Source organism: Eucyclogobius newberryi, unplaced genomic scaffold (assembly GCF_026437365.1).
Source record: "Eucyclogobius newberryi isolate DKJ021-1_F unplaced genomic scaffold, fEucNew1.0.hap1 SCAF_13, whole genome shotgun sequence".
NCBI lineage: Eukaryota > Metazoa > Chordata > Actinopteri > Gobiiformes > Gobiidae > Eucyclogobius > Eucyclogobius newberryi.
This window is the reverse complement of record NW_027315757.1, coordinates 4,575,153-4,863,510: the sequence shown is the minus strand read 5'-3', so window position 1 is coordinate 4,863,510 and position 288,358 is coordinate 4,575,153. Positions and strand designations below refer to the sequence as shown.

At 43.9% G+C, this 288,358-nt stretch overlaps 3 protein-coding genes across 3 annotated transcripts in view; 2 read left to right on the top strand and 1 right to left on the bottom strand.

Moving 5' to 3' along the window:
- cog1 (component of oligomeric golgi complex 1) overlaps window positions 1–13,022 on the bottom strand; it is a 45,042-nt gene extending 32,020 nt beyond the window's left edge. Inside the window, exons 1-4 of the mRNA XM_072442278.1 lie at window positions 12,690–13,022; window positions 8,224–8,471; window positions 6,377–6,558; window positions 18–191 (exon numbers count right to left, since the gene is read on the bottom strand). Coding sequence (XP_072298379.1) covers window positions 18–191; window positions 6,377–6,558; window positions 8,224–8,471; window positions 12,690–13,001 — 916 coding nt within the window. The 5' untranslated portion in view covers window positions 13,002–13,022. The remainder of the gene's footprint in view (window positions 1–17; window positions 192–6,376; window positions 6,559–8,223; window positions 8,472–12,689) is intronic.
- A 7,728-nt stretch (window positions 13,023–20,750) lies between these two features.
- On the top strand, window positions 20,751–53,064 carry gps1 (G protein pathway suppressor 1). Its single transcript, XM_072442368.1, has 14 exons — window positions 20,751–20,857; window positions 32,466–32,558; window positions 33,079–33,269; window positions 34,204–34,368; window positions 36,103–36,238; window positions 41,174–41,251; window positions 41,329–41,389; window positions 41,458–41,543; window positions 42,647–42,741; window positions 42,825–42,930; window positions 43,007–43,087; window positions 44,371–44,508; window positions 52,528–52,662; window positions 52,847–53,064. Exons 1-14 carry the CDS (start codon window positions 20,825–20,827, stop codon window positions 52,919–52,921), a joined length of 1,473 nt encoding a protein of 490 aa, XP_072298469.1. The 5' UTR covers window positions 20,751–20,824; the 3' UTR covers window positions 52,922–53,064.
- Window positions 53,065–104,943: 51,879 nt separating this feature from the next.
- Window positions 104,944–280,429, top strand: LOC140357838 (integrin alpha-3-like). The gene is made up of 27 exons (XM_072442357.1): window positions 104,944–105,145; window positions 128,171–128,298; window positions 143,389–143,474; window positions 143,555–143,691; window positions 151,042–151,148; window positions 157,296–157,388; window positions 162,847–162,906; window positions 180,225–180,378; window positions 180,441–180,634; window positions 180,774–180,862; window positions 184,524–184,657; window positions 188,345–188,422; window positions 189,507–189,574; window positions 194,621–194,757; window positions 211,870–212,013; window positions 213,608–213,705; window positions 227,831–228,080; window positions 242,885–242,968; window positions 244,676–244,755; window positions 246,366–246,443; window positions 246,610–246,712; window positions 246,831–247,004; window positions 264,927–265,040; window positions 269,025–269,135; window positions 269,205–269,303; window positions 270,162–270,287; window positions 280,094–280,429. The coding sequence occupies exons 1-27, from the start codon at window positions 104,964–104,966 to the stop codon at window positions 280,268–280,270; spliced, it is 3,285 nt and encodes a 1,094-aa protein (XP_072298458.1). The 5' UTR covers window positions 104,944–104,963; the 3' UTR covers window positions 280,271–280,429.
- Window positions 280,430–288,358: the final 7,929 nt, after the last annotated feature.

Below are 288,358 nucleotides of genomic sequence, written 5' to 3'. Positions count from 1 at the left end.
TGAAAGTGTGATCACACCTGGCACTGGAGTGGTGACACACTGGATGGTGGAGAACAAGAGGCCGCAGCTCAAAGCTCCGTTAAGAGGCTTGGGGCTACCCTCTGGAGGCAGGTAGAACACAGCATAGGCCTGGAACAGTGTGGTGACCAGAAGCTCGACCAGGCTGCACACTTGGGCTTTGATCCCTGCACCTAGACCCCACCAGACAAACAGGGACACACAGTCACATGTCTACAGGGTTTATATAGACAAATCCTTCGAACCCTAACCCCCACAGAGGAAATCAGCTTCACAATAATCCAAAAGCTGTGACATAACAGAATAAGATGTGAACTATTGACTTTAAACTTGGCGTTAGTGGTAAAACTGCAAAATAAAAGCAGTTTGCGTGTGGTCCAGCATGGTGTCTGCAATTTTATTGGAGTAAAGCCAATTGAAAAGTTGAGACTTAAGTGGCGCATTAACAACATGACAGTAAGATGGAAATAGTGTAACACCCACAAATGTAATAAGAAGAGCATATTAAACTACTGTCTGGAATAAACATCTGCGAAGGACACCAACAGTGGAGGTCTTATAATCTCTCTTGAAGCATGTGGAATGCCATGTGAATACTGTTATCACTTTATTTGTGCAGAGCAGCAGACGCTCCTCTGTCGCTGAACTCTCGCCCGTTCTGTTACATGTGAAGTGTTCAGATTCAAGACAGATAGAGACTGTGTGTGTCCCTCGTACAAATAATGCCAAAAAGTCACATCTCAGAAAAAATATTTCAGGCGTCAGACCAAATAACTTGAGGAAAATAACAATCACAAATGACACAAATATACAAATGAATAAACACGTAAAATGTGGACTGCTAAACATTAGAGCAATTTCCTCCAAATCGCTCTTAGTTAATGAATTAATTAGTGACTATAACATAGATCTTCTAGCGCTAACTGAAACGTGGCTTCAACAAGACGACTACGTCAGACTAAATGAGTCCACCCCACCCACCCATGTTAACTTTCAGACCGCCAAGAGCACAGGCCGAGGTGGTGGTGTGGCAGTGATCTCACACTCAAGCCTACTTATGAGCCCTAAAACTAACAATGCATTTCACTCATTTGAAAGCCTTATGCTGTCAATTACATGTCCAAATATGAAAAACCAAAAAGGAGTTTTGTTCATAGTTATCTACCGACCTCCTGGTCCCTACTCAGAGTTTTTAACAGAGTTTTCTGTCTTTATATCAAACTTAGTGTTAGCCTGGGATAAAATAGTTATAGCTGGAGACTTTAATATCCATGTGAACGTGAGTGATGACTCTCTCAGTAATGCCTTCAGCGCCTTGTTAGACAGCATTGGTTTCACTCAGAATGTAAATAAACCAACTCACACTCACAAGAACACTCTGGATCTTGTCCTAACGTATGGAACAGAGATTAGTGACCTCATTGTCTTCCCTCAAAACCCTATATTATCAGATCATTTCCTAATTACCTTTCAGTTTATTCTTATCATCCAGTCCCACAAAATAAAGTTATAATGAAAAGGACAATATCTGAAAAATCTATCTCAAAATTCAAAGAAATAATAGAGCCAATATTCAGTGACATGTCATGTGATCACGTCATGTGATCCTGCTGAGAATAGTTTTAGTCCCAGTATAAGTGATCAATTTGTCGACTTGACCATGAATTCTCTGAAGTCTACTCTTGATGTTGCAGCGCCGTTAAAACAGAAGGTCATTAGGCCAAAGCGCGCCTCCCCATGGTACAACCAAGAACTGCGTTCACATAAACAAAGAGTTAGAAAGTTAGAGGGATTATTTCGTCGCTCTCACACAGAAGAATCCCTAAAAGCATGGAAAAGTTGCCTGCTGTCCTATCAGCAGGCTCTGCGTGAGGCCCAAACCAGATATTATTCAAATCTAATAGAAGTCAACAAAAGTAACACTACATTTCTTTTCAGCACTGTAGCTAGGCTAAAAACTGTCACAGTGCAGTAGAGCCCTCAATCCCAGCTACACTCAGTTCTGATGATTTCCTCCTATTTTTTAACAATAAAATAAAAACAATCAGAGATAAATTAGATGAAATTACCCCCGCTATTAGCCCTGAACTAGCCCAAGCTGTAAATCTAACGTCCCATATAAATCCACCTGTAAACTTAGAAAGGTTCACAGCTGTTGATCAAGCAGAGATAACTTCAGCCATTATGTCCTCTAAAAGCTCAACTTGTGTCCTAGACCCCATTCCAAGCAGACTCCTCAAAGACATTCTCCCCCTAATTATAGACCCTATTCTTAATATAATAAATACTTCACTCGAAAGTGGCTATGTTCCACAGTCCTTCAAACATGCAGTCATTAAACCTCTTCTGAAAAAGCCTAATCTAGATCCCGACCTATTGGTAAACTACAGACCTATTTCAAATCTTCCCTTCGTCTCTAAAATCCTTGAAAAAGTTGTAGTAAAACAGCTTTGTCGCCACCTGCAGGACAATAACTTATTTGAAGTTTTCCAGTCAGGGTTCAGAGCCCACCACAGCACTGAAACTGCACTAGTTAAAGTCACAAATGATTTGTTATTAGCCGCTGACGATGGACTGGTCTCAATCCTGGTTCTGTTGGACCTCAGCGCAGCGTTTGACACCATTGACCACAACATTCTACTGCAGAGGTTAGAATGTGATGTAGGTGTTGGAGGAACAGCCCTCAGCTGGTTTAAATCCTATTTATCTGATAGGTACCAATTTGTTAATGTAAACAAGAGCTCCTCACCATGCTCTAAAGTAATTTACGGTGTGCCACAGGGTTTGGTACTCGGTCCAATTCTGTTTACTCTAATATGCTGCCATTAGGCAACATTATCAGAAAGCATGGCATTAACTTCCACTGCTATGCAGAGGACACTCAGCTGTATTTATCAATGAAACCTGATCAGAGCGATCAAGTAGACAGTCTTAGTACTTATGACACTTAACTACCTGCTTCTTAACCCTGAAAAAACCGAGGTCATTGTGCTTGGCCCTAAGCATCTACGAGACGGTCTATCTGAGCAGATAGCCACACTGGACAATGTTAGTGTAGCCTCTAGTTCTACTGTAAGAAATCTTTGAGTCTTATTTGACCGGGAGCTCTCATTTAAAGCACATATAAATCAAGCTTGTAAAACAGCCTATTTCCATTTGCCTAAAAGCGATGCTGAAAAACTTATCCATGCATTTGTAACGACTAGATTAGACTACTGTAACTCCCTGCTTGCAGCGTGTCCTAAAAGCTCCATAAAAAGCTTTCAACTGGTTCAAAATGCAGCAGCAAGATTACTAACAGGAACAAAAAGAAGAGAGCACATTACGCCAGTGCTGAAGTCTCTTCACTGGCTCCCCGTCGAGTTTAGAATCAAATTTAAAATTCTACTCTTGACCTACAAAGCCATAAATGACATGGCCCCATCCTACCTCAAAGATGCTATAGAACCATATCATCCAAACAGAGCTCTTCGCTCTCAGAATGCTGGCCTTCTGGTGGTCCCAAGAGTCTCTAAAAGTACTGTAGGAGGTAGAGCGTTTAGCTATCAAGCTCCTGTGTTATGGAATCAGCTCCCGACCCATGTTAAATATTCTGACACAGTCTCTTCATTTAAGTCCAGGCTTAAAACGTTCCTCTTCGAAATCGCTTATGGTCAGACTAGTTAGGAACAGAAACATAAACCCACAGCTTTAGCTACGCTGCCCTAGGAGTAACTATGCTGGGGGAAGTATGTCAGCTTGAGCACTATCCTCTTCTTCTGACTACTTATTCTATAAAAAAATATTTATTTTTTAATTCCACTTGCAAACTGTTCACCGCCTTCTTTTTCTTTCTCTCACTCCTGAGGACCTGTGGACCCAGATGCCCCTCTCCTGGTGAAGTGGTCCCTGCCCTGTGTGGACGGTCCCTCATCTGCCTGAGGAGTGGGTCCAGCTCGCCTCCGACGGTCCCTCATCTGCCTGAAGAGTGGGTCCAGCTCGACTCAGACGGTCCCTCATCTGCCTGAAGAGTGGCTCCAGTTTGCCTCCGACGGTCCCTCATCTGCCTGAAGAGTGGGTCCAGCTCCAGTCTCCCTCGTGTCCGTCTGTCCGTCTGTGAGAGTCGGATCTTTCCTTCACTGGAACTCCTCCAGGTTTCTACGCTTTTTTCCCAAAGAGTTTTTTTTGTAGTTTTTTCTGGCCGAGAAGGAGAGTCTAAGGACAGAGGACCCTGGGACATCGTCCCTCGCCACCACAGACATTGTCTGACTCCCTCGCCACCACAGACATTGTCTGACTTCATCGCCACCACAGACATTGTTGATTCATTTCTCCCTGTGGCCCTCAGAGGCAACTGTTGTTGTGATTTTGGGCCTTACAAAAATAAATTGATTTGATTTGATTTGTATTAATGCTTTACATTTGTCACAACTTATCATTTACATGCTGATGAGGAAGATTTTGTGGTTAACAGGCAGGTGGATAAAACTACACCAGTTTGTCCACAAGTAGCTGAAAAACAAGAAGCGGTTACAAAGCAGAATGATAACCAAAAAAAGAATGAAGAAAAACAAAATGAGGAAAATGAGGAAAAATGTACTGAGCAAAGGCAATATCCTGAAAGGGAGAGGAAGAAACCTGATTGTTATGGTGATTTTGTTTGTGGTTTTGAGGATGACTAAACCAATATTGACTATTGTTACCTCAAAACATATAAAGAGGCCGTAACCTCACCAGACGCAAAAGAATGGGTTAAAGCAATGGACGAAGAGATGCTGTCATTGTCATTAAAGGACAATGTAACATTTACCCTGACCACACTACCAGAGGGCAAAGATGTAGTGGGAGGTAGATGGGTCTATGCAATCAAAAAGAACCCTGATGGATCAAACAAATACAAGGCCCGATATGTTGCCAAAGGGTACAGTCAAAAGAGGGGTGTGGACTATGACGAGACTTTTTCTCAAGTATGACAAGTATCAGGGTGTTGGCACAAAAAGCAGCTCAGGAGAATCTGATAGTCCACCAGATGGATGTGAAAACGGCCTATTTAAATCTACCAATGAAATGGCTGCAGATGTGCTAACTAAACCAGCATCTAAACTAAAACTATTGAAGTTTGAAATGTTTGTTTGGTGTTTAAAGGAACCATTTATGTTAAGAGTGTATAGGCCTTATTATGTTTATATATTATGAACTAATTAAGTATTTAAATGTGAGCGGGTGCTGAGATGTGCTCTCATTTAGTGTCCGCCCATATATTATTGATTGTTGTTGACAGCCAATAACATGGCGTTTATGTTGTCACGTGGTTGATATACCTGAGATATGGCCTGCACCTGCGACCAATAAAGTGAAGTGTGCCCGTGTGGAAGCGGTCATCACACAAAAACGAAGACGACGTATTCTGCAGTGTATTTAATGCTCATGTCGAACGCTGTGCTAAAAGGACCCTGCTAACAGTTTAGTTTTTTTTGGACCTGATCCGAAACTTTTTTATAAGTCCAAATCCGGTCCGGCGTACCGGTACGCATCCCTAATACTAATGTATTAATAACTGGCTTTAGTCACTTTCTCCTGGCACAGTTTCATCACATCATAATTTTATAGCATTACAACCTCGACATTTTACTCTTACTTAGTAAGCCAGCTGGACCACATTAAAATACACCAGAATACACGAAAAAAGGTCTGAACATTTCTGGGGAGAGCCCCCAGACTGTTGATTCATTCAAACTGCTAATGTGGCTGTAGACCCCTAAAACCCACAAATACATTTGCAACAACATCTCTGAGAGGTGTGTTATTTGTACAGGGAGTAGAGATGATGTCAGCGGAATACCAAGTTGAGTTAGGGGATTTGAGTTATCAAAATTTGAGCTTTTGAGGTGCTGAAAATAAACTAACCAAGATGGCAAACGGATGCCCTGGTGTTTTGGTGCGCTTTGTTTGTGTCAAAGCAAGTTTCTATAGGTGAATTGTTCACTGACAATGGCAATAAACTGATTCTGATAATGTGGTGAGGGGCCCCTAATTTTTTTTTCACTTAGGGCCCCCTGCAGGCTCGGGCCGGCCCTGGGTAGGGGTTAAATAAGACCTGGTTTTCATCCTAATTCTGTTCTTAATGTGGAATGTATTACTAGTTGTATATTCTCATTGAAGAACAAATGTTCTGAAATTAATTACTAGGCTATATTTAGCTGTTTATTTTTACCAGATGGTCCAATAGAGGGCACCAACCAGGGGCAAAACTCTCAGTTTGGTCTAGGGGGGGTCCAAAAATGTATGGAAATTATAACGCCTTTAACACTTTAAATGGTGTTGTAAAAATATGACAACATTGGTATTGCAAAGCTGCGTGAGGCATGTGTGGAACTACCGTGCTGGGGCTGGGTGAGCAGCTGCTGGATGGAGGCCTTCCGAGCCAACAGGAAGTGGGAGAGGGCCTGGCGTGGTGAACTGCCCTCCAGGAGCATGCTGGACACCAGGGCCTCAGCAATGGCCTGGTCAGACACAGCATGGCCACGCAGCACCGAGCGGCTGTCCAAGAGGATGCTGGACCTGAAATATGATGACGACATTAGTGCACTGGTCCTCATTCATCAACATTGCAATATGAAGAGTATACATTAAGCCATGTATTTGTCCATATGGAGTGTGGTATTTATTTATTTATGAATGAATCTCTCTCTCTAACAGAAGCTACAACTTACAAATCACAAGCTACTAGCTACGAGCTAGCTGCTAAACTATAGCTTAACAGTTAACACACATTCATGTGTTTTACTTGAGGAACAACTCAAGACTCAACTCAACTCTGATACAATGTTTTGCCTTTAGATACATTTCCACTCTTTAATTTTGCAGACCCATTGGCATCAAAAGTCAGGTAAAAACCTTCAAACAGACAATAAACCAGTGTAAATAATTAAGTCACAGTGTAAAATAACAGAGTTACAAAAACTAGCATAAAAGTCAACTTGAAACACTATAAAGCAATCAACTCAGCAGTATCAAAAGTAGAATATGAAAATATTTTACACAACAAATCAAAATAATACATCATATTAGCAGCATTAAACACCAGACCATATTTAACAACTGTAGAATACAAATACAAAATACTATTACAAAATATAAACTCCAATTAATGAATGCAGCAATTAAGCAATATTACTTTGACTTAGTATTTATTTAATGCCAACTACATCACACCACAACATAACACAAGTTATTTCATTCATATTTACACCCAGACCACGCTGCCCCCGCCCCTTTAACACGCGACGACGCACGCAATCCATAAACAACAACAGTTCAAATAAAGCCAGCGATCTTACCAGCTGTCACTTCAATATTCACATGTGGATACACGGTTCCGCGCTGTATCTCGCATCTTTAAACTTATTTCGCGGGCTTCAACTTGTGCCCGGAAGACGCGTGCGTCGCTAATTAGGGTCCGTGTGCGCTATTGACGGCGGCGCATGGCAGTGTTTACGTGTTTTCCAGCGCGAATTTCGCGATCAATGGAAGGTTTAAGATGGTCTAGATTCTAGAACAAAAAGGATATAGTATTTGAGTGCTATATTTTATATGAGTCCAGAACCGAATCACCGAGGTTTCGTTTTTTTTGGACCTGAACCGAAACGTTTTTACAAGTCCAGATCCGGTCCGTTGTAGCGGTACGCATCCCTACTCCTAGTTGCAACAGGTTTGACACACTTGAGCAGCCCCAGGAGGGCGAGCGAACTGCAGCACTGACTGTACAACAGTCACAGGGCTAACAGGCTACAAGCGGCAAAACAAACCCAAATTTGTGGAAACAGCAATATATTAGCCAACAACAACCACATATACAACCTGCATGCGAGAAGGTGAAAAGGGACTGATCTGCCGGTGTCATGTGAGCCACCGGAACGTCAAAGGTGACTTTTTTGTTATTAATTCTCAACCTGTGTATGTGCAAGGATGATCATCCTGTGCTTTATGCACTGCCTCTGGCGGTCAGTAGGGATGAAATAGTACTGGGCCGCGGGCCAGACCATATTGCTTGGCGGTCCGGAGTTGGCCCACGGGCCACCTATTGGGAGACCTAGGTTATAACATGCTTAAAAAAGTTTTTTAAAAAGTACATTTTAAAATTGTACATTGTCTTAAAGTTAAAACCCTGCGAAAACAAAAGCCTGGTGCCCAGGTCAACTCATCCTGAAGGTGGGGTTGTGGTACCTGAATTGTCCCGTGGTGGCCACCTGTCGGACCAGAATGGGAAAACGGGCCAGGACGGGGCTGTAGCAGGCCCTAGGAGAGGGCTGGAGCTGCAACTGTTTGTGCAGGTGTAAGCTCAGTAGGTAGAGTTGTGTGGCCCGTAGGTACTGCCCGGCCTCCAAAGCGCTCCACACCCGCTCCGGGATGTCTAGGAGAAGAGCGATCTGAGCCGCAGTGCTGAAGAACTGCTGCTGCCACGTTTGGTCCCCCTGCACACATAGGATATGAGCAATCAGGAAACAGATTTAAGGCCCAAATCATAATTTTAAAAGTCATCAAGTCAGCGTTTCCATTACAGATTATAATTGGTCAATTAGTCAAATCATTAACGAGATAAATTTTAACTTTTTTTTCCTCCAGATTTAAAAGGTGAAAAAGCAGTCTGAAGACTTCGACAATAATAAATATGGATATTATTAATTTCATATTAGTCAATTGAGAGCTTTCTTTGTCACAAAACCTATTTTTCAAATACAGGAGAATTGTTTGTAGTGTCTGTCTGCAGACAAGATACAGGGGTCTCGCTACGTACATTCATTCCTTACATGATAAATCAAAATGGCCCGCTATCCGTTTTGACATGGGGAGAAAATAAACCATCCCTAAAACGGTGTGGGGCGGGCGCCGCCAGCGCGGGGCGCAGGGGAGCGTGGGGGAGCGCAGGGGAGCGAGCCTCCGTCGCCAGCACGGCTCGCGCAGAAAAGTTCGAAAAGCCTTTTTTGCGGCAAGACGCGTGCAGCAAACAATCTCAATGTGGTCAGCTCTCAATTTCAGATTGTGAGAGGAGGTTCTCCACTTTATGGAGAATAAAGACCAAGTCAAGGAATTCCCCGTCAACAAAGATGCTGGATAACCTGAGAACCTGGCACTTGTAGGTCCAAATAACCCTGATGATCTTGACGCCTGTTTCCAAAGGATGAAGGCCAAGAAGAGTTGATTTATCCAAATGAGTTCAGCCTGATACTGCAATTAGCTAAAACTGTACACATTTTCAGATTGTGTATTATACAGTGTCCATCGGTAATACATTTAAATGATTATGTGTTTTTGTTGATCATTTCCATGATTCCATTAAGTTTTGGGAAGCCAATTTTCACATTTCTTGATGGTTGATAGGCCTATACACCATGTAATAGTATGTTTAGACTTATACACCATGTAATAGTATGTTTAGACTTATACCCCGTGTAATAGTATGTTTAGACTTATACCCCGTGTAATAGTATGTTTAGGCTTATACACCATGTAATAGTATGTTTAGACTTATACCCCGTGTAATAGTATGTTTAGGCTTATACACCATGTAATAGTATGTTTAGGCTTATACACCATGTAATAGTATGTTTAGGCTTATACACCATGTAATAGTATGTTTAGGGTGCGTGTTAAACCATCCTTGGAGGAAAATGCAACCCCGTATGAGTCATATTTACAATCCCTTTAAAAAATCCTGGGGAGAGCACTCAGATAACAATAAAGGATTATAAAACAGCTGTGCGCACTTTCTTGTATGCACAACACTCAAGAGTTTAATTTGTGATAATTATTTCTAATTTATCTAGAAATTATTACTTATGCTCACTTAGAACTGCTGAGGTTTGAAACAGAAATGTTTGCACACAAATCTAATGTGATAGCTTATTGTGCCAGTAAATGTATAAATGCAAAATAAAACAGTTTAGTTCCCACAACCTACCAGGCCCCTGAATAGTTACCCTCAATGAGCTGCACTACCCGGGACGGAGGGAGGATGGAAGGGAGGCGGAATAGTGACGAGAGCGAAATTCAAAAACTAAAACAAAAAGAAGCAATATAAATTGATTTCAAGTGAAGATTGTTGAGGAGAAGAAGCATTTACGGTCGATATGGTGGCCACTAATGAGAGGTTGGCAAGATTGTGGGTAGGGAGATTGGAGACGTACATTTCTTCAGGATAACAAGGAAAGTAAAGATCATAATAAAACTTAAAACAAAGAAACAGCAGGCAAAAGTACTTGCTTTGAAAAGATTTAAACATTGGTCCGTCAGATGCTTTGAACTGGATGGAGTTAGGAGGATGAAGTGGAGTGCCACTCTCATTTAAAAAAAATAAGTTTCTCAATATTGATGCCGTTTGTGGAGTACAGCGTAATAAGTGCGTTTTGGATGGAGCGAAGCTGGACAGCAAATCAATCTGCCCAACACTTTGAGGTCAACTCCCGGAAAAGATTATTTTGGATAATGTCTGCTATCGAATAAGCCCTTTTGAACAACCTCCTTAAAGATGTTTTGCTTGCCAAGAATATGGCCATGTTGCATCGGTTTGTAGAGGAAGAAAGATGTGCAAATTGTGGAAAGTATGAATGTGAATTTGAAGAGTGTGGAGTGCTCCGTGAGGTAGAGCCAACGTGCTGCCATTGCAAGGGGAAACACAGAGTTGGATCACCTGTTTGTCCAAGAAGAAAACTGGAAGGGCAGATTGATAACCTCAGGAAAGGAAAGAAAATCTTATATTCTAAAGCTGTGAAAGAGGGTCAAGACAACGTGAGGAGACGGTGAATGGGGAAAGAATAAAGGAGGTCCTTTTTACCTGGAGAAAAAGTGCTTCTTGGCATTTATTACCATTCTTTTTAATTGCTCAGTTGGCCTGAATAAGAAGTTGGAATTGACAGGGTCTTTGATGCTGCCAAAAGATTACTAAAGGTAGTTGACAGGAAGTACTTTGTTGAAATTGGTAGCTGTGTCTCAGACCACATGACCCTGACCTGTGGAGTGCCCCAAGGGTCAGTCCTGGGTCCCCTTCTGTTCAACCTCTACATGCTGCCGTTGGGTCAGTTGATACGCAGTGAAAATGTGTCCTATCACAATTATGCAGACGACACTCAGATCTATGTTTCACTATCGGCAGGTGAATATGGACCAGTAGATTCACTCTGTCACTGCATCCAACAGATCAGTTTGTGGATGCAAAACAACTTTCTCCAGCTGAACTCAGACAAGACTGAAATAATCGTTTTTGGCCCACAGAAACAAAGAGAAAGTGTTAGCGGTCACCTCCAGAGTCTCGCTCTAAAACCTACAAACCAAATTAGAAATCTGGGGGTAATAATGGACTCAGACTTGAACTTTAATAGCCACGTCAAATCAATAACATCAGCAGCTTTTTACCATCTAAAAAACATTGCCAAAATCAAAAATATAGTGTCAAAACCAGATTTAGAGAGACTTATCCACGCGTTTGTCTCCAGTAGATTAGACTACTGTAATGGCCTGCTCACTGGTCTCTCCAAACGAGCTGTAAAACAGCTGCAGTACATCCAGAACGCTGCTGCTCGGGTCCTGACCAGAACCAGGAAGTATGATCACATTAGTCCTGTTCTCAGGTCTCTGCACTGGCTCCCTGTGGCTCAGAGAATAGACTTTAAAGCAGCTCTGCTTGTGTACAAGTCTCTCCATGGCCTAGCACCAAAGTACATCTTGGATATGTTAGTGCCATATGAACCATCTCGGACTCTGAGGACCTCGGGGACCGGCCTCCTGCGGGTGCCCAGAGTCAGGACAAAACATGGGGAATCTGCGTTTCAGTTTTATGCAGCTAAAATCTGGAACAGTCTTCCTGAAGATGTGAGACAGGCTTCTACTCTGACAATGTTCAAATCTAAGCTAAAAACAGTTTTGTTTAGCTGCGCATATGACTGAAGGGATTTTTTCTTTGCACTCTTCTCTTTTGTTTGTGATTTTATTAGTTTAGAAAATCAGTTGGATTGATAATTTTTAATTTAGTTAATTTTATTGTAGTTAATTTTTATCGTTGCACTCTTCTCTTTTGTTTGTGATTTTATTAGTTTAGAAAATCTGTTGGATTGATATTGTATTTCTGTAATTTCTTTGTGATTTGAATGCATTTTTCCTGCTGTGTGAAGCACTTTGAATTGCCTTGTGTATGAAATGTGCTCTACAAATAAACTTGCCTTGCCTTGCCTTGCCTTGATATTACTGGGGAATATCTCGACAACGCGCTTAAGGAGAACTTTTACAACCGAAACTAATTAGAGGATATAAAGAACTACATAATATATGGTTTTGTTTTGCACTCATTATCATTAGTATGAGCACTTATAACTAGCATATTCACTACAGCAGGTGGCGGTAATGCACTTTTACATATTGCCAACCGCCATAAAACCCCAATAGAAGAAGACCCTGATTAGCGCCACAGCAGCTCGAATGGTTCAGGTCTACGTGAGCACTGCTGCGAGGCTGACGGAGAAGCATACACCAGCCTTCACATTGCACCCATCAACACATAACGAAAGCATGAGTGCAGCGTGTGGCACAACTCTGCTGTGCACCGGGTCGTTTGGATCGTTCCTGTAGAAGGCTGGCGACAAACTGCTCAGGAAGAGTGTGTCGCTGCTGGTGTGAGTGTGCTGTTAAACTTCAAATACCCTCTGCGTGCTGTCAGGCCGGGCATTGCCGGGCTTGAGGCCGCTGCAGTAGAGTCCCACGGCGGTCACCGCGCGGAATACACTCTCGGAGCTTTGTCTCATGTCTCGAATGGTGTCGGCTGCGTCAATCAGGTCCCGGTAGCGCTCGCCCACCATCTGCCGCAACTCCTCCTTCTTATGCTCGATGTCCCCGCGCACTCTCCGCTCCACCAGGCGGATGTCCTCGGTGCTGTAGCGCTCGAACAGCAGCGCGGGGTCATTCATGTCGGAGCCGCGCGCGGACACAGCAAACGAAGCCTCCACCGCCGCCATCCTTTGAAGAAAGCGACACACTTCCGTGTTTGTGTCAACGTCAGCGCGTTCTTCTTCGAATATATTCCGGCAGGCTGTACGCTGGTAAAGCGCAATGCTGCCCCCTCTGATTAGTATAGATCATTTCACTTTATAGTCTGGACTGGAGTGTAGGTAGGTGGATAGGAGAAACGTAATCACTGCTGTAAATTAACACCGAATTGCAGCCAGACGAAAACAACAAACGGTAAGCCCCAGACCAGCAAGTTCTCTAAACATATCTTGCCTTGTGCCACTATATTTTGGACAAGATAATTAGACCTGTTTTACAGTTTCCAACTGCCCACACTGAATAGGAGGAAGAAGAGGAAGAGGGGCAGGTGGAAGTGGAGAAGACAAAACACCAAAGAAGAAGATGGGGTGGAGGAAGACGAAAAGGATCTCATGTGCTTGGAATTCGTGGGCTTGGAACTCATGTGCTTTGAACTGAAGAATAAAGTCTAAAGAATAAAGTCTAAATAAACTTCGTTTTTGGACTACGACAGAGTCTGAGGACTACGAAACGTCTGAGGAATAAAGTCTGGCGGTAATGCAACACTCGGATGCCAACCGCCATAAAACAACAACAACAACAACAACAACAACAAGAACAAAGTCTAAAGAATAAAGTCTGAAGAAGAAGAATAAAGTCTAAAGCGCAAAGTCTGGCGGTAACGTAACGCTTGGATACCAGCTGCCATAAAACACCATAGAAGAAGAAGTAGAATATAACCAGTTTAACGTTGACCTAATATTTTTAGATAGGCTGCAAGCCCACAATGCCCCAGACTCATCCGTATTATTTTCACTTGATTAATTATTTTAGATGACAACAAAAGTCTGCTATTTCAAATTAAGGGTTGACAACCAAAATAGTGCCTCCCTTTAGTTTCCTTATCCCATTTCTTTTGCCACTGTTTATCCTCTAAACTCTTAAAAAGGCTGATGAACTCAAGCTTCCCAAAACAAATGTTGTATTCAACCTCATTCTGGAGAAGGGCCTCTTTTGCTAAATTATCTGCATCTCATTACCTCTCATATCTGTCCCATTTGATTCATCTGTAAAAATGTGATAGCTTGTCTCCCTATCAAGAGATGTAAATTAATTAACATAAGTTGGCTAACAACTCCCTTATTCTGTCCCAACATGTTGAGCTGAACTTCTGGTTCCCATGTCCGAGTTTATCTCACTGGTTAGATTAACTCGTCAGATGAGGGAGACAGGGTGGGGCGTTGGCTTCTATTCATTCCATGGCCTGGCTCCGATGAGGAAATGAGCGAACACGGAATTGTTTGTTTTTGTGCTTTCCACAAATGTTTCCAATCATTGCTTTCACAAGTGCTGTCCATGGATCTATTATATTATCTGGATAGGGTATGGCTAGCCGCAGCATGTCGCAACCATCCCCAGTGGCCACTCCATTGGTACTGCAGCCAAAGAGATCGTGCGGCCCAGAAAGCTTTTTTTCCCTAGAGCGCAATGTAACGAGAAACTGCTCGTGTTCGGCTGACAGGGGCCTACAGCTGACAGGGCGCCTACAGCTTTAAAAAATGTCGGATTTAGAGGCAATTCTTACATATTTTTGGGTCATTGACTTTTTCTAATTTTAAGATTCTTCAGTTGTCTTTAAAACACATTTTAAGCTGTTAGCTTCGGCTATGCTCTAGCCCAGCTCGTGCACTGATTGGTCAGAGCGGTGACCGTGTAGGTGACGTAAACAGGTCGAGATGCCGTGAGCGAGCTACAGGCGTAAAACTGGATCTTTAGGTTTAATAACAGAACATACAGTGACGTGCAGGGCCGGCCCAAGCCTTCAGGGGGCCCTAAGCGAAAACATTTTTGGGGGCCCCTCACCACGTCATCACAATCAGTTTTATTGCCATTGTCAGTAAACAATTCACATATGGGAACTTTCTTCAACGCAAACAAAGCGCACCCAAACTCCAGGGCATATGTTTGCCAGTTAATTTACTCTCAGCACCTCACAAGCTCAAATATTGATAACTTAAATCCCACAATGCAACTTGGTATTCCGCTGACATCACCTCTACTCCCTGTACAAAAAACACACGTCCCAGATACGTTTTTGGGCATATTTGTGGGCGTTAAGGGTCTACAGCCACATTAGCAGTTTAAATTAATGAACAGGGGGGGTCTGGGGGCTCTCCCAGAGATTTTCAAACCTTTTTGGGTCTTCTGGTGCATTTTAATGTGGTCCAGCCGGCTAAAATAAGAGTAAAATGTTGAGGTTGTAATGCTATAAAATGATGATGTGATGAAACTGTGCCAGGAGAAAATGACTAAAGCCAGTTATTAATACATTAGTACTAAATTACTCAATACAATATTGGCTATGAAAAATAATTATGATCAAATTGATTAATTTTAACTGAAAATGTAAAATTAATAGTTATCCTTACAAATTTATCTTTTACTGCTCCCAACTGTTACTTCTTGCTAAAGTGACAAAACAAGTTATATTAAATTAAACAAATGGCATAAGCATTGCTTGATAACACTCATAAAGCTACACAGTGCAAACATGTTATTCCCAGAGAATGAACAGAACGAGAAGTGAAGGTCCAAACCTAGCTATTGTGAAGAGACTGCGTTTCTGCAACTTTGTCACTTTTATATAAAAATATATAGTATTATTCTATAACAGACGTAATCATAATATGTCTGGTTATTTTTCACTATCAATTTATTATAATTTATAACAAATAGTCTAATGATGCTTTTTAAATGAATTTAAATGTTTTATTGCTCTATTAAAAGTTAATTACAATATAAATGTTTGTTCTGATCAGAACATCACACACTGGACTCCTGCGTGAAACAATGCTGCGATGTGATTGGCTGATGGACCTGACGTGCATAAACCTTTACGTTCCTCTTATTGCACTTTAAGAAGTCAAAGTCAAACAGACATCACGAGTCACGATTGATCTCACACATGGTGATGTGAGAGAGAGGGACGCAAACTCAAACCCGCTCATCTCTGACTGAGGCTGCACAGGGGCCCTGCTCAGGGGCCCGGGACAGGGGCCGCACACTGTTCACTCCAAAGTCTCACGTCAGAGGTTCTGGACGAGACGGCGCTCGTCCGGACCGGATCTCCGTCCTATTAGTGACCCGGGGCTTAAGCCCCTCACCGGCCTCACCTGCAGCTGACACTCCCGGGCTGGTGTAAATGTTAAGCTCATTATCTTTCATTCACACATATTGTGCGCGGGGCAGAGCTCTCGTCGCCTCCAGCCTGAGCAAACTAACGTGACAGAATCGTGTTGTTTCAAACAGCAGCATTAACCGTCTCTTTGTAAGATAAGTTCAATACCTGGAGAGTGTTGTTGAGTTTGCAGTTTCTTTACATTGTCAAGAAGTTTCTTCTTTAGTTTTTCGGCATCGGGGGATATATTCCTCTGGACATGAGGACCACGCAGGGACCACGTTGTGTTGTGTTTATGATTTGCTCTCGTTCTCCTCGCGCACAATGAAGTTGTTGTTGTTGTTGTTGTTGTTTTATGGCGGTTGGCATCCGAGTGTTGCATTACCGCCAGACTTTATTCCTCAGACGTTTCGTAGTCCTCAGACTCTGTCGTAGTCTGTAAAAGTACTCCTCCCATTGCTTTGGTGTTACAAAGCCCATGAGGTCATGATATGTCTTTGTGACTAGAATAGTTGTTGTTGTTGTTGTTGTTGTTGTTTTATGGCGGTTGGCATCCGAGTTGTTGCATTACCGCCAGACTTTATTGTTGTGTCAGAGACCAACCGGCTTTATTCCAGGGAGACTCTTCTTCATCTTCCTCTCCCTCTTTGACGTTCGGTGCTTTGTTGTTGTTGTTGTTGTTGTTGTTGTTTTATGGCGGTTGGCATCCAATTGTTGCATTACCGCCAGACTTTATTCCTCAGACTTTTCGTAGTCCTCAGACTGTCGTAGTCCGTAAAAGTACTCCTTCCATTGCTTTGGTGTTACAAAGCCCATGAGGTCATGATATGTCTTTGTGACTAGAATAGTTGTTGTTGTTTCAGAGACTACGACAACAGATGCAACACTTGGATGCCAACCGCCATTATTGTACAAAACTGTGAGGAGACCTTGCTCAACACCCGGTCTGGAGAGACGGGAGATGGCGGAGGAGAGTGGATCGGGGATGGAAGAGGTTCTGGACGGCGTGGAGGAGCAGCCTTTTCTGCCTGCACGTGCCCGGAAACGTAAAAAGTCCCTTAGCTCGTCCGAGGGTTCTGGGAATGAGCAGCAGGATGAGGCTGAAGCTATTGATGTCCGGGGTGAGAGCAGAGACTGTAAGGTGATCATAAAGCTTGCACAGGATAGTGCATCCTTTAAGGAGTGGAATTCAGTGGCATTGTCAAAGAGCCTAACTGTAGCTGTGGGAGTGATCAAGAGTGCGAGTGTCCTTAGAGATGGCTCGCTGCTGGTCGTGTGCAAGGACGCGGCTCAGCAACGGAAGGCGATTGGAACTAAACGTCTGGGTGGAAAGAACATTCTTGTGTCTAATGCTGAAAGAAACACGGTCAGAGGAGTTATCGTAGGTGTCCCTACGGCGACGTCTGTGGATGAAGTTAAGGAGAATTTGACGGGAGTTACGGTGGTGGACGCTAGACGTTTGAAGGTGACCCGGTCTGGGGTGGGATGTGACAGCTTGTCGGTAATGGTAACACTTGAAGGGAGGTGCCTGCCTAGTAAGGTGTTCATTGGGTACATGTGCTATAGCGTCAGGCCATATGTTCCGCCGACCCTGCGTTGCTTTAAGTGCCAGCGCTTTGGGCATATTGCAGCGGTCTGTAGAGGGAGGCAAAGGTGTGGTAAATGTGCAGGAGATCATGAGTATGGGAAGTGTGACGTGGGTGCAAAACTGAAGTGCTGTAACTGGGGAAGAACATAGCTCTGCCTACGGGGGATGCAGGTTTAGCAAAAGAGCTGCTGAGGTGCAGAAAATAAAGGTCTCTCAAGGTATATCCTATGCAGATGCAGTCAAGAAAGTTTCAAGTAACGAGTTTAGAGTAAATACAGAGAGAGGAGCCAGCGCTGCTCCCAGCCAGGGCGAAATGAGAAAGGCCAGCGTGGCTCCCAAGAAGTGTGAAGGTTTCAAGAGTGGAGGTCCCAAGTGTGCAGGTTCCAGAATTAATGAGAATACCCTGGTTGTGGATAGAGAGGTTTTTTGTACTCTTTATGGTGGATGTTGTAAACTGTGCTGCTCAGACTCAAAGCAGAACTGAAAGGATCAGGATCATTGCTAAAGCTGCAGGGAGATTCCTTGGAACAAAGGAGCTTGATTGGGCAGATATAGAAAACAGGCTAAAGGCGCTAAATGGGAGTCGGAGTGATGGGGGTCTGCTTGTGGGGAGTCAGAGTGATCAGAGTGACGAGATGGGGGTGGGGGTGGTCTCCTGTCCTCGTCCAGTCTCGTAGACGCACGGCTACCAAGTGGCGACATCAGTGGACATATTAAAGCCTATAGAATGAAGCCTGAAGAATAAAGCTGTACGGTGGAAGCACCGAACGTCAAAGAAGGAGAGGAAGATGAAGAAGAGTCTCCCTGGAATAAAGCCGGTTGGTCTCTGAAACAACAACTATTCTAGTCACAAAGACATATCATGACCTCATGGGCTTTGTAACACCAAAGCAATGGAAGGAGTACTTTTACGGACTACGACAGAGTCTGAGGACTACGACAAAGTCCGAGGAATAAAGTCTGGCGGTAATGCAACACGTGGATGCCAACCGCCATAAAACAACAACAACAACAACAACAACAACAACAACCGACCGGCTTTATTCCAGGGAGACTCTTCTTCATCTCCCTCTCCTTCTTTGACGTTCGGTGCTTCCACCGTACAGCTTTATTCTTTAGGCTTCATTCTATAGGCTTTAATATTTCCACTGATGTCGCTGCTTGGTAGCCGTGCGTCTACGAGACTGGACGAGGACAGGAGACCACCCCCACCCCCATCTCGTCACTCTGATCACTCTGACTCCCCAAAAGCAGACCCCCATCACTCCGACTCCCATTTAGCGCCTTTAGCCTGTTTTCTATACCTGCCCAATCAAGCTCCTGAAGAGAGATCATGTGATGTTGGTCTGGTCCGGAAATCGAACCCATGATCTCCTTCTTGGGAGGCAAGAGCGCTATCCGCCTTTGCCACCGTGCACCCCACTGAAAAATATAAAAAATATCAATTATATTAATATAAAATATTGTCATCTGGTAGGTATTATAAATCCTCTTTCCGTTTGGATCCAATATCGAACAACATTTTTTCAAATAAGAATGTCAAAATGTTCAGATGTTTGCCGTTCAGGAGTACACACACTCACAAACTGAGCTGGTGCGACGCAAATGATGTGTCACTCTCCCTCTGTTTATAACAAATACAACCCCCTGACGATGTGCTCTGTGCTTCCATATTCTCGATAATGTATGAAATGTATTTCTGAAACGTGTTTTAGACTCACAGATTCATTATAAAACCGCAGTAAAAGTTCACTCAGCGAGGCATCATTACATGTGCCGCATGTGCCTGTGTGGACTTCTTCGTTATTATTTTATATGTAGAATTTGGACAATATGGACGATTACATTTCCAAGTTAAAATGTTTCGCAAATCTGGATTTTCAATCAAAGCAAGAGGTTTTAACTAAAGGAAGACCTACACCGGAGTTGAACGGGCTGCTTCAGACGGAGTGATATCTCTAAAAACGCTTGCCCCAAATTTTTTTTTTGTGTTCACACTTTTTAAACGTATAGAATGCTCAGTCTAGTTTGTTTTGGGATGAGTTATGTCAGTCCTCTGACTCCGTTTGCCTCCGTTCATATATGAACAGAGGCAATGTTTCTTTAACATTTTTGATAACGTCAGTGATCAGTCCCCCCCCCCCCCCCCCCCCCCCAAAAAAAAAAAAAAAAAGAATTCTGCCAAGCAAAAACACATATACAACAATTTTTGTTAGATTTATTTGTCAATTCCAAAATAGTGTTTGGATACATAGAAGGGCCCTGTGTATAGCACACAAAAGGTGAGAAATGAAGGCAAGTCTCCTGCACAGCTTTTCCTCATTTTGGTCCAGAACGACCTGTTTAAGGTGATCTTTTGGGTCATTGGCGTTTGTAAATCTGACTCCGAAAGAGTCGTGCCTCACTAGCCCTGAACCTCACGCTTTTAAGTACCTTAAGTCAACAGGATTGATTGGGGAGGACTTAAGGCAGGGGTGTCCAAACTTTTTTCACAGAGGGCTGCATTTTGAAACTTAAACGGGGCAGAGGGCCACAAACAACTTGCCAATGTCGAATTTGTTGAATGACAAAGTGAATCATTCGAAAATTTTGCATTTGACGTAATTGCGATGAGCCTCCACACCTTTAATTAGACTTGGAACATTAATAATAGGCTGGTATAACATCCATATGCCTGAATTTTCCCAATTTCACAATAAAATGTACTACTTTTTGTTGTTTGGGCCGACATAGCAGGAAGCTGGAGGGCCAACAAAAATTGGTCTGAGGGCTGCATTTGGCCCCCGGGCCCTAGTTTGGACATGCCTGACTTAAGGACTGCTGAGGCCTTCCCGGCCCACACTCCATACCGGACGATGGCGGTAATGCACCTTTAATTGCGTGCATTACTAATACTAGAAGAAGAAGAAGAAGAAGAAGAAGAAGAAGAAGAAGAAGGAAAGAACACGCATGCGCACTGCTCGCTCGAGTGCAGATCGTGGACGCTTGTGGACACTTCTGGACGTATTTGTTCCCTCCGTGTCCCCGATTTGACCACGCTGTAAGACATGCCTTTGCCCGTGCAAGTGTTCAACTTTCAGGTGAGCCCCCAGTCTCTATGGAACCCTCCTGCGGGCCCCTAGAGCCACACACACCGGTACTTGTTAGCCTGCGCATCCGCAGAGTGCTAACACCGCTCTGCCAACGTTTGTGTTTATAATGTACCAACCCCAGCAGCCAGCGAAAACGTGATTTAATGTAATGCTGTGGTTTGTCGCTGACTAGTAGCCTACATTACATCCTGATAATTGTGGGTTCCATTAGCTCACTACGGATCTTCCTGATTCACTTTAAATGGCCCTAACGGGCCATTTGGATTGTGTCTTGTGTACTGCGTGTTCATGAGTCTACGGAGCTTTTTTCCTCTGGTTGAAGTGTATATCAGCTTCGGGTTTTACCATCAATATTGTAAAATGTTGTGCTGTTGGAAGAAAATAGTTGACATGTTGTTTACAGGGTTAGCGGATAACAACACTCTGGGTGCTAACTGGGTGTAACATTGAAGTATTGCAGTGGCGTGACATGCGAGGCGATCAAGGCAAGCAGTGATTGGCCAATACAATCTAGAATTACCGTGTGTCACAACTATAATTTTTGGCTGGAAGTCGTGTCTTTTAGTGGCCTCTACGGACCGCTGAGCAGTACTGAAGGAAGCTATGTCCTCAATAGTGATGGGTAGTCGAGGTGTGTGTTACACCTTCTCGATACTGTGTTGACACAGCATTGACACTGTGTTGGTGCACTCTATTGTGCCATCTGGTGTTCTAAAGAAGGTTAGCTTACTGCTTCTTATGCAGATACATTAACACAACACTAGGATATTTAATTCAAAAATCAGAATCAGAAAGGGGTTTATTGCCCTTATCGATGATCAGGATTCAAAGACTTGGCACTTGCTTTGGCATTAAGGTGCAACATACAACAATGAATAATAATAGTAGCAAAATATATCAAAAAAGACATACACAGACCTCTCACCTCGATTCTGGAGCCCAGAAACTAGACTTCTAACCTTAACCTTAACCCTAACAACTAACCTTAACGCCTAAACCTTAATGTTTAAACCCGAAAAAAAAAGAATTGTGCCAAAGCGGGAGTCAAACTCAGGACTTCAGACATCCGAGTCCGCGTCTCTAACCGCTGGGCCAACACACCTTGTAAAACAGTTTGCTGCGAGACAGAAAATATCTCCAGAATCGGGGTGACGGTCTGGGTAAAACTGCATGTTCAAAAAAGGGCACGCATAAACCTTTAGAATTTACAAATAAAGTAAAATAGATGTGGTTTGAATACATACACAAATTACAGTTGGTCAGAATAGTGCAAAAAAATGCAGTAAGATGAATGGTTATTGGTTTGAATAATCATTAAAGTGGCAGGTGTTAAGTATTCAACGGCAGAGAGAAAGAAACCGTTTTTATCGTGCAAGGTTCTGGTCCGGGAATGGACTGTAGCCTCCTGCCTAAAGGGATTGCCTGAAATAGTCTGGGAAGGCTGCGAGGCTGTGACTTTCCTGAAGTCTACGATCATCTCCACCCTCTGTCTTCTGGGCGTTGATCTCCAGATTGTTACCACTGCCTCAGGACACCAGCCAGTCCACCTCCCTCCTGTAGGCAGACTCATCCCCGTCCGAGATGAGCCCGATGAGGGTTGTGTTAATGCAAACTTGATCAGTTTTACGGAGTCGTGGCTGGAGGTGCAGCAGTTTGTGTTCAGGGAGAAGAGCAGAGGATACAGTACACAGCCCTGTGGAGCTCCTGTGCTAGGGCTGCAGCTATAAATTATTTTAGTAATCGAGTAATCTATCGATTCTTCTCTTCAATTAATCGAGGAATCGGTTAATTCTTTTGTACATTTGTAAACAATTAAAAAAATATATCATTTAATTATTTTTTAAATAAACCTTCTGGTTCATAGTAAGAAATAAATAACAAATAAGGAATTTTTGCTTAAATTAACAAATTTTATTCTTAGTTTCACATAAGAATTTCCCCAAAACAGCGACTTTTTTGTTTCATTTTCATTCCAAACTGTATATAAATAATATATATAAAAGACTAATTAAAGGTGGTATGGACGATTTTTTTCAGTACATTTTTATCATATTTCCTCGTGGCGTGGATAAATCATTTGTCCTGCCACGTATCAATCATAAAACGCACCTATCGCTCACCTGCAGCCGCGTGCGGTTCTTCCCCACGTTTCCGCGTGCCTAAGCGCATGGATCTATCATAATATAGTTCCCTCAGTGTACGGGGCAAAATGAAGACGGAGAAAGACAGTTAGAGCTGACGCAGAAGTGGACAGAAATCTACAGGAGACGAGCGATGCGATGCGCTCCGTTGCGCTAATAAACAAACACACGTGTGTGTTGTATCAGTCCGCACGGGGGAGTGCGCATGCGCACTTCCGCCTGCGTTCTCAAATCGCCGAAAAATCGTCCATTGCACCTTTAACTCGTTTCAGACTTGATCTTAATCTGATGTTGCGTCCCGATCAGTGATGGGATATACATTTTACTCTCATTAGTGTTACCAGCCTGGCTGGCCGTTTAAGAGAGAGGGGGGCATTGTGGGTACCCCGAAAGTGTGTTGGTGTTTTTTGTTGTGTTTTCGGGGCGCACGTGTGTCTACCTTTAAACGCCCCAGACGCGCCGTGCTCGATGCCGAAAATGCACGGAATGCACCACTAAAACGCTGAAATTGCGCCGCGGAAAACACAGGACGCGTTTGAGGCACGTTTACATAGACTTTGAATGTAAACTGGACTCTTTGGACACCCCGGTCGAGAGCTGGGTTGAAAAAATAGATTTTCCGATTTTTAATCAATTTGCATATTAATGACCGATTATCGATTTGTACCTCCAAAGATCGATATTTTTATTTTTTTTCCCTCCGTCTAAAAATAACTCAAACAATCATGGCGTCGGACAGAGATGGTAACGTTAGCGTAACACTTAAGACACCTGAGACACTGAAGGCGCCGATTTGGAGGAATTTCGGGTTCCGGGAAATAGAAGGGACCAACGAGCTGGACAAAAGTAAAGCGGTCTGCAAAAAGTGCGGAATTGAGGTAAAGCACTGTGGTAATACCACCAACTTAAAGAATCATCTGCGGCGGCATCACCCTAACCTGTCCTTGGGACCGCTTTTGGGTGAATTCTTAATTATTTTTAAGCATAATAATAATGTACTGGTTAGTGTCCCAGTAGGAATCCACTGTTGCAGATGTAGTCACCTCAATGATGTCCTCCATTTATTGTCCTGAATTATCTTTCTTGAAGGTAGATTGACCCTTAACCTTCATCAGTCTTCCATCAGTAACTACCAATACTTGTAAGATTTGCTGTTTAAAATTGATATAATACTAGTTTTAATATGTTGCTTCTCTACACAGTCATGAAGTGAAGGAAACGGTTCAAATACATTTTTCATTTTTAATAACATTAACCCCCGGATCGGATCGGAGAAAATCGAAAAAAAAAAACGATTTTGAAACGTAAAAATCGGAATCGAATCGATTCTTGAAATTTGAATCAAAACCCAGCTCTACCCCGGTCTTTGGGCCCCTTTATGCTCTCATCAAGCAAACGAGTCAAATGCCTCCTCAGCCTCTACTGCGGTTAGGAGATTACTGGGCAGGGGAAGAATGTAACGAGTGTTTGATGAAAACCACAGTAGAAGTCTTCCACCGCCGTATAATGCATGAATGGATCACGACCTTTTACACTTTGCTTATTTGTTTACATGTCTGCTGGGTATTTTAAGTTGAGCTGCTATTTTTCATTCATTCATTTTCTACCGCTTGTTCCCTTTCGGGGTTGCGGGTGACTGGAGCCTATCCCAGTGACTTTGGGCCTAAGGCTGCTATTTTTATTTAATTCAAATTTTGCACTATTATTTCTTATTCAAGCTACCTCATGGAAATGTGCACTGTAAATAATACAATAAAAGCTGGGAACAACCTGTTTATGTTTGTACATTTGTAATTTCTTTTAATGTGTTAAAGTATCGGATCAGGACTCGGTATCGGCAGATACTCAAAATCGGATGACTTGTTATCGTATCAGGGCCAAAAAAAACGGATCGGAACATTCCTACTGTAAACCGTGACCGTAGCCTTAAAAATAACTTGTTTGTAAAACGTTATGTTGAGTGAGACTACTGATCCCTGGTGTTTTGAACTCTGCATTTTGTCTTTTTGCAGCATTAGCTCCATGTGCCGTTCACCTTTTACAGCTGCAGCTTTTGACTGTAGTTTTGCAAGTGTCTTTCACTTCCTCAGGTGACAGAAATAAAAGGGATTTAAATTCAGGGTCTAAAGCTGAGGACATGCGTGGGAGATCTTTTGCCACTTCAGATTGATACCTCTTAGAAAGGTCTTGATTGATGGCTCCTTTTAATCTTTAGAACTAGAACAGAATCTTTTTCAGTGCTGGTTGTGTCTTGCAACAGTTGGGCATGAAGAGAGCAACCATTGAAATGATGGGATTCTTTTCTTCACACATGATGTGTTGCCACAAGCATTGGTCTTCAATAGAGATGCACCGATTCCAAAATCTTGGCCGATACCGATTTCCGTTTTTTTTAAGGTCTGACCTGCCAAAACCGATTTTTCCGATACCGATTTTCTATCTAGCCACTGATTTTCCCACAAACTACCCAGTATTTTATGAAAAAGTTGCATGTATACAGGACACACGTTTTATAATATAAAATGTAATTTATTTTGTGGAAAAAAAAAAAAACTATATATATAAATACAGAACTATATACTAACTAATATGGCCTGGAGAAGAGTGGGGGACACAGAGGAAAAAGGAGTCCATTTCTCCTGCAGAAGATGCAGCTCCAATGGTTCCAGATTGAAATCAAATGAACTATTTTCATATAGTAATTTATACATTTGTAATTTTACACATTCTTTTGAATGAGCTGGAACCCTCTACAGGAGAGGAAGCAGGTGGAACATGAGGAGGGTCAGTCCCAGAGCGCTGCCAGCACCTCCCTCTCAAAGCTGGAGGACTCTGGCTCCAGCACCTCCCTCTCAAAGCTGGAGGACTCTGGCTCCAGGACCTCTTCCTCGTGGTTCTACAAAAAAAAAAAACACATTGCAATTTAGATGACACAGGCTAAAAAACTAATTGTAATCCAACCAAATGCTTTTACACCTGGTGGGTGCAGCAGAAGGGCCAGCATCCCCTCAAGGAGCAGGAGCAGCAGGGGCAGGAGCAGCAGGAGCAACAGGAGCAGGAGCAACAGGGAGGGCTGAAGGCAAATCCAGATCTTAAAGAACATTGTACAGCAGTTATATTTGAGCCCAGTACATTTACTGCAATATTATTCAAACTTTTACTATTATAATACAGTATATTAAATGAGGCACATGTTGCCAATATCATTTTCCGGTTTCATCAGCTCTTTGATAACTTCACACACTCACTAGAAGCACAATGAGCTGTGCACTATAGATTCTAGTGCACTATAGATTCTAGTGCACTATAGATTCTAGTGCACTATAGATTCTAGTGCACAGCTGATTGTGTAAACATTTCTTTGAGGCTATGGGACAATTAAATAGTCCTGACATTAGATTGTAGTCACTCATTTCGCTGTTCCGAGTCAGTAATTTAAGTTTTGTATCTACGCAATGTGATCTCAAATGCATCAAAGTATTTTTAAAGTCTCATTTCAGCTGGTTGAGATCTCTTGTTAGCATTAACTCGTAGCTCTCTGCTAGTTGAGCAGAACAACAACAACTAACTCTTCTGACAGCCCTGCTGCTGCTTCTTCTGGCCCCTTCATGTGTCCCTACTCTTCTGTAGATAACTCTGAATAAACACATTAACTCGTCAAACACAAACCAGCGCAAATTATTTTGACCGCATCAACTATCAACATGTCGATTGTAATTGTCTCAAAGTTGTAATAACTTACCCCACAGTCCAGTCTCCTCTGATCCTCCTCCAGGCTCGCTCCTTCTGGTGTTCCACCAAAGTTGAACAAATCTGAACTTTTATGCAACGAACGATTTTAACGCCTTGAAGCTTATGCTTGTCAAAGCATCTAGAGCGGAAAACGGCAAAACGCACCCTCCGCGCTCCGCGGCGAAAAAGCAGGAATCGCGCCGCGGGAAACGCAGGAGGTGTTCGACGCGCGTTTACATAGACTTTAATGTAAACTGGACACTTTGGCCGCCGCACTCTGAAAGAGTCTTGTAAGTTTTTAGCTGTTTTGCGCTGGGCACGTCGTGCTGCTGAGCTAGATCTATCTATATCTATATCTATATATATATATATATATATATATATATGTAGTAGTTGGGGTTAATGTGGATAATTAAACATAACTACTACACGTCGGTGTAATCCCTCATTCGTCCAGGCGTGTTCCATAGTAGAAAAAGCTTCAGTTGTAGTCATCTGGACTCAGTTTGAAAAAATAGACGTTTCGACTCTCATCCAAGAGTCATTGTCAATAAAAGAATTTAGATCGAGAACTCCGATATTAATACTGTTCTGTGGTAAGACCCGCCCATTGGGAGGAGCCTTCCTGAAGTAGAAAGAGTTGTTTGTTTCAGCAGAAACTCCCCCCTTGTATCTACCGAGCTAGCCTATTCAGAATTTTAATGGCCTTTTAGAATCCTCTTTGCCTTTGTGAGACCCTGGCTCAACCACCCTGGGTACCTGATTAGCATCTAAGTGTCCTGGTCCTGGTCCTCTACCTTTCCAGGGGTTCAGTATCCCATTATAGATACCAGGAAGATTGAATCTTAGCCCTCCATTTCTGTTTAAAGAAGGTCTTTCTTTTTTAACAAAAATAGCTTCCTTGACTCCTCTTTCAAACCATCTTTTCTCCCTGCTTAAAACCTTCACCTCACCGTCTTCAAACGAGTGATTAGAGGCTTCAAGATGGAGATGCACGGCACTCTGTGGTCCTGAACTTGTAAGATAAGATAAGATAAGATATTCCTTTATTGTCCCACATGGGGAAATTTCATTGGTGCAACGCAGGTAGATACAGAGGTAGATACAGAAGAACAGATCACTTATAGGAAGTCTGAAAAACACTTTCAGTAGAAGATCTCCTATAAATAAATAAAAACTCCCATAGACAAATAAATACATAAATACCATTGCATGTGATCACGACAGTAATTGCACATGAATATGTGTCACGACAGCACATAGATTGCACATGAATTTCACAGTAATTGCACATGAATTGCACATGAATTCGAACAGCAATTGCACATATGACAGAATTGCACATCAGTATTAGGTTAGGTCAGTATTGCGAGTGTTCAGTACTAACAGTTTTTGTTATAAAGTCTGACAGCAGCAGGAAGGAAAGACCTACGGAACCTTTCCTTCACACAGCGAGGGTGGATCAGTCTCTCACTGAAGCTGCTCTCCAGAGCGGAGAGAGTGTCCTGCAGGGGGTGACACTCATGGTCCAGCATAGATGTGAATCTAGCCAGGACCCTCCTGTCCCCCACCTCCTGCACCGAGTCCAGAGCACAGCCCAGGACGGAGCTGGACTTCTTGATGACTCTGTCCAGCCTCTTCCTCTCCCTCTCAGTGATGCTGCTGCTCCAGCAGGCCACACCATACAGGAGGGCTGATGCCACCACAGAGTCGTAGAAGGTCTTCAGGAGTGGCCCTGTCACTCCAAAAGACCTGAGTCTCCTCAGGAGGTAGAGCCGACTCTGGCGCTTCCTGTACAGTGCGTCTGTGTTATGAGTCCAGTCCAGTTTGTGGTTCAGATGAACACCCAGGTACTTGTATGAGTCCACTCTCTCAATGTCCCGTCCCTGGATGTTCACTGGTGAGGGGGCAGTGGGGTGGCGTCTGCGGAAATCCACCACCATCTCCTTGGTCTTCCCCGCGTTGATGAGGAGGTGGTTCCGCTGACACCAGTCCACAAAGTCCTGCGCCAGTCCTCTGTACTCCGCGTCATCGTCGTCCGTGATGAGTCCGATGATGGCAGAGTCGTCAGAGAACTTCTGCAGGACACAGCTGTCCGTGTCATGTCTGAAGTCTGCAGTGTAAAGGGTGAAGAGAAAGGGCGCGAGGACAGTGCCCTGGGGCGCCCCCACACTGCAGGTCCGAGTGTCAGACACACAGTTCCGGGCTCTCACAAACTGGGGTCGGTCTGTGAGGTAGTCCAGGATCCACTCTGCCAGGTCATACTCCACACCAGCCGTCTCCAGCTTGTCCCTCAGGAGCAGCGGCTGGATGGTGTTGAAGGCGCTGGAAAGATGCTGTGACAGTCAGTGGTTGGCAGGGGGACCGTGTGCTGGGGGGATGGGTGAGTCCAGGCGAAGTGGGGAGCTGATGGTCCGGGGCAGATAAGCGAAGAGGAACAGATGCAGGGCATTGTCCAGCTGTGGAAGAGGGAGCATGCAGCTGTGCAGGGGGAGGGGCGGGTGACCGATCAAACCTCAAGAAGTGAGCATTTAAATCATTCACCCACTGTAGATCCCCCTCTGTCTGGGCAGGGGGGATTTTGAAGCCCGAGATGGTTTTCAGGCTCCTCCACACTCCCTGAATGTTCTTTTGCTGCAGCTGCTCCTCCATCCTCCTCTTGTAGCCGGCCTCAGCCTGCCTGATCTTCCTCCTCAGCTCCTTCTGAACAGTCCTCAGCTCCTCCTTGTTCCCTGACCTGAATGCTCTCTTCTTCTCCTTCAGCAGAGCCTTCAGTTCACGGTTAATCCATGGCTTGTTGTTTGGAAAACACCGCACCGTCCGGGAGGGAACAATGTTCTCAAAACAGAAGTTGATGTAGTCCGTGATGCACTCTGTGATGGTGTTGATGTCCTCCCCATGTGGGTCATAAAGCTCAGTCCAGACAGTGGTGCTGAAGCAGTCCCTCAGAGCCTCCTCGCTCTCAGCAGACCACATCCTCACCACACGGGGCACCACAGGCTGCCTGCGCACGATGGGTTCATACACAGGCCTCAGATGTACAAGGTTGTGGTCCGAGCTGCCCAGGGGAGGGAGGGGGGAAGAAGAATAAGCCTCCTTGGTGTTGGCAAAAAACAAGTCCAATGTTCTATTCTCTCTGGTGGGGCAGGTAACATACTGGGTGTATGTTGGTAGAACAGAAGAGGGAGAAGCGTGGTTAAAGTCACCAGAGATGAGGAAGAGAGCCTGTGGATGCTTTGTTTGCAGCCTACAAGTGCAGGAGAGCAGTGTTTCACAAGCATTTTCAGCATTGGCAGACGGGGCCACATAGACTGCGATCAAAATCACATGTGAGAACTCCCGGGGCAGATAATATGGCCTTGTATTTCTTCTGTGCTGATAAAGCCTCTTGTGTAGAGGCTGTTTTGTCTCACCTATGTACCGTTCTTTACAGCTTTCTTCACTGCATTGGATCGAATAAACTACATTGCTCTGTTTTTGAGTCGGCAACTTGTCCTTAGGGTGAACCAGTTTTTGTCTTAAAGTGTTTCCTGGTTTAAAATAAACAGGGACTTCAACAGACAACACAAAGTCCCTGTTTATTTAAACAAGTTCTGCTTCTCCAAGCCAAAGGAGTTTTTCCACATTATCTTTTACAATCTGGTGAAAGCTTTATACATTTTTTGTAATCTATACTTTGAATCTAAGGTCACTTCTATTTGGTACAAAACCTTCAACATCTTTGTTCAGTTTGTATGTTTTGATTAGCTCCTTCCATGCAGGCTTTTAGATAGGATTTGAAAGCACCCCGTCCAAATAATTTTGTCCGCGAGCGCCGACTATGGAAAGCTAAAATTATGATCGCACTCCGCCACTTGCATTCGAAAATGCCCCTCCACATTTTAAAATACCCCGTCCAAAATACGGGAAGACGGCCCCCTATCTAAAAGCCTGCTTCTATGTTTTAAGCACAGATTTTACCCAGGGATTCTCGACTTCCTCCAAAGGGCTTAACCGTTTTTCATCTGCCAGTAAGGCATGTACAGGAACCCCCCCCCGGCACAACATTAATCTCAATATTTTTCCATTGAGCTTCATACTCTGGATCACACCGTTACAACAATGCTTTGATTTGAGCTGAAATAAAGTAATTCTTCAGCCAAGGTAAACCTTCATTTTCCCTTTGTAGAGTTTTAAATCGGATTCGAGGTTTCTTGCCTTGCCATCCAAATCTTGAGATTGTTATATTACACTCCTCAAAACAGCCGATTGGGGATGGAAATTGGAAGGGCATGAAACAGATTTTTTTTTTGAATCTGGGCAAAACAGTAATTTTTATAGTTTCAATCTATGGTATAAAAGTAAATCCAAGCAGCATCCAGACTTACTATTACAGCTGTGTTTTGTTGTTTTCGTATAGGGTTCAATATGTGTAAAGATAGTCTTATATTATCTTGTGTTTGTCATTATCAGGGCTCAGATTAAGGATTGTCTCTGTATAGCAGTGCTGCTAAACAAGCTGTTAAATTTTTCAAATTTGTTTTGCAATTTGATAAGTTGCATAACAAAATACAAAAATGACAATAATTTCCATTCATGTAACAAGATTATTTATTTCAAATGTATTTGTAAATATTCTATTTTTTTTTTTAACTCTTTACAAATTAACTTGTAAACACTTACATTTTTTTCAAAATAAAACCGAAAACTTATCAAATTAGTTACAAATTCTTTACAACTTTCTTCCAAATCATCATCATCATCAATCAGATGACTATTTGCAGGTGTCTCATTTACATATTAATTGTCTTTACACTTACAAAAAATATGTATTAAGCTTCTGATGGAAAAATAAAGCTTGCTGTTGTGTGGTTTGAAAACGAGGTTGTAGTCACTTGGCAGTGTAAATGAGTATTTTGGCATGTGAATGATCTGCAAAGACTTGTGCGTTTTGGAGCTATTGAACGGAAGTCCGAATCTGTGAATATGACGCAAACTTTACCGGACTGTGGCTCCTCCCCCTCTCCCGTTTTCAGACTCGCTATCTGAGACAGCAGCGGGACCTGGTCAAGTCAACACATCATCCTACATTGTGTCATGCTGTTGTTGACAATCGATTGACAAGTGATCAGTGCTTTTTTTAGGCGCTTTGGTTATACAATTAACCTGTTCACATCCACCCGCCCGTCCGCGGGCGAAAACCTTTTTTTTTAAAAAGTTCTATTACATCATCACTTTTATTTTCGTTGTCAATACCAGCAAGTTATACATCATTTACAGTGAACAGCATAAACACACAATGAAGTATGTCTTGCTTAGGACCTTTACAAATTGACAATATTCAGGCAAGACTAAAAAAAAAGGATGTATTTTGTATGTTTGGGCTTCTGTAGTGTGAGTTCTGAAGCCCTGAAAGTGGTATATGCACATCTGCAGAAACTAGAAGGCCTAAGCTTTGTAATGATGAGTCACAGTCACATGTGGAACATAAGATCCTCTTTTAATAAGCAATGCCATTTGGGTATGTCCAACCATTGTGCACAGGGCGAAATAGGCGGATGGTAACAGGTTAAACACAATTTTTTGTGATTTGCTCTATATTTTCTCCCTCTCATTCGTCTAATTGGTTAGCCTCAGTCATGAGTGGTGACGGGTGGATTTAACCATTAACTGAAGTGTGTGTGTGCTCTGAGATGAAGCAGACTGATCTGGTGTTGACATAGCAGTGTTTTGTTTTGACTCAGGGAGCAGTGGAGCCCATGCAGATTGATGCAGACCCCCAGGACGACCAGCAGAATGCTCCCGACACAAACTACATTGTGGAAAACCCATCACTGGTATTTATTACTTTGAAATATACAAATAAAATGTCATCACATCATCATAAAGGAACATACAAACCAAATAAATAATTATTCAAACCCTGTTAAAATAAAGTGAATTAAAGTACCCAACTTTATTTCTAGTATTTTGTAAAGCAGTTTAAATAATTACTTCCTCCTTTCATGGTTTCTAAACCAGGTAGCCCACCGTTGGTGGCGCCTTTTTAAAAAAGTTACAAAGTGTTATTTCTGATTCTAAAACCTCAACTAATATTTTTTTATCGCATTCATGTTAAAGGGACATTTCCTCTGAATATTGTTATCTGGATACTACACAATATAATTTTTATTTTTTGTAAATATATTGCATCCACATTATTGCAGTTATGACCCAAATACTTTTGATTTTTTTTTTAACAAATTACTCTGATTTTCTTTCATTAAAAAAGCAGCCTTAATTGTGTTATGTTTGGGTATCACTGAAAGCACTATCAACCATACAGTGTGTCCTTCTGTCTGCCTTCTGTGTGTGCAGGACCTGGAGCAGTATGCCACCAGCTACAGTGGGCTGATGCGCATCGAACGGCTGCAGTTCATTGCAGAGCATTGCCCTCAGCTCCGGGTCGAGGCCCTGAAGATGGCCCTCACCTTTGTACAGAGAACTTTCAACGTGGACACCTATGAAGAGATCCACCGCAAGCTGACTGAAGCCACACGCTTAGAAAGGCACGCATAACCAGTTACTTTAATTCACCATGGTTGATTGAATTAACAATGATAATTTGTGTGGACCAGAAGTTTCACTTCATTATGATGGACATGGTGATCCGGTGCAACATAAAACAATGAACAATGATAAAACGACCTCAAAAAAGTCAAAAAGAGAAACAATTTAAATCTGCTATAGGATAAAAATAAAAATGGGCTATTAGATGAGAAATAAAAATAGGCTTACAAACTTTACAGTTGAATTTACATATGTAGTGCAGAAAGTGAACAGTGCAGTGAGTGATTAAATTATGACGTAAAGTGATAAGTATTCATGAGTCCAATGGCAGAGAGAAAGAAACTATTCTTGTGACGGGAGGTTCTGGTCCAAATGAATGGCCTCCCGTCTGAGGGGAGTGGTTCAAATAGTCGGATCGACCAGCACTGATGAGTCCTGTTTTAGTTCCATCTAGGCCCAATAGTCAGAAAGCTAAAATTCAGCGCATTATTTGAAGTTTGTTCAAGTTATGTTTATCAAATGTAAATGTAAAGGCAGTGGTTTGATTTTACAAGTGACGAACTATCTTTAAAAATGTCTGGGGGAAAAAAAAAAAGTAGTACTTTACTTACCTAAAAATAAGGGGAAAATACGACATGTTTTTATCTTGTAAAGGTTTTTTTATTTATATATATATATATATATATATATATATATATATATATATATATATATATATATATATATATATATATATATATATATATATATATATATATATATATATATATATATATATATATATATATATATATATATATAATTTATTTCACACTACTTTCCTGTCAAAAAATACAACACTGTATTTGTATTATACACTTTTCCCACTGCTTGCATCATTTGCAGAACTTTCTTTCACTTATTTCCAAGTTTAATCTTGTGTGTGCTTTTTAGAGAGGCGCAGGCTGTACCTGACACAGTGCCTGACGGGGGCGCTGTTCCTCCTCCATTGGACTCTGCTTGGGCTGAATCTACCAGGAAAAAGGCTTTGCTCAAACTGGAAAAACTGGACACAGACCTCAAGAACTACAAAGGAAACTCCATCAAAGAGAGCATCAGGTATGAGTTCTGCTCCATCTTAACCACAATTCTGTTGGGTCTTACAGTAATGGAGTTTAGGACCAGGTTGTGTTCTTGTTGTAGAATTGGATGCTGTAGAGTTGGATTTCAAATCGAGAGCATGGGAACACAGTATATAAGCAGAGGTGGGGAGAGTAGCCACTCTCTCTTCCGGTCGTCTCATCTATAACGCAACAAAGCGGTGCCTGGAGCAATAATTTGCTCACACTGACAACCTTTTTCAACAATTTAACTGGCATAACACATTTAAGCGGCTGTGAAAGAAAAATCACCGTAGTTAATTTTCATGACTGAGGAGTAATGATGGATATGTTAACTGTAATACATATACATTGAGAGAGTGGACTCATACAAGTACCTGGGTGTTCATCTGAACCACAAACTGGACTGGACTCATAACACAGACGCACTGTACAGGAAGAGCCAGAGTCGGCTCTACCTCCTGAGGAGACTCAGGTCTTTTGGAGTGACAGGGCCACTCCTGAAGACCTTCTATGACTCTGTGGTGGCATCAGCCCTCCTGTACGGTGTGGCCTGCTGGAGCAGCAGCATCACAGAGAGGGAGAGGAGGAGGCTGGACAAAGTCATCAAGAAGTCCAGCTCCGTCCTGGGCTGCGCTCTGGACTCGGTGCAGGAGGTGGGGGACAGAAGGGTCCTGGCTAGATTCACATTTATGCTGGACCATGAGTGCCACCCCCTGCAGGACACTCTCTCCGCTCTGGAGAGCAGCTTCAGTGAGAGACTGATCCACCCTCGCTGTGTGAGGGAGAGGTTTCGTAGGTCTTTCCTTCCTGCTGCTGTCAGACTTTATAACAAACACTGTTAGTCCTGAACACTCAATACTGACAATACTGACCTAACCATGTGCAATTCCGTCATATGTGCAATTACTGTGAAATTCATGTGCAATCCATGTGCCGCCGTGACACATATTCATGTGCAATTACTGTCGTGATCACATGCAATGGTATTTATGTATTTATTTATTTATTTTTATCTTTATTAATTTTTCCCCTTCATCCCTTGTTGGGTAATGGGAGGTTTTGTCTATGGGAATTTTTGTTTATAGGAGATCTTCTACTGAGAGTGTTTTTCAAACTTCCTATAAGTTATCTGTTCTTTTCTTCTGTATCTAACTCTGTATCTACCTGCGTTGCATCAATGAAATTTCCCCATGTGGGACAATAAAGGAATATCTTATCTTATAAACTATATTCCTACTGTTGTTCTACCAGATCATGTGAGCAATTTTGAATGTTAGGATGTCATTGGATTACAAAGCAAACATTGCAAATACAAGTAGTGTCTTTAATAAATCTAAAGCCACAAGCACTAGCCGCGTTTACAAAGAGTTACTGCTGTGTGATGAAGTATCAGACAGTGCAGGAGGTGAATCACACAAGGGACACTCCCACTTTCTACCGTCTCTCTTCTGGTTGTCTCTCATTTATAACGCAACAAAGCGGTGCCTGGAGCAATAATTTGCTCACACTGACAACAAACAAAGATGACTAATTGCTTAAAACTGAATATTCAGTTTCTTGGACTTGTGATTCATGTTTTAAAGCGACTGTAGATTTCCATCCATTTGATGGTCCTATAATTTTTAGGAATATATGTTGGTGCAAAAATTATAATCAAAATGACATCTCCAAATTAATTGACGTGTGTTTTGAGACTTTTTTGGTAAATAAGCATTTGGTCTTTGAGCAGGAGAGGACATGACGACCTGGGCGACCACTACCTGGACTGTGGGGACCTCAGCAACGCCCTCAAGTGTTATTCCCGAGCTCGAGACTACTGCACCAGCGCCAAGCACGTCATCAACATGTGCCTCAATGTCATCAAGGTACAGACAAACAAGAGGGAATATGTGATGCAAAAAAATGCTGAGATTAGACTAGTACACTAAAAGTACAGTTACATGGCCAAAAATGTACTGCTGCCAAAATTTAGGGTACACACTTCCAACACCTTTACAGTGTCTTTAGCCGTCCCAGATGCCCCCCTAAGGGATTGTCGTGAAAGTATTGTAGGAACTCCGGTACTAGGGTACGAGGGACCAAAAGCTGGTGTTTCTCTCCATCTTTCAACGGAACTTGGCTATAAGAGTATTCCTTGATGCTGAACACAGACGATCTGATGTCGTCTCGCTGCCTGATGTCCTTGCCTTGTCTTTGTTCGGTGTGTGCTTTGGCGAATTTGTCTAGGGAACTCGGCAGGTTCTTACTGTGTTTCCATCCAGTGAGCGAAAGACGGGGAAAGTCCGTCAGGCGTGATTCACAAGTGTGTGACAGAACTTCATGTTTTGGCTTCAAGAATTTTTGGAAGACAGTTCAAGTCCCGGACATGCTGTTCATGGAAAGGTGAGTACACGATTATATTGTGCTGCCTCTCAGCTCTGCCAGCACCTTCCATCAATCGCTGAAATGTGGCGGCTGCATTGCGAAGCCCAGAGGGCATGCTTTTGAGCAGGAAGAGTCCGAGGGAGGTGATGAAGGCAGTCTTTCGCTTGCTGTTCTCATCCATAGCGATCTGCCAGTAGCCAGACTGTAGATCCAAGGCACTGAACCAGGTCGCTCCCTCTAACGATTCCAGGATCTCATGAATGATCGGCATGGGGAAGGCATCTGGAAGAGTTTTTACCGTTCTTTCCTGCCCGTCAGGACGATCCACCATGACCACCGGTGAAGCCCAAGATGACTGGGATGGCTCAATAATATTGTCTGCAAGCATTTGCTACACATGCACTTTGATTGTAGTAGAAAAAGCTTCAGTTGTAGTCATCTGAACTCAGTTTGAAAAAATAGACGTTTCGACTCTCATCCAAGAGTCATTGTCAATAACAGAATTTAGGTCGAGAACTCCGATATTAATACTGTTCTGTGGTAAGACCCGCCCATTGGGAGGAGCCTTCCTGAAGTAGAAAGAGTTGTTTGTTTCAACAGAAACTCCCCCTTGTATCTACCGAGCTAGCCTATTCAGAATCTTAATGGGCTGTTAGAAACCTCTTTGTCTTTGTGAGACCCTGGCTCAACCACCCTGAGTACCTGATTAGCATCTGAATGTCCTTTACCTTTCCAGGGGTTCAGAATCCCATTATAAATAACAGGAAGATGAAACCTAAGCCCTCCATTTCTGTTTAAAGAAGGTCTTTCTTTTTTAACAAAAATAGCTTCCTTGACTCCTCTTTCAAACCATCTTTTCTCCCTGCTTAAAACCTTCACCTCACCGTCTTCAAACGAGTGATTAGAGGCTTCAAGATGGAGATGCACGGCGCTCTGAGGTCCTGAACTAGTATTTCTTCTGTGCTGATAAAGCCTCTTGTGTAGAGGCTGTTTCGTCTCACCTATGTAACGTTCTTTACAACTTTCTTCACTGCATTGGATCGAATAAACTACATTGCTCTGTTTTTGAGTCTGCAACTTGTCCTTTGGGTGAACCAGTTTTTGTCTTAAAGTGTTTCCTGGTTTAAAATAAACAGGGACTTCGTGTTGTCTAAAAATTCTCTGCAGTTTTTCCGACAGGCCAGACACATAAGGGATAGAAACACCCTTCCTTCTCTGTTCAGTTTCCCTTTTGTCCTGCTTCTTGGTTCTCTTCACTCTGTTGAGAGCCCAAGCGGGGTAACCACAGGCTGAGAGGGCATTTCGGACATGTTTTTCCTCTTTCTTCTTGCCCTCTGAGCTGGTGGGCACACCTTGAGCTCTGTGTTGTAAGGTTCTGATCACCCCCAGCTTGTGCTGTAGTGGGTGGTTGGAACCAAAGAGCAGATACTGGTCCGTGTGTGTAGGTTTCCTATATACTTCTATTTGGAGTTTCCCGTTCTCTCCTCTGATCGTGGAACAATCAAGAAAGGCCAAGCGATTCTCCTTAGCGTCTTCTCTTGTAAACCTAATATGTGGGTCCACCGCATTGATGTGATCAGAGAAGGTTTCCAGCTCTTGTTTCTTGATTGTTACAAAAGTATCATCGACATAGCGGAGCCACAGTTTTGGGGCTATGCCTGAGAATGAGGACAGTGCCTTCTTCTCAAAGTGCTCCATGTACAGGTTGGCCACTATGGGAGAGACGGGCGAGCCCATGGCACAGCCATGAATCTGTCTGTAAAATTGTCCCCGGAATTGAAAGTAAGTGGTGTTCAGACAGATGTCCAACAGTTTACATATGTGTTCAGGTGTCAGTTTGGTCCTTTCCTGTAGGGTGGTGTCTTCCTGCAGTCTGATCCTCACTGCTGCTACTGCATCAGTGGTCGGGATGCAGGTGAACAGGGACACAACATCATATGAAACCATGAGGTCATCTGGGTCCAGTTGGAGATGTTTCACTTTATCCACAAAGTTGTGCGTGTTTTCCACATGATGTTCCGAATTCCCCACAAGCGGAGCCAATATAGTTGTTAAATGCTTGGCCACATTGTAGGTGATGGAATCTGTGCTGCATACTATGGGTCTGAGTGGAACCTCCTTTTTGTGTATTTTTGGAAGGCCATAAATGCAGGGCATGGTTTCACCAGGATACAGTCTGTAATACAGAGGCCGGTCTATCGCTTCCTCTTTTTCCAGCCTTTGTAAACAGTCTATCACTTTCTTCTTGTAGCCACTGGTCGGATCTCTTTTCAAGCGCTCGTATGTGGTCGTGTCCTCGAGGAGGGTGTGGACTTTGGCCACACCCTCCTGGCTGTGCCATGGGCTCGCCCGTCTCTCCCATAGTGGCCAACCTGTACATGGAGCACTTTGAGAAGAAGGCACTGTCCTCATTCTCAGGCATAGCTCCAAAACTGTGGCTCCGCTATGTCGATGATACTTTTGTAACAATCAAGAAACAAGAGCTGGAAACCTTCTCTGATCACATCAATGCGGTGGACCCACATATTAGGTTTACAAGAGAAGACGCTAAGGAGAATCGCTTGGCCTTTCTTGATTGTTCCACGATCAGAGGAGAGGACGGGAAACTCCAAATAGAAGTATATAGGAAACCTACACACACGGACCAGTATCTGCTCTTTGGTTCCAACCACCCACTACAGCACAAGCTGGGGGTGATCAGAACCTTACAACACAGAGCTCAAGGTGTGCCCACCAGCTCAGAGGGCAAGAAGAAAGAGGAAAAACATGTCCGAAATGCCCTCTCAGCCTGTGGTTACCCCGCTTGGGCTCTCAACAGAGTGAAGAGAACCAAGAAGCAGGACAAAAGGGAAACTGAACAGAAAAGGAAGGGTGTTTCTATCCCTTATGTGTCTGGCCTGTCGGAAAAACTGCAGAGAATTTTTAGACAACACGAAGTCCCTGTTTATTTTAAACCAGGAAACACTTTAAGACAAAAACTGGTTCACCCAAAGGACAAGTTGCCGACTCAAAAACAGAGCAATGTAGTTTATTCGATCCAATGCAGTGAAGAAAGTTGTAAAGAACGTTACATAGGTGAGACGAAACAGCCTCTACACAAGAGGCTTTATCAGCACAGAAGAAATACTAGTTCAGGACCTCAGAGCGCCGTGCATCTCCATCTTGAAGCCTCTAATCACTCGTTTGAAGACGGTGAGGTGAAGGTTTTAAGCAGGGAGAAAAGATGGTTTGAAAGAGGAGTCAAGGAAGCTATTTTTGTTAAAAAAGAAAGACCTTCTTTAAACAGAAATGGAGGGCTTAGGTTTCATCTTCCTGTTATTTATAATGGGATTCTGAACCCCTGGAAAGGTAAAGGACATTCAGATGCTAATCAGGTACTCAGGGTGGTTGAGCCAGGGTCTCACAAAGACAAAGAGGTTTCTAATAGCCCATTAAGATTCTGAATAGGCTAGCTCGGTAGATACAAGGGGGAGTTTCTGTTGAAACAAACAACTCTTTCTACTTCAGGAAGGCTCCTCCCAATGGGCGGGTCATACCACAGAACAGTATTAATATCGGAGTTCTCGACCTAAATTCTGTTATTGACAATGACTCTTGGATGAGAGTCGAAACGTCTATTTTTTCAAACTGAGTTCAGATGACTACAACTGAAGCTTTTTCTACTATGTAACACGCCTGGACGAATGAGGGATTACACCGACATGCACTTTGATTGTCTTTTTCTTAAGCAGCGAAACCCTGTAAGCACATAACTTGACTAAATCTACCATAGAAAGACTGATCTGCTCCTAACAGGACTCTGCGCCTGTCCTGCTCGCTGCTCCTGTCTGTTCTCCTCTCTTCTCCTCTTTCAGGACAATCACTGTTATGGGACGTAGGGCTATGTGACTTCTTGAGAAGACCACGCTTGTTAGCCTCATTAGCTTATGAGAGGGCCTGTTTTTCTCCATCAGCTTTGATTGTTTAGCTCCCGAAGCATTACTTCTCCTGTTTATTCTGTGTTTACTTGTCTCTCACAACATCTTACTCCTCGTTTCTTTGAGTTATGTGGGTGAGAGGCGTGGTGTTATGCTTGTCTAGTCCAGGCCCATAACCACAAGTCTCCTGCACTTTTTTTTAAGTGCTTACATTCACATGCCGAGGTATGGGAGTTTTTTGTTTATTCCCCCATGGTAATTCTTCTGCTGGTATGGTAAAGAGCTAACACCAATGGCTCATGGATAAAAAAAAAGTGAAGAGCTGGAGAGTGAAGAGAAAAATAGTGGGGGGGACAGGGGACGCTTGGAATGCAAGAAACTGTGCCATTATCATTGCCAACTCATCAGGACGGCCAACTATTCATGCCCCACCTATTCTAATCCAGGGAATAAGGTTTTCAGTGTGATTTTAAGATCAGGTTCAGATATACAAATAATGAAGAACATGTGTGCTTTCAGGTCAGTGTTTACCTTCAGAACTGGTCCCATGTCCTGAGCTACGTCAACAAGGCCGAGTCCACCCCAGAGATCGCAGAGGTGAGTCATGCTTCTTTCTTTTATGTTCTTTTTATTGGTCAAATGTTTTTATGATACTTTTGTTTGTTTTTTCTCAGCAACGAGGCGAGAGAGATAGCCAAAATCAAGCTGTTCTTACTAAACTAAAATGTGCTGCTGGTAAGACCACAGTATGTGTATCACTAACATTATGGACTCCCCTTGCTCATGCTTGGTTGTCTGTTCAGGACTGGCAGAGTTGGCTTCTCGAAAATACAAGCCTGCGGCAAAATGCTTTCTGCAGGCCTCCTTTGATCACTGTGATTGTCCAGAGGTGAGCTCAGGCGCAGGGGGGACACCTTTTACATACTTTAGTAGAATAAAAAAAGTCCTACGATGCTCATCAGAATACATAAATGGATTGATATAGGGCTGAAACTAGTTTATACAAAATCACTTTTGCTTGATGTGGGGCAAATGTAGTAAGCGTTTTAAGTTTACAGACATTTTGCATTCTAAACAACTAATCAATGGATCAAAAGACTAATAGCTAGACTAATCAATAAACTAATATATAATTAATTGAAGCCCTAGATTGACGGATGACATACACTGGTTCAATTAGTACCGTAATTGGCTTTCACATGTCACCATCATGGGGTAAAGCTTACTGGAGGCATTGCTGTCTGCAGATCTGTCACTCAAGTAAGACTTAAATCTGAATTAAGAACTGACTTTGTTGGGTCATAATCTAGCATTGGCTAAATGCTTTTCTGTTACTTTGACTGGCGGAATTCACTTCCCGCCTCAATGTTGCAGCTTGTACTTTTTTGTCTTCATCGGCTACCCCCAAAGCCAACGAATAGTCATTCAATTCTGTCCTGAAATTCTTCCAGTTGTTGGCAATATCACCGGTTAATTTAATTTCCTCGGGCGGTGGAATGCTCGTTGCCATGAGCACTACAAAATTGAGTCTTCAATGTTGTGCTCGCAGCTGAAAAATGTTACCTCCAAGCGACGGGTGTACTGTTACTTCTGACTCCATGTTTGTGTAAATAATGAAGACGGATGCATTTGACCCAGCGTATTGACAATGGAGCCCCGTAACAATTACAACGATAAATCTGTTACTACTTGTGTCCAAAAAGTCACCCCTTGCTGGTCATTGGCAGGCCACCTACATGATTTTTTTTTATGATTATTGTATAAACATACAACCACTTTTTCAAAACCAATAATACGAGGGGACAGAAATATCCCAAGATTAGCAGCTACATATTATCCATGCCTAGTTATGTTTTGTCACCCAGTAAATGCTTGATGATCTTTATGAATGTTGTTCTTTTTTCACATATCTTTTCTATGCTAATTCTATGAAGGGTCCAATTTTCAGCTATAGACTGAATAAACCCCTGACTGATCTTGTGCCTTCTCCAGCTCTTGTCCCCCAGTAACGTGGCAGTCTACGGAGGCATGTGCGCTCTGGCCACTTTCGACAGACAGGAACTCCAGCGCAATGTAATTTCCAGCAGGTGGGTGGAGGCTTGTTCAGTTACTAACGCTTGCTTGTTTAAAAGTCTATTTCTAGTCTTCATCTATTTTTTTTTTTTTTTAGCTCCTTTAAGTTATTTTTAGAACTGGAACCTCAGATCCGAGACATTATCTTCAAATTTTACGAGTCTAAATATGCGTCTTGTCTCAAACTACTCGATGAGATTAAGGTAAATTCTGCTTTTGTGTGATGGACAATCTAACCTGTCTGATAAACAGGATTATATTGATATGTCTTCCATGTAGGACAACCTCCTCTTGGACATGTACCTTGCCCCTCACATAAAGACCCTGTACAGCCAAATCCGTAACAGAGCTCTGATCCAGGTGAGTCTTACCCCTTTTTCACCAAACTGTTGCCAGTACCGTTTCTGGGCCGTTGCCCCTTTTGGAACCGGTTCTAACATTTTTCACTCAACAAATGCAAATCCTGGTGCTGAGAACTGGTTCTGATTCGGCACCAATGAAGAGCTGGGCTAGAAATGAGAACCAGTTCCGATGGAATATTAAACATGAAAGTTACAAATTATAGCCAGTACCATTAAAAGTAAATAGTCACAGACTCTGGTATGGCACAAGACTAACCAGGCCGCATCACTCTGTCTCTTTGCACTAAAAACATTTTTTCTAAATCATACATGGAAGGTAAAAAAACACAATCAAAACCAGCAGAAGCAAAAATTTATCAGCAAAATCCATAAAACGGCATCCACAAACATGGGGTATGCGAGTTAATGTAATTGTCACATTGCAGGACATTTCTATTATTTTGAATGAAAAGACCCTGATGATTGTTGTGTGTGTAACATTCTTCCTTATTTCTTGTTGTTTATTTGAGTTTGTATTGCCACAACAATGATTGGTTGTCCCGGTAATGATTGTCAACAAATTAAATATGGTATTTACATACATACATGCTTTATACATTTTGATTTGTTGACTTGACACATACTTTGAAGCTCTGTGTTCTGTTGTGATTCCAGGAATGGTAGTGAACCTACCTCTTTTTATTTCCTCTTTGTATTTCTAGTGTCTAGTTGCATGACCTCATCTGAGTGCTAAATGTGGGAGATTGGGTTTGCAAGAAATTTGATAAATATATACAGAAAACTGAAGAGCAGCGTAGTGTATCCAGTTCTTTGAAAGGATTAATACCAGGAGTTGGCTGGAGGACGTTCGGAGGCCCTTTATTCGGACCAACATGTCAAAGCCAATCTCGTTGGATCTCAAAAGCTAAGCAGGAATGGGCCTGGTTAGTACTTGGATGGGAGATCGCTGTAAAACTAGTGTGATAGGAAAAATACTTTATCCACTTTGCCTCCAGTGTCGTATGTATGTATGTATGTATGGTAATGTATTGTATGGTATTGTATTGTATTGTATTGTATTGTATGTATGTATGTATGTATCCTTTCTGATTCTGATATCCTTAATATCTAATAGAAGAAGGGAAGGATCTACTTGATTGTGCCTCATATTGAGAACCCCTTTTCTAGAATATTATGTCAAAATTTCAGATGGAGGACATGGGATGAGATTTATAATATGCTAATCTATGATATAGCAGCAAAGACTGTTTTGTGATTGGCTGTTTGCAACTTTGTGTGCAGTATTTCAGCCCGTACGTGTCGGCGGACATGACAAAAATGGCAATAGCCTTCAACACCACAGTGCCGGCTCTGGAGGACGAACTTACCCAACTCATCCTGGAGGGACTTGTCAATGGTCGTATTGACTCTCACAGCAAGGTAATTGTTCCATGCAAAAAAATCAATACCCAGAGACACCAATCAACTATGAACCAAAAGTTACGACAGTAACTTAGGTTCTATGAATCCCGGATGACTGCCAGAGGTGGTTCTTCAAGCACTGGATGATCATCCTTGTGCATATGCAGGTCAAGAATCAATAATGACTAGGTCAACTGTGACCTCCAGTGAGTCTTATATCATGACGTGACACTAAGCTCAGTCTCTAAAGAGCTTCTTGCGAAAATACGAGGACTTCAAGGGACAGGGTGCTTTGATGCTCATCTGAGTGTGTCAAAAGGGAAATGGCTAATTTAGTGATTTGAATGAGTTATTTAGCACTATAACAAGGCACCAGAGAATTCACTCAAAAAGCTAAATATACATTCCAAAATTATGGCTCATTTAGTCTGAAGTAAGGGTACCGGTTTAGGTACTCGTACAGTAACTAAATCAAAAGAACCAGAATTCTTTCATGTGGTTTATTAAGTAATTAAATCAGCAATGTTCAAAACGGCACGAAAACACCCAACAAGTCAAACTAATAAGCTATAGCAGATCAAACTTAAACAGAAGTTTGGGTTTGTTTTAGGGTTTTCAACTTTATGATGAAAGTAGAAAAGAGGCTATGACTGCAAAATACGCAATAAGGGAAGTTTGGCTTTGACTTCCAGTCATGGTGGCTCTTTGAGCTGACACACCAACACCTCCTCTGCAAAATGTGGCTTAAAATCATTGTTTGACTAGGGAAAGAACAAGGGGTGCTTTAACAAGGAAGATCCAAGTCTGGAAACACTACGGGACCAAAACAGACAAACCTGTCTACGGCCCCTTTGGAAAACAGCCCGCATTGCAAGCTAACAAAGCTAACGAGGCTAACATGGCTAACAAACCTGAGGCGGAGAAGCGCAGTTCTTCCCCGCCAGAGAAACGGAGTCCCGTTGGCCCAGATAAAGATTCTCACGACTTCTTTGTATCGGAATGGGTAGAGAATATAACATCAGTTTTTGCTCAAGATGACAATGACGAAATAAGACGCGAAATGCAGCGTGATATGGAGTCTTTTAGAGCCGAGGTGATATCTGCCATGGGCCCAGCCGTATCTGCTGCAGTATCTCCAGCAGTAGCCGCTGAGCTGAAAGCAGCGTGAGTAACCGGAGCGCACATGGACGAAGTCGAGCAGCATGTTTTAGATAATGTGGACAATCTGCAAGACCGTAAGGGCTGAGATGGAAGCGATGCGGGTCAGGATGACAACGCTGGAGTTGGAGAACCAGCCCACCATCAGTTCCCTCGTCCCTCAAGGCCCTCACCTCCTGAGTCAGGTGTGGAAAGCTTAGCTGCCAGCGGAGATGATGGTGCAGTTCTACACGGCCATCATTGAGTTCATCCTCACCACCTCCATCACCTTGTGGTACGCTGGAGCCACAGCCAGGGACAAACGGAGACTACAGCTACAGTGCGCTCTGCTGAGAAGGTGATCGGCTGCTGACTTCCATCTCTGCAGGACATGTACGTCTCCAGGGCTCTGGAACGTGCAGCTCGGATCACAGCCAGACCTTCTCACCCTGGACATGGACTATTTGAGCAACTCCCCTCAGGCAGGAGGCGGTCCATGAGGCGGTCCGCCTCATCCGGACCAGAACCTCTCACCATAAGAACAGTTTCTTTCCCTCTGCCATTGAACTCATGAACACTTCCTAAACACTGTCACTTTAACCATATTTGAATCACTTACTGCACTGTTCACTTTCTTCACTACATATGTAATTCGATTGTAAATTTGTGTACATATTGAGCCTGTTTTTAAAATAATTGTATTATTATTTTTATCTTATAGCTTTATTGTTATTTTTATCCCTTAGCAGATTTAAATAGTTTCTCTTTTTGACTTATTCATTGTTTTATGTTTCACCGAATCACCAAGACAAGTTCCTATGTTTGTAAATTCTGTTCATTGACACTGGCAATAAACCCTTTCTGATTCTGATAATAAAGTGATAACTGAAGAGGTGCTAAAGTGGATCCTTGGGGAAGACGGGTGGACAGAGTGAGAGGACCAGATTGGTGTGATTGTAGTCAGACATGTTGAGAGCGGTTGGCCAGGATTCTATCCATTCAGAGTTTCTGGTGAGAAATTTAATGTATACAGTTTAGACGGCAAGATCTTGGAATTTACAGTGTCAAAAGCCTTCTCTTCCTGAGAAGGACCTCTATATTCCCAGTCCTCCCAGCGCTCCCAGTGTTCTGAGCGTTCTGTATGGAATGTCTGGGGCAACGAAAACTCTCTTCCTTTTGTACTTGAGGTCTCCTTTAACTTTTGCGGCCTTCATAACGCATTCTTTCACACAATTGTTAAGAAACCACATCATCAAGCCTCATGGTTTATCAGTTGCTTTCATCTCCCTTATTTCGCTTTCAAACTGAGTCACTCTGATTGGCGCTATAATTTCCGCTCTCAGCAACGATGCATTTCATTTCACACGAGCGCTGCGGTGCAGCGGTTAGCGGAATTTGAACTCGCAACACTGGGGCCGGCTGCACGTGGATCCTGGCAAGTGTGCTGCCGCCTTAACCATTGGACCACCGCACTGCAGCACAATCTAGGTTTCATCGCCCTCATTAGGGATCGGATCTGGACTTGTAAAAATGTTTCGGTTCAGGTCCACAAAAAAAAAAAAAAAAAACAGTGATTCGGTACTGGTTTCATAAAAAATCTAGCACTAGCATACTTTATCCTTTTCTAGAATCTAGACCATCTTAAACCTTCCATAGATTGTGAAATTTGCGCTGGAAAAGACTTAAACACTGCCATGCATCGATGCACCCGGACCCTAATTAGCAAAGCACGCATCTTCCCCGGGGCATAAGTTGAAGCCGGCGAAATTAGTTTAAAGATGTGAGAGACAGGAGCGCCTTGTATGTGTTGAGTTGCGCTTAACCGTATATCCACATTCGAACATTGAAGTGACAGCCGATAAGATTGCAGGCTTTATTGGCACTGTTTTAAGCTGTGGCCGCCACGTACGTTGATTGTGATTGTTAACCTGTTCACATCCATCCGCGAACATTACCATACTTTAAAAGTTCTATTACATCATCACTTTATTTTCGTGGTCAATACCAGCAAGTTATACATCATTTTAAAGATTATTTTCTCAACAAAATGAATGTCATTGAATAATACGCCCCAAGAAGCAATTACCAATAGTTTGTCATAAAGTCTCAACTTTTCATCAAAATGTCTTACCTGTTTTGCAAATTATGACGATGATGATGCCTCATCAACGTTCAATCCTTCAGTAAGTGGACTCGTTCTGTCCATAATAATCCACAGAAAAACAATATCCACTGAAGTGTTCCGATTTCGAGATATTGTCAAGTAAACAAAGTTTTCTTCTGTGAAAATATTCACAACAAACACTCTCATTTCTCCGTCCATAACAAATGACCTGTTAATAAGATGGTGTTTGGTATCCATGTTTTCTTCACACTGTTGGCTACAGAATGATTTTAGATTTAAAAAAAATAAAAATAAAAATTGTCCGCGGGTTTTGTAGAGGCTAATCCTAGTTCTTTGTTCCTTCGTTTTAACCTCTTCGGAAAATAATGACTGCATGAGCCTATTTTACGCGTAGGACCACTGGTGTAGTCGCAGCACGGTAAAACGACCGTGTTGCTCCAGCCATCTCTCTTTATTAAGAGTTTTACAACAAACTTCTTCATCTGTTTTACATGACAGGTAACAGTAGTGCGCCCCCAAGCGTCCAGGACATGCACACACATGCAAACTTCTTTTAAATAAAACACAAATGAGTTATTATGAATAACATAAAATTTAAGACCGTAAAATATCAAACCATATAAAATGGCGCTTACAGGTTTGTTTTTTACAGCCTCCGGGGGGGAAAAATGCACCGCTTCCGACGCACGCGTATATCTTATTTACATGCACATATCGGCGCGTACAGATGACGTAGAGGATTTTGATTTACGTATTATTCTAGCCAATGAGCCAAGCTTTCGAACGGTGGGTGGGTTTTAGGAAACAGCCAGAGCCAGATGCGCAAAGGCAGTCAAGAGCCAATATTTTTACGCATCACGTTTTCTGATTTTGTTAGCCTTTTGGACGCACATTTTGTTAGATACATGTATTATTATACCAATTTTTTTTTTTAAATGAAAAAAATGTTCACCTCTATATGGGAAATTCACAGGTAAACTCATATTTACACATTTTCACATGCATTGTTTTTAGCAGTTTTAATAGGTATTTGTAGTCTACAAAACATCAAAATGTTTTATCACAGGGCGAGAGTTTTTTTTAATTTGTTGTTTCACGGATTTTCCTCTGCATTTTTAAAAGGGGAGGACGGAATAAAAATAAAATGTTATTTTCCCATTATCAAATCACATTTCTACCATCCAAAAGTCGGAGTTGAGTTTAAAAAAATTTTTTATTCTAAATAATTTTCTTGGATTCTTAGAATATAGGCCCTACTCCCACCTCTCTACATTATCTTCATAATTATAGTTATCAACGCAAGACATTGAAAATAACTCTTATTATACTGCGGTGTACAAAAATACCTTCAATGTCATAAACTAACTGTTTAATGGAAAGTGGAACTCACTGTGATCAGACAAAGTCGTCCCAGACTGAATGCTTCTCAGAAAATGAATCATCCCGTGACCAAACAAGTCGGTTTGATAAACTTTATTGAGTCTTGACTGGAACACAAATTGTGCAATTAATGACGATGTCTTATTGAGCTAGCTTTAATTTGGCCAGAGTGATTTGATCCAACAGCGTAGTATTCTTTCTCACGCTCAAGTCGCGGACACGCAGCTCGGATCATCGGGACAAGTAGCATCCTTGCAATGCGAACTCGGGGTCGTGCCGAAATGGCCGGAGATGCTGGTGCAGGATAACATTTTTATTTTTATTTTTATTGAGGTTTCGGCCCAAAAAACTGCGGAAAATCTGCGAAAACAGGAAAAATAAATATATTTTTATCTAGAATCTCCATTTTTGATGTCGGCGGGCTCGCAAAACAATTTATTAAAAAAAACTCCTAGAGGAGCTAAAATTGTAGTAAAACAGTTTGGCACAGTTGACACATATTTGGATACCTTGTTCCGAATATACTTTTTGATGCTTGACTGCTTGTACAGTGAATAGCATAAGTACACAATGAAGTATGTCTTGCTTAGGACCTTTACAAATTGACAATATTCAGGCGAGACTAAAATAAGGATGACTTTTGTATGTTTGGGTAGTGTAAGTTCTGAAGCCCTGACAGTGTTCATATGCACATCTGCAGAAACTAGAAGGCCTACGCTTTCTAATTATGAATCACACTCACATGTGGGCTGTAAAATCCTCTTTTAATAAGCAATGCCATTTGGGTCCAACCATTGTGCACAGGGCGAAATAGGCGGATGGTAACGGGTTGAAGTAAAAGGCACAAGGCCGCATTTTTGGGCGTGGACATTTTATTTTTTAAGTTCTACATTTTTATCATTATTGGCCACTTAAACGGGCACAAAAGCATTTGGCATCACTACTTCACCAAAATCAAATTGATTTTGATTGTGTTCTGTTAACGTCTATGCTGCTTGGGAATGTAATGTGTGTAATTTTGTATGGTAAGTCTGTAGCCTCACAATACAAATAAAAGGGCAGTCAGCGTTGGCACCTTTTAAACCCATATTTTACAGCTGGTCCTTTTATCACATGCAGAAATCCCGCAGAGGTATATCACCAAGGATATGGAGTTCACTGGGGTAGTGGATAGTACAGAGCAGGTTCCTGCTCGAAGTCTGGACGATAACACAGACAATAGCAGCTCTGGTGATAGTTAGGTAGCTGCAGGGGAGTAGGTCCTCGTGGATCAGATGAGTGTTATAGGAAGGGCCTAATGCCTATAATCAATTATAGGCATTTTTATTGCCAAACAAATCTGTTGTCTTGATTGAGAGGTATAGTTTTGCCATTCTGTGGAACATCATAATATCCATGGAGAATAGAGTTTTAAACCCTCCAGCAGAGAACATGGCAATAATGATTTAAAGCCGGTCACGACGATAAAGGCCCTCGCGCCCCTTGTGACCGTGGGATACGGGCCACTGCAAAGAGCACACCTCTAATCCCCCCTTCTACATCACCCCTCCCTCACAAACCGTATCAACTTGATACTACTTCATTCAATATTTTCACTACTGCACGGCTCGAGATAGTTATGTCCCTTTGGCTTTTATGTTGAGTGTGATGTGGAGAATAAGTGTGCCAAATTTTAACTGAATGGGATGAAAAAAATGACTTGGTCATTAACAAAGTGCCTGTCAAACACAATGCATGTAAGTCTATGGCAATATTAAGATAAGATATTCCTTTATTGTCCCACATGGGGAAATTTCATTGGTGCAATGCAGGAAGATACAGACGTAGATACAGAAGAAAAGAACAGATCACTTTTAGGAAGTTTGAAAAACACTCAGAAGATCTCCTATAAACAAAAACTCCCATAGACAAATAAATAAATACATAAATACCATTGCATGTGATCACGACAGTAATTGCACATGAATATGTGTAACGACGGCACATAGATTGCACATTTGTCATATTTGTCAGGTTGCCACGATACCATGCTTGCAGATAGAGGTATGACATCATTGGCTTTTTTGATCAGAATGGTAAGAAGAATGTACCAAATTTTATTTGTCAAAGTAAATTTTTTTACTGAATTCAAATGTTCAAGGGGACACTGTAGAGCCTTTGTAAAATATTTCTATATATACTGTATATCATTGCGTTCAGCTCCTCAGTTTGCACAAAACGTATATTTGTGCCGGGAAATGGAACATCTCATGCCAGAGAGTTTTAACTTGTAAATAGCCATTTTTGTTAACGAGCTTGCCACGCCCACAGTTGGAATTGTATCAAATACAAAATAATTGCCTCTAATCGCACATGGATGTAGTTCATTTTGACACATTTTCAAGACTTTTGACTGAAAATCCAAGGTGGAAAAAATTATTTATGAAATAAATTTCTTTCCGCTATAAAGACTCGCGCTAGTCACCTGATTTTGTCACATTGTGTCCGGTCAAATTAACCTGTTATAATTTCTTTCAGTTGAATACAGACACATTGTCTTTTATGATTCTTTTAAAAAATCCAATTAGAAGAGGGCGCTAGAGAGCCATTTATAAGATAACCACTATATTTGCATATCATTGAGCTCAGCTTGGAAATCTGCATAAACGCTCCTGTAAAATCTTCCAAAAATCATGATTTTGTTTAAAATTCACAATAACCACACCTGAAGGTGCATATTCGTCCTTGTTTACTACTCGATTTTTGCATTTTTCCATTCCCCGGATACAATTTTATTAAGTCCCTCGCCAGGACAATTCTCATCCTTCAACTCTGGCCTAATTAGGTTGGATTTTTGTAATCCGTCAGATGTATGACTTACAGTTCTTCACATGAATCAATCGGGGAAGGCTCTCGCCAAAAGCCTTTGGGGCGTTAAACAAATACTGTATGCTGATTGGTCAAAGCATCACAATAGCGGAAGAAGCAGAAAAATATAAATTGTGTTAAATCCAGTGTTCCAAAAAGCATATTCCTCGTTTTCATCCACAACTGTACAAAGTGCCATTGTGTGCACATTTTTAAAAGACTAAATGGTATTTCTTCTAAAATAGACCAAGGTGGGTACCGCCGTCTGCGCCACCATGTTTGGGTTGTTTTGACATTCTTCCAAACCACAATGCTTCTCTGTAATTGCTTCCAGTCCCGCCTGCGGGGCCCTAAATGCCATGTGATTGGGCCCGTTTACCACTGTGCGGACTGCAAACAAATCAGTGAGAGCCTAACAAAATGGATTCTCAAAGGTTTGTGAACTCGCGAAAATCTCAAGAATTCCTCTTGCTGGCAAGGTTATGCCCATCTCTACAAACGCATGTTTAAGTGGTCATTTTCCCTAATCCTTCTTGTTCTCCTGGCAGATCCTGTATGCTAGGGATGTGGACCAGAGGAGCACCACTTTTGAGAAGTCGCTGCACATGGGCAAAGAGTTCCAGCGCCGAGCCAAGGCCATGATCCTCAGAGCGGCTGTCCTCCGCAACCAGATCCATGTCAAGGTACACCACCTGACCCCCACACCCGATAGCATGAAGGTTCCAGGTTCGACTTCCTGGCCGCCCGCGACATTGAAGGATGGGTCAAATGCAGAGAACGAATTTCCCTTTATCAACACTAAAATGTTCCTTACCTGTTGCTGATTTTGATCTGTCCCTTTGTGTTTGTCCCTCTATCTGTCCTCAGTCCCCGCCCAGAGAAGGTAGCCAGGGGGAGCTGACCGCCGCCAACAGCCAGACCAGAATGAGCACCAACATGTGAAGATGCGGTTGTCCTGATTCATAAGGAGTGACCCAGAGGAGTGAGACATCACTCGAGTACCTCTCAAATGTTCCACATGTTGTATACCAACCTCCACATGGAAATATTTCTGTTTGACAACTCTTTTAAATAAAATTACAAAACTATGTTAACTGTGCTTTTGCTTGAACACATTTTTTTTTTTAAGCGCACTACTCAAGTTATTAAAACATCTATAATAACTTTTGAAGAGTACAAAGTGGGTTAGAGTTCCGTGGGGCCTTCCTGTGTATTCTCCGGTTTCATCCATTCATCCATTCACCTCTAACATACACAACAGTCTAATCCTGCCTTGCTCATAATCAGGAGGATTCCCGGGGGTTGCAGTGTGGTTGGCCACTGCTTGGGAGAAATTTACCTGTTTAAAATCCTGAATATGAAATCATAAAATCTAAATCCAAATACACATCACATTTTAATTTTTGAGAATTACCTTATAATTTATTGTAGCAGAGTGGATGTTGTAATATAATTTGATCATCACCAGGAAAGAGAAAGTGTTAGCAATTATGTGATGTGTGACCCAGACTTGAACTTCAATAGTCAATAATATCTGCTGCATTTTATTGTTTAAAAAACATTTTCAGGATCAAAAAAGTACATAGATCCGAGAATGAATGAAGCGATCAGCTAATAGGAACAGTTTTAAGTGGCATCATTTGCCTGCAGACCGTGCTGCCACATTCTACACCTCGACATTTTATTGGCATCAGCAATATTTAGACCTCACACAAATTCTCACGCACAGGTTGAACATAAATGCTTAACTAAACAAAAGGGAAGAGGGTTGTTGGGTGTTAAAACCATTTAAAATGACAGGTCATAACACCTTGGGGTTGGTGCTAACCCTAGAAGCTAAACACTTATACACAAATATTTTCACGGATTCTCCAACCACCTAAGCTGCACTTAACAGCTGCCTCATCCTACCCACTTTATGTAGATGAGGGGCCTTGATGGCAACCTTACTGGGCCAGCACCTGAAATGATATGGCTAGTTAAATTGTATCATACACGTACCGGGGTGTGGTGAGCTACCACCTCTAAGCTAACAACTCCACACCACACCAAAATAACATGCACATTCCCAAACTGGTCCAGCTTCCTATCCACCTCTTCATCATTCACTCACTCCTAGAGCTAGATGAAATGGAGTAAATACGTTAACTGAGTTCTAGTATCAACTGTAGGGTCTCAAATGGTAGATGTTCATTTAGCAATATATATACAGTACAGACCAAAAGCATCGGAGTGGAGGACGCCGTCATCTCCCTGCTGCACCGCTCTCTCTCACCTAGAGAAACCTGGCAGCTCTGTGAGGATCCTGTTCTTCGATCTTTCCAGTGCCTTCAACACCATCCAGCCGCTGTTCCTGAGGGACAAGCTGGAGACGGCTGGTGTGGAGTATGACCTGGCAGAGTGGATCCTGGACTACCTCACAGACCCCAGTTTGTGAGAGCCCGGAACTGTGTGTCTGACACTCGGACCTGCAGTGTGGGGGCGCCCCAGGGCACTGTCCTCGCGCCCTTTCTCTTCACCCTTTACACTGCAGACTTCAGACACGACACGGACAGCTGTGTCCTGCAGAAGTTCTCTGACGACTCTGCCATCATCGGACTCATCACAGACGACGATGATGCGGAGTACAGAGGACTGGCGCAGGACTTTGTGGACTGGAACTACCTCCTCATCAACGCGGGGAAGACCAAGAAGATGGTGGTGGATTTCCGCAGACGCCACCCAACTGCCCCCTCACCAGTGAACATACAGGGACGGGACATTGAGAGAGTGGACTCATACAAGTACCTGGGTGTTCATCTGAACCACAAACTGGACTGGACTCATAACACAGACGCACTGTACAGGAAGAGCCAGAGTCGGCTCTACTTCCTGAGGAGACTCAGGTCTTCAGGAGTGACAGGGCCACTCCTGAAGACCTTCTATGACTCAGCCCTCCTGTACAGTGTGGCCTGCTGGAGCAGCAGCATCACAGAGAGGGAGAGGAAGAGACTGGACAAAGTCATCAAGAAGTCCAGCTCCGTCCTGGGCTGCGCTCTGGACTCGGTGCAGGAGGTGGGGGACAGAAGTATCCTGGCTAGATTCACATCTATGCTTGACCATGAGTCTCACCCCCTGCAGGACACTCTGTCCGCTCTGGAGAGCAGCTTCAGTGAGAGACTGATCCACCCTCGCTGTGTGAAGGAGAGGTTTCATAGGTGTTTCCTTCCTGCTGCTGTCAGACTTTATAACAAACACTGTTAGTCCTGAACACTCGCAATACTGACCTAACCTAATACTGATGTGCAATTCCGTCATATGTGCAATTACTGTTGTGATTTATGTGCAATTACTGTGTGTAATCTATGTGCCGTCGTGACACATATTCATGTGCAATTACTGTCGTGATTACATGCAATGGTATTTATTTATTTGTCTATGGGAGTTTTTGTTTATAGGAGATCTTCTACTGAAAGTGTTTTTCAGACTTCCTATAAGTGATCTGTTCTTTTCTTCTGTATCTACCTCTGTATCTTCCTGCGTTGCATCCAATGAAATTTCCCCATGTGGGACAATAAAGGATTATCTTATCTTATCTTAAGTTTGGACACCTTCTCATTCAGTTTTCTTTATTTTCATGACTATGAAAATTGTAGAGTCATACTGAAGGAATCAAAACTGAATTCACATGTGGAATTATGTATATTTTTTTAAAAGTGTGAAACAACTGAAAATATTTCTTAAATTCTAGTTTCTTCAAAGTAGCCACCTTTAGCTTTGATTACTTCTTCGCACACTCTTGGCATTCTCTCGATTAGCTTCAATAGGTAGTCACCTGAAATGGTCTCCCAACAGTTTTGAAGGAGGTCTTCTATCAGTCTTGAAGGAGTTCCCAGAGATACTTAGCACTTGTTGGCCCTTTTGCCTTCACCCTGCGGTGTGTGTAGGGTTGCCAACTATCTCAACCCCAAATGAGACACTTTCTTCCAGGTGCGCGCGCGAGTGTGCGCCAATAGCTGACCAACAATAATTACAGAAATTACAAGGTTTCAATAGCCATACCATAAATCTACTAATTTCAGTGTAATATTGGCAAACCACTACTGTACTTGCTTGGATGTATTGTTCATGGGAATAGTGAAGACAATTATTAATTATTAAGTTTCTCTCAAATGTCATCAAATCAAATCAATTTATTTTTGTAAGTCCAAAAATCACAACAACAGTTGCCTCTGAGGGCCACAGGGAGAAATTAATCAACAATGTCTGTGGTGGCGATGAAGTCAGACAATGTCTGTGGTGGCGAGGGAGTCAGACAATGTCTGTGGTGGCGAGGGACGATGTCCCAGGGTCCTCTGTCCTTAGACCCTCCTTCTCGGCCAGGAAAAACTACAAAAAAAACCTCTTTGGGAAAAAAGCGTAGAAACCTGGAGGAGTTCCAGTGAAGGAGAGATCCGACTCTCACAGACTGACAGACGGACACGAGGGAGACTGGAGCTGGACCCACTCTTCAGGCAGATGAGGGACCGACTGAGGCGAACTGGACCCACTCTTCAGGCAGATGAGGGACCGTCTGAGTCGAGCTGGACCCACTCTTCAGGCAGATGAGGGACCGTCGGAGTTGAGCTGGACCCACTCTTCAGGCAGATGAGGGACCGTCGGAGGCGAGCTGGACCCACTCTTCAGGCAGATGAGGGACCGTCGGAGGCGAGCTGGACCCACTCCTCAGGCAGTCATGTTAGCATTAGACTATAACCATATGCTGCAGACACTGAACTGAACTGAACACGCTTTCAAACGCTTTACCTTCTGTTTCCCTCTATGGATATGAATAATACTTGATCTTGAGCTGGCGGTGGCAGTTAGAGAAGGAGGACAGGCCAGGTATTTCAATTCAATCTAACCTCGGATCAGCGCGCAGCAGCCGGAGTTCGGCTGCTGCACGCTGATTGGCTGAGATGCGCGTCTGTCACAGTAATTCCAGGAAGTGGAGCTTCGAGAGGCGCGTGATAAATGTAAGATAAGATAAGATATTCCTTTATTGTCCCACATGGGGAAATTTCATTGGTGCAACGCAGGTAGATACAGAGGCAGATACAGAAGAACAGATCAGATCGCTTATAGGAAGTCTGAAAAACACTTTCAGTAGAAGATCTCCTATAAACAAAAACTCCCATAGACAAATAAATAAATACATAAATACCATTGCATGTGATCACGACAGTAATTGCACATGAATATGTGTCACGACAGCACATAGATTGCACATGAATTTCACAGTAATTGCACATGAATATCACAGTAATTGCACATGAATCACAACAGTAATTGCACATTGTCATGGAATTAGACATACACCGATGCTATTCCGTAACACATTGAGAACACAATTCAACCTAGAATATGAAACGACACAGAAACATCAGACATTTGTGTGGCATGCATGGGAGAAAACGCGGGGACTGTGTCAGCCAGGCTGTTGTAAGGAGCCTGGCTGACCCTCCTGCGTCTCACCCCCGCGTCTCACCCCCGTTTTTTCCCATGCTGGTTGGTTTTATTAGATATTCTGGAATAGGCGGGTCACATTTCTCATTGGTCAGCCTCACATCAAGGCACTTGGTATTTTTCCGTAGAGATCAAGCCTTGGGTAAACATTACCCAGACTCCTCTGGGTTATCAACCCCCCTAGGGTAAACATCCTTTGGCCCATCTTTATGATACCTTCACAAACAAATGCAGTTTGTCACACACCCGTTCTTCTCTTAGACTAATGATGCAGATAAAATATCACTATTATGCAGATAAATTACATCACAGAAATATACTCATATATTCACATTTTATCACATTTCCCTCCTGTTTATCAAAGCATTAGTCTATGTATCATATGCTAAACACATTATTCTTTTCAGTTTTCAACATGTCTTTCATATAGGTGTTAAAATGACACTTTTACACACAAAAAGTTTATGCACATTTCTCAACATTGAACACACTTCTTTTCTCTCGGCCCACAACATTTCTACTGCATTACTGTCCTAAATTTTGAGTCAGATTGGTCAATTTCTGTAATTTGACAAACAGACAATTTTCTTGTCTATAATTTGTGCGGTGTGATGGGAAATATAGAAGTACAAGCGGAAAGCCCTCAAACCCGCTGCTCTGTGGTCAGTCAGTTTGACTCGTCAGGGACCTCTCTGGACACCCCAATAGAATCAAATACGTAGTATCAGGTGCTACTGGAACCAGATTGTCCTCTAACCTCTCGACCTTGACCCTGCGGTATGGTTCTGGGTCATGCTGGTCTTTGTTATGACCATGGCTGGCCACAAAAGGGATACATAGGCACAACGTCCCACAAGTGTCCCCACATCACCATCGTACCATCGTACCACCATATCACGTCCTCTCTTGGTTCCTTAAGAGACCTCCTCCCGCTGCTCGCTTCGGTCACACCTATGACACATATGAACTGGTACATTTCCCATCTCAATTCATAATCTCATTAACATTACATGTAGTTATGTTGTAGCAGATAAAAAAACTCTCTTAGTTAGTGTAAACAACTGTGGCTGTATAATATGCCATTGTGTTTCTTCAGCTTCTGTCATGTCAATTATACATTGTACATTATACATTACACATCATGCATTTCATAACCTTTCAAGTTGATCACTTATTTTCTTCCCTTTATTTTCCCTTTACCGGTATACACAGTTGTGTATGTTGATCGATTGTCCCGATTGTCCGGTGCATAATACAGGTGTTCAGCACCCATATTACCGTCATCACTTGATGATGATAACTCGTTGATTCTTTTTCCACAGAGTATGGTACTCTGCGCACCGTAGCCTCTGTCTCTCGTTCATCGTAGCAGAGTATCGTACTCTACCGTAGATTCTGGACAAAACTCATACAAACGAAGTCCTGCGTCTGCGATGTTATGGATCTGGTGTTGTGTTGTCCAGACATTTCTCTCACTTTCCCATGAGAGCACCCATGTTCTCGTCCTCCCCTGGTCGGTGTGAGGATGACACGGTGTGGCTCCGTCCACTGGCTGTCCACTTGGCTCCGTCTCTGTAAACACCACATCTCCAACACGTTCTGCTGTGGTGATAAACTAAGTCTTTTCGACAGTTCAGTGTATTTCAAACAGTTTTCTTGTTTACAATTTTTTTTAGTAATTATTGATTCGGAATATTTGTTTACACGTACATCCCTCCATTTGATAAATGGCTTTGCCCATTTCTCAAACTTCTACACAATTCTACATTTAAACAAAATTCAATAATCCAGATAGTTTACAACGTTCATTAATCCAGGATGTAATCAAGGAAGAGATGGAATTGCGTCTGTCACTCCACTCCGCAATGTCACCTCTTGACCTTTCACAGTTCAGTGGTCACATCCCTGGCTGAGCCCCCCTTCCACGGCGCTGGGCCCCCCCTGTGTGTCTGTAATCCGTCTATGTGTCTGTTATCCGACACTGCCCTAACCTATCTGTTTTACCACCATTTGTTTCAAACTCCAAATGTTTCAAACTCTAAATGTTTCAAACTCTAAAAGTTTCAAACTCTAAAAGTCTGGTGTCCACGTGTGCGCGCGTATGTATGTATGTATGTATGTATGTATTCAAATACATCAAACAATAATAATTATCTCAATAATTCCCCCGTTGAGCTGGCCATAAGGGTCAGTTCACAACTTAGAATTCTTCACATAATTAATAATTTCACATCTCCTCTGTGGGTGTGGCCTGAATAAAATCACCCATCTAATGTAATATGTGCTAATCTTCTATATGTGCTTCAGGTGAGTTTCAAACTCGATCTCTCACACCTGCTCTTGTGGTGCTTTACAAACATTGTGTATTAGTTTGTTCTAGCAAGTCTATATGTGTATTAACAAATCAAAACGATCCTAAACCTTCCCCTTGGTTATAAGGCACATCATTTTGTATCAACCCTTTTTTCCCCTTGTCTCTCTCTCTGTCTTCCTCTCGCAACGGAGGAAACACCCATTTCCAAATTTCTAAACCTGCTTTTTCTTTCTCTCTTTTCACTTACTCTTACCCTCACTTGTAACCTGCTTTTACTTTCTCTTTGCTGCTGATATAAGTATCAGACACTGCATCCCCTGGGATTCCAGTTAGTTATCTTTAAAATATCCCTGTCATTCTGCTTCTAAACTCATGTATTGATTACCCATCCCCCTGTTTAGTTTTCACTATCTTCAGGTAATCTGCGGGTCTCATAAAATTTATTCTTCTGCATTACACTCCTCCCCCCGGGTCCGTCCTGACTCCGTCCTGAGTCCTGTAATGTTTAGTTCCTGTTATCACTGGTTTTCATAACTTCTATAACGTCTAAATTTAGATGATATTGTCTAATTTAAATCTATTCAATTCTTGATTGAATCTCCACAATCCTTCAGGTAATTCCTTTAGAATGTCAAATTCTTTCGCTGTTAATGTTAACTCTTCTCCTTATTACCCACCACGTCAACCCTCCCCCTGAGGTGGTGTTGCTCTTAATTGTCACTGTTATACGTAAAGATAACGACATCTGCTCCATCCTGAGTCCTCTCCAGATTATTTGCCAGTCAATAGCCCCTGTTATCTCTGGCTATCTTTTATGACTTGGTGTCCTGTTGTCTTTAGTTAATGACCCATTCATGTCTTTCCAAGGAGGACATCGGACGTCACTATTTAACTTATTCCCTCACTTACGTCTACATGCAATACGAGGTTTCCTCATGATAATACAAATAAATAAGTTACTGATATAACTTTACTATCACTTTACTTACTACCCGTTCTATGTCCAAAAACATCAGTAGTCACCCATTTACCCATATTATCACTTCCAGGCCTGTGCCTGCATTTGATTCTAAATTTAAAAACACTTCTGTCTTTTCGTCCTGTACTTTCATCTAGTCATGCATTAAGTCCAAAAAGATAATTTTCGTCAAGTCCAATAATAAAACAAAACAAAACAAAACGTAGGTTTGTTCTGTGCACTCAAAAAACACGACTTTTGTCTTCTATGTCGGGGACAGGAAGTGTCCTGTCTGTGATCACATTCCCCAAAAAATTGGCCATCTATGAAAATCTGAATTAATCTTCATCTCTTATCAAGTTTAATACAATCTTTATAATTGATTGTTGTCAATCAAACAAAACCCTTAAAATTTGTTCTACAGAGCTCTCAATAACTAAAAATTTAAAACCAGCTGAGTTTAGTTTTACTTATTTCATCAGTTCAGAGCGTCCTCTGAACTGCTTTCTTCCCATTCTCCTGCCTTGTTGACCCCCCTTATCTCCCCCTCTCTGCCACGTCATCTGAGCATACTGGAAGTCTCCCTCCAAAATCCTGGCATTATGTGGTATCGGTCGTCTGAGAGAAATGCTACTTGCTTTACAGTCACGGTTAATGTCAAGCTTCTAGAGAAAATTCCTTATTAGATTCCTCCGGACATAAACGTGGTGTTTAAGATTCACCCGTGACTGCAAATTTTAGATCTCTCAGAATAACGCCATGTGACCCTTGTATGATTAATTGTGATTCACACTTGTTAGTTAATCACTTATCAATCCTCATTCACACATTCACACTTCTCTCTTACTTACTTCGCTCGTGCACAGCGCTTACATTCACACATATTTCCTCAGTAATATTAAACTGGGTATTTCCTCAGTAATACCTAAACTGGGTATTTCCTCAGTAATACCTAAACTGGGTATTTCCTCAGTAATACCTAAACTGCGTATTTCCTCAGTAATATGAAACTGGGTATTTCCTCAGTAATACCTAACTGCCTTTCTTTATGTGAGAAACTTATCTCGTCCATAAGCCTACAATATTTTTCCAGTAAATATCAAACTAATGCATAAAAACGTTTTATGGCTAACTCTTTTTCACACACAAAATTTTGTCTGACCTTCTTTGTCGTCTGTGTTTTCCTGCTGCTTCGAAACGACGCGCTCTCCTCGCGGAGACTGAGGTGCGATGGGCGGCCACGGGAAAAGTGGACTTCTTTCAGCTGTGCACAGACTTCACCGATTCACCCGTCAATCTCCGCGAAGGGCTGCTTGTCGTCCGGCTCGATAGGACCAGAAAATGTCATGGAATTAGACATACACCGATGCTATTCCGTAACACATTGAGAACACAATTCAACCTAGAATATGAAACGACACAGAAACATCAGACATTTGTGTGGCATGCATGGGAGAAAACGCGGGGACTGTGTCAGCCAAGCCGTTGTAAGGAGCCTGGCTGACCCTCCTGCGTCTCACCCCAGCGTCTCACCCCCGTTTTTTCCCATGCTGGTTGGTTTTATTAGATATTCTGGAATAGGCGGGTCACATTTCTCATTGGTCAGCCTCACATCAAGGCACTTGGTATTTTTCCGTAGAGATCAAGCCTTGGGTAAACATTACCCAGACTCCTCTGGGTTATCACCCCCCCTAGGGTAAACATCCTTTGGCCCATCTTTATGATACCTTCACAAACAAATGCAGTTTGTCACACACCCGTTCTTCTCTTAGACTAATGATGCAGATAAAATATCACTATTATGCAGATAAAATACATCACAGAAATATACTCATATATTCACATTTTATCACACAAATATGACGGAATTGCACATGGTTAGGTCAGTATTGCGAGTGTTCAGGACTAACAGTGTTTGTTATAAAGTCTGAAAGCAGCAGGAAGGAAAGACCTACGAAACCTCTCCCTCCCACAGCGAGGATGGATCAGTCTCTCACTGAAGCTGCTCTCCAGAAGATTCTGCACCCCCGAGCGCCTGAAGCTCTGGGTATGGCCGCTGCAGGGCCCGGCCTGACCTTCTCGAGGTACGCCGGGAGATTGGGAACACAATAAGCAATGCTCGTGCTCAGTCTACCTGTCTTCTGTATTCCTGCAAGTGGAAACTGTTTGATGCCTGGTGTCGCAAAAGAGGTGAGGATCCAGTGCATTGTGCTGTGTCAACGGTGCTCGCTTTCCTGCAGGAGCTACTTGGCCAGGGGCGCTCTCCATCTACCCTGAAGGTATACATTGCCGCAATTTCTTGTTGGCATATGGAGTGGAATGGTTTCTCGGTTGGCCATAACCAAGATATTTCCATTTTTCTAAAGGGTGCCCGGCGTTTGCGTCCGCCCGCCCGTTCTGTGGTCCTGGCATGGGACCTGTCCCTGGTGCTGGAGGCATTGCGATCCCCTCGGCGAAACGGATGAGTGAGCTCCAGGCTTTGTCCGTGGCAGACTCCTGTTTTCGTTGGCACCCCGACAACTCTGGGGTTTCCCTTTGGCCCAATATGGATTTCGTTCCAAAGGTGATTTTGTCGGCGGGGCACAACCGGCCACTACAACTGGCACGTTTTGATGCGGGATCTGCCGCCGTACAGCTGTGTCTTGTCCGTGCGATTGAGGCATATGTGCGTGCTACAGCATTGATACGCAAATCTGAGAGCCTGTTTGTTTGTTTCGCCGGCCCACGCAAGGGCCAGGCTCTGTCCAAATAATATATTGCAATTATAATAATAATCCGAATACCTTTGCAAGATTCTACAGAGTGAATGTGGTTTCCCCACAACCGCTGGAAGAGGTTCTCCGGCAACACTCTTCCCATTGAGGTATGGTTTTGTCTATGGGAGTGTCTACAGAGCCGCAGTGCGCGGCCAAAACTGCCATGTTATTTTGTGCCGCGGCTCCTGAAACTGCTGCGCTGTTTGACCGCACCGTTTTAGACCGCGCCGGGTTAAGGTTAGGGTTAAGGTTAAGGTTAGGGTTAGGTTTAGGGTTAGCCATGAGGCTATATGGCAGTGCCGCGGTTCCTGAAACTGCTGGGCCATTTGACCTCTGCAGCCACGGCCTTTGTCTATTCCTCGGGACCCTGCTGGTATTCGTCATCCAGTGCTTTATGCACCGCCTCTGGCGGTCAGTAGGGATGAAATAGAACGAAAGTTACGACTGTAACTACGGTTCTATGAATCCCGTATGACCGCCAGAGCATCCGGTCCCTCGGAATTCTCGTGCTTTACGAGAAGGTTTCTAGGGACTGAGCTCCCGGTGTCACGTGACTATATAGACTCATGTGAGCCACCGGGGGATCAAAGGGGACTTTTTTGTTATTAATTCTCGACCTGTGTATGCGCAAGGATGATCATCCAGTGCTTTATGCACCACCTCTGGCAGTCATCCGTGATTCATAGAACCGTAGTTACAGTTGTAACTTTTGTTTTCCAATGCAAGCGGTAGAGCCTTGCTAAAGACGAGAAGTTCCACGGATCGCGGCGAAGAAACGTAAGGTAAGTGTAACCAGTCTTTATATCATTGCAGTATAATCACACAAAATCTTTTCTTATTATTTTTGTTTAATATTGTGTTCAACATACCTGGTATTTGTTTTATTGTGCTGTCAGTGTCCTCCAGGCCCTTCTTCTTCTTTGTGTGTTCCCCTTATAAATTTGACGGTCGTGACTTCCTCTTCCCTTTTAATATCTCTGTCTCGGGAAGAGGTCAGTCATCCATCGTGTCGTTTTTTATGTTTTATGTGTTGTATATTGATTTAATTGTTGTTATATCCTTTTTTAGTTTGGGCTGGATTTGCCTCGTGGCAACTTGTTTGGTGTTTTTCTGTCAACCAGGTATGTTTTTGGCCCTTTTAATATCTCTGTCTCGGGAAGAGTTTGGGCTGGATTTGCCTCGTATTAACTTGTTTGGTGCTTTTCTGTTAACGAGTTGACAAGAATAAACGGAGGGTGCCTCCAAAGGATAAAACGTGTCTCGTGGCCACTCTACACATCGCATCCATAACACAACGCAGGAACATTCCGGTCATATAAGAACAAAAGGGAACAAGAGAAGATCCTTTTTACAACATTTTGTAAACTCGCATCAGGGGCGTAGCTTAAAAGGGAAAGGGGAGGTATCATACGGCTTCACCCCTCTACTTAATGCGAATGAACAAAAAACCCGGTTTATCCTACACACATAATACAATTTTACAGTGGTGCCAATGTTTCCTGAGAAAATAAATTTATTTACCTTGGGGCATGCACACTCATTTCACTCTAAAATCAATGCGAGGAAAAGGACAGATAACTTATAGGAAGTTTAAAAAACACTCTTAATAGAAGAACTGTTATAAACAAAAACTCTTATAAACAAAAAACTCCTATAGACAGAAACCTCTCATTTCTTAATAAGGAATGGAGGGGAAAAATAAAGATAAAAATAAAATCAAAACAGCTAGTGTAAGACAAAATAACACTAATAATAATGGTAAAATAAACACTCTTATTTACATCAGTTATATGCACATGAATGTGACATTATTGCGTGTGAGTACAATAGTAATTGCACATGAATATGACAGTATTGCACATGGTTAAGTCAGTATTGCACGTGTTCAGGGCTAGCAGTGTTTGTTATAAAGTCTGACAGCAGCAGGAAGGAAAGATTTGCGAAACCTCTCCTTCACACAGCGAGGTTGGATCAGTCTGTCACTGAAGCTGCTCTCCAGAGCGGACAGAGTGTCCTGCAGAAGGTGAGACTCATGGTCCAGCATAGATGTGAATTCAGCCAGGACCCTTCTGTCCCCCACCTCCTGAGTCCAGAGCACAGCCCAGGACGGAGCTGGATTTCTTTATGACTTTGTCCAGCTTCTTCCTCTCCCTCTCTGTGATGCTGCTGCTCCAGCAGGCCACACCGTACAGGAGGGTTGATGCCACCACAGAGTTGTAGAAGGTCTTCAGGAGTGGCCCTGTCACTCCAAAAGACCTGAGTCTCTTCAGGAGGTAGAGCCGACTCTGGCTCTTCCTGTAGAGTCTGTGTTATGAGTCCAGTCCAGTTTGTGGTTCAGATGAACACCCAGGTACTTGTATGAGTCCACTCTCTCAATGTCCCTTCCCTGGATGTTCACTGGTGAGGGGGCAGCGGAGTGGCGTCTGCGGACGTCCACCACCATCTCCTTGGTCTTCCCCGGGTTGATGAGGAGGTGGTTCCGCTGACACCAGTCCACAAAGTCCTGTGCCAGTCCCCAGTACTCCGCATCATCGTCGTCCGTGATGAGTCCGATGATGGCAGAGTCGTCAGAGAACTTCTGCAGGACACAGCTGTCCGTGTTGTGTCTGAAGTCTGCAATTTAGAGGGTGAAGAGAAAGGGCGCGAGGAGGGTGCCCTGGGGCGCCCCCACACTGCAGGTCCGAGTGTCAGACACACAGTCCCTGGCTCTAACAAACTGGGGTCGGTCTGTGAGGTAGTCCAGAATCCACTCTGCCAGGTTGTACTCCACACCAGCCGTCTCCAGCTTGTCCCTCAGGAGCAGCGGCTGGATGGTGTTGAAGGCGCTGGAGAGATCAAAGAACAGGATCCTCACAGAGCTGCTAGGCTTTTCCAGGTGAGAGAGAGAGAGCGGTGCAGCAATGAGATGACGGCGTCCTCCACTCTCCGCCGCTCCAGAGTCTTCATCAGATGGGACGTGAGCGCCACCGGCCTGAAGCAGTTGAGGTCTTTGACGCGCGGTGTCTTGGGCACAGGTACCAGACAGGAGGTCTTTCAGACCTGTGGTACCACCCTCAGCTTCAGGCTCATGTTGAAGACATGCTCCATAAGTCCACACAGTTCATCTGCGCAGGACTTAAGGAGCCTGGGGCTGATGCCGTCAGGTCCTGCTGCCTTCCTTACTTTAATCCTCTTCAGCTCTCTCCTCACCTGTGCTGCTGTGACAGTCAGTGGTTGGCAGGGGGACTGTGTGCTGGGGGGATGGGTGAATCCAGGTGAAGTGGGGAGCTGATGGGCCGCAGAGATGTGAAGAGGAACGGATGCAGGCAATTGTCCAGCTGTGGAAGAGTGAGCATGCAGCTGTGCAGGGGGAGGGGTGGGGGCGATTGATCAAATCTCAGGAAGTGAGAATTTAGCTCATTCACCCACTGTAGGTCCCCCTCCGTCTGGGCAGGGGGGATTTTGAATCCCGAGATGGTTTTCAGGCTCCTCCACACTCCCTGAATGTTCTTCTGCTGCAGCTGCTCCTCCATCCTCCTCTTGTAGCCGGCTTCCGCCTGCCTGATCTTCCTCCTCAGCTCCTTCAGCACAGTCCTCAGCTCCTCCTTTTTCCTGACCTGAAGGCCCTCTTCTTCTCCTTCAGCAGAGCCTTCAGTTCACGGTTAATCCACAGCTTGTTGTTTGGAAAACACTGCACCGTCCGGGAGGGAACAGTGTTCTCAAAACAGAAGTTTATGTAGTCCGAGATGCACTCTGTGATGGTGTTGATGTCCTCCCCATGTGTGTCATAAAACTCAGTCCTTTTGGAGCCAGGCTGGTGCCAAGACTTAGCCCAGAAAGGAGGGCTTTCATACAGGCTAGTCTCTGGGGGTTCTGGCCTGGTCCTTTTTGCCCTCTTGGGGCCATGCTATTGCCCAGTCTTTGCCCAGAAAGGAGGGCTTTGATTCAGTCTAAAATATTAAGAAAGAAATTACATGACGTACCATCACGACAGTCACAGGTTGACAACTGAGCGCACCAAATTCCCTGCAGCACCGATAGTCCAAGTGGGGCGTGTCATCACAAATCATATGAGTCAGATGTGTGTCTTGACCTTCGCCGAACCCCTGAGATTTACTCACCCTGAGGTTCGATCAAACCCAGGTTAAGAACCACTGATATAAGCGAACTAAGCAGCTGCTTAGGGCCCCGAGGCATTAATAGGGCCCCCAATCTGACAACCTGACTTATGCAAAGTGCAAGCGCAAGCGTGCGCCTTTAGCATAGTAGCAATGTTGCTGCTCCAACTGCGTAGTAGCTATACAGACGTCAGCGCCACAGGTCTGTAAGTAATACGTCCAGTAATCCGGGGCTTCTTGGGGAGAGGGACAATGATGGACAACTTGAAGCAGGCTGGGACATGGCATGACTCCAGGGAGGTGTTAAAAATGCCAGTGAAGACAGGGGTCAGCTCGCCTGCGCAGTGTACCGAAACGCAGAGGCAGCCTTCAGTGGCGGCATATTGGATGAACTCAAGGTACGGTGTGTGAATTGGCAAAATTGATGTCAGATACCGTAATATTTTCTGGTACCCTGCCCAGTCGGACCAATGCTGAACTGTACAGCCGCTTTTCAGCATTCAACAGTTTATCAACAGGTTATCTAGTTGGTGCCCTGAAATCAATGACAACTGGAGTGCGTTTTGGGGAAAGCCCAGGCTCATACGCAGGGATGGCATCCATCCGACTATATACTACCTTCATCCAAACATACTGCGTTCCAAAAATTTCATTTTTCTCTGATTTTGCCAAACCGTCAATATAATGACAGTCGTCAACCTTTAGAGTACAATTTGAATATTATTGAACAATCCTCCCAATGACATTTTTTTTTTTTTCAAAAATAAAAAACTTAAAATGGGTTCCAAATGATTATGCACAACGAGTTTCAACCCATGTTATTGCTTTAAATAACTGAATATGGTAATTTGGTCAATTAAAAGCACTAAGTGTTTAGAGAGTGGATGTGCTCTGGAATTCCGTAATCCACCATATATAATCATTCCAAAGGCATTTTGCAACGGTTTGGGCGTTCTGGTTGGCAGTGGGAATAGCAAGTGCAAATTTGATAGAAGTGATCTGTGAGAACTAAAATGTCCTTTGTATTACTACTGTCTGGTTCAAGTGTGAGAAAATCCATGCACAGAAGTTCAAGTGGGTGGCTTGTTTTTATGTTGACTAGAGGAGCAGCATTCTCCACTAGTTTTTTCCACCTCACACATCTGCCACAAGTATTGATAGTGTTCTCAACTTCAGCTGCCATCTTGGGCCAGAAGGATCGCTGGCGCACCAGGTCAACCATCCTCTCAATCCCCGTGTGTCCCGTCATGATGCAGGCTCTTTAAAACAGTGGGACGCAGGGCTGGTGGAAGGACCAACTGTAAATGAAACGTGTCCCCAGTCCAACCTGTTCCACTCTCACAGCAGCAGAGGAAGTTTTGGCAATTCGTCGCGAGATGTGGGTGGCACCATCTCACCGGTCTCGAGCTGGTGGATAACCTCACAAATGGCAGGGGCCCCTCTCTGCTGTTCTTAAAGATCGTTGTGGGACAAGGCTGGAATGACTGGCAGGCCTGTGAAAGTGTCAGGAAGGGTGTCAACAGTGGCAGTAAGAGACTCACCCAGGGTCAATGTAACTTGACCAGGGTCGAGGGGTATATACATCTCACTAAGCAGCTTTGGCAAATGGCATCCACAATTTCTGATGATATTTCCCTGCCCCACCTGCCTCGCGAAGCTGTTTTGTCATATTGTTAATCAAGTCCTATTCATGGCAGGAATGGTCTTCAGGAGGACCATTATTATTATAGCATCAGCATCTAGATTTTGTTTCCCAGCACGGTATTGCAGTTTGAATGAGTAAGGCTGCTAACCACTGATGACTTGTGGCATCTAACTTGGCCAAGGTGAGAACATGCCAAACTTGAAAGGTGAAAGGGTTATTATCAGTTACAAATGTGAAACGGGTGCCATAAAGATAATCGTGGAATTTCTCCACAACACTCCACTTCAGTGCCAGGGACTCCAGTTTATGGGCTGGCGTAAGCAATGACACGTAGTCTGCCCTCTTGCTCTTGGTAGAGAACAGCCCAAAACCCAGTGGTGCTTGCGTTGGTGTGCAGAATGTAAGGTAATTTGGGTCAGCTGAATAGGTGCAGATGTCAACATGGAAATGACAGTCTCAAATGCAGTCTGCTGGTGACTTGTCAATTTCTCACCAAAGGATTGTTTAGGATCCAAGTACTTCCCACCAGGGTTCTTCACCTTAATTGAGCGGTGAACAGGAGGATAGCCACGGGTCAGCACATTCAATGGTCTCACAATAGCAGCATAATTTTTGATAAACCGTCTGTAGTATCCTGCAAAACCCAGAAAAGATCGCAACTCCTTTAGATTCGGGGGACTGGCCAGGATTTTAGGGATTCAACCTTTTCTGGATCTGTAGAAACTCCTTTCTACATGTCCAAGATAACGTACTGAAGACTGGAAGAACTTACACTTGCTGGGTGAAAGTTTTAGTCCGAATTCTTTCATGCTCTTCTAGAGTGGCAGAGAAGACAATGATGTCGTCAATGAAAACGTGCTCGTTTTCATCTTTTAGATGAAGATCAGCCATACATTGCTCCATTAACCTCTGAAACGTACTTGGGGCATTAGTGACTCCCTGCGGCATGCGGTTCCATTCCCAAAACCCAAGCGGCGTGACAAAAGCAGTTTTGGCTTTATCTTCTTCAGCCATTTCGATCTAGTCCTGGACCGAGAACCATTTAGATCAGAGTAAGATTCTTCCAGGTTTGGGAGTGCATGCATATCTTCCACAGTCTGTAGATTTAGCTTTCTGTAATCGATGCATAGCGTCACTTCACCAGTTTTCTTCCTGACCACCACGACCGGCAATGAAAATGGTGACTCAAGACGCCCTTATAACCCCTGCTTCCAGTAGATCCCGTAGGTGCTTGCTGACCGCTTCCAGATCTTGAGGGTGGATAGGTCGCTCGTTGTTTGAAAGGACTCTGGTCGTGGAGTTTGATGTGATGTTATCTGTGCATCCAAAATCTATCTCATGATGGGAGAAAACATCAGACATGGCGTGGAGCTCAGTGGTTAAACATTCTTTCCACTCTGGTGGGATGGGGGTTTCTCCGAAGTTGAACTGCAAGGGAATCTTGTGATCAGGATCTTTGGTGATAACTTGTTGTGACATGATAGTTGGTGATGCTCCTAGGTCGGCAATGATGGTTAATGGTGGAATAAACACATCTTGCTTTGACTCATTCTTCACGATGACTGGAACTTTGTATGGTGAATGGTGTGGGAGAGTGATGAGGCAGCTTTGCGCACTTAAGCCTCCAGGTAGCGTTGAGACAGTGTGTTCAATGATGGCCCACTGGTCTATAACAGGGGCGTTGATTCTAGCAGAACCCTCCAGGACAGGGGTGGGCAATTATTTTCCTCCGAGGGCCATATTCGAATCCAGGCAAGTAGCGGAGGGCCGGCCTGCGATCATTGGTGTGAAAAAAAAAAATCCCAAAATTTAAATATCAAATAAAATATCACTTTTCTGTCAAATATAGGCTATTGAATCTATTATTTAATTCATTTCACGTCATATTTATTAAGGATACAAGTGCAGACAGATGCCTGAGGGCAAAAAAGGAAAAATATATATATATATTTTTTTTAATTACTTGGACGAGCTTGGCGGGTCGGATTGAAAGGCCCAGCGGGCCGGATGTGGCCCACGGGCCGTAGTTTGCCCACCCCTGCTCCAGGATGATGGTCTGGCCAGCAAGGATGACTGCCTTCTTGGCTTTGCCAATGCCTCAACTGCTAGAGCTTCAACACAGCGCGATGCCTTTGGGCACTGGGCTGGAAGGTTGAATGACAGCTGTTGTGATATTGTTCATACTGTAGGAATTAATAAGCATTTAATATTGTAATGCATTAATATACCTCTCATTGTTAATGCATACTGGACACACGCACACACAGACACTGCACATTCTTGCTCTGTCTGCTTGGTCTGTCTCTGCTCCCCCAACTTCTCTGTCTGGGTCAAGGGTCACATCTCACGACCAAGAGGTGCCAGAGAAGATCCACCTTCTTATGAATATTCATATTTCTTTGTTTTGTGTGTGAGAGGCCCCCAGATGAGGAGCAGACGTCTGATGGGAACTTGTGAGGGACAGGACCTGCGTTTTTAACCTATTAGTTTTGTAATCGTAGGGAATAAATACTTTTATTTTAATGACCATAATCTTGTCTTGTTATTCTCTAATAACTAATTAATTCTAATTCTAATTAGAACCAACAATACAGAGGTTCAAGGGTGTCCATTCCAATGAGCACAGTGGATGGACATTCCAAATTTGCATCTGGAATGACAAGTCCAAGTGTTGGAACAATACATTCTGCTCGCAGGATGTCCCGAGGAAAAGTGATATTCAGCTCCACATATCCCAGATATGGCACCGTCTGCCCAGCTGCACCTTCCACCTGAAGCAAGTTGGTCAAAGGCTTCACAAGTTGGTCATTCATACGTTGATTGTAGAAGGACGAATGCTTGTCACCTGCGAGCCATTATCAAGGAGGCAATTGCAGGAATGTCCAGCTTTCTCAATCACAGCAGCACACCTTGACCCGATAAGTCCCTTGGGTAATCTTGTGGATGTTGTGGTTTTTACCCCATTCATTGCTGAACACTGCACAGTTTTTTCTTTGCTCTTGGGACAAGTTTGGCCCCTCCTGGTTCCCATTTGTCCCACAACAGGAACCTCGTCTAGTTTAACAAATTGTGATTGGAGGTGGCTTGTGATCTCTGGGAAAATTGTCTCTTTTTGCGGGCAACCAGAGCAGAGTTGGGTTCATTTTGGCACTGGGGGCAAATATGGCGATCTTCACCACACCTGAAGCAGTACCCAGGTTTGCGTTGGGTAGGTGTGGACTGTATGGAGACAGGTCTCCTGCTGTAGTGAGTCTTGGGAAAAGAGTTGGTTGCAGGTCGACTGGTATTTTTAGCTGTTAACAAGGCCAACTGTCGCTGCACATCTGCAAGTTGTTATGCTGGTTAAAGCAGTAACTGCGCCTTCATTTTCTCCTTTATCAACACTAACAAACTGCATATGGGTAGTAGCCTTCTGTCTGCCGGACCCGAGATGTTGTTTCATTCGAAGGGTTTTTGCTTGCTCCCTATCCTCTTCAGTCCGCAGAAGTAAAAGAAGTTCAGCGAATGTTGGTGGGCTCAACTTCTTTTGCTTTAGTTGAAGTTCAGCAATTAAAGTATTGTCCCAGCTCCCACGGCAAAACTGGTTAATAAGGGATCATCTCAAAATGGGTTGAAGCTGAAAAGACTTAATATTTTTCGTCTGGGGGGGACCTACATTTCGTCTTTTTGTTGCTTTGAAGCTTCAATACATCGTTGTGGCAGTAATTGTTTTGAAATGCTAAAAAACTCTATCAGCAACGAGCATTAGGCCATGCGGGCGCGGAGCACGGCGGGCGCGGAGCATGGCGGGCGCAGGCGCGGAACACGGCGGGTGCGGGCGCGGAGTACAGCGGGTGCGTACGGGGAAACACAGCGCGCTGTGGCCCGCGTGAGAGGCAGGCATCGCCATCGCCAACGTGGCTGGTGCAGAAAAGTTGGAAAAGCTTTTTTGCGGCAAGACGCGGCGCAGCAAATGATCAAGAGATTTGGCTCGCGTAACGTGCCTACGCACTGACCGGAAGAAGGAAACAAAATAAACCCACAGGAGGTTTCGGCAAATCACAGAAGACGTGAGATTCTCACTGAGACAAAAGCGCGTGTTCTGCTTCTGTCACTCTGACACGTCTAAGGTCTAAACACAGGCAATTGACAATTATAGGTTTTGACAAGAAACATTAGTTTCTCACTACAGCATCCTCTTAAGACTATCTCAATGTGGTCATCTCACAATTTCGGTTGAATGAGATGTGCCGTAGGGCTTGGGACCATGTGGATTAAAGGTGGTATGGACGATTTTTTTCAGCAAATTTTTATCATATTTCCTCGTGGCGTGGATAAATCATCAGTCCTGCCACGTATCAATCATAAAACGCACCTACCGCTCACCTGCAGCCGCGTCAGGCTCGTCCCCATGTTTCCGCGTGCCTAAGCGCATGGATCTATCATAATATAGTTCCCTCAGTGTACGGGGCAAAATGAAGACGGAGAAAGACAGTTCGAGCTGACTCAGAAATGGACAGAAATCTACCGGAGACGAGTGATGCGATGCGCTCCGTTGCGCTAATAAACAAACGCACGTGTGTGTTGTATCGGTCCGCACGGGGGAGTGCGCATGCGCACTTCCGCCTGCGTTCTCAAATCGCCGAAAAATCGTCCATACCGCCTTTAAGACATTGTCTGACTTCATCGCCACCACAGACATTGTTGATTCATTTCTCCCTGTGGCCCTCAGAGGTAACTGTTGTTGTGATTTTGGGCCTTACAAAAATAAATTGATTTGATTTGACTTTAAGTAAACAAACATGCGTGACAGGTGACATTATTTGGAGAGTTCATAACTTCTACATATAAACTTACCAAAGGATGTTCAGGGGTGTTCACTAGAGGTGAGCAGGGTCTATCAAGCTACTATCATTTTATCAACGAGTAAAATTTTATGTGAAGCCAGATTTTTTTTTTTTTAAGTCTTTTGAGGGGGGGAGGGGGTCCAGAGAGAGATGAAAAATATTAAGTCTTTTCAGCTTCAACCCATTTTGAGATGATCCCTAAGGTGTCTATTCACATCAGTCTCCAAGACTCCACCCCACTTCACAGCTGCATTTAATGCCACTTGGAGTAGTTGCAAGTAGGAGGACAATTTTCCCCCACTGTCCTGGAAAGTGTCCATAAACCTGGCAAGAGTGTCCAAATAAATTAATGGCAAAGTATCAGTGTTCAAGTGCTTTATGACGTCTGCTGCAGGTGGCAGGAGGCTGTCCACCATCTTCCGGGAACGTTGAAGATTGGAAACTGATGGGTCCCTCAGCAGTAAATCCACTCCTGACCGCCAGGTCTCATAATCCACCTCCTGCGCCGGTCTAGGTTGGCGTCCTGAGAAAAGACTCCAGGGGGTTGACCTCAAAAATGGTGCTTGACTCGCTCACTCTGGGCTCCGGCGTGGGGTGGAATGATGTAGCCCATGTCTCACTCTCTGCTCCAACAGCTGCAGGGTCTGTAGTCTCAGCTTCTGCAGTTTGGCTCTTCTTTCCAACAGCAGCAGGGTTGAGCCTAGCAACGGACCGTCCAATCTGAGCCATCGTCTCCTTAAGAACTTCTACAATGTCCATACCAGAAATTTCTGCAACATTTTTCAGCTCACTAAAGTAAGCTTTTGTTTTATTCTTTGTGACATGCTCTGCATAAACCATAGGCAACTCTGAGATTAAATTGGTTTCTTTTTTATCCACCAGATTCAGTATGAAAGAATTGGGTGCAAGTTAGCAATAGCAACACCGCTACTAAACTCAACAATAAGTGACCCATCGAATTCTGACGCCGAATCAGATATTATCTCAGTTCTATCAATTTGACCATATAGTTTCCAAAAATTCTGCAGCCTCTTCAACATCTACAGTTCCTGAATCAGATTCAACCAATACACAGTTTGGTACTTTGATCCCCAGTGTCAAAAACACATCCATATATGGCGCAGCAGCCTTAATGCCGGTACATGTCGGCCTCGGTGAAACTGAGATAAACCCCAAAAAAGATTTTTTTTTTCAAATGTGTGATTTTCGTTTTTTTGCAGAATGTGCTAGTTGAAGTTATGAATAAGCCCCTGTGTGCTTCAGATAACACTATTGATTGTCTTAAACGTATACATTAAGCTGTTAAAAATGTGGAGTTTTCGGGTCTTTTTCCTGCTCTCCTGGGGGGCGTCACCTTTTTCTAGCCAACGTATTGTTTACATTTTCCACCAATCAACCGTGATCCGCATGGCAGCTGCGTGCTCCGTGTTTTCCTCTCATTACTCCAGACCGTCTGCAGAGCACAGTCTTCAGAGCTTACATTTCCTGGACTACATTGCAACGGAACTGTTTACTCAGGTACACTTTTACTTTACTACTAAATTATTGCTTTAACGCTGTGTTTTAAGGCGGTCTCGTGATCACTTTAGAATCTTACTTGTCTGCTCCGGTGGAGCTAATGCTAAGCTAACATGTTGCTTCAGTGCACTCTGCAATACGGGCTTAATGTGACTACTTGCTGTTATCACCATGTTATCGGGTTATTTTTTGGCGTGGGTTGGCCCGTGGGTTGTGTGGGTCGTGCTTTGTGTGTGTTTTATGGTGCTAAACCGGCTGTTAGCCCCACAGCCCGGAGCTAAACGCAGCTATTCGGAGCTAAGTTGTAAGCTAAACTTTGCTATGTTATCGGGTTATTTTACGGCGTATTGTCTGTACAAATTATATACTTATGTAGTATTTCTTGACCCGTGGGTTGTGTGGGTTGTGCTTTGTGTGTGTTTTATGGTGCTAAACCAGCTGTTAGCCCCACAGCCCGGAGCTAAACGCAGCTATTCGGAGCTAAGTTGTAAGCTAAACTTTGCTATGTTATCGGGTTATTTTTCGGCGTTTTGTCTGTACAGATTATATACTTATGTAGTATTTCTTGACCCGTGGGTTGTGTGGGTTGTACTTTGTGTGTGTTTTATGGTGCTAAACCGGCTTTTAGCCCCACAGCCCGGAGCTAAACGCAGCTATTCAGAGCTAAGTTGTAAGCTAAACTTTGTTATGTTATCGGGTTATTTTTCGGCGTTTTGTCTGTACAAATTATATACTTATGTAGTATTTCTTGACCTGTGGGTTGTGTGGGTTGTGCTTTGAGTGTGTTTTATGGTGTTTTGCGTTAGTTTTAGAAAATAAAAAAACTAGAATTAGAAATAAACTACAACTCCTGATACCACTTCTGGTCACGTGGCTTACGTACGTCGCACGTCACGCACGCACTGCGTCACTCGAACCAATCACGCGCTTGCCAGGCCATAATCAGCTTCCTGTGTGTCTCTCTGTGCACGGTGTTGGGAGAGACGACAGGACGGCTGAACCAAGTAAGCTTTGCGACTGACTAAAACACCCGCTTTTAATCACTTTAATGTGCGCCGGTTTTAAACTCGAGTGTATGTTCATGTTTTGGTGTGCTGTTCTGCAAGTGTTTTGCTTTTACGAGCCGTGTTATCTCAAGTGAGCTAGCTAGCCCCGCTAGCCGAGGGCAGATGTCCCAATATCTCTGCGTTTTGCATCTTAAATACACAGTTAACGTCACAATGTGAACTGTTATCTGTGAAGCGTGTTATTCCCATATTACTGTTAACCCTAATCCTTTTTTCCCCCTTTTCAGAATTGGCACCCTGACTGACATAATCAAACACTATGACGAAAATGGAGCAACACCACGATTGAGGAAGAAAGATATTCCTTTATTGTCCCACACAGAAGCGCGCACAGCCACATTCATGCAGGTTCATCAGCCATGAAGTGATTCACACCGTTGTGGAGTTTATCAAAAACTATGCAGAGGTCCATTCCATAATGCTACCTGGTCGACATCCTGGCCATAGGGACTGGCATGTGAAGTTGCTCCCAACCCATGTGACTAAGGTCTCTACGTGAAGTCTGCTAAGGAGCTTGGTAAGTGTAAAACATTATTTTAGTTATTTTCATGTTTAATGATTAGAGTATAATTAACCATAAGCAACATCTGTTTTTCAGGTGTAAATCAAGCTTCAGATCACTGTGGAAACAGCTTCTCCCACACATCAGAAGCTGCAGGCCACACACAGATCTCTACAACACAATCTAATGTGCTGTCTTTGGACCCTCACCGGCAGCAAGCAAAGACATCAGGATGCATTACAGCTTTGACTTTGCACAGCAGGTACTAATAATAGTGCGAATGCAGAATAGCAATTATAGAGACATTTACGTCTTAATCAAATGTCATATGTATTAATCTAATCTCCTTTCTCTCTCTGTCTACTACAGATACACTTTCCGTCCAACCCTCTGCAGCCGGGGCCAAGCTTCACTACACAATGGACATCCACTTCCTCATTGCTGGCCACACCAAATTCTCCCCTGATTGCGGCTTTGGACTTATCAAGCGAGCATACATGAAGACCAGAGTTGACACTTTGGAAGACATCAATGAGGTTAGTTTATATTATTTGACTACTGTAATGTGTAAACATTAGCCTGGCAAAACTTCAGTGCTGCTCTCTGCTTAAGATATGTTTCTTCTGTTCTCATTTTTTTTACATTGTTGCCCTTGTCATCAGGTAGTGGAAAACAGCTCTCCTGAGTCTCACCTCAATATCCCACAGCTTGTTGGAACGGCGGATGGCAAAGTGTTTGTCAAGAACTTGGACTGGCAGAAGCATCTGAGTCCCTTCTTCAGACGGCTTCCAAAGATCAAGAGTTATCAGCACTTCAGGTATTTATATTGAAACTCTCACATTGTGTTAAAAAAAAAAAAAAAAGTTAATGAGTGTTATGTGAAATAGTTAGCCATTTCTTAAATGTCCTGTTATTTGTTTACAGCTTTGATGCCAAGAGACCAGGTGTGGTGCTTGCGAAAAGTCACTGTGAAGCAGAACCAGTGGAATTTCAGCTACTGCGCAATTCAGCTGATCTGCCTTCAGTTGACAACCTCCATGTCCTGGTCCCACCTGGACTGAACTTTGACAGGCGTACCTATCTGCATGAAAAAATCAGGCCTTTCTGTGCTGACGAGGCAAAAGACATCACATGCCCAGCGCCGAGAGTCACAGCACAGAAGAGTGCACAGACGAAGAAGAGGATGAGGATGTGATCTCTGATGTAATTGGACTCTGGTGGTGTACATATCATATCTATTATCTCATATCTCATATATTCAAAGCCATGGACCAGTTGCAGTTCGTATACCTGGCCCTGGCATCTGTTTATAAGAGTTCTTCTATTAAGAGTGTTTTTTAAACTTCCTATAAGTCATCTGTCCTTTCCCCCTGTATCTACTGCGTTGTAACATTAAAGGCTATCTTATCTTATCTTATCTTTTGTTGTTTGTGTTGCACTGAATCACCTGTGAATTATGTTTATCGACAAATGCAATGAACCCTATTCTGATTCTGATTCTTTGATTCTATTCAGGGCCTTTTGTAATCCAAGTATTTCCATTTTAATACAGTAACTTCTAATTCTGATTCAAGTCCAGTTACCATCAATAACAACACTCCTCTTGAGTCTTCAGTGACAGCTGTAGGGGGAAGGTGCTGTCAGTGTGACAGGGGGGAGAGCTTATCTCAATGAGATGTAAATGAGCCCCTGTGACTCTGGGCTCACTCCGGTGAGAAACTTTGAGCCCCGTTTTCTCAGTGAATGGGTTTGAGAGTTGTATACATTCAAATGACCACAACTTACTCAAATATTATCAGATCTACATTAGTGAGACACCATTGGAAAGCTTTGAATTCACACTTTCAGAATCTGTGAATAACTCAAAATGTCTCCGGCTAGACATGTAACTGGTTTAGCCACGGATTGAAATATTATAACAAAACAACAACAAAAATTACCAAAAATGGTTCCAGTGTGAATTAAACACTTCCGGGTGGCTAGCTCGCCAATTATGTAGCATGTATTAAACGGTGAATCTATTTAACGATGTTGGGCTAAGTGCTGAAGTGCTTCAGCTCATGGAGGGAAGTGAAGAGTTAAAAACACAAACCGGGGACAATATGGTGCAGGAGGTGTTGTATTGTGAATTGTGAATATGGGGATGACACACAGGGGATATTTACAATATGTGTACAAAATTTACATTCAAGAAATAAGGAAAGGTCCATATAAATTCACTGGCCAAAAGCGGTATAGTCCAAAGTTGTTATCCAAGTGAATGTTCCAGAGTTCTGTGTACAGAATGAGGTGTAATGTGTGGCCACTGCGCCTCCTACCGCACTGTAGAAAGGTGGACTTATGGTTTGGTTCGGTTTGGGTAGCTCGCCATCGAAAGTTCAAATCCACCGGATTGATGGAAGAATGGATGAATGAAGAGATGAATGGAACAGAATGGAATGGATGGAAGGATGGATGGAACCTGGCCTGCTTGAAACAGGACCAATGTTTAAGATTTTCAACCTTAAACAGTCAAATAATATAAATATATATATATATATATATATATATATATATATATATATATATATATATATAAAATTAATATCAGTACATGTACATTTCTCATAAAATAAATCACAATAAGTTTCGCACCATAAATTATACAATGCATGTGCACAATCAATAATCAGTTTAACTAAAACTGATTACTGAGTTTTTTGTTTAAGCTAAATTAGCTTAAACAAAGAGTTTCTATAAATTTGGCCAAAGTCACATATCAAAGTGCAAATCCCATACAATTATATATTATTGCCAGAGCACTAATTACACAAGTTAAGAGTCACCATAATAAATACATTTGCGGGCAAGTACATAAGCTCCTCCGCTAGCTACTAGCTCTGGCAGCAACCGAGTCCCTCTTATTTTTTCAAGCTCACAATTGTAAATTGGCAATGTCATCGGATAGTAGAGGCGCCTTAAGGTTTAGAGCATGTCAGTAAGAATAACCGAGTTAAGTTAAACTGTTAAAAACGCATACCTGAGAAGCTGCTCCGAGGTTTCCTAACCCACACACACACAGCTGAGGAGCGAACCTAATCACGGCAATGAGCCCCAAAATTCCCGCGGGAACTTTGGGTTGAGCCGTTTAGCTGATCGGAGATATTCAAGATTCTTGTGATCTGTCCAGACCAGTAATGGCAACTTGCAGTCTTAGTGTTGCCATTCTTCAAAGGCCAACTTCACGGCTAGTAAATATCTGTTGCCGATATCATAGTTTGTTTCAGCAGGCGCAAGGGGACGGGAAAAGAAAGCACAGGGGTGTAGCTTGAGATCATCAGGTGCCTTTTGCAACAGGACGGCCCCTACAGCCACATCTGAAGTGTCAACCTCAACCACAAACTGTCTCTCGGGATCAGGAACTCTGAGAATAGGAGCTGTGGTGAAGCGGGTTTTAATCTTAAAGGCATAATCTGCCTCTGGAGACCACTTGTAAGACACCTTGGAAGAGATGAGAGCTGTGAATGGAGCCGCAACAGAACTGTTGCTCCGGATGAATCGTTGGTAGAAGTTAGCAAAGCCTAGAAAGCGCTGCAACATCTTCCGGGACTCGGGAACCGGCCAAGAGCTAACTGCTTCTACCTTAGAAGGATCCATAGAAACACTTCACTGACCAATAATGTAGGGGACCCATATGTCCCAAAAAGACCTTTGAAAGACAGTACCTTTTCACAGCTCAACACACTGCTACAGAAATCAAAGCATAGTGTTGGGTGTAAAGGAATGATCCCCCACGGACAGGACACTGTCCACACCAGAGCCCTTCCCCCTTTGAATCAACAACGTCTCTGATAAGGGGACAGGATGGGACATTCCTCAGGATTAAGTTTCTTAATGACTGTATTTCACATCTAAACCAACATAATGTTTACTGTGTGATCTAAACTTGTAACCAAATAATGTTTAGTTTAGTTGCCACAAGAACTGGTTTGAAATGTGTTCATGTCATACTTAATTTACTTCCTCATTACCTGCTATTGATGTGTGTTCATGGACAATGTTGTGTATTTCACGTCATAAGGCGCTGGTACAGCGAGCAGCCCGGTGTAAACGCTCTCTCTTTTTTCTCACACTTATTGTGCTTTATCTCCTATATTTTGTGAATATAGTTAGTATATTTTTTATATTTTACTGTACGATAGGGACACACGCTGGAATCGTTTTTAATTCAACTGTTTTTGACTTTTTTCGGCTGGATTTGAGCGTTTTTCGTTGTGTTGTCGTGATGTGAGCTAGCTCCGAGCGAGCCCACCAGCCCCCCCCCCGCGCCCTCCGGCCGCCGCTAAAGTACGGCGTGTCGTCGGTACACGTTTATATACACGTTTATATGAAAGAGGAACTTCACGAACGATCGGGACACGCACTGGAATCGCTTTAAATTAACTTGTTTTGACTTTATTCGGCTGGATTGAGTGTTTTCGTCGTGTCGTGGCGATGTGTCTTGTCCCCCGGGTCCGGCCCCGCCCCCTGGCCGGCGCCGTACCGCGTTTACACAAAGGAGGAACTAATGAAACTGCGGAGAACAGTCGTCTTACCCGGAAATCATCACGTTATCCCGGCGGACATCCTAAGGAAAACGCAACGAGGCAGACGGGCTGGACGTAAACTCCGAGAGAAGAGAGGAGGAAACAGGAAGTTGGTTCCCGCCGTAGTCATGGGTAACGTGAGGTCCCTTCAAAATAAAATGACGGAAATAGCGAGCCTCATGCGGTCCCAGAGGATTTATAGGGACAGCAGCGTCTTGATTTTCACAGAGACCTGGTTAACAGCAGAAATGCCAGACTCTATTGTAGGTTTGGACAATTTTCATCTGCTGCGGGCGGACAGAACGAGAGAATGCGGGAAGAAAAGAGGAGGAGGTCTTGCTGTGTATGTGAACACGAGCTGGTCCAAACCCGAACACTGCACAGTGAAGGAGCAGCTATGTAACAGGGATATTGAACTATTGGCTATTGGCATGAGGCCATATTATCTTCCCCGGGAGTTCTCACATGTGATTTTGATCGCAGTCTATGTGGCCCCGTCTGCCAATGCTGAAAATGCTTGTGAAGCACTGCTCTCCTGCACTTGTAGGCTGCAAACACAGCACCCACAGGCTCTCTTCCTCGTCTCGGGTGACTTTAACCACGCTTCTCCCTCTTCTGTTCTACCAACATACACCCAGTATGTTACCTGCCCCACCAGGAACAGTAGAACATTGGACTTGTTTTTTGCCAACACCAAGGAGGCTTATTCCTCTTCCCCCCTCCCTCCGCTGGGCAGCTCGGACCACAACCTTGTACATCTGAGGCCTGTGTATGAACCCATCGTGCGCAGGCAGCCTGTGGTGTCCCGTGAGGTGAGGATGTGGTCTGCTGAGAGCGAGGAGACTCTGAGGGACTGCTTCAGCACCACTGTCTGGACTGAGCTTTATGACCCACATGGGGAGGACATCAACACCATCACAGAGTGCATCACGGACTACATCAACTTCTGTTTTGAGAACATTGTTCCCTCCCGGACGGTGCGGTGTTTTCCAAACAACAAGCCATGGATTAACCGTGAACTGAAGGCTCTGCTGAAGGAGAAGAAGAGAGCCTTCAGGTCAGGGAACAAGGAGGAGCTGAGGACTGTGCAGAAGGAGCTGAGGAGGAAGATCAGGCAGGCTGAGGCCGGCTACAAGAGGAGGATGGAGGAGCAGCTGCAGCAGCAGAACATTCAGGGAGTGTGGAGGAGCCTGACAACCATCTCGGGCTTCAAAATCCCCCCTGCCCAGACAGAGGGGGATCTACAGTGGGTGATTGATTTAAATGCTCACTTCTTGAGGTTTGATCGGTCACCCGCCCCTCCCCCTGCACAGCTGCATGCTCCCTCTTCCACAGCTGGACAATGCCCTGCATCTGTTCCTCTTCGCTTATCTGCCCCGGACCATCAGCTCCCCACTTCGCCTGGACTCACCCATCCCCCCAGCACACGGTCCCCCTGCCAACCACTGACTGTCACAGCAGCACAGGTGAGGAGTGAGCTGAAGAAGATTAAAGTGAGGAAGGCAGCAGGACCTGACGGCATCAGCCCCAGGCTCCTTAAGTCCTGCGCAGATGAACTGTGAGGAGTTATGGAGCATATCTTCAACATGAACCTGAAGCTGAGGGTGGTACCACAGGTCTGGAAGACCTCCTGTCTGGTACCTGTGCCTAAGACATTTCCGCAGACGCCACCCCACTGCCCCCTCACCAGTGAACATCCAGGGACGGGACATTGAGAGAGTGGACTCATACAAGTACCTGGGTGTTCATCTGAACCACAAACTAGACTGGACTCATAACACAGACGCACTGTACAGGAAGAGCCGGAGTCGGCTCTACCTCCTGAGGAGACTCAGGTCTTTTGGAGTGACAGGGCCACTCCTGAAGACCTTCTACGACTCTGTGGTGGCATCAGCCCTCCTGTATGGTGTGGCCTGCTGGAGCAGCAGCATCACAGAGAGGGAGAGGAAGAGGCTGGACAGAGTCATCAAGAAGTCCAGCTCCGTCCTGGGCTGTGCTCTGGACTCGGTGCAGGAGGTGGGGGACAGAAGGGTCCTGACTAGATTCACATCTATGCTGGACCATGATTGTCACCCCATGCAGGACACTCTGTCCGCTCTCGAGAGCAGCTTCAGTGAGAGAGTGATCCACCCTCGCTGTGTGAAGGAAAGGTTTCTTAGGTCTTTCCTTCCTGCTGCTGTCAGACTTTATAACAAACACTGTTAGTACTGAACACTCGCAATACTGACCTAACCATGTGCAATTCTGTCATATGTGCAATTGCTGTTGGAATTCATGTGCAATTCATGTGCAATTGCTGTGAAATTCATGTGCAATCTATGTGCTGTCGTGACACATATTCATGTGCAATTACTGTCGTGATCACATGCAGTGGTATTTATGTATTTATTTATTTGTCTATGGGAGTTTTTATTTATTTATAGGAGATCTTCTACTGAAAGTGTTTTTCAGACTTCCTATAAGTGATCTGTTCTACCTCTGCATCTACCTGCGTTGCACCAATGAAATTTCCCCATGTGGGACAATAAAGGAATATCTTATCTTATCTTATCTTATTTTATTATAGTTACATGTCATTTTTGCTGGTTTGAGTTAAATTTGTCCAAACTGAGAATAAGTTGATCAAGAGTTAAAGTCACTCCCACTCTAGGCCACTCCTCCAAGGTCAGATAAAACAGCAGACCGAGCCTCTGCTCGCTCTTCTTCCCTTTGACACTGCCAGGACAACACACTGGGTTGGGGACCCCCGCAGGAGCCCCTCCCCCACCAGGGAGGCTGCATTGTCTTCCAAACTCGGCTTTCACCAAACAACCCGAATGTCTTCATCAAAGAATGCACAATTCAACAGACCTTGAACTCATCAAACTCTTCGAAAGCTAAAACCTGCTCAAAGATCAGCGCCTCGGACAGCGCCACGGACAGCTCCAAGGACACAGAGACTTGAGAAGGCCTTGAAAGTTTATATTTGCAGAGTGGCATTTATAGTCAGGTTCCCTTGAATTATTCTCCAAAATCAATCAAAACTTAATTCTTAATACCAGCATTTCGGTTGAGCCCAGGCATAGTCTATGTAACCAAATGTGTAATTAATTGCTTTTATATTTTTGTTTATTAAACCACACAAAATCATCCTGGTTTATAGAGCCTTCATAATGATCTTTATAGAATTATAATTGTCAGACAATGAATCGTGTACTCCCCTTCAGAGAATGAGACTGAGTAGATGTTAATGTTTTGATGAACAAGCTTCAGATAGTGCCCTTTTAAATATAAATATGAACATTGACTACCTAAAATGCTACACGTGTTGTCCACAATGTAATGGCTAGTCCCAGAGAATATACATTACATCTTGGTACAAATGTGTGAGCAGGAAACGAGTATGCTATACCCTACAATAACATATCCCAGAAAGGCAACTGATGGGGAATGAAACTCACACTTCTCTGCCTTGACAAAGAGTGAGTTGGCCAGCAAGCGTTGTAGGACAGTCTGGACATGGACGTGTTCCTCCTTGGACTTTGAGAAGATAAGCATGTCGTCAAGATAAACACAGACACTCGTTCAACATTTCCCAGAGGACGCCGTTGCCAGGACCTGGAACACGGCAGGGGCATTTGTAACGATCAGCTCCTCAGAACCCAGTTACCATTAATTATTTAGGGTGTAATAGTGATGCACAATGCTTTTGTGTCTGTTTAAGCTGCTGATTCTGGCAATGTGTAAATTGGAAAATGAAATGTCCACGCCCCAAACACTTTCGTTGTGGCCTCGTGCCTTTTACTTTAACCAAACAAAATCACGTCACAAGTAACACAGCTGACGGCTTCAGTTTACAGTCTTGACGGTCTCAAACCTTCACGGGGTTCACGGAGTTTAGTCATTAAATCCAAATGAGAAAAAGTATACTTCACAAAAAAACGGGTAATCCACAATCAATAATCCACAATCAAGCGCGCCGCGCTCTCAGGTGCGCGCGTCCTCCTGCTCGTCCCAGCGCACTCTCCGCCGCTGAATACAGTGTAATCCACTTAGGTCCAGTTGTCCAGGATTTCGTAGATTGGTTTGACACGTCCTTTTTACAGATGAACATCTTCAAAACCAAAGACATGAATATAGATTTTAGGAAACTCCAGAGGACTAAGGAACTTACCTGCATAAAAGGTCAGACAGTGGAGTGTGTAAATCATTATAAATATCTTGGGACTACATCGATAACAAACTAAACTTTGAGGCAAACTGTGAAGCCGTGTACAAAAAGGGGAACCAGCGTTTGCACTGCCTGAGGGAACTGTCCTCTTTCCACATAGACAGAACAATGCTCACGATGTTCTACCGCTGCTTCATTGAATCAGTCATCTCCTTCAGCCTGGTGTCTTGGTTCAGCAACCTACCCTTAAAAAATAAGAACTCCCTTAACCAAATTGTGAGGTGGGCTAGTAGGCTGATTGGAGAGCCACAGCTGAACCCAGAATCCCTCCTCACTAGACAGCTACAGAGGCTCGTTGGTGTTACCGGCGCCAGCCCTAGGGGTAAGCTGGGCGGTAGCAAATGGTACACAGCTAAAGAGTTAGACTGTGTAGCCAGGAGAATATCGCTGTGGACAGATGAGGGAGACGAGTCATTCCATGCACAGCGTGTTTAATTCTGCTGTACATGCGCATTGTCTCGCTCTAATCCCCACAGGAGCGCTTAGAGCACCATCTGCTGGATGGATGTCCCAAAGATTAAAGACACAGTAGCCAAAAATACAAAAAATAGAGGGGGTGTCTGTTTCTATATAAACTTTTGAATATAGCGTTTTCAACCTACTACACTCTCCCCTGCTTTAAAAGATGACTCCGGCATCTTATGCTAAGTGTTTCAAGTTAGGTCACATACAGTCTTAAAGAGTCATATTACTTGGTTAATTTGAATGGTTACTTCAGTCTTTCAACGTCTAACATGTCCATACAGGAGTAGGGTAATAGTACATGTCAGGTTGGTAATAGGGCAATGGTTGAGGAATACAGGCAAACATCATGTTCGCTCCAGGTCTCCATTCTTGGTATGATGGTTGTCCAAACCGACTGTAAGTGAATAGTTCTCTTGGCTTAATGGTTCTGGACGATCGGCGAACTGTTCCCTCATGCATGTTTGTTTCTGTTTCCAACTCATCACTGTCCACAGTTTCCATTTCTGGTATGTCCGCAGCTGGAGCAATAGCCAAAGGTACTGACCTTGGCCCTGAATCAGGTTCAACAGCCGGGATTGCCATATTTGGAGTTTGTACCTCAACTTGTGGTGGAACTCTTGGTTGTGGTACTCTAACTGGTTGAGTACTTTGTCTTTCTGTTTGAAATGCAGGTGCTGTGGCCCTGAGTCCAGAACGCCGTTGAGGTGTAGGTTCACTTTGACGTATAGGCACACGATGCCAATTGTACGTGTATTCCTCTTCCTCATCTGATTGTTCAGACTCAGCAGCTTCCTGAATTTGTCTTTGTTCTTTTCCTTTACATTGTTTCTGTCTTGTGCGGTTATCTTTTTGACATTGTTCTTGTTCTAGTGGCAAGTCATTGACTGATAATAGAAGATTTCGGTGTAGAATTCTCAGATTACGGTTTCCTGTCTCACTTTGAACTTTATACACAGGTCCATCTTCAATCTTTTCAATCACTTTATGGATACATCTTTCCCAGTAAGCTCTTAGTTTTCCAGGACCTCCTCGTTCAGAGAGATTCCTGACTAGTACTCGATCTCCAGGTTGTAAAGGGATACCTTTTGTGTGTTTGTCATAGTACTTTTTCCCTTTAGCAGAGCTTTTCTGGCTGTTTTCTGAAGCAATTCTGTAGGCTTCTTGCATACGACATGCCCATTTTTCAGCATACTCTTGCTTTGTTTTACAGTCACTTTCAGGTTTGATGTCAAAAAGCAAATCTATGGGTAGTCTAGGCATTCTACCATACAGGAGAAAAAAAGGTGAATATCCAGTTGCTTCATGTCTCGTACAATTGTAAGCATGGAGAATGTGAGGCAAATGGTCTTTCCACTGTGTTTTCCTTTCTTCTTGTAGAGTGCGTAACATTTGTAGTAGTGTTCTGTTTAGACGCTCAACAGGATTACCCTGCGGATGATAAGGGGTCGTTCGAGAGTGAGCTATTCCTGCAAGTTGTTGGAGTCTTTGGAATAGGTTATTTTCGAACTCCCGGCCCTGATCATGGTGGAGTTTTTCAGGAAATCCGAACCGTGGGATGAAGTCATGGAATATTTTCTCTGCTGCGGTTTTACCAGACTTATTTTTCGTTGGATAAGCTTGCGCAAATCGCGTGAAGTGGTCTACCAGAACTAATATGTACTCATAACCGCCTTTACTCGGTTCGAGGTGAAGGTAGTCAACTGATATGAGTTCAAAAGGAGCACTAGTTGTGATTGAACCCATTGGGGCTTTGTCTGGAACACACGGACGTTTTTGTTTCAGACAAGTGCATTGTCGAATGACATAATCCTCAATATCGCGTTGCATAAATGGCCAATAAAAACGTTCTCTAGCCAAATGAATTACTTTATCTGCGCCTACGTGACCCATATCATCATGCAAATGTCTCAAAACAGTTTTTTTCAGTTTGTCTGGTAGAACTAACTGTTTTCTTTTCCCAGTATTTCTGTACAGGAGTCCTTTTTCTAATTTTAGTCTGTTCCACTCATGTACTAATCTCCTTGTTTCACGAGTCATTTGTTTCTTATCTTTGTCATTTGGATTCCAGCCTCTTTTCTTTAACTGTATCACTTCACAGATTGACTTGTCCTCTTTTTGAGCAGCTCGAAGATCTTCAGGTGAGATTACTGGAGTACCTTCAGTTTTAGTGTCACTGGTATTTGAGTTTAACTGTAAAGCGGCAACCCATGGCACTTCACTGTCTCTCATAGCTTTGTCACCCTGCCAAATGGCAGAAATTACTTCAGGTGGCATTGTCTCTGTGTACTCTGGTAAGTGATCTGTCAGTTGTACAGGATATCTGGACAGTGTGTCTGCATCCGCATTTGATTTGCCAGGACGATACTTGATTGTAAAGTGAAAATCTGCTAACTCACCCACCCAGCGATGCCCAACTGCGTTTAATTTGGCTGTACTCAAAACATATGTGAGGGGATTATTGTCCGTGAATACTGTAAAAGTAGGAGCATAATAAAGATAATCCCTGAATTTGTCACAGATTGCCCACTTGAGCGCCAGGAACTCAAGCTTGCCGGAGTGAAGGTGATAGTTTTTTTCAGCAGGTGTGAGCGTCCTAGAACCATATGCAATGACACGTAGTTTGTTGTTCTGTTGTTGATAAAGTACAGCTCCCAGACCTTCATTAGAAGCGTCTGTATGGAGGACGAAAGGCAAGTCAAAGTTTGGGTATGCCAAGATAGGTGGACTAGTTAACATGTCTACAAAATGTGACACAACTGCACTGTGTTCATGTGTCCAGTTAACAGGGGTTTTGGACGGAAGCTGACCATTACTGCTTTTCTTGGACTTGTTAGATTTTCTTTTTGTAGATTTGTACTCTACCTCACTGGGACTCTCAACAAGTTTAAATAGTGGTCTTGCTAACCTGGAAAAGTCCTGAACGAATGTCCTGTAGTAACCTAAGAAGCCAAGGAGAGCTCTAACTTCTCCAACATTCTTTGGTTCTCTGTCTTGAAGCTGGTTAACTGCTTCTAGATCTTTAGGATCTATCTGGACTCCTTCACTAGTCACAAGACGACCTACATATCTGATTTGGCGTTTAAAAAGTTCACACTTGTTAGGGCGTAACTTTATACCAAATTCTCTGAGTTTGTGTAGAACAAGTTTTAAGTCATTTACATGGTCAGTGAAAGTCTTAGAATAACATAACACGTCATCTAAGTAAGGTGAACAACACTCATCCCTCAAACCTTCAAGGACCCCTTCCATACATCTTTGAAAGGCTGCTGGGGCGTTGGTGAGGCCAAATGGGAGGCGGTTCCACTCATATAACCCCCAAGGTGTGCTAAAAGCGGTCAGGTGTTTAGAGTTCTCTTCCACAAAGCCTTGGTGGTAAGCACTACCTTGGTCTAATATTGAAAACCATGAGTAGCCCCCCAGGTTATCCAGCAGGTCTTGAATGCGTGGGAGTGGATGGCGATCGGGGATAGTTTTGCGATTTAACCCCCGAAAATCAACACACAAGCGAAGTGACATGTCCTTTTTTCTGACACAGACCACTGGTGAGGAATAGGGAGAAGTGGATTTCCTAATCCAGCCATGGTCCAGCAGCTTTTGAACATAGTCTTTCACTTCCTTGTACAAGGGTTTTGGAATGGAGTTGTAGGACGTTTGGACAGGTACATTGTCTGTGAGATTGATTTTGAGTTGTAGACTCGGGATGCATCCAATGTCTGAGTCACTTTTCCCAAAAACATCAGACTCCTCAAACAGCATGTCCTTTACCATCTTTTGTTCATTCTCGTCCAAATGGGACAAATCCACAGGTGGATGCCATTTTTCACTTTTCACATGAGTATCCTTTGTTATTTGGCATTGGTTACTGGTTTTCTGTGTAGAAATGGGATTGACAGAACATGTGTTTACATTGGTTGGTTGGTCTGAGTTGTCTGAAACACAGTTTACAGGTCTCACTTCGGTTACTTCTTCTAATGTTCCCAAAACAGTTCTCTTTGAAAGATAAATGTCATGTTTAGTGATGTTCTGAATAGGGATTTTTACAGTCTTTGTTAAACCACTAGGGACATCTACTAATGCAGGGAATAACTCTAAACCATCTGGACAGTCATCTTGAAAACTGGGCTGAAATAACATTGCGCCTCCGGCTGGCCACTCTCTGACCCTGCACCTGATTTCAGATATTTGACCGGCAGGCAATATTACACCTTTTTTACCAGTTTTTACTGTGTATTCTATGCAGTCATCAGTTGGGGTAAAAACTTCAAGTGCTGACACTAAAGCCTCAACTGTACTGTCATTTACGCTTAGTGCCTCTTTGAGTAGAGCTGTGATGTTAGTATCTGTCTCTTTGTGGGATTTAATCACTTCTGCAATAACATTAGTGCCTAAAATGGGATGACTTAGACAGTTTTGGGAGATGATCACTGGTACTTGGATAGTTACATGTCCATGGTTATTGCTCTTGAGCTCAAGTGCTACATCAGCCCAGCCTTCAAAAGGAACGTCACTGCCGTTTGCAGCAGAAATTTCAAAAGGTTGGTCTGAAAAAAAGGACGTGAGTGGTTGAATGGAAACAGCTGGTAATGTCTTTTGCATCCATGTTTTTCCCACCATTGTCACTTGAGCACCTGAATCCAGTAGCATTTGGATTGGAGCACCATTGAGAGCACATGAAACCATACATCGTTTACCAATGAGTTGAGCAAGTCTTTTCTTTGGCTGTGGTGATGAGCGAGTTGACTTGGATTTTGGATCTTGACTGTTAGAGATTTGGGGCTTTAGGGCTGTCTCGGTCACTGGCTGCCCCTCCCCTGTGACCGTGTCGCGTTTCCCGACACTTTTCGCTGAAGACATCCTATGGCCCGGTGTCCTGTTTGGCCGCAAACAAAACAATGATGACACGTGGTTATGTTTTGTTGTACGCATGACTTGCATTTGCCCCTTGTTTCACTTCGTACTTGTGGCTTGTGTCCCTGAATGCTTAAGTCCACAGGTATGGGGTTATCAGGTGGTCTGGTCATTTGGGCTAAATGCTTAGTCAGTGAGGACACTTGTGCTGTTAGTTCTCTAATAGCGTCATGTTGAGTTTGTCTTTCTTTGTCGTCTTTAGTCTTGTCACCACTGTCAAGTGTAGCAATAGTCACAGTTTTAGTCTTAACAGTTGTACCCAGCCTTTTCTGTCTTTCTGCCTCCTCACTTGTCGATTTAGTAATTTGTTCTAATAAGAGGTCATCACTAATTTGCATGTCATTAAGGAAGGGCTTTAAGTCACGTCTCACATAGTCATTTTTCTCATTTAACCCCTGATATAGAGTATGGAGAAAAGTCCCCTGTACAAGTTTAACATCATATGTAAAACCGGTACCAACTTGTTGTGACTCAAAAAGAACACGTTGTTTTAAACCCATTGCTCGGTATAAGAACTGTTGTGGACTCTCTTTATCCGACTGTTTAGCATTACTTAACTCTTGAAAGAGCTCTGTACTGTTTTTGTCATGAATGTGAGAGCGAAGAAACTTCTTAAGCTCACTAACATTTAAATCACATTTGTTGAGTAACATGTCTCTAAATGTACCAGGTTTTGTGATTTTAAGCACACTTCTGATAACTTCTGATTCAGAAAAACCTTCGGATAAACCTTCATCAATTTGTTTACACAAGTTACTATAAGAAACATCTGAGCCAGTGTCTGAAATCTGTCCGCCATGCAGCTTAAACTCTCTGCGTGGGAGCAGACTTGCAACATCACTGATACTCAATACCTGATTTCTCAAACTGGATGATGGACTAGTCCCACTCAGATGACGGCCAACATTTCTGCTGGTTTGGTCTGCAGCAAGGTTTCTTGTTGGTGTGCCAACGTCTCTGTCTTCTCCAGAAGAGTAGTCGTTGGGTAAGGAGTGGAGATTGTTGTGTTGAGGTGATGGAGTGATGATTTCTCCTGAAGTGGTGGAAGGAGGTGTGTTGAGATGACCCGGTGCTGGAGCAGGAACGGTGGTCTGGACTTCCCTCTGGACGTGAGCAGGACCCTCGTCTCCAGGACCCTCGTCTCCAGGACCCATCGAAGCTGTAGGTCTCAGCAGATCGGCCATCAAGTCATCAAGGAGGAGCAGTTGCGACATGCCTTCATCCTCTAGTGACTTGAGCTGGTCACCTCTAATGTAGTCAACAATAAGCTCATACAAGTCAGTGTCACTTAGCTCATCAGTGCGGACTGGAATATTGCCGTCATCGATGGCGTTTGTGATGGCTTGTAGCTGACTGGTGTTCAAACTGGAAAGTTGTCTCTGGATCTTAACAATCAGCGCTCGCCGTGGTGCATTAGTTGCCATGTCCTTTTGATGGTGGTGGATACTCTTTGGATGACACACGTAGTGGGAGCCTTCCCTGAAGTTCCAGACACATCAAACAATACAGGCGCACTCTTCACCAGGCAGTTGCTTTAGTTATCCCGGACGAGCCCCCAATTGTTACCGGCGCCAGCCCTAGGGGTAAGCTGGGCGGTAGCAAATGGTACACAGCTAAAGAGTTAGACTGTGTAGCCAGGAGAATATCGCTGTGGACAGATGAGGGAGACGAGTCATTCCATGCACAGCGTGTTTAATTCTGCTGTACATGCGCATTGTCTCGCTCTAATCCCCACAGGAGCGCTTAGAGCACCATCTGCTGGATGGATGTCCCAAAGATTAAAGACACAGTAGCCAAAAATACAAAAAATAGAGGGGGTGTCTGTTTCTATATAAACTTTTGAATATAGCGTTTTCAACCTACTACATTGGGTCCATCTTAGAAGACGGATCCCATCCACTAAATGCTGACTTTCAGCTTCTTCCATCAGGCTGCAGGTACATAATGCTTCCTCCTGAGATACAGGAGCAGTTTTGTTCCCTCAGCTATTAAAATACTAAATAGCCAGACTGCACAGCCCTCTTAACCTATTTATCTATTTATTCTTTTTTGTATCTATGATGGCTTTTACTCTGTATTTTATCCGCTGTATTCTGACACTATTAACTGTTTGTACACTTTTTATCCATGTCTCTATGTCTGGAGCACTAGTCGTCTCTGTTGTGTCACTGCCCGTTTTCTGTCAATGTCATTAATGTTGTCTATGTGTGTGTGAGCAGCCCACTCTTTTTACCTGCAACCAAATCTACCCTCGGGTACAAATAAAGTTACCTTACCTTACCTTACCTTAATCCGAACACGGCAGTAAGGTTCGCTACACGGGTTTTGCCCCGGTGGTCCTCACAGTCCTGTTCTACTGAGTTCAGTTCTCACGGTGGGTTTAGGCGGCCGCCGCTCATCTCGCTCGATCCGGCCCGAGCGGTACCAAAATCACAAAAACCCAAGCCCCTCCCCCCACCTGTTGTAACCCTAATAAGCGCTCCAATCCACACACCTCGGACACGCCTCCCATTCATAAAAAGGGATACAGGGCGGGATAAACAGAAAAGCACCTTCTGTGGCTATGCTACAGAGTCCCCCCCCCAGCCACGGGCAACCGGGTGACACCATAACATAGTTTTAAATTCACAACATTTATTACCTCTTGCTTGTTAGGCAAATCATCCCACTTGACCAAATAGTTCACTGGTCCTAGTTTTCTCACAATAGAAGCTGGCCCTTCCCATCTAGGGGCTAACTTGGCAGAGAACTTCAGACTAGCCTTGGAGAGTGGATGAGCACGAACCCAGACCTTGTCCCCAAGCTCAAACTTCACCTCTTTTCTACGGGTGTGTAGAATATGCAGATGCCCCTCCCCCTGTTGCCATGGTGACAGGAATGCGGGCTAGGTGTTATCTACTGCCCGTGTGGAGTTTTACGCCCCTCAAAAGAAAGAGGACGTGATAGCGACAACAGAGACGCTCTGAACTTTGAAAATAACTTTTCATCAAATGACTCCTTTTGGATTACAGAGAGTAATGATCTCTCCAAGACAAACGCTAAAACGCTGAAAGACTATGCGGTTTTAGTGGTTTTTAACAGACAATCATTAGATTGCAAAAATGTGTCCACCAGATGACTTTACATATTGTGATATTGTGTTTTACATGTCATTTTAACTGTTTCATAACTTATTTTGTGGACAATTTTATCTTTACGTGTAACTCTTGTGGCCTAAAGCCAGATCTCGTTCCCTTATCAGCTCTGACCCCAGCGTGCATGCTGATTGGCTGAAGCCACGGCGCCAAAACCCCCGCGGGGAAAGACAAAAGGAAAGAGCAGGGAGTTACAGACCAGTACCATCTGAGCTCCATCCGAGTTTCTTTCGAAGCTCGACCCTCCATCCAGGGTCCCACCAGCAAGGTCCATGAGGCCTTGGGAGCAGGCCTCGGGCCTAGTTAGCGTGAGCGATGCTACGCTACGGGACAAAGACTTTTCCAAGAGAAGCTAATGTTCCCTCCTGGAACTAAGAAACCTGTGCCCGTTTTTAAAAACGTGATTGATGCTGCATCACGCAAAATCAAGCAAGGACCTTTTGCAACTTTTCAAGTCCACAGCCCTTTAGATCAGCCACATCGGTGGAGCAGCACGATGGCCTTTTCATTTGGGAATGCCTCAGAGCCAAGGAGAACGCAGATCGCAGAACCGATCCAGTCCTTCTTTGGCCAGACAACGTCAGAGCCGAGCTCCAGAGCAGGCCCTTGGACCCCACGCAGGCCCTTGGACTCCACGCAGGCCCTTGGACCCCAAGCAGGCCCTTGGACTCCACGCAGGCCCTTGGACTCCACGCAGGCCCTTGGACCCCAAGCAGGCCCGTCTCCTCAGGATCACAGCTTCTGGTTCCGTTCGTATGAATGCACTTCACAGGCTGGGTGAATTTCATCTTAGACTTAACTCTAACACACACCTAGATAGATCTAGAACCATCATGTCTAGTGTTTTCCATCTGTTATTGTGATAAAATGTGAATATATGATTATATTTCTGTGATGTATTTTATCTGCATAATAGTGATATTTTATCTGCATCATTAGTCTAAGAGAAGAACAGGTGTGTGACAGCATTTGTTTGTGAAGGTATCATAAAGATGGGCCAAAGAATGTTGCCCCGGGGGGGGGGGGGAGTTGCACCCCCCTTGCAGGCTTTATCTCTACGGAAAAATACCAAGTGCCTTGATGTGAGGCTGACCAATGAGAAATGTGACCCGCCTATTCCAGAATATCTAATAAAACCAACCAGCATGGGAAAAAACGGTGTGAGACGCGGGGGTGAGACGCAGGAGGGTCAGCCAGGCTCCTTACAACGGCTTGGCTGACACAGTCCCCGCGTTTTCTCCCATGCATGCCACACAAATGTCTGATGTTTCTGTGTCGTTTCATATTCTAGGTTGAATTGTGTTCTCTATGTGTTAAGGAATAGCATCGGTGCATGTCTAATTCCATGACAGTTATCGACTCATTTGCATATTCCTAAGTCATTAAATCTTCATAACCTACATTTGGTAAAGTGTTCTTTCATTTCCAGAAAAGGGGTCAATGTCACGGTTACGTTCTCAAACCTTTAGATCAACGAACAAATTAATTTCTAATTAATTAATCTAGATATCTGATTTGTTGTTGTTAAATTGCCGATTATCCGGTTGGTGCCCCATTCTACTCTTAAAAATACGATTCAAACTTACCCCACTTAGGCAGTGTGTCATGTTTGAATTCTTGAACATTTCTTTAATCAATATCAAACCTGAATGCCCCGCCCCCTTCACAAGTGGGTGGACATTCATAACCTTACAGTACTTGTACTAGTATGTAACCCTACAGGTAGTATCTAGCCTGACGGACCTGGTGTACCCCCATCCTTCTCTGTACCTCTTCCGCTAGTTTCTGCTGGCGTTCCACTGTGACATAAGCGACCTTTTGCTCCGGACTGGAAGGTTTTTGAAGTCTTTGTAAGGGCCCTTTCAGCTGGCGCCCCAGGGCCAATTCTGCAGGTGCCCTGCCGGTGGTTTCCTGCTGGGCCGTGTTTATGGCAAACCGAATCTCGGGCAGCCATTGATCCCATGTGTCATGGGCAGTTCCCACAAAGGAGGCGATCATTGTCTTTATGGTACGATTGAACCTTTCTGTGAGGTTGGTTTGGGGGTGGCAACTTGTGGTGAGCTTCTGCACCACTCCTCAACTTTTGCAGAGGTCTGTAAGAATGCCGGCCAAAAACTCCGGCCCCCTGTCTGACACGAGGTACTTGGGCACCCCCCAGTGAGTGAAGATTTCCTCTCTTAGTATCTTAACTAGCCGTGGGATTTTACCCACTTGGAGTAATAGTCCACAACCACTGCCAAGAAACAATTTCCCTTCTTACTGCGGGGAAATGGTCCCATAAAAATCAATCCCCAGCATCTCTCCAGGTGCATTCACTTGGGTGGATTGGAAATATCCGTGGGGCTTTGTGTTCTCTGGTTTGTAGCGTTGACAGATTGTACAGGCCCTTGTGTGCTCCCATACATCTTTCCGCACACTGGGCCACCAGGCCACTTCCAATACCCTTAAGAATGTCTTTAGGTGTCCCAAATGCCCCCCTAAGGGATTGTCGTGAAAATATTGGAGGAACTCTGGCACCAGGGTACGAGGAACCACGAGCTGGTGTTTCTCTCCATCCTTCAACGGAACTTGGCGATAGAGTATTCCTTGATGCTGAACACAGACAATCCGATTGCGTTTTGCCTGCCCAATGTCCTGGCATTGTCTTAGTTCAGTGACCACTGGGTCTTGTTCCTGTGCTTTGGCGATCTCTTCCATAGAACTCGGCAGGTTCTTGCTGTGCTTCCATCCAGTGAGTGAAAGACAGTGTGAGTCCGTCGGGTGTGATTCACAAGAGCTTGACAGCGCATCTGGCGCAATGTTGAGACATCCTTTCCGGTAATGCACTTTGAAGGTAAACTGGTGTAAGCGCAGAATCCAACGCGTCAAACGGGAAGAAGTCTTTGGACAATTAAAAGCCCAAGCGAGTGCAGCATGGTCTGTGAAGACGTCAAAGTGCACTCCCTCCAGATAGTGTCGCAACTTCTCCACTGCCCAGACCACCGCCAGGCACTCTTTTTCAGATGTAGAATAATTCCGTTCTGGTCCTCGGAGCATCCTAGAGGCATAGGCAACCACCCTCTCTCCCTCTGGTAGCAATTGTGAGAGAATGGCTCCTAATCCCACTTCACTGGCATCAGTGTGCACCTGGAATGGCAAGTTTGTATTGGGCTGTGCCGGCACCGGTGGATTGTTCAAAGCCTCTTTCAGGGCGGAAAAACTGGCCTGGCACTCCGCTGTCCACTTCCATTCCATCCCCTTCTTCTTTAGGTGGTTCAAGGAGGCGGAAAGGTTGGCAAAGCCAGAAATGAATTTGTGGTACCAACCAGCGAGCCCCAAAAAGCGTTGCAGTTCTTTGACATATCGGGGTACCGGATATGCCACAGCCCTGGTCTTGGACGGATCAACCTCAACCCCTTTGGTGGATACAATGTGCCCTAGGAACTTAAGCTCCCGCTTAAAGAACTGGCACTTCTTCATATTCAGGTTGAGATTGGCCTCCTGCAATTTCTGACAGAGTTGAAGTCCCGGACATGCTGTTCATGTGAAGTTGAGTACACAATTATGTCATCAATGTACACAAAACCCTTTTTTCTTCTCAGCTCCGGGCTGGAAGGTTTTTGAAGTCTTTGTAAGGGTCCTTCTCACCTTTTCCATCAATCGCTGAAATGTGGCCGCTGCATTGCGAAGCCCAAAGGGCATGCGTTTGAACTGGAAGAGTCCGAGGGAGGTGATAAAAGCGGTCTTTGGCTTGCTGTTCCCATCCATAGCGATCTGCCAGTAGCCAGACTAAAGATCCAAGGCACTGAACCAGGTCGCTCCCTCTAACGATTCCAGGATCTCATGAATGATCGGCATCGGGTAGGCATCTGGGAGTGTCTTAGCGTTAAGTTTTCAAAAATCTATACAAAATCTTTCCCGTCCGTCAGGACGGGCCACCATGACCAACGGTGAAGCCCAAGATGACTGGAAGGGCTCAATAATGTCATCCGCTAGCATTTGCTCCACATGCTCTCGAAACCCTGTAAGCCCGTAACTTCACTGGAACTTCATCTTGTGTGTAGATGGTGTGCTCTTCTCGGGCGGTTTTGCCGAGCTTACCGGACATTACTGTGGGCCACGCTCTCCTGAGCAGTTCAAGTTCAGCGGGGTGCTCCTCCGCAACAGAGTTCATGATTGGAGAGGATGTGAAGTCCGATAGGTTTATGCCTGGCCGAGGTGCATTATAGAGATTCACCACCTTAATAGTCCACTCGTTCATTTTTGGAGACGGCAGCAGGAAGGAGTAGAAAGCATAGCCCCCAGCAACCAGGTTTAGTATTACTCCCATTTCAGTGAGGAAGTCCAGAGCGATTATCATAGAAAAAGCGAGGTGTCTGTCTTCCATCACATGCGCCTCCAACTTCAGCTTGCAGCCGTGCCAGTCAAGTCTGAAGTTTTGTTTACCCAGGGCGGCATGAGCAGTTCCATTCGGCCATCACAAATCTCTGCCCCACCTCGGGGAGCAGGTTCCTCTGTGCGCCTTGGAGTTTCTTCCATAAACTCCCCCTCATGAGAGTGTAGGTACTCCCAGTACGCTTTGCTCCTGTGCAGCTACCTTGTAATTGCAGTCCTGCTCTATTTTGGCCATTGCGACATGAAAATACTCTCTAAAGGAGGTTTCCCTGTTGAGCGCGCTGGTGACCTGGAGCAGGAACCTCCTCTGCACTGACCCCAGTGACCTCCATGTCCTCAGTGATATATAAAGACCCTAAAAGTGAAACAATCTCCTCTGTCGGGTTTCTGCGTGTGACAAAAGGACCAGCGGTAAAATCAGGGTTTAAAGGTGCTAATGCTGACTGCTCTTCCATTTGTGTTGTGAGAATACAGACTTGATATGCAAAATTATACATATAACATCATGCAACATACACTTTAACAGCACACAATCAAAATCACTTTCCCCATACTAGCCACCATGTGTAACGATCAGCTCCTCAGAACCCAGTTACCATTAATTATTTAGGGTGTAATAGTGATGCACAATGCTTTTGTGTCTGTTTAAGCTGCTGTTAAGTTCTGGTAATGTGTAAATTGGAAAATGAAATGTCCACGCCCCAAACACTTTCGTTGTGGCCTCGTGCCTTTTACTTTAACCAAACAAAATCACGTCACAAGTAACACAGCTGACTGCTTCAGTTTACAGTCTCGACGGTCTCAAACCTTCACGGTGTTCACGGAGTTTAGTCATTAAATCCAAATGAGAAAAAGTATACTCCACAAAAAAACGGGTAATCCACAATCAATAATCCACAATCAAGCGCGCCGCGCTCTCAGATGCGCGCGTCCTCCTGCTCGTCCCAGCGCGCTCTCCGCCGATGAATACAGTGTAATCCGAACACGGCAGTAAGGTTCGCTACACGGGTTTTGCCCCGGTGGTCCTCACAGTCCGGTTCTACTGAGTTCAGTTCTCACAGTAGGTTTAGGCGGCCGCCGCTCGTCTCGATCCGGCCCGAGCGGTACCAAATATCATCCAAAATTTGGGAAAATCTCTAAACAGAAATTCAGACGTGGAACAACAGGAAGTAATGCAGAATCAGTTTACAAATACAAAGGCAGAGAAGACCAGATATAAATGCAGAGCTTTGTCTCTCTTGACAAGTCAACAATCTAGCAAAGACTGTAGGAACAGAGGGAGCATATATAGGTTACCCTGGGATGATAAGGAAACAAGAGGCAGCTGTGGAGAGAAGGAAAACAAGAGAGGTAACAAAAGATGGACAGGATAGGGCTTAAAAATGGAACTGGACTGACGACAAACAAATGGGCAAAGGCAGAACTGTGACTACTTCGGAAAAAAACTAGTGTTAGCAAGCATGTGTGAGAATGTAAGATCAGGAGTTGCTCTACACTGATTTTTTTGTGTTTCACACAATAAATCTCCTCCTGCATGGCAAACCCTTGGGTGTGGCTCAATTCATCCATCTACATAACACAACGCAGAAGGTTTTCAGTTGGTCAGCACAGACATAGTGGTGCCGTGACCCGGGTCCACATCGCTCAGAATGGTCCTTTGTGGTTCCTGGAGCTGTGGATCAATGCCAGTTTGGTCGCCAATAGTTCCTGTCACATCAAGAGTCAACAAGGGGATTTGCATTTAGGATAGAAGAAAAGCTAAAAAGACCATGATCGGATCAGAAGCCCTTTATTAATTGAGAAAAATAAAGGCCAGTTATGTCGCCCGGATTGGTGTTACTGGGGCCCCATCCTGGAGCCAGGCCTGGGGTGGGTGCTCGATGGCGAGCATATGGTGACCGGGCCTTTCCCCACGGTGTCCAGCCGGGCACAGCCTGGACGAGTGATGTGGGGCCTTCCTCCCATGGACCCACCACCTGCAGGAGGATCCGTAAGGGGCGGCAGTCGACGGCAGTCGACGGCAGGGGCCTTGACGACCAGATCTCCGAACGCAGAAACTAACTCTGAGGTGACTCTAACTAAGTCACCTCACTGAGGGGGAAAGAGCCTGAGCTTGTGCGGGAGGTTGAGCAGTATCGACTAGATATAGTCGGCCTCACCTCTACGCACAGTTTGGGCTCTGGAACCCATCTACTCGAGAGGGGCTGGCCACTCCACTTCTCTGGTGTTGCCCGCGGGGAGAGGCGGCGGGCTGGTGTGGGCTTGCTTATAGCCCCACAGCTCAGCCGCCACGTATATTAGTTCACCCCAGTGAACGAGAGGGTCGCGTCCCTACGCCTTCGGGTTGGGGACAGGTCCTCACTGTTGCACTGTGGCCTACGGGCCGACACAATCAGCAGTGCAGAGTACCCGGCCTTCTTGGAGTCCTTGGGAGGGGTACTGGACAGTGCACCGACCGGGGACTCCGTTGTTCTACTGGGGGACTTTAACGCCCACGTGGGCAATGACAGTGACACCTGGAGAGGGGTGATCGGGAAGAATGGCTTCCCCAATCTCAACCCGAGCGGTGTTCAGTTATTGGACTCACGGATTGTCCATAACAAACACCATGTTCAAGCTCAAGGGTGTCCATCAGTGCACGTGGCACCAAGACACCCTAGGCCGTAGATCAATGATCGACTGCGTGTCTTGGACACTCGGGTGAAGAGAGGGGAAAAGCTGTCAACCGATCACCGCCTGGTGGTGAGTCGGATCCGCTGGAGGAGGAGGAAGCCGGACAGACTTGTCAGACCCAGAATCCAGAGAGCAAAATCCGACCGATAGTCAAACCTCGGATTCAGGAAGAGCAGTGTGGTTTTCGTCCTGGTCGTGGAACACTGGACCTGCTCTGGAAGTCGGCCATATTGGATCAAAGTGGTGCCTCCACATTTTAATTTTCAAAAAAGTACTTGTCCTAGGTTTTTTGTCTGATTGAGCTCAAAACAGCAGTTTCAGCAGGTCCTAGACACACTAAATGATAAACTCTACCAACTCCACTACACTCTACTCTCAAAATAAATTCTTCACTAGCTATGGGATGGGGGGGGGGCTTTTTTGCCGCTGCTAGGAGAATGCCCCAGAGAGGCCCAAATACATAGTTCTGAATTCCATTGGAATGGTGATGTCATAAATTGGCATTGGCATTGTTGAACAACAGGACATTCCCAAAACACATGATAGTGATTTGCCTCTTGACTGCCACATCCTCTCCAACAGTCTGCATTTCCCTGTGAGTAATGGGCACTTTGACATGGTGTTATAAAGAAACAAGACACTTTTCCAACAGACAGCCTTGCCTCTTGGATGCACCACAGTTTTGTTCAACAAATACGGAACAAAACTGTGTTCCGTATCAGAATTTGCACATTTATAAATGAAAATACAGTACATTGGATAATTTGTTTTGTATGAATGCCTTTTGTTTGTGTATAAGGCTCTACTTAGCATTTTGCCTGATTATTTATCCAGTTTATTGCACATTAGTTCAAGTATTCGCTGTTTGAGGTCTCAGAACATTTTTATCTCACAATCACATCGTGTTAACATTTGCTCCCTCCTTGTGGAACAAAACACAGAGACTTAAACATTACCTTTTAATGATTTTAAAGCACTGGTCAAGCACAGTGCTAATGCACTTGTTTTACATAATTGTATCTCAGATTGTATGTTTAAATGTGTTTTAATTGATCAATTTTATTGATTGTTTTATTTGTGTTTCACTATGTTTGTTGTGTATTTTGTGTTGTGTTTTAACAGGGCCATTAAAAAGAGAACTTTTCTCATTTGGTTTTCCCTGTATAAATAAATAAATGAAATGGAAATGAAATGAATCAATAATTTAAAAAAATGTTTACAGGTTAAAATATATATTATATTTTATATAATAATAATATTTTATTATATATTTCATATAGTATATTGTATAAACATATTTGTACAAAAACGTATCCAAAACTTTTTATATATCCGTATGAATGTGTTTGTATATTTGTACAAAACTACTTCCTACTACTTAAATCCAAAATCTCCTTTGTATTGGTTAAAATGGCTATATTTGCAAATCAAAAGTAACTTGTTCAAATAATTTTGCATGTTTGCAATACACAGTGTTTTTGCTACCACTATTACATTTGTATGACAAGTTTTACATAAACAATGTTTTGCGGGAATGTTGCCCCATAGGTCAATCCCACCTTCACACCTTCAATAATATTGATGACATCACGTGAAAGGTATTGATTAGGGAAATATTTTGTTTTGGAGATTTTCATCTCATGCACAGATGAAAATCTTTTCTTATCTCTTTTTACTTGTGAGTTTGGAAAACAAACGGATCCTGATTCTTCTTCTTGATTTGACTAAACATAAGTGGGTTATTGCTTTTTAAAAAAATATTTTACCTTGAGCTTGATAGTGTTTTTTTATCAGATGATGGACAAAAGGGAAAAATTGAAGAAAAATGGATATGTTATGCCGGCTGGTCATTGGAATTATAAGATGTTTTTAAGTCCATTTTAGTCCCCTATAGGCGAATGTATATGTAGAGCGCAATGTTGTTTTTCCAATTGTGTGGGCGTGTATTTGTGTCAAGGGGTGTGTCTTATACTCTGGGAGACCGTCCGTAGACTGAAGGAGAGAGAGACACACACACACAAGGAGACAGAAGAGGAGGTCAAGAGACACAACAGACCGTGCAGACAAAGGAGAAGACAAGGAGGACGCACAGCCAATAAAGAAATAACATGTGGATCCCTCTCTGAGTTTCTACAGCTGCTAAAGGTACTTCACTTTAGTACTATACAATGTTTGTACTATTATTTTACACACTGATGAAATTGTACTTTACATTCTGTTTTTAGTGTTGATATATACCTCTATATATTAAAAACATATTTTTGTTAGCTATGCATATGACTGAATGATTTGTATCCATATTTTACTATTCTAAAACTATTTAAATATGACTATTTACGTTTTTAAATTCTTTATATTGTGAAGTATTTTGTACTTTGTTATTCATTTGTTTCAGAATTGCGTTTCGTATGAATGGTGCTATACAAATACATCTGGATTGATGGATATATTCCTTTGATTACCCCAAATGAAAGAGCATCCATCAGAATACACTTACTCTAAATGAGTATTTATTTACTTCACAGCACATTTTTTTAGTTCTTGCCTTTTATAGTGTTACCAGAATGGTTAGCAATTGTACAAGTAATTAAGAACATCCTTAAAGCTGAGGTACCTGACTTTAAAACTGTGAAAGGAAGCAGTAGATATTTAAATCCATCTATCTCTTCCTTGCCGATCTCACAAACCCTTTGTATTAATATTTTCAGGCAAGTGCATGGCTTTTAAAGCAGCTTTTTCAGTCAGTGAATTGAAGCTTTGAACCACCCAAGCAGAGAAAATCAAAGCGCTGCTTTTGGCTCTTACGTCCTGGTAGACAAGAAATAACATTCTTCATTATTAGCCACTTGGATTCAACTAAGCAAATAGGTTCGAGCCTCTTATTGGATAATTGCTGCATGGGTAGTTGTATTTTAGCTGCAACACGGTATTGAAACCCAGTTGATGGCTTCTAATTTCTGAAACAATTATTTGGAAAACAAATATTGTGATTGTGGAAAAGATGTCTGTATGTTTGAGAAGGGTTAAATCATATGCATCAAGTAGAAAAAAACATCTAAGGGGAAGCAGAAACGAATCTACTACGATCCGAACCCCATTTCCAAAGGCTTTGTACAGTGGTCGTTCTCTCCTATCATCAATACAAGATCTTGATGGAAAAAATAATGCAAAACTGGAATAAAATGTATCTTTTGACATTGCACAAACTTATTTAAACAATGTCACTGCACATGCATGCTGTGCTCATAGCTAAAGGCGATCCAACAAAATAGTGTGTGACATTTCTTTCTGTGGCAACTTCTGTGTAGGGTTAGGGTGTATTTCAGTGTATTTTCTTTGTAATAATATGGATATGTGGCAGCTAAATATCCCAGCTACCATGCTATTTCCATTCATTTATTTGATCAATATTCATATCCATATTCTGTCTGACTGTCTGTCTAAGTGCCTTGTCCATGTTGCAGGGTTTGGTCAGCCTGGACTTGTGCATGTCTGGGAAGCTCAGTGTGTTGATGGCAGCCTCTTCCCTTGTGCTCTTGAGCATGCTGCTGGTTGTGTGTGCGGGGTTTAACCTGGACCCCCTGGTGTCTGTGGTGAAGACTGGAGCCCACCGCTCTCTGTTCGGCTTCTCCGTGGCTCTTCACCAGGACTTGGGCACAGGAGGATTCAGGTATTTCACTCACTCTTATGGATATTTCTAAATCAGACAGGAAATAACTGCACATACTCAGGAGGCCACAGACATGGTACACTTTCACACAAAGTCTACAACAGGAGCCAACATCAGTTGGATTAGACTCATCTTGTTGAATTGATATCCTTTTCTTCTATAAATCTAATATGGAATACTTCTGAAAGGCCCAGACACATTTCTGAGCCGTGAACTAGTACCTTTAAGAATGTTAGTAACTAAACACCCAATTACTGCAATTATTTATCAATCAAACGCCAAATTAATTAGTGGTCTATCTAGCTGCAATGTACTTATGACCCCTCATTAAACAATACGCAACACAAATATTAAAACCACTATATGCCCAGTTCTTTTCACACAAAAAATACACGTTAGGGTAGAGAAGGTTTTAAAGGTTTCAATAACACAAGAATTTAGTCCAAAGTCTTTCAAATTTGTCCATTTTGAAATTAAGTCCAATGTGATCTCCATTTTTCAAATTTTAATAATGATATCTATCCAGTCCTTACTTCCAAACACAAAAACAAACAGACCATGACCAGAGAGCAAATCACAAAACAAAAATTCAAACAGACATCAACTACACATTTAAACAAGTATAAAAACAGTCCCAGTGCGTTCAGAATGCCATGCTAGCCTTGTGAGATTGTGAGACAGTCTGTTTTCCACTGGAGCCATGGTCCTTCAGCTTTGTTTGTTTAGTTCTCGTAGCGTTACCTATCTTTTGTTTTCTGCGTTTACTCATCTCTTAATCATAGTTTCTTGGATTATGTGAGTGAAACAGTGATTTTTATGGCAAATTTTGGCAGCAGTGGAACGAGGCTGTGCCTGACGTCATAACCGGGAGTCTACTTTAAACTTTCTAATGTTATAAAACTTACTGGTCGAACAAAACGCATAAACAAAAGAACTACAGAAACATGAAAAAGAAGAAAAGATACATTTAATTTGAAAAAAAAAGCGTTCATGCCTAAAACATGCAATGAAGATAACTATCTTAAACTATAAGGTATTTATGTGGGCAAATACCATCTTTAATTTGGTGCAATTAACTTCACTGTGACATTCAATTAAATAACTAAAATAAACAAAAAGAAAGACAATTGTTAAAGAGTGTTTTTCTGTTTTGCATGTCTTATTATAGGGGATTCTACTATTCTACTAAGTACTGTAAGGTTATTCATGTCCTCCCACTTATGAAAGAGGGGGGGCATTCCAAAGTTGATATCGATTAAAGAATTGTTCAAGATTTTAAACATGACACACTGCATAAGTGTGGATATGTTTGATATCATATTTTAAGAGTAAGTTGGGGAACCAGCCAAAGATTAGGCATTTAACAACTCTTTAATCAAATATCTAAATTAATTAATGTATCAAAATTGTATTTGCTCATTGATCTGAAGGTTTTTGAGAACGTAACCGTGACATTGACCCTTTTATGAGTATAGTATGAACACTTTACCAAGTGTGGTTTATGAAGATTTATTGACCAAACAATTAAACAGATATATGAATTTGGAATATGGAAATGAGTCGATAACAGATGCTAGACATGATTGTTCTAGATCTATCTAGTTGTGTGTTAGAGTTCATTCTGAGATGATATTATCAGCCTGCCTGTGAAGTGCATTATACGAACGGAACAAGAAGCTGTGATGCTGAGGAGATGGGCCTGTGTGGAGTCCAAGAGCCTGTGTGTCAGTGTCACCTCCAGGGGTCACTCAGGGGTCACGCTGCAGCTCACTCCACACGCTGGGCAGACCAAGACTGCTCTGGAGCTTCGGCTACGATGGTGTCAGGCCAAAGAAGCACTGGATCAGGTTCAGTGCTCTGTGTTTTCCTTGGCTCTGAGACGTTCCTCAGATAAAAGGGGCCGTTGCACTGATGCATTTGTGAGGCTGAAAAGACTGTCCTGGACTTGAAAAGTGGCTAGGGTTCATCTCCCTCCAGTTGTCAACCAGTTCTGTATTCATCATTAATTTGCAGAACTTATTTATTGTTCCTCGAGTGCCTCGTGAGTTTGACACGTCTAATGTAGGTTGAATTGCGAAAATTCCTATCACCGCCACAGATTAACGTTCCATCTGAGTGGTTTGCAATCAGGTCTATGATATTAATATAGAAGTTGATATCACTCCATGGTGGAGCATATACATTCAATAGAGTAAAACCCTTTACATTAATAGTTACTTTAACCAGTACATATCTGCCTTCTCTTTCTTTACATTCAAAATGTAAAAAAAAAGCATATACAAAAGAAAGTGTTCATGCTGAAGACATTCAGCGAACCGAAAACCTCAGTTTTCTCCTCCTGAGATCCTCACAGATGTGGCGGAACTTTTCTCATTGTTGACGAACCTCGTATGGGATATCCGGGGCAAAGAAGACGCGCTTGCCTTTGTACTGGAGGTCTCCTTAACATTTGCAGCCTTCACACAATTGTTTAGAAACCTCATTGCCAGGCCTTGTGGTTTATCAGTTGTTGGTCTTGTTTTTCCAAGGCGATGTGCTCTTTCTATTGTGATGGGGGTACCACAACTCCAGAGCCTGAAATGAGCTCTGGGACCCACTTCTCAAGGAAACTTTTAGTGTCATCACCTTCTTCTCCCTCTAGCACTCCCACAAGTCTGAGATTGTTCCTACGTGATCTGGACTCCAAATCCAGCATCTTATTTTTCATATTCTTCATCACCATATCACCCACAGTGCCACCATCTCGGTCCGCAGTGCCAACATCTCTGTCCTCAGTGTCTGTAGCTCCTCCATTCCTCCATATTGTCTGAAATATGTTGTTCAACTTCATCGATGTTTCCTCCCCACGCCTTCAGCCTCATTATGTCGCATTCAAATTGGTTGAATCGGACCGTGCGGCACGTCGCTCTCATTTCCACTCTCAGTGATGCCATGTCACACTGCATTTCGTGTTTCATTTCACAACATCATGAGGGCCATGCATGGTTATCTCCTCTCCTCCTTCCAGCAAGGCGAAGACTTGAGGCTCCACATTTGGTCCGGCGGAACCCTGTGCTGCTGTGGGGGAAGGGCTTAAGTTCGGTTAGCCATGTTAGCTTGTGAGGCAGGCTGTTTTCCAATGGAGCCGTTACTCCCCATTTACTAATCTCTTCAAACTGTGATTTTAAAACAAAATTTTGCAGCAGCGGAGCGGGAGCGTCTGTTTAGCTCCTCACCATAACCGCAGACTTCCCCAATTTCCATCCTCAATCTGCTGTTTATGAGGGGAATAAAACAATCTCAAGATGTGTATGGCAAGGCAAAACTCAACAATTATCAATAAAAAAAGGAGGTTGGGATTTGCTTTGCTTGAAAAATTACGTTATATCAGCCCAAATCAAAGCATTGCTGTACTGGTGTGACCCAGAATATGAAGCTCGAATCGGCCAGGGGGTTCTGTACAGGACAAACGCTTTGATATGTTGAAAAATCATTTGACTTGGGGAAACAGGACTTATATATTTACATATAACCAAGAAATCAAACAGAGCAACGGCCAGTAAACTTGCTGAAATTATTTTTTTAAATAAATATGACATATCTTATTATATAAAAGTCTTAACAATTTGGACAGCCACTCTACTACTTATATTAAAAATACTGTAAATGGGAGAGGGTCATTTGGGCGAGATGGAGAATCCTTGGGTAAAATCTGTGCTTGCAACTTGGAAAGAAATATGTTAAAATCTTAAACTGGTTCATGATAAAAGTTTTGCACCTAACAGCACAGCTTTGAGATTTAAAGTCTGGATAACAAAAGATGTAACTGTTTTTTTTTTTTTTTTACTAGATTGTAAAATGAAATCATAGGAAAAGCTTTGATATATTGAAAGAATCTTTTGGCTTGGTGAAACAAGACTTTTCTTAGATATTTACAATTAAGGAGTTTTTATAACCAAGAAATTAAACAAAGCAACACTGTAGCCCTTTGACCGAAATGTTTACCCTTTGTTTTGACGGATGAAGAGTGGGAAAGTATATTTACATCTCAGTGGAAGACCACAAAATCGCATATTTGGAGAGAGTTCTGCTGGAAAAATGTGTCACGGTTTTTCATAACAATGTGCCAAAATGCCAATTATTCACAAGGACATTCCAATTGCTGGAGAAACTGTGGCAGCCAGGAGGCAAACCACTATCACCTGTTTTGGGACTGTCCTGTAGCTCCAAATTACTGGACAAAGATCAATAAAGCCTTACAGACAATCACCATTTCACTGGTTTTCAGGAATATATACTTGGGTCTCAGGCCTCCTGCCACGGTCACAATAAACAGTTACCTTAGAATAATAAACAAGAACTAGAACTCCTGAGGAAAAGGGATAATATATGTATTTTCTTGTGGAAAACCACAAAATCACAGGTTTGGAAAGAATTTGGGTGGAAAAGTGTGAGCATACTTTTGACAGCAGGGAAAAAGGCTATCACATACAAGGATGACACAAGTTGCAGCTACAATCAAGGACTGGACAGACATTATAATGGACATACGGAAAAAATCACATTTGGACTCAATTTGGAGCTGGACAATTTAACACTTTGGACTAGGTGGGACCACTTTTTGATATTGATTTTAATGTTTTGTGATTTTGTGTCTGTAAATGTTCTCTTAGACTTAAGTTAGTTTTATTTTATGTTTGTTTCAAAATTAAATAGTGCTGCCTGGTGGTCATGTGGTTAACCTTATCTGATGCTTTGTACCAGCTTGTAGCTCAAGATCATTTCCATCTGTAGTCCCTGGAAAGGCTGATGTTATTAAGTCCCACTGAAGGGAGGCGCCTATTGTAAATCTTTTAGTGGGAGGGGAATCTAAACCTAATCAGACAAAGGAAGAACATGCAAACTCCACACAGAAAGCCCCAATTGGGAATCGATCCCATAATCACCTTATTCTGCTTTGTCCATTTTTGCCTTTTTTTGCCATGGATACGCACTTCCATTGAAATTGCACTTCTGATCAAGCGGGAACTCCATTCACTTAACAAGGGAAAAGTCCCATGTTTATGTGCACCAACAAGTCAACAATGCACCGCTTCCCTGCCTTTTCAGCAGCCCTATATTAACTAATACAACCGGAAGGAGGATTACGTCGGATGGCAGCGCCCCGGCGGGCTTTCAGAATTTGATGAATACTGAAGGCATTACATGTCCTGAGGACTTTGCTCTGCTTCAGACACAGAGAGGAAATTTCTCGCACAGACTCAAGATGCCACAGGCACGGCACGCTTTCACACAACATGTACTACAGAAAACCTCAGCTAGAATCATCTTGTTGAATTGACATCATATTTATTCCATGAATATAATATATCATATTTCTGAATGGCCCTGACACATTACTAATCTGCTCCACAACCACAGGGGTTGTCATGTAATATCCTCAGAGGACACACTGGTCACCCTGTTCTCCTTGGTCTCCATGACAACGATCTGTTACCGTGCGCTAATTAAATGAGCACACTGCTTGTCCAAATGACATCATAAGATTTCAGGTTCAGCATCAGTGAGCGCTGCCTGAAGACACGCCCACTGCCAGATTCATAAACACAACAACAAAATACAGGAGAATGCTAGATAAAATGTAAGGACAGTTAGCCCTCACTCCTGTCTAAATTATGTTTCACTCACATATGTTTGAGTATACCTGCTGTGGCATCATGTGACTGACTAGTGCAAAGGAAATATCCATAGGCAGTGTTTAGCCAATATTCTATTCTAGTATTTATGTTTAACAAAACATCCTTCAGTGGTAAGGTTTCCACAGTATCTCCCACATCACATGTGGGTATTGTCATTGATGACTTAATGACCATCACAGTGTGTATTGAAACCCTTATAGAATATGTGCCTTACACCTGTGCTGGTTCCAGCTAAAATTGTGACCCATGATTTGTAGATATTCTGTGGAAGCCTAAATGAGTCATATGACCAGTAGCCAAGGACAAGGGTGGAATTAATGCAAAACAAGAGCACGGCCTCTGTCTGACATTGTCTGTAATGTGTTGTGTGCAGAGGACACACTCTCTACTGCCTGCAGTCCCGGCACACACTGGTGCAGCTTATACAGTGGGAGGTTGGTGGTTTGATCCCAACTGCTGCGCTATTTGACCGCGCTGTTTCAGACCGCGCCGGGTTAAGGTTAGGGTTAAAGGTGCCATAACATGCTTTTTTTCACGTTTCGTAGTCTATCCTAAGTGTATAATTGATAATAATAAGGGTTGTGCAACACCCTTAACATAATAGTTAAGAAATATCACCCAGACCTTGGACCCCCTCACCAACCCGGAAATGCAAACGGCTTGGTTTGATATTCGCCCCCACCCTTGCGAAGAGCGATCTGGCTCCCCCGCCCAACCTGTGACGTAGTGTTTTCCCCACAGCTGTCATTACTTTGAGCCTAAATAAATATGGTGTTTATTCTACAGCGTGCGCAGAACAGATATATCTATAGATCTATATATATATATACATATATACAAATTTTATGTCCATCGCGCTCTTATTTCCTGGTTTTTCGGTATCGGATAGAACTTCTCTCCGTTTATTTTCCCGGTTGCTGCATCAATTGCCACATAAACCTTCACCATCGTGATAATAGTAGAGAGTGCGATATCATTAATGAAGTTTTGGGCCTCTTTGAGCCGTGTTTCGTCGTAAATCGAAGCAGAAAAACTCCGGGGCTTGTATGAGGAGACGAGCCTGCAGCAGCGCGGAGCCGGGGGGAAGGGGGCGGGAGGCAGCAGGCGGGAGGCGGGTGGAGAGGGGGAGGGTGAGGGGGGATGATGACGCGTGCCTGTGATTATGACGCGGTCTTGTGTCTACCCCCCGTCAGTTTGGAGATTCGCGGAAAGGAGATAGTCTGTAATATAGCTAAAAACTGCTGGAATCAATCAAAAAAACACTCTGGGTACATATATGAAGCACAAATAGCAATGTAAGAAGGTTAAAAGCTCTGAAAAGTCGATTTTGCATGTTATGGGACCTTTAAGGTTAGGGTCAGGGTTAGGGTTAGGGTTAGCCATGAGGCTGTGTGCTAACACGTGCTAACACGAGTGGCATGCTACACACCACGAGCGGCACGCTACGCACCACGGCACCGCTTCTCCTCCGCTGCACAGGCGTTTCCACGTCCGAAGACCGGCTCCACCACGAGCGGCTCGTGGTGAGCGAGCAGCACCGCTTCTCCTCAGCTGCACCGGCGTTTCCATGTCCGAACACCGGCTCCACTACGAGCGGCACGCACCACCACGAGCCGCACACACCACGAGCGAGCGACACCGCTTCTCCTCCGCTGCACCGGCGTTTCCACGTCCGAACACCGGCTCCACCATGAGCGGCTCGTGGTGAGCGAGCGGCACCGCTTCTCCTCCGCTGCACCGGCGTTTCCACGTCCGAACACCGGCTCCACCACGAGCCGCACGCACCACCACGAGCCGTACGCACCACGAAAGAGCGGCACCGCTTCTCCTCCGCTGCACCGGCGTTTCCACGTCCGAACACCGGCTCCACCACGAGCGGCACGCACCACCACGAGCCACACTCACCACGAGCGAGCGGCACCGCTTCTCCTCCGCTGCACCGGCGTTTCCACGCCCGAACACCGGCTCCGCGCTCCCGCACCTGCCGCCCCGGAGGTCTGTACCTGGCCGAAGGTGTGGCCCCAGCCCGACACAGGAGCAGACACGGAGAGCGGGGCACCGACCCCACCGCCGCCGCCGCCACCGCATGGAACCGAGCACGCCGCAGCTGCAACCTCTTCATCCACACGGAAAAAGGGCGCTTCACCCGGAGAAAAGCAGCCCCATACAAGCAAGGTACAGCCCCGTTTCTCTGCTTTCCCCGCTCCACAGACGAGGGCGATCTGGACACAAAACTGGACACAAATGCGTCTCGATTGGGCTAGAGCAACGCCGGCGTCTGGTATGTGGACTGCCGCTTCTGTCCCAACGTCTTTGTTTTGTTAAGTCGTTTCCAATGTTTTGTTTTGTTCCCGCGTCTCTGTGTTGTCTTCTTTCTACATATCCGTGTTCCTTTCATTTTATCGGTCATTGCTGCACCTGTCTACCACACATCTCCTCCCTCACTCCTGGACTATCTACTGCGCTAGCCGCCAGCTAACAGCTGGCTCAACACCTGCTGAGGCCCGTCATGGCATCGCGGGGCCTCCCTGCCATGCAGACAAGGTCTGGGGTAACTAACGATTCACTCCACCAGCTTCAACACCCGGTCCACTGCTGCTTTTTCACAACCCTCTGCCCACCAGCTTCTAGCTAACCAGCTTCCAGCCACCACCAACATACTAACTGGATTACCAGCCCACTCACCTACACTGCTGCTGACCTTCACCTCCTCAACCATAACCACCGTCTCCCAGCTGCTGCCGCCTCTGCAGCTAGCTCAGCTGGGATCCTTTGCCGGCCCCGCTACATCCACCGGGGCTCTGGTCTCTCCCACAACCAACACTCCAACGACGGCTCACCTATCCCCTCACTCTGGACTAGTTTTCGCCCCCCCGTCACCCCCACCTGCCGCACTGCCAACCTCAGCAACCTCCGCCCCCCCACCCCTGTGCCCCCATCCATCTCCGCGCCCCCATCCATCTCCCTTGCACTGCTGAACTGCCGCTCCCTCTCCAACAAATCACCTGTTATATCTGAACTGCTACTGGACAATAACATTGATCTGCTTCTCCTTTGTGAAACATGGCAACAGCCCCTGGACTTCTATGCTCTCAACCAAGCCACTCGATCCAACTAAACTTACACTGCCAAACCCCGCCTCTCCGGGCGTGGGGGAGGTCTTGCCGTTATTCATAAAAAATCTACATTCATCACTGAACTTAACCTCAACCTTCCATCCATCTCATCATTTGAATACCTCACCTTCTTCCTCCCCAACTCTATCACCGCTATCCTGATCTATCGTCCCCCAAAGCCCCACCCCTCTTTCCTCACTGAATTGTCTGAACTCCTCACCATCGCATCCTCTCTCTCTGCCCGCCTCCTACTCACTGGTGACTTCAACATCCACATTGACTGCCCCAACGCCCCACTGACGTCCGACTTCCTCTCTCTCCTGGACTGCTTCCATCTCTCCCAATACATTGACTTCCCCACCCATACCAAAGGCCACACTCTGGACTTAGTCTGTTCCTCTCTCCTACCCATATCTAACCCCCACCCCTTCCCACTCTCTGATCATCTCTGCATCCTTTTCTCCGCCCCCCTACCCTCGCCCCACAACCCCAAAAACCCCAAAAATATCAAGTCATTCAACCCCCTCACACTCTCCCAGCTCATATCCTCTGCTTTCCCCCCTGACTCCGCCCCCTCTTCCCCCGACGACTATGCTGCCATGCTCAACACCACCCTCTCCGACTCCCTTGACTCCCTAGCCCCCTGGAAAACCTGCTCTGTCTCATACATCAACCCAGCCCCCTGGTACACCCCTGGACTTCGCACCATGAAGCAGACTGGCCGCCGACTCGAACGACTCCTCAAAAGAACCCGCCTCACCGTCCACGCCGAAGCCTTCAAATTACACATCTCCTCCTACCGTGACGCTCTCCAAGCCGCCAAATCTGCCCACCTCTCCATCCTCATCAACAGCTCCCACCGGAGCCCCCGCACCCTGTTCTCCACCGTCAACAAGCTACTCCAGCCACCGGACATCACTCCACCCTCCTCTCCCGACCTTTGCAACGCTTTCCTCCTTGCCTTCAATGACAAAATTTCCAAAATCAACAGCTCCCTGACTGCAGTCTCCATCAACTCTATCACCCCCCCTGCCCCCCCCTATCCCTGACCACCCACCCTTCCCTCCCCTCACCACCTTCTCCTCTGTTAACTCCCCTCATATCCTAGACATCATCACCGCTTCCAAAACCACCACCTGCTCTCTCGACCCCCTACCAACGACCCTAACCAAGGTTTGCCTCCCTGTTCTCATCCCCCATCTCACCACCCTCTTCAACCAGTCTCTATCCCTCGGCCATGTTCCTTCCATTTACAAACTGGCCTCCATCACCCCCATCCTCAAAAAATCCACCCTAGACCCCGCCAACCTCTCCAACTACCGCCCCATCTCCAACCTGCCGTTCCTCTCCAAAACACAGACGCATCGTCGCCGCCCAACTCCACACCCACCTCCAGTCAAACAACCTCTACGAACCCCTCCAATCTGGCTTCCGCCCACTTCACAGCACTGAAACAGCCCTGGTCAAAGTACTCAACGATCTCCTCACCTCTGCAGACTCCGGGGCCCTCAACATCCTGTTACTACTAGACCTCAGCGCAGCCTTTGACACTATAAACAATTCCATCCTCCTACAAAGGCTGCGCCAACTGGGTGTTGAGGGCTCTGCACTTGACTGGCTCACATTTTACCTCACCAACAGACAACAGTTCATCTCCCTCTCCGGTCACTCATCCACCCTCTCCCCAGTAACGCAGGGGTCCCCCAGGGCTCAGTCCTCGGCCCCCTCCTCTTCATCTGCTACCTCTTCCCCCTTCGTCACATCCTCCGCCAACTCAACCTGGACTTCCACTGCTACGCTGACGACACCCAGAAATATGTCACCACCAAATCCACCCAAAACCCTCCCCTCACCCACATCGAAACCTGCATCTCTACAATAAAAACATGGCTCACTCACAACTTCCTCAAACTGAACAGTGACAAAACAGAGCTCCTCCTCATTGGCACCAAATCCACTTTCAATAAAACTGGTCCCTTTTCACTCACCATCGATACCTCGACCATCACCCCCTCCACCCTGATACGCAATCTCGGTGTCATCATGGACCCCACCCTCTCCTTCACTCCCCATGTCAGCCACATCGTCAAGACCTCATATTTCCACCTCCGCCGCATCGCCAAAATCAGACACTACCTCACCGTCCCCGCTGCTGAATCCCTCATCCATGCCTTCATCTCCTCCCGCCTCGACTACTGCAACTCCCTCCTCACTGGCATCTCCTCCCATTCCCTCCATAGACTCCAAATGGTCCAAAACTCCGCTGCCCGCCTCCTCACCCACACCCGGTCCCGTGAACACATCACTCCCATTCTCCGCTCTCTCCATTGGCTCCCTATCAAGCAGCGCATCAACTTCAAAATACTCCTCCTCACTTTCAAAGCTCTCCACCACCTAGCTCCCCCCTACCTGTCTGACTTCCTCATCCCCCACCGCCCCTCCCGAGCCCTCCGCTCCTCCTCCACTCTCACCCTGACTGCACCAACATCCCGACTCAAAACCTTTGGTGACAGAGTGTTCTCCCGAGCAGCACCCCAACTCTGGAACTCCCTCCCCCAACCTGTCCGCCACTCTCCCTCACTCACAACATTTAAATCCCGTCTAAAAACATACCTCCTCACCCAAGCCTATGACCTCCCCTACCCCTAGCCTCCTCTACCCCACTGTCTACATTTCTACGTTACATCCCCATCATTTTCTTTCTACCTCTCCTGTCTTGTTTATTTTATCTGTTCATTATTTGTGTATTGTACGTGCTGTCCCCCCCTGTCTGTAAATACCCCCCCCCCCCTTTTTTTGTATATGTCCAGCGTCTTTGGGTCCCTGAAAAGCGCTATACAAAATAAAGATGTATTATTATTATTATTATTATGTGGCAGTGCCGCGGTTCCTGAAACTGCTGGGCCATTTGACCGCGCCGCGGCTCTGCAGCCACGGCCTTTTCTAATAGTGGCTGATTACTAAAATAAGATAAGTTAAGAGAACGTCTATTTGTTTCACATAGGTTGAAATGCCACCATTTCAAACAGCAGAAGAATTGAGTCAATAAAAACAAGATAAACAACATTTAAAATAGATCTAATACACAGGTAGAGCAAAAAATAAGTACAGTAAGGGCTAACCATGGTTGAGTATAGTGCAGCATATGGACGGATTAAATAACAGAGAAATGGCAGGTAAAGTGACTTAAGTGTATTATAATATTATATTATACACAATAATGTACAGGAAAGTACACCATATGGGCAAAATAAGTGACATTTAAAGTGACTTCAGTATGGATTGCACCAGAAATTGACACTATGTTACAATTATGCACATGATTACTGTTGTGGTGTAGTAAAAGGGAAATATCTGATTTAGTGATTTGGAAGAGTTATTTTGCACTATAACAATAAAACAGGGCACCAGTGAATTCACTCAAAAAGCTAAATATACATTCCAAAATCAGGGCTCGTTTGGTTTGAAGGAAGTTTAGGGAACCAGAATAAATCAGCAGTGTTAAAACTGCATGAAAATACACAAGTCAAACTAATAAGTGCACATCAAACTTAAACAGAAGTTACGGTTTGTTTAAACAGGGGTTTCCCACTATATAATGAAAGTAGAAAAATAAGCTGTGATGACAAGATATGCAAAAAGGGAAGATTGAGTTGGGATTTAACTTGATTAATGACCAGTTTTCTGTTCGGAGGAGGAACGAGTCTCTTCAAATCTGCCACTTCTGCATATAAGGCCATGAGCTGAGGTCGGCTTACTGGGCATAGATAAGCTGCTCCTTTCTCCAAAATGGCAAATCCGCAGAACCGAGCTGCTCTGGAAAACACTGTTTATCAATCTCAGTCAAATACCAGCAGGAACCGATTTAACACACTGAAGCAGGTGAGGTCTGCTGATCATGAAAGGACTGGTGATGATTCTGGCAGTTGTTCCCCATTTCTTCACCGGAAGATGGTGTTCTAATGCGCAACTTAGTTGAATTATCTCATCTGTCTACTCTCTGCATTTATCTTTTCACAAAAATCTTGTCAAGGAATCAACAAAAACGTTGAAGGTCGAAAAAAGTGTAAAAGTGTAAAAAGTAAGTAATAGCTAGCAAAAGTTGGATCCTTGCTGAGACTACTCTAAAAATTAACTCTTGCTCATTAGCTTTAGCTCTAGATAGATAAAACAGGACTAGAATCATATAGTGCTCCCTCTAAACTTGATGAGTCACTCTGGAGGCACAATGGGATAGCTAGTTCTTATCCCAAAACCATGAAACCAGCTACATAAAATCATAGCAAAATCATAAAACCACACAACTCACGCGGTGTTAAAAGCCAGAGAATAAAAGTGAGTCTCAAGAGGAGACTTAAAACACACTCCACTGTGGGGCCGTTTGGACGTGAGGAGGCAGAGAGTTCCAGAGTTTGGGGCTCAGCAGCCGGATAAAGCCTTGCCCCCCTGGTTTTAAGTCTTGGCAGCAACTGGACCTCGGACCTCAGAGTGCACACAGGAGTGTAAATTTGGATGAGGTCCGAGATGTGGGTCCAATCTTTTCAAAGGTTTAAAAAAAACAATAAAATCTTAAAATCAACGCTAAAGCAAACCCAGTGCAAGGATGCTAAAATCCAGTTTGATTTGTTCTTTTATGATAAAAGCCAGATTTGACAACCGCATTGACATATTTGTAAGGTTTAAAATCCCAGTAATGTTTGTGAAGGAATTTTTTTTATTTATTTTTTTATTGTTTTTCTAGTTTTGAAATAGAGACATACAAAACAAAGAACAAGACCAGCGAGCAGGAGTTACAAGAAGAGAGAATATTATGAATAATAATAATAATTAAAGCCGCGGAGCGGCGATGATGGCTCTGGCCACCCGCACGACCGCCTTTCCGTGCGACCGCCCCACTTGTCCAGAGGACGTACACCAATTTGAGGCCAGTGGGCAGTGTTGGGAAAGTTCACTTTCTACATGAACTAGTTCAGTTCATAGTTCACACATTTTAAAATGAACTAGTTCAGTTCATAGTTCATCATTCAAAATTTTGAACTAAGTTCACAGCTCCAAAAATGAACTAGTTCAGTTCTTTTTTTCAATATTATGCAATAATTGTTCTGTTGCCAATTATTTCCACAGCCCAAATACAACCACAGGCAGAAATTATTATGTGTCAGATTTCATCTTCATATCCAATTTTGAATCCTTACCCAGGATTTACATTCACATTTACAAAACATGAGGGAAAACTTGCTGGGCAAAGTTTGCACAGAAATGTTAAATTGTTCCCATCCTCACCGACCTTATCATAAAACTCACGTAACTGGTCGTAGAAGGGCGACTCCTGCTGCTCTGTTGACTTCACGTTGCGGTCGCGTCTATGTTGCTTTTTGTTTTGATGTGCATGCGCAGTGTGGTGCGACACGCAAAATCTCTGTCTCCGCGATCTATCGCCTCTACAACTTCGGAGCTCTCACACTTACAAAATAAGGTCCTAATAAGGTCCTTCTGCACTGACCTGAGCAGGGAAAAACGGAGAAAGAGAGCCTTGGTGACCTGGCTGTACCCCCTCCTCCCTGTACCTCCGTCACCTAGCAATAGAGACCCGCCGCTAATGCTAACGCTAATTCTAATGCTAATGCTAAGCCCGCGGCATGAGAGGAAATGTCCCATCAAAATAAAAGAGGAAGAGGAAGTGAAGGCATTAATTGCTGGTCAATTGTAAAAGTACACAATATCTGTAATGCACTTTTTTTTCATGGCGTCTCGAGGAGAATATAATCCATGAGTTTCAAACAAATCAGACAATGTTGAGTTTTTCACACAATGGGTAGGGGGCGCTATAGAGTAAATTTGTTACATGGGTATTTATTTCCAATCAGACCATAAAAACGCATTAGTGAGTGAAATATGAGCTCCGCAGATCAATTCCAATAGGCGTGACTTGTCCTTGAAAAACAGGAAATTAAGCTTTTTTTGAGGGCGTGTCACGCAGAGACCGTAAAGAATATCAACATTCTTTTGAATATTTATTAAATTTCAACGTCTTTAGATCCAAAAGGTGTTGTTTTGAGCTTGATCGGACAAAAAACCTAGGACTAGTACTATGTGGCGGTGCCACTTTGATTCGACATGGGTGACTTCCTATTTATCATAAAGCGATGCTGGTGTGTTTTACTCGTCAAAGGTCGCTTTATCACTGTCCCAAGTGTCATGTGCCTAGGCCAAAGATTAAGAGCGTTTCATGCTTTTTCTTTTTTGAACTAGTCGGCACTGTTGCGACAGGCTTCTCGCAAAACCTCCATTTTATTCGAGTTTGGGCCGAGCCGATCGCGTCTATGTCCCCATGTGTGACATTCATCAATGTTCAGGGGGTCAAAAATGCCCGAGTTGTGGCAAAATGACCATGCAAGAACAATAATAATAAGAAACCATGGCAAGAACAAAGACTCGTTCCATTCCATGGAATGTCTCGAGCCAATTAAAGCCGCGCCCCCCTTTCGACCGTGGGGTATGAGCCACCGCAAAGAGCACACCTCTAATCCCCCACAAATAGTACCAACTTTATACTACTTTGTTCAATATTTTCACGACTGCACGGTTCGAGATAAAGTTATGACATCATTGGCTTTAATGTTCAGTGTGATGTGGAAAATAAGTGTGCCAAATTTCAACTGTTTATGACAAAGTAAATATTTTTAATCCCATTCAACCCAAAATGCAAGTAAGTCTAAGACAACGTTTGTCAGGTTGCCACGATAACATTTGAAGATAGAGGTATGCTGTCATTGCCTTTTTTATTCAGAATGGCAAGAAGGGTGTCTGTGCCAGATTTTATTTGTCTATATCAAAGTAATTTTTTTGACGTAAAGGAATAATAGAGGATTTTCCGCCGATTTGAGAACTCAAGCAACTGTTTGTCCCTTTTTTTAAAGGGAGTGTCTGCAGAGCCGCGGCGCGCGGCCAAAACTGCCATGTTATTTTTGTGCCGCGGCTGCTGAAACTGCGCCGCTATTTGACTGCGCTGCGGCTCTCCAGCCACGGCCTTTTTTCAAATGTGCATGCGCACACTCACCCCCCACCTTCCTGTTCTTTCCAATACACCGCCTACCATCAAACCTTGTGCATGAGCATGCAACAGTTCCGCTGCTACAGGTGCGTTTGTTTATTGGCACGACGGACCGCATCACATCTTTGGTCTACGTAGATTTCCGTTTCTTTTGAGCTCGAACACAGTCATGAAGCCTGCGTAAATTCAGCCTGGAAGACCTAACTCAACCCATCTACATCAAGGCCACCTGCTCCCCAGCTCAACCAATGCACCCAGTCCGGCCTGTCCGTCTGTGAGAGTTCAGATCTCTCCTTCACCACGGAACTCCTCCAGGTTTCTACTTTTTCCCATGGACGTTTTTGTAGATTTTCCTGGCCGAGAAGGAGAGTCCTAAGGACAGGGGATTCCCAGGACATCGCCCCCCGCATCAGCTCCTCATCTTCAATCAACGCACCAAGTTACTCCTCCCACAGCCGGTCCGATATTAAGCCGCACTCAGTTGGCTCGGCCGCCTCAGACCGTACTGCTACCCACCACCTCCCCATCCTCCTCCTCTGCATCCCTCTAATCCTAATCATCTACCCTCTCACCATATCTACCACCACCAGTCTCCAGTTCCTGGGGGGAGACATCTACTACAAATAGATCATGGAGTGCCCATGATCGCAATGTCTTCGCCTGAGCGCCAAATAACCCATGTAATAAAGCTTGCTAAACAGTCCTTTCTTTGTCGTCTGAGTCTCTCCAGGGTGAATTTCTCTGTCGTAATTTTTGTACTGTACATTGAAGGAACTCGCTAAACACACACCAAGATTTGATATGGTCTTGTTTGGTTAAGATTACATTAATCTCATATTTTAAAGATTGCTCTTTCAGCTTGTTGTTTTCTAAGTTTCCAAACTAGTCATTTAGAAAATACATTCCACTCTCATCATTTCTTGGGTCAGATTATATTTTTAATTATCTGTAGCATTAGTAGCAAGAGTATTCTTATTCTTGGCATGTTCAACTTCCAGGATCATTAAGCAGGCTGGCATTAGGGTTACATCTTATCTTATCTTATTCCATGCTGTTGTGAGCAGATTTTACCTTTGTACATAGCTGTAGAAGGCACTGTATCAAATAAATAAGACATTTTTCATTACACTTACTTTATATTATTATATAGTATTCAAATCAAATCAATTTATTTTTGTAAGGCCCAAAATCACAACAACAGTTGCCTCTGAGGGCCACAGGGAGAAATGAATCAACAATGTCTGTGGTGGCGATGAAGTCAGACAATGTCTGTGGTGGCGAGGGAGTCAGACAATGTCTGTGGTGGCGAGGGACGATGTCACAGGGTCCTCTGTCCTTAGACTCTCCTTCTCGGCCAGGAAAAACTACAAAAAAAACCTCTTTGGGAAAAAAGCGTAGAAACCTGGAGGAGTTCCAGTGAAGGAGAGATCCGACTCTCACAGACGGACAGACGGACACGAGGGAGACTGGAGCTGGACCCACTCTTCAGGCAGATGAGGGACCGACTGAGGCGAACTGGACCCACTCTTCAGGCAGACGAGGGACCGTCGGAGGCGAGCTGGACCCACTCCTCAGGCAGATGAGGGACCGTCCACACAGGGCAGGGACCACTTCACCAGGAGAGGGGCATCTGGGTCCACAGGTCCTCAGGAGTGAGAGAAAGAAAAAGAAGGCGGTGAACAGTTTGCAAGTGGAATCAAAAATTAAATATTGTTTGATAGCATAAGTAGTCAGAAGAAGAAGAGGATAGTGCTCAAGCTGTCATACTTCCCCCAGCATAGTTACTCCTAGGGCAGCGTAGCTAAAGCTGTGGGTTTATGTTTCTGTTCCTAACTAGTCTGACCATAAGCGATTTCGAAGAGGAACGTTTTAAGCCTGGACTTAAATGAGGAGACTGTGTCAGCGTATTTAACATGGGTCGGGAGCTGATTCCATAACACAGGAGCTTGGTAGCTAAACGCTCTACCTCCTACAGTACTTTTAGAGACTCTTGGCACCACCAGAAGGCCAGCATTCTGAGAGCGAAGAGCTCTGTTTGGATGATATGGTTCTATAGCATCTTTGAGGTAGGATGGGGCCATGTCATTTATGGCTTTGTAGGTCAAGAGTAGAATTTTAAATTTGATTCTAAACTGGACGGGGAGCCAGTGAAGAGACTTCAGCACTGGCGTAATGTGCTCTCTTCTTTTTGTTCCTGTTAGTAATCTTGCTGCTGCATTTTGAACCAGTTGAAAGCTTTTTATGGAGCTTTTAGGACACGCTGCAAGCAGGGAGTTACAGTAGTCTAATCTAGTCGTTACAAATGCATGGATAAGTTTTTCAGCATCACTTTTAGGCAGGATTCTTCTGATTTTGGCTATGTTGCGCAAATGGAAATAGGCTGTTTTACAAGCTTGATTTATATGAGCTTTTAATGAGAGCTCCTGGTCAAATAAGACTCCAAGGTTTCTCACAGTAGAACTGGAGGCTACACTAACATTGTCCAGTGTGACTATCTGCTCAGATAGATTGTCTCGTAGATGCTTAGGGCCAAGCACAATGACCTCGGTTTTTTCAGGGTTAAGAAGCAGGTAGTTAAGTGTCATACAGGTTTTTATCTCCTTCACACAAGCACTAAGTCTGTACTTGATCGCTCTGATCAGGTTTCATTTATAAATACAGCTGAGTGTCGTCTGCATAGCAGTGGAAGTTAATGCCATGCTTTCTGATAATGTTGCCTAACGGCAGCATATAAAGAGTAAACAGAATTGGACCGAGTACCGAACCCTGTGGCACACCGTAAATTACTTTAGAGCATGGTGAGGAGCTCTGGTTTACATTAACAAATTGGAACCTATCAGATAAATAGGATTTAAACCAGCTGAGGGCTGTTCCTCCAACACCTACATCACATTCTAACCTCTGCAGTAGAATGTTGTGGTCAATGGTGTCAAACGCTGCGCTGAGGTCCAACAGAACCAGGATTGAGACCAGTCCATCGTCAGCGGCTAATAACAAATCATTTGTGACTTTCACTAGTGCTGTTTCAGTGCTGTGGTGGGCTCTGAACGCTGACTGGAAAACTTCGAATAAGTTATTGTCCTGCAGGTGGCGACAAAGCTGTTTTACTACAACTTTTTCAAGGATTAGAAGGGAAGATTTGAAATAGGTCTGTAGTTTACCAATAGGTCGGGATCTAGATTAGGCTTTTTCAGAAGAGGTTTAATGACTGCATGTTTGAAGGACTGTGGAACATAGCCACTTTCGAGTGAAGTATTTATTATACTAAGAATAGGGTCTATAATTAGGGGGAGAATGTCTTTGAGGAGTCTGCTTGGAATGGGGTCTAGGACACAAGTTGAGCTTTTAGAGGACATAATGGCTGAAGTTATCTCTGCTTGATCAACAGCTGTGAACATTTCTAAGTTTACAGGTGGATTTATATGGGACGTTAGATTTACAGCTTGGGCTAGTTCAGGGCTAATAGCGGGGGTAATTTCTTCTAATTTATCTCTGATTGTTTTTATTTTATTGTTAAAAAATAGGAGGAAATCATCAGAGCTAAGTGTAGCTGGGATTGAGGTGCTGAAAAGAAATTTAGTGTTACTTTTGTTGACTTCTATTAGATTTGAGTAGTATCTGGTTTGGGCCTTACGCAGAGCCTGCTTATAGGACAGCAGGCAACTTTTCCATGCTTTTAGGGATTCTTCGGTGTGAGAGCGACGAAATAATCCCTCTAACTTTCTAACTCTTTGTTTATGTGAACGCAGTTCTTGGTTGTACCATGGGGAGGCGCGCTTTGGCCTAATGACCTTCTGTTTTAACGGCGCTACAACGTCAAGAGCCGACTTCAGAGAATTCATGGTCAAGTCGGCAAATTGATCACTTATACTGGGACTAAAACTATTCTCAGCAGGATCACATGACATGTCACTGAATATTGGCTCTATTATTTCTTTGAATTTTGAGATAGATTTTTCAGATATTGTCCTTTTCATTATAACTTTATTTTGTGGGACTGGATGATCTTTAAGAATAAACTGAAAGGTAATTAGGAAATGATCTGACAATATAGGGTTTTGAGGGAGGACAATGAGGTCACTAATCTCTGTTCCATACGTTAGGACAAGATCCAGAGTGTTCTTATGAGTGTGAGTCGGTTTATTTACATTCTGAGTGAAACCAATGCTGTCTAACAAGGCGCTGAAGGCATTACTGAGAGCGTCATCACTCATGTTCACGTGGATATTAAAATCTCCAGCTATAACTATTTTATCCCAGGCTAACACTAAGTTTGATATAAAGTCAGAAAACTCTGTTAAAAACTCTGAGTAGGGACCAGGAGGTCGGTAGATAACTATGAACAAAACTCCTTTTTGGTTTTTCATATTTGGACATGTGATTGACAGCATAAGGCTTTCAAATGAGTGAAATGCATTGTTAGTTTTAGGGCTCATAAGTAGGCTTGAGTGTGAGATCACTACCACACCACCACCTCGGCCTGTGCTCCTGGCGGTCTGAAAGTTAACATGGGTGGGTGGGGTGGACTCATTTAGTCTGACATAGTCGTCTTGTTGAAGCCACGTTTCAGTTAGAACTAGAAGATCTATGTTATAGTCACTAATTAATTCATTAACTAAGAGTGATTTGGAGGAAATTGCTCTAATGTTTAGCAGTCCACATTTTACGTGTTTATTCATTTGTATATTTGTGTCATTTGTGATTGTTATTTTCCTTAAGTTATTTGGTCTGACGCCTGAAATATTTTTTCTGAGATGTGACTTTTTGGCATTATTTGTACGAGGGACACGAGGGACACACACAGTCTCTATCTGTCTTGAATCTGAACACTTCACATGTAACAGAACGGGCGAGAGTTCAGCGACAGAGGAGCGTCTTAAACTGCTGCTCTGCGCCCGGGGCTCATCCCTAGATGGTCACTTAACACGACTAAGACTATCGGTCAAATTCCGAACTAATAGGGATGTACCCTCCGAAGTCGGATGGATGCCATCCCTGCGTATGAGCCCGGGCTTTCCCCAAAACGCACTCCAGTTATCAATAAAGACTACGTTGTTTTGAGGGCACCATCTGGATAACCAGTTGTTGAATGCTGAAAGACAGCTGTACAATTCAGCATTGATCCGATTGGGCAGGGGACCTGAAAATATTACAGTGTCTGACATCGACTTCGCTAGGTCACACACCGCGGCTACTTGAACTTTGAGCACCTCTGATTGTCTCCGCCGGGCGTCGTTACCGCCTGCGTGAATCACGACTCGCCGGAAACGGGTCCTACTCTGCTTTAAGATCCTAAGGTTTCCTTCGATGTCACCCATTCTGGCCCCCGGGTAACACCTAACGCTAGCAGCTGGCAGCTTCACGTCTCTAACAATAGAACTCCCGATTACAAGAGTTTCTCTAGTGTGTTCAGCGGGCGTGTGATCGCTGAGGGGAGAAAACCTATTATAGACGTGAAGCTCACGGCGCTCTAAGGTTCGGCGTTTAGCGCCTTGTCCCCTCCGAACTGTCACAAGCCTTCAGCTGAGCAGCAAAAAGGACATTATGCTAGAAATATTAGCATAGCTGGCACTATATTTGCTCTGCTATTGAGTCGTTATTGTGATTTGTATGAGTTGTAAATTGAAGAATTTATACTTACAAGAATAATAAAGACTGTGTAACAATCTAGTGTCATCCATTTATTTTAGATAATCTTTCCCACAAGAAAACAACAGTGCGTCTTTCAGACTGTCTCAGTCTAGGTCAGGAGAAGTAGCCAGAGCTTAAGTGCCCTGATTGGCTGTGAGAGGCACGTGCCCTCTAGGTCCTGCCCATGGTCCTGCCTTAATGAGTAAACTGACAGTTTGCAATTCCAAATTGAATTGTGGGACCATTTCACCCAGTTGAAATGCAATTGCTGTCAACAGGTGGTGCTGTTTCACAACATGCATTTCAAAGAATAACAGCGTCATTCCGAATGGGTTTCTGCCACTCCTTTGACATTGCAAATTAGAAATGTGCAGTTTAAAATGTCAAAGCGCATTGTTTAAAGATAATGCAAATTGTTATTGCATAATGAAGGGTGGTTTTCCAGAGACATCTCTCAAAGCATCTTGCTTCTTGTTTTTTGGGAGTTTTGCGAGTGAAATTGCAATTTTTAGAGTAAAATCGGTAGACATACAGACCGGCGCAACTGGGCTACTCCTCACACATCCTGGAAGTCCCAGCTAGTATTTCAAGTTACCTGTGACTTCTTGTGGGAATACACATTAGTCCTACTTTAGTTGCTAGAGAGCCCTTCTGAGCGAGTTCTGTTACCCGGCAGTCCTAAGCGGAATGAAATTTTATGTTTCAGTTCTCAAGATTATTCAATCAGAAAGCAGAATGATTTTCACATGAGTCTGTCCTTTGGGTGGCCAGTTCATATCTACCTGTGTTGCAACAATGAAAATTCCCCATGTGTGGACAATAAAGGAATATCTTATCTTATCTTATACGTCTCAATTCACTTGGTTTTACCCTGCCTAAGCCCCCCAATCATTAATCAGTGCTAGTGCTACTTGTGGAAACACTTTTACGTGTTCTCTATTTTTGACTTAAAGCACTGGCAACTGAGGTTCAGTTGTGATTCTAGTTGATGGGGTAAAGCACAAAGAGAAAGCTCACCAAAAAAATAAAAATAAAACACCGAACAAGGTAATCAAATTGGGAACCTTCTGGCCATGAGACTAGCAGTTATTTTGTTCTTGTCAAGATTATCCACTTTGTTGCTAGACAGGAATTTGTTTTTGAGCTTTATTCAAAGTCTGAACTGAGGAGAAGACATCAGCTAGGCAGTGGCCCCCAAATTCTAGTGTTCACAGACATATTTATACATTTACCCATCCACGTCACATTGCCTTTAATGTATATTTGCCCCTGTTCAAGCAAACAGTTCTAAATGCAGAATCCATGTGACACATGACTGTCAGCAATTTGAAATTTTCAATTTTTAACCATGAACACATTTCTGTAACTTCAGCAGTTCTAAAACAAGTTTGGCAACTGGGACTTACTCTTGGTCAACAGTATACATTCAGTGAAACCATTTATGGTAACAGAACATTATTTACTTAACATATTTTGTAAGCTTTATGAGAACAATTGAAAATGTTAGCACAAATGTTAGCACACATTGATTAAACAATTGTTGCAGGTTGTTGGTGGGAGCCCCGATGGAGAGGGCAGAGCTTGGAATCTTGGCCAATCGCACTGGGGGCTTGTACGTGTGCCCCATCAGCTCTGACCCGTCGGACTGCAGCCGCGTTAAAGTCATCAATTCAGGTGAACAGAAAAGTTCATCTTTTGTGATATAAATTCTACCATGACTTGCTTTTATTTGAATTATGCAATTATGTATTGCACCTTAACTAGGCCTTCACAATTTTGACAAAATTGCGAGCTGGGTTTCCAATAGGCTTGCCAAGCAATATGGTCTAGCCCGTGGCCCAGTTTCCCATAATAAATATATATTATTAAAAAAATGTTTTTTAAAGTTCTGCCAATGTTCACCGCAGGCCAGAGGGCTCTGGTTCATTTGAAACACTGCTCTGTCAAAGCACACCCATGTGATGCTGCAGACACAGTAAATTGAATAGTTGTATTGATGTTGCGGTGTAAATGTAACTCGGTAAGGACCGTGTGCTTTGAGTGTTGAGAAGTCTGCTCGTTAATGAGGAACCGTGGCACCGGAGGACAGCTGTTTTCCAGTCCTTGACGCAAGTGCACGGAAGGTAAGACAGCTGTGTGTGATGCGTGGGTTGTTCCACGGGTCAAGTTATGAAAGGTGGGCCTTGGTCTCGTCCCGGGAGAAGTGTACCTTTGCTTTGGCGTGTCTAAATTCACTCCTTCATACGCTAATTTCTCTGTGAATATGCCTCGAATTGTAAAAAAAACACACCACTTTACAGCTTGAGATACAGAGAACATGACTTTGGAGGCGAAGAAAAGACTGAAATTGTTATTGCTATTTTTAATAGATTTAAAGCGAGTTGAAAACATAGATGCTGTGCATCTCATACTGTGCATGTGGCCTAGTGACCAAGCTGCTTTAGTTCTTTGTGCACTAAATGGCAAAGTTAGCTCTGTTTGTGGTAACCTACTGTAGGTAACAATAGTTCTAATATAATTTGAACCAAATGTAAATTGTAACAAGATTTATTTTTATGATAGTCCTGGTTTAGTCCTTCTTTGGTGCTTTTTAGACATGGTTGGACATGGTTAGGTTTCATTTAATTTATTTATACAGGGAAAACTCAATGAGAAAACTTTTCTTTTTCATGGGTACCTTGTTAAAAAAAAAACACACACATTACATAAAAACATACACGATGAGATAAAAAATTTAAATTATTTAATTTACAAAGAATTTCCCGAGACCCCAAGCAGATCTGATGTGCAACAAACTTGATAAATAATCAGTCAAAATGCTCTTCTTGCATCTAATGATTTCAATCCTACTTTAGAATATAATTGACAGTGGCGAGTTCTATATCCTTCACCTGTAATGAAGCTTAATGCTGAGTGATGAACAAGACACGTGAAATGTTGTGTGATATGGAGTCTCTCAAAGCGGAAATGGTAGGTAAAGACCGAGATGGAGGCGTTGCGAGCCAGGGTGACAACACTGGAGTCGCCGAACAATAATATGAAAAATAAGATCCTAGATTTGGAGTCCAGATCACGTTGTCCTAACCTGAGGCTTGTGGGCGTACAAGGAGAAGAAAGACAGGATACAGAAAGCTTTTTAGAGAAGATTATTCCTGAGCTCCCGGATGGCTCAGGAGTTGAAGTCCAATCGAAACAGCACATCGCCTGGGCAACCCAAGACCAGGCAGCTGATAAACCATGAGGCCTGATAAATGAGGTTTCTTAACGATCGTGAGAAGGAACGCGTCTTGAGAGCTGCAAGGGTTAAAGGAAATCTCCAGTACAAAGGAAAGCATGTCTTCTTTGCTCCAGATATTCCTTAAGAGGTTCGTCAACAACGGCAAAAGTTCAACCACATCTGTGAGGAGCTCAGGAGAGAGATGTCTGAGACATGGGTACTCTTTCCAGTGACTCTTCTGGTGACTTTTGAAGGTAAAAAACACATGCTCAGAACACCAGGAGAAGCAGAGGTGCTCCTCAAAAAAAGGGAAAAACAAAGAGAACTAAACAACATGAGAGATGGAGCCACCAGCATGAGGTATGTGAGTTCGGGTTGTGGTCACATGGTGATACATTTCTGTTAATTTGAAGAGATTGGTGACATGATCAGACTTTATGCTCCATGTTGGCTGTCTGCTTTTGTACATAAACTCTGTGACTAAATACATCTACTCATCGATTTGCCAAATGTGGGAGATTGAATTTGTGGAAAATTGGGAAATACTTGCAGAATGCAGCGGGGGGTGGTGAGTTAATGTGGTCAAATATCCAGTTCTTTCTGAGGATTGGTGTCAGGAGTGACTGGGGAAGACTGCATTAGGATTGGACTTCCCTCCCCTTACGATCTTTTTCTTGATCAGGGTTTGGGTTCGATGCCAGTTTACAGCATGAACCCTTTTTTTTTCTTTTACCCTTTTTTTTCTTTTACCCTTTCAGCTGTTTTTGTTCCTATGGTTCCGAGAGAGTATTTCTAATATTAGAAATATTGGAAAGTTATCAACGGTAAGATCAAAACAATCAACCCAATGGCATCAGAAGTGTTACAAGGTAAGGTACATTTATTTGTACCCAAGGGTAGAGTTGGTTCCAGGTAAAAAGAGTGGGCTGCTCACACACACATAGACAACATTAATGACATTGACAGAAAACGGACAGTGACACAACAGAGACGACTAGTGCTCCAGACATAGAGACATGGATAACAAGTATACAAACAGTTATTAGTGTCAGAATACAGCGGATAAAATACAGAGTAAAAGCCATCATAGATACAAAACACTAGTTCAGAATAAATAATAGATAAATAGATTAAGAAGGCTGTGCAGTCTGGCTATTTAGTATTTTAATAGCTGAGGGAACAAAACTGCCCCTGTATCTCTTTGTTTTGTGTTACGGGCCCCAAGGTGGGACTGCTGTAGCAGGAATTGTGTAACCTGAAAACATTATAAAAAACAAAAGCAAGGATGAACCGAAGTGCTGCTTTTCATGTCCAGATCACGTTTTTAATTGTTCTTAAACAATAATAATGCAATGTACAATTATTGTGCATTTGTACACCAATACATTGTCACATATGTCACATGTATATACTTTCTCTACTAAAGTAACACGTTTTCTATTAATTCACATTTTAAATAAAACACAAATACCACTGTTTTAGTATAATATCAACGGGCTTATAGCATGGACACTAAACACAAAAAATGTACTCTCTCAAACTGTCAAAGGTTAATCATTATACATTACTACAAATATAAAGCATCTGAACTGTCAAGTGTGTCTCATAAACTCCTGTACAAATTCCTAAACTCTTTGTTTAAGTTACAAAAAATAAAATACTTTGCATATACATGCTTATAAAGCTGAATCAAAACCATAAAACCGGAGTTCCTAAAATCTCGCGATGTTTCGGCCATGAAATGTCGCAAGATTTCGGGCGCGTGTAACTTTACTGTTAATCTGAAAGCTAACTTGTAAATACAAGCCGAAAAGTACCAGGCAACATCAAAACAGTACAAACTACTGATGAAACCTTAAGTAATGACCTTATAGTGCTATGTGTTGGTGGTTTGCACCGTGTACTGACCTGAAAACATTATAAAAAACAAAAGCAAGGATGAACCGAAGTGCTGCTTTTCGTGTCCAGATCACGTTTGACGTAAACAGGAACTTCCGCCGTCAAAACCCAATCTGGTGCAACACCTTTCTGCACAAAGGTTCCGCCCTACTCCCTCAACTTACAAAAATCAGGAAAGCACTTAATTATGACACATACTATGTACATACCAAAATAACATATATATATATATATATATATATATATATATATATATATATATATATATATATATATATAATTACTGTACAATACCAAATGACCAAATACTATAACTAAAAACAATGTGGTGACATATTTGGGTGCACCACATTTGCATAGAGGCATTATGTACCTGCGGCCTGATGGAAGAAGCTGAAATCCACCATTTAGTGGATGGGACCCGTCTTCTAAGATGGACCCAACTAGCCTCTGTAGCTGTCTAGTAAGCTGGGTTCAGCTGTGGCTCTCCAATCAGCCTACTAGCCCAACTCACAATTTGGTTGAGAGGGTTCTTATTTTTTAGGGGTAGGTTGCTGAACCAGGACACCAGGCTGAAAGAGATGACCGATTCAATAAAGAAGTGGTAGAACATGGTGAGCATCTTTCTGTCTATGTGGAAGGAGGACAGTTTCCTCAGGCAGTGCAAACGCTTGTTCCCCTTTTTATACAAAGCTTTAAAGTTTGCCTCAAAGTTTAGTTTCTTATCGATGATAGTCCCAAGATATTTATAATGATCTACACACTCCACTGTCTGACCCTTTATGCAGGTGAGTTCCTTAGTCCTCGGGAGTTTCCTAAAATCTATATACATGTCTTTGGTTTTGGAAATGTTCATCTGTAAAAAGGACTTGTCACACCAATCTGCAAAATCCTGGACAACTGGACCATGACCCGTTTTGTTCCCTTGTAGCAGGCTAACAATGACAGAGTCATCTGCATACTTTAGTATAAATCTGTCTTCCCTGCTGCTGCGGCACATGTTGGTGTAAAGAATGAACAGGAGAGGGGACAGATCACAGCCCTGAGGGAAGCCAGTGGAGGAACAGATCTGGTCAGACAGTACTCCATTGACTAGCATTCTTTGTGTCCTATTAGTTAAAAAATCTAAAACTCAGCCAACAAGATTTTGACTCAAATTAAATTGCTCTAGGAGTCTTTCTGTGAAAATGTGGGGTTGAATTGTGTTAAAAGCAGAAGAGGAATCTATAAATAAATGTGTTCCGTTTCCTTCCAGATGTTTAAAAAGCATATTCATCAAAGTGACCGTGGCACCCTCAACACCTCTGTGTGGCCTGTAGACAAACTGGAATTGGTCAATATCAGACTCTGTCTTCTTTAAGATTTCATTCTTCACTAGCTTTTCAAAAGTTTCCATGACAAAAGATGTCAGTGCAATAGGCCTAAAATCATTGAGTACTTTGGGGCGGCTGGTCTTGGGAACTGGGACAACTACTGCATCCTTCCAGCATTTTGGGACATGTTGATTTTGTAAGGAGGTATTGAAAATGTAATGAAAAATTGGGCAGAGTTATTTAGAACAGAACCTAAGCAGTTTACCACAGATATTGTCAGGTCCATAGCTTTTATTTGCATTCGTGGCAGAAAACACCTTTTCAACATTTTCTTCTTCTATTATGAAGTGATTCCGGTCAGCTAATTTATGACTAAGGTGCTGTACATCTTTACTGAAAACATAAGTGTCAAATCATGAAAAGAAATTATTAAGATTGTTTGCAAGGTCAGAATCTGCATCAAAACCCTCTAATGTAACAGTGCTTGTAATCCCTCATTCGTCCAGGCGTGTTCCATAGTAGAAAAAGCTTCAGTTGTAGTCATCTGGACTCAGTTTGAAAAAATAGACATTTCGACTCTCATCCAAGAGTCATTGTCAATAAAAGAATTTAGATCGAGAACTCCGATATTAATACTGTTCTGTGGTAAGACCCACCCATTGGGAGGAGCCTTCCTGAAGTAGAAAGAGTTGTTTGTTTCAACAGAAACTCCCCCTTGTATCTACCGAGCTAGCCTATTCAGAATCTTAATGGGCTATTAGAATCCTCTTTGTCTTTGTGAGACCCTGGCTCAACCACCCTGAGTACCTGATTAGCATCTAAATGACCTGGTCCTGGTCCTCTACCTTTCCAGGGGTTCAGTAACCCATTATAAATAACAGGAAGATTAAACCTTAGCCCTCCATTTCTGTTTAAAGAAGGTCTTACTTTTTTAACAAAAATAGCTTCCTTGACTCCTCTTTCAAACCATCTTTTCTCCCTGCTTAAAACCTTCACCTCACCGTCTTCAAACGAGTGATTAGAGGCTTCAAGATGGAGATGCACGGCGCTCTGTGGTCCTGAACTTGTATTTCTTCTGTGCTGATAAAGCCTCTTGTGTAGAGGCTGTTTTGTCTCACCTATGTACCGTTCTTTACAGCTTTCTTCACTGCATTGGATCGAATAAACTACATTGCTCTGTTTTTGAGTCGGCAACTTGTCCTTAGGGTGAACCAGTTTTTGTCTTAAAGTGTTTCCTGGTTTAAAATAAACAGGGACTTCGTGTTGTCTAAAAAATCTCTGCAGTTTTTCCGACAGGCCAGAAACATAAGGGATAGAAACCCCCTTCCTTCTCTGTTCAGTTTCCCTTTTGTCCTGCTTCTTGGTTCTCTTCACTCTGTTGAGAGCCCAAGCGGGGTAACCACAGGCTGAGAGGGCATTTCGGACATGTTTTTCCTCTTTCAGAATTGATAAATTGAAAGACAGAACAGGAACTTTACAGGAGAAATTAACCAGCATACTCCCTGAAGAAGCTTTCAAAAGAGTGCTGGATTTTACACAGACAGCACAAGAAGCACAGCACAGGAAGAGCAAAGGACGCCAAATCAAGAAGTTCAACATTCTTTTGAACAAAAAGAATGTAGGTGAGGTCGAGCTAGACATTAGGACTGAGACAGACAAATTAGCGACCAGCAAAAACAATTGAACCTATCAGATCGTGTTCTGACACAGGCAGAAAAGGAGGTGCTCTCTAAAGGGCTCAACTTTTCTGTCACCTCTAAACACATCCCTACAGAGGACTACATCACAGCCACTGAAACGGCAATTAGGAACAACAAAATGACTGAATCGGAGCCTGCAGACCTGAGGTTACGTGTCACAGCGACCCTGAAGAGTGCCAAACCACCGCCTTCAAATATCACATCTGAAGAGAGAAAAGCACTTTCAGCACTGGAAAAAGATCATAGCATCAACATCCTCCCAGCAGACAAGGGGGGTGATTCTCAACGCAGCTGATTACGAAGCCAAAGTCCACACCCTCCTCGAGGACACGACCACATACGAGCGCTTGAAAAGAGATCCGACCAGTGGCTACAAGAAGAAAGTGATAGACTGTTTACAAAGGCTGGAAAAAGAGGAAGCGATAGACCGGCCTCTGTATTACAGACTGTATCCTGGTGAAGCCATGCCTTGCATTTATGGCCTTCCAAAAATACACAAAAAGGAGATTCCACTCAGACCCATAGTGTGCAGCACAGATTCCATCACTTACAATGTGGCCAAGCATTTAACAACTATATTGGCTCCGCTTGTGGGGAATTCGGTACATCATGTGGAAAACACGCACAACTTTGTGGATAAAGTGAAACATCTCCAACTGGACCCAAATGACCTCATGGTTTCATATGATGTTGTGTCCCTGTTCACCTGCATCCCGACCTCTGATGCAGTAGCAGCAGTGAGTATCAGACTGCAGGAAGACACCACCCTACAGGAAAGGACCAAACTGACACCTGAACACATATGTAAACTGTTGGACATCTGTCTGAACACCACTTACTTTCAATTCCGGGGACAATTTTACAGACAGATTCATGGCTGTGCCATGGGCTCGCCCGTCTCTCCCATAGTGGCCAACCTGTACATGGAGCACTTTGAGAAGAAGGCACTGTCCTCATTCTCAGGCATAGCCCCAAAACTGTGGCTCCGCTATGTCGATGATATTTTTGTAACAATTAAGAAACAAGAGCTGGAAACCTTCTCTGATCACATCAATGCTGTGGACCCACATATCAGGTTTACAAGACGCTAAGGAGAATCGCTTGGCCTTTCTTGATTGTTCCACGATCAGAGGAGAGGACGGGAAACTCCAAATAGAAGTCTATAGGAAACCTACACACACGGACCAGTATCTGCTCTTTGGTTCCAACCACCCACTACAGCACAAGCTGGGTGTGATCAGAACCTTACAACACAGAGCTCAAGGTGTGCCCACCAGCTCAGAGGGCAAGAAGAAAGAGGAAAAACATGTCCGAAATGCCCTCTCAGCCTGTGGTTACCCCGCTTGGGCTCTCAACAGAGTGAAGAGAACCAAGAAGCAGGACAAAAGGGAAACTGAACAGAGAAGGAAGGGGGTTTCTATCCCTTATGTGTCTGGCCTGTCGGAAAAACTGCAGAGAATTTTTAGACAACACGAAGTCCCTGTTTATTTTAAACCAGGAAACACTTTAAGACAAAAACTGGTTCACCCTAAGGACAAGTTGCCGACTCAAAAACAGAGCAATGTAGTTTATTCGATCCAATGCAGTGAAGAAAGCTGTAAAGAACGGTACATAGGTGAGACAAAACAGCCTCTACACAAGAGGCTTTATCAGCACAGAAGAAATACTAGTTCAGGACCTCAGAGTGCCGTGCATCTCCATCTTGAAGCCTCTAATCACTCGTTTGAAGACGGTGACGTGAAGGTTTTAAGCAGGGAGAAAAGATGGTTTGAAAGAGGAGTCAAGGAAGCTATTTTTGTTAAAAAAGTAAGACCTTCTTTAAACAGAAATGGAGGGCTAAGGTTTAATCTTCCTGTTATTTATAATGGGTTACTGAACCCCTGGAAAGGTAGAGGACCAGGACCAGGACATTTAGATGCTAATCAGGTACTCAGGGTGGTTGAGCCAGGGTCTCACAAAGACAAAGAGGATTCTAATAGCCCATTAAGATTCTGAATAGGCCAGCTTGGTAGATACAAGGGGGGAGTTTCTGTTGAAACAAACAACTCTTTCTACTTCAGGAAGGCTCCTCCCAATGGGTGGGTCTTACCACAGAACAGTATTAATATCGGAGTTCTCGATCTAAATTCTTTTATTGACAATGACTCTTGGATGAGAGTCGAAACGTCTATTTTTTCAAACCAGATGACTACAACTGAAGCTTTTTCTACTAAAGTGCTTGTTTTCTTTGAGTTACTAGTGTCTGCAATGGCCTTCATACTTGACCAGGCTGAGCCCAAGTTATTTGCAGCCATTTTATTTTCCAGAGTTGTTTTATAATTCTGTTTAGCCCTTAGCATTTCAATTTTCATGTCTTTAGTGGCTCTGTACAATTCAGAGGCAGTCCCATGTTTCAAGGCACGTTTCTTAGCTTGGATGCTAGATTTGACAGATTTTGTGACCCATGGCTTGTTATTAGAGTAGATTTATACTCTTTTACACGGTATAATCATGTCTCTACAGAATGCAGCATAAGTAGCATCCTTCAATGTGAATGGCACTGAACCCAATCAAACGAATACAAATTTTAGCTAAAATGAAAAAAGAAAGAATAAACATAGACAAGAGCACACATTTCAATGCTACTGAACAGTTGCTAGCAAAAACTAGCAAAATTCATCGTTCAAAGGCAAACATAGAATGGGTGTTGCAATATTGATTTCAAACCAAATTATTTTATATTAGGATAAAGAGGGTAGATATGTACTGGTTAAGGGGAATATTATTTGGAAAGGTTTTCACTCTTTTAAATGTATATACTCCACTAAGGGGCAATATCACTTTCTATGCTGATGTCATGGACCTGATTGTAAACCACTCTGAGGGAACCCTAATTTGTGGCGGCGATTGGAATCTCTGCATTCAGCCTACATTAGACGTGTCGAACTCAAGAGGCACTGAAAGAACAATAAATAAGAAGTTCTGTATCTTTTTGAAGAATACAGGATTGATTGACATATGGGCACGCCAGTATACCCATTTTTCTAAACTGCACACAATCTATTCCAGAATAGATTACTTTTTGGCTCTCAATAAAGACTGATCTAAAATCACTGAAGCAGATATAGGCACAATAGACCTAAATGATCATGCTCCTATCTACATTACTGTAGATTTGGAGGAAAGACAAAAAACACACTGTTAACACACTGCTTAATGACTCTTTGTTTAAGGGAAAAATGTCCAACAACATTAAGACTTATCCTTTGGGATGCTTCCAAAGCAGTCTTGAGGGGGCAAATTATAGCAATAGCCTGCGCAAAAAAGACCCCCAAGAAAAAAATTAATTGATGGAGCAAAACGGCCAAAAAAGGGTGTCCCAGAAGATAAGAGGAGAAATTAACGACCTGACTTCACAGGAAATAGTTAAGAAAATGTTCTTTACCGAACAAAGATATTATGAAAGTGGATAAAAAATTCCAAATGACTACCTCGGAAACTTAGGAAACAACAAGCTGAAATGTTTAAATATGCGACAGGCAAAGTGATGTAATCTTAACTAAACAAGACCGTATTCAATCAGCATTTGAAACCTTTTATAAAAAAGTTTTTCAAATATTCCAGACGATAAAGAAGATTATATATCAAAGCGGGAGCGATGGGTTCACCTCAGAGTGGTACAAAGCTTTAAAAGACACACTAACACCTTTCCTATTGGCAACTTTTAACTGGTTCACTCAAAAAACTGGGAAGAGACCAACTTATCCCTGATACCAAAAGAAGTGAAGGACCGACTAGAATGCGCCTCATACAGACCCATTTCTTTTCTGAATGTGGACTATTGTATCTACACCTCAATTATGTGCAAAAGAATGGAACAAATACTACCAATCTTAATCCATCATGATAAGACAGGATTTATTACCAAACGACAAACACAAGATAACATAAGACAATCTTTACACATAATGAGCCAAGTACAAAAACAACAAAACAAAGCCGTAATAATTAGTTTCGATGCTGAAAAGGCTCTTGATTCTATTAGCTGGCCATATGTATTTAAAATCAAAGATTTAATTAAAAAAAATATTGGGGCTCTTAATGATGGTCCAACATCAAGAATTAAAATCAATGGTCATCTGACACATTCTCTGACTCTGGAAAGGGGGGTTAGGCAGGGCTGTGCCTGGTCTCCCTTCCTGTTTGCATTGTATATGGAACGATTGACCCAATTTAGTCGAAGAAATCGGATTTATATGGTAAGGGTAAAAACCCTGTATCCGAATTGAAACCTTGCAATTACCAAAAGAAAAAGGAGGCTTGGGTTTACCTTGTTAGACCAAAGAAGCCTGCGTGAATTCAGCCTGGAAGACCTAACTCCACCCAATCTACGTCCACTGCGACACCAGGACCACATGCTCTCCAGCTTCGATCAACGCACCCAAGTTACTCCTCCCCGTGGCACGGCGCACCTCCTCTGCTCCCAATCAGCGCACAGTCAGCCCCATTTAAACCCTCATGCAGCTGGCTCGGCCGCTTCAGACCGTATTGCGACCCACCACCTCCCCTTCCCCTCCTCTGCATCCCTCTCCTCGTCCTCATCATCTAGGAGACATCTAATCCAATTATATTATGGAGCCCCCATGTCTTCTGCCGGGGTCTGAGCGCCAAATAACCCACCTCAAAACATTCCCCAAACAGTATTGTTTCACCAACATCAGCAGTCTATGATATCAATGTTATTAATGTATTTCCACATAAAGATGGGTCTGTTTTGCCAGATGGTTGAATGGTCACATCCCAGAGTGAGTGAGAAAGAGCAGGTTTAGGTTTATCAGTAGGTACAGAGTCAGGAGGAGCACTATCTGCACTTAGCAGATTAAATTACCTAATTTAACATTTGCAAGGCCAAAGATAGAAACACAAAGCACAGAACAGAACATGAGCAGTGAGCAAAAATGAAAATACAAATTCAAATACAAATTAAAGCCACGTGCGGCGATAAAGGCCCTCGCCCCCCTTGCAGCACTGGGGTACGAGCCACCGCGAAGACCACACCTCTAAGTAAATTTTTTAAAATGAATTCAAATGTTCAAGGGGGCACTGTAGAGCCTTTGTAAAATATAGCTATATATAGTATATCATTGCGTTCAGCTCATCAGTTTGCACAAAACGTATATTTGTGCCAGAAAATAGAACATCTCATGCCAGGGAAACGCAAGTTTTAACTTGTAAATAGCCATTATTTTTTAACGAGCTTGCCACGCCCACATTTGGAATAGTATCAAAAAACAAAAGAATTACCTCTAATCGCACATGGAGTAGTTCATTTTTACACATTTTCAAGCCTTTTGACTGAAAATTCAAGGTGTTAAAAAATTATGTATGAGGCGAGTGTGGTGGCTGGATCAATGCTCGTTTGGGGCGTAGGGTGTAGACAAAGGATTCACGCTGACAAAGCTCTGCAAACTTTTCAAGGTAGTTTATTTACAGAGAAAGCAGTGGCAAATACAGGACAGCAGAAAACAGCGCCCTGGGTCCGCTGGTGATCAGGAAGACGAACCTCGTCTCTGGGCGTATCTCGCCTTTATATACTGAAGACGCACAAAGACCGATAAACAATATCTGACAGGTATGACCCTATCCATGTACCAACGGATTAGCCAATGAGAGAACAAGATGTAAAGGTATCCTTATTTGGGTAGCACCAGGGGAGAAGTTACAGAAATGAGATCATGCGCTTACACAGATGTACACAAGGCATCTCGCAGCCTCGCAGCCAATGGAGACATCTCCCATTCGGTAGTTAATCAGATGTGGGCCCCTTCCGTGGAATAGACATTTTGGTAGAAACACACATATTCCTAAAAGCCAGTCTCAGAATGAGGCCTAACTTTGCATGGACCTAGTTTTAATACACTTCACGAGTTTTTTAATAAGTTGTTTCGCTAGATTCTAAAACAACAATAGTAATATTTTTTCCTGTTTTCGCAGATTTTCCGCAGTATTTTTTGGCCGAAACCTCAATAAAAGGTTGGGGGTCATAATATAACTGTTAACTTGTCGTGACATGAAGTATGTTTGTACTAAGTTTCATAAGTCTATGATAAAAAAAGGCTCATCATTGCAGATAGCGCTACCAAGTAGTTCAGGAGGTCAAAATTGGGGTGGTTTGTGGGAGAAACAAATAAGGATGATGATTTCGCACTATAAAAACTCTAGTAAAACACTAAAACGCTAGAGTCACCTGATTGTTTCACATTGTGCCCAGTCGCAAATTAACCCATTATAATTTTTTTCAGTTGTCTATGAAAAATAGATTGTCTTTTCTAGATTTTTAAAAATCTAATTTGGAGAGGACGCTAGAGAGCCATTTCACAAGACCACTATATTTGCATATCATTGCGTTCAACCGGAAAAAGGTGGCTTGCCCCAAGTGGAGGACTTCAAATATCTCGGGGTCTTGTTCACAAGTGAGGGAAGAATGGAACGTGAGATTGACAGGCGGATCGGTGCAGCGGCTGCAGTGATGCGGGCGCTGCATCGAACTGTTGTGGTGAAGAAGGAGCTGAGTCAAAAAAAGGCAAAGCTCTTGGTCAATCTACGTTCCTGCCCTCACCTATGGTCATGAGCTTTGGGTAATGACCGAAAAGTCAAGATCACGGATACAAGCGGTCAAAATTAGTTTCCTCCGCCGGGTGGCTGGGCACTCTCTTAGACATAGGGTGAGGAGCTCAGTCACACGGGAGGAGCTTGGAGTAGAATCCTCCACGTCGAGAGGAGCCAGCTGAGGTGGCTCGGGCATCTGTTCCGGATGCCTCCTACCCGAGGGTAGGAGGCAGAGGGCCCGAGTGGCCTCCTGCCTGAGAGGAGTGGCTCGAATAGTCAATGTGAGAGGATGAGGAGGGTCGGCTGTGATCCGACCTACACGTCCCAGAGCCCTGGAGACGTACAGGTCCTGCAGAGATGGAAGTCTGTAGCCGATCAACTTCTCTGCAGAACGCACAATGCGCTGTAGTCTGTTGGGTTTGGATTCAATGGGGAAATTCAAGGTACGCACAGTGCGTATGGGCGCACTCTTGCAGGCGCCACTGGTGGAGCATACACATTCAATAGACTAAAAAACAGTCCATTAATACTTCCGTGAACCAGTACATATCTGCCATTTGTGTCTTAAAGACACTAAGACACTGTCTTTACATTCAAAACTTTTGTTTTAGATCAATATTGCAACTCCCCTCTTGTGTTTGATGATTCATTTTTTGTTTAAGTTTTTGATGTTCTATATGTCTAAATGTGTTTTTTATGTAAGTATGTAATTATGTCTATTTTCTCTTTTCATTTAAAAAAAGAAATATTTTTGATAATTTGATTGGGTTCAATATGCCATTAACATGATAGGATGCTACTCTTAACTCTTCCGATGCCATTGGGTTGATTGTATTAATTTTACTCTCATAAATTCACCAATTGTAGAAAACTCAAATATACAAGAACTACAAAAACCCAACATGCCCTGAACCCAAAACATGATTGTATAAAAAAAGAACGTATCCTTGCCTAGTCCTGGTACCAAACCTCTCAGAGTGTATGTACAAAACAGATAGCCAACATGGAGCTCCCAATTATGTGTCAAATCAAAAACTCAAATGTGTGAAGCATATATGTATGAAAAAAACATTCTGACATTGCCATCACCGTGATAATTGATCATTGTTTTGGGAAAAGCAAACTTATCAAATAAACAATGCCATTTAAAGTAAGTGCTATAGCCCTGTCCCAATACTCACACTACACACTACACACTTGACTGAAGTCTACATTTTCTGAAAATGCATGCAGTGTGTAAGTGCACAAGGGAACAGGGATGGTCAACAGGAGAATTGAGAAAGTCCGCATTTCAGAGCATAATAAAGAAAAAATGCTCAGGGATGCGGCAGCGCCTTTGCAAAAACTGAATCAGAATCAGAAAGGGGTTTATTGCCATTTGTCGATGAACAAAAATTCACAAACATAGGAACTTGTCCTGGTGGTTCGGTGCAACACAGACAACAAAGCTGATGCCTCTTCTGGTGTATTAAATCTTTTTATTCTTCTCCATCCACGTTGAGCTTCATTGTTGCAAGATAAAGCAGAGCGTATTCAGAGTATTTGCATGTGGGCAGTGTGGAGGCAGGGGTGGGGCAAGTTACCTTACCCTTGCTACCCCTGTGTTGTTCTTCTTTTCTTGTTTGGTTTCTTAGACATTTTCACAAAATAAGTGTCCAAGATCATTATACTTCTTCTTCCATGCAGAATTGTCGAATCTCCCCAGCTGAACTCGTAATATAGATGGATAAGTCCAACGTATTCGACTGTAACCCGACTGCAGAGAAGTTGGAAAAGATGTTGTTTTTTTTTAGGAAGTATAGTCTCGGGTTGACTCTTTTTGTTAATGTGATCTGTATATCTGTCCCACTTTAGCTTGTAGCCTTGGACCACACCCATATACTTGTGCTCATTGACATAGTCTAAAGACCTGTATTATGAGAAAAATTACTGACTGCTTCATGCAAGAGATGTGTTTATTTGGATTCAATGGGAAAATTTGCACATACCCCTCCAGGCGCCACTGCACCCCCCTATACTATTTTATAACCTTAAATGTATTTTACAGAGCAAATCCTGTCCGAAGACCTGATTGAAGACATGTGGCTTGGTGTCTCTGTGGCCAGTCAGGGTCCACCTGGAGGTCGCGTGCTGGTATGCCCACATCCTTCGCTCTCACGTACCGTATGAGTGTATGTACATGTTCAATAATGACTGCATTCCTGATGTTACAGACATGTGGCCATCGCTTTGCCAAAGTCTACGGTGCCTACAGGCTTCGACACATGACTGGGCGCTGCTTTGTCCGGGGCAACGACTTGCAGTACAATGACTCAGACGCTCACTGGCAGAATCCCGACCAGGTCTGCAGGTGAGAACCAGATAAGGTCTGCTGTTAAAGGGCTTAACTAGGTCTGCAGATAAAGGACTTAAATAGGTCGGCAGGTAAAGCACTGAACTAGGTCTGAGGGTAAATGATTTCAATGAACAAAAGCAAAACCTTTAAACAGTTCAACAGTGACACACGCAGAGTCCAACCAGGTCTGCAGGTAAATGTTTTGTGTTTACCCAAGCAAAATTACACAATTACTAGAACCCTTTTTTCCTGAAGGCATGGGGTCCTCCCCCTATACATTTTGTAAATTATCTGTAATTTCATGTATTCGGATGAATTTTAAATGCAATATTATTAACAACCCATTACTAACTTATTTTACCCATCTCTAGCCCTGCTCTAGTGCTCACTCTCTGTTCTGAGGATAGAGCCTCCAGAAAACACTCTTGCAAACTATTTTTAGGATGTCTAAACTCAAGTTTTCCGTTGCGTTTATAAAAACATGTCGTAGTCAGTTAACCAGGAATCCTGGTTAGAAAATACTCAGCCTTCCATCAGTCAAAAACAGTCTTCTTTGCAGTTCCACAATTACTGGTTTCTCCAATAACTGACGTAACTTTGACATGGCTCTGCTGTTTAAGTCCATAAATCATCTCCAGAATCACTCAATGCTTTTCTATCGTCTTATTGTGATCAGTACAAGTACATGCTGAGACCAGGAAATAAAAAGACAGCATGTTCTATCTTAAACTGTTGAGTAGTGGCGCCATCTACTTCCTGCGAAGGGAAATTACCCAGTTTGCAGTGCTGTAAATAGGCAGGGATGTAATATTTTTGTTTGCCCCCTTCCTGAGTTTTTTTTTTTTTTTTGCATGTTTGTCAAACTTAAATGTTTCAGATCATCAAACACATTTTATATTAGTCAAAGACAACCCAAGGGAAAACAAAATGTAGTTTTTAAATGAAGGGTTTTATTAATAAGGGAAAACAAAATCCAATCCAACATGGCCCTGTGTGAAAAAAAAGTGTTTCCCCCCTGTTAAAACATAACAGTGGTTTATCACACAGCCAGGCCTGATTACTGCTACAACTGTTCTCAATTAAAAAAAAAAAAATCTGTCAATATGACCTGCCTGACAACGTAGACCAAAAGAGCCTCAAAAGCTTGACATCGTGCTGAGAGCCAAATAAATTCTAATTCTAACGGACTAATGAGAACGTAATTGAGTTTCTAAAGCTTTGGGACTCCAACGAACCACAGTGAAAGCCATTATCCACAAATTTTGAAAACATGGAACAGTGAACATTCCAAAGAGTGGCCGGCTGACCACAATTACCCCAAGGGCACAGCAACAACTAATCCAATAGGTCACAAAAGACCCCACAACAACATCCAAAGAACTGCAGACCCCACTTGCCTCAGTTAAGATCAGTGTTCACCATAAGAAAAACACTGGGCAAAAATGGCCTGCATGGCAAAGTTCCAAGACCTAAACCACTGCTGAGCAAAAAGAACATTATGGCTCGCCTCAATTTTGCCAGAAAACATCTTAGGAAATTACTGACGAGACAAAAATGTTACCTTTTGGAAGGTGTGTGTCCCATTACATCTGGCATAAAAGTAAAACTGCATTTCAGAAAAAGAACAACATGCCAACAATATGTGGTGGTGGTGGTGGTGGTGGTGGTGGTGTGATTGTCTGGGGCTGTTTTGCATGACCTTGAAGACTTGCTGTGATAAATGGAATCATGACTTCTGCTGTCTACCAAAAAATCCTGAAGGAGGATGTCCGGCCATCTGTTTGTGACCTCAAGCTGAAGCAAGCTTGGGTTCTGCACCAGGACAATGACAAAACACCAGCAAGTCCACCTCTGAATGACTGAAGAAAAACAAAATGAAGACTTTAAATGGCCTAGTCAAAGTCCTGACCTGAATCCTTTTGAGATGCGATAGCATGACCTTAAAATGCATGTTATGCTTGAACTCTCCAATGGGGCTGAAATACAACAAGATGAGTGGGCCAAAATTCCTCCACAGCACTGCAATAGACTCAATGCAAATTATCACAAATTCTTGCAGTTGTTGCTGCTAAGGGTGGTCCAACCAGTCATTAGGTTTAGGGGCAATAACTTTTTCACAAAAGACATAGGTTTGGATTTTGTTTTCACTTAATAGTAAAAATATTGATTTAAAAACTGCATTCTGGGTTTCCTTGTGTTGTTTTTGACTAATATCAAACAAAATTTTGACTAATATCAAACTTTTTTTTTTTTTTATTGTTAAGAAATTAGGAAGGGGGAAAACACTTTCACACCACTGTTCTTTTTTAGTTCTAAAACATTAATTGCCAAACTAATGTTCAAGAGCAAGTTTAAAGACCAATAACAATCAAAATGAAGCATATGTTCCCTTTTAAATTGCAGCTGTAGGTTCATAAGTCTATTCACAGTCTTGCTATAGCAAGACTGTGAATAGACCTCACTGAACTTCTCGCTGAACTTCTCACAACACAGCACTCACCCCAGGTCCATATAGAAGACATTTGGTGATCGTTCATTTGCTGTTTTTGGTTCCAAGCTGTGGACTTCTCTGCCATCCCATCTACAATCCGTCATTGAGCTAACTCTATTCAAAAGCCCACATACAGATCTGTTGACACCTAGTTTATTTTGTACCTAACATTATTGTTTTTCTCATCTGTATTGCATCGAACTGAAGCAGAAAGTTGGACTTTTGGAGCAGGGACCCCAAGAATAACCTAATCCAACATTCAACTAATTAAAAAGAAAATGTGGATATCCATCCATCCATCTTCTTCCGCTTTATCCGGGGCCGCGTCGTGGGGGCAGCAGTCTAAGCAGAGACTCCCAGACTTCCTACTCCCCAGACACTTCCTCCAACTCCTCCGGGGGGATCTCGAGGCATTCCCAGAACAGCCGAGAGATATAGTCCTTCCAGCGTGTCCTGGGTCTTCCCCAGCGGCTCCACTCTGAGCTCCCCCAGTGTGGCCAAGCTCCTCACCCTATCTCTAAGGGAGTGCCCAGCCACCCGGGGGAGGAAACTCATTTCAACCGCTTGTATCTGCGATCTTGTCCTTTCGGTCATTACCCAAAGCTCATGACCATAGGTGAGGGCAAGAACGTAGATTGACCGGTAATTCGAGAGCTTTGCCTTTGGAAGGAGTGGTAAAGCTCCTTCTTTACCACAACAGTCCAATGCAGCGACTGCATCACGGCAGCCGCTGCACTGATACGCCTGTCAATCTCACGCTCCATCTTCCCCTCACTCGTGAACAAGACCCCGAGATACTTGAACTCCTCCACTTAGGGCAAGGACTCCCCACCCACCTGGAGAGGGCAAGCCACCTTTATCCGGTTGAGAACCATGGCCTCGGATTTGGAGGTGCTGATTCTCATCCCAGCCGCTTCACACTCGGCTGCAAACCGTCCCAGTGCAGCTGCAGGTCCGGGTTTGATAGAGCCATCAGGAAAACATTGTCTGCAAACAGCAGAGATGAGATCCTGTGGTCCCCAAACCGGACAGCCTCTGACCCCTGACAGCGCCTAGAAATTCTGTCCATAAAAACTATGAACAGAACCGGTGACAAAGGGCAGCCCTGGCGGAGTCCAACATGCACTGGGAACAGGTCTGACTTACTGCCGGCAATGCGAACACAACTCCTGCTCCGGTCATACAGGGACCGGACAGCCCTGAGCAAAGGGCCCCGGACCCCGTACTCCCGGAGCACCCCCCAAAGGACACCCTTAGGGACATGGTCGAAAGCCTTCTCCAGATCCACAAAGCACTTGTGGACTGGTTGGGCAAACTCCCATGAACCCTCGAGCACCCGATGGAGGGTATAGAGCTGGTCCAGTGTTCCACGACCGGAACCAAAACCACTCTGCTCTTCCTGAATCCGAGGTTCGACTATCGGTCGGATTCTCCTCTCCAGTACCCTGGAATAGACCTTTACCGGGGAGGCTGAGGAGTGTGATTCCTCTGTAGTTGGAACACACCCTCTGGTCCCCCTTCTTGAACAGAGGGACCACCACCCCGGTCTGCCAGTCCAGAGGCACTGTCACCGACTGCCACGCAATGTTGCAGAGACGTGTCAGCCAAGTGTAATGGCAGAAAATGGGTCATGTCATGTCATTCTAATGTTGTTTTAGGCCATGACATGTCACGGAATTAATATCTTTGTTGTTCTCCTGTGTGCAGATGGGATAAGAATATGAGGTCCTGATTATACTGAATATCTACTGTCCGGCGCCTCTTAATCATCAATTAATGCGTCAGGACCGGATTCAGTGTGGAAATGGTCTTAGATTAAACCTCTGAAGAGAGAGCTGGAACCGTCACAAACGTGATAGTCTGGTCTATCTCTTTTTGAGCTGATTTGGGTTGTGATTATGTTATGTTTGTTACCACCTATAAAAGGTGTACTTTGTAACTTGTAAAGGGAGGTAGGGACAGAACGAACTTGTCTTAGGGAAAGTGAGGGTGTTTATCCACTGTGCACGTGAATAAACTTCCACCTTTTGAGAGAGACCGAGAGACTCTGTTTCTGCTTCAAGTTATTGCCTGGTTACTCTTTACTTGATCATTGTTTACAGGAAACTGCCGTAACACAAGACAGTCCTACAACATCCAGAGACTTTAGGTACTCAGGGCGGAGTCACCCCCAGAGTCCTGCCGCTGAGGAGTTTGCGAACAACCTCAGTGACTTCAGCTTGGGTGATGGACGAGCCAGCCTCTGAGTCCTCGGTCTCTCCTTCCTCTTCGGAAGATGTGACGGTGGGATTAAGGAGATCCTCAAAGTATTCCTTCCACCGTCCGACGACATCGGGGTTTGGGGCCGACCGATAGTCCTCCTCCATGGCCTCACCGAACTCCTCACAGCCCCGGGTTTTTGCCTCAACGACAACACGATATGCGGCCTGCCGATACCCGTCGATGACCTCAGGAGACCTACAAGCCAGAGTGGCCTGATATGCCTCCTTCTTCAGCCTGACGACGTCACTTACTTCTAACTAATGTGAATAAATATATTTTATCATATATATTTATACATATGATATATTTTATTTTATTTAAAACCATAGCACCACACAAATTCCACACAAACTCATGATCTATAAAACACCACGTTCTTTATAAATACCACTTGCTGCTGAAATCTGCCCACGTCACTTGACACTCTCTTCACACCTCCAAAACGCCATAAAAGAGCCATTTTTGTGCTCTGTTACAAAACTATATAGAGAATATTTTGGGTCTGTCTGGGTCAGGTTCGGACTGTGCACAGGCTTTGTTAAGGTGGGATTATTTGGGCAAATCTAAACTCCAGCATGCGGTGCACGAAGATAAACGTAACGTGTCTCAGTGCTTCATAAAACCAAACCTCTGCTGATTTATCTGTTTACCCGGAAATTGCAGGCACTCAGCGGCTTCAAATATGTGCTTGTGCGCCTTCGGAAGCGTGGCACAAGTATGCCCTTACCTTGGATGTTAATTCACTGATGAGAAAAAACAGATAATTTTCTTTATCCCCTGTTTTGTGCGTCATGGAGACATGGCTCAGTGAGTCTGTCCCGGACTGGGCCAGCTTCCGGTTGTTCCGCTCAGACAGACAAAGGGATCTCTCCGAGGGAAAAACACGAGGCGGAGGAGTCTGTTTTTACATAAACAACACCTGGTCTTCCAACGTGACTGTGATCTCCAAACACTGCTCTCCTGCTCTGGAATATTTTTTCATGAACTGCAAACCTCTCCACATGACTTCGCCTCGTTCGGCTGCGTTCTTTCTCACCTGCTCTTTTCCTTGTACACAAACTGCTGCACCTCCAGCCACGACTTTGTAAAACTGATCAAGTTTGCAGACGACACCACCTTCATCACGATCATCTCGGACGGGGATGAGTCTTCAGGAGGGAGGTGTGTCCTGGTGCAGTAGTAACAACCTGGAGATCAACGCTCAGAAGACAGTGGAGATGATCGTGGACTTCAGGACCACCATGACAGACTCCCCCACCACCACCGTGGCCTCTCTCCGCTTCCTCTGCACCACCATCACCTAGGACCTCAAGTGGGATCCCACCATCAGCTCCTTCATCAAGAAGGCCCAGCAGAGGATATACTTCTTGTGGCAGCTGAGGAAAGCCAAGCTGCCAGCGGAGATGATGGTGCAGTTCTACACGGCCATCTTTGAGTCCATCCTCACAGACTGCAGCGCACTGTGCGCTCTGCTGAGAATGTGATCGGCCACAGACTTCCATCTCTGCAGGACCTGTACCTCTCCAGGACTCTGGGACGAACAGGTCGGATCACAGCCGACCCTTCGCACCCTGGACATGGACTATTCGAGCCACTCCCCTCAGGCAGGAGGCCACTCCCCTCAGGCAGGAGGCTACAGTCCATCCGGACCAGAACCTCCCGCCACAAGAATAGTTTCTTTCCCTCTGTCGTTGGACGCATGAACACTTCCTAAACACTGTCACTTTAACCATATTTTAATCACCCACTGCACTGTTCACTTTCTGCACTACATATGTAAACTCAACTGTAAATTTGTGTACATATTAAGCCTATTTTTTATTTTATTCTTATCTTTTTATCTTTTATCTATAGCTTATTGTTATTTTCATCCAATAGCAGATTTAAATAGTTTCTCTTTTATTAATTGTTCATTGTTTTACGTTGCACCGAATCACCAAGACAAGTTCCTATGTTTGTGAATTCTGTTCATTGACAATGGCAATAAACCATTTCTAATTCTGATTTTGATTCTGATTCTGATTCTGACTCTGTCTGATGGCATGGCGTTGACCTGCGGGGTGCCCCAAGGGTCAATCCTTTGAACCCTTTTGTTCAATCTGTACATGCTGCCTTTTGGGACAGTTAATACAAAGCATTGTCGATACAAAAACAATTTCTCAAACTACATTCAGACAAGACTGAAGTCTTTGTCTTTGGCCTTGTGAGCAATCACCTCCAGTCTCTCTCCAAAATCTGTAAATAAAGTTAGGAATTTAGTAATGGACTAAATTTTCAGCAGCTACATCAATTCAACAACATCAGCAGCTTTTTTCCATCTGAAAAACATTGCGAAATTTCAAAATTTAGTGTCCAAACCAGACTTGAAGAGACACATTTTTCTCTAGTAGGATAGACTACTGTAACGCTTGACCGGTATGGAAAAGATGATTTTGCAAATGTTGTGTGTGAACGTATGTTGAGGAGGCAGCACAAACATGGACATTTCTACCCTCAAATGCTCTTAAGGAACAATGGCAATCACAATGAACCATCACTTGAATCCTGTTCTGTGTTTTCATCGATCTGATTGGTGGCTGGTCTCTTGTTCTGTAACCTGTGAATGGCTGTAGTCACCTTGGCGATGTGAGTGGCGAAGTGATGTGTACTATGGGGATATCTGCGGCCATTTCTCAAACAGAGATCGTTGTGGGCTCTCCAGGAAGCTTCGACTGGCAAGGTACCACCATGCTTTTTTGTGTGTGGAGAGAATCACAAAGCATTAATGCACTTGTTAAGCTTAAGTTCCTTTACTGTGTAATAGTAGTGTGTGTATATACATATATACATATATACATACATATATATATATATATATATATATATATGTGCGTGTGCATGTGTGTGTATATAAGACAACCAAAGGAAACACAAGATGTTGTTTTTAAATTAAGATAGTGATTATTAAAGGGAAAACAAAATCCAAACCTGCATGGCCCAGTGTGAAAAGTAATTTCCCCCTCGTAACTGGTTGGTCCATCTTTTGCAGCCACAACTGCAATCAAGCATTTGCAATAACTTGCAATGAGGGTACTACAGTGCTGTGGAGGAATTTTGGCCCACTCACCTTTGCAGAATTGTAATTCAGCCACATTGGAGTTTTTTCTAGCATGAACCGACTTTTTAAGGTCACGCCACAGCATTTCAACAGGATTCAGGTCAGGACTTTGACTAAGCCACTCGAAAGTCTTCAATTTGTTTTTCTTCAGTCATTCTGAAGTGGACTTGTATTGCAGCAGAACCCAAGCTTGCTTCAGTTTGAGGTCATGAACAGATGGAAATTCTCCTTCAGGATTTTTTGGTAGACAGCAGAATTCATGGTTCCATTTATAACAGTCTTCCAGGTCCTGAAGCAGTAAAAACACCAATTCTACTGAGCTAAACTCCCATACCAGTGAATATGCTCACCGATCAATTCATTATGTGTTCTATGTAATGGTTAGTGTTCTATGTTGTTAAATGACTGCCTGTATTTCTAACTAACATCCAATCATTAGAAACATGAACAGAGCTTTAGCTACAAACCAAGACTTGTCTCTAAAAGATAGTTTTTAAGTCCGTCTGTTGAAACTTGGTGCTGCTGTTGCTTCGCTTCTCTTCTGCACATGCAAACATCCAAGATTCCCACACAGGTTTATTCAGCGTTGTTTGAGGCTGCGTTGTCTTCAGTGCATATGCTAGTTCCAAAAAGCTCATGTCAAAGAGCGGAACATGAACAGGCCTATGAACACGGTCATAGACTGCGCAGCTGTGTGAACAGCAGAACCAAGTTTTCCACGCAGTAGTGCGCAGCAGCCTGTAGTAGCCACTATAAACACCGTAACTTCCAGCCAAGCTTCAGCAGCAGAAGTGATGGGAAAATATTTCGGACAAATCTAAATATAGTTGTGACACATGGTAATTTTAGATGTATTAGTCAATCACTGCTTGCCTTAATTGATCATCAAGATGTTTTCTGGCAAAATTGAGAGAAACCTTAATGTTATTTAGCTCAGCGGTGGTTTTCATCTTGTAACGCTTCCATGCAGGCCATTTTAGCCCAGTGTCTTTCTTATGGTGGAGTCATAAAGGCGCTGGCACTAATGGCAGCCCGGTGCAACGCGCTGCTCTTTTTTCACACTTATTGTGCTTTATGTATTGTATTTTTGTAAATAATTTTTCTACTTTAATTGTACAATCGGGACACGCGCTGGAATCGCTTTAATTCAACTTGTTTCAACTTTGTTCGGCTGGATTATTGAGTGTTTTCGTCGTGTCGTCGTGATGTGCGCTGGCTCCGAGCCCCCCGTGGTCTTACCCGGGGATTGTCATGTTATCCCGGCGGACATCCTAAGGAAAACACAGAGGAGCCGGAGAGCGGGACGCGACTCCGGGAAAAGCGAGGGCACCACAGGAAGCCGGTTCCTGCCGTAGTCATGGGTAACGTGATGTCCCTTCAAAATAAAATGTCAGAAATAGCAAGCCTCATGCGGTCCCAGAGGATTTATAGGGACAGCAGCGTCTTGCTTTTCACAGAGACCTGGTTAACAGCAGAAATGCCAGACTCTATTGTCGGTTTGGACAATTTTAATCTGCTGCTGGCGGACAGAACGAGAGAATGCGGTAAGAAGAGAGGTGGAGGGCTGGCTGTGTATGTAAACACGAGCTGGTGTAAGCCGGAACATTGCACAGTGAGGGAACAGCTATGTAACAAAGACATTGAACTATTGGCTATTGGCATGAGGCCATATTATCTGCCCCGGGAATTCTCACATGTGATTTTGATTGCAGTCTATGTGGCCCCGTCTGCCGATGCTGAATATGCTTGTGAAGCATTGCTCTCCTCCACTTGTAGGCTGCAAACACAGCATCCACAGGCGCTCTTCCTTGTCTCTGGTGACTTCAACCATGCTTCTCCCTCTTCTGTTCTGCAAACATACACCCAGTATGTTACCTGCCCCACCAGAAACAATAGAACATTGGACTTGTTTTTTGCCACCACCAAGGAGGCTTATTCCTCTTCCCCCCTCCCTCCCCTGGGTAGCTCGGACCACAACCTTGTACATCTGAGGCCTGTGTATGAACCCATCGTGCGCAGGCAGCCTGTGGTGAGGAGGTGGTCTGCTGAGATTGAGGAGGCTCTGAGGGACTGCTTCAGCACCACTGTCTGGACTGAGCTTTATGACCCACATGGGGAGGACATCAACACCATCACAGAGTGCATCACGGACTATATAAACTTCTGCTTTGAGAACATTGTTCCCTCCCGGACGGTGCGGTGTTTTCCAAACAACAAGCCGTGGATTAACCGTGAACTGAAGGCTCTGCTGAAGGAGAAGAAGAGGGCCTTCAGGTCAGGGATCAAGGAGGAGCTGAGGACTGTGCAGAAGGAGCTGAGGAGGAAGATCAGGCAGGCGGAAGCCGGCTACAAGAGGAGAATGGAGGAGCAGCTGCAGCAGAAGAACATTCAGGGAGTGTGGAGGAGCCTGAAAACCATCTCGGGCTTCAAAATCCCCCCCTGCCAAGACGGAGGGGGACCTACAGTGGGTGAATGAGCTAAATTCTCACTTCCTGAGATTTGATCAATCGCCCACCCGTCCCCCTGCACAGCTGTATGCTCCCTCTTCCACAGCTGGACAATGGCCTGCATCCGTTCCTCTTCACATCTCTGCGGCCCATCAGCTCCCCAATTCACCTGAACTCACCCATCCCCCCAGCACACAGTCCCCCTGCCATCCACTGACTGTCACAGCAGCACAGGTGAGGAGAGAGCTGAAGAGGATTAAAGTGAGGAAGGCAGCAGGACCTGACGGCATCAGCCCCAGGCTCCTTAAGTCCTGCGCAGATGAACTCTGTGGAGTTATGGAGCATGTCTTCAACATGAGCCTGAAGCTGAGGGTGGTACCACAGGTCTGGAAGACCTCCTGTCTGGTACCTGTGCCCAAGAGACCGCGCGCCAAAGACCTCAACAGCTTCAGGCCAGTGGCTCTCACGTCCCATCTGATGAAGACACTGGAGCGGCTGGTCCTGGACCACCTACGCTCCACTATGAGCTCAGCCATGGACCCGCTGCTGTTTGCATATCGGCCTGGCATCGGAGGACGCCATCATCTCCCTGCTGCACCGCTCTCTCTCTCACCTGGAAAAGCCTCCTCTGTGAGGATCCTGTTCTTTGATCTCTTCAGCGCATTCAACACCATCCAGCCGCTGCTCCTGAGGGACAAGCTGGAGACGGCTGGTGTGGAGTACGACCTGGCAGAATGGATCCTGGACTACCTCACAGACCCCAGTTTGTGAGAGCCCGGAACTGTGTGTCTGACACTCGGACCTGCAGTGTGGGGGCGTCCGAGGGCACCGTCCTCGCGCCCTTTCTCTTCACCCTCTACACTGCAGACTTCAGACATGACACGGACAGCTGTGTCCTGCAGAAGTTCTCTGACGACTGCCATCATCGGACTCATCACGGACGACAATGATGCGGAGTACAGGGGACTGGCGAAGGACTTTGTGGACTGGTGTCAGCGGAACTACCTCCTCATCAACGCGGGAAAGACCAAGGAGATGGTGGTGGACTTCCACAGACACCACTCCACTGCCCCCTCACCAGTGAACATCCAGGGAAGGGACATTGAGAGAGTGACCTGGGTGTTCACCTGAACCACAAACTGGACTGGACTCACAACACAGACGCACTGTACAGGAAGAGACAGAGTCGGCTCTACCTCCCAATGGAGACTCAGGTCTTTTGGAGTGACAGGGCCACTCCTGAAGACCTTCTACGACTCTGTGGTGGCATCAGCCCTCCTGTACGGTGTGGCCTGCTGGAGCAGCAGCATCACAGAGAGGGAGAGGAAGAAGCTGGACAAAGTCATAAAGAAGTCCAGCTCCGTCCTGGGCTGCGCTCTGGACTCGGTGCAGGAGGTGGGGGACAGAAGGGTCCTGGCTAAATTCACATCTATGCTGGACCATGAGTCTCACCCTCTGCAGGACACGTGAAGGAGAGGTTTCGCAGGTCTTTCCTTCCTGCTGCTGTCAACAAACACTGCTAGCCCTGAACACTTGCAATACTGACTTAACCATGTGCAATTACTGTCGTACTCACATGCAATAGTGTCACATTCGTGCATATAACTGATGAAAATGGAGTGTTTATTTTACCATTATTAATAGTATCATCTTGTCTTATGCTAACTGTTTTTTTTTAATTTTATTTAATTTTATTTGTATTTTATTTTTATCTTTATTTAATTTCCCCCTTCATTCCTTATTAGGAAATGAGAGGTTTTGTCCATAGGAGGTTTTGTTTATAAGAGTTTTGTTTATAAGAGTTCTTCTATTAAGAGTGTTTTTTAAACTTCCTATATGTTATCTTTCCTTTCCTCTGTATCTACCTGCATTGCAACAATGAAATTTCCCCATGTGTGGACAATAAAGGATTATCTTATCTTATCTTATAAACACTGACCTTAACTGCAGGCCTGTAGTTCTTTGGATGTTGTTGTGGGGTCTTTTGTGACCTCTTAGATGAGTTGCCGCTGTGCTTTTGGGGAAATTTTGGTTGGCCGATCACTCCTGGGAAAGTTCACTGTTCCATGTTTTCACCAATTGTGTATAATGGCTCTCTCACAGTGGTTTGCTGGAGTCTCAAAGCTTTAGAAATGGCTTTATAACCATTTACAGACTGATAGCTCTCAATTACTTTCTTTCTCATTGGTTCCTGAATTGCTTTGTATCTCAGCATGATGTCTAGATTTTTAGGATCTTTGGTCGACTTCACTTTGTCAGGCAGGTTCAATTTAAGTGAGTTCTTGATTGAGAAAAGGTGTGACAGTAATCAGGCCTTTGTGTGGCTAGAAAATTTTAACTTAGGTGTGTTAAACCACAGTTATGTTTTAACAGAAGGGGCAAATACTTTTGCACACAGGGCCCTATTGGTTTGGATTTTGTTTTCCCTTAATAGTAAATATGTCAGCGTAATCCCTCATTCGCCCAAGAGTGTTCCATTGTAGAAAAAGATTCAGTTGGAGTAATCTGGACACTGTTTTCTAAGGACAAGATGCAGACATAAAAAAAAAGCGAAGTAGTTTACTCTATTGAATGCAGTGAAGAAAATTGTAAAGAGCGGTGTATAGAAGAGACTTAACAGCCTTTTTGATACAAAAAGGTCAAGAGGCTTTATCAGCACAGAACACACACAAACCACTCAAAGACAGTTCGGCAAAGATTCTAAGCAGGAAAAAAGATGGTTTGAAAGAGGAGTTAAAGAGGCCATCTTTGTTAAAAAACAAAATCCATCCTTGAACAGAAACAGGGGTATAAAATTCAAATTTGAGGTTGTTCATAATGGGGTTTTGAATCCATCCCTGGAGAGGTAGACGCCCAGGAGAAGGAGGGAGAGAAAGCCAGGTTACAATAGGAGGCTGATAGCCCATTACAGGACTGATCGTAAACAAAGAGGTAAGTTTGATAGTAAACAAAGGGGACAGTTTCAGGTGAAACCAAAAACACCCTTTATGAGGAGGTCCCGCTCCGGTGGGCAGGTCTTACTCAGAGTAGGATAAATATCTGAGTTTTCGGTCTCAATTTACAGACTGAGAATGACTCTTGGATGAGAGAGTCGAAACGTTTTTTCCTAAAAACAGTGTCCAGATGACAACTGAATATTTTTCTACAATTAATAGTAAATACTTTAATTTAAAAACAAACTACATGTTGTGTTTATATATATATATATATATATATATATATATATATATATATATATATATATATATATATATATATATATATATATATATATATATATATATATATATATAATGTCTAATATTTCTGTGTTTGTGTTTAGGCAATGTCCATGTGCTGTGGATGAATCCTGAGGTTATGTTTGACACAAAGAGGAACACCTTCAGAAACATGGAGCAGAGGAACATTTACATTGGTGAGAAACCTGGGCTGGTAGCATGCCATTAGCATAAAGCTTTGGTACACCGATTTACTCCCTTCTATTATTTCATCAACTCATGTATTTCATCAGTGGAGTCCGGTCAAGGCAATCTAGGCAATCAGTGATTGGCCAATAAAATCTAAAATTACTGTGTGTCACAACTATATATGAACTGTTCTAAAATATATCCAAATAAGCCCGTTTTCCCCTCAGCTCTGCTGCTTGGCTGAACTCATGGTGTCTCTTAGGGGCGCTACAGGCTGCTGGGCAATACTGTGCTGGGAGCATGGTTCGGCCTTTACTTTTTTGCTGCACAGTCTGTGGCCGTGTTCAGAGGCCCGTTCACGCTCCGCTCTTAATTCCAACCAGCCCGCAAGGGCTAAAACTGGACATAAGAAATATTATTTTATCATCACTCTTATTTTCATTGTCAATACCAGCAAGATTATTTTCTCAAAAAACAGTCCAGTAAACAGCATTGTCTTCTGTGAAAAAATCCCAAATAAAGCTTGTCCGATACATCTTTCTGTCCATATCTAATGTTTACACATTTTCACATACATTGTTTTTTGCAGTTATAATAGGTATTTGTGGTCTACAAAACATCAAAATGTTTTTGTTTTTTTTTCATAGAGGAGCTAAAATTGTAGTAAAATAGTTTGGCACATATTTGGATCACATTTTTTCATATGCACATCTGCAGAAACTAGAAGGCCTAAGCTTTCTAATGATGCATCACACTTGCATATGGGCTGTGAAAATCCTCTTTTAATAAGAAATGCCATTTGGGTATGTGTAACTATTGTGCGCGAAATAGGCGGCTAATAAGGGGCTAACATAAGCCTTTAGAAGTAGAGCGGACTATGATTGGCTGAATGAAAACAAACAATAAGGAAAATAAACAAACCAGGGTTTTAACCATGTTTCTAAAGCTACAGAAAGGTTGGCCAAGACAAGTTTAAACTTTAAATTCTCTTACCCAAGAACTGCGGGTTTACTCTAACGTATCTCTCACAGATGTTTCTGTTGGAAGATCGTCTTTTGGATCATTTGGCTCTCAACAAATTGTTGCATGGACGTTTGGACTTCATTTGAAAATTGAGATATTTGATGTATTTTGGATTAAGTGGGATTTATATTTCGGATTTGTGCAGTCTTTTTTATTACACATGTTCTGTGCCAATTGTACGTTTGTTTATTCTCTCTGATTGTAGAAACAAGTCAGTATAATCCCTCAGTTATATCATCTGGACTCGCGGATTGACAATGTCTCTTGGATGAGAGTTGAAACGTTTTGTTTTTCTAAGAGTCCAGATGCTAGAACTGAATTTATAACTGGTTGTGTTTCTTTTTCGGGAGTGTCTACACTGCCATGTTATTTTGTGCCGCGGCTCCTGAAACTGCGGGGCTATTTGACCGCGCCGTTTTAGACCGCGCCGGGTTAGGGTTAAGGTTAAGATTAAGGTTAAGTTTAGGGTCAGGGTTAGGGTTAGGGTTAGGGTTAGGGTTAAGGTTAGGGTTAGGGTTAGCCATGAGGCTATATGGCACTGCCGCGGCTCCTGAAACTGCTGGGCCATTTGACCGCGCCACGGCTCTGCAACCACGGCCTTCTTTTTCTGTGTTTTGTATATTTACGTTTCAAAACTTGAAAAAACAAAAAACAAACAAACAAACAAACAAACAAACGTGCAATTTAATATGCATTTAATTAAGTAACAAGTTCTGAAAAAAATTAAGAAAAGAGTTCAGTAAATGTATGCCTTTATATTCATTGTTACTGAATACATTCATTTGTGGAATCAAAAATGTCCATTATTGTTCTTATCAGTGTTCTTGCGGCCTGGTTTGTTGAGAACTGTATTTTGGCTGTAAATTTACATTTCAATTTGGTAAAAAGTCTGTATTTTGCTGGAAAAAGTATAAACGGTAAACTGCCATTAATACATCTTTTTACTGTTAGTTATCGATTATACATATGCAAACGATGGACCGTATACTGTATATAGATATGGTAACATACTGTTACTGTTACTACAGTATAACCCTATATTTAAAAAAAACGGTGAGTTACAAGCAGCCTATTTGCTACTTGCTGTAGATCAAACCTGTGATCTGTAAATATTGTTTCATTCAAAAATAAAGTATGTATGAATAATCGTTTTTAATTCAACTGTTTTTGACTTTTTTCGGCTGGATTTGAGCGTTTTTCGTCGCATTGTTGTGATGTGAGCTAGCTCCGAGCTAGCCCACCAGCCCCCCGCGTCCTCCGGCCGCAGCTGATGTACGGCGTGTCGTCGGTACACGTTTATATACACGTTTATATAAAGGAATCGCTTTAAATTAACTTGTTTTGACTTTATTCGGCTGGATTGAGTGTTTTTGTCGTGTCGTTGCGATGTGTCTCAGCTCTGAGCTCTCCGGCCCCGCCCCCCGGCCGGCGCCGGTGCGTGTTTACACAAAGGAGGAACTCATGAAACTGCGGAGAACAGTCGTCTTACCCGGAGATCGTCACGTCATCCCGGCGGACATCCTAAGGAAAACGCAACAAAGCAGACGGGCTGGACGTAAACTCCAAGAGAAGAGAGGGACAAACAGGAAGTTGGTTCTCGCCGTAGTCATGGGTAACGTAAGGTCCCTTCAAAATAAAATGACGGAAATAGCGAGCCTCATGCGGTCCCAAAGGATTTATAGGGACAGCAGCGTCTTGATTTTCACAGAGACCTGGTTAACAGCAGAAATGCCAGACTCTATTGTAGGTTTGGACAATTTTCATCTGCTGCGGGCGGACAGAACGAAAGAATGCGGAAAGAAAAGAGGAGGAGGTCTTGCTGTGTATGTGAACACGAGCTGGTCCAAACCCGAACACTGCACAGTGAAGGAGCAGCTATGTAGCAGGGATATTGAACTATTGGCTATTGGCATGAGGCCATATTATCTGCCCCGGGAGTTCTCACATGTGATTTTGATCGCAGTCTATGTGGCCCCGTCTGCCAATGTTGAATATGCTTGTGAAGCACTGCTCTCCTGCACTTGTAGGCTGCAAACACAGCACCCACAGGCTCTCTTCCTCGTCTCTGGTGACTTTAGCCACGCTTCTCCCTCTTCTGTTCTACCAACATACACCCAGTATGTTACCTGCCCCACCAGAAACAATAGAACATTGGACTTGTTTTTTGCCAACACCAAAGAGGCTTATTCCTCTTCCCCCCTCCCTCCCCTAGGCAGCTCGGACCACAACCTTGTACATCTGAGGCCTGTGTATGAACCCATCGTGCGCAGGCAGCCTGTGGTGTCCCGTGAGGTGAGGATGTGGTCTGCTGAGAGCGAGGAGGCTCTGAGGGACTGCTTCAGCACCACTGTCTGGACTGAACTCTATGGCCCACATGGGAAGGACATCAACACCATCACAGAGTGCATCACGGACTACATCAACTTCTGTTTTGAAAACATTGTTCCCTCCCGGACGGTGCAGTGTTTTCCAAACAACAAGCCGTGGATTAACCGTGAACTGAAGGCTCTGCTGAAGGAGAAGAAGAGAGCTTTCAGGTCAGGGAACAAGGAGGAGCTGAGGACTGTGCAGAAGGAGCTGAGGAGGAAGATCAGGCAGGCTGAGGCCGGCTACAAGAGGAGGATGGAGGAGCAGCTGCAGCAAAAGAAAGAAAGAAAGAAAGAAAGAAAGAAAGAGTGTGAAGGAGCCTGAAAACCATCTCGGGCTTCAAAATCCCCCCTGCCCAGACAGAGGGAGATCTACAGTGGGTGAATGATTTAAATGCTCACTTCTTGAGATTTTATCGGTCACCCACCCCTCCCCCTGCACAGCTGCATGCTCCCTCTTCCACAGCTGGAGAATTTGCCCTGCATCTGTTCCTCTTCGCTTCTCTGCCCAGGACCTTCAGCTCCCCACTTCGCCTGGACTCACCCATCCCCCCAGAACACGGTCCCCTTGTCAACCACTGACTGTCACAGCAGCACAGGTGAGGAGTGAGCTGAATAGGATTAAAGTGAGGAAGGCAGCAGGACCTGACGGCATCAGCCCCAGGCTCCTTAAGTCTTGCGCAGATGAACTGTGTGGAGTTATGGAGCATGTCTTCAACATGAGCCTGAAGCTGAGGGTGGTACCACAGGTCTGGAAGACCTCCTGTCTGGTACCTGTGCCCAAGACACTGCGCGCCAAAGACTTCAACAGCTTCAGGCCGGTGGCTCTCAAGTCCCACCTGATGAAGACACTGGAGGTCCTGGACCACCTCCGCTCCACCGTGAGCTCAGCTATGGACCCGCTGCAGTTTGCATATCGGCCATATCGGTGATGGTGGTGGATTTCCGCAGACGCCACTCTGCTGCCCCCTCACCAGTGAACATCCAGGGACGGCACATTGAGAGAGTGGACTCATACAAGTACCTGGGTGTTCATCTGCACCACAAACTGGACTGGACTCATAACACAGACGCACTGTACAGGATGAGCCAGACTCAGGTCTTTTGGAGTGACAGGGCCACTCCTGAAGACCTTCTATGACTCTGTGGTGGCATCAGCCCTCCTGTACGGTGTGGCCTGCTGGAGCAGCAGCATCACAGAGAGGGAGAGGAAGAGGCTGGACAAAGTCATCAAGAAGTCCAGCTCCGTCCTGGGCTTTGCTCTGGACTCGGTGCAGGAGGTGGGGGACAGAAGGGTTCTGGCTAGATTCACATCTATGCTGGACTATGAGTCTCACCCCCTGCAGGACACTCTGTCCGCTCTGGAGAGCAGCTTCAGTGAGAGACTGATCCACCCTCGCTGTGTGAAGGAGAGGTTTCGTAGGTCTTTCCTTCCTGCTGCTGTCAGACTTTATAACAAACGCTGTTGGTCCTGAACACTCGAAATACTGACCTAACCTAATACTGATGTGCAATTCCGTCATATGTGCAATTACTGTTGGAATTCATGTGCAATTACTGTGAAATTCATGTGCAATCCATGTGCCGTCGTGACACATATTCATGTGCAATTACTGTCGTGATCACATGCAATGGTATTTATGTATTTATTTATTTGTCTATGGGAGTTTTTATTTATAGGAGATCTTCTACTGAAAGTGTTTTTCAAACTTCCTATAAGTGATCTGTTCTTCTGTATCCACCTCTGTATCTTCCTGCGTTGCACCAATGAAATTTCCCCATGTGGGACAACAAAGGATTATCTTATCTTATCTTATCTTAATAAAAGGTCCTATATTTAATATTATATTTTTTATCAGCCAACTAGTTTGGAATCCTTAGCCCTGGTTTTTCCTGAAAGAGGTTGTATTCAGGTGACATCACAACATTCTAAAATGGCTATACTTTAGTCATGAAAGTAGCATACAAAGTGAAAAAAAAGCAATTTGTAAGAATCTAAATACCACATCAGCAAACAACATCAGCACAGATCCCTGACTGGATAAACTCATGTGTCTCATTTTTGTCTCTTCTCCAGGATACTCTGTGGCTCTGGCTCCTCGGCTGCTCTCTCAACAATTGGACAGCATTGTAACAGGTTTCCCACTTCCCTTTGTTATGGGTAGAATGTGGAATATAAGTTTTTTTTTAAACATGTATACATATTTTTTTGCACTTCAGAATTTGTTTTGTTGATCCTAGGGGTTTGTTTGATGAGACATACTTTCACACAAAGGAGGAATAGGGTCCTGGGACCACGGTTTAATTCGTTTTTTCTTGGTCAAGGACATATACTTACCATCTTGACCAGAAACATTTATGTGACGTGCTCATCATCTTAGTATTAAAGCCCATATGACAGGTGTTTTTTTCTAATTATGACATTGTTTGGTGAGACAGTCCCTGCCGTAAATAATGATCATAGTTTTTCATCAGTCAAGTTGCAGTTTGTAAAGAAAATTTGACAAATAAAAGTAGTGTTTTACTTCACCTTTGGTGAAAATGAAGGCAGAGACAATTTCCACGCAACCGACTCCTTTTTATTTTAGTTTAGACAGTTTAAACAATAATTTAACAAAATAAACATGCCAGGCGTAATTATTTGTCAAATCATAACCATTGTATGATTTAAATGGACTTTGGCCCTTGTTTATAATCTGGTTGCTAAGTAACAGGTGTGGAATCACCTCTACCTAGAGTGAAGAAAAGTGTTTGAACACACTGCAAATTTGCATTTCACCCTGGAGAGACTCAGACACAAAAGCAGAAAAGATGTTTTAGCAAACTTTATTGCAAAGTTTATTTGGCGCTCAGACCCCGGTGGAAGGCGTAGCGATCATGGGCACTCCATGATCTGATTGAATTAGATACCTTCCCCCAAAAGCCCGGGGTCTGAGCCGCCGTGTTATCGCTGATGCTCCGAAAGAATAGACGTAGAAGCTGACTACGGAGGGGGACGGCAGGGATGCGAGGACGCTGTGATTAGTGGTGTCCCGGGAGGGGCGGATACTGGGGAGCGTATTGACGGATAGGTGAGGGTGACTCCCTGTGGATGCGAAGTGTTTGAGTGATGCGGCTGAAATGGAATGCCTGGAAGTGGATAGGAATTGAGTGAAGACGGGCAAAGGTTGCAGGAGTAGCAGGGAAGTGCCAGCGGACGCAGACGTGGAGGTGCCAGCAGTGGCAGGGCGTGGAGAGCGCCGGCAGACGGCGAAGCGTGGACAGAAGAACGGCAGGATGGGACGAGCTGGCATGCGGCGGGACTAGGAGGCATCGGCAGACGGCGGAAAGGGAAGTGTCGACGGAACGGGAAGTGACGGTATACTGCAGGACGGGAGCAGGGACAGCCGTGAACGTGGGGCACGGACTGAATTAGGGCAGGCCGGGAGTGGCCGGCGCGAGCGTGGCTCGAGAGACGAGGGGGACGGTAATGAGGAAATCTAGAACCACCACCAGTATTTGTTGAGTTGAGACTGCACCGGGGTGCAGGGGATTTTAGGCTGTAGATGTTAGAGGCAGATCGGGGCGATGTACCCCGGGTGCCCACTATGTAGCGGCTCCTAATCTAAACGAGCCCAGAGTAGAGGGGACAGATGCGCGGGAACGACGTGGCCCTAAGGCGTTCTAAGACCAGGGTGCTGACGTGGGCTGGCCTTCTGAAGATAGGAACGACAAGGAATGGGGCGGCAGGAGAGACCGCTGTGCGTGCGGTGACGAGGCAGGGCCTTAACTTTAAGAGATTTTTAGAATTTTAGATTAGAGTAGACTTAACATAACACCCCCAAAGCCAGAGGAGGCGGAAGCGTCCGTGTAAAAGTGCAGTGATTCGAAGACTGAATGATTCTTCATGAAGAAATAAATACTCTTCGAGAAGGGAAGGGTACGGCGCTAGCCAGGTCGAGCCGTGTAGAATGACTGAGATGCTTGGAGCGTAGAGGGGAGGTGCCGGCAGACGCAGAACGTGAACGGGAAGGCGCCGGCAGACGGCAGAATGTGGAGGTGCCGGCAGATGCATAGAGGGGAGGTGCCGGCAAACGGCATAGAGGGGAGGTGCCGGCAGACGGCGGAGCGGGTAAAGCGCCGGCAGACGGCGGAGCGTGAATGGGAAGGCGCCGGCAGCCATGGAGGGTAGAGGTGCCGGCAGACGGCGGAGGGTGAACGGGGAGGCGCCGGCAGACGGCGGAGCGTGAACAGGGAGGCGCCGGCAGACGGCAGAGCATGGAGGTGCAGCCTCGGGAAGGGGAGTCGGGCTTGCCTGCAGATAGCGGGGAGCCGAGCGGGGGCAGGTAAGCTGTGGAACGTGGGTCGCGGGTGAGCAGAAGACGCGGACGGGAGTGGGATGTGGGAGATGGCAGCGGGACATGGACGGGAGCGGGGAAGGAGAGGGACGACTGAGACGTGGGTCGCAGTCGGGAACTTTTTTTTTTCTTTCTCTCTTCTCCTCTCTCTCTTTTTCTCTTTTCTCTTCTTCCTTTCCTTATCTTTTTCTTCCTCTTTCTTTCTATCTTTTTCTTTTTCTCTCCTGTTTTCTCTCTCTTTCTCCCTCCTGTTTCTGGTCGGACGGGAGGCGGACAGGGGGGTACCTGTGGGATATGGGCCACGGACGGGAGGCGGACAGAGGGGTGCCGTGTCAGACCGGACCCTGGATCTGACCCTTGATCTGACCCTTGATCTGACCCTGGACCCGTTTCTGGTCGGACGGGAGGCGGACGGGGGGGTGCCGTTGGACATGGGCCACGGACGGGAGGCGGACAGAGGGGTGCCTGTGGGACATGGGCCACAGACGGGAGCCGGACAGAGGGGAGACTGTGGGACATGGGCCACGGACGGGAGGCAGACAGAGGGGTGCCTGTGGGACATGGGCCACAGTCGGGAGGCGGACAGAGGGGTGCCGTGGGACACGGACGGGAGGCGGTCAGAGGGGTGCCTGTGGGACATGGGCCACGGATGGAGGGGTGCATGAGAGACATGGGACATGAACGGGAGCGGGACAGTGGGCATGGGCAGCGGGGAAGGCGAGGGCTGACTGGGACTTGAGTCACGGAGGGGAGCTGGCCGGAGAGGCTGACTGTGGGACATGGGATATAGACTGGAGCGGGACGGCGGGTATAGATATTACAAATTGGGATGGACGGGGAGTAGGCCTGGCAAGCATGGCCTAGAAAACAAGGGGACAGGTAATGAGAAAATCCCCTGCGTTAAGAGAGAGAACCTGCGCCGTTTGGTGCTTCCCCCACGCCTTTGGGGGAAGGGGGACATACAGCCGCTCCGTGCCTCCTCCGCCTTTGGAGGAGGGAGAGCACGCAGCCACGAACATGAAAATAGTCGAAGCAGACTGAGCGACATGTGCGATTTTACGCCTATTGAGAATGAACTGATTGATGCCCGAAATATCGCTAAGATGTGATTATGCAATAGTCGATAGACAGAATAAGACGTAGGAGAATACTTAATTTCGACTGGGGGCGACATTGGGCATTCGATTTAGGGCTGCATGGCTGCAGCTGGGGTGTCGCCAGCTTGGCCGGGGAGTTTGAATTAAATGGCATGGATTTGGTGCGGTGCTTGCACTGATCGTTTTGCGGTGTCGCTCCGCAAGGCACTAGAACCATGTGACGTCACGGCGCTGACGCGAGAACCCGTATGCTGTGTGTGCCCCTTCTCGTGTGTGTGCGCTCCGTCAGGTGTGGGCTCCGTCAGGTGTGGGCACCTACACGACTCTACGACTCTGGTCGTCTATTGGAAAAAGACATGGTTGAGACTCGAAAATATCACTACGATTGTGATTTGTGCAATATACTCAGATGAAACATTTAAAAATACTTCATTTTGACTGGGGGCGTCACCGGGCGTCCGGCTTGAGGCCCCGCATTACTGGCAGCGAAACCTGGGGCGTAGAGGATGAGAGTGGTGACGCGTGTTGGAGAGCCTGACGTGGAGAGGAGCGTATTCTGGAGCTGCTGAGCGATGTAGCTGGACCCGGTGTCGGCGTGATCCGGTGGAGAGACAGCTGTGGTGCGGGAGGAGCCACGTGAAGGAGATGTCCCGACGCTCGATGCGGAGGAGAGGCAGCGCGGGGATGAGGAGCAGGACATGATGCAGACGTCCCCTGTCCCTCCACCCTCCTTCTTGGCCAGTAAAAACTGCATAACCTCTGGTATAAGCGCAGAAACCTGGAAGAGTCCATGGTGAAGTGAGGGATCTGACTCTCTCAGACGGACGGGGCGGACGCCCACTTGAATGCGATTGAATCCTGACTTCGACAATAACCTGCATGTCCTCCCTTCTCTCTCATCCCCTATTTTTCTGCGTCAGCTCGAACTCTCTTTCTCCGTCTTCATTTTGCCCCGTACACTGAGGGAACTACATTATGATAGATCCATGCGCTTAGGCACGCGGAAACGCGGGGACGAGCCTGACGCGGCTGCAGGTGAGCGGTAGGTACGTTTTATGATTGATTCGTGGCAGAACAAATGATTTATCCACGCCACGAGGAAATATGATAAAACATTTGCTGAAAAAAATCGTCCATACCACCTTTAACGTGGTGGAGAGGTTTGAGCGCCTGAATGATCTATGTTGTCGGGGGCTTTAAGCCCCTGGTAGGGTCTCCCAAGGCAAACAGGTCCTAGGTGACTGGTCAGACCAAAAGCGGTTCAGAAGCCCTTTATGAATCGAGAAAAACCAAGGCCAGTTACGTCGCCCGGATTGGCCTCATCCCGGAGCCATGCCTGGGGTGGGTGCCCACAGGGCCAGGTCGGGCACAGCCCAAATGAGCGACGTTGGAGCCATCCTCCCGTGGACCCAACACTTTCAGAAGGATCCGTAAGGGGCGGGTGCAGAGTGATCTGGGCGGCAGTCGACGGCAGGGGCCTCGACGACCAGATCTCTGGGCACAGAAACTAACTCTGGGGACATGGAATGTCACCTCGCTGGGGGGGAAAGAGCCTGAGCTTGTGCGGGAGGTTGAGCAGTTCCGGCTGGATATAGTCGACCTCACCTCCACGCACAGTTTGGACTCTGGAACCAATCTCCTCGAGAGGGGCTGAACGGTCCACTTCTCTGGTGTTGCCCGTGGGGAGAGGCGGCGGGCTGGTGTGGGCTTGTTTATAGCCCCACATCTTAGCCGCCACTTGTTGGCGTTCACCCCAGTGAACAAGAGGGTCGGATTGGGGACAGGAGTCTCACTGTTGTGTCGGCCTACGGGCCGAACAGCAGTGCAGAGTACCCGGCCTTCTTGGAATCCTTGGGAGGGGTACTGGACAGTGCACCGACCGGGGACTCCGTTGTTCTACTGGGATACTTCAGCGCCCACGTGGGCAATGACAGTGACACCTGGACAGGGGTGATCGGGAAGAACGGCTTCCCCGATCTGAACCCAACTTTGTTTCCGGACGCGTGTCTGCCCCTCTCTTCACTCTGGTGAAGAGAGCTGTCAACCGATCACCACCTGGTGGTGAGTTGGATCTGCTGGCGGAGGAGGAAGCCGGACTGACTTGCCAGACCCAAGCGCATTGTGAGGGTCTGTTGGGAACGTCTTGCAGAGACCTCTGTCGTTAAGGTCTTCAACTCACGCCTCTGGGAGAGCTTCTTCCAGATCCCAGGGAAGGCGGGGGACATTGAGTCCGAGTAGACCATGTTCTTGGCCTCCATTGTCGATGCGGCTTCTCGGAGCTGTGGTCACAAGGTCTCCGGTGCCTGTCGCCGCGGCAACCCCCAAAACCGGTAGTGGACACCGGAAGTAAGGGATGTAGTCAGGCTGAAAAAGGAAGCCTATCAGGCTTGTAGGTGTAATGAGGTCATTGACAGGTATCAGCAGGCCAGGCGGGCCGCAGCTTGTGCTGTCGCAGAGTCAAAAACCCGTGGCTGGGAGGAGTTTCGACTATCGGTCGGCCCCAAAGAAATTTTGGCAAACCGTCCGGCGCCTCAAGAGGTGGAAGCAGTGCTTCACCAACACCGTTTACGGTGCGGGTGGAGACCTGCTGACCTCGACTGGGGATGTTGTTGGATGGTGGAAGGAATACTTTGAAGACCTCCTTAATCTCACTGTCATGTCATCCGAAGAGGAAGCAGAGACCGAGGGCTCAGAGGCTGACTCGTCCATCACCCAAGCTGAAGTCACTGAAGTTCAATTCAATTTATTTTTGTAACGCCCAAAATCACAACAACAGTTGCCTCTGAGGGCGAAGGTTGTTCGCAAACTCCTCAGTGGCTCCGGGGGTGGACGAGATCCGCCCTGAGTACTTAAAGTCTCTGGATGTTGTAGGACTGTCTTGGCTGACACGTCTCTTCAAGTGCCTCTGGACTGACTGACCGACCGGGGTGGTGGTCCCTTTGTTCAAGAAGGGGGACCAGAGGGTGTGTTCCAACTACAGAGGGATCACACTCCTCAGCCTCCCTGGTAAAGGTCTATTCCAGGGTACTGGAGAGGAGAATCCGACCGATAGTAGAATCTCGGATTCAGGAGAAGCAGAGTGGTTTTCGTTCTGGTCGTGGAACTCTGGACTCGCTCTATAGTCTTCATCGGGTGCTCGAAGGTTCATGGGAGTTTTCCCAGCTAGTCCACAAGTGCTTTGTGGGTCTGGAGAAGGCTTTTGACCGTGTCCGCCGGGGTGTCCTTTGGCAAGTGCTCTGGGAGTACGGGGTCCGGGGCCCTTTGCTCAGGGCTGTCTGGTCCCTCTATGACCGGAGCAGGAGCTGTGTTCGCACTGCCGGCAGTAAGTCAGACCTGTTCCCAGTGCATGTTGGACTCCGCCTGGGCTGCCCTTTGTCACCGGTTCTGTTCATAGTTTTTATGGACAGAATTTCTAGGCGGTGTCAGGGGTCGGAGGGTGTCCGGTTTGGGGACCATAGGATCTCAACTCTGCTGTTTGCAGACTATGTTGTCCTGATGGCTCTATCAAACCCGAACTTGCAACATGCACTGAGACGGTTTGCAGCCGAGTGTGAAGCGGCTGGGATGAGAACCAGTACCTCCAAATCCGAGGCCATGGTTCTCAACCGGAAAAAGGTGTCTTGCCCTCTCCGGATGGGTGGGGAGTCCTAGCCCCAAGTGGAGGTGTTCAAGTATCTCAGGGTCTTGTTCATGATTGAGCGTGAGATTGGCAGGTTAATCGGTGCAGCCGCTGCAGTGATGCAGTCGCTGCATCAGACTGTTGTGGTGAAGAAGGAGCTGAGTCGAAAGGTAAAGCTCTCGATTTACCTGTCAATCTATGTTCCTACCCTCATGTATATATATATATATATATATATATATATATATATATATATATATATATATATATATATATATATATAAAAACTCTCACCCTCTGCGGGTTTTCCCCTTTCAAGCTCGGGCCCTCTACCAGAGGCCTGGGAGCTTGAGGGTTCTTCAGTATCTTTGCTGTTCCTACCACTGCACTTTTCTGGACCGAGATGTCCGATATCTTTCCTGGGATCTGCTCAAACCATTTTTCCCGTTTGGGGGTCACTGTCCCAAGTGCTCCGATCACTACGGGCACCGATACCTTCACGCTCCAGGCCATCTCCAGCTCCTTGGTATTTAACCTAACAAGAATATTACATAATTCTGAACAAATTATATCGTTTTTAGACACAATAAAAATGTACGTACTTTGCTGATAGGAGGGGCCTTTGATGGACCAGCTGCGGCTGTCTGTGACACTGAGGCAGGGCATCTAAACAGAGGAGCAACGATGTGAAGGGTTTACCTATTAGCCTTATAGGGCGTGTTCACGCATCGAAGGGAGAGAGACTGTTGTGGAAAAAATATAATCTGGCCCTTTACTTTTTAACTTTCAATCCTATTTCTAATCAGATTTAGTTCTGACAGCCTGACAACCCCTTTTGGCCTGGAAATTTACATGTCCGGACTCCCTGGAGTGGCTTGGAAGTCCCACGTTATGTTTCACACTAGGCAAGACATGTGAATTGAATTAATGCAAATGTTATGTACTGTCTCCTTCCTGAAACCACTGTTCCTTGATGTCCCATTTGCTCCTTCTGTGTGTGTGTGGTCATGTGACCATCTGTGATTTAAGGCAGGGGACAGACGTGGGAAGGGAGGGATTTGGGAGACAGACATTTTGGGAAGCAGGCAAGAGACAGACGCGTGGACTCGGCCTTCCATGAGAATGGCCGAGTCCACACGAGTTTCTTTCTTATATCCTGCTTCCGAAGAGTGCACACGCTTTTTTGCTCGCTCCGCTTGCTATCGCTGCTTTCCTTATTTATTTTGCTTTTTAATCAGTTTTTGTCTTCCAAACATTTTTGCTTTAGACTTTTTCAAGTAAACCAAGGATTTTAAGAACATTTTTCCAGTTTTAACGACATATCTGACGCCAGCGACATGTCCGGGAGAAGAAGGGAGAAAGACTGTGAACGCTGTCGGAAATATCAACAAGAAATTAATGAGCTGAAAACACGGATATTTGTTTTGGAATCTGAAAAAGTTCTTCACGATACCATTCCTGTGTCAACCGACGGTAAGAAGAGCACACTTTTTACAAGAAAAACTGCTACTTTCAACCTAAACCGCAGTGACTCTGTGACGTTTCCAAAACTGTCTAAAGACCAGGCTGTTTCTTGGAACAAACTTGGAGCAAAGCCTAAACGATACAAAGATAACGTGAAGTCACCTAAAATACAGCTCACCAACAGATTTTTACCACTTTCAGAGATGGAATCAAATGAAAAAAGGAAAGATGACGTGGCCAAAATACAGCGAGGAGGATCTGTGCCTGGAGCCAAGGTCACGTTAGTAGGGGACGGCGCGATAAGTCACGTGACGCATGAAAAGATAAACACACATTCTTTTCCAAGCGCCACTGTTTCTGAGATAACGTCACTCCTTCCAAATATTATGGCTAAGCATGGAGGAGCTAAACAGCTGATTGTGCACGTGGGTGCAGTGGACATGCGGCGGGAACAGACTGAAGTTTTGAAAAAAGACTTCTTGAAGTTATTCGATGTGCTTGATAAAATGGAAATCAAAACATTCATAAGTGGACCTCTTCCAAACATCGACAGGAGGATAAACAAGTTTAGCCGGCTTCTTCAGCTGAACACATGGCTGTCCAAAGAGTGTTCCCCGAGAGGACTACACTATATTGAGAACTTCTATCTATTCTGGAAACGAGAGGACCTGTTTAAGAGAAATGGCCCCCACCTATGCAGAGGTGGAGTGAGGGTGCTGACAGAGAACCTGCTCCACGCTCTGAGGCATTGGACTGGGCCTGGACAGGGTCCTGAGCAGATAGTTAGAGAAGAGAGGAATGAGAGAAGAATTCCTGCTCCATCAGCCAGAGACCGAGCCAATGTTTCAACATCAAAAGCACCACAACCTCAGCCTCCACCAAAGGATTCATCAGCAGCTGCTCCACCACCACCAGCAAAGGATTCAGCTCCAGCTGCTCCACATTCACCTCCACCGCCTCCAGCAAAGGAACAATCTTCAAAGGCCTTCAAAGCCCAACAACATCCCTGTCATCGCCCCTGCCTTCACACCAGCCCTGGGTTCCCCCTGCAACATCTACTCCCACTAAAGATTCATCATTCTCCTTCTCATCTCCACTCTCACCCATGGGCCTTCCCAGCCATTTTGAAAGTCTGATCAAATCAGGCATTAAGATGGCTCCACTCACGCCCAATATAGCAAGGGCTATGTCAGTACCGACTACACCAACAAAAGCCCCACCACCCATCCCCCCTCGCCTCTCACCTGGTCCCAAACTCTCCTTGGCTACAAAAGCCCCACCACCCATCCAACCTCGCCTTTCACCTGGTATCTCCCATAGCTAGGATGCACTGGGTCTCAGCGTTGCCGGGACTTATTGTCACATTAAAAATCAAACAAACCCGGGGCCCTATGTAAAAAGAGCCCCCCCTAGTGCTATTTCTGTAGTCACATCATCACAGATATGGAAAAACAAAATGCGAGTCAGGCCCAATCTGAGAAATGTGATTCATATTCCCTGTGAAAAGATAAAGCCCAGTCTCACTGAAACTAGTCTGAAACTTGCTGTGCTAAATGTCAGATCCTTATGTAACAAATCTCTCTTAATTAATAATTTTATTTCTTCTTATAATCTTGATTTTATGTTTTTAACTGAAACATGGCTTGACAAAAACACAGGAAATGTAGTTCTGATAGAATATGCTCCACCCAACTTTAAGTTTGAATCTGAAACACGAGAAAACAAAAAAGGGGGTGGAGTCTGTGCTGTCTTTAGAGATGAAATAATTACCCGCAGGTTGTCTTTTGGGGTGTTTTCATCATTTGAGTATGTATCCTTTAAAATGGAGCTAAAACGGTCTCCATCCATTCTCTTCATTGTTTTATACAAGCCTCCCCAGCACTGCCAAAGTTTTATTGATGATTTTACTGAGATGCTTTCAGTCATATGCACAGACTTTGATGGTTTGGTCATTACAGGTGATTTCAATGTGCATGTTGATAATATTTGTGACAGAAACGCTAAAGAGCTTGATGCTGTCCTTGAAACCTTCAGTCTTACTCAGCATGTGAGAGGCCCCACCCACAGCAAAGGACACACTCTAGATCTCATAATTACAAAGGGGGTAAATATTTCAAATGTTAATGTGATCGATGTTGCTCTGTCTGATCATTTCTGTGTCTTCTTTGACCTGTCTGTTTCTCCCAAACCTCCGGTTGGTCCTGCAGTTGTTCAGAGGAGACACATAAGTGATGGCACAGGTGCACTGTTTATGGAAATGATAAACTTTGAAAATGTCTCATGTTCTAATGTAAATGATTTGTTGAACTCTGTTACATCTAGTGTTTTGAATGTTCTGGACACCATCGCCCCTATAAAGGCTAAAATGGTTAAAAATAAGCAGAAGGCGCCGTGGAGAAATGATGATTCGGTCAGGGCACAGAAAAGGGAGTGCCGCAGGGCCGAACGGAAATGGCGCAAGTCAAAGCTCCAGGTTCAAAAAGAGATTTACAAAGAAAAGCTGAACATGTACAACCTAATCTTATGTAGAACTAGGGAAAGATATTTTTCTGAAATAATTGGAAGCTGCAGTAACAACTCGCGTGTCCTGTTTGCCACAGTAAACAGATTAACAAACTCATTTCCACATCCAAGTGTAATGAGTTTGCATTATTCTTTAATGACAAAGTTCAGGGCATTAAAAATGCTATAAATCCCACAATGCAAAAAATTACCCTAAAACCACCAAGACACTTAGAGCTAACTCACTTTGCACCAGTAACTGACAAAACTGTCCATGAGATCATCACCAGTCTGAGTTCATCTACATGCTGCCTTGATGTGTTACCCACCAAATTTCTAAAGTCTGTGCTGAACAGTTTGTTAGCACCATTCACTCAAATAGTTAACATGTCGCTTCAATCTGGAACATTCCCAATGTCTTTGAAAACTGCGGTCATAAAGCCTCTCCTAAAGAAGAGCAGTCTTGATGCCGCAGTACTGAGTCATTACCGGCCCATCTCTAATCTGCCATTTTGGGGCAAAGTCCTTGAAAAGGTTGTTTACCAACAGCTCACAGATTTCCTCTTAATAAACAACTCATTTGATGTTTTTCAGTCAGGTTTTAGACCTCATCACAGCACTGAGACTGCTCTTGTCAAGGTGACAAATGACATCCGCCTGAACACTGACACGGGCAAAGCCTCAGTCTTAATTCTGTTAGATCTGAGTGCTGCTTTTGACACTGTCGATCATGGGATCCTCTTACAGAGACTAGAGGACTGGGTAGGCATCACTGGCACTGCCCTAAACTGGTTAAGGTCCTATCTGGAAGACAGGAAGTACTTTGTTGAAATTGGTAGCTGTGTCTCAGACCACATGACCCTGACCTGTGGAGTGCCCCAAGGGTCAGTCCTGGGTCCCCTTCTGTTCAACCTCTACATGCTGCCGTTGGGTCAGTTGATACGCAGTGAAAATGTGTCCTATCACAATTATGCAGACGACACTCAGATCTATGTTTCACTATCGGCAGGTGACTATGGACCAGTAGATTCACTCTGTCACTGCATCCAACAGATCAGTGTGTGGATGCAAAACAACTTTCTCCAGCTGAACTCAGACAAGACTGAAATAATCGTTTTTGGCCCACAGAAACAAAGAGAAAGTGTTAGCGGTCACCTCCAGAGTCTCGCTCTAAAACCTACAAACCAAATTAGAAATCTGGGGGTAATAATGGACTCAGACTTGAACTTTAATTGCCACGTCAAATCAATAACATCAGCAGCTTTTTACCATCTAAAAAACATTGCCAAAATCAAAAATATAGTGTCAAAACCAGATTTAGAGAGACTTATCCACGCGTTTGTCTCCAGTAGATTAGACTACTGTAACGGCCTGCTCACTGGTCTCTCCAAACGAGCTATAAAACAGCTGCAGTACATCCAGAACGCTGCTGCTCGGGTCCTGACCAGAACCAGGAAGTATGATCACATTAGTCCTGTTCTCAGGTCTCTGCACTGGCTCCCTGTGGCTCAGAGAAGAGACTTTAAAGCAGCTCTGCTTGTGTACAAGTCTCTCCATGGCCTAGCACCAAAGTACATCTTGGATATGTTAGTGCCATATGAACCATCTCGGACTCTGAGGACCTCAGGGACCGGCCTCCTGCTGGTGCCCAGAGTCAGGACAAAACATGGGGAATCTGCATTTCAGTTTCATGCAGCTAAAATCTGGAACAGTCTTCCTGAAGATGTGAGACAGGCTTCTACTCTGACAATGTTCAAATCTAAGCTAAAAACAGTTTTGTTTAGCTGCGCATATGACTGAAAGGATTTTTTCTTTGCACTCTTCTCTTTTGTTTGTGATTTTATTAGTTTAGAAAATCAGTTGGATTGATAATTTTTAATTTAGTTAATTTTATTGTAGTTAATTTTTATCTTTGCACTCTTCTCTTTTGTTTGTGATTTTATTAGTTTAGAAAATCAGTTGGATTGATAATTTTTAATTTAGTTAATTTTATTGTATTTCTGTTTCTGTAATTTCTTTGTGATTTGAATGCATTTTTCCTGCTGTGTGAAGCACTTTGAATTGCCTTGTGTATGAAATGTGCTCTACAAATAAACTTGCCTTGCCTTGCCTTTCTGATTCAGCCACAAGATTAAACAGTTTACTTTTGAAACGAGACAACTTGCTTCTTTGTCTTATCGAGAGATTTTTGCCACCACAAGACCAGGAGCCGTCCGAATCAGAAAACTTTAAATATGTGACTGGTCTGTCGCCCATTTCATTGTGCGTATCCTCACGAAGATCATAAAGCACATTTTACTGTTGTTTTTATTGAATTAACGTTTTCTTAATGGTCCATTTGCCCCTCCTGCCATGTGTGGCGCTATTTCACCTCTGCCCAACTCTTCCCAAACTTTGCGCAGCGTGAAAATGGACAGACTTCCACGCAAGCTTATGTGTACCGGGCATTATAAATGAGGCCCCTGGTGATTTTCATGGCTGCCATTTGGGGTTAGAAAATTGAGAAGAGGCTATAGTAATGAGGAGGCACTTGAGAATTTCAGCAGCCAACATGAAGAGGATGATTAGAGCTAAAGTTGTGGAGTAAGAAGACCACAGCATTAATATGGCCAAGGTATCAGAGAAGGAAAATGATAAGTTGGATGCCAAGAAGGAGGAAGAGAGTGGTGAGTTAGAGAGCAAAGAGAAGTGTAGCGCACAAAGGCAGCTGAAATAAAGAAGGAATGCAACAATAAGGAGATCAGTTGGAAAGACAAAAATAAAGAGTGAAGAGGAGGACAGAATCAGAATCAGAATAGGTTTATTGCCATTGTCAATGAACAAAATTCACAAAAATAGAAACTTGTCTTGGTGGTTCGATGCAACATAAAACAATTAAACAATGAACTATGAACAAGTCATAAGAATAAGCTACCAGATATAAAAAAATTAAAAAAAAGGCTTAATATGTACACACATTTACAGTTGTATAGATATACAGATGTAGTGCAGAAAGTGAACAGTGCCGTGAATAAATTATAGTTAAAGTGTTTAGGAAGAGTCCAACGGCAGAGGGAAAGAAACTGTTCTTGTGGCGGGAGGTTCTGCTCTGGATGGACCGTAGCCTCCTGCCTGGGGGGGTGGCCTCCTGCCTGAGGGGAGTTGCTCAAATAGTCCATGTCCAGGGTGAGAAGAGCTGTGAGCCGACCTGCTCGTCCAAAGAGAGACGTACTGGTCCTGCAGAGATGGAAGTCCGCAGCCGATCACCTTCTCAGCAGAGGGTACTGTAGTCTTTGTTTGTCCCTGGCTGTGGCTCCAGCGTACCACACGGTGATGGAGGAGGTCAGGATGGACTCAATGATGGCCATGTAGAACTGCACCATCATCTGCGCTGGCAGGTTGGCTATCCTCAGCTGTCGCAGGAAGTACATCCTCTGCTGAGCCTTCTTGATGAGGGAGCTGATGGTGAGCTTCCACTTGAAGTCCCGGGTGATGGTGGTGCCGAGAAAGCGGAGAGAGTCCACGGTGGAGATGGGGGAGTCTGAGATGGTGATGGGGGCTGGGGGGCTGTGATTTTCCTGACAATGGGGAGAAGGAGATTCAAGAGTTTGATAATGAGAGATGGAGAGTGAAGAGGAAAATTGTGGAATAGGAGGATCTTACAGGGTACACTTGGAACACAAGAAACTCCCATTATCATTGCCAACTCATCAGGACAGCCAACTTTTCATGCCCCACCTATTCTAATCCACGGCATAAGGTTTTAACCCGAGTTATTTCACCTTGCCTGGTGTGGAAGAATTTGGATTGCATCCCATGTTTGTTCCACCTTTTGTCTCAGAGTTCCTCTGGCAGGCGTGAGGAGATAAAGAACTTGTGGCTGGTGACTTTGTAACTTTACTGGCCCTCAGTAAACTCACGGGTCAAGTTTATGTTCTGAATGACCTCTATCCTATGATCTGCCACCTGTCTGGTGTGCACCTTTAGTTTTAGTTTCATTTTCAGTTCATCCTCCTTTTCTTCTTGGCTGCTGAGCTCTTCTTCGATCAACTGCATAACAACCTCAAGAGCCTCCTCTTTACTACAACCTCTACTTTTCTTACTCAAAATAACTACTGCTAATATGACCAGAAAAACTCAACCAAAAGGCATTTGTTTTTATTCACACTCTGATATATCTAATATATCAGTCACCTTTGTGACGGCCAATAAGAAGATAAATGTTGATCTTTGAGGTCCACTTGTTTTGACACTTGAGGAGAGTTATGTGTTCACAAAGGGGCCCCAGAGGGGCAGTCACAGGGACTGTGTCACAGACAATCTTTACCTTCAGACCCCCAAAACCATTTCTAATGGATCTGTGTTTATAATAGAAGTCAATGTTTATATGCAGTATTTTTGTACATAAACATCTCCCATTCAAAATGCAATATTTGGCATGAAATTTTGACATACTAGAGTCTAATAAATTTATCTGAGGTTGTCCACTTCTTCTGTTCTTTAATTAAAAAAAAAAAAAAAAAGTATATCGTTTTTCAAAGTGTACCTTTGTGACAAAAAGGCCTTATACGATGAAAAATAAGATTTTTTTTTTAAAGTGTTGGCATGAGATGGCATTAATACACATTTTGCACAAAATGATGACCTGAACGCAATGATATACAATATATATAGCTATATTTTACAAATTTACTTTGATAAGATAAGATAACCTTTATTCCCACATTTGGGAAAGTCCAGTGTTGCAACACAGATTAGGCACAGAAATAAATAATAAAAAACAGATAACTTATTAAAACACTCTTGTAGAAAAACTCTTCTACTCTTAAGGAAAATAAAAATAACACTCTTATTTGAAGCTGTTATATGGACAGAAAATATTGCACCAGGAATGATTGACATTATTTCACAGTATTGCACATAAGTACATAAGTTGACGTGGACAAATTAAATTTGGCGCAGACATTCAGCTTACCATTGTGATCGAAAAAGCCAATGATGGCATACCTTTGTCTGCAAGCATGTTACCGTGGCAACCTGACAAATATTGTCATTGACTTACATGCGTTTTGGTTTCCAAGCAATTTGAATGTGATGAAAAAATGTACTTTGGCACAAACATCCTTCACTAGCAAAGACCACAACTCGAACTAATATTCAAATGTTTATTGACATACGAGAAACTTGAACAACACAAATCTACAGAAATGGATGCAGTTTTGGGGCTTCTGGCGATGAGGGCTGTAGGCTACCGGGCCTCGAGACCCCCATCTAGGTTATTAATTAGAATAATAATTAAAGAGGGTGGGATGGAGGGGCACAAAGTTGGCCCTCAGAGGCGACTGTTGTGATTTTGGGCCTTACAAAAATAAATTGATTTGATTTGATTTGAAAGTCACAAACGCTGATGTGTGTGACCTGGATGCCTAGCAGAAAGGCGCTTGAAAGGGATGTGGTCCTGCTCCCAAACTTAAGATAACAAAACCTCTTCATTTCTTCATTTCTTGCCATTCTATACAAAAAGCCATTTTATTATGTTCAGCGTCTTTGGGTCACTGAAAAGCGCTATATAAATAAAAGTTATTATTATTATTATTATTATTGATGTGAATACCTCTAGCTGCAAGCATGTTACTGCGGCAACCTGACAAACACTGCCATAGACATTTACTTTGTCATAAACACTTTTTAAAACAAATTTGACACACTTTTTCTCCACATGTCACTGAACATAAAAAGCCAATAGGGACATAACTTTATCTCGATCGGTGCGGTCGTGAAAATGTTGAATGTAGTAGTAGGAAGTTGGTACTGTTTGTAGCAGTGTTTTCATCGTTGATCATGATATATTTTTCGTACCCCTGGAACACTATTATTTTACCTGATATTTACCTGATTTACTTGAATGAAGTGTTCTTGTCTGAGTCTATGAAGGATCCTCTTCTTCTTCTAATGGATCTAATGGATGGAATCTTTCTTTGTTCCAGTGTGATTATTTCTTGTTCCAAGTTATGTTCAAGATGTTTATTTTATAGTTTTGTGAACAGAGAAGGCAATCATTCTGCCTGTCAGGACCGCCTTTCCTTCCTGCCACAGGAGGATGATGAACCTGTGGAGTTGTTCAATTCCATGAAGGATGCACACTCTCTAGTAAAATAAACAGTCAAAATCTAGGCCTGATAGAAGTGATGTATTGAGGCGCCATCTGGGGGTTATTTTAGGTCGAATTGAGTACTTCCAAGAAATTGATACTGAGACATGGTGCTGTTCTGTAGTTTGTGACATAATAGAGTTACTGTTGAGTATTAGGTCGATGCGAGAGTATGAGTGTTGAGCTGTAAAATTTATATATTTTCTTTTTGTTGGGTGTTGGGTGTCTATAAATGTGACCATTTTACAATGTGTGTGTGCGTGCATCACTTCTTTAACCTGCCCTGTGTGATTATGTTTGATCCAGGTGCTCCTAAAGACAGCAAACGCGATGCTCGCGGCTCGGTCTTTCTGGCGCTGAAGTCTGGGGCTGGACTCCAAATCCTTCAGAGGCTCAGAGGGGAGCAGATGGGCTCATACTATGGAAGCGCACTAGCAGTGGTGGACCTCAACAATGACGGGTAGAGCTCCCATGGTTTCATGGCTCCAGCATCACATTCAGTAACATGTGTTTTGTGTTCAGGTGGAATGATCTGCTGATTGGAGCACCCTTCTTCTTCCAGCGTCAGCAGGAAGTAGGCGGGGCTGTGTATATGTACCTGAACACTGGCGGGAGATTTAATTCAAGGCCCACTTTGGTTCTCAAAGGTCCTCAGCACTCTGCATTTGGGATGGCTTTGTGTGCAGCAGGAGACCTGGACCAAGATGGATTCCAGGGTAAAGTCCTTATACAACTTATAACAGCACTGTAGTCCAGTGGGATGGGCAACGTCATACAACAAATGTTATAAGCATTTTCCACGCCACCTCACTCACTCTCGCTCCCCTATGTCTCTCTCTCTCCCCTTCTCTCCAGATTTTGTGGTGGGAGCTCCGTTCCATGGTACTGGGAGTGTGATGATATTTAACAGTGGCCCCAGTGGTGTCCCCCCTCAGCCTTCACAGGTAATACCAGTACACACTGTCATCATTTGCTGATTTTTGGCACTTAAAGCTGGGGTAGTTGTTGTTGAAGTTGGGTCTAAATCACTGCTAATTAGACTGCAGACACTGAGTGTTTTTTTGGTTTGTGTGGATGCTTCACCACAATGCTGCCCCGTAAGTTATAGCTGTGGGGAGCAGTGGCGGCTGGTGATTTTTTTTTTAGGTGGGGCTATTTAAAATTTTGAATTTTGTAGATGTGATTTCCTGCATTCTGGTGCATTTTAGGCATACTTCTCAACCTATTTGTCATCCCAGGGGGAGATAACGCGTAGTAAAGCGGGAGATTCCCCCCCAGAGCGACGGCGGTAAAGTGGCCCGCACAAGAAAATCTGTTGCGCGATGTGGCTGTTAATTACGGTAATCGTAAAAAGCACGGCAGTGGTGTTTGCTAAAACCACACATAACTACTAATTTACCACAACATTGTGTCATCCCAAACAAAAAATCGAATCAGCCATGCAATAGCATAGCGCTCCGTTAAAACTAGTGTGCTCATATTAAAACTAGCTAACTAGCTCGCTAGCCGGCATCACTTTGTTTAATCGGCTGTCACTCCGCTATTAACGGAAAATACCTTTCAAACTCGGTGATTGTATTCACAACTAATGTGTCTTTCATCCTACCAAATATAATGAAACGGTATGTAGTATTGCACCCGAGAGCCAAGCGGGAGCAGAGTTTTGTTCGGTTATCCTTCAATCTACTCTATGTAAACAATGACATCATGAATCCACATGGCTGAGCAAAATACTAGAACTTCCTATAAATATCACAATTTCATCGCCACAAAAAAAATTATAGCCTACCTGATGTATGCTGTGAGTGAACCTCTGGGTGATTCCTGCCATGAAGACAGAGTCCAACTATCACACGCACAATCTCAGGAAAAGGTTCTGGTGTGTGTTTTCCCCTTTTCTCTCGTCTGTTGGGTTATGTTCACTTCTGGCTTGTCAGGTCCGAGTTGTTTTACAATGAGCTTTTCCTCAAAAGTTCTTCTTCAAAGGGATGCAGATGTAAGGATTTGACTGAATTTGCGAAATGAGAGATTATTTAGAAAATAAAATGAAAATATAGCCGCAAGCGGCAATGATCGGCCCTCGCCATGCCGCCGGAACGCTGCCACCACGCCGCAAGAGGAGGGGGCGCTAACGCGCCCCCAATTGTCCTTTTATTACACCTACTGCTGAATCTGTGACGCTGTCACATCTTCTCTCCTTTGTTTTACCATCAAAAAGCAATTTTATTTTGAATTCTTGGCAAAATGTGCGGCTTTGCCGCACAGACACCGTGACTCTTTGAATAAAAATGTGGATAACTTTTGATGGTTCACCCCTGAAGATGAGTCTCACCAAATTTCAGGTTAATAGGGCTAACGCCCTAAGAGGAGTTCATGAAAGTCTAAAGTGTAAACATGTTCTGGCGATTTCCCCATTGGAATAACATGGGAGGTTTTGGTCATCGCTACGGCAAAGCCGTAACAATTATGACATGGGTCTCATTGACTTATTTGATGGGGATGCTAAAATTGAGTTGTGTGTCAAATTTCATATAATTTCGCAAAACTAAACATTTAACCTCCATATGAAATCTGTAGGGGGCGCTGTTGCGCCAAATTAATTTATTTCACTTCAAGTAGGTTTAGGGCAAAGAGTTTAACAACTGATTCTAATTTGACGCAATTCGGACTTTATCTGCGCAAACGGCAGAGATGTTAAATTTGGGAGATTTCTGAAATTCTAGCTACAGTTTGCGGCTTCGCCGCTCAGAGACCGTGACAGGTATCAATGTAATTTGAATAACTTTTGATGTCCCACTCCACAGTAGCATTTTCACCAAATTTCAGCTTTTTAGGGCCAACGCCCTGGGAGGAGTTTGTAAAAGTACGACGTTTGGAAAAACTCCCGAGTCATGCTTAGCCATTTTTGAAGCAATATGGCCGACATTTGGTTGGGCGGACGGCGTTGCCGTAATAATATTTTTTACTTCTCTTGTCACCATCTACCGCTGCGCCAAATTTCATGATTCTACGATCAGATTTTTTTGGGGGCATTTCCTATCTCTCAATGCATTTTTGGTACATTTGGGGGCGCTGACGCGCCAATTTTTTTTTATTTTAGAAAAGGGAAATAGCCAGAATGTAGAGAGGCACGATTTTTAGAGGTGTGCAAATTTTTGTGACTTTTCGTTAATGTTCACTGGGTGAAAAATAGGGGGGTTGGTCCCGAGAAGAAGAAGAAGAAGAAGAAGAAGAAGAAGAAGAAGAAGAAGAAGAAGAAGAAGAAGAAGAAGAAGAAGAAGAAGAAGAAGAAGAAGAAGAAGAAGAAGAAGAAGAAGAAGAAGAATATTCCGATGCGAAAAAAATGTTTCCCATTTTTCAAATATCATAAACTATACATTTTCGGAAAGCGCTCGCGCTTTCCTACCTCATGGTGTGGGTCCCTGGTCACTGACGGGTACTTTCGTTAATTTTGAGTGGGCTCCGCCCACTTTGTGTTTTTGGCCCTGTATACAGTAATAATGTTCCATTTTTGCATTACATGCTTATATGCACGGAACATGCAAGAGATGGGAACGTATTCGTGAGCTACTTGGCGCAAATGATTTCTTTATATGGGGATGACGACCGCGAATGTAAAGTGCTCGTTTAGTGCGCACTTTTGCACGGGCTTCGCCCGTTTACAACGGTAATGTTCCATTTTCCTACTACTAATTAGTATGCACGGGGCGTGCGTGAGTGAAGGAGTGCGTTAGTGAGTGTTTGGAAGTGGGCGAGCGCTTCGCACGGCCTTACGAGACTAATAGGCCTCTCGCCAGCTTGTGGCGCTCGGGCCTAATAAAAACAGGCAGTCAGGTCAGGTGGGGCGGCGCCCCAGCGCTCCCTATGGGCGAGCCGCCACTGGTGGGGAGGAGTTTCAACATCATATCCTCCTTTCACTATTCAAAAATTTGATTCCAGAGCTAATAGTCAACATTTGGAACCTGTGTGACCTTTAGCTGTCAAACCTTCAACTCCCTCCCTGCTCCCGTAGTGTTCAGTTGACCTCAAAATTATGTCAAAGGTTTTTGCATTGTTTGTGCACTTAGTGCTTTGTGCACACAATAGTCTTGTTTAAGTAGAGCAAGGCGGTGAAGTGAAGGCAGTGAAGGCGGTGAAGGCGGTGAAGGCCCAGGCCTTTGCTATCTCTAATATACGATCTAGGTCTGGTAAAACCAATTTTCACTCTAGAGAAAGATCAAGCTTAAACTTTATTGTGACTGTGTCAGTCTGCGGTATGTGAAGGAGAGAGGAGTTTTATTTAGTTGTATTCACAGCCAGACTTCAAAGAAATGCGAGATCTGTCTGTTCACCGTGACGCTGCGTGATCTGAGTTGATTCTTGGCTTTTTCACTGCCCCTCGGCTTCAACCACTTGCTCTCGCCGACAATCCAGAGAGAGATTTCGGCTGCTTAAACAAGACTAATATCAATGTTTGTTCTCGCACAGTTTTTTAGATTGTCACATCCCCTTCCTTTTTCTGCATGGGAATTATATTATATATGCATATTATATTCCTTCACCAGAATCCTTCACCCCACAATAACTATTGTGATTTTAACAACAGTTAAACCTGGATCTATGCAGGTGATCCAAGGGAGAAGTATCTCACCACTCTTCAGGACTTTTGGATTCTCTCTGGCTTCTGCTCAGGATGTGGACAGGAACCAGCATCCAGACCTCCTCGTTGGCTCTTTGGATGACACCGTGGTGCTGCTGCGGTAGGTCACCACGTCACACAATCATAAACTAAACAATGCTCTAACTGGACAAGATTCACACATATTAAAAAAAAAACTCTTCCTCACCCTCCACCGGCGGTCTCTATTTTTCCCCCTTCAAGTTCGGGTCCTCTACCAGAGGCCTGGGAGCTTGAGGGTTCTGCGCAGTATCTTTGCTGTTCCTAGCACTGCACTTTTCTGGACCGAGATGTCTGATGTTTTTCCTGGGATCTGCTCAAGCCATTCCTCCAGTTTGGGGTTCACTGAACCCAAAAAATAATAATAAAAAAATTAAATAAAATATAAAAAATATTAATATTTTGTCATCTGGTATGTATTATAAACCCACTTTCCGTATGAATCCAATATCGAACAATATTATGTCAAATAAGAATGTCAAAATGTTCAGATGCCGATCAGATACAGGGGGGAGGCTGCTCCTGCTCAGCCGCTGGAGCACACACACATGCACGCACGCACACACACAGACACACACACACACACACACACACTCCTCACAAACTGAGCTGGTGCAATGCAAAATTATGTGTCACTCTCTCCCTCTGTTTATAACAAATAAAACACCCTGACGATGTGCTCAGTGCTTCCATATTCTCGATAATGTATGAAATGTATTTCTGAAGCGTGTTTTAGGCTCAGAGATTCATTATAAAACCGCAGTAAAAGTTCACTCAGGAGAGGCTGCATTACATGCGCCGCATGGACGCGCATGCTCCTGAGCCCGGCCGTGTGTGGACAGGTTTCACTATCTTCTTCCTTATTATTGTTTATGTAGAATCTGGACGATTACATTTCCAAGTTAAAACGTTTCACAAATCTGGATTTTCAAGCAAAGCAAGAGGTTATAACTAAAGAAAGACCTACACCGGAGTTGAACGGGTTGTTTTAGACGGACCTATATATCTAAAAACGCTGACATCACTCATAGAACATAGCCTAATTGTGAGCGACATGGCTTTGAACACAAGAGAAAGTGTGTTCGACGCCTGCTTGTCCCCAATTTTTTTTTGGTGCTTCACTCGCCCTGAACCTCACCACATGTCACTGCATCTTATTGTATTGTTTATAGTAGAAAAAGCTTCAGTTGTAGTCATCTGGACTCAGTTAGAAAAAATAGACGTTTCGACTCTCATCCAAGAGTCATTGTCAATAAAAGAATTTAGGTCGAGAACTCCGATATTTATACTATTCTGTGGTGAGTCAACAGAAACTTACCCTCTTGTATCTACCGAGCCTATTCAACCCTTTAATGGGCTATTGAACCCCTGGAGAGGTAGAGGACCAGTACCAGGACATTTAGATGCTAATCAGGTCCTCAGGGTGAGCCAGGGTCTCACAAAGACAAAGGGGAGACTAATAGCCCATTAAAGGGTTGAATAGGCTCGGTAGATACCAAGAGGGTAAGTTTCTGTTGAAACAAACAACTCTTTCCTCTTCAGGAAGGCTCCTCCCAATGGGCTGGACTTACCACAGAATAGTATAAATATCGGAGTTCTCGACCTAAATTCTTTTATTGACAATGACTCTTGGATGAGAGTCGAAACGTCTATTTTTTCTAACTGAGTCCAGATGACTACAACTGAAGCTTTTTCTACTATGGAACAGGCCTGGACGAATGAGGGTTTACACCGACATATCTCATTGTATTGCGATGTCCACCACCACAGCTTTCCTCTGCACCTTGTCAACCATCACTATGCTATGTCCAGCTGCTTCGCTATTACCATTTGGTCTGCCTGTATCTGGAAGTCCCAGAGGTCGTTCTTCACCGCCTTTAGAGGTGTTTCCCACCTTGTCCTTGGGGTCTCCAGGCCGTACTTTGCACAGATGTTTCTGTACACTATGCCAGCCACCTGGTTATGGCGCTCCATGTATGCTGTCCCTGCCAGCATCTAATACCCTGCAGTTATGTGCGGAATTGTCTCAGGGCCCCCTTTGCACAGCCTACACCTTGGGTCTTGTCTGGTGTGGTAGACCTGGGTCTCTATTGATCTGGTGTTCAGGGCCTGCTCCTGTGCTGCCATGATCAGGGCCTTCTGTCCTTCAGACCGGCTCTTTCTAGCCATTGGTAGGATTTCATAATATCAGCCACTTATGTTCCGGTGGTACATCCCATGTACGGGCTTGTCCTCTCATGATGGTCCCTCCAGCACCTCATCATCCTCTGTTCCCCATTGTCTGAGACATTCACCGAGGACGTCATCTGTAGAAGCCTTGTCCTTGATGTATATATATATATATATATAAGCCAGATCTGTCAGTGAGTTCGCTGTCTGTTTCCTTCTGTCTGCAGCCTCTGTCAATCAGCAGCCCGCCTCCTCATCTGCTCCTCTCAACCTCCCCACACCCCCCCAAACCTCCAGGCACTGCCCACAGAGGAGCTTTTTACAAATTGTGCTTTCACATGAAGAAGGCTCTGCCACATGTTTAGTGGCACTTTAAAAAGCCTTAAAGGACAAATATTATGAATTATATGTATTGTTATTTTCCTTTAAACATGCTCTTGAGTACCTTTGGTTTGGCATTCCATCTTTTAGAACAAAAAGAAAAAATTGCAATTTTCCCCAGAACTACCCGAGTTTTGACGCCATCTACTGGCTGCAGTGGAAATTATATGTAGTTTAAGCTAAACATTTCACTTCCGGGTTTCAGCACGCAGTTGTATTGATCGTGATTACAAGGGAGATATTCACAGAACAAGTCTGGAGATAATTTATGAACATCAGAGTGTTATTGGCGCTCGGAGGGAGAAGAGTTTCTAACCCAGGTTAATCAAACTAGTGTGGATGAAGCTAAATTATACTCCAGGTATGTTATTGATGAGGGAACAATGTTATATAATATGGTTAAAAGCTCAGAATGTTGCATAGTATATGCCCTTTAAACTTGTTTTTTCAAGCAAGCATTCTAGCTTTACAGTTGACTGTATTTTGTGTTATATTTGTGTTTGATTTTCATTCATTTTTCATTGATTCATTTTTTTTTCTACCGCTTGTTCCCTTTCGGGGTTGCGGGTGACTGGAGCCTATCCCAGTGACTTCGGGCCTTAGGCGGGGTACACCCTGGACAGTGGCCAACTTGTCGCAGGGCCAACACAGAGACATAGACGTTACAGACAGTTCACTCTCACATTCATTAGGGCGAATTTAGAGTCACCAATTTTGCCTAACCCATGCATGTCTTTGGATGGTGGGAGACTTAGTGGCAACAAGTCTGTGAGAGATGATACATAAACCCACGGTAACACGGGGAGAACATGCAGACTCCACCCAGAGAGATCATGTGATGTTGGTCTGGTCCGGGAATCGAACCCGTGATCTCCTTCTTGGGAGGCAAGAGCGCTAACCGCCTTTGCCACCGTGCACCCAATGTGTGTGTGTGTTTGATTTTGTCTTTTATTATTGTGAAGCACTTAGTGGCAACAAGTCTGTGAGAGATGATACATAAATAAAGTTAACTTTTTTACTACTGACTACACTGACTATATTTGACTTCATATACTGGCTAAACTATACTAAATATTCTAAAACTAAACTTTAAAGTTGGATTATGACATTATTATTACTTAATCAATTCAATCAATTTCAAATAAAGTTCAATAAAGCACATTTGGGTGGTCTGAATGCACACTGAAATACTTACTTTTTCTTGTCATTTCCTTGTTAGTTCTCGCCCGGTGGTGGAGCTGACGCAGACTCTCCAAGTGAGCCCTGACCTGGTGGATCCGCTCGACTGTGAATCCTGGTCAGAACACATAAGCACACTCATAGTACAGTCATCACTATCCCAATTTCAGATTCAAAAGAAAAGTGAAATTGAATAGTACTTGAATATTAAATGTTCTTTACATAATTTTACATACTTTTATTTTATTTGTTATCTATTACACTTTATTTAACTAGGTAAAAACAACAACTTTGAAATCAAAACCTCTTTTCCAAGGGTGACCTAGGCCAAAGTGGAAATTGCAGCACACAATCACAAAAAAAACATTTACCGTACAAATTTACACTAAGAAAGAGCCATTTAAGAAAGATTAAAACAGAACTACATTTTAAAGCACAGACCATTTTCATAGGACTCTTGCTTTTTTAAACAGAGCGAAAACCCCTCAGTGAAATTGACTAACACAAATCCAGTGCAGATGGAATAGCGTTTGAAGCTTCATAATCAACATATCCGAAAGCACGCTTTCCCCCAATCAACCCATACTAGAGGGTTAGACGAGAAATAAATGTCCAGTGAGCACAGGGCATAGGGACCTTCAGCTCTGCCCAAGGCCACACAGCTAGGTTGGCGCAAAATGACAAATAATCTTAGATTAGAGTCATCCAGTGAGTGAACATCTGAACAGTCAAAGAGGGCCACTCATTCCTGGCATACAATTCAATGTAATGGTGGGTTTTACTTGGCAATGTACTTCAGATTTCTTAGATGTTTAATTTAGAAACACTATTACACAATATAAGGAGTACCTCGAGGGTTACTTGAGACAAAAAAGTTGGGTACCACTGAGGAAATTTAGAACTTAATTATAGAGTTTGCCTTTAAATGATCAAAAGGCAGATGTCTTGGCATGCTTTATAATTAATAGCTGTGCAATAAGTTGATCAAATAAAGGTTTTTGGTCATAAAATTAAGTGACGTTAATGTTCACCATAATTGATAATAGCGTTTATGCCACAAGAGATTAGTAAACCGGGTTTGCTAGTTCAAAATTAATAAATGTTCTGTAGCTCTCTTCTAAAAAAAAATACACAACCACAGACTATTTGCCCTCCTTCTGAATGTGGACATAATTTAATTTTACCTACTCTCCTCTGTGCAGCATACGTGTGAAGGTCTGCTTTTCCTACAACTTTCGAACTGGAGGGAACAGTGACAAAGACAACATCAGTGAGTTCTGCTGTGTTTTACATCTACACACGATCAATATTTACGCATCCTCATGTGCTTCTCTCTTAACCGAAGACAGAATCATAGAATAGCTTCTAATGTGTTGTCGAGAATAATGAATGAAATAAAGAGCCCTTTTCCATGTTCAGGCCAACATCTGCATAAATGCGGACGCGTGCGGCTCGTCCCACGTTTCCGCGTGTCTAAGCGCATTGATCTATCATAATATAGTTCCCTCAGCGTACGGGACAAATGAAGACGGAGAAGGACAGTTCGAGCTGTCTCAGAAGAAGAAGGAAATCTACGGGAGACGAGAGATGCGATGTGATCCGTCGCGCTAATAAACAAACGCATGTGTGTGTTGTATCAGTCCGAACGGGAGAGTGTGCATGCGCACTTCCGCCTGCGTTCTCAAATCGCCGAAAAATCGTCCATTGCGCCTTTAAGCAGAACAGAGAGCAGCACTGAAGTTTGGCCAGGCTAATGTTGTACACATTACAGTAATACACCCAGGGCCGGCCCAAGCCTTCAGGGGGCCCTAAGCGAAAAAAAATTTGGGGGCCCCTCACCACGTCATCAGAATCAGTTTTATTGCCATTGTCAGTAAACAATTCACATATGGGAACTTTCTTCAATGCAAACAAAGCGCACCAAAACTCCAGGGCATCTGTTTGCCAGTTAGTTTATTCTCAGCACCTCACAAGCTCAAATATTGATAACTTAAATCCCACAATGCAACTTGGTATTCCGCTGACATCACCTCTACTCCCTGTACAAATAACACACGTCCCAGATACGTTTTTGGGCATATTTGTGGGCGTTAAGGGTCTACAGCCACATTAGCAGTTTAAATTAATGAACAGGGTGGGTCTGGGGGCCCTCCCCCAGAGATTTTCAGACCTTTTCGGGTCTTCTGCTGCATTTTAATGTGGTCCAGCCGGCTAAAGTAAGAGTAAAATGTTGAGGTTGTAATGCTATAAAATGATGATGTGATGAAACTGTGCCAGAAGAAAATGACTAAAGCCAGTTATTAATACATTATGGTACTTAATTACTCAATACAATATTGGCTATGAAAAATAATTATGATCAAATTGATTAATTTTAACTGAAAATGTAAAATTAATAGTTATCCTTACTAATTTATCTTTTACAGCTCCCAACTTTTCCTTCTTGCTAAAGTGACAAAACAAGTTATATTAAATTAAATAAATGGCATAAGCATTGCTTGATTAACAATTGACACTGATAAAACAGTGCAAACATGTTATTCCCAGAGAATGAACAGAACGAGAAGTGAAGGTCCAAACCTAGCTATTGTGAAGCGACTGCGTTTCTGCAACTTTGCCACTTTTATATAAAAATATATAGTATTATTCTATAACAGACGTAATCATATGTCTGGTTATTTTTCACTATCAATTTATTATAATTTATAACAAATAGTCAAATGATGCTTTTTAAATAAATTGAAATGTTTTATTGCTCTATTAAAAGTTAATTACAATATAAATGTTTGTTCTGATCTGAACATCACACACTGGACTCCTGCGTGAAACAATGCTGCGATGTGATTGGCTGATGGACCTTACGTGCATAAACCTTTACATTCCTCTCATTCCACTTTAAGAAGTCAAAGTAAAACAGACATCACGAGTCACGATTGATCGCACTCATGGTGATGTGAGAAAGAGCAAACTCAAACCCACTCATCTCTGACTGAGGCTGCACAGGGGCCGCACACTGTTCACTCCAAAGTCTCACGTCAGAGGTTCCGGACGAGACGGCGCTCGTCCGGACCGGATCTCCGCCTCATAGTGACCTGGGGCATAGACGCCCCTCACCGGCCTCACCTGCAGCTGACACTCCCGGGCTGGTGTAAATGTTAAGCTTATTATCTTTCATTCAGACATATTATGCGCGGGGCAGAGCTCTTCGTCGCCTCCAGCCTGAGCGAACTAACGTGACAGAATCGTGTTGTTTCAAACAGCAGCATTAACCGTCTCTTTGTAAGAGAAGTTCAATACCTGGAGAGTGTTGTTGAGTTTGCAGTTTCTTTACATCATCAAGTTGTTTCTTCTTTCGTTTTTCGGCATCGGGGGGATATATTCTTCTGGACATGAGGACCACGTTGTGTTGTGTTTATGTTTTGCTCTCGTTCTGCTCGCGCACAATGAAGTTGCCCAATCAGCGCAGGTTTGGTGTCTTGGTTGCCAGATTGTCATTACAAATAAATGCGGTTTGTGCGTTATGTTACCGCTGTGTGCGCTGCCGCGCCAGCAGCGCTACTACACTAGTGGCGCACGCTGCGCTTGCACTTCGCATAAGACGGGTTGCCAGATTGGGGGCCCTATTAACACCTCGGGGCCCTACGCGGCTGCTTAGTTCGCTTATAGGCTGGGCCGGCCCTGAGTACACCTCAGCGATGTCTTCCAAAGTGTCATCTCTGGTCTTCATGTATGCTTGATTGATAAGTCCAAAGCCGCAATCAGGGGAGAATTTCGTATGGCCAGCAATGAGGAAGTGGATGTCCATTGTGTGGTGAAGCTTGTGTCCAACACGCCAGGCAGCATACCACAACATGAAATAGTTTTTGTTTTGGCCACTGCAGTTGTCACAATGAAGATCCACGTATTTTTCTCCAACACCGAAGTTGTTGAAGAAATGATGCATGTAGTTTATAACTTCATTGCTTCCCTTACTTAAGATAAGATAAGATATTCCTTTATTGTCCCACATGGGGAAATTTCATAAGAGAGCGTTTACACCGGGCTGCCAGCTGTACCAGCGCCTTATGACGTAAATGTGTGTGTTGTATCAGTCCGAACGGGAGAGTGCGCATGCGCACTTCCGCCTGCGTTCTCAAATCGCCGAAAAATCGTCCATACCGCCTTTAACACAGGTTATTTTTTCAAAATGAGAGATTATTTAAAAAATAAAATAAAAACAGGCATTCAGGTCAGGTGGGGCGGCGCCCCAGAGCCCCCTATGGGCGAGCCGCCCGGGGCCTGTAATTTAGATTATAGGTAGACCTCAACTATTAGAGACAAACTGAGAAAAATAAATCCCATTGTCTGATTTTTAAAGAATTTATTTGCAAATAATGGTTGAAAATTACTACCGTATTATACTTATATTTATACTTATATACCAGAGCAACTTATATGTGATATTATTTGTTATTTTCACACTTTTTTCATACTCCAGTGTGACTTACATATGTTTTTTCTTCTCTATTATGCATTTTTTTGGCTGGTGCGACTTATACTCCGGTGCGATTTATAATCCGGGAAATACAGTATTTGGTCACCTACAAACACGCAAGATTTCTAGCTGTCACAGATTTGTAACTTCTTCTTTAATAGGCTCCTCTGTCCTTGACTCATTACCTGTATTAAAACAGTATAAAAGACACCTGCCCACAACCTCAAACAGTCAAACTCCACTATAGTGAAGACCAAAGAGCTGTCGAAGAACATCAGAAAGAAATTGTAGACCTGCACCAGGCTGGGAAGATGTAATCTGCAATAGGTAAGCAGCTTGGTGTGAAGAAATCTACTGTGGAAGCAATGATCAGAAAATGGAAGACTTACAAGACCACTGCCAATCTCCCTCAATCAGGGGCTCCACGCAAGATCTCAGCCCGTGGGGTCAAAATGATTACAAGAACGGTGAGCAAAAATCCCAGAACCACACAGGGGGGAACCTAGTGAATGACCTGCAGAAAGCTGGGACCAACGTTACAAAGGCTACCAGAATTAACTACGCCGCCAGGGAATCAGATCTTGCTGTGTCAGACGTGTCCCCCTGCTTAAGCCAGTACATATCCAGGCGCGTCTAAAGTTTGCTAGAGAGCATTTGGATGTTCCAGAAGAGTATTGGGAGAATGTCATGTGGTCATATGAAACCAAAGTAGAACTGTTTGGTACAAACACAACTCGTCGTGTTTGGAGGAGAGTGAGTTGCATCCAAAGAACACCATAGCAACTGTGAAGCATGGGTGTGGCAACATCATGCTTTGGGGCTGTTTCTTTGCAAAGGGACCAGGATGACTGGTCCTTTTACATGAAAGAAGGAATGGGGCCATGTATTGTGAGATTTTGAGTGCAAACCTGCTTCCATCAGCAAGGGCATTGAAGATGAAACGTGGCTGGGTCTGTCAGCATGACAATGATCCCAAGCACAATACATACCAGCAACAGTGACGGTTACTCACAGAAAACGTTTGATCTCTGTCATCGCTAACAAAGAATATATAACAAGATATTGAGATGAACTTTTGTTATGTCTCTCATAGTTGAGGTCTACCTATGATGTCAATTACAGGCCTCTCTCATCTTTTTAAGTGGGAGAACTTGCACAATTGGTGACTGACTAAATACTTTTTTCCCCCACTGTATATTCAAAACTAATCCCTAGGATTTAAATTTGTCACCTTTAATTTTCAAGGAGGCTATTGTTTGCATTGCAACAGGCATACTGTTTGTTCATTGGTCTTCTGAAATATCCACAGTATGATTATGGTTCAATTTCCCTGCGCACCACAAACTCCTCTGCTGTCTGCTGCGCCATGTCTGCAAAATTGTTTTGCAGCTCCTTTCCCTTGTGAAAAGAACAACCTTCAGCCTCTGGCCAGCAGAAAATCGTTCATAGTTGAGTAGTTTCAATGCATTTTAGTACAATCTTATTGGTATCGGTATCTGATCGATATCACAATATTTGCCATAGCATTAATTGGTATCGGATCAAATAAAAAAATCTGTGGTATCACAATAAAACAATAAAACACCTGTTTACCTGATGGTGTCAAAGTCATTAAAAGTACAGATGTGAGAATGACACTCAGACTATGGCAAAGAATGGAAGCAGCGGCGCTGCAACTGGAGCAACAAATAAACCAAGTAAACAAAAACAGGGGGGTTTGTTATTTCGAAACATTAAAATATTCATGAAAGAGATTGAATAACTTTATTGTATTTGAAAGTCGTGATTTTTTCCATAAATTAATCCCATAGAGTTAACACCATATCCTCCTGTTTGTTTTAGCCGTGCAGTTCTCAGTGAGTGCAGACGTGTTCAGCCTGAAGCCGCGTATTGGTTTCACCAGCAGTGGTCAGAGCCAGGTGTGGTCCTCCCTGATGATGCCCAGAGTCCACTGCACCACTCTGAGAGCCGGACTCCTGGTAAGGCCACATGCCAGCTGCTTGTTTCTTCAGACAATACATGCATTCAAATGTCAAAACTAAGTTATTTTCAAAGATTAACGAACACATTTTGCATTTTAACAATTCTCAACCAATTAAACTAATTATTATACCTGTTTCACGGATAAACAAAGCACAAACTGTTGTGAGTGTGAGGGGTCTGACAGTTTTCCTTGACAGCAAAATTTCCTAAAATAGACGTAAATTAATAGAGACAGCCAAAACGAGCAGTAACAAATGACCAGTTTTACAGTTTAATTTGGTTAACTCAGAAAATCCTTGATTAAAATGAGATTTACAATATTTACAATATTAGATTTTGTATATTTACATGTAAATAAATACATACATTTACAAAACAATGACTAGAAAATAATAGTTTCGTCAAAAATGCGTCTTACCTTCACTTTAAGTGCACAGCCCTAAGTGCATGTTGCTTGGCGACACCACAACACCCCCCAGTAACACAGTTACACAATTAAACAATAACAGATTTGGTGGCATTCTCTATATTATGATGTGCAAAATATCAATTGCTGTATTAACCTGTTACATACACCCCACCTAGAATTCCACCAAATAATCCAAATGGCCTTCCAGATAACCAAGGACCAGGCACCGAGAGGATCTAATCCTAGCTCAGTAAAAAAAGATCAGATCAAGTATGGATTCAGCAGGGAGGTGTCGAGAGCTAGATCTAAGTAAAATACTTACAATACTGGAGCAGTAGTTCTCTGACAAAAAGCCCTATTCTGTGTGGAGAGGTTTTCGGCTTCTCACCAATTACAAGCCTAAAGGCCACCACGCTGCAGACAACCACTAACTGTCTAAAAAACTCAACATCTTTTACTCAAGGTTTGAGACCAGCCCCCATTCCCCCACTGTGATCACCTCTGCCCAACCCTGGACCCTCTCAGTTCTAAGACAGGATGTAAACAGGTTCTTTCCGAAATCCAACCTCCGAAAAGCTACTGGACAACCCTTCTACCAGAAGACCCTGTGCAGAGGAGCTGACTCCCGTCCTCACCGACATTTTAATACGTCCATGTTTTTGCGTTTACATATTTGCTATAATCAGTGACACAAGTCGTTTTTAGGTGTACAAGCGCGGCAACAGCGGCAGCTCAACCATGGCTTGAGTTGTCCTCCCCACTGGTTAAAGGTCTTGGGCCTTGAGCCTCTCGAGTGCATTTGCTGGGTAGCATCCTCCAAATCAGGACCAGAGAACGGGGCAAAGTATGTGTTCCTCATAGACCTCATTCAAGATGTCCAAAACACACGAGGACCCAGTGTGTTCATCCCATGGATCTATTATATTATCTGGATAGGGTATGGCTAGCCGCAGCATGTCGCAAACTCTATCGGTACTGCAGCCAAAGAAATTGCGTGTCCCAGAAAGCTTTTTTTCCTTAAAGCACAATGTAACAAAAACTGGCATTAATAAACCAATTTACGATAATACATTCCAGAATTTTTTCCATTGCCAGTGAAAAAGTTTGCAAACTAGACTTTTGTTTATATCTTTATATTTTATTTGCGATAAACCACAAAACACTGAAAAAAAATTATAGATTTTGGTAAATACATATACAAAATGTTTAGTACTATGTATAGAATATGATAATTAAATTGATGTATGGAAACAAAATTGCATTATAATCAAATGTTCTTTATTGTGAATGTTGTAAAAGTAGAGAATGGCCAGACCATGAGCTGGACTTTAAGGTGAACCCCAAATAGATCCATGTTGACCCGGCTTGAGTTTATGATGACGCAGTGGCAGCTGTTCACTCCTCGCTCTGTGCCCACCTTGGAGCTACTAAAATATCGCATTTTTCTGGTAATTTACTATATTACGGTTTAAAATCTTTCAGTTTTCTTAAAGCAGTTTAATATTTTGCTTTATCTCGCACTGGCCTCTGCACAGCTCTAGTAACTCTCGCTCTGATTGGTCTGCAAGATCACATGGTACGCAAGCCTACGTAACTTCCGGGCCACAGTCCTCGAAGAGCTAAAGGCTAACTGGCGACATTTTCCATTCATATATTGATATATAACAAATAAAGCATACAGTGGCTTAATATCCAAATGTCATAAACTCACTTCCTGTATTTGTATTTCTCCCATGTATTTGCTCATGGTAGATGCTATTAATGTTTGTACTGCATTAATGTCGAGGCAGTTCACAATAAAGCCAGGAGGGACAGCTGTGTGTGCAGCTCAATAATCCACTTTACAACCCACACATGGAAGTGAGAAGTATTTTCAGCACAACTGATATAACATCACATTCTTACAGTATTGTACGATATATGAATTGTATCATTTCACATGTGATATCACATGTATATCACATATACGCTTTCCGACAGATGATGGATGTATTGACACAACTGACACTTCATACATACATAGAATTTCAGTTCATTACAAAGCATATGTTCTGTTTCCGTTGTCATAGTCTGATAATCCCCACAATCCTCACACACAAAAGAGACCAGATTTCGGTTCTCCTCAGGGATTCCAACTTGGACTACCTCTGCTTAACTGAATCCTGGCTTCATAGTAATATACCAGACAATATGATAGACATCAAGGGATATCAATGCTTCAGAAAAGATCGAAACCTTGGGAAGGGTGGGGGTGTATTGATGTATATCAAAGATACATTTAAATGTGATCTAGTTGAACTAAACACTCCTCTTGAATGTTTAGCCCTGAATATAATTTTTTCACCAACAATGAATTTTAATATTGCTGTCCTGTACAATCCCCCTTCTCATAATGTGTCCTTCTATGATGAATTAAGTCATGTAGTTAAACAACTAGAGGTATATAGAGAAACTATATTGTATGGTGATTATAACATCAACTGGTTTGACAAAGGCTCTAAACTCAAACTAAAAACAATAATGACAAATTTGAACTACCAACAAATGATTGAAGGACCCACTAAGATCACCACACAGACTAAGACGTTAATTGACATGGCTTTTACAAACAAACCAGAACGTATAACAAAGACGTACAACATGACTTTGACTGCTAGAAAACTGACTAAAAAAAGACTGCAATACTTTGGTAAATTGAATATCAACGACTTTTAAAATGTCAGTTGGGAGCAGATGATAGCGGTGGAGGACGTGAATGAATGTTGCATTTCTATGACGACGGCTATCACAAAACTAGTGGACAAATTTACAAAACAAATAAAATGCTAACAAAAAGTTGGAACTCTCCCATGGATAAATAATGAAAAAAGAAAACTTATGAAGAAGCAACATTTGTTCTTGAGGAAATTCTTACATTCTAAACTTAATACTGATCACTTAGCCTTCAAATGTTTAAGAAATAAAGTTGTTTAAGAATTGAGAAAAACACAGGCTTCATATTACACTAATCTAAGATAAGATAAGATAATGCTTTAATGTCCACACAAGGGGGAAATTTTGTTGTTACAACGCAGTAGAAACAGGAGGAAAGGACAGATTATAGGAAGTTTCAAAAAACACACTCTTAATAGAACTCTTATGAACAAAACACCTCACCTATCTTAATAGGGAATGGAGGGGGGAGAAAAAATAAAATAGATAAATAAAAAAGTAAAAAGATAAAGATAAGAATAATAAAATAATGATAATAGAATAAAATAAAATAAAGTAAAAATAGCTAGCACAAGACTAGGTAAATACTATTAGCAGGTAAGTAAACAGAATAAAAACAAAATAGAACACTCTTATTCACAGGTATTGCACATGGTTACATCAGTATTGCACATGTTTAGGGCTAGCAGTGTTTGTTATAAAGTCTGACAGCAGCAGGAAGGAAAGACCTGCAAAACCTTTCCTTCACACAGCGAGGGTGGATCAGTCTGTCACTGAAGCTTCTCTCCAGAGCGGACAGAGTGTCCTGCAGGGGGCGACACTCATGGTCCAGCATAGATGTGAATCTAGCCAGGACCCTTCTGTCCCCCACCTCCTGCACCGAGTCCAGAGCACAACCCAGGACGGAGCTGGACTTCTTGATTACTTTGTCCAGCTTCTTCCTCTCCCTCTCTGTGATGCTGTGATCTCATAGGCAATGCAAAGGGTAACAGTAGGTCCCTCTGGAAGCACTTAAATGCACTCACTAATAAAACAACTAGGCCTAAAGGAATTAGCAAACTCATCATAAATGGCAAGAGCACTAATAACAGCCCAGCTATGAGTGAAGGACTTAATTCTTATTTTGTGCAGTCAGTAGTAAAACTAACAAAAGATTTTAAAGAACTGTAGCCAAAAATGAACCATCTCTCATGCCTCCAGCTGATTCTTTTTGTATAGAGGAGACACATGAGAGTGAAGTCACACAAATTATTCAAAAACTGTCAAATTCCAAATCAAAGGACATCTACAATATGAATTGTCATTTTCTTAAATGTTACAGTAGCGCACTAGCTAAACCGCTGACACACCTTATCAATTTGTCAATACGAAAATTGTAAATTTCCATTAGGCTGGAAAAAAGCAGTGATTGTGCCAATATTCAAATTAGGAAGCCCAGATGTGATGGCCAATATCAATTTTACCCATATTATCTAAAGTTATTGAGAAAGTCATAGCAACACAACTGAATGATCACCTGGAGGCCAAACAGCTCCTCCACCCACAGCACTTTGGCTTTAGATCGGGGCATTCCACCGAAATGGCGTGGTAGGAGCGGTATTTCTCGATCTTAAAAAAGCCTTTGAAACAGTCAATCACCGCCTACTTTTATGTAAAATGTCATCTTTTAACAACTCGCCTGAGGCAGTGGGTTGGTTTGCCTCATTTCTTCAGGGTAAGGAACAGTGTGTTAAGGTGGCTGGGAGCAAATCGTCATTCCTAAACATCAGTATGGGCCTACCTCAGGGTTCTACATTGGGACCGCTACTGTTTAGTCTCTTTATAAACGACCTGCCTTTGATCTGTCCAAGTGTCCGCTGCCAACTTTATGCGGATTATGCAGTTTTTTATGCACCCATCAATACACCGGAGCAGGCAGCAGAGATTTAGTCTGCATGCATGGCTGAGACAGACACAAAGACAGTCTCCATGTGTTTTTCCATTAAAAAATATATATAATTTGGACCATACATTTCAAATCAATCTTCAAACTGAAAAAATACAGCTGGTTGATGAATTCAAATATCTTGGGCTGGTACTAGACCCCAACTAAAATTTGACAAACCCATTAAGAAATCTAAATAGTTTTAAACTAATCAGACTACATCCCAAACCGAGCTGCCCTGCTGTACATGCACGCTATGATATTCTCTCATATTTCATACTTATGACATCATGGGCCCAGGCAGCTCCCTCAGCCACAAAGAAAATCGGTTCACTTGACAACAAGACAATAAAAATTATGGATAGAAAACATGTCCGATTTCATCACTGCCACATCCTCAAGAATTATAATTTATTCAGTTTTGAAAGCTTCAGTAAACTGTGTTTTCTTAAATTATGTTTCAAATGTATTAATAACTTGGCCCCTGAACCGATCAGTACATTTATACAGAGACTAAACAGCAGCAGAGTTACAAGAGGCTCCTCAAACCAAAACTGTCAAATTCCACAGTAGCAGGACAGATAAACACACCTCCAGACTGAAGGACTGGCTGAAAGAAAATCTAAACTGTACCCGCCTGTAAGTGTTATGAACGTGTACGAGTGACGTGTATGAGTGACAATATATGAGTGACATGTATGAGTGACGTGCATGAGTGACATGTATGAGTGACGTGCATGAGTGAAGAAGAATGAGAATCACTGATTTATTTACAATAATGGAAATGTGTTTTAATGTCTTTGTATCTGTGGGGGATTTAGAAAAGCCCAACCAGGGACAGGAGTTAAAAATTAGCACTGGCTATAAACTTTGTATGCATCACCAGGGTTCAGAATAAGCGGTATCGCATCGCAAAATGCGACGCAATTTCTCTCAAATGTGATGCATTCGTCAGAAAAAAGGGCTTTTGTATCGCAGCTTTTGCGATACAAAAATGTGAGTTCAATTGTACAACCAAAGCGCCTAAAAGTACTGATCACTCGTCAATCGATCGTCATGACGTTATCGTCATGACACATGTAGGACGCTGTGTTGACATGACACATGTAGGACGCTGTGTTGACATGACGAGTCCCGCTGCTGTCTCAGATCGAGAGTCTGAAAGTGGGAGGAGCCACGTGCGGTAAAGTTAGCGTCACAGATACAGACTTCCGAGGTCAATAGCTCCTAAACGCAAAAGTCTTTGCAGATCATTCACATGCCAAAATATTCATATTTACACTGCCAAGTGACTACATCCTCGTAAAAATCAGATGCGTATTTTGGGCGCAGTGAATTACACTGATTCGAATGTGCGGAACCGAGACGAGTACTTAGGAACCGTCATAAAATGTGCAGCCGGAGCCGAAACGAAGTACTTAGTCATCAAATAGCAAAGCGAAAAATGGAAACGTTTTGTAGCTGGAATGGAACGTCAAATAGAGCGGTACAATTTGAATAACACAATAAATACACCCTGATGGACTCCACAGCAACCTTTTATTTTTCCATCAGAAGCTTAACACTTTTTTGTTAGTGTAAAGACAATTAATATGTAAATTAGACTCCTGCAAATAGTCATCTGATTGATGATGATATGGAAGAAAGTTGTAAAATAAGTTAATCTAACTTGGTGTTAATTAATTTGATCAGCAACAAATTTTATTTGCAAGTTTTCTGGGTTTTAAAAAAAAAAAATTAAAAAGTGTTTAAAAGTTCATTTGTTAGGAGGTTTTTTTAAATAGAATGTTTACAAATACATTTGAAATAAATAATCTTGTTTCATCAATGGAAAATATTGATTGTTAGTCACTTTCGTGTTTTGCTATGCAATTATCAAATTGCTATACAAATTTGAAAAAATGAACAGATTGTTTAGCAGCGCCGCTATACAAGTGAAAATCCTTAATCTGAACCCTGATCACATCGGCTGCAAGCTTTGTTTTGTAACTATGTATGATGCACTGTCCCTGTCAAATAAATAAAGCTAATGTCAATGCAATGGCTAAGGTGTGTGGTCCCTCTGTAGTTGGAACTACAGAAGAATCCCCACCCCAATCTGCCAGTCCAGAGGCACTGTCCCTGACCGATAAGCAATGCTACAGAGCGAGTACCAAACCCACGGTCAACACTAACGACTAAACAACTAGTAGTTCAGTGTTCCAACATCCACAAGCGGCAACTGCTATCACAACTAGAGATTGATGAGATATAACACAAATAGAATGGCAATAGCAAGGGTGAACCAGTGTGCGAGGTCAGAGGGGAGTTAGTGGTTACTCCCCGGCCAGAGATTGGGTTACATTACAGCGGCTCAGTGAAGTACTCTCAGAAAGTCTTCTAGAGGATGTGAATGCAGCATTGACAGCTATCCCTATGGCAACCATCACTGAAACCACTGAAATCAGCTGATATACAACTTAGCATCAGTGATCCTTGAGACACTCGGCTATCGTAAGAGCAACCATGAGATGAAATACCCACCATGGAAAAGGAGGTTGGAGGCTAAAATCAAGACGGCTCGGAGAGAGGTGAGCCAACTATCTGAGGCCCAGAAAGGAGAAAGGTGCAATGCGAAAGCAAGTACCCAAGAGGTACAACCAGATGCCCATACCTGAAGCACTTGAAACTGCCAAACAAAGGCTCCAAGCAGAGAATAAACAGGTTGTTCTCGTCTCAACCGGCGAAAGTGTAGCTCAATGGCAGGGTAATAACAGCAGAGCAGACCCACCGAGGCTAGAAACTGAACAGTACTGGAAAGGCATATGGGAGAGGGAAGTATCCCACAACCGAGATGCACAGTGGTTGATGGCTCTGAGAGAGGACCACAGCAACATCCCTGAGCAGAACCCAGCTACCACCACTGTGGCAGACATACAGGAAAGAGACTCAGGCATGAAAAACTGGACAGCACCGGGCCCTGACATGATACATGCATACTGGCTTGAGAAACTCACCTCACTCCACGAGAGCCTTGCAGCCCAAATGAACACACTGCTAAGGGACGGAACTCACCCTGAATGGCTAACCGAAGGGCGTACGATCCTGATCCAGAAGGATCCCTCAAAGGGCACAGTCCCGTCCAACTATCGGCCAATAACCTGTCTCTCCACAACGTGGAATCTCCTGACGGGCATAAGGCTAAGATAAGCAGGCATATGGATCAATACAAGAGCACTGCTCAGAAAGGCATCAGCCATACCAGAATATACCAGAGGTGCGAAACATCAGCTCCTGGTAGACAGAACAGTCGCACAGGACTGTAGAACCCGCCACACCAACCTGAGCACTGCCTGGATTGATTACAAGAAAGCCTGCAATTCAATGCCACACACTTGGATCATTGAATGCTTGGAGTTGTACAGCATCAATGGGGCTCTAAGAGCCTCAGGGTTAGGCTTAGGGGGTTAGGGTTAGGATTAGGGTTAGGGTTAGGCATCACTGCAGTCGCTGCACTGATCCGCCTGTCAATCTCACATTCCATCCTTCCCTCTATCGTGAACAAGACCCCAAGATACTTGAACTCCTCTACTTGGGGCAAGGACTCCCCACCCATCCGGAGGGGACAAGCCACCTTTTTTCCGTTGAGAACCATGGCCTCAGATTTGGAGGTGCTGATTCTCATCCCAGCCGCTTCACACTCGGCGGCGAACCATCCCAGTGCATGTTGCAGGTCCGGGTTTGATGGAGCCATCAGGACAACATCGTCTGCAAACAGCAGAGATGAGATCCTGTGGTCCCCAAACCGGAAACCCTCCGACCCCTTACTGCGCCTAGAAATTCTATCCATAAAAACTTTGAACAGAACCGGTGACAAAGGGCAGCCCTGGCGGAGTCCAACATGCACTGGGAACAGGTCTGACTTACTGCCGGCAATGCGAACACAGCTCCTGCTCCGGTCAAACAGGGACCGGACAGCCCTGAGCAAAGGGCCCCGGACCCCGTACTCCCAGACCACCCCCCAAAGGACACCCCTAGGGACATGATCGAAAGCCTTCTCCAGATCCACAAAGCACATGTGGACTGGTTGGGCAAACTCCCATGAACCCTCGCGCACCCAAAGGAGAGTATATAGCTTGTATAGTATAGAGCACATACACCATTACCTGGAATATTTATTTCCAACGTGAACTCATTGCCCAAAAAACTAGATGAGCTGGCGTTGCTGGTAAGACGAAACCGGGACGTCTCTTCTTCCCCCGTGTTATATTTCATGGAGACGTGGCTCAGCGAGACCATCCCAGACTGCGTGTTTCAGCTGGAAGGATTCCACCTATTCCGAGCTGACGGTCTGAGAGAGCTAACCGGGAAGAGGCAAGAGGCGCGGCGGTGGTGTTTGCTTCTACACTAACAACGACTGGTCTTCAGACGTCACTGTGATCTCCAGGTACTGCTCTCCCGATCTGGAATATCTTTTCATTAACTGCAAACCATTCTACTCTCCACGTGAATTTGCCTCATTCATTCTGGCTGCTGTTTACATCCCCCCGAGCGCATTTACGCAGGAGGCGGAGTGTGTGCTCGTGGATCAGATCAGAAAAGTAGAGCAGACCTATCCAGATTCCTTGTGCATTATCTTGGGCAATTTTCGCAATTTTCGGTGTCACCCCGGCCACCTTGAGACACTGCAGGTGAGCTGGCCCCTGTCTTCACTGGCAATTTTAACACCTCCCTGGAGTCATGCCATGTCCCAGCCTGCTTCAAGTCATCCATCATCGTCCCTGTCCCCAAGAAGCCCCGGATCACTGGACTTAATGACTACAGACCTGTGGCGCTGACGTCTGTAGTCATGAAGTCATTTGACTCCCCCACCTCAAGTCCCTCACCTCCTCCCTGCTGGACCCCCTGCAGATCGCCTACAGAACCAACAGGTCCGTGGATGATGCTATCAACCTGGCACTCCACTTCACCCTGCAGCACCTGGACTCCCCGGGAACCTACGCCAGGATCCTGTTTGTGGACTTCAGCTCGGCATTCAACACCATCCTCCCTGCTCTGCTCCAGGACAAGCTCTTCCAGCTCAACGTACCCGACTTCACTTGCAGGTGGATCACCGACTTCCTGACGGATCGGACGCAGTGCGTGCAGCTGGGCAAGAATGTCTCAGACACACAGACTATCAGCACAGGAGCTTCACAGGGCTGTGTACTTTCTCCCCAGCTCGTCTCTCTGTACACGAACTGCTGCACCTCCAGCCACGCCTCCGTAAAACTAATCAAGTTTGCGGATAAAACCACCCTCATCGGGCTCATCTTGGACGGGGATGAGTCTGTCTACAGAAGGGAGATGGACCGGCTGGTGTCCTGGTGCGCGGTAACAACCTGGAGCTCAATGCCCAGAAAACAGTGGGACTTTAGGAAATGCAAAGCCCCCAAGCCCCCCCCCTCACCATCTCGGCTCCCCCATTTCCACTGTGAACTCCCTCCGCTTTCTTGGTATCACCATCACCCGGGACCTCAAGTGGGGGCTCAACATCAACTCCCTCACCGGGAAGGCCCAGCAGAGGATGTACTTCCTGCGTCAGCTGAAGAAAGCAAAGCTGCCAGCGGAGATGATGGTGCAGTTCTACACGGCCATCATTGAGTCCATCCTCACCTCCTCCATCACCGTCTGGTACGCTGGAGCCACAGCCAGGGACAAGAAGAGACTGCAGCGCATTGTGCGCTCTACTGAGAAGGTGATCGGCCGCGAACTTCCATCTCTGCAGGACCTGTACGTCTCCAGGGCTCTGGGACGTGCAGGTCGAATCACAGCTGACCCTTCTCACCCTGGTCACGGACTAGTTGAGCCGCTCCCCTCAGGCATGAGGCTACGGTCCATCCGGACCAGAACCTCCCACCACAAGAACAGTTTCTTTCCCTCTGCCGTTGTACTCATGAACACTGCCTAAGCACTTTGCACTCACTGCACTGTTCACTTTTTATTGCACTACATATTTTATTTTATGTACGTATCATTTCTATTTTTAACTCTACTTACCTATTTTTAATACCCGGTAGTTATTTATTGTCCATTGTTTTTGTATTCATTGTTCAGTGTTTGATGTTTGTGTTGCACCGAACCGGCAGGACAAGTTCCTATGTCCTTGAATTATGTTTATGGACAAATGGCAATAAACCGTATTCTGATTCTGATTCTGGAACACACCTTCCACTCCCTCTTCTTGAACAGAGGGACTACTACCCCGGTCTGCTAGTCCAGAGGCACTGTCCCCGACCGCCACACGATGTTGCAGAGACGTGTCAGCCAAGACAGTCCCTACAACAGCCAGAGACTTTAGGTACTCAGGGCGGATCTCATCACCCCCGGAAGCCTGCCACCGAGGAGTTTGCCAACAACCTCAGTGACTTTAGCTTGAGTGATGGACGAGTCAGCCTCTAAGGATGTTGCCGATACCTGTCAATGACCTCAGGAGACCTACAAGCCAGAGTGGCTTAATAGGTCTCCTTCTTCAGCTTGACGACATCCCTTACTTCCGGTGTCCACCACCGAGTTTGGGGGTTGCCACCGCGACAGGCACCGGAAGACCTTGCGACCACAGCTCCGAGCAGCCGCATCGACAATGAAGGTGGAGAACATGATCCACTCGGACTTAATGTCCCCAGCCTCCCCCGGGATATTGGAGAAGCTCTCTCGGAGGTGTGAGTTGAATACCCTACTGACAGAGGGGTCTGCAAGAAGTTCCCAACAGACCCTCACATTGCGCTTAGGTCTGTCAAGTCTGTCCGTCTTCCTCCTCTGCCAGCGGATCCAACTCACCACCATGTGATGATTGGTTGACAGCTCTGTCCCTCTCTTCACCCGAGTGTCCAAGACACAAGGTCAAATGACACAATAACAAAGTTGATCATTGACCCCAGTCTTCGGTGTCCCTCATGCTTGAACATGGTGTTTGTTATGGACAGTCCATGGCTAGCACAGAAGTCCTATAACTGAACACCAGGTTCAGATCGGGAAGGCCGAAGGTTCTTCCTGGGGTGAACTTCAACACGTGGCGGGTGAGCTGTCGGGCTTTAAAGGTTGAATAGAGAGGATTCTTCGCTGATTTGAGAACTCAAGCAACTTTTTTTTAAATGCACATGTGCACCCTCACATCCACCTTCCCTTTTCTTTCCGAGAGGCCGCCTGCCATCAAACATCGTGCATGAGCACGCAACAGCCCCGATGCTACACACGCGTTTGTTTCTTAGCACAACGGATTGTGTAGCATATACAATGCCGCAGTGAATTAAAATTAGACTAGTACCAGAAGTTCTTATGGTTCGGCTCGGAGGAAAAAGAGGTGTATTCAATGAAAACTAACTCATGCTTTGTAGCGCTTAGTTGTGGTGTTATTTACAGTGATTGACAATGTATATACAATATTTACAGTTGTGCACAATCCTAATAATGGTCCATATTTGATCAATTATCAGTTCAACGCGTAAATCAAAGTTCCGGGTGCAAGTGCTGCATAGCTCACAGTCCACAAGAAGTACAATCCACAGTGTTGAAAGAAACAGTTTGTTCAGAGGTATATTCCAAGGTGTTCAATCAGCATATGAGTGTGTATGGGGAGAGGCTGCAATGTCTCCTACAGCACCGGCCGATGCTTGCACTCTCTCTCGGTTCGTTCTGGGTTCTTTAGCTCGCCATCCAGTTTCAGGAACCTGGCCTGTTCCAAACAGGACCAGGAATAAACAACATAATAATAATTATTAATTCATAATTATTATTACATTTTACTTTTCTTAATTAAAACAAATTAAACTGAATCATTCACAGTGAATGTTTGACCCAGTAGTGACTCTAAAATCAAATGAAATCCAGGCAACAGTTTATGCTCATCTATATGCATAACATGATCAAAATATATATATACTCAAATATCACGTATGGAGGTTTAGGATTAGATTTTTTCAAAGACCCCTAGTTCAAACCAGTATTTTGTGGAATGTTTAGACTTATGTTATGGTGCGTTGAGTCTGGTATGTAATGGTAGGATCAGACACTTTAGCAGTATGTGTGGGGCATGAGAGCTGTCAGCTGTAAACCAAGTGGATCCACATGCTGCACACAGAGCACATGATGAGAAAAATGTGACCCACCGCCTCCACTGTATCCTCACATAACTCCACAGCTCCAAATCCTATCATTATCCAAATCTTTTTACTATTCAAGTTACTCTGAGTAGATTTTTAAATATACCTGAAATTGAGTATAATTCTTATTATTACTTCACTGATCAGAAAATATGTATATTTCTATATCATTAATAATTGTTCAAATTAATTATTCAAAACCTTTACATGCGCCTTACATCAAGAATCACACAAACTCCAGCTCCTGCAGCCAATCACGAATCTGTGCCAGTGCAGCCTCTGCAACTCAGTGAGGGAATTCTGGAGGTTCTGAGCTCTTTTTTTTTATTTTATTTTTTTTATTTGTATTTAAGAAGACATGATATCAAGATGGTGCTCCCACATCAGATTCTGTGCCAGGTGCGTAGAAAAAATGCGTACGTGACGCCAAATGTAATAGGGAAAGAAATCCCACACTAAGTTGCAAGTAAAATGTATTGGTGAAGAGGCAACGTTTCGGCAACTGGGCCTTCGTCAGGCCAATGGGTGACTGAGGATGGGACAGGTTTAAATAGGAGTGGCCTCAAAAATAGGAGTGGCCAATCACAGATGTTGAATAATTCACCTCATGATGAATTACATATACGTCAAAAATAGTGATTAATACTGTACAAAATAAATAGCAGAATCAAAGTATACATAAATGTGTTGAACAAAGCAAACAGGTCAATGGGAAAACCCTGTGAGTTATATTCAAAACTGCATGTGTACTGTAGATCATCCTCAGAGCCGTTGCAGGAAAATGTTGAGATTGAACTCATCATTCAACCCCTTAGGAGCCAGTGTCTGCAGGGTATAAATCCAATACACTTCACGTTGTTTTAATAATAGGTCATGGTCCCCTCCTGTTTGGGGCGGAGGAACATGTTCAATACCGCAAAAATGGAGTGTACAAACGTTGTGTTGACGGTCGTTAAAATGAACCGCCACGGGGTTTTTCCTGTCATTGCGCCTGATCCTTTGTTTTAGTTTCCTTATGGTTTTGCAGACATAGGCCAGGCCGCAGGGACAATGTAAAAGGTACACAACATGTGTGGATGCGCATGTTATAATGCTCTTAATAAAAAACTTTTTTACAGAGTGAGGATGTTGGAAGTAGTTCGCACCTACGAGGTGGTCTCTCAGATTTTTGCCTCTTCTGTTAACAAACAAGGGTGGATGTCGGAACGTGGAGGAAAGTTCCGGATCGGATTTGAGGATGTGCCAATGTTTCCTGAATAGGGTTCTGATGGTTGCAGCATGTGAAGAGAACTGGGTTATGCAAGTGACAGAAAAATGCTTTTGTTTTTTAACAGTTTTTTCAATACGTCGGAGCGTGTTTTCTTAAAGGCTCGATCACATGCTTCATCGACCCATGAATGTGGATATCCTCGCTGTAAAAACCTGCGTTTCATCTCCTGTGCCTTCTCATTGAAGTCATCATTAGAGTGGCATATTCTGCGAAGTCTCAAAAATTGATTGACGGGTAAGCTTTTTTTGAGCGAGGTCGGGTGGAAGCTGGACGCTGATAATAAAGTATTTCTATCTGTGTTTTTTCTGTAGAGTGTAGTAATGATGGTCCCACTATCTTTAATCACTTGCATATCCAAAAAGTTTACCTTCTCTTTATTGATTTGGGGTCTGAGTTTTCCCAAGTGCCCAGTTAAAAGGTGCCAAAAGGAAAGGAATAAGTGTGTCTTTTAAAGCTTTATACCACTCTGAGGTGAACCTATCGCTCCCCAGAGATTTATTGTTCTTTAATCTTTTGATTGCACCTTGTATTTTCAAGACTGTTATTTCAGCTCCTATTTTTTAGTTTGTTCTTTCGACATAACAGGCAAATTGAGGGTGTCCAGAAAGGAATTTATATAATCTTCTTTATTGTATAGAATTTTTGAAGAAACATATTTTTTTATAGAAGGATTCAAATGGTGAAGGCACTGGTAATCCAGCTGCAGTTGTGATTGTATTTCCTTTTTTCAGTCGTATTGTATTTCCTTGAACTTTTGACGCTCCCTGAGGTGGCTCATGGCACCAACATGCCCAAGATGTACTTTGGTGCTAGGCCATGGAGAGACTTGTACACAAGCAGAGCTGCTTTAAAGTCTCTTCTCTGAGCCACAGGGGGCAGTGCAGAGACCTGAGAACAGGACTAATGTGATGGTACTTCCTGGTTCTAGTCAGGACCTGAGCAGCAGCGTTCTGGATGTACTGCAGCTGTTTTACAGCTCGCTTGGAGAGACCAGTGAGCAGGCCGTTACAGTAGTCTGATCTACTGGAGACAAACGCATGGATAAGTCTCTTCAAATCTAGTTTAGACACTATACTTTTGATTTTGGCAATGTTTTTTTGATAAATGTCATTGAATTGATGTTGCTGTTGCTGTTGCTGTTACAATTCAGGTCTGAGTCGATTATTACTCCTAAATGTCTCACTTTATTTACAGATTTTGGAGTGAGAGTGGGTTTTTATGTATTTGTTTATTTCATGTGACTTGTCTTGTCTGAGTAGCTGGAGATGTGCGGAGAAGCTTTAAACAAACACAGATGCCAGTCATGTTGCCTGATAGTCGGCATGGCGGAGTGGCACACACTGGGAGAGATGTGCGAGCAGTGTCAACACAGGGAGACCAGGAGTAAGACAGTGACAGGTAGCAAAGGAAGCATTTTTATGGACTGAATGACATCACCGCTAATCAATAGTAAGACTGACCAAAAGTGGCGAATGATATACTGCCACAGGCTGAACAATTTGCTTCCTTCATTCATGCTTAGTAGGATCATTTCAGTGACAGTTATCTTCACTGTTCACTCCTTGTATTTAAACCAGACAGACAGACACAAATCCAAACTTTCATTTGCTGCACTTGCTCAAAAAGGGACTTTTATTACTTTAACAAACCTTCCTTTATACTATCACCTTTAAAGGTGCCATAACATGCTTTTTTCACGTTTCGTAGTCTATCCTAAGTGTATAATTGATAATAATAAGGGTTGTGCAACACCCTTAATAATTAAGAAATATCACCCAGACCTTGGACCCCCTCACCAACCCGGAAATGCAGACGGCTTGGTTTGATATTCGCCCCCACCCTTGCGAAGAGCGATCTGGCTCCCCCGCCCAACCCGTGACGTAGTCTCAGAGCGCGTGTGTGCCCCGCCCACCCGTGACGTAGCCCCACAGCTGTCTGCTCCGCGCTGCGCCGCTCCTGCCGCGCGAGTGAGTGAGAAACGATAGAACTTCAGATCAACACTACTTTGAGCCTAAATAAATCTGGTGTTTATTCTACAGCGTGCGCGGAACAGATATATCTATATATATATATATATATATATATATATATATATATATATATATATATATATATATATATATCTATATCTATATATATATATATATATATATATATATATATATATATATATATATATATATATATATATATATATATATATATATATTCTCTCCGTTTATTGCTGGTTGCTGCATCAAGTGCCACATAAACCTTCACCATTGTGATAATAGTAAAGAGTGCGATATCATTAATGACGTTTTGGGACTCTTTGAACCGTGTTTCGTCGTAAATCGAAGCAGAAAAACTCCGGAATGGGCTTGTAGGGAGACAGCAGCGCGGAGCAGCGCGGAGCCGGGGGGAAGGGGGTGGGAGGCGCCAGGCGGGAGGCGGGAGGGGAGGGGGGAGGGGGGGGATAATGACGCGTGCTTGCCCTTATGACGCATCTTGCCCCACCGCCCGTCAGTTTGGAGATTTGAGAATCAATCAAAAAAACACTCCGGGTACATATATGAAGCACAAATAGCAATGTCAGAAGGTTAAAAGCTCTGAAAAGTCGATTTTGCATGTTATGGAACCTTTAAGACTGTAAAAAAGCAGTTGTGTAAAATTACTTCCCCACCTTGTTTTCAGATTCCAATAAGAGATCAAGTCCAGCCTCTGGTGTTTTCTCTGAACGCTTCCATTGTCCAGAAACTTCACAAGAAACGCAATGGAATGCAAGATCTGAGACGGTTTCCAGTAATCAGTTGCCCCCCTCCACCAGTCAGACACCTGGTGAGTCCAAAGCACACACACATTTTATTCCAAGTGAAAAAGTCCATCAAGACCTTAAAAGTATACATATATAATGAAATACATTCATGCATTTAAAATACATTTGCAAAATAATTGTGCAAAAAAGTCTGAAGCAGGGAAACTGAGACAGAAATGTTTTTTACTTCGTTTAGACCTGTTTTAGTTCTGGGTTTGACCTGGTTTTGTTCTGGAACAGAGCTGCTTGGTGATTTGGTCAAAAGATCGTTGAATTCTATAATACTAATGGTCATTTTTAGTTCCCTGTGTCTCTTGTCTGCAGGAACAGTGTGCGCAACTAACTCTTTTCCAGTGGTGTGCGTTCAGGGCATTAAAGGGAAGCTCAGTGGGATAGACGCCCTGCATGCGTGACACCAGGGTTCAAGTTTTTTTTTTTTTTTTTTCATTTTCACGCACAAATGTTATCCACAAATATTGATGAGCGCCGGGTTACCAACCCAAGTAATGGAGAAGTCAGTGTGCCAAAATGAATTGCTTGAATCCACTATTAATTATTCAATTATGTAATGAATTTTTAAAATAATCACATTTAATTAAATGTGCAATGAAATAATTAACTGTGCAATGAAATCATTAATTGTACAATGAATTAATTCAATGCACAATTAATTCATTTAATTGTAAATTAATTAATTCAATGTGCCAATAAATAATTTAAAGACACATTTAAAGCTTAATATTAAAACATCTATTTAATTAATTGAAGATTTCATGGTTTTGGTGCAGAAATAATTGGTCAGACTCACTCAACAAACTCTTTGGCTGCTCTGGTCCAGTCCATTTCTCTACAGCTGGGCCACCGCGGATACTGTGATTTCGCTCAGATTAGCAGGAAAACAGTGGAAATGTATATCTGTTGTCAGCTGCGCCTGCAGACGCCCGTACACACTTTGCGAGCCTTGAATTTCCCCATTGAATCCAAATGCATCTCATGAGGCACGCATGGACCAGTTCAATAGCGACTACACACCAAACTATTCTCCTAAAACGCTGCTCTTTAGTCAGGGCAGGGCTGCGGAACTAACATCTTTGTTCCAGACACTGGTAACCGTAACCACACAGACAGGACCTATGCGCTGTATCTGTTTTTTCTTTCCTCTCCATCCCCATGCCACAGCGAGCTTGTTTCACTCAAACTTGCGTACTTGTGCACCATCATGCACGCACTCCTTGCACACAGACCATTATTGCTTCTCCATTCCGATGCCCTCCCTCAGTGTCACAGATCTTCCCTGCACACTTACATAAAGCACAGGGCTCTCAAGGTCCACGTGTCCCTCTTTTCTCTCACTGTCTGCGCTCCTTACTGGACATCTCATGTCCGCAGCATTTCATTTAGTGTCCTTAAGAGCTGTTGTTTAGTCTGACGCTTTACGGTTACATTATTTTCATACAATTAAGGTTTGAGCTCTGAGCAAAGGGGATTATTGCGCCGGGCAGTAGGATACAGTCTGATCTGCGCACAATAAAATGAAGGTATTTTTTTTATTGTTTATGTGGGCAGACATACATTTAAAATACATTTTAAAATGCCATGTATGAAATATGTTGACAGATTCACATTCAGAAGTCCTGTGGAAATGACAATCGTTGCCACAGTAATCTTCAGATGACAGCACAGTTCACTGATGAGACACACAGGCCTTTAGACACGTGAGTATTACTCCTGCATACCTAATTGTACAACCTGAACCCTATGCATCATACACAGATCCAAATGGGCAAAAGGTACAGCAATGGCCATAAAATAACTTTCACTTTAATACATTTCTATCTGGTAGGCTACGTGTTTCATTGCATTCTGTTTAGAAGCTAAACTGCATTTCGTTGCACTGAATAAGTGTAATGACTATAAAGCCGAATTTAATCCAACTCTATTGGCAAGTCTATGTTTTTTAAAGAAATAAAATCTCCAAATGTTGAACCATATCATTATTTGTTGGGGATTGGCTCCACAAACTCACGTTATTCACATGGTTTCCTTAAAACTGACAACTAATACTATATTGTTTTAAAGAGAACTTTGCACATCAGTGTCTTTCAGACGGGTGCGTTAGAGGAGAGCACCCCAAAGTTTATAAATATATATATATACATAAGAATCCCGCACACCGCCGTACATGCCACTTGTGGATTTGACTTGGTCATAAACAACATTTCTGCATTAGACCTTCATCAGGCAAATGGAGGATGAGCTCCACGTGGTCATCTTAAATAGGGTGTGGCATGCACCCAAAGGTGACAAGTCGTAAAGGAACAGGGCATAAAAATATTTACAAATCATCAGTTGGTTCATGCTGATGAGCAAACTCTTTACAGTATAATATTAAAACATTATAAAAATAATTACAGATGCAAAAAAAAATAAAGGAATGATGATGGATATAGTCACAAGGTACATACAAGGTATATATATATATATATATATAGCTTTATACACACCCCAGCCTATTACTAAAGAAAAGAGCTCCTCCTCCATTTGCCCGGTGAAAGCCTGGTGCCAAAACGTCATTTATGTCCAAGTAAAATTGCAAGTAAGGTGGTGTGGGAGTCTTGTCTATCTAATGCTATATTGTGAACAAATAAATAAATATAAATTCACTTTTGGTTATTAGGCCCGAGCCCCAGCAGGGCGGAGGGCCTATTGCTCCCGCAACGCTGCCGAAGGCAGCGTTGCAACTGTCTGACCCCGTCGCCCCTGGCAAGTACAGTGAACTAGCCCATGCCGAAGGCATGGATCATGCATACTTACTCCTGCTATGTCAGAAATCGTCAACAGCAGCGCGAAGCGCTGCATTCCTCCAAAAACACTCCTGGCATCGTCCCGTACGCAAGAGTCCATGCCGCAGGCATGGACTCTCGCCATGCTTGTATCGCCATGCTTGTATCTGCTCAAATCAATGGAAGTCTATGGGGAGTGGGCGGGGCATCCCGACGGAATAGGGAGTGACGAGCGCGTAAGCGCTCGTAATGATGATTCCACCCCATGACGGCTTCGAGAAGGCTTAGAGCTTTCAAACGATGTATCATTTGTTGTTATAGTGGAAACGGCTATATTGTTTTTGCTAAAAATATTATTAGGCCCGAGCGCCACAAGCTGGCGAGAGGCCTATTAGTCTCATAAGGCCGTGCGAAGCACGGCTGCGAAAGTGCGCACATAGTGCGCACGAAATCGAGCGCGAAGCGCTCGCCCACTTCCAAACACTCACTAACGCACTCCTCCACTCATGCACGCCCCGTGCATACTAATTAGTTGTAGGAAAATGGAACATTACCGTTGTAAACGGGCGAAGCCCGTGCAAAAGTTCGCACTAAACGAGCACTTTACATTGGGATGACGACCGCGAAGCGGTCGTCATCCCCATATAAAGCACTCATTTGCGCTAAGTAGCTCACGAATACGTTCCCCATCTCTTGCATGTTCCGTGCACATAAGCATGTAATGCAAAAATTGAACATTATTACTGTATACAGGGCCAAAAACACAAAGTGGGCGGAGCCCACTCAAAATTATCGAAACTACCCGTCAGTGACCAGGGACCCACACCATGAGGTAGGAAAGCGCGAGAAATGTATAGTTTATGATATTTGAAAAATGGGAAACATTGTTTTCGCATCGGAATATTCTTCTTCTTATTATTATTATTCTCGGGACCAACCCCCCTATTTTTCACCCAGTGAACATTGACGAAAAGTCACAAAAATTTGCACACCTCTAAAAATCGTGCCTCTCTACATTATGGCTATTTCCCTTTTCTAAAATAAAAAAAATTGGCGCGTCAGCGCCCCCAAATGTACCAAAAATGCATTGAGAGATGGGAAATGACCCAAAAAAAATCTGATCGTAGAATCATGAAATTTGGCGCAGAGGTAGATGGTGACAAGAGAAGTAAAAAATATTATTACGGCAACGCCGTCCGCCCAGCCAAAAGTCGGCCATATTGCTTCAAAAATGGCTAAACATGACTTCGGAGTTTTTCCAAACGTCATACTTTTACGAACTCCTCCCAGGGCGTTGGCCCTAAAAAGCTGAAATTTGGTGAAAATGCTACTGAGGAGTGGGACATCAAAAGTTATCCAAATTACATTGATACCTGTCACAGTCTCTGTGCGGCGAAGCCGCAAACTGTAGCAAGAATTTCAGAAATCTCCCAAATTTTACATTTCTGCCGTTTGCGCAGATAAAGTCCGAATTGCGTCAAATTAGAATCAGTTGTTAAACTCTTTGCCCTAAACCTACTTGAAGTGAAATAAATTAATTTGGCGCCACAGCGCCCCCTACAGATTTTATATGGAGGTTAAATGTTTAGTTTTGCGAAATTATATGAAATTTGACACACAACTCAATTTTAGCATCCCCATCAAAAAAGTCAATGAGACCCATGTCATAATTGTTATGGCGTTGCCGTAACGATGACCGAAACCTTCCATGTTATTCCAATGGGGAAATCGCCAGAACATGTTTACACTTTAGACTTTCACAAACTCCTCTTAGGGCGTCAGCCCTATTAACCTGAAATTTGGTGAGACTCATCTTCAGGGGTGGACCATCAAAAGTTATCCACATTTTTATTCAAAGAGTCACGGTGTCTGTGCGGCAAAGCCGCACATTTTGCCAAGAATTCAAAATAAAATTGCTTTTTGATGGTAAAACAAAGGGGAGAAGATGTGACAGCGTCACAGATTCAGCAGTAGGCGTAATAAAAGGACAATTGGGGCGCGTTAGCGGGCGCAGCCCGCATGTTTGGTACCCCGTCGCCCCTGGCAAGTACAGTGAACTAGCCCATGCCGAAGGCATGGATCATGCATACTTACTCCTGCTATGACATAAATAGTCAACAATTAGTGAATGGGCGTAGCCCATTCACTAATTGTTGACAACAGCAGCGCGAAGCGCTGCATTCCTCCAAAAACCCTCCTGGCATCGTCCCGTACGCGAGAATCCATGCCGCAGGCATGGGCCATGCTTGTATCTGCTCAAATCAATGGAAGTCTATGGGGAGTGGGCGGGGCATCCCGACGGAATAGGGAGTGACGAGCGCGTAAGCGCTCGTAATGATGATTCCACCCCATGGCGGCATGGGGAAGGCTTAGAGCTTTCAAACGATGTATAATTTGTTGTTATAGTGGAAACGGCTATATTGTTTTTGCTAAAAATATTATTAGGCCCGAGCGCGACAAGCTGACGAGAGGCCTATTAATCTCGTAAGGCCGTGCGAAGCACGGCTGCAAAAGTGCGCACGTAGTGCGCACGAAATCGAGCGCGAAGCGCTCGCCCACTTCCAAACACTCACTAACGCACTCCTCCACTCATGCACGCCCCGTGCATACTAATTAGTTGTAGGAAAATGGAACATTACCGTTGTAAACGGGCGAAGCCCGTGCAAAAGTTCGCACTAAACGAGCACTTTACATTGGGATGACGACCGCGAAGCGGTCGTCATCCCCATATAAAGCACTCATTTGCGCTAAGTAGCTCACGAATACGTTCCCCATCTCTTGCATGTTCCGTGCATATAAGCATGTAATGCAAAAATTGAACATTATTACTGTATAGAGGGCCAAAAACACAAAGTGGGCGGAGCCCACTCAAAATTATCGAAAGTACCCGTCAGTGACCAGGGACCCACACCATGAGGTAGGAAAGCGCGAGCGCTTTCCGAAAATGTATAGTTTATGATATTTGAAAAATGGGAAACATTGTTTTCGCATCGGAATATTATTCTTTCTTTCTTTCTTCTTCTTCTTCTTCTTCTTCTCGGGACCAACCCCCCTATTTTTCACCCAGTGAACATTGACGAAAAGTCACAAAAATTTGCACGCCTCTAAAAATCGTGCCTCTCTACATTCTGGCTATTTCCCTTTTCTAAAATTAAAAAAATTGGCGCGTCAGCGCCCCCAAATGTACCAAAAATGCATTGAGAGATGGGAAATGACCCAAAAAAAATCTGATCGTAGAATCATGAAATTTAGCGCAGAGGTAGATGGTGACAAGAGAAGTAAAAAATATTATTACGGCAACGCCGTCCGCCCAACCAAATGTCGGCCATATTGCTTCAAAAATGGCTAAACATGACTTCGGAGTTTTTCCAAACGTCGTACTTTTACGAACTCCTCCCAGGGCGTTGGCCCTAAAAAGCTGAAATTTGGTGAAAATGCTACTGAGGAGTGGGACATCAAAAGTTATCCAAATTACATTGATACCTCTCACGGTCTCTGTGCGGCGAAGCCGCAAACTGTAGCTAGAATTTCAGAAATCTCCCATATTTAAAATTTCTGCCGTTTGCGCAGATAAAGTCCGAATTGCGTCAAATTAGAATCAGTTGTTAAACTCTTTGCCCTAAACCTACTTGAAGTGAAATAAATTCATTTGGCGCCACAGCGCCCCCTACAGATTTTATATGGAGGTTAAATGTTTAGTTTTGCGAAATTATATGAAATTTGACACACAACTCAATTTTAGCATCCCCATCAAAAAAGTCAATGACTCATGTCATAATTGTTATGGCGTTGCCGTAACGATGACCGAAACCTTTCATGTTATTCCAATGGGGAAATCGCCAGAACATGTTTACACTTTAGACTTTCACAAACTCCTCCCAGGGCGTCAGCCCTATTAACCTGAACTTTGGTGAGACTCATCTTCAAGACCATCAAAAGTTATCCACATTTTCATTCAAAGAGTCACGGTGACCAAATTTGAATCAGTTGTTAAACTTTCTAGTTTGGACCAGTTTATGATGACGAAATTGAAATGGCCGCGATAGCGCCCCCTACAGAGTGACCTTTAAATTAACATTGAAGGTCAAAAATTAGTTTTACCAAAATGTTCTAAACTTTACCCAAAATTCTATTTTGGCGTCCCGATCAAAAAAGCCAATCAGACAAATGCCTTATTTTTTACGCCGTAGTCGTAGCGATGACAGAAACCTCCCATGTTATCCCTATGGGAAAACCGCAAAATCTCTCAAATATCCACATTTTTATGTTTCACACTTTAACGAACTCCTCCTAGTGCGTTTTGCCCACGAACCTCAAAATTGGTGTACGTCCTCTAGACAAGTGGGGCATCTAAAGTTATCCAAATTTTAAGGATAACTTTTACGGTCTCTGTGCGACGGAGCCGCAAACGTTTCCCAGAATTCTGACTATTTGGCCTTCAGAGTGGCCTATAAACAATAGAGTTTTTCCAAATGACATGATATTTTGAACAAAATTCTAATTTGCAATCCTGATCATAAAAGTATGAGAGCCAAAGTCATATTTTGTATGGCGTAACCGTAGCGTTGATAGAAACATCCCATGTTATCCTTGTGGGAAAATCGTAGAATCGCTCAAATCACCACATTTTTACGCTTCACACTTTAACAAACTCCTCCTAGGGCGATTGCCCGATCAAGTTCATATTTGGGGAAAATCCTCTACACAAACGGGGCATCAAAAGTTAGTCATATTTTGATTTTAAGTGGTACGGTCTCTGTGCCGTGGAGCTGCAAATATACTGTCACAAATGGGAAAAACGCCAAATCCTTGAAATGTTCACATTTACGCTTCACACTTTAACAAACTCCTCCGTGGGCAATAGCTCAATCAAGCTTTACTTTGGGAAAAATCATCTACACAAGCGCGGCATCAAAAGTTATCCATATTTATATTCTAAGTGCTACGGTCTCTGTGCGGCGGCGCAGCAAATTTGGCTGACACTTGTGTTGATTTGCACTGGATTGGTCATGTCCAATGTGTCGCCGTCTGTCAAGTTCTTTTTTTATTAAACACAATAAGGGCGCCATCTTTATCAAGTCGAAAGCGCAGAGTCGGAAGGCCGGCGGCCCGCGAGGGCCGTTGGATGCCGCTTGCGGCTTTAATTATTATTAGGCCCGAGCGCCACAAGCTGGCGAGAGGCCTATTAATCTCGTAAGGCCGTGCGAAGCACGGCTGCGAAAGTGCGCACGTAGTGCGCACGAAATCGAGCGCGAAGCGCTCGCCCACTTCCAAACACTCACTAACGCACTCCTCCACTCATGCACGCCCCGTGCATACTAATTAGTTGTAGGAAAATGGAACATTACCGTTGTAAACGGGCGAAGCCCGTGCAAAAGTTCGCACTAAACGAGCACTTTACATTGGGATGACGACCGCGAAGCGGTCGTCATCCCCATATAAAGCACTCATTTGCGCTAAGTAGCTCACGAATACGTTCCCCATCTCTTGCATGTTCCGTGCATATAAGCATGTAATGCAAAAATTGAACATTATTACTGTATAGAGGGCCAAAAACACAAAGTGGGCGGAGCCCACTCAAAATTATCGAAAGTACCCGTCAGTGACCAGGGACCCACACCATGAGGTAGGAAAGCGCGAGCGCTTTCCGAAAATGTATAGTTTATGATATTTGAAAAATGGGAAACATTGTTTTCGCATCGGAATATTATTCTTTCTTTCTTTCTTTCTTTCTTTCTTCTTCTTCTCGGGACCAACCCCCCTATTTTTCACCCAGTGAACATTGACGAAAAGTCACAAAAATTTGCACACCTCTAAAAATCGTGCCTCTCTACATTCTGGCTATTTCCCTTTTCTAAAATAAAAAAAATTGGCGCGTCAGCGCCACCAAATGTACCAAAAATGCATTGAGAGATGGGAAATGACCCAAAAAAAATCTGATCGTAGAATCATGAAATTTGGCGCAGAGGTAGATGGTGACAAGAGAAGTAAAAAATATTATTACGGCAATGCCGTCCGCCCAACCAAATGTCGGCCATATTGCTTCAAAAATGGCTAAACATGACTTCGGAGTTTTTCCAAACGTCGTACTTTTACGAACTCCTCCCAGGGCGTTGGCCCTAAAAAGCTGAAATTTGGTGAAAATGCTACTGAGGAGTGGGACATCAAAAGTTATCCAAATTACATTGATACCTCTCACGGTCTCTGAGCGGCGAAGCCGCAAACTGTAGCTAGAATTTCAGAAATCTCCCATATTTAAAATTTCTGCCGTTTGCGCAGATAAAGTCCGAATTGCGTCAAATTAGAATCAGTTGTTAAACTCTTTGCCCTAAACCTACTTGAAGTGAAATAAATTCATTTGGCGCCACAGCGCCCCCTACAGATTTTATATGGAGGTTAAATGTTTAGTTTTGCGAAATTATATGAAATTTGACACACAACTCAATTTTAGCATCCCCATCAAAAAAGTCAATGACTCATGTCATAATTGTTATGGCGTTGCCGTAACGATGACCGAAACCTTTCATGTTTACACTTTAGACTTTCACAAACTCCTCCCAGGGCGTCAGCCCTATTAACCTGAAATTTGGTGAGACTCATCTTCAAGACCATCAAAAGTTATCCACATTTTCATTCAAAGAGTCACGGTGTCTGTGCGGCAAAGCCGCACATTTTGCCAAGAATTCAAAATAAAATAGCTTTTTGATGGTAAAACAAAGGGGAGAAGATGTGACAGCGTCACAGATTCAGCAGTAGGCGTAATAAAAGGACAATTGGGGCTCCTCTTGCGGCGTGGCGGCGGCGTGGCGGCGGCGTGGCGAGGGCCGATCATTGCCGCTTGCGGCTATATTTATTATTATTTTTCTTGTTCTTCTTCAGCGCTTTGATCTCTAATTTGACCCCCTGAACATGCTCAAAAACTCACCAAACTTTGCCCAAAATTCAGAATCGGCGAAAAATTTTATTTTTTCTGGGCCATTTTTTTTTTCGTTAAAAAATGGCGCGACAGCGCCACCGACAAAAGTCAAAATACATTACGCCTATGGGAGACGCCCCGAGGTCAACTTTGGCGTAAAGCTACGAAATTCGGGACACGCATTCCTCTCGTGAGGATAAACAAAAAAAATCATTGTGGCCACGCCCCCAAACTTACCCTATGGCCGCCATCTTCCTTTGAAAATGAAAACAAGCTGAGTTAGCCATTTTGTTTACGTCAAACTTTGACGAACTCCTCCTAGGGCGTTTTGCCCACCGACTTCAAAATCGGCGTACGTCCTCTGGACAAGTGGGGCATCTAAAGTTATTCAATTTTTTGAGATACCTTTTACGGTCTGTGTGCGGCGCAGCCGCAAAGTTGGACAACTTATTTTGGAATATTGCAGGTCTAAAAATTGCTCCCATTTGATCAAAACCAGTCCGATTAGGACCAAATTTGAATCAGTTGTTAAACTTTCTAGTTTGGACCAGTTTAGGCTGACAAAATTGAAATGGCAGTGATAGCGCCCCCTACAGAGTGACATTTAAATTAACATTGAAGGTCAAAAATTAGTTTTACCAAAATTGTCTAAACTTTACCCAAAATTCTATTTTGCCGTCCCGATCACAAAAGCCAATCACAAAAATGCCTAAATTTTTACGCCGTAGTCGTAGCGATGACAGAAACCTCCCATGTTATCCCTATGGGAAAACCACAAAATCTCTCAAATTACCACATTTTTATGTTTTACACTTTAACGAAGTCCTCCTAGTGCGTTTTGCCCACCAACCTCAAAATCGGTGTACGTCCTCTAGACAAGTGGTGTATCTAAAGTTATCCAAATTTTAAGGATAACATTTACGGTCTTTGTGCGACGGAGCCGCAAACGTTTCCCAGAATTCTGACTATTTGGCCTTCAGAGTGGCCTATAAACAATAGAGTTTTTCCAAATGACATGATATTTTGAACAAAATTCTAATTTGCCATCCTGATCATAAAAGTATGAGAGCCAAAGTCATATTTTGTACGGCGTAACCGTAGCGTTGACAGAAACATCCCATGTTATCCTTATGGGAAAATCGTAGAATCGCTCAAATCACCACATTTTTACGCTTCACACTTTAACAAACTCCTCCTAGGGCGATTGTCCGATCAAGTTCATATTTGGAGAATATCATCTACACAAGCGGGGCATCAAAACTTACCCATATTTTGATTCTAAGTGCTACGGTCTCTGTGTGGCGGACCCGCAAATATATGTCAGAAATGGGAAAACAGCGAAATCTCTAAAATCACCACATTTTTACGCTTCACACTTTAACGAACTCCTCCTAGGGCGATTGTCCGATCAAGTTCATATTTGGGGAGAATCATCTACACAAGCGGGGCATCAAAAGTTATCCATATTTTTATTCCAAGTGTCACGGTCTCTGTGCGCTGGAGCTGCACATTTGACCGATATTTGTCTTCATTTGCACTGGTTAAGCACAGCATTGTACATGTCCAATGTGTCACTGTCTTAGTTCTTAGACAATTGCGTTAGCGCCATCTCTGTAAAATGCAGAGAGCAGAGTCGGAAGGCCGGCGGCCCGCGAGGGCCGTTGGATGCCGCTTGCGGCTTTAATTTTTCTTGTTCTTCTTCAGCGCTTTGATCTCTAATTTGACCCCCTGAACATGCTCAAAAACTCACCAAACTTTGCCCAAAATTCAGAATCGGCGAAAAATTTTATTTTTTCTGGGCCATTTTTTTTTTCGTTAAAAAATGGCGCGACAGCGCCACCGACAAAAGTCAAAATACATTGCGCCTATGGGAGACGCCCCGAGGTCAACTTTGGCGTAAAGCTACGAAATTCGGGACACGCATTCCTCTCATGAGGACGAACAAAAAAAATCATTGTGGCCACGCCCCCAGACTTACCCTATGGCCGCCATCTTCCTTTGAAAATGAAAATACGCTGTGTTAGTCATTTTGTTCACGTCAAACTTTGACGAACTCCTCCTAGGGCGTTTTGCCCACCGACTTCAAAATCGGCGGACGTCCTCTGGACAAGTGGGGCATCTAAAGTTATTCAATTTTTTGAGATACCTTTAACGGTCTGTGTGCGGCGCAGCCGCAAAGTTGGACAACTTATTTTGGAATATTGCAGATCTAAAAATTGCTCCCATTTGATCAAAACCAGTCCGATTAGGACCAAATTTGAATCAGTTGTTAAACTTTCTAGTTTGGACCAGTTTAGGCTGACAAAATTGAAATGGCCGCGATAGCGCCCCCTACAGAGTGACCTTTAAATTAACATTGAAGGTCAAAAATTAGTTTTACCAAAATTGTCTAAACTTTACCCAAAATTCTATTTTGCCGTCCCGATCACAAAAGCCAATCACAAAAATGCCTAAATTTTTACGGCGTAGTCGTAGCGATGACAGAAACCTCCCATGTTATCCCTATGGGAAAACCACCAAATCTCTCAAATTACCACATTTTTATGTTTTACACTTCAACGAACTCCTCCTAGTGCGTTTTGCCCACCAACCTCAAAATCGGTGTACGTCCTCTAGACAAGTGGGGCATCTAAAGTTATCCAAATTTTAAGGATAACTTTTACGGTCTCTGTGCGACGGAGCCGCAAACGTTTCCCAGAATTCTGACTATTTGGCCTTCAGAGTGGCCTATAAACAATAGAGTTTTTCCAAATGACATGACATTTTGCACTAAATTCTAATTTGCCATCCTGATCATACAAGTATGAGAGCCAAAGTCATATTTTGTACGGCGTAACCGTAGCGTTGACAGAAACATCCCATGTTATCCTTGTGGGAAAATCGTAGAATCGCTCAAATCACCACATTTTTACACTTCACACTTTAACAAACTCCTCCTAGGGCGATTGTCCGATCAAGCTCATATTTGGGGAAAATCATCTACACAAGCGGGCCATCAAAACTTACCCATATTTTGATTCTAAGTGCTACGGTCTCTGTGTGGCGGACCCGCAAATATATGTCAGAAATGGGAAAACAGCGAAATCTCTAAAATGACCACATTTTCACGCTTCACACTTTCACCAACTCCTCCTAGGCCGATTGCCCGATCAAGCTCATATTTGGGGAAATCATCTACACAAATGGGGCATCAAAAGTTATCCATATTTTGATTTTAAGTGCTACGGTCTCTGTGCCGTGGAGCTGCAAATATACTGTCACAAATGGGAAAAACGCCAAATCCTTGAAATGTTCACATTTATGCTTCACACTTTAATGAAGTCCTCTGTGGGCAATAGCTCGATCAAGCTCATATTTGGGAAAAATAATCTACACAAGCGGAGCATCAAAAGTTATCCATATTTTTATTCCAAGTGTCACGGTCTCTGTGCGCTGGAGCTGCACATTTGACCGACATTTGTGTTCATTTGCACTGGTTGTCCACATGTCCAATGTGTCGCTGTCTTAGTTCTTAGATAATTGCGTTAGCGCCATCTCTGTAAAATGCAGAGAGCAGAGTCGGAAGGCCGGCGGCCCGCGAGGGCCGTTGGATGCCGCTTGCGGCTTTAATTATTTTTCTTGTTCTTCTTCAGCACTTTGAACTCTAATTTGACCCCCTGAACATGCTCAAAAACTCACCAAATTTTGCCCAAAATTCAGAATCAGCGAAAAATTTTATTTTTTCTGAGCCATTTTTTTTTTCTCAAAAAATGGCGCGACAGCGCCACCGACAAAAGTCAAAATACATTGCGCCTATGGGAGACACCCCGAGGTCAACTTTGGCGTAAAGCTACGCAATTCGGGACACGCATTCCTCTCGTGATGACAAAAAAAAAATATTATTGTGGCCATGCCCCCAGACTTACCCTATGGCCGCCATCTTCCTTTGAAAATGAAAACACGCTGTGTTAGCCATTTTGTTCACATCAAACTTTGATGAACTCCTCCTAGGGCGTTTTGCCCACCGACTTCAAAATCGGCGTACGTTCTCTGGACAAGTGGGGCATCTAAAGTTATCCAATTTTTTGAGATACCTTTTACGGTCTGTGTGCGGCGCAGCCACAAAGTTGGACAACTTATTTTGGAATATTGCAGGTCTAAAAATTGCTCCCATTTGATAAAAACCAGTCCGATTAGGACCAAATTTGAATCAGTTGTTAAACTTTCTAGTTTGGACCAGTTTAGGATGACAAAATTGAAATGGCCGCGATAGCGCCCCCTACAGAGTGACCTTTAAATTAACATTGAAGGTCAAAAATTAGTTTTACCAAAATTGTCTAAACTTTACCCAAAATTCTATTTTGCCGTCCCGATCACAAAAGCCAATCACAAAAATGCCTAAATTTTTACGGCGTAGTCGTAGCGATGACAGAAACCTCCCATGTTATCCCTATGGGAAAACCACAAAATCTCTCAAATTACCACATTTTTATGTTTTACACTTTAACGAACTCCTCCTAGTGCGTTTTGCCCACCAACCTCAAAATCGGTGTACGTCCTCTAGACAAGTGGTGTATCTAAAGTTATCCAAATTTTAAGGATAACTTTTACGGTCTCTGTGCGACGGAGCCGCAAACGTTTCCCAGACTATTTGGCCTTCAGAGTGGCCTATAAAGCCTAGGAGTTTTTCCAAATGACATGATATTTTGAACAAAATTCTAATTTGCCATCCTGATCATAAAAGTATGAGAGCCAAAGTCATATTTTGTACGGCTTAACCGTAGCGATGACAGAAACATCCCATGTTATCCTTATGGGAAAATCGTAGAATCGCTCAAATCACCACATTTTTACGCTTCACACTTTAACGAACTCCTCCTAGGGCGATTGTCCGATCAAGTTCATATTTGGAGAATATCATCTACACAAGCGGGGCATCAAAACTAATCCATATTTTGATTCTATGTGCTACGGTCTCTGTGTGGCGGACCCGCAAATATATGTCAGAAATGGAAAAACTGCGAAATCTCTAAAATGACCACATTTTTACGCTTCACACTTTAACGAACTCCTCCTAGTGCGTTTTGCCCACCAACCTCAAAATCGGTGTACGTCCTCTAGACAAGGGGGTATCTAAAGTTATCCAAATTTTAAGGATAACATTTACGGTTTCTGTGCGACGGAGCCGCAAACGTTTCCCAGAATTCTGACTATTTGGCCTTCAGAGTGGCCTAGAAACAATAGTTTTTTTCCAAATGACATGATATTTTAAACAAAATTCTAATTTGCCATCCTGATCATAAAAGTATGAGAGCCAAAGTCATATTTTGTACGGCGTAACCGTAGCGATGACAGAAACATCCCATGTTATCCTTGTGGGAAAATCGCAGAATCGGTCAAATCACCACATTTTTACACTTCACACTTTAACAAACTCCTCCTAGGGCGATTGTCCGATCAAGTTCATATTTGGGAAATATCATCTACACAAGCGGGGCATCAAAACTTGTCCATATTTTGATTCTAAGTGCTACGGTCTCTGTGTGGCGGACCCGCAAATATATGTCAGAAATGGGAAAACAGCGAAATCTCTAAAATGACCACATTTTTACGCTTCACACTTTAACGAACTCCTCCCAGGGCGATTGCCAGATCAAGCTCATATTTGGGGGAAATTATCTACACAAGCGGGGCATCAAAAGCTATCCATATTTTGATTTTAAGTGCTACGGTCTCTGTGCCGTGGAGCTGCAAATATACTGTCACAAATGGGAAAACACCAAATCTTTGAAATGTTCACATTTACGCTTCACACTTTAACAAACTCCTCCGTGGGCAATAGCCCGATCAAGCTTTACTTTGGGAAATATCATTTACACAAGCGGGGCATCAAAAGTTATCCATATTTATATTCTAAGTGCTACGGTCTCTGTGCGGTGGAGCAGCAAATTTGACTGACACTTGTGTTGATTTGCACTGGATTGGTCATGTCCAATGTGTCGCCGTCTGTCAAGTTCTTTTTTTATTAAACACAATAAGGGCGCCATCTTTATCAAGTCGAAAGCGCAGAGTCGGAAGGCCGGCGGCCCGCGAGGGCCGTTGGATGCCGCTTGCGGCTTTAATTTGTTTTTGTCCCCCCTAACACTTTGTACTGTTTCTCAGTATGTCCAAGGGGCACCAGCGGCTGGTTCTGGACTCCAGTCTGAACCTGCTGCTGCTACACGTCAACGTCACCAACCTGCCTTTACCATGGAAACCTTTCAATCACACCCACAATGTCTCATCTCCGTGGCGACCTATAGACAACACTTACAATGTCCTGTCGCCATGGAGACCCGCTGAGGATGCCCACAATGTGGCCCTGAACGTCACCATCCCACGCTCTCTAGTCTACTCTGGAGTGCGGGTTAAGGTACAATTTTTGCTTTTTTTACTTGATACTTTGACTTTCTGTTGTGGCCGATAAACAATGTTTGCTTTGTTCATATAAATATAAATTATATATATTATTATATATTATATTTGAACTTTTATAGCTTCTATAGAGTCTATTGAGTCTGCGTCCCACTTTCCGATGAATATGAATATTGTAGGGGAATGGAGATGGACATTCCACGGCCAGATAACAGAAAATCTCTCTTTGAACATTGGGAGTTTTTCGTTCTCCCTCCGTCCCTCACCGCAGGGGAGCCGCTGTGACTTGTGTGATAAATGATCTTCTCCCCCACAGTCTTACAGGAGGACGCCCCGATGAACTATGTTTTATGTGATTATGCCATGAATGTTTGTCCGAATCAACTCCGTACACCGCATGTTTCACCTTGTGTTACGTATTTTTCCACTGTTTAAGGTTTCATATTCCCAATGCTTTCACAGGTGAAAGAAGATGTAAAATGTATCTACCTCAAGAAATAATGTGTACAAACTGCCCAAAAGTGTTTAACGTGTAAATGTTAAAACAGGGTTCAATGTTTTTGCCATTATTATTTACGTTACTCCAGTTTTATTTTCTCGGTCAGGAAAATGTTAAACAGGAAGTTTTCGCAGTAGCGCCCGCCCCTTTTGCTCCCAGCATGCCCTGCGGGCCAGGTATCAAAAGGACGCTCCAAGCTAGAAACGCTCTCTTTGTTCTCCTCTTGTTCTTTTCTTCTCATCGCCTTTGTCTTCTCTCTGAAAGCTGTCTCCACGGACAGGCCTTTCACTTTTCCTTTGTCTCAACAAAATCCGTCCGTCACGTGGTCGACAAGGCCATGCCAGCCCAGGACTCTGAAACCACCTGAAACCACCTGGAACTACCTGGAACTACCTGGAACTACCTGGAACTACGCTTAAGCACTAAACCGGACAGAGACTTTCTTTGCTACTTCGTTTCTTTTCTTTTTGAAGTAATCTACGCCGTTTACGTGGATCAGCGCTACGTCCTCATCTGAGTAAAGGCCGCGTGAGGAGCTAACACGCCGCTAAAGCATTCTACCGCTAAGGAACTCCCCGACATCGCCTCCGCTGCCGCCGCCGCTTCAAGGAGGTCGCAGCACACCGCTCCACGCGACCCCTCGCTCCCCTGCGCAGCACACCGCTCCCCGGCGCCAAGGACCCTACAGCACGTCGCAGCCTCCTCCGCTCCACGCGATGCCTCGCTCCCCGACCGCCGCCAGCTCCACGGCCGCCGCCCGCTTCACGAACCTTCGCCGCCACACCGCTCCACGCGACGCCTCGCTCCGGACCTCGTCCGCGGACAAGGACCAGTTGGACCGAGTCTCTACAGAACCGTAAGCCGAGTCCATTGTGCGGTCTTTGTGGCGTGATTTGGGTAGAGCTCAGCTGTTCCTCCTCCCTTTAGCTTCTCACTTTCCCTCTTTTTGATATAGATTAGCATAGACACGTTTGGTTATCAAAGGCAAAACCCTGGTTTAACATTATCTGCATGAAATCTGCTGTTAAATCTGATATAACATCACCTGTGATTTACCTGTGCGCATTTCTGCTCCGGTGTTTTGATTACCCTTTTGATAAATAAACTACACGAAAGAGTTATTGACTATTGTTTGTTTGATTAGACTATGTGTAAGTCCCTGAATCGTGAAACACCCTTCAGACCTTTTTAACGAGCGCGATTAAGGACCGTATCTTAGCTCTTTGGGTTTTACCCTGGTGCCCCGTCTTGTCTCGCTTCTGCTAAGAAATCTTCCTTAATCATAAACTGAATACATGTAGTTTGAGACCCTACAATATATTGTTACAGTGTTTTCATGTTGCTTCTGCCATGTTACACATTTGCAGGGCAGCGCAAGGCAACGCTCTGTTGTGCTTTGCTGCATCTTTGCTGCTGTTTATGGCAGGCCAGAGAGCCCCAGTTAATCTACAAACATGCAATGCTGCAGACCAATAAATAAAATCTTAATTGATGATTTGTGGTGAATGTGACATGCAGGTGGGGCACGTGCATGTCACTGCTCATTAACATAGAACATTATGTGCAGTGACATCGAATTTCCAGGCTTTGTCATTAGATTTAATGTCCTTGACCTGCAACTGCAAGGTAGGGACAGACAGCTCTGAATTAGTGATATTGGGATTGTCCCATGGGTCGGGTTAAGAAAGATGGACTGCAGACTTTGGTCTGAAAGCATTTCTCCTGCAAAACCCCCAGAAAAACAAGGAGCAAGAAACTTTAAGAAGTTCTCCACGGTGCAGGTCCGGGAGATAGTGGAGACATTACACTTAAATGGGTGTTGGAGATGCTCACTGCGTTGCAGTATAAGGTGCAATGAGAGCTGCGGTAAAGGCCAAAACTGCTCCACCAATAAAATTAGATAGATGGATATGACAGCCCAGAAAGCACCGAGTACACAGACGTATGGCAAAGCACCACAGAGAACAAGGCTATGAAGAGCAAGCTGCAGGATCTGGAGTCCAGGTCTTGCAGAAACAATCTAAGACCTGTGTGGATCCTGGAGTCCGTGTTTCCGGACCTTCTATTGTTGAAGTTTTAGTCTATGAATAGACCCAGAGGCGAGGATTGTTTTCAAGTCTTTATTTATTGCATATAGGGAAACAGGTTAAACTGTGCAGCATCGTCCTGAATCTGAGTCCATCTTCCCACACTGGCCACCACATTTTCTCCAGCAGTTGGAATTTCCTTGTGAATAGTGGATAGTTTGACATGGTGTTATGAAGGAACATGTTACATTTCCCCCAAAATATACCTCCAAACGTGTCATTTTGGGGTTCTCCATTGAGACATACGTACATGTCTTTGAAAACCCCCATCTTCACATAAATTTTAACACCTCCCTGGAGTCATGCCCTGTCCCAGCCTGCTTCAAGTCGTCCATCATTGTCCCTGTCCCCAAGAAGCCCCGGATTACTGGACTTAATGACTATAGACCTGTGGCGCTGACGTCTGTAGTCATGAAGTTATTTGAGCGCCTGGTCCTCTCCCACCTCAAGTCCCTCACCTCCTCCCTGCTGGACCCCCTGCAGTTCGCCTACAGAGCCAACAGAGCCAACACTATCAGAATCAGAAAAGGATTATTGCTATTGCCAATGAACAGAATTCATAGCAGAATTCAGAACATAGGAACTTGCTTTGGTGATTCGGTGCAACATAAAACAATGACCAATGATAAAACAACCTACATTAAATCAAACAGAAAAAACAATCTAAATCTACTATAGGATAAATAAAAATAATAATAGACTTACAATGTACACACATTTTACAGTTGAATTTACAGATGTAGTGCAGAAAGTGAACAGTGCAGTGAGTGTTTGATTAAATTATAGTTAAAGTGACAGGTGTTCATGAGTCAAACAGCAGAGGGAAAGAAACTGTTCTTGTGTCGGGAGGTTCTGGTCCGAATGGACCGTAGCCTCTTGCCTGACGGGAGTGGCTCAAATAGTCCATGTCCAGGGTGAGAAAGGTCAGCTGTGATCCGACCTGTTCATCCCAGAGCCCTGGAGACGTACAGATCCTGCAGAGATGGAAGTCTGCAGCCGATCACCTTCTCAGCAGGTGAGTGTGGTGTGTAGGCGCCAAGTGTGCACCCTCGAACAATCTACACCGGGAAAAGTGTCCAGGCAGTGGGGAAACAGTTTGGGGAAGTGAAAGGCCATGTTGCAAGTTAACCAGGCGCTCCGCAAACGCCAAGAGCGCACCGTGCGCGAACCAGGCACGGTACTCTTGAACATGGCTCTCTCAGGAAAGCTGGGAAAGTACACCGGGTGGGAAAATGACAGGGTGGTTAGGACGCACCATCACTTATCAAAAGAAAAAGTAGGTTGGGGTTACCTTGCTTGAAAAATGACAGCTCAGTTTCAGCTCTTATCAGAGCGTTGCTGTACTGGTGTGACCCAGAATATGCTCCACTGTGCATCTTACGTCCGCCTGTCCGTCTGTAGGAGTCAGATCTCTCCTTCACTGTGGAACTCTTCTAGGTTTCTTTTTTGGTAGAGTTTTGGTAGTTTTTCCTGGCCGAGAAGGAGGGTCTAAGGACAGGGGAACTTGGGACATTTGTCGAAGGACACAGGATGCTGGGACATTGCCAAGTCCCAATGAACATTGTTTAATCTGTTTTTCACTGTCGCCCTCTGAGGCAACAGCTGTTGTGATTTTGGGCGTTTCAAATATAAATTGAATTGAATTTATATTTCTTTGAGAAATTGGTATATTGGCATGTACCCTCCAGATATCAATCAGTCCTATATTTTTCATTCATTTGCAAATTGTATTCTTCCTTCAGTGCCGCATTGTCCATATCATTACACATTCCCAATTATTATGCATGTGTTTAAATTTCATAAAGGGAACTTATGTTTGTTTCCAAGTGGATGGTATTCTCGGGGCTCTTTGGGTCAGTGAAATAATTCTCAGACACCTGTGCCAATTAGAATGCCAAGTAGAAAAACTTTAAAAGGGACGTTCCATATTATTAAGCAGACCACCAATTTCAAGCAATATGTGAAAGAAAAAGGATCTCTCTAGTGCTGAGAAGCGTGAAATAGTTGAATGCTTTCAACAAGGTATGAAAATCTTAAATTGTTCACAAAAACATTAGTGTGATCATCGTATTATTAAGAGATTTGTAGCTGATTCAGAACACACTGGTACAGATAAAGGCACAATGAGGAAGGTTTCTGCCAGACAAATACATGGGATTAAAAGAGCAGCTGCTAAAATGTCATTACAAAGCAGCAAATGGGTATTTGAAGCTACTCGTGTCTCTGGAGTCCCACAAACATCAAGGTGTAGATCCTCCTGAAGCTTGCAGTTCTGCATAAACCTTCTATTTGGCCCTTAACCAATGTTCACCAGCAGAAACGGCTCCAGTGGCCCAGAAATATATGAAGACTCATTTTCAAACAGTCTTGTTCACTTATGAGTGCCCTGGATACCCTGGATGGTCCAGATGGGTGGAGTGGTGGATGGTTGGTGGACGGCCGTCATGTCCCAACAAGGCTACGACGTAAGCAATGAGGAGGCGGAGTCATGTTTTGAGCAAGAATCATGGGGAGAGAGCTGGTGGGCCATTTTAAGTATGTGGTGTTTCTGACTGACCACTTTCTTCCATGGTACAAAAAGAAGAACCGTGCTTTCCGTAACAAAATCATCTTCATGCATGACAATGCACCATCTCATGCTGCAAGAAATCCCTTTGCATCGTGGCTGCTATGGACATAAAAGAAGAGTAACTTATGGTGTGGCTCCCATCCTCCCCTGACCTCAACTCTATTGAGAACCTTTGGAGCATCCTCAAGCCAAAGATCTATGAGGGCGAGAGGCAGTTCACATCCAAACAGCAGCTCTGGGAGGATATTCTGACATCCTGCAAGAAATTCAAGCAGAAACTCTCCACAAACTCACAAGTTCAATGGATGCAAGAATTGTGAAGCTCCTGTCAAATAAGTGCTTCTATGTTCATATGAGGTATCAAATTCAAATACACTGTGGGCCAATAAAAAAAGAAAAATGCTAATAAGTCAAGGGTTCAACGTTTATCGAAAACTTGTTAAAACACTTGCTTATATTGAACCTAGAGCTATGAAGGCTATAGGCAAGGCAAGTTTATTTGTAGAGCACATTTCATGCACAAGGCAATTCAAAGTGCTTCACACAGCAGGAAAAATGCATTACAGAAACAGAAAATTAACTAAATTAAAAATTATCAATCCAACTGATTGTCTAAACTAATAAAATCTCTATTAGACTATACTCCCGTATAGACTATACTCAGAGTATAGTTCCCTGTATAGAGACTATACTCCCTGTATAAAATATACTATATTCCCTGTATAAAATGTACTAATACTGTATAAAACATTAATTACAAAATAAATATAAAATTCAAACAACAAATAAAATAATAAATTCAATTCTCGCAGCAACTGTTTGAGTTATCAAAAACATTTTCTGAATCAGAATCAGAATACGGTTTATTGACATTGTCAATGAGCAAAATTCACAAACATAGGTACTTGTCCTGGTGATTTGATGCAACACAAACAACAAAACATTGAACAATGAATACAAAACAATGAACAATGAATAGCTACCAGATATATAAAAAATAAGTAAGTAAAGTTAAAATAAGATTAGAAATAGGCACGATATGTACATAAATAAAATATGTAGTGCATTAAGAAGTGAACAGTGCAGTGAGTGCAAGGTGCTTAGGCAGTGTTCATGAGTCCAACGGCAGAGGGAAAGAAACTGTTCTTGTGACGGGAGGTTCTGGTCCGGATGGACCGTAGCCTCCTGCCTGAGGGGAGTGGCTCAAATAGTCCGTGTCCAGGGTGATCCGACCTGCACGTTCCAGAGCCTTGGAGACATACAGGTCCTGCAAAGATGAAAGTCTGCAGCCGATCACCTTCTCAGCAGAGCGCAAAATGCGCTGTAGTCTCTGTTTGTCCCTGGCTGTGGCTCCAGAGTACCATACGGGGATAGAGGAGGTGAGGATGGACTCAATGATGGCCTTGTAGAACTGCACCATCATCTCCGCTGGCAGCTTTGCTTTCCTCAGCTGCAGGAAGTACTTCCTCTGCTGGGCCTTCTTGATGAGGGAGCTGATGGTGGGCCCCCACTTGAGGTCCCGGGTGATGATGATACATAGAAAGCGGAGGGAGTCCACAGTGGAGATGGGGGAGTCTGAGATGGTGAGGGGGGGCTGGGGGGCTTTGACTTTCCTGAAGTCCACGATCATCTCCACTGTCTTCTGGGCGTTGAACACCAGGTTGTTACCGTTGCACCAGGACACCAGCCGGTCCACCTCCCTCCTGTAGACAGATTAATCCCCGTCCGAGATGAGCCTGGTGTCGTCCGCAAACTTAATTAGTTTTACAGAGTTGTTGCTGGAGGTGCAGCAGTTTGTGTAAAGGGAGAAGAGCAGGGGAGAAAGTACACAGCCCTGTGGAGCTCCTGTGCTGAGACATTCTTCCCCAGCCGCATGCACTGCCTCAGATCCGTCAGGAAGTCAGTGCTCCCCTGCAGGTGGAGACAAGATAAGATAAGATAAGATAAGATAAGATATTCCTTTATTGTCCCACATGGGGAAATTTCATTGGTGCAACGCAGGTAGATACAGAGGTAGATCCAGAAGAACAGATCACTTATAGGAAGTCTGAAAAACACTTCCAGTAGAAGATCTCCTACAAATAAATAAAAACTCCCACGGACAAATAAATACATAAATACCATTGCATGTGATCACGACAGTAATTGCACATGAATATGTGTCACGACAGCACATAGATTGCACATGAATTTCACAGTAATTGCACATGAATTGCACATGAATTCCAAAAGCAATTGCACATATGACAGAATTGCACATCAGTATTAGGTTAGGTCAGTATTGCGACGGGATAACGTGACGATCTCCGGGTAAGACGACTGTTCTCCGCAGTTTCATGAGTTCCTCCTTTGTGTAAACGCGGTACGGCGCCGGCCGGGGGGCGGGGCCGGAGCCGGGGGGCGGGGCCGGAGCCGGGGGACTCAGAGCCAAAACACATCGCAACGACACGACGAAAACACTCAATCCAGTCGAATCAAGTCAAAACAAGTTAATTTAAAGCGATTCCAGTGCGTGTCCCGATCGTTCGTTAAGTTCCTCTTTCATATAAACGTGTATATAAACGTGTACCGACGACACGCCGTACTTTAGAGGCGGCCGGAGGGCGCGGGGGGGGGGGCTGGTGGGCTCGCTCGGAGCTAGCTCACGTCACAACAACAGAACGAACGCAACGAAAAACGCTCAAATCCAGCCGAAAAAAGTCAAAAACAGTTGAATTAAAAAAAATATTCCAGCGCGTGTCCCTATCGTACAGTAAAATAGAAAAAATATACTAACTATATTTACAAAATATAGGAGATAAAGCACAATAAGTGTGAGAAAGAAGAGAGAGCGTTTACACCGGGCTGCCAGCTGTACCAGCGCCTTATGACGACAGGGACGTTGAGCTGGGAGAGCTTGTCCTGGAGCAGAGCAGAGAGGATGGTGTTGAATGCAGAGCTGAAGTCCACAAACAGGATCCTGGCGTAGGTTCCCGGGGAGTCCAGATGCTGTAGGGTGAAGTGGAGTACCAGGTTGATTGTGTCATCCACAGACCTGTTGGCTCTGTAGGCGAACTGCAGGGGGTCCAGCAGAGCGGAGGTGAAGGACTTGAGGTGGGGGAGGACCAGGCGCTCAAATGACTTGATGACTACAGACGTCAGCGCCACAGGTCTGTAGTCATTAAGTCCAGTGATCCGGGGCTTCTTGGGGACAGGGACAATGATGGACGACTTGAAGCAGGCTGGGAAATGGCATGACTGCAGGGATGTGTTAAAAATGCCAGTGAAGACAGGGGCCATCTCACCTGCACAGTGTCTTAAGGTGGCCGGGGTGACACAGTCTGGTCCAGCGCTTTTCGAGGGTTGGATTTCCGAAATAGTCTGCACACATCTTGTTCCTGAACTGTGAGAGGGGTGGGGGAGGTGGGGGGACCAGGGTTGGGTTGGCAGAGGTGGCCACAGTGGGGGAGGGGGTGTCAAATCTACAGTGGAAGGTGTTGAGTTGCTGGGTCAGTTTTCTGTCATGAAAACTCTGCAGCCCCCACATATTTTACCCTCAGTGTGTCACTAGATTAGAGGTCGATCAGCTCCATTTGGAGGTTAGATGGTGCGCTTTCCACGTCAAGTGCAAATAGATTACTGTGATAAAATGTGAATATATGAGTATATTTCTGTGATGTATTTTATCTGCATAATAGTGATATTTTATCTGCATCATTAGTCTAAGAGAAGAATGGGTGTGTGACAGCATTTGTTTGTGAAGGGGTCGTAAAGATGGTCCAAAGGATGTTTACCCTAGGGGGGGGTGATAACCCAGAGGAGTCTGGGTAATGTTTACCCAAGGCTTGATCTCTACGGAAAAATACCAAGTGCCTTGATGTGAGGCTGACCAATGAGAAATGTGACCCGCCTATTCCAGAATATCTAATAAAACCAACCAGCATGGGAAAAAACAGGGTGAGACGCGGGGGTGAGACGCAGGAGGGTCAGCCAGGCTCCTTACAACGGCTTGGCTGACACAGTCCCCGCGTTTTCTCCCATGCATGCCACACAAATGTCTGATGTTTCTGTGTCGTTTCATATTCTAAGTTGAATTGTGTTCTCTATGTGTTAAGGAATAGCATCGGTGCATGTCTAATTCCATGACAATTACTGAGCTGTTTTTTGAGCTTCAAAATCAGCAAAATCGCAGAGAAACGAACGGCGGCCGTGGCCTGCTCTTGCATTATTTGGCAATGCGGAAAATGGCTCAAGTTATCCTGCAACATCTGCGTCTCCCACAGGCGCAGCTTGGTTCTGAAAGCCCTTACTGGAGTGTATATGTGACCGACCATATGAAAACCAGTCACAAGTCTACCCAGAGACATTTTGAGTTATTTGAGAATTCAAAGCTATGCAATGGTGTCTTACTCATGTAGATCTGATAATATTTGAGTAAGTTGTGGTCATTTGAATGTATACAACTCTCAAAACCTTTCACTGAGAAAACGGGGCTCAAAGTTTTTCACCTGAGTTAGCCCAGAGTCACAGGGGGGCTCATTTGCATCTCATTGAAATAAGCCCTCCCCCTGTCACACTGACAGCACCTTCCCCCTACAGCTGTCACTAAAGACTCAAGAGTAGTGTTGTTATTGATGTGAACTGGACTTGAATCAGAATTAGAAGTTACTATATTAAAATGGAAATACTTAAGGCCCTGAATAGCATCAAAGAATCAGAATCGTGTTTATTGCCATTTGTCGATAAACAGAATTCACAGGTGATTCAGTGCAACACAAACAGCAAAACATTGAACACTGAGCACTAAACAGCATGATATGTACATAATAAAATATAAAGGTATAAAGTTATGTAGTGCAATAGGAAGTGGTGATAAGTACATCATAAAAATGTATTAATCCAAGAGTCCAATTACATCAGAGATCACATCCGCATCCTCTTCTGCACATTCGTCTGTGCATTCTCCTGTGCTCTGATTCTTGGAGCTGGGCATGTGATGTCTTTTGCCTCGTCAGCACAGAAAGGCCTGATTTTTTCATGCAGCAATGTTCAGTCCAGGTGGGACCAGGACATGGAGATTGTCAACCGGAGGCAGAACAGCTGAATTGCGTTTGTATCTGAAATTCCACAGGTTCTGCTTCACAGTGACGTTTTGCAAGCACCACACCTGGTCTCTTGGCATCAAAGCTGTAAGCAACACAATTAACACAATTTGAAAGTTTCAATATAAATACCCGAAGTGCTGATAACTCTAGATCTTTGGAAGCCTGGAAGAAGGGACTCAGATGCTTCTGCCAGTCGAAGTTCTTGACAAACACTCTGCCCAACAAGCTGTGGGATGTTGAGGTGAGCTGTTTTCCACTACCTGATGACAAGGGCGGCAATGTAAAAAAAATTAAAAAAAAATGAGAACAGAAGAAAAATATCTTAAGCAGAACAGAGAGCAGCACTGAAGTTTTGCCAGGCTAATGTTTACACATTACAGTAGTCAAATAATATAAACTAACCTCAGCAATGTCTTCCAAAGTGTCAACCCTGGTCTTCATGTATGCTCGCTTGATAAGTCCAAAGCCGCAATCAGGGGAGAATTTGGTGTGGCCAGCAATGAGGAAGTGGATGTCCATTGTGTAGTGAAGCTTGTGTCCAACATGCCAGGCAGCACCACAACATGAAATAGTTTTTGTTTTGGCCACTGCAGTTGACACAATGAAGATCTACGTATTTCTTTCCAACACCGAAGTTGTTGAAGAAATTATGCATGTAGTACTTGACGACATGCTGCATAGGGTTTGATTTAGCAATTCAGGCCCACGGCTGACAAAAGCCTGGAGCTACAGCTTAGCGGACGCAAAAACCGGCAATAAGTCACAAAAACTATTACCAAACAAACCCTGCATGACCAACACAATCCACGGGCTAGCCTAGCGTAGTTGCTAACAGGAAGAACCAACAACAGCCTGAAGCAGCGCCTTAGCTTCGTCTGGCTCCAGTGTAACCTCCAAAAAGAGACGAAAATCACGAAAACTAACACCATAAAACACCATAATGCACACCACATGGGTCAAGACCATAATATAATACATCCATGGTCAAGACATACAGAACAACGCCAAAAAATACGCCGCAGAGGCCGGGGCTGACTAAAGCCTGGAGCTGAAGCAGCATAGCATAGCTTAGCGCCGTCTGCTCTGGTGCCCGAGGCAAAAGTGACAAAAATCACAAAAACTAATACCAGACCACCATGAAACATAGCGTTAAAGTAATCCTTAAGTGTAAATGTACCTCAGTTCCGTTGCAATGCAATGCAGGGGTCCAGTGCTGCAGATCTCACAGCTTAGCATAGTTTAGCTTAGCTCCGTTCGGCTCCGGTGGAACAAGCCAAACTCAGCGCCAAAAGTGACATAAAATCACGAAAACTAACACCAAACAACCATAAAAGCACACCCCGCACGACCCACACAACTCACGGGTCAAGAAATACAAAACAACACCGAAAAATAAGCCACAGAGGCCGAGAACAACAAGCTAGCCGAGTTAGCCACGAGCTGGCGCAGGAACAAACAACACAACATAGCAGGGATTGTATCTTGTGACTCACGCCATGAGGACCGGGGCACTTTCTTTTCGTCTGTGGCATTTTATAGACATAGTAGTGGTAGAATCATAAGCTCTGGAGAAAGTCTGGAGAAATGAATGAAATGTCTCCGAGGAACACGTAGCTGCTGCTGAATAAGTAGCCATGTGCTTCCAAAGCTGATTGGTCAAAAATAACAACATTGCATAAGGTGACGCCCCGAGGAGCGCTGGAAAAAGATCCGAAAACTACCCATTTTTAACAGCTTAATGTATACTTTTAAGACAACCAATAGTGTTATCTGAAGCACAGAGGGGCTATTTCATAACTTCAACTTGCACATTCTGCAAAAAAACGAAAATCACACATTTGAAGAAAAAAACATTTTTTTGGCTTTATCTCAGTTTGGTCGGGGCCGACTTTGGCATTTTTTCCCGTGGTCAGTCATATGTCAGTGATGACACTAAAGATGCAGGTTGAGCGCATTCAGGTGGCTCGTGATGTCACACAAAAACGCCATTTCACACGGAAACGTTTTATTTCGAAGCTCTGTTGTGTCTTTCCCTTTACTTTCCATTAACTCACATATTTTCTCACGCAACACGAAAAATCTTTCCAGTACCTTTCCCTGGCTTAGCCATTGCACCTCTGTGTGATACGGCAAGTCACCATACTGTGTGTACTTAACTTTGCCAGAAAAGATTTGAACTAGCGGTGGTTTAAACCTTTGGCTCTGATAAAGTTAACCGCTCGTGTAATGGCGCTTATCACATGTTCCATTTTCAATGCTTTGCCACACAAGGATTCTTGGTGTTTGATACAATGATAAGCGGTCAGCTCACCTGTGACTTTTTCCTCCGCCGGGCTGATTTTGCAACCTCTGCTGCCACAAGGAAACTGGCTTTAACAGCAGCCTCGCTTTGTGATTTGGCTTTAGTGAACATAGCCTGCTGTGAAACCAGACTTATTTTTAGCTCTTCAATCTTCTGAAGCCTTTGTGTCATGTCCAGGCGCTTGTATCTGTCCTGGTGCTTTGTTTCACAGTGCCTTCTTCTGTTGTAACTCTTTCATCACAGCTTCACTGTCACCGCACAGAAGACACACAGCTTTTCCCTTCACATCAAACATATACTCTGCTGTCTTTAAAGCGCTGTTTTCAAAGTCCACTTTTCATTTAGCTATTTTTAGGCATGTTGGGGGGCCGTACCGAAGCATGCGCAGTGCATTATGGGATTTGTAGTATTATGGTGTTGTATGCGATATACCGGTGGGCCAGCCAGCTTTCTTAGTAAATAGATTTTTCATGCGGGCCAAAGATAAGCCCCTCAGGGGCCGGACGTGGCCCGCGGACATTGAATCTGACATGTGTGTTAAGATTTTTATTGAAATAGCTTTTGATTTCAGTGAATACAACCTGCTAATGGACCATTTTCTGTTCTTTACAACAAAAATATGGTTTGAAATATTAGTTTTTAATTAAAAAAAAAACACTGTTATCATTATGTATTATGTTTGTTCAATAATATTCAAATTGTACTCTAAAGGTTGAAAATTAAGATGACAGTTTCTACCAACTATTTGGCAAATCAGAGAAAAATATAATTTGCACAATAATTTGGAATGCAGTGTATGTTGCTTATATTTTTCATTGTGCAATATTGGATCTTTTAAGTATGCGGGTTGAAAAAAATGTATCCCGTGGTGCTCTGTACATGTAGTAGTGACAGAGCTGTTTAGTGCACTTAATGGTAAAGTTAACTCTGTTTGTGGTAGCCTATGTTGCAAAATGTGCTTTTCATTTGCTTTCCAAATGTTGCAATGACATTTATCTTTAAGATAATCTTGATTTTGTCCTTTATTGCTTTTTTTTTACCTGCTTTAGAGTAGTTCTATGTGGTTTAGGCTCGGTGTTGGTCTATTTATAAATTAGACAAGGCCGGATAGTCAGAACAAAAGCAGGTTTTGTTCTGCTTCATATCTTATCCTCCTGTTGTTCTGGTAGATTTGGTTTGTCCTTGGTCTGCTACGATCAGTAATAGTAAAATTAGGTTTCTGGTAAACACTGGTTTTGCCTTTCCTGGGTTTTAGTGCTTTAGTATTTTTTTTCTAATGTGACACAGCAATATTGTTGTGACATTTTTTACTTCTGAAAGTAAAGTAAGTCAATATCTATTGTTCAATTGCGCCACTTTGTGGCTCCAATAGAGCTGAAACATAGTGTGCCTAATAGGGCTTCATGCGTTCACATGCTTTAGAGTTCTACCTGCATGTCTCCAGTACCAGAAGCGCTCTCTCTTCTCCTCTTCTTTATACAACGTGCATAAGCACTTTGACCCATCCTTCAGTGCATCTGGGACTCATCTCCAGATCTATGTTGCATGTTTTGGGAAACCAGAACCTGGGAGGAAACCCACACCACCCACTTAAAAGACACGTCTGATGCATTGAGACCAACTGGAATGTAACTGGAAATGTGGCCAAACAGAGACTGCTTCAGCTTTGAAAAAATATCAGGGGATTTTTCCATATTGGACCAATAAGATCAATTCAAACTAGAAAATCTGCAATGGCTGAAGCCATTGCTGGAGTGTCTGCATCTCTCCCTCTCCCTCCATCTCCCTCTCCCTCCCACCCTCTCTCCCTCTCCCACCCTCTCTCCCTCTCCCTCCCTCTCTCTCCCTCCCTCTCTTTCTCTCCCTCCCTCCCTCTCCCTCCCTCCCTCTCTCTCTCTCTCTCCCTCCCTCTCCCTCCCTCCCTCCCTCCCACTCCCTCTCTCTCCCTCCCTCCCTCTCTCTCTCTCCCTCCCTCCCTCCCACTCCCTCTCTCTCCCTCCCTCCCTCCCTCTCTCTCTCTCTCCCTCCCACTCCCTCTCTCTCTCCCCCTCCCTCTCTCTCCCTCCCTCTCTCTCTCCCTCTCTCTCTCTCTCCCTCCCTCCCACTCCCTCCCTATGTATATAATAACAAAAAATACGTGAAATACAAGAACATATAGTGCCTGCGTGACATCACGCAGACACTCAATAATACTGGATATATGATATCACTACTAACCCTGATAGATTGTTACTTCTTAACTCTGTCCTGTGTTGTTTCAGGGGGCAGTTCAAGCCGTGGAATGCGCTGTGGTGGGCGGGGCTCTGCTCTGTGACCTGGGAAACCCTTTAAAGGCCAATCAGCAGGTACCAGCTCCACAATGGGACCTCCTCCTCACCAACCATTAAACTCATCAATTATTAATCACAATCATCTGAACTTGACATGTGTCATTGCCCAATCACATGTCAAGTTTCACTCATATGTCCAAAGTGTCCAAAGCACTCTACATTAGAGCTCACATTAGAGCTCACATTCTTGAAAGCTATATATCAGAGTTAACATGACCAAATATTATCCCACTGAAACAACTAATCTGAAACGTGGTGTGCTCAATGTGATGTCTTTATGCAACTTCCTGTAAATCTTAATTATGTTATGTTATTATTTAACTAAGCAATGGCTTGACATCGTGGCCCGTAAAGACCGCCTCCTAAATTATACATGCACAAACTTTTAAATTTCACAGCAGCTAAACGAGCCTGGATCAAAGAAATTTAACCCCCCCACCATTGTCACTGGGAGAGCTCATTCCCCGACGTCACACGAGGCTTGTTTCGCCATATTGTCCGTCCAGCTGATCATGTTTACCACTACAAGCCAATTCAATACTGCGTCTGTCTGCTTCAATTTACAACAAAACACGGTTCGAAGAGGCCCAAAACCTCATGAATGATATCGCACACTTTACTATAATCAAAATGGGGAAGGTATGTGTGGCAGTTGGTCCAGCAACCGGGAAGATAAACGGATCTGAAGTTCTATCGGATACTACAGAGAAACCCGGAAAGAAGAGCGCGATGGACAGCTGCGATAAAACGTTCGAACTTGGAACCAAACGATCACCACAGATTACGTAGTAGTCATTGCATATCTGTTAAGTTACTATTTGTAGTTGGATTGAAATTGTCACTCACTCGCGCGGCGGAGGGAGCTGACAGCTGTTCAGCCCCGTGCAGGTGCGCGAACCCGGGCATGCAGGCTCACCACCGCTGCCTGCGCTGGAGCTGGAGCTGTGTGTGTTCCGCGCATGCTGTAGAATTAACATCAGTTTTATTCAAGTCGGACTTGTGAACCATGGGACCAGTGGGCTTGGATCGTAAAATTTACCATCCAAGCCCACTGGTCCGATGGTTTAATTTTATTTGCCGGGTACGAGATATCTGAAAGAATCTGTAATTTAGGCATCAAATATGGAGTTGATTGATCGCAGCTTTTCTAAATATCAACCGTTGTGTAGCTCCTCCAAGGAGTTTGTGGAATCTGAAAGCACTGGAGCCTCCATCATTTACGTTTGAGATCACTTTCCACACTATCAGTGCATACTGATAGCAACAAGGAACGGACAGTATGCAATCACGTAGTTTTGTGACCTCTGTGAATGAGCTCCATAATTTAGCGTTTTAGGCCAGAGCTGTAGTTTGAACTAGGCTGTAAACTTTTTTTTGACACGTCTAACTCTACATAGGCATTTTGAAATCCCACTTCTGCTGCCAGGTTGGAGCCAGAATGCAAACATGGATGATTTGAGAGCAAGAGCCTTGCTCGATAGTTGTGATGACGTCCTAATAATCAGCTCTTTAGGTGCAACTGTGGCTACAGAGGAGGATTACCACCAGCAGATATCAAAAGTGAATAATGCAAATTGAGTCAGTCTTAAAAAGAAAAATCCACCCTTTATTTTCCTGGTGTCTGTTTACATGTTTTACACTTGACATTTCCTGTTGCTTCTGCCACAGCAGCAGAACTATCTGTCTCTTAACCCAATGGTAACTGTGGTCTTGATCCTGTAGGTGGAGGTTTGGATCCGGTTCCAGCCCTCTGAGGCTAGTCTGAGGAGCAGAGAGATCACGAGCCAGCTGCAGCTCTCCACGTGGGTCATAGGGCCAATCACCTCACATTTTAGAAAAGTGATCCACACATCAATATCATATCACATCAAGATGCTAATTTTCTTTTATATTTTATCATAATTTGTTACCACCATTTGTTGGAGATAAACTGCCGGATAATCAACGCAGATCAGTTGAAGTGTTGACAGAGGATATATAAATAAGCGTGCGGTTAAGCTCATGAGTCGAGGACCAGTTATTAATTCCCTCTTTAACAAACATCTATATTGGACTTGCATGATTTCAAATACACGTTTTTTGTCCAGATTTAAAGTAGATTACTGCTTTGATTCAACAAGAGGAGGAGGCGGTCACGGCATATTTCTGATCACAACAGAACTCATTAATCACTGGTGCGTTCACCACTTACAGGGAATCCAGGGAGTCAAGCAACTGCGGTTAACCAGCAGGTTAATCTTGTCTACGAATTTCAGTCAGGATTAAGTCAGACACAAATCTAACTACATTCATATCAATTAATGTTGATCAAAACCAAAAACCAATCGTGTCTCAAACAACCAATCTCAAACAAGACTATTGTCTCCTTCTGAGGGCGCACAACTCACTGTGATTGATCAACTCCATCATGTCACACACTCAGACACACAGAGCTTGTCCAAGATGAACCAATAGGAGAAATGTGCGGGTGTGTCTGTGTCTTGTTCAAACAACGTAAAACCATGTCTGCTGACCGGCACAGGGAAGGATGTAGTGAATCTATGTATATATTCATATACATACCAGTGGCGTCCAGTCAGGGCAATCAAGGCAAGCAGTGATTACCAATCAAAAATGACTGTGTGTCATAACTATATTCAATTTTTTCTGAAATATATCCAAATAAGCCTGTTTTTCCCTTCACTTCTGCTGCTGAAGCTTGGCTGGAAGTCACAATGTCTTTTAGTGGCCACTACAGGCCGCTAAGCATTACTGCGCAGGAAGCTTGTTTCTTCTTAAGATAAGATAAGATTAGATATTCCTTTATTGTCCCACATGGGGAAATTTCATATTTTTTCCCACAGTCTGTGACTGTGTTCAGAGGCCCATTCATATCCCGCTCTCTAACATGAGCTTTTACAACCTGAGTGGACAGCAGCTTGTTTTAGAGCTTTGTGCAGGCGCACTGAGGACAATATTACCTCAAACCATTCTGAATAAACCTGTGTGGGAATCTTGGAAGGTTGCAGGTTTTGCCTTACTGAGAATGTGCAGAGAAGAATCGAAGCAACAGCAGCTCCAAGTTTAAACAAGTGATTTATCATTTAGAGACAAATCTTTGTAAGACTCTGTTTACGTTTCTAATGATTCTGATTAGACATTAGTTCGAATTACAGGCAGTATTTTAATAACATAGAGAGCTAGAATTGATCGATGAATTGGAGCCTATTTAGTCCCTTCAACAGGGTTTACGGGAGGAGTGGTTCAGCTCAATAGTAAAGACGTTTTTTCATGTTTGCATGCAAATGTTATCCACTAAATATTGATGAACACCAAGTCTGCTTGCCCATCCATAAATGTCACCGCCTGCTACTGGATTATACATATGTGAGTATACATATCCAAGTATCCCTTTGTGTCTCCGTGCTCTCAGCCTGAGTGAGCAGTGGGACCTGTTTCCTCTTACAGTCTCCATGTGGGTGGAAGTGTCACTACAGGCCTCTCTCACTCTGTAAGTATCTGTTGTTGTTGTTGTTGTTGTTGTTGTTGTTGTTGTTGTTGTTGTTGTTGTTGTTGTTGTTGTTGTTGTTGTTGTTGTTGTTGTTGTTGTTGTTCAACTAAAGTAAGTTTCATTTTGTCACTGCAACAACCTTATTTTTTTCTCTGACTCTTAACAGACTGAATGCTCCTGGCCCAATCTACTTCAGTGGTCATGTGAGGGGCGAGTCTGCCATTAAAAAGACCTCTGATATAGGATCTTTAGTAATGTTTCACTTTCAAGTAAATAATATTACTCATTACATATGATAACTGTATAATTACATTTTCCTCTGCAATAATAATATACAGTAATGGATATGCTGGATTTAAATGACTTACAACTTACAACTTTTTTTAGGTGCACAAAAATGGGTGGTCTTTGCACCACCTGGGTAATCTGATGCTGGTTTTTGATTGGCCACTGGAGCTGTTAAGTGGGAAGTGGCTGCTATATCTTAGACATATTGAGATACCTGGGACTCCTGCAAAACTCTGCTCACCATCAGCGGCCCTCAACCCTCTCAGACTTATGGTAACTACCACTCAACCCTCTCAGACTTATTGTAACTACCACTCAACCCTCTCAGACATATTGTAACTACCACTCAACCCTCTCAGACTTATGGTAACTACCACTCAACCCTCTCAGACTTATTGTAACTACCACTCAACCCTCTCAGACTTATGGTAACTACCACTCAACCCTCTCAGACTTATTGTAACTACCACTCAACCCTCTCAGACTTATGGTAACTACCGCTCACACTCTCGGACTTATGGTAACTACCACTCAACCCTCTCAGACTTATGGTAACTACCGCTCACACTCTCGGACTTATGGTAACGACCACTCAACCCTCTCAGACATATTGTAACTACCACTCAACCCTCTCAGACTTATGGTAACTACCACTCAACCCTCTCAGACTTATTGTAACTACCACTCAACCCTCTCAGACTTATTGTAACTACCACTCAACCCTCTCAGACTTATGGTAACTACCGCTCACACTCTCGGACTTATGGTAACTACCACTCAACCCTCTCAGACTTATGGTAACTACCGCTCACACTCTCGGACTTATGGTAACTACCACTCAACCCTCTCAGACTTATGGTAACTACCGCTCACACTCTCAGACTTATGGTAACTACCACTCAACCCTCTCAGACTTATGGTAACGACCACTCAACCCTCTCAGACTTATGGTAACGACCACTCAACCCTCTCAGATTTATGGTAACTACCGCTCACACTCTCAGACTTATGGTAACTACCACTCAACCCTCTCAGACTTATGGTAACGACCACTCAACCCTCTCAGACTTATGGTAACGACCACTCAACCCTCTCAGACTTATGGTAACGACCACTCAACCCTCTCAGATTTATGGTAACTACCGCTCACACTCTCAGACTTATGGTAACTACCACTCAACCCTCTCAGACTTATGGTAACTACCGCTCACACTCTCAGACTTATGGTAACTACCACTCAACCCTCTCAGACTTATGGTAACGACCACTCAACCCTCTCAGACTTATGGTAACCACCACTCAACCCTCTCAGACTTATGGTAACGACCACTCAACCCTCTCAGACTTATGGTAACAACCACTCAACCCTCTCAGACTTATGGTAACTACCACTCAACCCTCTCAGACTTATGGTAACGACCACTCAACCCTCTCAGACTTATGGTAACGACCACTCAACCCTCTCAGACTTATGGTAACGACCACTCAACCCTCTCAGACTTATGGTAACTACCACTCAACCCTCTCAGACTTATGGTAACGACCACTCAACCCTCTCAGATTTATGGTAACTACCGCTCACACTCTCAGACTTATGGTAACGACCACTCAACCCTCTCAGACTTATGGTAACTACCGCTCACACTCTCAGACTTATGGTAACTACCACTCAACCCTCTCAGACTTATGGTAACGACCACTCAACCCTCTCAGACTTATGGTAACGACCACTCAACCCTCTCAGACTTATGGTAACTACCACTCAACCCTCTCAGACTTATGGTAACGACCACTCAACCCTCTCAGATTTATGGTAACTACCACTCAACCCTCTCAGACTTATGGTAACGACCACTCAACGCTCTCAGACTTATGGTAACTACCGCTCACACTCTCAGACTTATGGTAACTACCACTCAACCCTCTCAGACTTATGGTAACGACCACTCAACCCTCTCAGACTTATGGTAACGACCACTCAACCCTCTCAGACTTATGGTAACGACCACTCAACCCTCTCAGACTTATGGTAACGACCACTCAACCCTCTCAGATTTATGGTAACTACCGCTCACACTCTCAGACTTATGGTAACTACCACTCAACCCTCTCAGACTTATGGTAACTACCGCTCACACTCTCAGACTTATGGTAACTACCACTCAACCCTCTCAGACTTATGGTAACTACCACTCAACCCTCTCAGACTTATGGTAACGACCACTCAACCCTCTCAGACTTATGGTAACTACCACTCAACCCTCTCAGACTTATGGTAACGACCACTCAACCCTCTCAGACTTATGGTAACAACCACTCAACCCTCTCAGACTTATGGTAACGACCACTCAACCCTCTCAGACTTATGGTAACTACCACTCAACCCTCTCAGACTTATGGTAACTACCACTCAACCCTCTCAGACTTATGGTAACTACCACTCAACCCTCTCAGATTTATGGTAACTACCGCTCACACTCTCAGACTTATGGTAACTACCACTCAACCCTCTCAGACTTATGGTAACAATCACCCAGCCCCCTCAGTTTTACATAATTAACACTATACCTATACTAATACATTTGTTTATTTATTTTGTGAAATTATTCTTTGAACTGTTGTTTGTAAATTATGCCTAAATTTTAGATGTAATGGAACTTATTGTCAACGCAGAGGGATTCAGTTGTAGAATTTTTGTAATTTGAATTTGTAATTTTTCGATAATATTTACCAAAGGGACTATTTCACCAAACTAAGTAATAATTAGAAAAATATGAAAACCTGTCATATGCACTTTGATTTGTCCCACTGTTGCGTTTGAGCTCGAATACAGCAGCAGTATGGTTTTGGTGGAATCCAAGGCAAATCTCCATGTAAGAGCTTTAATTTGGTCTAGATGTGCCTATTTAAGGCCTAATTGTGATGGCTTCAGTGCTACAGAGTAGAGAAATGCAGGGTTGTTGTGCTGCTGTACAAAATTGCCACAGGTGGCGACTTCCAGGTATGGCGTGGACGGAATAATTGTACTACTAAGCCCTGCTGCCGACATTTGCCTTTTGAAATGTCAATTTCACCCATAAACAAGGAGCAAGATGAGAAGCAGCGTATCTACTACATTATTGATGACTTGACTATAAAGAGCAAGATTCCAAATTTACTACAATCCAGATCCCACAGAAACAATCCCAGACTCATGGGAGTCCCAAGGTGAGGAGGGGACAACACTGAAAACCTTCTCGAGAGGGTGATACCGGAACTCTTATCAGGGACTGGAGCTGAGGTCCCCTCAATTACTGTAGAGCTGTAGGCGCTGATGAGCAATAAGCCTAATAATGAGGTTTCTTAACTACCATGAGAAGTTGCGCGTCATGAAGGCTGCAAAAGTTACAGGAGACCTCCAGTACAAAGGCAAGAAGGCATTCTTCACCCAAGATATTTTATACGAGATTCGTCAGCAACAATGGAACCTAAGACGAGACAATTTGAGGCACAGCTTTTTGTGACTTGAAGTCACCAAAACATAGAGAACTGAACAGCGACACGAGATGGATCCATCCACATTGTGCAAGTTCAAGAACTGTTCACATAGTATTTATGTTGTTATTTTTGGTCTCTAACTTTATGCTCCATGTTGGCTAGCTGTTTTGTACATACACTATGTGTCTAGCTACATGCACTCATCTGACTTCTAAATGTGGGAGAATGGGTTGGTGGGGAATTACACATGCGTCGGTGCGGCAAGCGTCGGCAGGGCAAGCCAATGCGGCTGCAGAAAAGTTGGAAAAGCGTAACTTTTTTTTGCAGCAGACGTGGCACAACAACCAATCAGAGATTATGCCCAAAACAACCTTGCAACGATAAAAAAAAAAAAAAAACATGTTTTAAATCCTCAAAACTCTGCTCACCTCTGAAGTATCTGACTATGATCTTCTTTGATCCTGACAATGAGGTCCTTGTCCAATGGATGAAAAGGCCAAGAAGAGTTGATGTGTCTAAATTATTTCAGCATTATAATACTGCCTTCACCCATTAGCTAAAACTGTACCAATTATCATTGCATACCAAAATTGTGTATTATGACAAAGTGCTCACTGGTAACACATTTAAATGACTATGTATTTATGCTTATTTATCATTTACATGATTCCATTAAGTTTTGGGAAGGCAATATTCAAATTTATTGATGGTGGATAGGCCAATACACCATGTAATAGTATGTAAAAGATGGGTTTTAAATTATTGTGCTGGTGTGGGCTGACGAATCACTGTGGTGAGCCCGGTTAGAGCTCAAATGAAGAGTCGCTCTTTACTTGAGGGTGGTTTATTGATATCTTCAATTATTCTTTACAGTTTGATTGCACAGGTGGTATGTGTGTGGTCCTAAACAAACAGACCAATGAAATATTAATATATATATAATATATAAATCCACAAACACTGCTATTACTACTATAAAAGGATTACGCTGTAACAGTAGCACATTTACACATATAAACAGTGCACCAACATTAGCGTCACTTTAAGATGTACACGTGATGGAGGCATGCATCAATTAAGCAGCAAACAACTCTAAAACACTAAACTTAATACACACATGCATTGCCAACTTTACTTACTTCTGTCACGCACACAATACTGAACTTGGGATGCAAACAAACTACTACATTCAACTATAAACTCTGATAAACCGCGATGGCAAACTCCGTCTCCAAACTCTTTTCCTCTCTCTCTCTCTCCTCACGCAGCTTGCTCCTTTCGGTTTCGATGGTCTAGGCTCCGCCCCTTAAAGGGCCAGCATGACAGTCTCTTTCAATAGGGCCTTTTTAACAGCCGCCCCCGTATTCACCTGTGAATACGAACAACTGGAAAAGGCTCAGGTAAAGAGTCAATCGTCTTTTGGTAGGGCAAGTAGACTGATGAGCCGCGCCACTGGTCGAACGAAGGTTCTTTCTTTCACCGTGACTTCGGCGGATCTGATCCGATTGTCTGGACCAGGAAAAACTTGAGATACCTTTCCTACAGGCCACTGTGCCCGCGGTAGCTGGTTGTCCACAATCATGACCACGTCTCCTACTTGTAGATTGTCTGATTCGGTCTGCCACTTCTGGCGAGCTTGAAGTCCTGGCAAGTAGTATTTCAGGAAATGTTGCCAGAAATGGTCAGCCAGGATTTGGCTGTGCCTCCATCTTCTTCGCCCGAGAATCTCTGGGCCTTCATAGACGACTTGTGGGAGCGAAGCGTCCCGCCGCCCCATGAGGAGACAGTTGGGAGTCACAGGGTCAGGGTCTGCTACGTCTGATGATGTGTAGCCAAGGGGTTTTGAGTTGAGCATCCCCTCAATTTCAATCAGAACTGTACGCAGTACCTCCTCAGTGACTGACTGAGCTCCAATGGTGACTTGAAGAGCAGTCTTGAGGGAACGAATTTCACGTTCCCAGCACCCCCCAAAATGAGGTGCTCCAGGGGGGTTGAAAGCAAACTGGATCTGCTGGCTTGCTAGTTGCTCTTTAAGTCCGGGGTGAAGAAGTTGGAATGCTGCCTGCAGCTCACGCTCTCCTCCACGGAAGTTTGTTCCTTGGTCACAAAGAAGCTCTTTGGGCTTCCCTCGTCTGGCTACAAAGCGTCTCAGGGCCATAAGGAATGAGTCTGTGTCCATGCTGGGAATCAGATCCAGATGAACTGCTCTGGTAGTCAAACACTTAAACAGTATTCCCCATCTCTTCTCATTCCTGCGTCCGATCTTGATGATGTATGGCCCAAAACAATCCACGCCTGTGGAGTAGAACACTGGCTTGAAGACGCGTAGTCTTGCTGGAGGAAGATCGGCCATTCTAGGTGGATGTGGGTGACCTTTCCACTTCTTGCACTCAACGCAGTTTCTCTGGTGGCGACGCACTGCCTCACGTCCACGTAGCACCCAGTATCTCCTTCTGATCTCAGCAAACACCCTTTCTGGCCCTGGATGCTGGAGCTTATCATCATAGTCTTGTATGATGAGACGGGTAACTGGGTGGCGGGGGTCCAGAACAATGGGGTGTACTTCTTCTATTGCCAGTTCAGGATTGCGGCGAAGGCGACCTCCTACTCTGATGAGCCCTGTTTCCTCATCAAACTCAGGTGCAAGAAGAAGAATACGACTGGACTTGGGTACTGGTTTACTGGCCTTTAACTGGTTCACTTCGTCCGGGAATGACTCTCTCTGGATATGTCGTAGAGCCTCAAGTTCAGCAGCAGCGTGGGATTCAGCAGTCAAAGGGTTACCAGGATCAGCCGCCCCGTGTAGCTGACGCGCGGTGGCTTCCAGGTAGCTGTCCAGGGTCTGGTGCTGAAGTTGATCTGGAACACTTGTAGTGGACATGGTTAAGACAACAACATGTCGTTTTAGCTCACCTTCAGGTTCCTTCTGGGGAGGAGGTAGTGAGTCAGGCCATTCACTAGGTGCTAGTTTCAGGAACGAAGGCCCATCGGTCCATCTGTTGCCTCTGCTGATTGCCTGGAGGGTGAGGCCACGGGTGATATCATCTGCCGGGTTTTCCCGCGAGGGCACATACCTCCATGTGGCTGATTCCGTCAACTCTTGTATTTCTGCCACACGGGTTCCCACAAAGACCTTATGCCGGCAGGACTCTGAGCTCAGCCAGGTCAGGACGGTGGCTGAGTCGGACCATAAAGTGCAGCTGCGGATGGGAAAGGTTAACTCTGCGCTGATGACTTTGTAGAGCTGGGCACCTGTAAGAGCAGCACATAGCTCCAGGCGGGGAATAGATTGCTGCTTCTTAGGGGCGACACGAGATCGGCCAGCAAGAAAGGCGACTTCTGCCCTTCCCTTTTGGTTCTCTGTCCTCAGATATGCTACTGAGCCATATGCCTGTTCGGAGGCATCGCAGAAAACATGGATGTCACGCAGGCTGCTGGACTGGTCCATGCAGGTAGTGGTGTAACACCTGGGCAGGGTTATCTCAGGTAGGTGTACAAGCTCTGCTTCCCACATATGCCACTTCTCCAGGAGCTCCTCTGGGAGCTGTGGGTCATCCCAATCTCTCTTCTTCTCCCACAGGTGGCGCACAATGACTTTGGCTCGGGTTGTAAATGGAACTATGAAACCGAGAGGATCATATTGGCTGGCTAGAACTCTGCATATGTTCCTCAATGTAGCCACTGAGCTGTCAGTGTGTCTGTGCTTGTAGGTCAGGGTGTCAGACTTGCAGTTCCAGTGCAGTCCTAGAGCTGGCTCTTGGATGTCAGACTGACCTTCACTGAGCCACAACTCACAGCTGGATGACCTGAGCTCTGGGGGGAGATGGTTGACGACGTTTGGATCATTGCTTGCCCACTGTCTCAGCTCGAATCCCCCTTCAGCCAGTAGATGGTGCAGCTTGTCTACCAGAGTTTTGGCAGCCTCTGGAGTTGTGAGGCTCTGTAAACAATTGTCCACATAGAAGGACTTGTTAATGGCAACATGAACATCTTCTTCTGGCTGGCTGTGATCAGTGACATGTTTTTGCAGTGCAAATGTTGCACAGCAAGGACTACACGTTGTTCCAAAGGGGAGGACTTGCCACTCATAGACATCAGGTGAACTGTCCCGCTTCATATCTCTCCATAAGAATCTCAGGAGTGGTCGGTCTGCTGGCAGGAGCCTCACCTGATGAAACATGCCACGGATGTCACTGCTGAAGGCAATGGCATGCTCCCTGAATCTTAACAGCACAGCTAACAAGGCAGGGCCGAGAGTGGGACCTGGTAATAGGTACTGGTTGAGGTTGTGACCCTGGTACTGGAAAGAGCAGTTGTACACCACCCGGTTCTTTCCATTATGTTGGACCATATGGTGGGGGATATACCAAGACTCTGTACTGCTCTCCACTTGATGAGGTGCCAACTTCACCGCATAGCCGGCCTCAACCAGCTTCTCGATCTCCGTCTGAAAGGCAGCAGCTTGTTCCGGAGCTTTAGTAAGGCGTTTCTCTGTGCCTCTCAGGTGTGGCAGCACCGCTTCTGGAGTGGCTTTGAGGAGTGGCATATCCTTCACTCGCAGGAGGGGTGTGGCATAACGTTCTATGCCATTTACACTGACTCTCACAGTCTGTTCTTGTAGGAGCTTAACTGCCTCTTGATCTTGTTTTGATCTTACTACCATCTTCTCACTGCGATAAGGAAGCACGTCCATCTGCCATAACTTCTCCACGCAAGAAAACAACTCTGAGGGTGGGGGTGCAGATGTGAAAAGGCAGTGACTTAGGTTAGGACTAGACTGGATGACTTGAGTTGGTCCCTGCAGTGTCCACCCAAGAAGAGTTTTCACAGCTGCTGGTCCACCAGGAGGTCCCAGTCTGACTGGCTCTACAGGTGTAATGAGGTGCGTGTAGTCTGAACCAATCAGCAGCATAGGATGGACTTTGTTCAAAAGTGGGAGAGGCAAACCAGATAGATGCTTATATTTCTGTTGGAGAGTAGCGACTGGGTGGGAGTGCTCTGCTAAACTCAGTTGGCCGGCTGTGAAAGCATTCTGTATTCTGTAGGTCTTGTCTGGATTGGCGGTTGGAGAAATGGAGAAAGACACAGCCGCCCCATGAAGCTTCTCCACCTCTTGTCTGACTGTGCGGAGAGTCAACACTTCTTTACTGCCTCTGAGCCCCAACTGTTTAGCAGCAGATTGGAGAAGTATTGTCCGCTCAGATCCGTCGTCTAAGATGGCATAAGTCTCCAGGCACTTGTCTCCATTCCTCAAGAACACTTTACTAATCTTTAGTAGCACTTTACAGTTGTACACTGGGCGGTCGACATACAGGACCTTGTTGGTGGTGTTGATGAGGCAACTCTCTGCGGGGGATGGAGCTGTCGACGGTTCCTCCTCTTCTCCCCTCTCATTCACTTCATGCAGCACAGACAGATGTCTCCTACTGCACGTCTTACAGGGGGCTTTGAGTGTGCACTTTGCAGCCTGGTGATTACGACCACATCGCCAGCATTTGTTATTCACCTTAATCCATGTCACCTTCTGCTCTTTGCTTAGGTCCTTGAAGTTGGCACAGCTGTTTAGAAAATGTGTATCATTGTCGCAGTAGGGACAATAAGCTTTCACCTTCTCATCTCTCTTGAACTGGTTGGCTGTATGGTCAGGTGCAGGTGGGTCCACTGTCCTTGGTCCTGGAGCTTTCCCTGTGCCCAGGAAGATAGTAGCAGACTTATTTGGGGGTTTAGGAGTGCGTTTGGCATCAGGCTTCTTGTTAAACAACTCCTCTCTCTTTGGGGGCTTGATATTCTCTTCCTGCACTTCCAGCTCGTATTCTAGCCAATCAGCAAAGTCCATGAGTGTAGGAATAGTGACTCTGAGGGGATGGATAAATCTCTTAAAACTGGTGTTGAGGTCATAGGGAAGTTTACTCAACAGTCTTGAGACGTGGGAGCCACAAGTCAACTCTACTTGGCCTCTCTGCCCCAGCTGCTGTAACATGCCGACTAGTGAACGCACATTGAGGGCAAACAGACGGAAGCTTCTCACATCACCACTGCGGATATATGGACCATCCATTAGCTCTGCAATCCGCTGTACAGCAAGCTTATGGGGTTGCCCATACATCTTAGTGAGGGCTTGCATCGTGTCTGTGTAGGGCTGCCAGGAGTTGCTATAGGAGTCGGCCACAAGTGAAGCTTCTTCACACTTAAGGTGATCTGTGAGGATTTGATATTTGTACCTTTCAGTGGCATCCTCCGGTAAGAGATTCTCCAATGCCATCTTCATACGGGCAAATTCTCTTGGGTCTGGTGAAGTGAGGCTCGGGACTGTGGGCTTTGGTCCCCTATATGTGAGCTCTTTCTGTGGCGCATTAGCATAGGGCATCCGAGAGAATGAGGAGTCTCTACCTGTGTATGGAACACCAAACTGCGGGTCACCAACATGCAATGAGGGGGTTTGATATCCTTGTCCGTATTGATCTGCCCAAGGGGTGTTCTGCTGGGGTGTGGTGGCATAGTAGGGCAGGTCGGTGGGCATACCTGTCACTCTAAGTCGAGAGAGGTCTTGTGACATGTTGACCGCGGGGCTGGGAGTGGGAATACAGCTGTTGGCGGGCTGGGACAGACACTGGTGGTCTCAGTGGAAGTTGTGAGTGTCCATCATAACCAACACTGTAAGCCCTGAGGGGTGGAGGAAGCTGGGAAAGAAGAGGCTGGCGGGCTGCAGGCTGGGACTGGACTTGTAATGCAGCCATCACACTCTGAAACTGCTTCCTAAGCTCCGCATTCTCTTGGCGCATCTCTGCGAGGGTAGCACTTAACTCTGGGACTTGGTTGAAGGTTTGCTGCCCCCTGGTGGCTTGCATTGAAGGCTGACTGGGCTTTCTCTCTTCTGAATCATCTATGATGGTCATGTCAAAATGTTGACTAAGAGGAGGTGATGGGGATCTGATGGGGAAACGCTCTGAATGCTCCACTTCCCCTGTCACCTGTACCTTTAAGAGACTGAGCCCCTGATCCACTGAGGTCAAAATCTGCCAGGTGAGAAGGCACTGAAATCTGTTCTTTAGGTCGCGTGCCACTTGCTTCTGACTCTGGGTTATGCATCTTAAACAGCAATTCGTCCGTCCGGCTCGAAGGACCATTATAAGATGGGTTTTAAATTATTGTGCTGGTGTGGGCTGACGAATCACTGTGGTGAGCCCGGTTAGAGCTCAAATGAAGAGTCGCTCTTTACTTGAGGGTGGTTTATTGATATCTTCAATTATTCTTTACAGTTTGATTGCACAGGTGGTATGTGTGTGGTCCTAAACAAACAGACCAATGAAATATTAATATATATATAATATATAAATCCACAAACACTGCTATTACTACTATAAAAGGATTACGCTGTAACAGTAGCACATTTACACATATAAACAGTGCACCAACATTAGCGTCACTTTAAGATGTACACGTGATGGAGGCATGCATCAATTAAGCAGCAAACAACTCTAAAACACTAAACTTAATACACACATGCATTGCCAACTTTACTTACTTCTGTCACGCACACAATACTGAACTTGGGATGCAAACAAACTACTACATTCAACTATAAACTCTGATAAACCGCGATGGCAAACTCCGTCTCCAAACTCTTTTCCTCTCTCTCTCTCTCCTCACGCAGCTTGCTCCTTTCGGTTTCGATGGTCTAGGCTCCGCCCCTTAAAGGGCCAGCATGACAGTCTCTTTCAATAGGGCCTTTTTAACAGTATGTTTAGGGTGCATGTACCTTTGACAATAATGAAGGTACATTAAACCATCCTTGGAGGAAAATGCAACCCCGTATGGGGCATATTTACCATCCCTTTAAAAAATTCTGGGGAGAGCACTGCTGACATACTATATCCTTTTCGTTCTAGACCATCTTAAACCTTTCATAGATCGCAAAATTTGCACTGGAAAAGACGTAAACACTGCCATGCATCGCAGTGAATGGCCATTACTGAATTCCTGAAGTCTCACAAGTTGTTGCAACTACTCGCGAGATTTGGATTAAACAGCTGCCTTGACTCTACATGCTCTTGTTCCTCAAGTAAAACACATGAATGTGTGTTAACTGTTAAGCTATAGTTTAGCTGCTAGCTAGTAGCTTGTGATGTGTAACTTGTCCCTCAGAGGCAACTGTTGTTGTGATTTTGGGCCTTACAAAAATAAATTGATTTGATTTGATTTGATTTGTAACTTCTGTTAAAAAACAGTGAATAAACCAGACAAGTTTAATTTATTTCAATCTGCAGTTAAGCCTTGTGTTTTATAGTTGTCCTTGTTCAAGTGTTTTCACCTAATTGAGCTAAGTAGCTTGTGTTACGCTGTTATAACATTACACAAATATGGCATGAGTTTAGGTCCGGACTCATTAGTCTGAACCTAAACCTCTGGATTCAAATCAGGACCTGAACCTGAACGTGGGTTTAGGTATGCATCCCTACAATCAACCCATCAGAAAAGTTCCAATTAATATCCTTTAATGTTAACGGCATATTGAAACCAATCAAACGATAAAAAATATTTAAAAATCCCCAAAAAATTATTTTAACAAAAAAATTTGTTAAAATATGAGGGCTAGATTTAAAGGAATAATGGAGGATTTTTCGCCGAGTTGAGAACTCAAGCGGAAGTGAGCATGCACATTAAACCCCGTATAATATAATAATAATAATAACTTTTATTTATATAGCGCTTTTCAGTGACCCAAAGACGCTGAACATATATAAAAAAGGGTGGGGTATTTACAGACAGGGGGGGACAACACGTACAATACACATTAATATACAAATAAAATGAACAAGACAGAAGAAGTAGAGAGAAAAAGATGGGGATGTAACAGGGGGTAGAAGAGTAGGCAATGGGGTAGAGGATCTCTCGTATCTGTAGATTTCCGTCTCTTCTGAGCCAGCTTGAACTGTCTTTCTCTGTCTTAATTTTGTCCCGTACAATGATGGAACTATATTATGATAGATCCATGCGCTTAGACACAGGGAAACGTGCTGCTCTCATGGGGACGAGCCAGAACGAGGCTGCAGGTGAGCAGTAGGTGCGTTCTATGATTGATACGTGGCAGGACTAATCAGCTGTCCACGCCACGAGGAAAAAATCGGCCATTAAAGGCCTTTAAAGATAATTGTCTGAAACGAAAAAGAAGAAAGAAAGACGAAGAAATAAAATAATAAGAAAGAAATTAAAAAGACAAGAGTTTTTTCAACAATTATGGAGAAAAATTATACCCATCTTTTGACCACTATAAAAAAAGATGCTCAGATCAGAGCGTTGCTGGTATGACCCAGAATATGAAGCTCGATGGGAAAATATTGAGATTAATGTTGTGCCAAGGGTTCCTGTACAGGCCTTACTGGCAGATGACAGACAGTTGAGTCAATTGGAGGAGGTGGAGAACCCTTGGGTGAAATCTGTTCTTACAACATGGAAGGAGCTGATGAAGACATACACACTAAACAAATATGTAAAAATCTTAAACTGATTGGTTATGATCAAAATTTTAGTTCTAACAGCTCAGACTCAAGATTTAAAGTCTGGACAACAAAAGGTATAATGGTCTTTTACCAGATTGTGAAGTAGAATCATCTGAAGAGCTTGAGGAGTTGAAAGAATCCTTTGGCTTGAACAAGCAGGACTTTAATAGGTCTTTACAAATAAGGAGTTATTATAACAAAGAATGACAACCATCATAGCCTTTTGACTGAAACATTTATTAAAGCTTAAAAATCGTAACTTTCAAGGCGATTAATATCTAAATTATACAAATGTTTTAAGAGTCTGGGCAGTCACTCTACTGATTACATTAAGGGTAAATGGGAAAGAGAGGGTCACTTTGCTCTGGATGATGAAGAGTGGGAAAGATAAGATAAGATAGCCTTTAATGTCCACACATGGGGAAACTTTGGTGTTACCACGCAGGTAGATACAGGGGGAAAGGACAGATAAGTTTAAAAAACACTCTTAATACAAAAACAAAAAACTCTTATTAACAAAACTCCTGTAAACAGGTCCTCTCATATCTTAGTAGGGAATGGAGGGAATAAAATAAAAATAAAGATACAATAAAATAATAATAATAATAAAAATAAAAATAGCTGGCATAAGACAAATAATACTAATAATAATGGTAAATTAAACACTCTTATTTACATCAGTTGTATGCACATGAATGACATTAATTGCGTGTGAGTATGACAGTAATTGCACATGAATATGACGGAATTGCACATGGTTAGTTTGTATTGCACATGTTCAGGGCTAGCAGTGTTTGTTATACAGTCTGACAGCAGCAGAAGGAAAGACCTGCGAAACCTCTCCTTCACACAGCGAGGGTGGATCAGCCTCTCACTGAAGCTGCTCTCCAGAGAGGAGAGAGTGTCCTGCAGGGGGTGGCACTCATGGTCCAGCATAGATGTGAATCTAGCCAGGACCCTTCCGTCCCCCACCTCCTGCACCGAGTCCAGAGCACAGCCCAGAACGGAGCTGGACTTCTTTGTCTGGACTTTGTCCAGCTTCTTCCTCTCCCTCTCTGTGATGCTGCTGCTCCAGCAGGCCACACCGTACAGGAGGGCTGATGCCACCACAGAGTCATAGAAGGTCTTCAGGAGTGGCCCTGTCACTCCAAAAGACCTGAGTCTCCTCAGGAGGTAGAGCCGACTCTGGCTCTTCCTGTACAGTGCGTCTGTGTTGTGAGTCCAGTCCAGTTTGTGGTTCAGATGAACACCCAGGTACTTGTATGAGTCCACTCTCTCAAAGAGCGTCGTAACCCAGCAGCCAGCCGCACCGGCGCCGGAAGTGACAGTGTATGTACATCTCAGTGGAGAACCACAGGATCACATGTTTGGAGGGAATTCTGTTGGAAAAGTGTGTCTGGTTTCTTTCTAAGCCCATGTCAAAGTGCCCATTACTCACACGGAAATGCAGACTGTTGGAGAGGATGTGGCAGCAGGAGGCAAACCACTATCATGTGTTTTGGAATTTTCCTGTTGTTCAAGTATTCTTCTTCTTTGGTGTTTTATGGCGGTTGGTATCCAAGTGTTACATTACCGCCAGACTTCATTCTTTAGACTTTATTCCAGAGCTGACTCTTCTTCTTCTTTGGTGCTTCTGCTGTACATCTTAGGCTTTATTCTTTAGGCTTTATTCACGAGTTTTCCTCTTCTTCTATGGTGTTTTATGGCAGCTGGTATCCAATCGTTACATTACCGCCAGACTTTATTCGTTAGACTTTATTCTTCAGAAGACAATAAGGCTGTCTGAAGATCAAAAAAGCCTTACAGACAGTTTATGACATCATCATCCCAATGGATTTCAGAACTATGTATTCAGGCCTCAGGACTCCTGACATAGGCACAACTTTTTATAGCTTATATATTATTGGCATCAGGAGCAAAAAAAAAAATACAAATCAATTCTTCAGTTATAGAAAAAAATAAACATCAGACCCACAATTTTATGTGGGTCTGAAGCTGCTGATGGTATTGATTTGACGTGGCTGTTAAAGTTCAAGTCTGAGTCCATTATTACCCCTAGATTTCTAACTTGATTCATAGGTTGTAGAGTGAGACTCTGGAGGTGACGCTAACACTTTCTCTTTGTTTCTGTGGCCAAAGACCATGATTTCAGTCTTGTCTGAGTTCAGCTAGAGAAAGTTGTTTTGCATCTGTTGGATGAGTGAATCCACTGGTCCATATTCACCTGCCGACAGTGAAACATAGATCTGACACATTTTTGCTGCGTATCAACTGACCTAAACAGCAGTATTTAGAGGTTGAACAGAAGAGGTTCCAGGATTGACCCTTGGGGCACCCCACAGATCAGTGGCATGTGGCCTGAAACACAATTTCAACAAAGTACTTCCTGTCTTCCAGATAGGACCTTAACCAGTTTAGGGCAGTGCCAGTGATGCCCACCCAGTCCTCTAGTCTCTGTAAGAGGATCCCATGATCAACAGTGTCAAAAGCAGCACTCAGATCTAACAGAATTAAGACTGAGGCTTTGCGATTGAGGCCTGTGTCTCTGTTCAGGTGGTCATTTGTCACCTTGACAACAGCAGTCTCAGTGCTTTGCTGAGGTCTAAAACCTGACTGAAAAACATCAAATGAGTGGAAATCTGTGAGCTGTTGTAAACAACCTTTTCAAGGACTTTGCCCCAAAATGGCAGATTAGAGATGGGCCGGTAATGACTCAGGACTGCAGCATCAAGACTGCTCTTCTTTAGGAGAGGCTTTATGACCACAGTTTTCAAAGACATTGGGAACGTTCCAGATTGAAGCGACATTAACTATGTGAGTGAGTCTTGCTAATAAACTGTTCAGCACAGACTTTAGAAATCTGGGGGGTAACACATGGGTTGGCACTAGATACGTACATACACGGCTAACTCACGAAAGTCAGAATTTGGAAGTTACAGAATCCTATATGCCGGCCCTCGTGGCGGCCCATATCACTTGCGAGGTACATTTACTGTCTCGGTGTAGAGAATCTTCAGATTTGTTGGCCCAGCAGTTAAAAACACAAGGTGGGACGCTTGAGATCCTGTGTTCGACTCCCGCTACGACCCAAAATTTATTGCGGGATGAAACTTTCTTAACCTATAGATTATAATTGTTTTCCTTCGTCTCCTAACTACTACCAAAATTTAGGGGTTAGGGGTTAGGAGTTAGGAGTTAAGAGTTAGGGTTATTTAATTTATGGTCAAACACTATGAGACACTTTGAGCAGACTATACTATGTGTGAAGTGGAACAGACTGTAATGCAATGAAAAAAAGCTTTTTAGAGAGAAAATGATTGCCTGAGCTGTATCAGCGGGACCGGTCTCAGTCGCCGTCATGTTGGATTCAGATTCAGTCACTTTCGCTGACTGAATCTGAATCTCTCCGTTCGATTCAGTATATTAACTAGTGGAAACTGTTTATTGTCTGTTATAAATGTTTTGTAATAAAGAATTTTGAATTTTGAATTCTGACTTCCGTGAGTTAGCCGTGTATGATTTAGTGCCAACCCTAACATATGGAGGCAGCATGTAGATTCATTCAGACTGGTGATGATCTCCTGGACAGTTTTGTCAGTTACAGGTGCAAAGTGAGTCAGCCAACCAACAAGTTAGTGTCTTGTTGGTTTTAGAGTTATTATTTGAAATGTGGAATTTATAGGATTTTTAATTATGTGAAATTTGTCATTTAATGAATTAAACTTAGATGTGGATATTAGTTCTATTGGCAGCTGAGGAGGAGGGTTTGTTAATCTGTTTACTGCGGCAAACAGGACATGCAGGTTCTTACTGCAGCTGCATAAAATGAGGTTGTACATATTCAACATTTCTCTATGTTTGAACCTGGAGCTTTAATTTGCACCATTTCCGCTTGGCCCGGACGCACTCCCCTTTTTACGCCCTGAACAAATCATCATTTCTCCATGGCTTCTGCTTATCCTTCAACATTTTAACATTCATAGGGGCAATTGTGTCCAGAGCGTTCAAAACACTAGATGTAGTGTTACTGAATGGTAATGGCAAAACAACCAGACATTGTGGTGGTGGATATGGTGATTAACGTGGCAATACCAAGTTATGGCAACATCAGAAAAAAGGAACATGACAAAATGGAGGCATACCAAGGGCTCAGAGAAGACCAGGAGAATGCGTGGAAGGTGAAGGTGAAGGTGTTGCCTGTGGTAATTGGAGCACTCAGGGCAGTGACCCTCAAAACAGCAGATCCCTGGAAAAACAACAGACATCTAAGCCTAGAAAAGTGCAGAGCTAGGAACAGCAAAGATACTGCGCAGAACACCCAGCTCCATGGAATCCTTTGGCTTGAAGAAACAAGACTTCTTTGGTATTTACAATCAAGAAGTTATTTTAAACGAGAAATATAACAGATTATTATGATTATTATTACAATGATTATTATAATAACCCTTATCGTTCCTACGGTATACAAATCAGAACTCTCAAATGAAATAATAATAAGTATTTTAATGCATTAATGACCTGGATAACCAGTCTAAGATAAGATAAGATAAGATAAACCTTTATTTGTCCCACAATGGGGAACTTTTGCCAGAACAGAACTTCTACACTCTTGTAGAAAAAAATAAAATAAAAATAATAACAATAATAACACTCTTATTTACAGCTGTTATATGGACAGAGAATATTGCACCAGGATAATTGACATTATGCCACAGTATTGCTACTGAATACATTAAAATTGAATGGGGAAAAAGAGGGTCATTTTGTTTTGACGAATGAGGAAGAGGCCCCGTGGAAGACCCAGGACACGCTGGAGGGACAATGTCTCTCAGCTGGCTTGGAGGAGTTGCAGGAAATGTTTGGGGAGAAGGGGAGTTCTGTTGGAAGTATGTGATCCAATTTTTCAGAAAACTATGTCAAAGTGCTTCTTACTCAGGAAAATCAGTATCATGTGTTCTGGGACTGTACAGTTGCACATAAATAATATTTAACTATTTATTTGGGCCTCAAAACCCCCTGCCATGGACAACATAAATGGAATATTCTGCAGGCAGCTGGGAAAAAGGCAATAACAAAAATAGAATTTGACTGACACCATAACTAACATATGCACAATGGAAAAAATGACACACGGTTGCAACCTGGACGTGTTTCCCTCTGGTCTCTCCTGTTTGGGAAAGATATCTGATGTCAAGATTTCTAACATGTGAACAATCAGATTTCAGATGAGGAGGAGGTGCGGAGAAAAAAGCACAATCAAGAACAGGAGGAAAAGGAGACGACAACTCCAGCTAGGATTCTCCAGCCACCCAGAAGCACATCCCATACTTTGGTAAAGATGATTGGTTTTAGTCCTTATGTACCATTGGGGAGTTTTACTCATTTTTGTCACTTTTCATGCTTGAATTGGCCATAATTTCTTCAGTTTTTCAGATATTTGGATAATTTTCTGTCACCAACCTTAGTTTGACATTTAATCCACTGCCATTCTGACAAAAAATACTACATTTGAATTTTTCTCCCAACATTGGAATTCTTAATAATGATCATATGAAAAAGCAAAATCCCGTGCTGCCCAGTCGTCAAGTGGTTGGGCCGGGTTCCGTTGCAGCCGACCGCAGTGCAGTTGGTTAGGGCCCTGACATTTTGCTGCATGTCCTCCTTTTTCTCTTGTCCCCATTTCGCTCTGAAGTCTAGTGTCTAGTGAAGCCTATGGGCCAAAATGTCCTGTAGATCCTGGTGGTGTGAATCAGGGAGTCAATGTCCCGCTCGCTCTTAGCATACAGCTTGATGACATCCATGTAGAGGAGGTGACTGATTGTAGCTCCATTCCTGAGACGTATCCATAGTCTTGTTGATTATTTGGCTGAGGGGGTTCAGACCTATGCAGGACAGCAGTGGGGACAGCGCATCACCTTGGTATATGCCACATTTTCCACTATGGGCATGTTAGAAGTTTATTTAAAACAAGGCCGTGGCTGCAGAGCCGCAGCGCGGTCAAATGGCCCAGCAGTTTCAGGACCCGCGGCACTGCCATATAGCCTCATGGCTAACCCTAACCCTAATCCTGACCCTAACCCTAACCCTAACCTTAACCCTAACCCTAACCCTAACCTTAACCCGGCGCGGTCTAAAACGGCGCGGTCAAATAGCGCAGCAGTTTCAGGAGCCGCGGCACAAAATAACATGGCAGTTTCGGCCGCGCGCCGCGGCTCTGTAGACACTCCCTTAAAACAAATGAAAGTTACATCGCTGCTTATGGAGATGTCAGTGAATGGCCCATTTCACCAGCACTTGCTCTGGTCCTTCAGGTAATTCATGTAATCTTGCCTATATAAGATAAAATGAACGAAAAGGGGTTGGCCCGCTTGTCCGCCCAGAGTCTTGCTATGTGGACAGGATATGCCGTCCGCGGTTGACATAAATGCTGGTGGGGACTGTGTCCTGTTAGCTCAACATTTGTGGGGACACAAAGTAAAGTTATGGCTAGAGGCCTGTTAAAATGGTAAATGGAGTAATTTCACTTTGAAATATAAAAATCACACTTTTCACCTGAAAAGAGGAAACCAAAAATGACTGGGAAATCATAAATGTATAGTGTCATTGTAGCACAATAAGAAATTAATCAAGGCATCAGGGAAGAAAATCATAAAAGTCGGTATTTTCTTTTTTTTTATTGTTCCATCCATCTATCTTCTTCCGCTTATCCGGGGACAGTGGGGGCAGCAGTCTAAGCAGGGACTTCCAGACTTTTCGCTCCCCAGTCACTTCCTCCAACTCCTCCGGGGGGGGGGGGGGGGACCTCTTACCAATTCATACCACGAACGCCAAAGGGAGGCGCCCAGGAGGCATCCGGAGCAGATGCCTGAGCCACCTCAGCTGGCTCCTTTCGACATGGAGGAGCAGTGACTCCTCCCTGGTGACTGAGCTCCTCACCCTATCTCTAAGGGAGCGCCCAACCACCCTGCGGAGGAAGGTGGCGACGTTCCATGTCCCCAGAGTTAGTTTCTATGTCCGGGGATCTGGTCGTCGAGGCCCCTGCCGTCGACTGCCGCCCAGATCTCTCTGCACCAGACCCTTACGGATTCTCCAGCAGGTGGTGGTCCACGGGAGGACAACCCCACGTCACTCGTTCGGGCTGTGGCCAGCCGGCCAATCCAGGCGACGTAACTGGCCTTGATTTTTCTATATTCATAAGGGGCTTCTGAACCGCTCTTGGTCTGACTCGTCACCTGGACCTGTTTGCCCTGGGAGATCCTACCAACATAGCTCCTGGGATCATTCGGGCGCTCAAACCCCTCCACCAGGTTAAGGTGTCGGTTCAAGGAGAGATTTAAACTTCTCCTGCAGAAAAAACTAAAATCCCAATGTTGTAACTAAACTTTGGCCTATCCAAACCGTAATGAAAGATAAAAACAAATTCTACCTACAATAACATTTTATATTTTTGTCTAAATACTATTTTGTATGATATTCTCACCACTTCTGTGAGTTTGCTTTTTCATATGATTATTAAAATTAAAATCTTGGATTTTTTGTTTTCAAAATTACTGTTTTTGCTCAAAACGGAAGTGGAGTAATAGATTTAAGCAAAAAAAAAATTGTTTTATTTAATTATTTGTTTGTGTATTTATGTATTTTTTTGTTTGTTTGGTTGAAAAGGGAAATTGCACATCAATCAACATCCAATAATGAAACTAAATGAGTTAGTTGATATGAGGTCATTTTCATTGGTAGTCCCTTTGCCAGATATCAAACAGGATTCCTAAAAGTGAATACATTAAAAATCACGCATCAGAAAAATAACAGTAGCCAAAGATTGTTATCAAGTAAGTGTACCGTTTCTGCAAGATAAAATTACTCAGGTAAAATATCAATGTATTCAATCAAAGTCTAGGTTTATCCTGAAACTGGCTCCATCTCCATTTTAGAGCCTCAAGCCATTCAATGAAAGAAATAATATTGGGTCTGACCAATGCTAATTCAGGCCTGGGGTTGAAGGCGTGCTTTGAATCTGGAGAGGCCAAACCAATGAAGCAACGAAACTACTCTCTGCTTTCTCTCCTCTCCTGTTCAGACAGACAGAGGAGACTTGCCGTGTATTTAGTACTTTTCTCAAGGTGCCGGTAGCATTAAGGTCTTGTCTTTCTGCATGTGGAGCTGAGCGTGCTGTGTGAAATAGTAAAGCTGCAAAAAAAACTCTTTGCAATGAGAAATTGCCAGTCAAGGTGCTTATGTGGGTACAGTTTGACAGGCGTGAGAGGCAAAGGGAAGAGGAGAGCTGATGTAAACATAGTTTAGAGTGCTGAAGGAGCAGCCAAAACCAACTGAAAACCAGTTCACCCTCAGAGTACAGCTCCAAACCAGCATCTGTGAAAAAGCAGACTCCACGGCGTTAACTTCAACAGCCACAGCAGAAAATACATACTTCATTAGATTTTAAACAATTGATTGATAAAGTGAATCCTTAAAGGTCCCATATCATGCAAAATCGACTTTCCAGAGCTTTTCTTACAGTGCTATTGGTATATCCTTTTCCTCGGATGAACAGATGGACGGGGCCTACCCCATCAATGCCTCATCAGTGTTTAGTGCCGCGGCAAACTTTCCTGTTTCAGCCAGTTTCAACCCCCCCTCCCGGCTCCGCGCCGAATCTCAAACCAAGTCGTTTGCATCTCCGGGTTTGTGAGCGAGGTCCTAGGTATGGGTGATATTTCATAACTATTATGTTATAGGTGTTGCACAACACTTATTATTATCAAACATACCCTTAGGGTAGAGTATGAAACGGGGAAAATGGCATGATTTGGGATCTTTAAGAGCATTTACAGCTCGTCATAAAAGTCTCGGTCACTTTTAAACTTTATTCAGACAGAAGTGTGTAACCCTTGTCATTAAAGTGTTTCTTCTGCCTTTTTTTGGAGACACAATTAATGTTGACCAGGTTTACACATGAGTGCTTTAAAACCATCTCTAGTCAGCTATGTTGGTGGAACGGAACTGAGGACTTGATTAGTCTAGATTGCCCGAATAAGCCAGGCTTTGGCTTTATCTCACTTCATGGAATACCCCTAAGAATAAAAAAGTATTGGGAAAACTACAACTCAAGGAAGAGTAACTTCTGTCTAGACATAACATGTTTTTTTTATTTTACATTAATGTAGCCTAATTGGAAGGACAAAACATAAAATAAAAAGGAAATTACTACACTATACAATATATTACTCATGTACGAGGAAAAGTATGTTCTGTGATAAGTAAAATGTACAGAAGAGTAGTACCCATGTTTGATAGCAGTCCTGTCCCTGTGTTGCAGACGTGTGAGCTTGGGGCCAGATGTCCGCGGGTGGAGTGTCCACTCACCGACATAAACAACACTGTGTCCATCACTGTGAGAGCACACCTCTGGAACTCCACTTTCCTGGAGGTACCTGTCTTTACCACATACTGTGAGGCTTTGGAAGTGCTTTCTATCTTATATCTTGGTTTTTCACAGGACTTTATGGATGCACACTCAGTGACAATTGTTGGAAGAGCAACTCTGCAGCTACAAACGGACCAACCTTCTGTGAACATGAAGCCACAGAGTGTACAGGTACGGCGCCCCCTACCTGTCACATCATATCCACTTATTACTTTCAAGAATATATTTTCATTTACACAGCCATTAAGTAGATTCTGATAAGTAAAAATGCACTCTCAATTTTGACCAGCAGGTGGAGCGTCTCAATGGAGATGTTCTTGCTTTGGCTGAAATTCCCCAACGTACACCACATAAACAGTGTTACATGTACAGTAAGGGTACTTGTTTGAAGTACAGATTTACTTCAAATTAATTATTTTAGCTTCTAAATATGTCATGAGTTATTCATTTTTAGGTCGTACTATGACCTGAATAGTCACAATTATCGATTAACAGAATAATATTGACAACCCTACTCTGGAGATTGATACATTTAATGCCATACCATGGAACATTTCAGGCAAAGTAATAACTTCTCCATGGGCACCAGAAGGTGGAAAACCCTCCATTAGAAAAGTTATATGTTCTCCAATCATAATTAATTCAACTAAGTTTACTATAACAAATAGCAGCAGTCGCCTCACAGGGCTTCAACCATAAAGAAGTGGTGAAGAATGAACCAGCAAAGGGCAGCAAAGTTGAACAGTAAAGAAGAAGTAAAGAACAGTATTATAGTGGGCGTGAGTCTGACAAGATTTTGATCAGACAATCGACTCCCTGTAGTTCGTGCTAATTCATAAACATTGTGCATTATGGTAATAGTGCCCTATATCTGCCTTGGAATAAGATGGCTGTTCTCTAAACTGCAGAATGTAAAACTATAGACTAAGTAAGACAAAAAGTAATGAAATGCTTTAACTTTACCAACTCACTCACTCTAGGCCCACCATTTAGAAGTAAACATGTTGTGTTAAATCCACTGTATGTCAGTTCTCAGTGACTGTCTTCCCGGACCTGTCCCTCCCTGTGGGTTCCAACGCTCCTCTGGGGGTCCTGCTGCTATCTGCTGTGGGCGGGGTCTTGCTCCTGGCGCTCATCTGCTTGTTGCTTTGGAAGGTTTGTATGCGTTACATGTTTGTATGGGTGACCTGTGTCTGTCTCCATAGTTTCCTTCTGATCCCTTATTCAAAACACACAAAATGTCACCTGGAGCTGGAGGTTGTTCATTTAAGGTGGTAATTCTGTTTTATATCAGCAAATAGACATTAGGTCAAATTAGGTTTGGTAAAGATACTGCAACGGAGCTGCAGTGCTAAGTGCACCTGCCCAGGATCCTGGCTCACTCCTTATATACAGTAGATATGTACTTTTACCAACAGTTTAAATTTAGAATCAGAATAACTTGTATTGCCTTTGTCAGGGAACACAATTCACAAACTAGAAAAAAGAAAGAAAGAGAGATCTCAATCTCAGTGTTTTCTCACCTGGTTAAATAAAGGTTAATAAACCTATATTAATAACTTGGACTAGTAGTAATACAAACACTAGATGCTCTGCAATGGCAGAAGGTACACATTTTTGGCTGCAAATCCTCAAAAATTACCAGAAACTATCGAAGAAAATGGCTAGAGAATAAAAACTACATGAACAAGAAAATCTAAAAGTACTAAACCATTTTTAGAAATACTATTAAACTGTAAGAGAACACAGCAATATAAAAAATAATATAAAACTCGAAAAAAAAACCACACCGCCGCAACGCAAGAGGAGGGGCACACACGCACCCCAATCTTCCTAATTTATTACACCTACTGCTGAATCTGTGGCGCTATCGCGTCTTCTCTCCTTTGCTTTACAAATTGGGGCATTATTGTGTACATCTGGGCAAATTGAGACAGTAGTACTTAAAATAAAAAATGTTGATGCCCCACTCCTAAAAATGAGTCTCACCATATTTTAGGTTAACCGGGCTAACGCCCTAGAGAGAGTTGATAAATGTATAAACATTTTGTGATTTTCCCATTGGAATAACATGGGAGTTTTCTGTCATTGCTACGGCTACGCCGTAAGAAATATGGCATGGATCTCATTGACTTTTGTGTTCGGTATGCAAAAATATAACTTTGTGTAAAATTTCAAAACATTTTGAAAAACAAACGTTTTTCGCTCCCAAAATGTCATTTTGTTTTTGGCACTGGTTGCGTTCCCACTTGATCAGTTTAGTCCGGACTAAACTGGTCCGGCTCAGTTGGCGGCCATCTTTAGACCGGATCAATTGACTGTGTGTCCCGGCAATTACACTCCGCCGCCTAACGGACACTCAATTGCCGGTCTGGCTCCTGGCTGGTCCCACTCGCTTCGGAGCGAAACCGGGGCCGATCTCGCTTCTCGGCTGGGGCGAGTGGAGCGGCTCTAATCCGGCAATTTCACTAGTGAGAACAAGTTGGAGCAAACTGATCCTGGGCGGCCCCGGACTAAAATGCAAGTGGGAACGCAGTTTATTGCACCAAATTAAGTTGTTTTACTTCAAGTAGGTTTATGGCAAAGGGTTTTTTGAATCCACCGCACAGAAACCGTGAAAGGTATCGAAATAATTTTGTTGGAGCAGTTGGACTTAGTTTAGACCTGGTCTAACTTTGGGCTTGTGTCTGGATTTGGTTAGGACCTGGTCCCTAGTCTGGACTCTGTTTGGGCCTGGTTCAGACTAGGTCGATATTTGGTCCCAAGTCTGTACTAGGTTTAGACCTCGTCGGGACCTGGTTCGGACCCTGGTCAGGACTTTGTTTGACTTCATCTGGACCTGTGGTGGACTTTGTCTGAACCTTGTTTTGACCATATTATTTGGTCTCTCTCTCTTTCTCACACACTGCGTTGCCGTGGATACTCGCACACACCAAGGGGAGAACAGGAGGGGCTGAGCGAGGGTGCTGCGTTGATGGAGACGACATACAGGCTGATCACAATCACTCACAAAGAACAGGCATCTGAAAGCTATCAACACTGTGGTACTAACAAACTAACCAACTAACTACTACATAGTACAACAAATATTGAATACACAGCAAGTGCTAGGATTACTAGAATTCTAAAAGTAAAAAAAAAAAAAAACTACAAACCTTAAAATATCTGAAATAAGCATTGTAGATCCTATTTGTAATTGTTTTCGTTAATGGGTTGTTGCAATACCTGTTTTGGTCACATGACTATGCTGTTTGCCTTATGTGAGCGTTAAAAGGATATGCTTTTCCTCTCGTTGTTGTTTTTGGTTCAGTTATTGCTGAACTATCTTGGTAAGTATTAAATATTGTTTATTCAGTCGATGTAACAGTGGACTGTATTTTGTCTTCAGGATTCAGTTCAATTCAAGAGATTGTGATTGTCATATTAAACAGTTAAATTAAATTTAGAGCATATCAAACAGTCCATAGTTTTGCTGTAAAGTGCACTACAAAGGTGCAAAATCCCATACAATAAACCTCCATAAATAACAACTGTGTAAAGCCACATGTTATAGACAGTAACAGTCTGAGCAGCAGCATTAAGGGCATAACAACGTAAAGGGCTGGATGTAGTGGACTCTCTTCAAACAACAGGTGGCATAGATGGTACTGATCTCTGGGATGAGTCGTCCCAATGATTCTCCCAGCTTTTTTTTTACCACCCGTTGGAGTTCCTGCTGATCAGCCTTAGTGTAGCTGTAGAACCACACATAAAAAATCTGTGCGTCAAAACACTGTCGATGGCACAGTTGTAGAAGTTCACCATCAGTTCCTCAGATAGTAAAGGCATTGTTGGGCCTTTCCCACAGCTGAAGCAGTGTGCATTCCCCAGGATAGGTCCTCAGTCACGGTCACCTCTAGAATCTTAAAGTCGGTTACCCTTTCTACCACCTCCACGCCATTAGAGAGCAGTTGATGGTTGTTTTGTAATTTTACAATTTTATTTAACGATAATCTCCTTGGTCTTCTTGATGTTCAGGATCAAGGTTATTGCAGCGGCACCATGACGCTCATTCTTGTTGTTAATGAGTCAGAGCGCGATGGTTGAGGGACCTCATTATCAGGCTGCGTGGTGAGTCTGCGTCTCTTCTTCTCTGATCGAGCTGATGTGTCCTTTCCATAGTGATGCGGAGGACTGCAATTCAAGTCCCAAATACAAGGAATAGCCAGGGTTAGCTTGGGAGGCTAGTTTTCATGGAGATTGTAATCTGTAATCTTAGATTGTTTGGATTTTTGGTTTAGTCATCTCTCAAAGTGTCTTCCGTGAAATGGAGACTTTAGGGCCTGCTGCAATGTAACAAATCCAAGGACAATTTTTTCACCGTCAGTTTTAGGCAAGATTTTTTTTATTACGGCTATATATATATTTTGGCCTATATAATGAAAATAGGCTGTTTTACAGGCTTGATTTATAATGCATTTTGAACGAGAGTTCTTGGTCAAATAAGACTACTTACAGTAGAACTGGAGGCCACACTGACATTGTCCAGTGTGACCATCTGGTCAGATAGTGTCACTTTTGTTTAGAGCACAGGTCTCCAATTATATTTTCCAGGGGGCCAGATTTTTTGGGGGGCTAAGGCCGGACTGCAAAATCACACCACAATTTTATGTTTTATCTCTATTAGATCCACAAACAACTCTTAGTGGCACAATTCAACATCAGAAATCTACATAGGACTTTACTTTCAGAGAAGTCAAAATATCATGTCAATATTACATAACTAAAAACAGGACAAAAAAACAGAAACTAAAACCCAGTGTTTACCAGAAACCTGACTCGACTAGTGCAAAGCAGACCTAAGACAAGACCAGGGTTAAACCAAGACTAAACAAACCAGATCTACCAGAAAAAAAACATGGATAAACTATAAAGCAGGACTAAAGCAGGACTAAAGCAGGTCTAAAGCAGGACTAAAGCAGGACTAAAGCAGGACTAAAGCAGGACTAAAGAAGGACTAAAGCAGGACTAGAGCAGGACTAGAGCAGGACTAAAGCAGGTCTAAAGAAGGACTAAAGCAGGACTAAAGCGGGTCTAAAGCGGGACTAAAGCGGGACTAAAGCGGGACTAAAGCAGGTCTAAAGCAGGACTAAAGCAGGACTAAAGCGGGACTAAAGCAGGTCTAAAGCAGGACTAAAGCAGGTTTAAAGCAGGACTAAAGAAGGTCTAAAGAAGGACTAAAGCAGGACTAAAGCAGGACTAAAGAAGGTCTAAAGAAGGACTAAAGCAGGTCTAAAGCAGGTCTAAAGCAGGACTAAAGCAGGTCTAAAGAAGGACTAAAGCAGGTCTAAAGCAGGACTAAAGCAGGTCTAAAGAAGGACTAAAGCAGGTCTAAAGAAGGACTAAAGCAGGTCTAAAGCAGGTCTAAATCACCGGCTCCACCACGAGCGGCACGCACCGCCACGAGCCGCACGCGGCTCCGCTTCTCTTCCGCTGCACCGGCGTTTCGACGCCCGAACACCGGCTCCGCGCTCCCGCACCCGCCGCCCCGGAGGTCTGTACCTGGGCGAAGGTGTGGCCCCAGCCCGCCACAGGAGCAGACACGGAGAGCGGGGCACCGGCTCCACCCGGCGAAAAGCAGCCCCATACAACCAAGGTACAGCCCCGTTTCTCTGCTTTCCCCGCTCCACAGACGGGAGCGATCTGGTCACAAAACTGGACTCAAATGCGTCTTGATTGGGCTAGAGCAACGCCGGCGTCTGGTATGTGGACTGCCGCTTCTGTCCCAACGTCTTTGTTTTGTTAAGTCGTTTCCAATGTTTTGTTTTGTTCCCGCGTCTCTGTGTTGTCTTCTGTCTACATCCCTGTTCCTTCACTTCATCGGACATTACTGCACCGTCCATCGCTCATCTCCTCCCTCACTCCTGGACTATCTACTGCCCTAGCCGCCAGCTAACAGCTGGCTTAACACCTGCTGAGGTCCGTCATGGTATTGCGGGGCCTCCCTGCTGTGCAGACAAGGTCTGGGGCAACCAACGCCACTCACTCCACCAGCTTCAACACCCGGTCCACTGCTGCTTTTTCACAACTCTCTGCCCACCAGCTTCTAGTTAACCAGCTTCTAGCCACCGCCAACATTCTAACTGGATTACTCTCATCTGCTGCTACGTTCCATCTCCTCCTCGGACTATCACTCCCGCGCCTCCAGGCCACCGCTCCACCAACTTCTCGCCTACTCACCTACACTGCTGCTGACCTTCACCTCCTCAACCATAACCACCGTCTCCCAGCTGCTGCTGCCTCTGCAGCTAGCTCAGCTGGGATCCTTCGCCGGCCCAGCTACATCCACAGGGGCTCTGGTCTCTCCCATAACCAACACTCCAACGACGGCTCACCTATCCCCTCACTCTGGACTAGTTTTCGCCCCCCCCCTCACCCCCACCTGCCGCACTGCCAACCTCAGCAACCTCCGCCCCCCCACCCCTGCGCCCCCATCCATCTCCGCGCCCCCATCCATCTCCGCGCCCCCATCCATCTCCCTTGCACTGCTGAACTGCCGCTCCCTCGCCAACAAATCACCTGTTATATCTGAACTGCTACTGGACAATAACATTGATCTGCTTCTCCTCTGTGAAACATGGCAACAGCCCCTGGACTTCTATGCTCTCAACCAAGCCACTCCCTCCAACTACACTTACACTGCCAAACCCCGCCTCTCCGGGCGTGGGGGAGGTCTTGCTGTTATTCATAAAAAATCTACATCCATCACTGAACTGAACCTCAACCTTCCATCCATCTCATCATTTGAATACCTCGCCTTCTCCCTCCCCAACTCCATCACCGCTATCCTGATCTATCGTCCCCCAAAGCCCCACCCCTCTTTCCTCACTGAATTGTCCGAACTCCTCACCATCGCATCCTCTCTCTCTGCCCGCCTCCTACTCACTGGTGACTTCAACATCCACATTGACTGCCCCAACGCCCCACTGACATCCGACTTCCTCTCTCTCCTGGACTGCTTCCATCTCACCCAACATATTGACTTCCCCACCCATACCAAAGGCCACACTCTGGACCTAGTCTGTTCCTCTCTCCTACCCATATCTAAGCCCCACCCCCTCCCCTTCCCACTCTCTGATCATCTCTGCATCCTTTTCTCCGCCCCCCTACCCTCGCCCCACAACCCCAAAAAACGCACCATCACCTACCGCAATATCAAGTCAGTCAACCCCCTCACGCTCTCCCAGCTCATATCCTCTGCTTTCCCCCCTGACTCCCCCCCTCTTCCCCCGACAACTATGCTGTCATGCTCAACACCACCCTCTCCGACTCCCTTGACTCCCTAGCCCCCTGGAAAACCTCCTCCGTCTCATACATCAACCCCGCCCCCTGGTACACCCCTGAACTCCGCACCATGAAGCAGACTGGCCGCCAACTTGAACGACTCCTCAAAAGAACCCGCCTCACCGTCCACGCCGAAGCTTTCAAATTACACATCTCCACCGTGACGCTCTCCAAGCCGCCAAATCTGCCCACCTCTCCACCCTCATCAACAGCTCCCACCGGAGCCCTCGCACCCTGTTCTCCACCGTCAACAAGCTGCTCCAGCCACCGGACATCACTCCACCCTCCTCCCCTGACCTCTGCAACTCTTTCCTCCTTGCCTTCAATGACAAAATTTCCAAAATCAACAGCTCCATGACTGCCGTCTCCATTAACTCCATCACCACCCCCCCCCCCCCCCTGCCTGCCCCCCCCCCCCTCTCCCTGACCACCCACCCTTACCTCCCCTCACCACCTTCTCCTCTGTTAATTCCTCTCATATCATAGACCTCATCACCGCTTCCAAAACCACCACCTGCTCTCTCGACCCCCTCCCAACGACTCTAACCAAGGCCTGCCTCCCTGCTCTCATCCCCCATCTCACCACCCTCTTCAACCAGTCTTTATCCCTCGGCCATGTTCCTTCCATCTACAAACTGGCCTCCATCACCCCCATCCTCAAAAAACCCACCCTCGACTCCGCCAACCTCTCCAACTACCGCCCCATCTCCAACCTGCCGTTCCTCTCAAAAACGCTGGAACGCATCGTCGCCGCCCAACTTCACACCCACCTCCAGTCAAACAACCTCTATGAACCCCTCCAATCTGGCTTCCGCCCACTTCACAGCACTGAAACAGCCCTGGTCAAAGTACTCAACGATCTCCTCACCTCTGCAGACTCCGGGGCCCTCAACATCCTGTTACTACTAGACCTCAGCGCAGCCTTTGACACTATAAACCATTCCATCCTCCTACAAAGGCTGCGCCAACTGGGTGTTGAGGGCTCTGCACTTGACTGGCTCACATCCTACCTCACCAACAGGCAAGAGTTCATTTCCCTCTCCGGTCACTCATCCACCCTCTCCCCAGTAACGCAAGGGTCCCCCAGGGCTCAGTCCTCGGCCCCCTCCTCTTCATCTGCTACATCTTCCCCCTTGGTCACATCCTCCGCCAACTCAACCTGGACTTTCACTGCTACGCTGATGACACCCAGATATACCTCACCACCAAATCCACCCAAAACCCTCTCCTCAGCCACATCGAAGCCTGCATCTCTACAATAAAATCATGGCTCACTCTCAACTTCCTCAAACTGAACAGTGACAAAACAGAGCTCCTCCTCACCAAATCCACTCTCAATAAAACTGGTCCCTTTTCACTCAGCATCGACACCTTGACCATCACCCCCTCTACCCCGGTACGCAATCTTGGTGTCATCATGGACCCCACCCTCTCCTTCACTCCCCATGTCAGCCACATCGTCAAGACCTCATACTTCCACCTCCGCTGCATCGCCAAAATCCGACACTGCCTCACCCTCCCCGCTGCTGAATCCCTCATCCATGCCTTCATCTCCTCCCGCCTTGACTACTGCAACTCCCTCCTCACTGGCACCTCCTCCCATTCCCTCCATAGACTCCAAATGGTCCAAAACTCTGCTGCCCGCCTCCTCACCCACACCCGGTCCCGTGATCACATCACTCCCGTTCTCCGCTCTCTCCATTGGCTCCCCATCAAGCAGCGCATAAACTTTAAAATACTCCTCCTCACCTTCAAAGCTCTTCACCACCTTGCCCCCCCCTACCTGTCTGACCTCCTCATCCCCCACCGCCCCTCCCGAGCTCTCCGATCCTCCTCCTCTCTCACCCTGACTGCACCAACATCCCGACTCAAAACTTTTGGTGACAGAGCATTCTCCCTAACAGCACCCCGACTCTGGAACTCCCTCCCCCAACCTGTCCGCCACTCTCCCTCACTCACAACATTCAAATCCCGCCTAAAAACATACCTCTTCACCCAAGCCTATGACCTCCCCTACCCCTAGCCTCCTCTACCCCATTGCCTACTCTTCTACCCCCTGTTACATCCCCATCTTTTTCTCTCTACTTCTTCTGTCTTGTTCATTTTATCTGTATATTAATGTGTATTGTACGTGTTGTCCCCCCCTGTCTGTAAATACCCTCCCCTTTTTTTATTATGTTCAGCGTCTTTGGGTCACTGAAAAGCGCTATACAAATAAAAGTTATTATTATTATTATTATTATTAAAGCAGGACTAAAGAAGGACTAAAGCAGGTCTAAAGCAGGTCTAAAGCAGGACTAAAGCAGGACTAAAGAAGGTCTAAAGCAGGTCTAAAGCAGGTCTAAAGAAGGACTAAAGCAGGTCTAAAGCAGGACTAAAGCAGGTCTAAAGCAGGTCTAAAGAAGGTCTAAAGAAGGACTAAAGCAGGACTAAAGCAGGTCTAAAGCAGGGCTAAAGGATGTCTAAAGAAGGACTAAAGCAGGTCTAAAGCAGGACTAAAGCAGGTCTAAAGAAGGTCTAAAGAAGGACTAAAGCAGGTCTAAAGCAGGACTAAAGCAGAACTATTATAACTATTACGATCTGTCACATATTCACAGAGAAATGAACTTATGAATTTAGACGCGCCTAAAACAAAAGTGCACATGTCCCAGGACAGGACCGTGGTCCATCTTTAATAACCCGACAGGTGGGACAACCTGCACATTACGCACAACTGTCTGACGTAGCATGCACTCCTGCAGCCTTTCAATCCAACGAGGAAGCCCGGAAACACGCTGTCCTCCGGTGCCACGGCGCGTAAAGTTCCTCGTTGTCGAGCTGAAATCCAAACACGTGGATCACACGGTCCTTACGCATGTTACATTTACACCAAATCATCAATGAAGCTGTTATTCACTGTGTCTGCAGCATCACATGTTCCTGCTTTGACAGAACATAGCACCGCACCGCAAAAGCGCCACATTTGAAAATATATATATATATATAATTTAATTATGTGGAGACATCCCCCGGGATTTCCACCTATGAATGTGTTTATTGTACATGTATAAAATACAACACAAACGAGCATCCCAGAACGCTTTGCTTCTTGGTCTGGGTTTTCAATTGTTTGTTGTGTATTGCAAAGTGCACCCTGACTGAGAACTCTTTACAACGAGAGGGTTAGGGTTAGGGTTAAAACACGTTGAACTAGTGGTCAGTGTGTGCCATCACAGATTAACGTGCGGGCCAGTCCAAATCGTCTCGCAGGCCGAATGTGGCCCGCGGTCCGCCTTTTGGAGACCAGTGGTTTAGATCAATGACCCCTGTTCATTTTGATGGAATTTGTTCAGGGTTAAGAAGCAGATAATCGAGTCTGTCTACTTGATCAGTCTGATAACGTTTAATTGATAAGTGTGCATGTGGAATTTAATGCCATGCTCTTACCCAACAGTAGCATAAAAGTATGAACAGAATTAGACTGAACTCAGTAGGTCACATCAGAACAAAGTTAGGAGCTCTGTTTCACATTAAAAAAACGGGTGAAAAGGGCTGTCCCCTGACACCTACATCTTATTCTAGCCTCTGCATTTCAAAGGCTGATAACACAAATACTGCATAAAATGTGTCATTTAAGAAAAGCTCCCCTTTGTCCTCAGTGTGGCTTCTTTGATCGCCATGGACCATGGCCGGCTACTCTACACCAGGGCACCGTGAGCACCAGGGCAGCCCGGCACAGTTGCACCGACGCTGATGGCTTCCTGATCGAACACTGCCCCCCGGTGGCGAAGAACTCAGAGAGGAAGAAACACTTGGTTACCACCTTCTCACAGTGACATTCGAAGCTCCACCAGACAACAGTGTCTTCAACCACTCCAGAGATGCACCACCCATGTCACGATGTCTTCAACCACTCCAGAGATGCACCACCCATGCCACGATGTCTTCAACCACTCCAGAGATGCACCACCCATGCCACGATGTCTTCAACCACTCCAGAGATGCACCACCCATGCCACGATGTCCTCAACCATTCCAGAGATGCACCACCCATGTCACGATGTCTTAAACCACTCCAGAGATGCACCACCCATGTCACGATGTCTTCAACCACTCCAGAGATGCACCACCCATGTCACGATGTCTTCAACCACTCCAGAGATGCACCACCCATGCCACGATGTCCTCAACCATTCCAGAGATGCACCACCCATGTCACGATGTCTTCAACCACTCCAGAGATGCACCACCCATGTCACGATGTCTTCAACCATTCCAGAGATGCACCACCCATGCCATGGTGTCTTTAACCATACCAAAGATGCACCACCCATGCCATGGTGTCTTTAACCATTCCAGAGATGCACCACCCACGCCATGGTGTCTTTAACCATTCCAGAGATGCACCACCCACGCCATGGTGTCTTTAACCATTCCAGAGATGCACCACCCATGCCATGGTGTCTTTAACCATTCCAGAGATGCACCACCCATGCCATGGTGTCTTTAACCATTCCAGAGATGCACCACCCATGCCATGGTGTCTTTAACCATACCAGAGATGCACCACCCATGCCATGGTGTCTTTAACCATACCAGAGATGCACCACCCATGCCATGGTGTCTTTAACCATTCCAGAGATGCACCACCCATGCCATGGTGTCTTTAACCATTCCAGAGATGCACCACCCATGCCATGGTGTCTTTAACCATTCCAGAGATGTACCACCCACGCCATGGTGTCTTTAACCATACCAGAGATGCACCACCCATGCCATGGTGTCTTTAACCATTCCAGAGATGCACCACCCATGCCATGGTGTCTTTAACCATTCCAGAGATGCACCACCCACGCCATGGTGTCTTTAACCATTCCAGAGATGTACCACCCACGCCTTTCTTCTTGTGATTTTACAATGGTTTATTAGGCACGTTTTGACAGGTTCACTTTGGAGCAGATCAGGAAAGTGTCTCCACACGTGCTCGTCTATTTAAGGGGTCCAAAGTTGACCCTGAGACGTACCCAGAAATGTTTTGAGCAAGATGACTGGACAAGAGAAAATAATAATTTCTCACCAAATGCTGACCTGATTTTGTGATAAACTGCCATATTTCCACTGATACTAACTTATATGTTGAGCCATGTGCATGTTAGCAACAGCTCACTTAAAGGCCCAAAATATTATATTTATAATTCATCTAACAGTATCAAACCCTATGCATCACATATAGACATTAAAACATGGCGTAGAGGCATCAAGAAGTGAAATAAATGCTGGGGACAAACTAGAAGTTGTGCTTTAGTTACGTCTCACAGCAGCACTAACTTGGAATTACTAAATATCTTATTATTTGCTGAGATAAAAAGAGATACATTTCTGCTATGATTAAAAAGTATAATTCAGGAACAATTTAGATGTTATTATTAGAAAAGGTTTGTGTGCTCATCCCTGCCCCACAGTACTGAGCCAGGCCCTGAACATGGAAACATTCTGCCAGTTAATAGAACCATTCCAAGGTGCTCCAAAGTGAACCAGTCCGGGGGGTTCGAGCCAGTTGAAACGTGGCTATTATGTCCCTTTGTGAGTTTCCTTGCCTCCTGCAGCGAGGAAAATAAGTATTTGAACATCAAAGGCAAGTTCTCCCATTTAGAAATGATGGAGGGTTCATCGTAGGTGCATTTCCCCTGTGAGAGACCGAATCTAAAAAAACTGAATCCTGAAATCACATTGTATACGTTTTTTATAATTTATTTATATGTTTGCATTAAATAAGTTTTTGAAGCAATGTTAATATTTGGTACAGAAGCCTTTGTTTACAGTTCCAGAGGTCAAACATTTCCTGTTGTTCTTGACCAGGTTTGCTCACACTGCAGCAGGGACTTTGGCCACTCCTCCACACAGATCTTCTCTAGATCTGTCAGGTTTCAGGGCTGTCGCTGAGCAACACAGAGTTTCAGCTCCCTCCAAAGATTTTCTATTGGACTTAGGTCTGAAGACTGGCTCGGTCACTCCAGAACCTTGATATGCTTCTTATGGAGCCACTCCTTGGTTCTCCTGGCCGTGTGCTTCAGGTCATTGTCTTGTTGGAAGCCACAATGCTCTGACTGAGAGAAGGAGGTTGTTGCCCAAAATACATGGCCCCATTCATTCACTCCTTAAGTCAGTGCAGTCGTCCTGTCCCCTGTGCAGAAAAGCACCCCCAAAGCATGATGTTTCCACCCCCAAAGCATGATGTTTCCACCCCCAAAGCATGATGTTTCCTCCCCCAAAGCATGATGTTTCCTCCCCCAAAGCATGATGTTTCCACCCCCAAAGCATGATTTTTCCACCCCCAAAGCATGATGTTTCCACCCCCAAAGCATGATGTTTCCACCCCCAAAGCATGATGTTTCCTCCCCTAAAGCATGATGTTTCTACCCCCAAAGCATGATGTTTCCTTCCCCAAAGCATGATGTTTCCTCCTCCAAAGCATGATGTTTCCACCCCCAAAGCATGATGTTTCCTCCCCCAAAGCATGATGTTTCCTTCCCCAAAGCATGATGTTTCCTCCCCCAAAGCATGATGTTTCCACCCCCAAAGCATGATGTTTCCTCCTCCAAAGCATGATGTTTCCTCCCCCAAAGTATGATGTTTCCACCCCCGAAGCATGATGTTTCCACCCCCAAAGCATGATGTTTCCTCCCCTAAAGCATGATGTTTCCACCCCCAAAGCATGATGTTTCCTTTCCCAAAGCATGATGTTTCCTCCCCCAAAGCATGATGTTTCCACCCCCAAAGCATGATGTTTCCACCCCCAAAGCATGATGTTTCCTAAAGCATCCCAAAGCATGATGTTGCTCTAAAGCATGATGTTTCCACCCCCAAAGCATGATGTTTCCGCCCCCAAAGCATGATGTTTCCTCCCCCAAAGCATGATGTTTCCGCCCCTAAAGCGTGATGTTTCCACCCCCAAAGCATGATGTTTCCTCCCCCAAAGCATGATGTTTCCACAGAGGGGATGGTGTTCTTGGGATGGTCCTCATCCTTCTTCTTCCTCCAAACACGGCGAGTGGAGTTTATACCAAACAGTTCTATTTTGGTCTCCTCTGACCACATGACTTTCTCCTCTGGATCATCCAGATGGTCATTGGTAAACTTCAGACGGGCCTGGACATGTGCTGACTTAAGCTTCTGTGCAATGCATGATTTTAAACCATGACGACGCAGTGTATTACCGATCCTGGGGTCCCTCTTCAGGTTATTGACTATCTTCTCCCATGTAGTTCTGGGCTGATTCAGCACCTTTCTCATCATCATTGAGACCCCACGAGGTGAGACCTTGCATGGAGCCTCAATCCGAGAGATTGACATCTTTAGCCTCTGCCATTTTGCTCCAACAGTTTTTTTTCACCAAGATGCTTGGCAATTGCTCTGAGCCCTTTCCAGCCTTGTGGAGGTCTAAAAAAAAATTCTCTGGTTTATTTGACAGCTCTTTGGTCTAATTTAGATTAACACGTGGAATGGAGGTGGACTTTTTAAAGGCCGACTAACAGGTCGTTGAGAGCCACAATTCTTGCTGATTGGTAGGTGTTCAAATACGATAACTCTCACAGTGGAAATGCACCTACAATGAACATTTCAGACTCCTCCTTAATTTCTAAGTTGCAGAACTTGTAAGATTGCAGGGTGTTCAAATACTTCTTTTCCTCACTGTATAGTGTACTGTTGTTTACGGTAATGTGAACTGACTGTGAGTCGTGTTAGCAGGTTTGTGAGAGCGGTAGTGGTCTCTGTGTTTCGATGGTCGTGTTTGTGGTCTTGGACCAAAGATAAGTGTTTTTGTGGTCAGTCTGTAACCCCAGTAGTGTCTGTGGTGAAGATCTGTGGTGCTTTTACTCTGATCCGATTACCTCTACGTATCAGTTTCTTATTGTGATCATGTTAGTATGGACTAACCGTGACCACTGTGTGTTGTTTGTATTTGCCTGTGATTCTTCTCAATAATATAATATTTTTTTCACGGAACCAAGCTTGGACTGAGCATTTTTCTCCCAAAACAATGAAGAATGTATTTTTACTCCACAACTAAATCAAGTTTGTTGTGCCTTTTATACAGCTGTCTCTTGGACAGGAAACTCAATCACACTCTAATTGCAAAATCCTTGGTTAAAAAAAGGTTTGGATCAGGGCTGTCCAAACTTTCATTTAGGGCCACATATTGAAACATTCATCTAGCAGAGAGCCACAGACCAGTGGACCATGAATTATCAAAACATATGCTAATTGCTAAGGTTTTAAAGGGCAACCGCACCTTAATTCTGTTCCGGAAGCGTACCATCTGGTGTGTCTCACCCCAAAATGTTAGTTATGGATATGGAAGAGTGTAGAGGATTTTAATCTGCTTCTCTATTTCATTGTTGCCCAGCGAGGCCATTGCTGTTGGGATTTTGGGTGTCACAAAAACAAATTGTATTGAATTGAATTGACATAAACATGCTGTAAAATATTATTTCAGGATAATTTGGGCCAATTCACCAGAAAGCCTAAGGATTAAGAAAAATTGGTCAGAGGATTAAATTTGGTCCCTGGGCTAGTGTGGACACCCCTGGTTTAGATAGAACTGATTGAAGATAGAAGCATCAAATCTTAAGTGTTTGTTTAAGCATCTTTTAATAAAAAATAAATAAAAAAGTCTTAAAACACAGCTTTTAAATAAATAAATACATAAATAGATAGATAAATAAATACATATATAAATACATACATAAATACATCCTACTGCTAAGTCTCAATGATTGTAGCACCTTTTTCTGGTGCATTTTGGTGCAGTTCTTCTGCTTTTGGTGTGTTCAAGTGCTATTCTTCTGCTTGCTGTGTGTTCCTGTGCTGTTCTGCTTGTGCTGCATTCACGTGCCTTCTCTCCGTCATTGACACCCCTTGTGGTCGGCGATCTGATGGACGAGACCAGGATGTCGAGGCGGTACAGGTGAATTTTAGTGATGTGATTGATCTTTTGCCATGACGCCAAGCTTCCATTCTGTGGGAAGAAAATGTGTATCAAACTTCAAAAATACATAATTAAAAGATCTTTGGACATCTTGACATTAGTATTGGACACATTTAAATGTCTGTTATAATTATAGAGTCATTGCACCTGAATCTGTTTAAAATGCACTATGTCATCTTGTGTTCATGGAGGTGGAAAAGTTTGATGCCACATTATAGGCAAACTAATAGCATCATGGAGACGAGCACTACCAGGCCAAGTTACAGGTCAGGGTCTTATTTCTAAAGTGCTCGTATAAAGGTGTTACATACATGAAGAGAACTTGGCCATTGAATGTGCCTGAACTATGAACCCTTTGGAGAGGCTTTGGAGATGAACTAGAAAGTGGTCTGCGCTCATGGATACAAATAAATTAATGAGAGAATCCACTCACAGAAAGAAAACATGTTTTTCATGGTATTTTTAATCAATAAAAAACCCTTTAATTCACAAAATGCCAATTTGTTAAGTTTAATGCTATTCCAGGCAAAGCAGTAACATCTCAGTCAGGTGTCAGTATAAGGAACTAGTCCTCCTTTACCTTTGGAGCTACGTTATGGGGTCTTATGGGGAACAACGGGGGAAGCCACGTGTCTCTACAGCTGTATATTAAAAACTACAACATCCACAAACAAATTACAATAAGCTCTTTGAACAAAAAGCTCTGCAATAAACCTCAAAATGTTGTATCTGACTTTAAAATGTTTAACCATGCGTACACCGCCAACAATACTATAAGCACATGCACAGTGGTGGCCCTAAGCAAGATTTTGGCTGTGGCCACCAAATGACAAACACTGGCATTAAATATATGGACAAAACCGAACATAATAAAATGAACATGCAAAATTATCATTAAGAAATGAGGGGTGGCCTGGGGTGGTCTCTAGTGGAGCAGAAACCTCTTCTTCAGCATTTACACTATGGTAATTTTAAATGAAGCATGAAGTAATACTTTATGTAAAGGACGGGTTGGGGGTTCTCCAAAAAAATTTTACCAAATCACATGTCATTTTCTGATGCACTTTGGTAATTTTTTTCTCATACACATTTGAATAGGCAATGCAAAGCATTATAATTCAATCATTATATTTCTGTATATAATTTATTTGACCAGGTCTTATGCTTAAAGATAAGCTGGAGTATTATAGGGGTGCTGCAGACTTGCATACTGTAAACCGACATCTACATTTTAGTGTTTATGTTGGGCATAAAGTTCACACCCACTATGGCACTCACAGACATCACTCTCCTGTGTGCTGACGAGTCCAAACTGTCCCAACTGTGCTCCTGAGGTTCCTATGCTAAAGGAGCTACGAAAGGAAGCATAAAGGCTCCTTTTCCTAACTCAGCCATGACTCAATAGACTATTCAGTTTTTATCATGACGGACAGTGATGTACATCCAGTTTTGGCTTAAGGAGCTTGGAGGTTCCTTACAAATTAGAGGTATTTGGATCCAGCATACATGTACAGTGAAGGAAGGTCATTTGATCTAGGCTGTGTGTTTGAGGGCAGTGGTGGTGTTATTATAGTGTATTCTTATAGTTTGATTACACTTACATTCCTCACGGTGCTGTTCAGAAGCCGATGGTAGTATTTGCTCAGGTCCAAATTCTCTTTCTGATTGGTGGAGACCTAAAATGCACAATAATATGTTTATCATTCAACAGAACTAACTGTAACAGTGAAAGTGACCAATGTGGAGAAGAGGGGCCGGGCTTACACAGGGGCGGAGGCGGGACACCTGGCTGTGCAACGTGGATAGGAAGCCCTCCACATCCCAGCCCACAGAGGAAAGATTTCCATGGCAATACAGGTGGAAGATGTGCTGCAGGCTTTCCTGGACAAAGGCCAGCTGAGTGTCCACCTGGAGACAGACCGACAGGAAATGTGTGAGCTTCAGCGGGGGAGATATCCAAACCCTAACCACAGCAATAAACAATTCATTCTTAAGACATTTCTGTCCCGACGGCTTCATTGCAGTGCGAAATGGGGGAGGGAGAGGAAATAGACATTCGGCAAAAGGTTGAGGGACAGAATTTGACTTGCAACGTTGTGGTGGAAACATTGCTCAATGCACCTTTCCACTGCACCACCGGCGAAGCACACGATCAACTATAAATGAGTAAAAGTCTTCAAAACAACTTTCAATATAAAAGCAAAAAATAATATCTAACAAAAATTATTCTACTGATTCTACTAATCAAATAATATTTTGCAATCGTCAGCAATATGCTAAATTGTGATGTTATTTCCTTATAGGTGTCCCTTTTTTCCAGTGGGGTTCTCTTGTACTTCTGTTCCAATAAAAGGTTGTGTGTAAATTGACCACAGTATGGTTTTACTCTCAGCTATGCATTTATTATTAGAGCTCTTTGCCTCGCCTCGCCACAGATCTGACCTGTCACTTGAAGATAAGCATGTCTTCATGGAGATAGACAAGTTTAACGCCATACTGTGGAACATTCCAGGCAATGCTATAATTTCGCCATGGAGACCAGAAGAAGGTGAACACTCCAAAAAAAATGTCTTCAAAGCCAGACACCTGAAAAAACCTACTAACCTACTAACAATAATAATAATGATGATGACAAACTTTATACTACTTCATTCAACATTTTCACGACCGCATGGTTTGAGATAGAATTATGTCCCCATTGGCTTTTATGTTCTTTTGTTTCGCATGGCAAGAAAGCAGGATAAGTTTGTTATCTTAAGTTTTGGAGCAGAACCACACCCCTTACCCTTCCTGCAGCTAAACTATTTAGGCATCCAGGTCACACACACAGGCGTTCGTGACTTCATGCCCCTCCCCCCACCGTCTTATTTTGTATTATTCTAATTTATGTCAATAAACACTTTGCATCTTAGCTGGGGTTGTGGTCCTTGCTACT

Excerpts from the sequence above, each read along its gene's own strand:
- gps1 (XM_072442368.1), top strand. The coding sequence starts at position 20,825 with ATGCCTTTGCCCGTGCAAGTGTTCAACTTTCAG. Across the intron at positions 20,858-32,465 it reads TGCAAGTGTTCAACTTTCAG|GGAGCAGTGGAGCCCATGCA; the intron begins GTGAGCCCCCAG and ends GTTTTGACTCAG. Across the intron at positions 36,239-41,173 it reads TGTGCCTCAATGTCATCAAG|GTCAGTGTTTACCTTCAGAA; the intron begins GTACAGACAAAC and ends GTGTGCTTTCAG.
- LOC140357838 (XM_072442357.1), top strand. The coding sequence starts at position 104,964 with ATGTCTGGGAAGCTCAGTGTGTTGATGGCAGCCTCTTCCCTTGTGCTC. Across the intron at positions 246,713-246,830 it reads TAGTAATGTTTCACTTTCAA|GTGCACAAAAATGGGTGGTC; the intron begins GTAAATAATATT and ends AACTTTTTTTAG. Across the intron at positions 269,136-269,204 it reads GGAACTCCACTTTCCTGGAG|GACTTTATGGATGCACACTC; the intron begins GTACCTGTCTTT and ends GGTTTTTCACAG.